The following is a 288,358-nucleotide window of genomic DNA, read 5'->3' on the forward strand; positions in this document are numbered from 1 at the left end:
AAGGTCCTTCTCTTCCACCATCTTTGTTAACTTAGTGATGGCCACAACCATCTCAGCAAGTTGTTCTTCCACTGTAGTAGTTCTCGCCATCATAATGGGTGCTATAGAAGTGTAGGAGTATGTCTGTATATAATCAGACCCTCTAGTCTTAGGGGAATTGGGATGAGAGCCGGACCTTGAGCCGGTACTAGATTCCACGTTTGACATGGGTATTTGTCCACTTGGATGCTCAAGTGGGGTTTTTGAGATCAACTCTTTTCTCAGAGTTACCCCTTCCTTAGTAGCGTCCTTCACCATTGGTAGCCTTAAAGGTTCTGTTTTGGTGTTTCGACTTTTTGAAGGGACCCCTAGAGTTGTATAATGAGCAAGAGATGCAACCAATTGTGAATTCCTAGACCTCGACATGAGACGAGTGGTTGGTTTCTCATACTTAGAAGTTGACAAAACACTTGAACTAGATGAACTTGTACTATAAATTGCTTTTTTCTTGTTGTTGACGACACTTGAAACGGTTTTCTTTGGAGCCATGTGTCCAAACCATTTGCAAAAACAAACTTGATGCGCTAACTTGAGAGACGAAAGGAAAGAGAAGTCCCACTGGGCGTGCCAGAAATTTGTCAACACAAATTTCATGCTAAATTTGGATCACAAAAAAAATGTGGACAAATTCAAAGAAATTTATTTTTTTTCCAGAAATGTAAGTGGGATACAAACTCTTTTTTATTTGGCAAAGGAAACCCTTTGATTCTCTTGTCACGAACACAACCTGAACTTGTACTTGTAGCTTGTTACGGACACGACCCGAAAAGCTTGGCAACTTGTGGTTCTAGAAAGAACTTGCAATGATCAATTGTACGTGTGCAAGATAGGAGAATTTTCTCTTTTTTTTGTTGTAGTAATTTGATGAAGCTTTTGATTATAGAAATTCAAAGGCCGGAATCCTTCAACTGACGTGGCACAGAGCTGTAATGGTTTCAAAACTTTATTGATTGAGCAGCCAAAATTCTAATTCTGCTTCCCTTGATGTTGGTGAAGCTCGTTTCTTCTTCTATTGAAACTTTAGCAGCAACGTTGGAGCTAGACTTTTTTTTCAAATTTTTTGTCTTCTCCTTCCTTTCTCTTATTTCTTCTATCTTCTCTTTTCTGTAAAAGAACCTGCTCTCCTTTTTCCAAGGGGGTCCGTTCCTCTCATCCCCTCTCCCCTTTTATAATGAGTTGGGTTCATTTGAAGAGTCCGCCCAACTCATTCAAATGCATGAAAGGAAAGCCAATCCTTGACAGCGGTGGCTTCCTTTCAAATGCATTTAATTTAGAGGGGGACTCACAAGATTAATTTGAGATGCCCTATCCAATATTATTAACATGATCATCTCCACCAATCATAGTTGCAATTTAATTAATCACCATTTAATGCTGATTGACATGGGGCCCACAAATTGATAATGCGGTGACCATATGGTTGATCTGATTAAGGTAGTTAGGTACTTTAAATTGAAGTTAATTTCAATCCTTTAGTTGTACTTATAACCAAGTCCCACTTCATACATGGTTGGGCTTAGACATAAAAGGAAATCCAATTGACTAGTTGTAACATTCCTTCTTAAATTACATTAATTTGAATGCCATTGAGATCCGAAAATATTTAATTTAAATGCTCTTCTCTAGACTAAAATGGAAAGTGAATCGATCCTCCCTTAATTAAGGGGTCATGTTGAACTGACTGGAAAATCATTTGTGAAAAAGGCCATTTGGCAGCTAGGTGTAATAACACCTCATGAGTAATGTGGTTGATCAAGATCCAACCAGAATTTTTTCTCCCCTCTTTTTATTTATTATTTATTTTCTTCAATTCATATTGGGCTCCAACACCTTGGGCCAATAAGTTAGAGGGCCCATACATTGGGTCCCACTAAAACTCTCCATCCCATTGGGCCAAACATCTTTAGTAAGTTGAAATTTATACACCAACAGTCTCAAGGTTGAGGATGATGAACAAGTCACAGGAAGGGTATTTTAAGAAATAAAAGAAAATTACCAATCACGTGATGTCACATATGACCGGAGTGTGATAAAAAGTTAATGGCAAGGGAGGTTTTAGACAATTGTCAAAAACAATATGGGTAATTTAAGACAATATGTAAACACTAAGGGTGAGTTAGTAAATTATTTAACCATAAGGGTAGTTTAAGAAAATTTCCCATCATTTAATTAGTGAGAGCTTGTTTGCCAATCAAGATCCAACTAGAATTTCTTCCCCCTTCTTTTTATTTATTATTTATTTTCTTCAATTCATATTGGGCTCCAACACCTTGGGCCTATAAGTTAGAGGGCCCATACATTGGGTCCCACTAAAACCCTCCATCCCATTGGGCCCAACATCTTCAGTAAGTTGAAATTTATACACCAACAGTCTCAAGGTTGAGGATGATGAACAAGTCACAGGAAGGGTATTTTAAGAAATTTAAAGAAAATTTCCAATCACGTGATGTCACATGTGACCGGAGTGTGACAGGAAGTTAATGGCAAGGGAGGTTTTAGACAATTGTCAGAAATAGTATAGGTAATTTAAGACAATATGTAAACACTAAGGGTGAGTTAGTAAATTATTTAAACCATAAGGGTAGTTTAAGAAAATTTCCCATTATTTAATTAGTGGGAGCTTATTTGCAAATTTGTAAATTCATTGCATCGATTTTAATTTTGTTATCATGTGCACATTTGATTCGAGTAGCTGATCACTACCAGTTGCCCTTCATCATTTAGATGGTGCATTTAAGCGCACTGGTGTGGCTCATTGTGACACTAGCAAGTGCACTAGCCATTCAAGTAATAAAGTAGTGAATAAAGTATCGTTCCCACGAGGAAACAATTACCAATACTAAATTGAGCACTTCTTATCTGATCAACAATAAATCAAAACTTTATTCAAGAGCTAAAAAAATCATAAACTAAAATCTACCTAAATTATTGGCTCAATTGCCTTCAATTCAAGTTAGAAGAGTAAACTGTTAATGTCAATCTTAGAATTTAGAAATCAATCAAATTAAACCATTCGAATAGATCATGATTGAGCCTTGGTTTGGTGAAACCCCAAGGTCATGAGCAGCCTCTCTCAAGCGCATGTTCATCCTATGCATGAGTGACGGTTCTTCTATTTCTAGTAAGAATCTAATCCCCATGCATGCATTTCTTCACACTTCTAAGGCATCAATTCAAATCTGAATTGATCACCAACTGAATTGTGCAAGTTATCTCTAACCTTGCATCCAATTCAGTTCTTGAATAGTAGATCTGAATTCCTAAAGTCTTTCTCAAGCTCTCTAAGAATTCCAAGCTTAGATCTATTCGGCCAATCTAAAAAATTGCAGATCTGAATTCTCTTTCAAGCAATTCAGATCTTGCAATCTCAGATATGAGAATTCAGATCTGAGTTTTGAAAGTTTAATTGGCTGAATTGATCTACAATTAACCCTTATTCAAGAAACTTCAAGAACAATTCACACCCATTCGAATGAATCAAAAAGAAATTGATTGCTAATTTGAAATTTTACAAACATAATTGCATCAAGAAAGAATGGAAGAGGGAGAAAGAAAAACAAAATTACAACAAGGAAGCTGAATTCGAATCAAATGAACATGAAACTAGAATGGAATTGTTATAATAGATCTCTGAATCAAAAACCTCCAATTTCGAACTCACCTTCTCTTCTTGCTAGTTTGACTTGAACTCCTCCAGCCCTTCTTCTTCTCCTCCTTGCGCCTAGCCCTTCTTCTCTTCTCTTTTCTTCACGGTGTTCCAACCTCTAAGAGTGGGAGAGCCTTTCTCTTAAGTAATTGAACACCTTTCCCCCTTATAGAGGCCTCCTTATATAGATTTTCAAGGGGGCTCTTGCCCCTTCTTGAAGCCTCTAGAATGGGGTGTATTACACCTCCTTCTTGAACTTTCTAGAGTTCTCTTAAAGCCTTTTAAGAGTTGCCGCCCCTAGCTCTTTGGGCTGCACTTAGGCTCCCACTTAGCACATGATAGCTACACTCTAGGCTGCTCTTTTGGGCTGAGAATGGGCTTTCTCTACTAGGCCGAATTTTACTCTTTGCTTGGCTTTCTTTTCTTGGGTTTTTTCATGGAATCAATTTGTTCTTCTTGGGCCGAAGTGCTCTCTCTTGCTTCCACAACCGGGCTGGGCTGAAATTGGTCTTGTTGAACTTTCTTTTCTTTCCTTTTTTCTTTTTCTTTCTTGGATTAATTACCCCTGAAATATTTTCTTATCATTAAAAACTAAACTAGAGCAAAATTAAATAAAAACGACATAAAAATCCATGCAAAGACCTCATAATCTATAGATAAATTGTATGTTCATCATGCACAAAATTGATTGTCTTTATTTTGACATCTATATGACATATACCATTATGGTCTATTGATCGTGCTAGGAGGTTTTTTAGCTTATTCTATTATGCCCAGTTTGTACTTTATGACTTGGGGATAGGGATTTTGTAAATACTTTGATATGAAAATGGGTTTGCTTGCATTAAACTAGCAGGGATCTCTTCATGCTTAAGTATTTATTAAAGTCACTAGAACCAAGAATGTTGACATCCTTGCTTTGGTTCTATGAAAATTTTGAAATTCTTGCTAAAAAAATAACAACAGACCAAGTGAGAGATTTTTAGAATAATCAAGTTCATGGTCACATTGTTGGAATTATGATAATGTTCTTAATATTTATTGAACTGCTAAGGGAACCGAAGCAAGTTGAAGCCTTTTGAGGCATCAAAGTCTTTAACAGATGGACCTTCTAATTATTGCCTCAAGAACACCTATAAATAGAGACAATCACCACTTGGCAAAGCTGTCATTTCAATAATCTTTTTCCCATCTTCTAGGCTTGGAGTCGAATGGAGAGACGTTTGAGACTAAGGGCCTGCCTGTTTCCTCTTAACTCTTACCTCTTAAGAGGAACCTTGCAGATTTAAGAGGAAAGTGGATGTTCGTTTCCTCTTGTCTCTTATCTCTTAAAGTGGAATCTTATATTTCTTTGTTTTCCAATCATACCTCCAAAACACAAAAAACTTTTATTATTATTATTATTACTATTATTATTATTATTATTGTTGTTGTTGTTGTTGTTAATTATTATTAATTAATAATAATTATTACTATTAATTATTAACAATTGTTAATTATTAATGATTAATTCATAATTATCAATTATAAAAATTCGTATTAATAGTAAATGAATTATTAATTAAATATTTATTATTATTATTAATTATAGATTAATGAGAATTAATATAATTAATTATTATTAATATTTGATCATTATCAATTATTAATTATTATTTAACTATTATAATAATAATGATTTTTTATAAATTAAATATTAACTATTAATTAATTATTAACTATTAATCAATTATTAACTATTATATTAATTAATAATTATTATTATAATTAATTATAAATTAACACAAATTATTTATTAATAATTTTTAATGAATTACATATACAAACAAAAAATCTCATATATGAGATTAAAATGGACATTTGACAATTTTCAGAATTCGAAACAAATTTCTTTGCATTTAGAGTTCAGAGGAAAGAAAAGTTCACTAATACCAATATACCTCTTAATGTAATTATTGCACTTTCAAATATTAGACATCAAAGCAAATGAACAGGCCCTAAGAAGGGATGAGGTAGAGTTTGCAAGGTCGGATCAACTAAATAAAATGTACGGCTCTATTTTAAATACATATTTGCATTTTTATTATTTCACAATATTTTTAAGCCAATTTCCAATAAAAATACTTCATAAAAGGCCAGCCCAAAGAAAAAGGAGTAATCATCTAATGCAATCTAATTTGTAATCAAAGATAGACTAAAAGTGCAATAACACCCCAACTTACACCATATATGAACATCACATATGCTCCTTTCTATGTTTAAAATAATTACACTATAATATTAAGGGCTCCCATTCCATGTTTGAGTCATCAGAAAAAAAGCATCAATATTGCTCTACCATTCCCACATCATCCAATTCAAAACACACAGAGTCCAGCCTGCTTTTATTAACTCGCTCGACACTGACTGGAGCAAAAAAAGATCAGCTATACATTAAGCCTTGTCTACGTAGCTTCTGCAAATCCCACTTGGAGGTTACTGAAGTCAAACACCGTGTGATAAACTCCCATGAAGACATCTCCAAGAATCCTGCACACACATTGTCTCCATAAATATACAGACATAAATAAATCAAGAAATGCATTCAAACAGGCTTTACAAGGATATGCAATTAAAAAACGCCATTATGATGTCTCTCCTGGCTATTGGGGGCCTTGCTCTTGGGAAGGGTGGATTAGACATGGACCAGAAAAACCTCAGAGCACTTTAGCAAGAAGTAGTCACCCTCAGACTTAAAGGGCAGCCCTGTTCACGAGGCTCTTGCCAAGGCGGGGTCTGGGGAGAAATGCATGTATGCAGCCTTACCACTGCAGATACTTGTTTGGCTTCGGTCAGGTCAACGCCTGTTCCAACAGCCTTTAAGCCTTGCATTGGGAATATCTCCATACTTATGTACTTCTGTGCTTTATTTCATAGGGAGGTATTCCCGATGCAAGGTTGCAAGAGGCTGTTCACAGGGTGTGAACCACGGGCTTGTCCTAACCAAAGCCGATCTGGAGGCTGTTTCCAAGATTTGAGCCCTGGTCACTGAGGTCGCAATGGAGCAACCAACCATTGTGCCAAGGCCCACCCTCGTCATAAATAAATAAGAAAAGGTAAAATTAAACCCGTATTTCGATGATTGTCAGCCCAAGATTTTACCATTGCCCCAAGCAACATTACACCGTAAAATTGGTGGATAATGTTGTTGGACGTTTGGACCCATAAGATCCCAAGCAAACTACCTCATGGCTGTGACACAAAATTAAGAATGAAATGCAAGGTGCGATAAATCAAATTCTGCATACCACTTTATAAGCATAAACACCCACAGAGATAATAACATACCAGAGTGGACCTTGAGCAGATTGAAAATCCAATGTTATAAATCCGCTGATGCAGACAGTGATGTCCCCCTTTACAGTTTTAAGAATGTACTGAAAAAGTAAAGACAAATTAGTAAACATAGGTATGAAGAATTAGCCTAACCATAAAAATGGATCATAAAATACAGAACTCTGGATCATTTTTTCCAAGTTTGAATATCTAAAGAAAATTTATTAACAGCTGCACAAATCTAATATCTATCAGAAACACGCAATGTTAGCAAGGCAGGTTTCATCATAAACCTCAAGAAACTCAAAACAAGAGTCATAAAAAACTATACCTGTTCCGGAGTGAGGGTGAAAAGCTTATCCCCTATGAAAAATGAAACATCTGGCAAGCCTACAAGACTATCACAATCAATAATCGACTCTCCTGCAGGACTTGGCATCTTCTCACACAACTGAAATATAATTGAAATTGACTCAGGATTTTATCATCCGGGCAAAGCTCAGCATGAAAAAAAGTCATAGTTTCAGAAATAAACGACCTCATTGGCATAGCGGAAAACTACTTCCTTGGTTTGTTTTAGCCTAAGCTGGTTGCGGATCCAAACAACGGCCATCTCACAGGTAGTACATAGTACACTGTCACCAGATGATGACCCCTCGTTTTGTTTTTCAACGACTATTTTGATGTCAGAACTGCATGAAATCAAATTTGGTCTCAGTAAGGTGTGAATAGAAAATGAAAGGGTAAACCATGAAAACAAAAACACTTCCAGACCTCACGTGCTGAGTCCCGTTGAAAAAGCAAAGACCAATTTGTGTACATACTTTGTCAGGTTGTATCTATAAAGTATAGAAGTGAAATATTTATACAACATCCTTCATCCACAAAACTTTGTAAAAGTATAAAAGGATTATTTGATTAATGAGAAAAATAAGAAATGTTCAAGAATAAAAATACCCCTGCTGTTAGGAGTTCCCATATCAAATCTCCATATTCAGAGACAACTGCTTTACATTCCATGCTCATTACTCCCTCTGCTCCAATGGCATGATTGATTTCAGTCACAACAGTCTGGATTTGAAGATGAATTAGAATATAGTAGAAAAGGGGATGGACACAAGAAATGAAAGGAGCTGAAAAAATGAATAAAAACAAATAAATCAATCTTGAAGATCTGTGTGGCAATAAAGCACATACAGGTGGACCAGCAAGCAATGAAGTTCCTGAATCCACTATAGCAGCACAACCAGCTTCACAGAATCCTGAAAAATATGAATCCAAACTTGAGAAATGCTTGTTACTTCTCAAAGAAAAGATAATTACCAATGTTGCTCCCAATTATCAGAATTTTATGGTTGTTGATGGCTGTAATGGCTTTTTGAAGGAATAAGAGAGAAAATAGGAAGAGAGAAAAGAGAAAAAAATTCCTTGAATCACTCATAGGGTGCCTAGAATCACTTTAGGGCATGGGAATCACTCACCATAGTAAGCATAAGCTGAAGAAAACTCAATATATTTCATTGCCTTTAGTGTAAAACACCCATACATATTTAGAGACTCTAAACTCATAATAATCCTACGAGCCAAACTGTTAGACTCATAATAATCTTAGGAGTCAAACTGTTAGACTCAATAATCCTAGTAGGACTCAAACTAAGCTGTCATATCCAATTTCGATTCAAAGAAGACTCAATAACTCTAATCTTACTAATGCAATGACTCTGAAATTTTAAACATAAACAAACTATAACTAGACAAATTAAACCCTATCAATGGACCCCACAGAAAATTGCAAAATGGAAAAAATACCCCTACTGTCCAAAAATACAAAATACAAAATTTCATAAAATTCCAATTTTGACTCTTGAGCTCCTACATCATTCTCCCCCAATTCAAAAAAAAAAAAAAAAAAAAAAAAAAAAAAACTCATCCTCAAGTTTTGCAGAACTTGAGGATGAAAAGTTGATATGCCCCAATTACAAAAGTAGGACTTCCTACAACTACATGCTTGGACTGTAGAGTAGAGGGCACACATAGAACTAGAAAAGGATCTTGAAAAAACGTATTTCCAAAACACTACCTTCCATAGCCATCTTTGTTCTACTATCCTTGGTTCTTCAACAAACTCCAAGTCTCCTTCCATTGTTGATATTGGGGGAACTCGTGCTATGTCAGGTTGTAATTCTTGAATTAGTTCTACTTGAACTTGAAGGGTAAAGTCACTTACTTCCTTACTAGGATCTACTACAATCAGCACATTTGTATCTTGCACCTGAATTTCTTTAACTTGCTCCACTTCTATTTCTTCTTAGTCATTAACCTCAAGTTGATCATGGGTGTTGGAAACTCCAGCAATTTCTATTTTTTCTTGGCCTGGACCCTCTTGATTTTTAATGTCTAGAACTTCTATAGCTTGAAATTCTTCTTTTTTAGCTTCATCCTCAACTTCAACTCTAGGATAGGCATCAACATGCAAGGAATCATCTACTTTCTTTTCAACTCTGTACCTTCTTCCAATTGACTTCAAGTTACTTGTTGTAACCTATTGGTTCTTCTTTTGCTCGAAATTAGTCAACTCCATATGTAGATCACCATGAAAGTCTAGTGGGATGTACTTTTCTTGTAAACACCTCTTCATCTCTGCCCATGTACTAATTGGATCATCACCTCTATTTTTAGTCGTCGCTCAAGAGTTCTCCCCCATACTTTAGCATGACACATCAGCTTCATGCGCGCAAATCTAATCCTTTGATTGCCAAACATATCATGCTAATCAAAATATTCTTCTAGTTCAGAAACCCAATCAAAGAATGCTTACAGATCATCATCTCCTTTGAAATTCGGTATTTCCCTTTCTCTTCTAACATGTTTGAAGACCTTACTCCTGTAACCAACATTATTTAGATATGTTTTCTTCCACCATCTTCTCAAATAAGTCAACCAAAGACCCTTCATATGGTTCAAAAACCCAATCATCATTGGTTGTAGACCTGTAAGATTGTTTAGAAGATACCCTAGGCCTATAGAATCGATCACTTTGTGAGAACGTAGTGAATAAACCATTAGCTCTGATACCAGCTGATGTAGGACCAGCTCAATTCTAGTCCTTAGAGAATGTTGAATGGTCTTCTTGATCAGAATTTTATGGCTGATGATGGCTGCAATAGCTTCTTGAAGGAATAAGAGAGAAAATAGGGAGAGAAAGAAGAGAGAAAATACCTGGAATCACTCACAAGGTGCCTAGAATCACTCTAGGGCATGGGAATCATTCACCATAGTTAGCATATGCTGAAGAAAACACAATATATACACACATATATAGACTTTAAACTCATAATAATCCTAGGAGTCAAACTGTTAGACTCATAATAGTCTTAGCAGTCAAACTATTAGACTCAATAATCCTAGTAGGACTCAAACTAAGTTGTCATATCCAAGTTCAATTCAAAGAAGACTTAATAACTCTAATCCTACTTAGACAAATTAAACCCTATCAATGGACCCCATAGAAAAGTGAAAAATGGCAAAAATACCCCTACTATCCGAATGAGAATGTTATTGTAATATCAGGCCCATGATTCATCCTCAATGAGAATGTTATTGTAATAAATGTCAGACCCATCAAGAGTAAAGTTTAATTTTGATTAATGCTCTATTGGAAGAATGATTTATCCTATATAAGATTTTGGACTTTATTGTTCAACAGTAGTTTCAAGTTTATTTTGATTCATTAGCCAGAGAGGTAATCTTCAACTAACTTATAAAATATAGTAGGATGGGTTCATGATAACAATGCATTACCCGTTGAATAGCTCCCAATGAAAATGTCTCCCATCTCAAACTGGAGAAAGAAGACAAATGCAAAAAATATAAGTTCTTTAATAACAAACAAAAATGGCGGAGTATTTATCCAAAAAAAATAAGAAATGACAGTTTTGATGAAAGGAAATTCACCTGCCAGTATCCCTTTTTGGTAATAGGAATATAAGTATGTTTTCCCTTAAAGTGATTTGGATCAACACCACCAAAGACTATCTCACCTCCTTCCACTGCCTGTGGATCTCGGTTTAGCCAGAAAGAGAAGACAGCATCATTTACCAAACCTTGCTCAACCATGTTGTACCTGCATAATGAGCATAGATCAGTATATCTGAGGCATTGAAGGTTTAGAACAAGAGTAGGAGAAAGTATTTCCCTTTCTTTTCTCCAACAAAAAAGGAATATTAAGAACAGTTAACTGTTGGACTGTGTAAAACCATACCAGACAGGCACAACATTCCCAACAGAAATTTCCTGAAATCCAAGTCCAAGTATTCCATCAAACTTTGCCAATAAGAAAGGAAGCATTTGTTCACGTGTAGCTTCGATGAAAACCTAAAATTTAATACATGCATAACCATTAGTGCATCCAAATTATGGATAATGTATTTGATATAAAATCAGACAAAAAATGAACCCACTTGATCTTTAACAATGAGATCCCCAATTTGCACGTTGTCTTGACTGAAGAAGCCAGAAATTGATCCAGATCCATAATGAATGCTGCAAGAATTTCCTGATTTGGATTTCCACAATAATTTGAGCACAGATCCTCTCAATAACGAAATAATCAAAATCTTTATTTATTAGACCATGAACTTGTAATTCTTGACCAAGTCTTTTGGAGATCAAGAAAGTCTAAAAGACATTTGGGTATTACCAATTTTGGTGTATGTACTTGAATGAGTTGACTTGTACTTGGAGTGAAAATAGCAAGCAATCTGCAAAGAAGAGTAGTAATTGTAGACAAATCACTGACAGTAACTACTGAAGACCAAGATATCATAAAGAACTCACAGAAAAATAGCACTTCGATGACGGGACCCAGAGGTTCGAACTTCCAGTATCAAATATGACAGTGAAGTTCTGTGGTGGAGAACCAATGCCAATCTCTCCATAGTATTGAGCATTCAAATAATTCTTTAGAGATACAATATCTTCATTGAAATCATGCAGGTTATGATGGATGTCCCAAAGACCACCTGCATATTTGCTCACTTTGTTCACTAGTTTCATAGCATTTAGACTAGTAGGATCCAATGGTCTCTTCTTTAAACCAATCCTCACTAACCCATTAGAGAAAGCATGGAGTGCTAAGGCACTTGTCAGAGCTGATAAACAGAAAAACAGCAGCAGTAACTTCCACCTCATGTTTTATCTGGTTAAGAAAGAAAGAGCAACAGTGGGAAAAAAAGAAATAAAATGATGTTATACGGTGGTTAAAATGAGGTAAAAAATCTGATAAGTTTGTATCGGTTATTAGCTACCTATGGAAATGTAATAAAAAGAGGGGAAATAAATAATAGAAATCTCAAAACTATAAGTATTCAACCAAACTAACAAAGAGAAACAAAGGAATAGATAACCTGAAATTAGTAAATAAAGAATATGTTAGGTTTGAAATATGGCTCAACAAAAATGCCTGAAAAGTTTAACAAATATATTAGAGGGGTAGCAGTAAGGTGCATATCTTGAATCTTGGTATCAGTTATGCTATATCAAAATAGGGTTTTCATCACAAGAATGATACTTGAAAAGTAACTCTCCCCCTGTTTCTCGTTCATTAACTTTTTTAACCCCACATTCCATATAATACATTTAGAGCAATTCTATAGTGCAGAAACATTCTTTTCAGTACCAATACCAAAAAACCGCCAATAGACTGAAATAGTGAAATCCCAAAATCATTGTACAGTTAGGCTGCAAGTCTTGCCTACATAGGATACAACAGTTACAGTCTCAGTCTGCAGCATCTAAGCTTTCATGATGCCGGTACTGCAAAACATATTTTTGTACCATAAAATTTGCAATAAAAGTTAACATTCTAAGGGTTCTTATTACCCTTTTTGATTTTCTATTTCACATTAAAAGTTCATGTCAAACAGCATTTGCAATTATTTGCCCGCTTAATATACTGAGTAGTTAAAATCCCTATGAAGATGGGAAGTGACTCTATCAATGTTGTCATACCCGTACCAGATACAAAATTGTCTTGCTCACTGGGTTACAGGTTGGACGGTCCAACTGTCCAGTTCAACTGTTCAACCCGCTCAAATAAAAATTGAATAAAAACAAAAAATTTAAAAAGTATCAAACCTCCCCCAGACTTGAGCAATTTTAGCCACTTCTCTCCAGGAATCAATAACACAAAAAGAGCTAGAGGATACTTCTAAGCACTCTATTATTATAGTTAAAATCCATCACCAGTGGCATATAGAAATTGTAACACTCAGTTCTAGAATTCACAGTTCATCCATTGTTACTCCTTGTGTTGCCTTCAAGGTATATGGAGGAAGGATTATGATGACAGAATCTTTTGGGACTTTTCTCATTGGAGTAAAAATGCTAGGTAAAAAGTAGAAAATGAGGTTAAATAGTTGACGGTAAGATAAGGTTGGAGAACATTGGAACTATTCAATCAACAGTTTTAGTCAGTCCAATTTGATGACCTTGAATAATAAGAAATGGGTTCGACTATGACACCGGAAAGGCATGATACTGGAAAAATTTATGACCAATCAACCGGTATCATAAAAGGGGTGACCAATCCGGTGGTATTCATCATAATTCAGAGGGTGCTTTGAATACACTTCTTCCATATAATTCAGACATTGAACTCATACAAAAACCTTAAAAGGTTAGATTCATAGAAACATCGATAGAAGTTAAAAGAATAAGCTAAAACTCCATGGATTACAGAAATGAAAGAAACTAAAAAGAAACCATACCATAGCAAGCAACTAAGAAACTAAAAAGGAAGAAGAGTCGTAGTTTCATAAGATAAGACTATTGTTGTGTTATAGTGGCATTAACAACTACTAGCTCATGAACCTCCTAAAACCCATCAAGATATCAAGAAGCGAAAGACGAGCAAAAACACTGAAACAAGTTCAGATTCAGAAATTTAAAAAAAAAAAAAAAGGAAAACGATGATAAGTCCGATAAACCAAGCAAAGAAATCGAAAAAGTGAAAATAAAATCAGAAAAAAGCTAGAAGAAGAATTATGCTGAGAGAAGACAAAAGCAAGCAAGATCACACACCACTAGCTCTACACACGCATCCCTACAGAAAGTCATATTCCATACAAGCAAATGCTAAAAGAAAGGAAAAAGAATGGAATAAACAGAGCATGACAAGACAACAATTGCTATAAACACATGCACGGAAAACATATTTGCAGCTAGAAATCCATCAAAACAAGTCATCAACGAAGGGAACAACCATTGTTGCCACTCTAGCTTGATTATGCATAGTAAAGTAATAAGGAAGAGTATAGGATATAGCCATCGAAGAAAAAAGAGTACAGAAGAAGAATATAACGATGAAGAAAACATGGGCATACCTGACTGAAATTAAGCAATTATCGCCGCTCTACTGGAGGAGAGACTCAGGGCAAGTATCCATAAATACAGAGAGGAAGGTACTTATTACTGGAGCACAGTGGAGCTGCTCTGATACTAACAACTGCAACGACCTGCCTCCATGATATATGACCAATATACCCCTCTTTTGTTCATGAAATAATGTGAAAACACCGAGAAGTTTCCTTCTAGTATAACGAACGGGGAATGTACAATATGAGCCATTGATCGGGACGGGAAGGGGGTAAAGGACAAAAGTTGAGCAACTTTTTCTTATTTTTTTAATGAGCGAACGAAGCAAGAGACTGAATCTGCTCCTCACACCTGACGCTCACAGGCGCCTCACACGCACATTCTATCATGCATTAACAACATCTCCCGTACTTATTATCTATTGATGTTTTCAATGCACGATGGATCTATCTGTGAGGCGGCCACTTGTGAGGAGCAGATCCCGTCACACGAAGCAACTGACTTTTTTATACAAGTACACCAACAAACGAAAAACTTGATCACGGATAAGGTCCTAAGGAGTGGTTCTTTAGCTAGTCGTTACGTGCGGTATAAAAACTCCGCTCCTCACTCCATGAATAATACTATACAAGTACGGGAGATGTTCTAATATTATATCAAGTACGGGAGATACTCCCGCTGTGCGGCTGATACATGTTTTTGGGAGTGTTTTGTAACGAGCAGATCGGATTCAATATAAAGAGCAAAATCGAAACCGGATTCACATTGGGTCCCAATCCGCACATCCCAACCCTTTGTTAGTCATATTTTTTTATGACAAATACGGGAAATGTTTTCGGTGTATGCTGTGATATGAATATGGGGCGCGTGTGGGCGTGATGTGTTGAAAGTCAATCCAAACTCCAAGCGTTGTTGTATACTCATGAGTTGGGATCTCCTCCGGATAGGAGTGGATTCGAGTCGAGTCGAGTTGAATAGTATTAGGTTTGAGCTCGGTTCGAGACTATTCTATAAGGCTTGATTTCGGTTCGAGCCAGAACCTTGAGTTCGAGCTCGGTTCAAATCAAAAGTTTATAAGTTCAAGCTCGTTTTGACTCGAATTTGGTTTGGTCCGAGCTCGATTTTGAGAAAAAATATTTTATAAAAAAAAATTATATATAAAAAAAGTATTTTAAATTTAAAAAATTAAGAATTATAATAATTAATAATTATAATATTTTTATTATATATATTAAATATCAAATATATATATATATATTCGAGTCAGCTCGCGAGCCTCACGAGCCGACCTCTAATAGGCTCGAGCTTGGCTCGGCTCGGCTCGGTTCTCGTGAAAAGCTCGGCTCGTTGCCACCCCTACCTACGAATAAAACATGTCCCAACACCCTATCAATATGATATGATTCACACATGTCACCTTTACACTAAAACCCATCATAAAAATGGGACCGGCCATGTATGGAATGTATGATGAGTTCACATATTAGGAACATGTCCATACTCGTAATCGAAACAATTCTTCACAAAACACACCTCACATTGATCTCACAGCCCCATCTCACCGTGTAATAGAAACATCTCCCGTACTTTGTATTGTTATTCATGAGGAGACATTCCTAATGCACAGAGGGATGAGACTATGAGGTCGGGTGTGAGATGCCTCTATGAAGAGCATATCTCAATGTGTTTGGAGAACGTATATGTTCGGGTTATGGTTGACCTGGCCTCGGGTGCCATATGTCACTTCCGCGGCTGTCTTATCTCTTCGGCCATGTCGGCATCATGTCAAATGGATAAGTGTGACCAAGATAGGAGAGCATGGATAAAGAAGAGTTGGCCCATCAAATTGTAAAAAGACCCTTTAGGATCCGTTTGGTTCATAGTTAGAATCTAAATCGGAATAGACTAATGGTATATTTTCCTCATTCCTTGTGGAGGAAATTTTTTTTTACCAACAAAAAATCCGGTCTTTTATTAAAAAAATAATAAAAGTAACATAAGAACGTGGAGGCAAAGATTTAAGGGAGTAAGACCTAAAAAAGAGAAGACCAAAATACCATCCTTGATATCTAGAAAGCGTTCATATTGACCAACACTCCCTTAATTGTCATTACAAGATTAAAAAAAAAAAAAAAAATTTGATTGAATCAAGAAGAATGATAAGGATTGGCCAGCACTAACGAAGGCATTGTCAATGAATTTTGAGATTATTTTTCTTCCATGTTTGCTTCAAATACTAAGGCACATGTTCATAGTGTGATCATTTATTTGATGAAGTCATAAGTGATTTAAATAATGATCATACAACCGCTAAACTTCTATTTAGAGATTAAGAATACTTTGTTTAGATAGTTTAGAAGCTCCTAGACTTGATGATATATTTGTCCTCTATTTTTTAAAAAAGTTTGACATCATTACTATTAACCAAAGGAAGAGCCAGGAATTTTTTATTGGGGGATAAGCATCGATGAGGCCCATAAAAAGGACCAAGTGAATTGGGATATATTTCTCATAGAACACTCTTTGGGATTGGGTCTAGGTAGAACCGGAATCGATCCAACAAGAAATACTAAGGATTCGGACCAAAATTTTAGACCCAGAACTGAACCAATAGGTTCTCTAGCCAATTAGGTCTGACCCAATGGGCCCAATTATAATAAACTTATTGAAAATATTATATATACTAATTTATTTAATATATATATTAAATTATATATAATTTAATATTATATATAGCTCAAGTCAGGTCTGAATCAGTTTGGGACTAGGTGGAACTGGTTCCAATCTGATAAGAATCAGGATAATATATCAAAAATCAGAACCAACTCAATCAGTTTAGGTCTATTGGATCCAACCTGACCCATTGACAACCCTAGCACTCCTCACACCGACTTCACAGCCACATCCTATCATGTATTAAAAACATCTCGCATGAATAACAACAAACAAGAATGAGAGATGTTCCCAATGTACAGTTGGAATATGTTGTGAGGTCAGTGTGAGGAGCGCTCTATGATAAGCAGATTCGGACCTGAATGAAGCATGGGAAAGGTGGTTAATAAACATAAATGGAGATTATAAAGTTTGGGGGGACCATGGCTCCCTTGGAACGTCCCACCCACTCTGCCCCTAACTCCAAATCTGCTCCTCACAGAGTGCACCTCTTACCGACCTTACAGCTAGTCTTAGCCACACATTGGGAACATCACATGTATTTGTATTTATTATTCATGGGAGATGTTCCTAATACATAGTGGGATGTAATTGTCAGGTCGGTGCAGGAGCGAGCGCTCCATGAGGAGCAAATCCCAATTCCTAATAATGACCTTGGTGGTTTTATGTGTGAATTTTTTGCAAGTAAAAGAAAAAAAAAAAACTTCAAAAAGAACAAATCACACTGTCACACTTATATTCTACCGCTGCATAATAAGATTTTAAAACAATCGGTCCTTGTAATATTGTTTATAAAAACATTGCATAAAATTTGGTTAATAGACATAAAAACATATAGAATAAATGTGTCCATATTTTAATCAACTTTCATTCATGATAGATTTCTTGTTGACAATGTCCATATGATTCATGGGCTAATTCATTATCATTTACCATCATTATCCAAGTGTTATCCCTATTATATGGGGCAGCCAGCTCCATGAATCCTGTTTCATTTCACCATCGCGTTAAAAACTTGTGGGCCTTCTACCATTAAACCAAACATGGCAAAGGCATATGATTGATCAGATTATTCATGATATGTTATGAAAGCACTAGGGTTTTCTGAGGACTAGTGTGGTATGTAAACCTGGTAATCGGGTTGATTTGGGTCGGGTTCAGGTCAAGTCTAAGTCATTTCGGGTTGGTTCAACAAAACGATAAACTCTTATTATGAATATTCAGATTAGGGTTGACTCATGGGTCAAATAAATCAATGGTTCAACCTCTTCGGTCAATTGATCTTTGACCAAGTTAATTGCTTTTTATTAAAAATATAGGTTTAACTATTTAGTTCAAACGGTTCAACCATCTGATTCAATGCCAATTTCAAAATGTTGGTTTGAAAAGATGTGGCACGTGACCCAATCCGACCCGAACCAAAATCCTTTTGGGTTGGGTTGGATTAGGTTCACAAGTTGGGTTGACTTTTTCTAGTAGTATGGTATTCGAATGCATTTCTACAGTTTTATTATTAGTTACTAGATCTTAATGAGTGCCACAATGGCAATCCCAAGGGTCATCTTAATCCAAACTATGGAAGGATTGACCAAACTTTTGATGAAGTTGAGAATTAGGGTTTTATTGATAGGGTGAAAATTCTTTAAGAGCTCCTAGTACAAGTTGATTCTTGAAATTCCAGCCTAGCCAAAAGATTAGGGTCTGTTTGGTTCACAGTATGAATTGGAATCGGAATGATCTCCTTCTCCCATTGTCTGTTTGGTTCAGACAAGAATCAATGGGAATTGGAATCATCTGAAATAGGATTTCATTCCCAAAGGAGGGGAGAGAATGGTCATTCCCTCAAATGGGGGAATAGGATTTCGAATCCATCCAATTAAACGGTTGAATTATATATATATATATATATATAAAGCAGTCAAGAAATTTTCTCCATTTTTTGAATTTTTTATTTTTTTTTGTTCCATGTCATTTTTAAAACAACCAATGATATGCACTTTCCCATAAACCTAAATAATCTCTTCTAAAATTTTCCCTAAACTACCTCCCCCACTTTCTCCTAATTCATCTCCAATTCCTATTTATCTCCTAACTTATCTCTAATCTACTAGAGAATTTCTCTCCAAATTATCTCTACTTCCTATTTATCCTCTTTGCCACCTTTTATATATATCTATCTATCTAAAGAATGTTTAAATTAAAAATTTAAAAATTATTTAAATAATTTAACAAATTATATAATAACTTTAAAAGATTTATTAAAAACACAAAAAAATAATTATAATAGATTTAATAATATTCATATTATTAATAGTTTTATATTTCTATAAAATTCATCACGAAATTATGTACTAACAATATAAATTATGATTTTCCAGAATATTCAAATTAAATGTGATTCAAATAATAGAAATTTAACATTAAAAAAATAAAATATTATTTCAATAACTAAATATCTTAAATAATAAAATACTAAAAATAGCTTAATAATTACATAGAAAAATATTTAATTATTTCAATATTTCAATAACTAAATATCTTAAATAACAAAATATTAAAATTAATAAGATATTTTAAATATTTACTGAATAGCTTTCAATTATAATACATAGATTAAGATTTTAAATATTTAGTTAAATAACTAAATATTTTAAATAACGAAATATTTAACATAACTAGATTTTAAATAGTTAAAAAAACAAAATTATGTATTGATGGTAATAAAATTTTATGGTTTATAAAATTCAACAAGTAATTAATATTTTAAAATTTAAATAATGATATTATTTCAATACATAAATAATATTGTAAATAACTAATTTCATTTATACCAATTAATAATTCTAGAAATAACTTTCAAAAAATTAATGTTTACTAATAATAATTTTAAAAATTTAATCTATATTTATTATATATTTATATAAACTAAAATTGATATTTATTGTATTTCAGTAATTATTTATTATTTTCTGTGATAAATATATTTTCAATAATTATGTATAAATCTATTTTTGTTTTGTAATTTAATAAAAAAAATTTAAAAATTATTAAATCAATTAATAATATATTTTAAATAGTTTTTGAATAACTTTCAATTATAATACATAGATTAAGATTTTAAATATTTTGTTAAATAAATAAATATTTTAAATAACAAAATATTTAACATAACTAGATTTTAAATAGTTGAAATAACAAAATTATGTATTAATAGTACTATAATTTCATGGATTATTAAATTCAATAAGTAATTAATATTTTGATATTTAAATAATTATATTATTTCAATAAATAAATAATATTGTAAATAAATAATTTCATTTATACCAATTAATAATTCTAGAAAATAACTTTCAAAAAATTAATGTTTATTAATAATAATTCTAAAACTTAATCTATATTTATTATATATTTATATATTCTAAAATTAATATTTATTGTATTTTAGTAATTATTTATTGTTTTATATGATAAAAATATATTTTCAATAATTATGTATATATATATATTATTTTTTTATTTAATAGAAAATTTTCAATAATTATTGGAGTTTAAACTACTGTTATTTAGCTTTTTAAATTTAATTTATTGTGTATTTTTGCTATAAATTTTAATAATTATTGGAAATTAAACTATTGTTCACGGTTTGGTTCAGTTTAGTTGTAAGTCGTTTGGCCAACCAAATTGACTTGGTTAGTTTGGGGAGTTGGTCACTCAGGTTATATCGGTTTGGGTTAATTTTCGATTTGGTTGGTAAGATCAAAAGATTTAAACTTAAAAAATTAAATTTAAATTAAAAAAATTACAATGGCATTATTGAAAAAATAAATTTAAAAATAAATCCATGATATAAAATATTTCAGCATAGGAAATATTAGAATTTTCCCACTTTCTTGTATTAAAAAAATAAATTTAAAATTTAAAATATTAATATATATTTATGGTCGGGTCATTTGGTTTTAGTCAATTTACAAATGGCCAAAGCGAAACTAATCCAACCCATTCGACTTAGGAAATTGTTGAACCAAAGCCGATTGGAAATACCAGAAATCAGGTTGGTTGGTTTCATTAGTTTGATTAGGAATGACAACGGGGTGAGGTGGGGACGAGGAGCCTCTCCCCATCCCCGTCTACACAAGGATCCCCACTCCTCATGATTCTTTATAATGTCAACCATTAAGTTTTTGCTTTTTATTTTATTTAAAAAATAAAAATAAAATAATTAAAATTTACAATCCTATTAGAAAAGATTCAAACATATTCAACCATATTTTTAAAAATATTAACATATAGATGTATGTATACATATATACATATATAAATCTATGCGTATATATACATATATTAGCGAGAATCCCATAGGATGGGGATTGGGGTCCCTACAGGGCAGGGAGTGCTCTCCCAGTCCCCGTGCCATCCCCACCAACGGGGATGAAAATTTCCCCATTTCTGTCCTTACAAAGGGAAATCATCCCCATCCCTACCCCCACGGGGATTGAGGAAATAGGGAAAATTGTCATCCCTAAGTTTGATAAACAACCCTTTCTAAAATTAACTATTGTTATTTTTTTATTGTAAAAAAATTACTAAAAGTAGTATATAAAATATAAATGATTATCAGTTATTACATAAAACAATTGTATACTCTTACATGTTTCTATTATTTATCTTTAACTTAACAAATCCTGTGCATCGCATGAGTCCCCGCTAGTATATATTAAAACAAAGCGGTCAAGAAATTTTCTCCTTTTCTTTAATTTTTTATTTTTTTATTCCAAGTCATTTTTTAAACAACCAATGATATGCACTTTTCCAATAACCTAAATAATTTCTTCTCCTAAAATTTATCCTAAACTACCTCCCCACTTTCTCCAGAATTATCTCTAATTCCTATTTATCTCCACAATTATCTCTAATTTAGTAGAGAGTTTCTCTCCTAAATTATCTCTAATTCTGATTTATCATCTCCCTTACTTTTTATCTAGATCTATCTAAAGAAACCTTGGATTAAAAAATTTAAGAATTATTTAAATTTCTAATAAAATTATATAATAACTTTAAAATATTTATTACAAACAAAAAAATAATTTTATATTTTTACAAAATATATCACAAAATTATGTACTAACAATTTAAATTATATTTTTCCAAATTATCAATTTAATGATTTTCAAAAATTTAATAATATGTAATAGCTTTAAATAAATAAAATTCAAATAAGAAAAAATTTAAATGTTTTATAGATTATTTAAATATGTAAATAACTAAATATTTATCATAACTATATTTTAAATAGTTAAAATAACGAAATTATCTAATAAATAATTTTATAATTTTACAAAATATATCACAAAATTATGTACTAATAATTTAAATTATGTTTTTCCAGATCGTCAATTTCAATGTCTTCCAAACATTTAATAATACATAATAGCTTTAAATAAATAAAATTCAAATAACAAAAAAAAATTAATATTTAAATAACTAGATATTTATCATAACTAGATTTTAAAAAGTTAAAATAACGAAATTATGTACTAAATATTTTAAATTCCCTAAATAACTAATATTTTAAATTTTAAATATTTTACATATTATTTAAGTATTTAAATAACTAAATATTTTAAATAACAAAATATTTAACATAACTAGATTTTAAATAGTTAAAATAAAGAAATTATGTAATAAATTAAAAAATCTAAAAAGTAGAAAAATAATTATAACTTAATATTTAAATTAAAAAAAATTTAATATTCTGCATAATATTGTAAATAACTAATTTCACTTATATCAAGTAGTATTTATTATATAATTGTTTATACTAAAATTAATATTTATTGTATTTCAGTAATTATTTATTATTTTTGTGATAAATTTATTTACAATGATTATGTATAAATTTATTTTGTTTTGTTATTTAATAGAAAATTTTCAATAATTTTTGGAGATTAAACTATTGTTATTTATGAGAGATGTGACTATTAATCTAGCTGAAATTATGAGTGTTCATGAGTTGGTTCGGTTCGGTCTTAGGCTATTTGGCCAACCAAATTGACCTGGTCACATTGGAGAGTTGGTCAGTCGAAACTGACTGACCTTTTGTGAAAATCGACCCACTCAAGTTGTATTGGTTTAGGTCAATTTTTTGGTTCGGTCAGTCGGTTCAAAAGATTTAAACTTAAAATTTTAATTTAATTTTAAAAATTGTAGTGCAATTATTAAAAAATAAATTTAAAAATTAGATTTATGATATAAAACATTTTAGACTAAGAAATATGAAAAAATTTCCACTTTTCTATATTAAAAATTATATTTAAAATATAAAATATTAATATATATCCATGGTTAGGTCATTCGATTTTGGTTGGTTTACAAATGGCCAAAGTGAAATTGATCCAAGTTAGTCGAATTGGGAAATTTTTAAACCAAAGCCGACCTAAAATACTAGAAAACTGGCCAACTCGGGACAAGTTGATCAAGTTGGTCGGTTTTATCAGTTTTATGAATAAACCTAACTGAAATTAATTATTGTTACTTTTGTATTATAAAAAAATATTAAAAATAGTATATAAAATATGAATAATTATTAATTATTTAAAAAGTTGAAAATATAAAACAATTGTATTAAACTTATGTGATTCTATTAGTGTCATTTACTAGAACACATCTTATAGTTTTACAAATTTACTTAAACCTACCTTATAATTTTCATTTTTATTAAAACATCTCATATATTTTACAACTTATTTACTTAGTCAACCTTTCATTAAGGAGTGTTTGCTTTGCCATTAGGCCCATAATTTTTTATTCCAAAAATACCCTTAACACTTTTTTTGTATAGAAAACAAAATTAACCAAATATAGCCAATAGAGTGGTTGCCCGTGTCTTATAAAGGGCAAAAATGGTATTTTAACTTTATTTTCTTTTGATTAAATTTATTTAAATGAACATTAGGGTCGACATTGTCATTTTCCACTGTCATCTAATGGAAGATTGATTAAATCCATTGTAAATTATAACTGGTGTTTTAGTAAAATTTTAAATATAGGGTAGATTTTAGTAAATCCATGAAACTATAAGGGGTATTTTAGTAAATGGCCATTTCTATTATTTAGCTGTTGCTTAATAAATCCCATGCATCACACGGGTCCCCGCAAGTATATATTAAAAGAAAGCGGTCAACAATTTTCTCCTTTTTTTGAATTTTTTGTTTTTGTATTCCATGTCATTTTTGAAACAACCAATGAGATGCACTTTCCCAATAACCTAAATAATCGCTTCTCTTAAAATTTATCCTAAACTACCTCCCCCACTTTCTCCATAATTATCTCTAATTTAGTAGAGAGTTTCTCTCCTAAATTATCACTAATTCCTATTTATCCTCTCTACTTTTTATCTATATCTATCTAAAGAAACTTTGGATTAAAAAATTTAAGAATTATTTAAATATTCTAACTAAATTATATAATAGTTTTAAAATATGCATTAAAAATATAAAAAATAATTTTATATTTTTACAAAATATATCACAAAATTATGTACTAACAATTTAAATTATGTTTTTTCTGGATTATCAATTTAAATGCTTTTCAAATATTTAATCATATGTAATAGCTTTAAATAAATAAAATTCAAATAACAAAAAAAATTAAATATTTTATAGATTATTTAAATATCTAAATAACTAAATATTTATCATAACTATATTTTAAATAATTATAATAATGAAATTATCTAATAAATAATTTTAAATTTTTATAAAATATATCATGAAACTATTTACTAACAATTTAAATTGTGTTTTTCCGGATCATCAATTTAAATATTTTTAAATCATTTAATAATATAGTAGCTTTAAATAAATAAAATTCAAATAACAAAAAATTTTAAATATTTTATAGAATATTTAAACAATTAAATAACTAAATATTTCTTATAACTAGATTTTAAATAGTTAAAATGACGAAATTATGTAATAAATTTAAAGCAGAAAAATAATTATTACATAATATTGAAATTAATAGAAATTAAATATATTACAAAATTAATAATGAAATTATGTAATAATAGTATAAATTATGATTTTATGGATAATTAAATTCCATAAATAACTAATATTTTAAAATTTAAATACTTTACATATTATTTAAGTATTTAAATAACTAAATATTTTAAATAAAAAAATATTTAACATAACTAGATTTTTAAATTTTAAAATAAAGAAATTATGTAATAAATTTTAAAAAAAATCTAATAAGTAGAAAAATAATTACAACATAATATTAAAATTAATAATAATTTAATATTTTTGCATAATATTGTAAATAACTAATTTCACTTATATCAAGTAATAATTCTAGAAAATAACTTTCAAAAAAATTAATATTTATTAATTATAACTTTAAACTCTTAATCTATATTTATTATATAATTATATATACTAAAATTAATATTTATTGTATTTCAGAAATTATTTATTATTTTTGTAATAAATGTAATTTCAATGGTTGTGTATAAATTTATTTTGTTTTGTTATTTAATAGAAAACTTTCAATAATTATTGGAGATTAAATTACTATTAGTGAAATTTTTAAATTTAATTTATTGTATTTTTGTTATAACATTAATTAATATTTATTAGAGATTAAACTATTATTTGAGATTATATTGTTTATTGACTAAGTTAATATATTTTTAGTACTTATTGTATTTTTTCATTATCAATATATTTTCAATAATTGTGTATTTTTGCTATAAATTTTCAATAATTATTGGAGATTAAACTATTGTTATTTATCAAAGATGAGACTATTAATTTAGCTGAAATTATGAGTGTTCATGAGTTGGTTCGGTTCGGTCTTAGGCTATTTGGCCAACCAATTTGAACTGGTCACGTTGGGGAGTTGGTCAACTGAAACCGACTAACCTTCTATGAGAACCGACCCGCTCAAGTTGTATCGGTTTGGGTCAATTTTTTTGTTTGGTCAGTTGGTTCAAAAGATTTAAGCTTAAAAATTAAATTTAAATTTAAAAATTATAGTACAATTTTAAAAACTAAATTTAAAAATTAGATTTATGGTATAAAACATTTTAGACTAAGAAATATGGGAAATTTCCCACTTTTCCATATTAAAATTTATATTTAAAATATAAAATATTAATATATATCCATGGTTAGATCATTCGATTTTGGTTGGTCTACAAATGACCAAAGTGAGATTGATCCAACTTGGTTGAATTGGGAAATTTTTGAACCAAAGCCAACCTAAAATACTTGAAAACCGACCAACTCGGGTCGAGTTGATCGGGTTGGTCGGTTTCATCAGTTTGATGAATAAACCTAACTAAAATTAATTATTGTTATTTTTGTATTATAAAAAATTATTAAAAATAATATATAAATATGAATAATTATTAATTATTTAAAAACTTGAAAATACAAAACAATTGTATACTCTTATGTGATTCTATTAGGTGTCATTTACTAGAACACATCTTATAGTTTTATATATTTACTTAAACATACCTTATAGTTTTCATTTTATTAAAACATCCCATATATTTTACAACTTATTTACTTAGTCAACCTTTCAACCTTTCATTAAGGTGTGTTTGTTTTGCTATTAGGCCCATGATTATTTTATTCCAAAAATACCCTTAACACTTTTTTTTTGTATAGAAAATAAAATTAACCAAATATAGCCAATAGAGTGGTTGCCCGTGTCTTATAAAGGGCAAAATTGGTATTTTTATTTTTATTTTCTTTTGATTAAATTTATTTAAATGAACATTAGGGTCAACACTGTCATTGTCCACTGTCATCTAATGGAAGATTGATTAAATCCATTGCAAATTATAAGTGGTGTTTTAGTAAAATTTTAACCACATGGTAGATTTTATTAAATCCATGAAACTATTAGGGGTATTTTAGTAAATAACCCTTTCTATTATTTAGCTTTCGCTTAATAAATCCCGTGCACCACATGGGTCCCCGCTAGTAAATATATTATGCATTGGAACAAAATTGTACCTAACAAAGGGATGAAGATACTAAGAAAACAATAAAAAAATGAAAATGTTGGACCCTAATACGTTTAGTTTTTAAAAAAGTTGATGCTAAAAAATTCAGTATCAAGCACTTTTAGGCGGTGTTCGGCACCGTGTTCATCTCATGGATGGGATGAACACCCGTTTGGCTGGCTGTGGACGAGACTAGTCCACGATATAGCGTGGACCGATCCCGTCCACACCCCAATTTCTCATCCATGGCAAAATTCGTGGTTAAGGTCCATCCACACTATTTTTGATCCCCTACTTCACACTCTCCTCGAAAGGCTGAAACCCTATTGTTTGTTTCACATTTTAATATTTTTATTAATAAAATATTAACTATTTTACTTAATTTTAAAATTTTAATGTTTTTATCAATAAAATAATATTTTTAAATATTTAAAATATATTTTTAAAATTTTAAATATTTTACTATTATTTTTATAAAAATTTAATATTTATTGGTTAATATTAATTCATTGATGCATTTTTCAATATATTTATCATATAAATTGCAAAAATTAGATATTTATGATTAACTGTGTAGATCAAGGTTTTCAAACCACCATTGACCTAGACGGTCGGACTGTTCAGCCCAGGAACCGTCTAGGCAAGTGTTTTCGTTTTACCCCAAACCCGATTTTGGCCAAAAACTATTGAAAAGGTCAACAACCCATTGACCCGGGCAGTCGAACCGTCGACCTGTTCAATGATTTTTTACCGTTTTTTATTTTTAATTTGTTTGTAAGAACGGGCCATCCGTTCAAACCGGATAGTTAGACCGTCGACCCAGAAACCGATGGCCAGAACGGTTCCATTTCTCGTTGTTTTTTAAAACGTTGGTGTAGATCATTCATAAATGTATATGAGATACATGAAATCAAAAAGTGTACACCTACAGAACGCCACTACGGGTGTGGACTGGTCTAGTCCATATAGTTTGTCCATAGTTCAGAACAGTTGTGTACTGTGGTGTGGTGTGGATTGGTCCCTGCCACAGGGTGTGGTGTGGACCAGTAGTCCACACCCACCAATTTCTCATCCACACTACAGAACACCCCCTTAATCATTGATACTTTTAGATAAGTCTCATTACTGCTATTGATTTTCATCTATTACTATTCCTTGTATTGTGTGTATTGGTATCTTTGAGCCTTTGTTGCGGGTGGAGGATGCTGCTCAATTTAGCTATTGTCATGTGGTTGCAAGTCACCCAAGAAAATGAATGTTTGGCATCGATGTCATTGCTCCAGAAAACAGCGACACATCAGCGCCACGTCGGAAAAAATGGTGCTTTAGGAAACGCCTGTTTGTTTGGAACCATTTTTCCATAAAAAATGGTGCTCCAAACTACGCCTTGGAAATCGGATGGGAAGGCATGGCTTGGAGTATCACTGAATTTGGCGTTTCATGGAGTTGCAATGCTGAAAACGTTTCCTGGAACATTGGTACCAAACAGAAAATGTTATTGTTGCTCCAGGAAACGTCCTCCCTGATAGCAACATTTCCAAACAAACAAAAAAAAAAGACACAATTTTCTCATAAAAAGATATTATATATGCAGCATCAATGCCAAACATATACTATTATTGTAGAATCTGCTAATATTTTATCCAATAATGACCCTTGCTAGTGTTTATATAGATAGGATAAAATATGTTACAAGAACATGCATTAATTATGAAAAAACTATAATGTGAAACCGAAAAGTGAATCAGTAATAAAGCAAGACATCACAAGTGGATTCTTTGGCAAATACACTATTATAAATTGTGATCAAATAGAATATCTTTAATGTGATTGATTATTTTTTCGGTTAATTAGATTAAACATAAAGTCCAAACTAAGTCGCCCTCCACATTTTTGTCTTTTTTATTGATTAAAAGATAAAAAAAAAGAAAAAAAAAATCTCTAAGGTGCTCTTTTAATTTGCTCCATTTTTTATTACTTGCATTTTATTCATCAAAAAATTCTGATAAATTCACACCAATTTGTGCCATGTCAAAAGTGGGACATGAGCCGTTTGACTATTGAACATATGTTATACAACAACCTAAAGCAAATAAATAAAGAAGAACCACCGGCAAAGAATATTGACCGGATTTTGCAAGAAAACTCTGGCTGTCGACGTTCATGCAAAGAAAGTCATATTGACAAGCTGGTAGCCCATCCCCATAGCCATGGCCATCCCAACCGAGGTGAAAGGCACTAAGCCCAACTCACCACTACAACTAGCAATAAAGAAAGAAGATTATATAAGATTATATAAGAAAGGCTACGGGAATTGGTAAGAGAGAAGGATACCAATCCCACAAAGAAACAAGTTTTTTTTTTTTTTTTTGAAACAAACAAGGAAATAATCACAAGAGATTATTTTAAGGTATTTTATGGTTAAAATGACCATTACCTTATTTATATGAAAAATAAAAGAACATAGATAAATATACAAAGATAAATGTAAATAACTTACCAAAAAGCGAATGGAAGCTTAGAGAAACTCGCATCGCTTTTATCCCCACCAACACCAAACATATTTTGCAAGAACAAAAAACCTTTGCTTGCACCCACCTAGTGTTAGGCGGCACCCAGAGTTCCCCCAAACACTTCAGCCAAGTAGTTGTTGTGACAAGAATTCTGGGCAAATGGAGTCTTGGCTGAAGTGAAGGGGGGAACTCTAGGGGACACAAAACGTGGCTCTATTATCTTTGATCGCAATGAAGAATGTTAGCTCTATTAATTGGTCGCTATTTATATTTTATACACTCATATCTATCGTCAAAGCCCACAAATCCTAGCGAATATTGACTACCTAGCGTGAACCTGGACCGTTTTACGGCCTATGTACTACTTGCTGGTGTATTGTCTTGTTGGTCATGTTCATCCAGCCCTACATCAAGAATATCAATGATGTAAAGTGGCCAGTAACCAATATTTTGGTGAATGTGATCAGCAATTAATGTGTCGTCTTTTTCTTGTGCATCCGACCTCAACGCTCATTTTGGAAGGAGTGCATACTTTGTATTATTTTATATATATTTACATTGTATATATTTGTATTTATACTCTTTTCCAAATTTGATTTGAGGACTACAAGTGGGGATTATCTACGGTTTTATAACTTTGGGTCAATCACCATTCATTAAAATATACATACATCAGTTCCTTACACATGTATCTGGCTTGTGGCTTATTGTGAATTGTGGTTACTGGTTAGTCCAGTCTCCCTTTTGGTTCAACATGGGATTCAAAGTCTAGGACTATAAGACCATGTATTGGTTGGGAGACCAAGGATCAAAATTTTGTCACGTATCAGCCTATATGTATCGTATTAGAGCCTTCCCGATACACCCCTATAAAGGGTGTTTCAGGTCAACAAGTGGTTCAGAGGATAGACCAGCCTTAAACTGACCCCTCTAAACCAGTTTCGAAAAAAAAAAAAAAAAGAAAAACACATAAAAAACAATACCGATATAGGCCGATTTTTGTCGCTTGTAGACTCCATTATCTAGAAATGGGACGGCTGCTTCTTGTCATAGACCTAAGGCAAGTTCCAAAACCATTTCAATATTATTTTTTTCCTATAGGACTTTAAATATTTCAAAACTCTTTATGGGATGAAACCAAAATTGAGTTCATTGTGATGCCCTCAATTTTTTTCTTTATTTCTTTTTGTTTTTCCTAGTAACATATGCTTGCCCAATGCCCACATATAAAGAAATAGTGCCTTTCCCATGGCAGCATCCGCTTGATGATGTGGAGATGCTTAACAAGTGATTTTTTTCTTAGGCAGTTAATGCCCTTTGAAGTACTGATCTTGTCATTTCTTAAACTTTTTTTTGACAAGCCAAATAATCTTCATTTATTTTGAAAAATCAACAGCTAAGCTGAATTGGTTACACAAAAATAATTCTTGTTTAAAGAATCATTCAAAGGTTGCTTGCCTAATTCCAGTCATTTATCTAAGACAAATAGACTATCTTACTGATAGTGACAAACCAAATAGACTATCTTATTGTCTCGTAGTGCATCAAACCAAGCTCCGCCATGAAGAAGATCATGTTTTCCATCTTCTCTTCAGAAGCAGCTGCCTTGATGAAACGAACAAGGAACACGTCAGGTGTAGGGACTGTCAAGGTCCATTCCAGCTTGCCCAATATTGCTTTCTCCATGGCCAAAATCTGTTCTCTGCTATATGTTCTATCTGATATCAGAACCAAGTCATTGACCTCTGGAGCCCATATCTCCTCATATTTGCTGGCTATGAGCATAGCACCAATGCCAAGTAACTGCAGCTCTCTCCTTAGAACTACTTTCATAGATAGGAACCGGTCAATTACATGGATGGTAAGGTAGAGAGTTTCAGGCTTGAGCCTGAACTTGTAATGAACTTCTATCAACCAGTCTACAAGGATTGATCTCATCTTCCCGTTAATATCAGGTTGTGAATCCATGTAGTCGTGAACTCGGCTTGTGTTCTCTTCGAGCTTGTAAAACTTGTATATATCTTCAACATAGTCGACCACTACCAAATGGTTATTGGCATCTACAGAATCAATGTCAAAACTGGGTTCCTTGGGCTTATCAGCAGTGCCACAAGCAGCCTTGCTTTGAGCAGTTAGGATTGAAGTGAGAGTCTGGATTTTCTTCCTGGATGATCTCTGAGATAGGAGCTCTCCTTTTTAGTGCCTTCTTCTGTTTGAGTCACTTCCTTTTTGGGGCTTATCTCTATTCCAGTGTCCGAGGTTGGCTTCACAAAAACCTTCTTTCAAGCAGGCTTTGCAGCAGCCGCTCCTTTTGGAGCAGCTTTGCAACAGCCACTCATTTCTTAAACATTGTAAGAAATGAAAACAATATTTTTGAAAAAATGGTAAGAATCATCCATGTCTAGGTAAAGATAGGGGGATGAACCAATTAAGAGGTGGAGACCAAGGACAGAGCATGGTTTACATTAGGTCCATCGACCTAACCACAAAGAGCCTGCAGTTATGCAGGTTTGATACTAGGGTACCAAGTGACCATCTCAGCTACTTGATCATCGATAAGCTTCATAATTAAATAGTGGCCAATGAGAAGCTCCTCCATTTTTGTTCTCAAACAACTCTTCTATACCAATCCCATTTTATTTGTTATGGCGTCTGTTATTTCACTTACTGCAACAACCTTACCGCCTCTCTCTTGAATGAGCTTTGCATGGCAAATGTCAAATCTGAAATGGATAATGAAAACCCCCATTGCCAAAGCCCTAAAATGATTTACAGTTCAACAAGTAAAGCCTCTGTTGGAAAATGCCAATAACCCACATTGCCAAAGACCTAGATGGAAAATGCCAAAATCTGAAATGGACTTTCCATGTTCAGCAAGTAAAGCCTCTGTTGCATAAACAAATCTAAAATGTCCAAGAACCCACAATTAAGTATGTTTTCTTATCTAGTAATTAAGTTGAAGAGAAATATATTTATTTGCTTATATTATTTTGATGGCTTGGATTTGATAAAAAAATTTGATTGTAGGATATGATTTAGGTTTTTCTGAAGAGTTTAAGGAAGCAAGAAATTGTGGCCAAAGCAGTTATTATAAGCAAAGACCCATGTAAAAAAGTAGGAGATACTGAATTGGGTCAAGATTTTTTAGAGGTATATGTTGAGGTACCGATAATTCATGGACGTCATAAGACAATTGGAACATTTGTTGGAGCTACTATTGCTTGGCCTTCGTTTTTGGTAAATATTACTATTAATTTACAAAAATTATACCTATTTACTTTTTGTTTCTTTTTGTTGCTTTTCTTTGCAGGTTGTAGAGGAAGAAAGGATTTGATGAAGACTCCAAAGAGATTTTTTTTGAGATGTTAAAAGGAATTTCTTTTGGACTACTCTATATTTGATTTGTAGGTTGTTAAAAAATGAAGACATCTACTCAAAAGGAATAATGAATATAATGAGGGTCGAATGTTGTGTTTTTTTTGTTTTTGTTTTTTTTTGTTTTTGTTCTTAAAATGATGATGGAAGTCAATTGGAATTTTATGGATAAGGTGTATCTTTTTAGATTTTATATATATTTTCATATAAGTTTTATGTTTTGATTGAATATATTTTCATATAAGTGTATTAATTGGAATTTTTATGTAGCAATATTCACAATATATTGCACTTTTTAAAAAAAAATTGGAACCTTTTTAGAGGTGGCCAAAAGTGCCTCTAAATATTAAAGCATATAGATTTTTCCTTTTCTTAGATTTCTTTTAGAGACACATAAAATTGCCGCAAAATCATTTAGATGCATTCAAATGCGCCTCTAAATTGAACTTTCAGAGGCACTTTTAACTGCCTCTTATAAGACTTTTAGCGTCAGTGCAATAGAAGCAGACGTATGTGCCTCTAAAAGTCCAATTTAGAAGCAGATTTATAGTCCGCCTCTAATGCTCAACCAAGTGCCTCTAAAACATTTAGCAACAACGCTTTTAAAGGCACTTACCTAGCCGCCTCTTATAACCTTTAGAGGCATTTTGTAAGGTTTTAGAGGCAGTTATGGCCGCCTCTATAGATGAATTTTCTAGTAGTGCTTGTGGGAGATTAGAACTTGTCATGTATATAATTCTAGAGGATCAAGAAATTTTATAAGTCCTATCTTGATATGAATCTCCCAATTTTCTCTTCACTAAATCCTCCTCACACCCACCTCATAGTACTTGCACCAGGCATTAGGAATATTACCCTATCAATGAAAATATACAAGCATCGGAGATGTTCTCAATGTGCATCTGCAACATGCCGTGAGGTTGCTGTAAGGAGCATTCTATGAGTGTAAGTTCCAGGAAGCTCATGGTCGGCTCAAAGAGTTGGAGTCGCCACCCATGTTTTAAAGGAAATGGGCCCTCATTTTCAGATTTGAAAACTCGATTTAAGTCTTTGATAGTGACTCCGTCCTCCGTGGAAAAGGCACACAACCTAGAGATTTCGGGTTCCAAGGATTGGGAGAGGGAAGTTATTAGGCACCCCTCTCTCCAAGCTGTTTTAGCAACCTGAAACAGAAGTTATTCAGGCTCAGTTATTTTCGGAGAAAAACATAAATAGTTGCAAGAATTTCTTAAATTCGGATGAGCATGCTTTCAACTTCCCCTAAGACCGATTTTGAGGTGATGTTATCGGGTCATAGGTACTGATTTCCCTAAGGCCCTCGCCTCTCTACCTATATTCTCAGTCAAGAAGAAATTGAAATGATGGTTCTCCAATATTTTAGAACCTCAAGCAACCCAGAAAAACTAAAAAAAGACTTACTTTTTGTATGTACCTTGACGAGAGTTTTCTAGTAGCTAAAAGGACTTTAAACAAAACTTGAGCAAGGCGGGAGTTGGGCTAATCGGTTATGGTGTTAAGTTTAAAAGATAGGGGATGAGGCTTAAGCTTGACTTCAGGGATTCCGGGATTTCAATTAGAATGGGTATGTTACAGAAGTTATAAAATTGCCCACCTCCTCTCTCTTTGTTTCTCTAGGGACCTCTCTCAAATTTCCTCCCTTCAGTCCCCTTCTTAAGCTCGAATTGGGTCAATATTTATAGAGAATGGGAGGGGGTGAAGTCTGAATTCGTTCAGCTACAGTGCCTGAGATTCTATAGAGATTTTTTCCACAAAAAGGCAAAGATTCTTCTAAGAAATAGGTGCCTAGTCAAGGTTTCATATTTGGTGAAACTCTTTCTTCCATTTAGAGGTGGTTTTCGTGGGATTTGTGTGTCCAATGGGAGCTTGGGGCGTGCCATACGTTGCAGCCCTGTATTTGGGGCTGATAGTGGCAAAAAACATAAATTTGATGAACTTTTAAAAACTATTTTGTCTTTTCTTAATCTTAAGTAGGGGTCTGTTTAGTATTTTGAGCTTTTTAAGCCTATTAGGCTCTGTTTCATTGGTCCATGTATTTTAATTGGTCAAGAATGGGTCTGACATCAGCCATCACCCTTTTGAGGCTTCAAGATGGGACAAATGGCGTGGCAATTTAATCTAGTGCGTCAAAAGGGTATTTTTCTAGTTTAACAATCAAATGGGTGAATCTAGTCATGAAATTTGATGTGCCAGGGTTTTTTGGGTCTCTAAACAAAGTGGTGAGGTTTGATCAGACAAACATGGTCGAGATGATTGAGATCTATGGTTGATAAGTTTGGATCAATAAAATTTGTTGAAATAGAATCTGTGTTTGATGAAGGGTCAAACGGGGGAATTTTGGAATGAAATTTGGTGGGCAGACACTTTTGAATGTTTTGAATCTAATGGAAGTGATGGATCTTTGATCAGAGGTGTGAATTGAGTGTTTTAGTTCAGATCATGGTCTTAGCTTATGGTTTTTCAATCAACGAAAGGGCCTGAAATGGAATCTCACTTTTTTAACTGTCAAATGGAGGTGGTTGGTCGTAAAATTTGATGTGGTGGGGTTTTTTGGGTCTCTGAACACAATGGTAAGGTTTGATTTTTCAGGTGAAGTTGGGACACTAGATGGTAAGTTCTAATTAATGAGATTTGCTGAAATAGGATCTAGGCTTGATGGGGGTCAAACGGGTGAATTTTGAGCTATAATTTGGTTGGTAGGCATGAATTAAGGGGAGGAGTCAAGTGGATGATTCTTATCTAAGAAAGATATGGTTGATCTTGGTAATCATTCAGGGCCATCGGAATGAGATCTTGATGTCTTTGTGTTTGGTTGTTGTAGATTCATGGTAGGGTTCTCTAGTTGATTGTTTCCTAGTAGTCTTGAGGTGATGGGTGTGTTGGATTTAATTTTGAGAAGTTGGAGTTTGAATGTTGCATAGATCGGGGCCGTTATAAAGGAAGTTAGCATGATAACGATGGATCTTTGCAGTTTAGTCATGAAAACCGATGTATAACTAAGTTATAGTTTTCCAGGTCTAGGGATGGTGTCTGATCAGGCGTTAATGTTGACATCAAGGTTGTTATTTGTCCTATGGATTGTGTCAAATGAGGGTATTTTGGGTTTTGTGAAGTCTCGAGTTGATTTGGTTGTGTTTTTGAGTTTTTGGGGTCTAAGAATAGGGTACAAATAGGTAGGGTGAAGAGACCAAGTCAAAATTGGGTGCTAATATTGAGAAAATCCTAACTCCTTGAGGAGGATTTTGTTAGGCTAAAATTATGAACTTAAAATTTTGAAAAAGGAAAAAAAAAGTTCCATTATTTTACTACTACAAAGCTCCTAAGCTAATATCATGTATGTATGTCAAGAGGGTGATTGGCATGGTGGCAACAATGCTTGTTTTGGTAAAAATAAAAGAATAAATTACAAAGACCCCTTCTACTATTGGGTCAGTAACAAATACCCCCACTAAACTTTCATTTACGACAAAGACCCTCTTAACTTTCACTTTTGTTGTGTTTGGTTGCAATGCAATTTTATTTGCACTAGTACAAATGTATGGGAGTGCAAATGAAAAAAAAATGCAAATGTTTGTTTAATTTTGTTTTGGATTTTACTTTATTCTACTTAATGTCTTATTTTACTTCATTTTTAATGCAACCAAACAAAATAAGGTAAAATTTGAAACAAACATAAATCAAAACTTGCAGCCGAATCATTTGCACTACCATGCTTTTGATTCAATGCAAATGAATTTGCACCAACCAAACACAGCCTTAGCGACAAATACCCTACTCTATTAGAGTTTCGTCATTTAACTTAAAAAAAAAAAAAATCTCATTCAGCTGTTTAGAATTCTTTTGAACCCCCAAACTACCATTTTATTATTTATTTGAATGATTTATGATTGGATGATTACTACCATTTTATTATTTATTTGAATGATTTATGATTGGATTACATTTTTAAATATAACATTAAAATCCTGTGAACTGCTCCAATAGATCATATCAAATTTTTGGTCGGATTCAATATTCAAATGAAATGGTAGAGGATTCTTTGTAATAGATATAAATTTATGGTTTCATTTTTTTATTTATTTGAGAAAGGAGTGGGTAATTTTTATATTTTAAGATGAAGAGACATTCGTGTCAGTGAAATGAATTAAGAATTAAAAAAAAGAAAAATATGCAAAGAAAAAAAGACATTCATGTCATTTAGAGAAAAGGGAGGTATGTTTGATCAAATTTTAAATTCTTACAGAACGCTCTTCACACCGGTCTCATATGTTCTAGTCACACATCGGAATATCTCTGGGAGATGTTCCTAATACACGGTGGGATGCGAATGTGTCTTTGTGAGTTTGGTGTAAGGAGCAGATCCCAATTCGGTGATCGGCACTGTGGCGAGACCGGTTGTTGGGACTGTGTGCTGGGAATATATCCTAACAAATTATGTGTTCAAATTTTAAATTCTGAAGACTCGACCGTTGGTTCATATTCGAGGAGAAGACCGTGAAATCCAAAAAACAACTAGCAAGTAGCTAGCCATTCTATCAAGAAAAGTTCGAAGTTCTTCTAATGGATCTCTAGGAATCAACCATGTTCGACCGAAGCTGTAACTTTCCTCCCGAAGTCAAGAACATGAGACGCCATGGCTGGCAGCGCCCTCTCCACCCATTACAGGTATCCCTCTCATCAGTAACCTCCAAAACAATAATCTTTTGGAATTTAAGATTTTTATTTGAACGTCTTTCCCAAACGACCACTAAAAAAATTAAGAAGAAAAGCTCTAGGGCTTTAGGTATCTAATCTTTTGAAGCTTGAGAAAAATTTAGTGGCAACTTTATTAGGTCTCTTCCTTGCGATCGTTAAAACTGTGTTTAAAAACCCTAGTTTGTACCCTATTCGTTAATTTCCGAATAAATGTGCTAAAACTGTTATAGTTCATATTTTAGACCTAGAATCGTTAATTCTTAGAACCCCCAAGTTCAAGCCCACACCTTAAATCTTTAAAACCTTCATTTGCTTGAAAGTAGTTGACAAAATGTACTTGATTCAGTACATTTATCTGTTTAACAACTCTCCTTATAAAATTTGGTCTTTAAAGTTATATTTATATTTTGAAGTCCTCGTTTTGAAACCTAGTATTTGTGCATTAGTCCAGTAGCTTGAAATCATGTATCTTGTTTTAAATCTCCATGACATTGAAATAAATCATTGTTGATTTGCAGATCGTGGGCATGGCAGTTTACAGTTTTCTTGTCGTTAACTTCTACGCCTTCCTAGGACCTTATCTAGGAAACAGAACTGTTGAGATCACGGTGGTCACGCTGTTTTCTTTCGTGGTATTTCCCACTGCTGATTCTGGTTAATCTGCATTTTGATTTTTCTGGTCTGGTTTACTGACTTTTATTTATTATGACTTCCATTATTTCAGGCATTATCGGTAGCCTTCCTATTTGTAAGATGCACTGCCATAGACCCAACTGACAAAACTTGCTTTAAGAAGAAAAGAAGTAAAAAAACTTGTGGGATTTTGAAGTTGAACTATGGATACCTATTGGGTCAGATTGTACTGAGATTTATCAGGAAGATGGAGAGAAAGATCCTTAAGTATTGGATAAGGAGGAGATATTTGGATCCTCTAAAAACTGGCGTGCAGATGGAACCCTTGTTACCATTCCCTCTTGTTATTCAGGACGATGCAGTAATGCCCGATTTGAAAGATGATGATATCACATTTTGCTCACTATGTGATTTTGAGGTTTGTTTGTTAAGTAATTTCCATCATTCATGGTGTCGTCTTCTGGAATTGAAAGATTTGGAGGGTAGAGGAGAACAACTCTCCATATATGAGACAGCTATAATCTAAGAATGACTAAAAACTTAATGGGACAGGAGTTTCTAGTCTCTGAAACTAAAACAAGTTATAGCTTAGTGTACCACCAGTCCTATACATATTTGAGTATTTGAGCTACTTGGTTTTTTATCAGGTTAAAAAGCACAGCAAGCATTGTAGGACCTGCAACAGGTGTGTTGAAGGATTTGATCATCATTGTAGGGTAAGCAGCAGAGAAGTTTTTTTCCCTATTTTCTTTTATACCTTATCTCTGCTCAAATGTGTGATATTTTGCTTGTTTAACAAAAGGAGGAGTTAGGTTATGATTGTTTTTTGTTGTTCCAGTGGTTAAATAACTGCATCGGAAAAAAGAACTACACCACCTTCATTCTTCTAATGGTTTTTGTATTGATAATGGTCAGTTGCTTCTGTTCTTTAAACATTCAAGTTGAACTAGGAATAATCCTGAAAAAGACTTCAGGTCCTTGAATTGTTTACTGGTTGTTCTTATTCTCTGTTTATTTTAATTAATGCAGCTAGTTATGGAAGGAGGGAGTGCAATTGCTATATTCATCCGATGTTTTGTGGATAAGATAGGGATTGAGCAGGAAGTGGTGAAAAAAATCCATATAGAGATACCACGAGGAGTTCTTGCAGCAATATCAGTAACTTCTGATGAACTCTCTTTTTCTTTCTTTCTTTTTTTATTTTTGAGCATACTATTGCCATGTGGAATTCAGTGAACTATCTTATTTTCTTAAATTTATAATTCTTGCTGATTTTTAGTACAATGTGCAATAGGTTTTCTTGGTTTTAATGACGGCATACAGTTCAGCAGCACTGGGGCAGCTTTTCTTCTTTCACTTGGTTCTCATTAGAAAGGTATTTTCATGGATGGTTTTCTCTACTTAATGCTGTTATTTAAAAATGTTGTCTAGAAAAGAGTAGAGAATGGAATGAAGCACATGGAATTCTCCCACCGTACTGATTTAACATCTAATTAGAAGCTCAGTTTGATAGAATTATAGATATATAGATATTACCTCTACTTTCAAACAACAAACCATATTGTTGAGTTGTGCCTTGATTCTTGTTATGGCCCACTTATGACCCAACCTGTGGAGAAAAACCTGAAGGGAAAATTTCATTGAGGTTTTCAGCATATGGGACTGACCCGAATATATAATGTTAAGTTGTTGTGAGGGGGGGGGGGTCTATAGAGCAAGTTTGAGAGTGTAGCTCAGGTATATGCCAATGATTTTAGGGTTTTCTGTGTGAGAAAGAGGTTGCTCAAATTGTTTTCTAGTGGATTTCTGCTCCTCCATTGTCCATGGATGTAGGCTAAAATCTGAACCATGAAAATCTCTATGTGCTTTCTTGAATTGCTGTGTTTTGCATTTTCTTCTTGTTTTCACCAGTTGCTTTCACTAGTTGTTGATCAGATGTTAGGTTTGTTCTTTAACAACACATTGTGAAGAAGTTATTTAGCCTGCACAAAATAATGATTGTCATCCTTTTTTTCTTTTTTATCCTTTCTTCTTCTATGTCTTTTTCCGGGGAGTGCAGGGAGTTAGGTGGGGATCTCCATCCTGGGGAAACACTCAAGGAATAAAGTATTCTGAACCTTCTTGTCCTAATAGTTTATTGAGAAGATTCATCTTGGCAACACTGACATATAATGATCATAACTTAGTGATTATTGATGACTATTTACTTTCAAACTCTAGGATGCAATGATAAGTGAGCTCATCTCATGTGATCACAGCATCTTGAAGAAATCACCTTTTGTGCTTGGATTCTAAAGATTTTCTGTTAACAAAGTCTTTATTTCTTATTATTTCCGTCTCAAGTAAATTTCTGCCTCGTAGAATTTGTTTAAAACTATTTTATCCTTTCTATTCTTTCCTTTGCATCCCAAAAATTATCTACATACTTGTGCCAACATAAGAACTTCTTTCTAATTGATGTAGGGAATGAAAACATATGACTATATACTAGCAATGAAGGAAGAGAACCAATTTGATGGAGAACTATTTGACGACTCTGATACTTCTTCTGATGAGAGCACCGACTTTGAGTCACCAGAAAAACATAGATTTGCATCTAAGTTTTTATGTGGGGGAGAAAACACAAGACAGGTTAGAAGAAAGACAACTTTTACCTATTATTAATAGACCTGTGGCAGCTGCCTATTATTATCATGAAACTAACCTACAAGTCTAACTTTTCATCAGTTGACAAGATTATCCATAAGAATTGATGGAGACCCTGGTTCATCCAATTTTAACAAGAAAAATAACTTCCGTGCAAGCATCAACCCTTGGAAGCTAATAAAGATGAGCAGTGAGAAGGCTCTAATGGTAGCTGAGAAAGCCAGAGAAAGAATCATGAAACAGAAGCCAAATACAGAACATGAGTCTCTGAAGCCACTGCCACTAGAAACAAAATGTGGTCCATTGGTAAACCAGCAGATGAGTACAGTAGGTGCAGGATCAGAAGCATCACCTCTCGTATCCAAAGGATGGCTTCCAGGTTCTCCAGGGAAGTTTTCAAGTCCAAGGAGACGGTTCTCCGGTTCCCCAACTATTTTCCCTGGTGTTCTGGTGTCACCAAAACAGAAGTATCGAGACAATTTTGATTTGAAGCTAACAGAAGTATCAAAGGAACTTGAAACATATATTTCTAGGCAGGTTTTATGTTCTGTCTTGAAGAAGAACGGGGATGAGTCATCCCCTAAATAGTCGACTACCTTCACAAGTTTGAATTTTTTATTTGATTCTCAATCTTTGAGAAAGATTGTTGTTTAATTATATGTATTCTTTGTGTATCTTGAGTTATGAAATCCAATGGGGGTATATTTGTGTTCTTATTAATAGACTCACCCCACCCTATTCATGATACGCAAAAGACGAAGCACATACACTGCACATGATTGATTGATTGGGAAGTGAAAATATATATTTCGAAGGGCTGCTGCTTCTTCAGTTGTGGTAAATATACTTTCCAGGCTTTAACTTAACAATCATTTCTTTTAAACCTGTAACCTTCACAGGTTTATCTATGAGAACTTTAAAAATCAAGTTCCTTTGCCAATTTTCCTTCGGAAAAATATCCTCATCAGTTGCTTCCACTGGATCCGTGGATGCTGGAATCAGTAACTTTGATAGATCAGTAGTAGGTTTTCTTCAGCCATGAGGGATAAAGGGCAGAATAAACAAAGCTAGAAACAAATAAGAGTCTGGTTGAATCTAGTACTCATGGTTGAATCACAACAAAAGAGGCTTTTTTTTTAGTTAAGTTTCCGAGCAGTTTTGATCGAGATATTGCAGTGGACAAGGGACCTTGGCTATTAGAAAATGACCTCATCATCACACAAAAAAGTTGTGCCAAATATATATCCCATACTCGGGCCTATTATTGAGAGAGGAAAATACTTTTATTCATGTAGACAAAAGAGAAAATAATCCAGTCATTTGAACCTCTCCAAAAATTAGCATCATTCCGATCCAAGTGAGCATTGTTAGCAATGAAGTCAGATAATATATATATATATATATATAAAAGCGGTCAAGAAATTTTCTCCTGTTTTTGAATTTTTTATTTTTTTATTCCATGTCATTTTTTAAAAAACCAATGAGATGCTCTCCTTCCTCAACAATCTCTTCTCCTAAAATTTATCCTAAACTACCTCCCCCACTTTCTCTTAAATCATCTTCAAATCTTATTTGTCTCCGAACTTATCTCTAATTTACTAGAGAATTTTTCTCCAAATTATCTCTAATTCCTATTTATCCTCTTTGCCACTTTTTATCAATTTATATCTAAAGAAAGTATAAATTAAAAATTTAAAAATTATTTAAATATTTTAACAAATTATATAATAACTTTAAAATATTTATTAAAAACACAAAAAATAATTATAATAGATTCAATAATATTCATATTAGTAATACTTTTATATTTCTACACAAATCATCACAAAATTATGTACTAACAATACAAATTATGATTTTCCAGATTATTCAATTTAAATGTTATTCAAATAATAGAAGTTTAACATTAAAAAAATAAAATATCATTTCAATGTTTCAATAACTAAATATCTTAAAAAATAAAATAACAAAAATAGATAAATAATTACATAGAAAAATATTTAACTATTTAAATATTTCAATAACTAAACATCTTAAATTCAAATAATGAGTATTTTTAAATATTTTATATACAATTTACATATTTAAATAACTAAATATTTTAACATAACTATATTTTAAATAGTTAAAACACAAAATTATGCAATAAAATAAAAAATCATAGCATAATATTCAAATTAATAATAATTTAGTATTTTTATAAAATTAACAATGAAGTTATGTAATAATAGTATAAACTTTAAAATAATTATTAAAAACACAAAATATAATTATTATAGATTTAATAATATTAATATTATTAATAGTTTTATATTTTTATAAAATTCATCACAAAATTATGTATTAACGATATAAATTATGATTTTCAAAATTCTTCAAATTAAATGTTATTCAAATAATAGAAATTTAATATTAAAAAAATAAAATATATATTTCAATAACTAAATATTTAAATAATAAAACACTAAAAATAGCCAAATAATTACATAGAAAAATATTTGAATAACTAAATATCTTAAATTAAAATAATGAATATTTTTTATATTATTTAAACATTTAAATAACTAAATATTTTAAATAATGAAATATTTAGCATAACTATATTTTAAATAGTTAAAATAATGAAATTGTACAATAAAATAAAAAATGTTAAGATAAATAAATCGTAACATAATATTCAAATTAATAATAATTTAATATTTTTTAAAAATTAATAACAAAATTATGTAATAATAGTATAAACCTTAAAATAATTATTAAAAATGCAAAAAATAATTACAGCAGATTCAGTCATATCCATATTATTAGTAGTTTTATATTTTACAAAGTTAAATATAAACTATGATTTTTCAGATTATTCAAATTAAATGTTATTCAAATATTAGAAATTTAACATTAAAAAATAAAATATTATTTATATTGCAATAACTAAATATCTTAAAATTCAAGTAATGAGTATTTTTAAATATTTTATATACTATTTTAATATTTATATAAGTAAATATTTTAAATAACGAAATATTAAAATAATGAAAACATGCAATAAATTAAAAAATTCAAATAAAAAAGCATAACATAATATTAAAATTAATAATAATTTAAAACTTTTACAAAATTAATAATTAAATTATGTAAATGACTAACTTAATATTTGTTTTTGTATTTTTAGTATTTTTTGTAATTATTGTAACTATTTTATTTTAATTAGTTATGTATTTTATTTTTATTAGTTATGTATTTTATTTTTATTAGTTATGTATTTTATTTACATTATCAATATATTTTCAATTATTGTGCACTTTCATGGTAAATTTTTAATAATTATTGGAGATTAAAATAATTTTATTTATTAGAGATTAAAATATTAATTTAGATGAAATTAGGAGTATTGATCATGACCTGGTTTAATATTTTTACAAAATTAATAATGAAATTATGTAATAATAGTATAAACTTTAAAATAACCATTAAAAACGCAAAAAAAAATAATTATAATAGATTAAATCATTTTCATATTATTAATAGTTTTATATTTTACAAAGTTCATCACGAAATTATGTACAAACAATATAAATTATGATTTTTCAGATTATTCAAATTAAATGTTATTCAAATATTAGAAAATTAAAATTAAAAAATAAAATATTATTTAAATATTTCAATAAATAAATATCCTAAACTCAAAAATAAGTTTTTAAATATTTTATATACTATTTAAATATTTAAATAACGAAACATTTAACATAAATATATTTTAAATAGTTAAAATAATGGAATTATGCAATAAATTAAAAAAAAAAATAAAAAATCATAACAATATATTAAAATTAATAATAATTTAAATTAATAATCAAATTGTGTAATAATAGAATAAATTATAATTTTATAGATTATATAAATTCAATTAACAATTAAAATTATTAAATTTAAATAAGGATATTATTTAATAACAAAATGATATTTTAAATAATCAATTTTACTTATATCAATTATTAATTCTAGAAAAATATCTTTCAAAAAAAATAATATTCATTAATAATGATTTTAAAAGCTTAATCTATAGTTTTTTTATAAATATATTTTCAATAATTATGTATAAATCTATATTTCTTTTGTTATTGAACATAAATTTTTTAATAATTTTTGGATATTAAACTACTGTTATTTAACATTTTAAATTATTTTATTATACTTATTGTATTTATTGTATTTTTGAGATTATAATATTTATTGACTAACTTAATATATTTTGAGTATTTTTAGTATATTTTGTAATTATTGTAATTATTTTATTTTTATTAATATTTATTTTATTTTCATTATCATCATATTTTCAATTATTGTGCATTTTTGCTATAAATTTTTAATAATTATTGGAGATTAAACTACTTTTATTTATTAGAGATAAAAATATTAATTTAGATGAAATTATGAGTGTTGATCACGACCTGGTTTGGTTCAATTATAGGCTATTTAGCCAACCAAATCGACATGGGTAGGTCACCCAAAATCTACTAAACATTAGTGGAAACCAACTAAATCGGGCGGTATTGGTTTGGGTTGATTTTTGGTTTGCTCAATTGGTTTAAATGATTACATTGAAAACTTAATTTTAAATTTTAAAATATACAATAATGTTATTAAAAAGTAAATTTTTAATATAAAATATTTGAGACTACAAAATATAGGAATTTCCCCATTTTCCCATATTAAAAAATTATATTTAAAATATAAAAATATTAATATATATCTGTAATTGGGTCATTCGATTTTGGTCAATTTACAAATGGCCACAACGAAACTGGTCCCAATTTCAATCGGAAATATAGGAAATTGAGCAGTTTGGGTCGAGTTGGTTGGGTTGGTTGTTTCCATCATTTTGATGAATAAGCTTAGCTGAAATAAATTCTTGTTATTTTTGTATTGCAAAAAGTTGTTAAGAATATTATAAAATATAAATAATTAATTATTATTAAAAAGTTAGAAATATAAAACTATTGTATACTCTTATGTGTTTTATTGTTTAGGTTTCCTTAACAAATCCCATGCATCACATGGGTCCCCGCTAGTTTATCTGAAAATGTGTCTAACTTTGACTCTTCTCTAGTTTTCGATTCTCATTCAGAAACTCGAAAAAGAAAGGGGTTTAGTCGATTCTCATTCAAAAGTTAGATAACCTGAGAGATTATGGACACAAGTAGGGAGGTTAATTAGACTACATTTGATCCAATCCAGTCCAATCCAATGTGAGTCCATTACAAATGGACCAGGTCTAATCCAATCCAACGAATATTATGAATCATTTTGGACTGGTCCAATTCAATGTTTGGACCCTCCAATCTATTCAAAATTGTTTTAATTTAGATTGGTTTCAACCAAAACTTGGTCCATTAACACCTATATTTTATCTTATACCAATGGATCAGATATTGGCTTAATCCAACCCAATCTAATATAAATTTATTATGGACAAACCAGATCCAATCCAATCTAATAAATATTTTAGACTGAATTGGTCCAATCCAATGTCTTGTTGGTCTGTCCAAATTGGTTTTGGACTCATTGGGGTACAGTCCAAAACCGATCCATTAACACCCTTAAAAATCGGACCAATTTTTATTCAAAAGCCTCAAAGGGTAAGTTACAAGTCTTGTACCATATGATTTAATGATTTGTCCATTTCAAGTGACATACTCCCAAGGTTGTTTTTGGAATTTATCCAAAAAATGGATCTACTTAAAGTTGGTCACTTGAAATGGACCATTTCAAAAGGGCATTCTTTTTTTGGATTTTGAGAGGGGGGAATGTTGGTCAATGGGATTTTGGTTCCAATGGACCAAGAACCCCATGTTCTTTTTTCATATTTATGTGGGGACAAGGGAAAGTTTATATTTCTGCACTTATCTGGTAAGTGATACCCATCTCCTAGTGATTTTGAAATCTAAAATTTTGGGATCAATCTTGCACTGAACCAGACCAGATATGAAACCCAAATTAAAACTAATCACACCAAATACAAAGACCACAGTGTGCAGCTCCCAGAGTGGTACGTCACGCCCAATATTAGTCCCAAATTCAGCCACCAACTGAACATGGCGTAGTGTGTACATGAAGCTGATTCAGCAACACCATTTTAGCAAAACCGGTTTCCACCAAGTTTCTGGGATCGATGTGAGTATATGAACCTAATAGCCTCTGATGCTTTTCTTTCAAAAACATAGTAGATAATTGATGGAATTCAGTCCCTATCACAGCTAGGTCGAATGAGGGTTTCTGGAAGGCAAAGGAGAAGATAAGAGAGCATGAAATTGGAGAGAACTAGTGAATTTGCCCCTCCCATTTTAGTCCCTTATATAGAGCACTCTCCTAATCAAATTAGAAGCTAATTCAAATCCAATTTGCATCATGACTTTATCTCTAATTGATAAGAATTATCTTCTTAGGAAAATGAGTGATTCAAACCTAATTCATGTTCATTTTTAAACTTGGCAATCGGGTCGGGTGGGTCGGGCTCGTGTTGGGTCGGGGCATTTTTGGGTTAATTTTGGGCCGGGTCAAGATTCGAGTCAGGTTAGTGAATGCTAGACACTGACCCTAAACATTCGAGTTAGGGTTGAACCATAGGTCTATTTGGTTTAACTCTATCAATAATTGAATTTAAAAAAAAATGAAATATGAAGAATTGAAGATGCCAAATAACCTATTAAATGAATTAATCTAAAATTCTAATCTTGAAAAGAAAGTTTGTATTCAATTGATCTTTATGAAAGGGAAGATTGACTCTTCCTCCCAAAAAAATTACCAACGACTACAAAAAAAAAACTATAAAATTTAAAAAGTCAACAATAAAAGTAAAGATTAAATACCAAAGAAAAAACTAGTGTAAATAGATGATTACTGATTAGATGGCCAAAAGATATATGCAAATGTTCTAAACTTCCAATAAAAATTAAATAAAAAATCAAAATAACTTTAAGTTCAAACACATTCCATCATTTCTAAATTTTGTTCCTCCTAAAACTCTAATGGACTTGAAGCTTCCGATGATGATCCTTCAATAATGTTTGGCTTAGAAAAATGCACCTCCAATCTTGTCATTTCCTTGGTCTCATTATCATCAACTACATTAAATCAAAGAAGATAAAATATTAAAGCATTAATAATGTAAGAAATATATTTGATAATTAAATAAAATATATATATATTATCATCTAAATAAATTATAATGTTTGAAATAGATTAAAATAAAAATTTATTTGACCATGATATCCAAATAACCAATTACAAGTAGTGATAAAAGCTTGTGCATTTTCTGGCAAAAGAGAAGCTCTCCATTTGTTTAGAACTCTACCTCCCATACTAAAAGTTGACTCTGAAGCAACAATAGTTATAGGAATACTTAATAAATCCATTGCCATAAGAGACAAATTAGGAAATTGATATCCAAATAACCAATTACGAGTAGTAATCAAAGCTTGTGCATTTTCTGGCAAAACAGAAGCTCTCCATTTGGTTAGAACTCTACCTCCCATACTAAAAGTTGACTCTAAAGCAACAATAGTTATAGGAATACTTAATAAATCCATTGCCATAAGAAACAGATTAGGAAACTGATATCCAAATAACCAATTACGAGTAGTAATCAAAGCTTGTGCATTTTCTAGCAAAAGAGAAGCTCTCCATTTGGTTAGAACTCTACCTTCCATACTAAAAGTTGACTATGAAGCAACAGTAATTATAGGAATACTTAATAAATCCATTATCATAAGAGACAGATTAGGAAACCGATACTGGTTATCTTTTCACCAAGAAAGAACATTCAATTATTTCCTATGATCAAGTCTATGTTCATCCAAATATACATCCAGCTCTGACTTATTTGAATTTAATTGCTCTTTCTCAAAGTAATTAAATTCCTACATCAAAAATCAATAGTCATAAGTCTGCTGAATGTGTAATTGATGATGATGCACTAAAGTTCTTGTTTGCATATTCCTTAAAGATATTGCACAACTGGTTATAAAGATAGGTTGATTTTGCATTTGCAATTTCCTCATTTAATTTTTGATAACAAAATTTCATAAGTCTGATTTTGTAACGAAGATCAAGTATTATAGCAAATGCAAAAACCACACTATAACAATCTCAATACTTATCAAATTTACTCTTCATTCTCTGTGCCATGTCACTTATAAATAGATCTTGATTCTCCATTTCTTCAAGTAAACGCAACTCAATCTTCTAAACACTTTTAAAATATAAATTTGTTGTTGGGCAAAAAAATATTTGTAATATCATAAAAAGGCTTCCAAAGATTATTAATCTTTTCACCCCTTGACCACTCTTCATCTGTTGGACACCAAATATAATTTTTGTCTACACTTTGCAAATTAACAAAGGCATGATGATAGATGAGTGCCCTCTCAAGCATCATATAAGTGGAATTCCATCTTGTTGGACAATCCAACCAACCCTTAAAACAAATATAACCCCCACTCTTTGCACAATCTTCAAACATTATCTTCCTTGCCTCTAATCCTGTAACATATTTCACACCCTCTCTTATTTTATATATAGAATAATTAATCACCTCCAAACCTTCTTGTACAACAAAGGTTCAAAATATGAGCACCACATTGAATATGAAAAAATCACCATTACAAGGCAAAGAAGATTTAAGTTGATCACACAAAATATCTTGCATATTATCATTACATCTTGCATTATCTAAGGTGATTGTGAATATTTTGTGCTCAATTCTCCACGCTTTCAATAAATCATACACTTTTTTCCATATAAAGCAAATGAATTGTGTAGAGGAGAAACATGACAAAAGTTCAAAATTCTGCTATTCAACTTCCAATTATGATCCACATAATGTGCAGTGAAACAAAGGTACCTCTGAGTAAAGGAAGAAGTCCACATATCACATGTCAAACAAATCCTATTATGAACACTATTTAAAGAAAGTTTAAGTCTTTCTTCCTCTCTCTTATAGATTTTCAAACAATGTGCTTTAGTGTTTTCCTAGTCAATGTTTTGACATCTTCATTTAGATAACACCAAACATTTCTTGTCCCTTCATACTCAACATATGAAAATGGATAACCATGTCGTATAATAGATAATGCTATCAACTCTTTATAAACCTCAAGATCAATTTTTCTTTCCAATTTCCCATCTTTAAATATCATAAATTGACCAACATCCTTACAATCACACCTAGGACAAATTTCAATGTGACGTCTAAAATTAGAAGTTCCATGTGAAGAGTCTGCGATGCATACCTTGGAATAATGTTTACACGTTGCTCTTAATTTTTTATCTTCAAACTTAACTCCTAGAATAATTTCAAATTCTTTCTAGACCTCAGAAGATGTTCGACATTTTTTGAAGCACTTGAGGAGTTCTCCATGATATTATAATCATCATAACTATCAACCACGTGCACAGAAGACATGATTTACTCTTGACAACTAAAATACGAACAAAAAAAAGACAATGAGTTAGTAAGAAACTGACATTTTTTTGTTTTTATGAGTTTTATTTTTGAATGAACTATTAATTGGCTAAAAAAAGAAACAAAAACACTTTAGATCAATAAAATTTAAAAATAAGGTTAAAGAAAATTCGAATTCAAAAAGAAAATGTACAAGGTTAGGAAAAAATCAAAATTAAAAAAACAAGAAAGTCCTATTTTTCATTCCTTAAATCATATTTTTAGAGAAAAATGAAAAAATAATTTTATGAAAATTTGTGTTCATTCATCGTTAGGAACATACAAGTAAAATCATTAAAACCATTAAAAGTAATTAAATATAAAAGAAAAGATTAATTATAGCATTCATCATTCTATGCAAAATAAACCATTAAAAATAATTAAATAACTAAAACATATTAATAAAAAAATTAAAAGGCAAAAATTAGATACATTAAATAGAAAAAAAAGAGTAAGAAAACAAACCTTGGAGTTTGTGGTGGCTTGTTGCTCAACACGCTTTGAAGTTCTTGAAAAAATTAAAGCTTACTTCTTTTGGCTAAAATGTAAAAGTGAGAATGGAGAAGACTAAAGAAGACTAGAGAGTAGAGAGAGAGACTTTTGAAAAAACAAAATTAATAGAAGAAAGTAAGACACAAACGAAACTAAAAAGTAGTTTCTTGGTTTGACTCTAATCCTAGACTCCTAGCCTCCTAGGCTTATTGTTAGGATTTTAGCCTAATCATATTCCAAGTCCTATTGGTAATAGGACTCATTTATAACTATAATAACAAAAATACCCCACCCCATCCAAGCTTTAATTTCACTCTACAATCCTTGCTTTAGGTTGACCCAATGGGTGACCCGTGACCCAACCCGATCGGACCCAATCTTTTCCCAGTCGGGTTAAGGTCAAATGCACTTTTGGGTCAGAACATGGGAACCCCAACCCTATTTTTTCGGGTGAGTTAGGGTCGTGTTCACGGGTTGGGTCAACATTTTGCCAGGTCAACTCATTTTCAACCCAAATCACATGACAAATTAACTAATCATGTGATTTCTTAACAAATCATATTAGTAATGAGCCTTACACCCATTTTCTTTAATTGTTCACGTCCCAAGGTGTTGCATGGCTACTTTTAGCCTAAATATTGTATGGCATGGGACCCAAAAAGGTCTCATACAGGTCTATAAGGGTTCAACCCTACACCTAAAAGAAGTTAGGCCGAATTCACTACTCAGGGGCAGTGAATCCCTAACCTAATCAGCTTGTGCTCAGTTTGGGTCCAACATTTGCACATAAATGATCATTGGATTCAACCACCTTATGAAGTCCCAAGGATAATGGACTTATATAAGATAAAGCCCATCAAATAATCTGCCCTGTAATAGTCTCTTACACCTAACCTCTCGGCCCATAATCATCAAAACACTACCCACAAGGAATGACCTCTTTCCTGACCACAAAATTAAGTGTCACACTCTCTGCTTAGATGGATCTCAGTGCAAGTGCATGTAATTTAGCATCACAATGGTTGCAATGAAAACCTTGAACCAAAAGCACATGAGGAATCCAACTTACAATGAGGAATATGATAACACAAAGCAAGTCAATAACACAGTTGCGACAAGCATCGCACCGACCAGCGATATGATGATCTTGGGCTACCATTCATAGACTCTCTAAAGGGTCGAAGGATGATCTAGGAAGGAAATTCAAGTCAGTCACACCTGCGATGAGTTGAATACACCAACCATAGCCCATCAGAACCGTAGAATGAAGTACAATCCCTTGTTATCTGCAATGAGATGCAATGACTCACTTCGCCATGGTTGCCAAGTCATTTAGACATTTCAGCATCCTAAACGAACTTTGTTTCCAAGACGTGACTATGGGAAAGTTCATGGAAGACTGTAGCCAAGACGTACCACGTGAGAATCCTAAGGGAAGAGGGAATCCTAGTCCCAAAAGATCCTCATTGGACACGTGGAAAAGCCCCAACAAAGTTTACCCAATAACGGCTAGAGAATCGTGATCCTCTTTCCAAACAGGGAAATGTCCTTATTTGGACGTTTCTCCTTATGGCCTCACGATCTCCTCTATAAAAGGGAGAGGCCCAACAGCCCACACATGAGACTTATCTCAAGATTCCTAGCCTCCAGACTTCCCTACCCTCTCTACTTCCTGCTTGCATAGCAACACCCTCACACAGTCCTCTCTTGACTCTGCCTTCATCGATCCTTTGTCATCCTCATCCTTCGAAGAAACCACCCTTTATTGCCTTAACACCCCACTTACATTAGAATCTTTGGTTTCTACCTTAATCACAAAGATGGTTCCTAGAGGGATCAACCTTTCTCCAAGCCCTGAAGAGCAGCATGTCAACACCGAGAATCATGCTCCAAACACCAACCCTGAGGATCGATCCCCCAAGAGTCGATCGATCATGCTGACATCGAATTCTTACCACATAAGGTGTATGACTTTGAAGGTTAGTTCAGCCGCATAGACAAAATGCAAGCTAAGATGAGAAATACTCTACAATTGCTACTACAACAGGCGACTGCATCGAAAAACCCTCCTTTCACCCCAGCCGGCCCATCCACCCATCCCTCCACCCCTCTCTGGGACCCTACGCTCGAGACACAACATCATGAAATATAGGAATCCAATGGGTTAATCTTACCAATAGGGAGCACTATTCAGATGACCCAACTGCCCGCTCCTTCTGATCCTACCCTAGTGACTACAATTGGAGAACGAAGCCTCATCTCTACTGAAACACCCATTAGTCACCTGGAACTGCGACAGTACATTTAGAGTCTCATACAAGCCATCCAAAGCAAAGCCCAATCCATTTCATTCCTATAGAAACCTTATTCAAATGGAATTTTGTGCAAGCCTTACCCCGTCGATTACACTCCTACACAACAATGGCCCCTCTATGATGGATAGAGAGGCAGCCCCTAGGAACACGTCAATAAGTTTGAGAACGCCTTGGGGGCCATCACCTTAGACGTGGTCCTTAAGGTCCGAGAATTTTCAAAATCACTCATCAAACCCGCCTATTCGTAGTTCATCAACCTAACACCCAAAAGCCTGGACTCCTTGGGGTAACTTCAACCAAATTCCTATCTAAATGATTTACCCCGTCGACTACACTCCTACACAACAATGGTCCCTCTATAATAGACAGAGAGGCAGCCCCTAGGAACACGTCAATAAGTTTGAGGACGCCTTGGGGGCCTTCACCTTAGATGTGGTCCTTAAGGTCCAAGAATTTTCAAAATCACTCATTAGACCCGCCTATTCGTAGTTCATCAACCTAACACCTGAAAGCCTGGACTCCTTGGGGTAACTTCAACCAAATTCCTATCTAAATGGTTTACCCTAGAGTGGAGACTCATCATGGCTAACCTTCGTAACGTTGAGAAGCAACCAAGAGAAGATCTCTTAGCCTATGTGATGAGATTCCAAAAGCTTACACTTACCGTGTTTGACGTGCATGCCACTAAAAAGGGGTTCATTGAGCAATGTACCAAGGGATGCATCTTGCCTACTAGATCAGGACTGAGAATATTGAGATTGATACCGTCAACCAACTATGGAAGTGCATGGAAAGGACCGCTAGAACCTTTGCCACACCAGGGCCTCAGTAGTAGGAAGCCTAGGTTGTCGAATGAAAAACCTGTACTAGTGGAGGACCTAGTAGAACACCATACTTTAGACCCAACAATCAAGAGCGGTGAGATAACAGACCACCACCACCACCATTTGGATGTAAAAGAGGGGAAATACTCATGATCAAGAACAAATTGGTCGAGGACTGAGTGATCAGTTTACCACCTCCACCCCCTAATCTTAAACCGGAGAAAGGCTGGCAGGGCCAAAGATGGTGTGATTTCCACCAGTCACCCAACCATGACCTCATGGATTGCTTCGCCTTGCGATGAATATATTCACCCAAAAGGTCAAGTTGGATGATTTCATCAAGCATAAGCTTGTGCAAGTAGATACCAATCCCTTCCCCAACCACCAACAAGGAGAAAGTGTAAACGTGGTAAGCACTATGAAATTTAGCGTTGCCATACTAGACACATTGTTAACGCAGTTCGAGCAGAGTGAAAAATTACAGCACTTCATTAGAAAATAGGAATCTAACAAATCAACACGAAGAATAGCCATTCAAGCACTGGTGGATGCATTCAGATGCCCTCTCGAGCCTCATTGCCTATGCAGTATGAATGTGGAGTTCTCAGAAGATGACATGTTGGTAACAAACCCCCACCATAACAAACCTCTATACATAATGGCAAAAATTAGGGGATATGGAATTAGAGGAGCACTAATCGACCAAGGGAGCTCTGCAAACTTAATTTTGGCACACCTTGAAACTTACAAAAATATAGGAGAGTAACATTTGTTGCCTGCAAATGGAGGTTACGAACTTCAACGACAACATCTCTGCCACCCACGGATCCATCATATTCCCTATAGTCATCGAACCATTTTTCATAAAACAAGAATTCCAAGAAATACCGGGATGAACAGCCTATCACATTCTTCCCAGGAGACCATTGATCCACACTTTGGCCTTAGTCCCATCAATGCATCAAAGCAAGACACAAGGACATATGCATCCCCACCACAAGAGTGGCATTCAAACTATCAGAGTTGCATCTACATTATGTGATATACTATACAAAGATGGTGGAGGACGATGAGGCAAAAATAGCAAAGATCAAAGGGTTTGAGCTACCAAAAGGAACAGAGGCCAACACATCAATAACAGAGAAGAAGTGACAACAATGTGTCCGAATGACAGGCGAAGAAGGAAAGTCCTACTACACCATTATAGAAGAAGACGATGAAACGGATACTTCCACTGCATAGAAGTTGTCGTCTGAGGTATAATAGTCTCTTTTATTTTTTTATTTTCACTTCTATGATTGTCACAATTTCCAATTGCTACCACATTTTCAATCAAATGTATTTAATAAAATGAAATGAAAATTTTTCTTCATACTTCACACTATTGTCCAGAACAACAGAAGACATCTCGCGATCTTCCATCACACTCTCATAATGATCAAGATAACAAAAGTAACATCATGATGTCACAAAAACACAGTGCGACATAGACATCGGCTCCACAACAAACAACAACAACTAAGGTACATAATCCACTAAGAGACAAATTCATTAACAAAAGAAACAAAAGAACTACACTAACAAACAAAACACTATAAGGACAACTCCAGTGACATTGTCGAATATTATGACGACATACATTTCCCACCCAAACACCTAAAAGACTACAATGGCATAGTAAAGGAACCGTTGGAGGAAGCTAGTATCACCAACGGACAAGAAAACAAACATCCCTTGTTCATCTCCGCTAGATTTGCAATGCAACGATAAGACAAGTCTACTTGAACTATTAAAAGGTATTATACCTTTTATTCTAAAATTAGTAACTCCTTACCCTGGCCTTACTTCCTTCCCCTATCATTAACAGAAAATTTTAAGATATCTTCGCTTGGTCGTATGACCATATGTAATTCATTGTACATTAATCCTAAGCACAAGCCAATCAAGCAACCCCAACAAGTCTTCAAGTCGTAGGTAGCATTAAAAATCAAAGAGAAAATAGAAATACTCCTAAAGATTGGTTTCACCAAACCTATCACACACTCAAAGTGGCTAAAGAATGTCGTCCCCATCAAAAAGAAGAATGGTCAACTAAGGTTAGTGCCCGAATTCCCCTTTAAGGTGCATATTTCATAGTAGAATGCAGCTAACTCCCATCCTCTACTATCCTTAGGAGCTATGCCAACATCTAAGACCATTATAAGGATGCTTACCTGATGGGATCTATCTTATATAAGTCCATTATCCTTGAGTCTTCATAGGGTAGTTGAATCCAATGATCATTTATGTGTAAATGTTGGGTCCAAATTGAGCCCAAGATGGTTGGGTTAAGGGTTCACTACCTAGAGAATTGAATTTAGCCTAATTCGACCTAACTCGAATAGGGGTTGATTTCCATCAATCCTCTATTGTGCTTTTGCAAGAAAAACATCAAAGCATATCATGTTCACATACCCATACAAATCTTAACAGATAACGGGTTGTCCATAAAAAATTAAGAGGTTTGTGACCTGTTAGGCCAATATGGAGCACGACTAGGGATGTTAACAACCTATTACCCACAGGGCAATAAACAAGTAGAAGCAACCAACAAAACTCTCTTAAAGATGTTGAGTATGATGGTATTCGAAAACAAAAAGGACGGACCCAACAAGGTATCGAGCATACTATGGGCGTATTAGACATCCATCAAAAAGGGGACTTAGGCGTCACCATACTTATTCATCTACATACAAGAAGTCGTTTTGCTTGCAAAAATACCAACGGTATACAAAACTAAGGAAATGAACCAGCTGATCTGTGATAGGCTCGAAACAGTTGACGAAATCAGGGACAAGATATAAGTTTATTCTTGATCAATTATGTGTGATGTGCTATGTGAATGTGGTTCATACATGGGCTATAAGTGTTTGGCCCATGCAAAGACTTTATGTGGCATTTTGTGCCCATCATGGTTGAATGCACATCAATGTCACGATTGCCATGGATCATTGAATTATCTCCAACTTAATGGGCCCTTCTCTCGTTTAAGGCCCACTTAAATATGACTTCCTGAAAGTCAATGGGAGTCACTATAGTAAGACAAACCAACCTAGGGACTGAATTAATAGTTCCCTCATCAATGATATAAGTGCTAGATGATAGGGAATATCATAATATGACATCTCTAAAGGCTTCGGTCATTGGCATGAAAATTGGCTTAATTGGTAGTCAAAGATGCACCAAAAAATTGGGTTATCTGTTTCACTAAGACAATTAATTGAATTGCTTCATTGGATTATATGAGCATTAAATAATAGTGGGAGGGGCCTATCCTAAAATGGTAGACTCCCTCATAGTACTTTGGGGCTCCCGATATGACGGGTCAACACTTATCGATGGTCTATACCAAAATAGCTATGAACCTTGTCTAATGGAGGCCAAAAGGGGAAGCTCATGAGACATGGGTGGATTCATGATCCTTCATAGAAACTTATGGGGTTATGCAGCTAAAACAGTTGGCCCCATGCACCTATGTGATTCCCCACATTTCCAAAGACATGAATAATGTATCCATCCCTGAGATAGAGGAAAATCTCAGAGATGAACAAATACAAATGAAACAATAAATAGATCTTAGATTAATTACTCATTCCATTTGTAAAAAATATCACGCATATCATTTACTAAATTGCTAGGTGATAACAAACTCGAAGGACCCAACAATGTAGATTGGATCCGTAACATTAACCCAGTGTTCATTTTCCAAGAAATTATACAAAATTGCCAACAAAAAGGCACCAGAACATCTTAGTGAAAGAGCTTCCGAGGCAAGAAAGAAGGAACATTAGGAATGAGAAGAGAAGAACTCTCTTACCGTTGTTACACCATCGCCTCATTGGGCAACTCTATCCATAGACATTTTGATAAAATTACAACTTGCAAAGAAATTCTAAATAGCTTCAAAGCTATGTATAAGGAGTAGAATCGTTCTATAGGATAAAAGGTCCTCAAATTGTTGTTAACCATTAGGATGTTTGAGAACTAGTCGATTCATGACCATATCATGAAAATGATGGGTTTCATAAATGAATTGGAGGCTCTTGGTTCCAAATTAGATGATAATATGAAAACTGATACCATCTTGAACTCTTTGCCCATGTCCTTTAATTAGTTTGTCCTCAACTATAACATGAACAGGCTAAAAGCTAGCTTGTAAGAGCTCGGCAATGTGTTGCAAAGGGCCGAGGAACTTATCAAAAAGAACAATCCAGTAGTCATGCTTGTTGAAAGAGGCAAATATGGCAAGAAGAAATGTAAGGGTAAGAAGAGGCCTTAGAAGAATGGTGGCAAACCAAAGAAGCAAAAGAGAGATAAGTCATCAGATCAGTGTCACTTCTGCAAACAAACTGGGCATTAAAAGAATAATTGTCCTTAGTATCTAGAAACCCTCAAGAAGAACAAAGGTATTTTTGAAACTCAAATCATAGAGACCAATATGTTGGTCACTTCTGCCTTTCTGGTGTATTGACTCTAGGGCTTCTACTCATGCATGTAACACTTTGCAAGAGTTCAAGGAAAACAAAAGGCTGGGTGATGATGAGGTCATGCTCTACATGGGCACATACACAACTATTGCAGTGCTCTATAAGATCAGTAAATTTAGTTTGAAAAGGAATAATTACCCGAAAAGATTGTGTTTATGTTTCGCAGTTTAGGAGAAATTTGATTTAAGCAATAAGATTACAGTTAAGTTGAATAACAAATTCCTTACTTATGGACAACTTGAGAATGATTTTTATGTTATCCACCCTTCTTTGGAAACAAATATGACTAAAACAACCTTAGGATACATGCCCATGAAAAGAACACGAGAAATTGTTAATCCCACATAACTGTAGCATTACTGGCTTGGCCACATAAACATAGAACGAATCACAAGATTGGTGAAAGATGGTCCTCTAGATTTTCTCACAATAGAAAATCTACCAACTTATGAGTCTTGCCTTCAAGGCAAGATGACCAAGAGGCCATTCATAGGTAAGCCAGAAAGAAGAACAGGTGTACCTGACTTTATACATATGGATGTATGTGGACCCCTGAATGTTAGAACATGCAACTAACATTCTAATTTTATAACTTTTACCGATGATTATTCTTGGTATGGCTACATGTACCTAATGAGGTATAAGTTTGAATCCTTTGAAAAGTTCAAAGAGTTCAAACACAAAATTGAGAAACAGTTGGGGAAACAAATCAAAACCCTTCGATAGGGGTACTCACGGTTCGATTAACCGAACCGTGGGATATTTTTTCAAACTGAACCAATCTTATCGGTTTTTTAAATATGCAAACCAAAATCAAACCGATGCAACCAGTTAACCGCAATTTGGTTTTTCAGTTTTTTTATCCACTTAAAATAAATAAAAAAACTAAAACCATTGGTGGTTGCTATCGATGCCAGATTGGTTGGTGTTGATGTTGCCACTTGTCGGAGACGCAGAGAGCCTGAAGTGAGAGCTTGAGAGCTTGTCGGAGATGCAGAGAGCATAGGTTAGAGGGAGAAAAGAGAGATTTAGAGATCAATCCTTGCTTGCTGACGAGGTGGCGACCGCCGGTGTTGCCATGCTGGTGATTGGCGTGGGCCGCGCTAGAGTGGAGAATAGGAAGAGTCAAATAAGAAGAGTGAGAAGAGTCAAAGAAGAAGACTGAGAGGAGTTTAAGAAGAAGAAAATTAGAAGAGAAGAGAAAACTGTGAGAGAGAGAGAGAGAGAGAGAAAAGAGTCAAAAAGCCCGACACTTGAAGTATGGGGAAAAGACAAGAAAAATAGAAATTTGCTAGATGGTAGAACTTTCAATGAAAAGTTCAATTTTCAATGAAAATATCTGTCGAACATTCAATGAAAAGTTTAAATTTAAAAACAAAGGCTAAAGCCTCTATCAACTCTTTTATTCGATTTTCAAAAAAAAAATAATATATATATATATATTACTATTTTTATGAAAATTGAAAAGCACCAGTAGGCTAACCTGGCACGTAGGAGCTAGGTGGACAAACGCCTTTTTAGAGTGACAGATGCAATCATGCGGGTTATTCAGTTTTAAAAAAACAAAAATATAATATATATAATATATAATATATAATATATAATATATACATTATATATATACACCGGTCGGTTCGGTTAACCGCCAGTTTTTGTACAAGGTTAACCGAAACCAAACCGAAATTTTTGGTTTGTTAAAAAAATCAAACCAAAATTGGACCGACCGGTTCGGTTAACCAATTTTTTTGTTTAGTTTCGGTTGGTTTGGTTTTCCGTTCTTTTTTTTTTTTTGCTCACCCCTCCCTTTAATTAGATCAATGAAACGAATATCTCTCTAACGAATTTAAGGACTACATAAAGGAAAACAAGATTATATCACAATTGTTTCCTCTTGCTACACCATAATTATATGGTGTATTAAGGAGAAGAAATCGAACTTTATTATATATGGTTCAGTCACTCCTTGTCCACTCAAAGTTATCCATATCCTTTTGGGAGCATGCATTAGAAACTGTGATGTACGTGTTGAACCATGTTTCAACTAAGTTGGTTCCTAAGTCTCCATATGAGCTAGGACTATAAAAAAAACCAAGTGTTAAACACTTTAAAGTATGGGATTATCCAACACACATAAAAAAAGCAAGTAAAAACAAATTAGAATCCAAAACCATTCGTTGTTTATTTGTACGCAACCCTAAGGGCTCCATTTGGGTACCTCTTCTATGACCCAAGAGAACAAAAAGGTCATTGTTAATCACAATGCTCACTTCTTAGAATACGATTACATCATAAGCAATCACCATCAGAAATTATTCTTGATGAGGAGGGTTCAGGGTAATAGGAAATAACCTATAAGTTCCATATATCGATACCTAGACTAGAAGATCTACTCGAATATCTAAACCTCCTATACATTTCGGCTATGATCAAGAAAGTTACTTGATGGAAGTCGTGGACAATGAGGAAGATCCCTTGACATATACAAAAACTATGTTAGACATAAACTCCTTAAAATGGGTAAATGTTATGTAAGATAAGATCGAATCAATGAATACCAACAGAGTTTGGACTCTAGTAGACCTGCCCCTTGGGGTAAAAGCAATCGGTTACAAGTGGGTCTACAAGAGGAAGAAAGATCATGATGAAAAGGTTAAGACCTATAAAGCTCAACTTATGATGAAAGGTTACACTCAGAAAGAATGAGTCAATTATGAGGAAACCTTCTCACCCATGGCAATGGTTAAATCCATTAGGATACTATTAGCTATAACTACACATTATGATTTTGAAATCTAGAAAATTGATATCAAAACTATGTTCCTAAATAGTGATATTACTAATGATATCTATATGTAGCAACCTTCCGACTTTGTTGCCATGGATCAGAAACACATGGTGTATAAGATCAATAGATTCATATATGGATTAAAGCATGCTTCTAAAAGCTAGAACATTCGTTTTGACTCAACAACAAAATACTTTGATTTTGAGCAAAACCTGAATGAACTCTATACTTATAGAATGACAATGGGAAATAAAGTTGCATTCCTAGTTTTATTTGTAAACGACATTCTGGTCATTGGAAATGATGCAAGAATGTTAACAATGGTGCAGGTATGGCTTTCATAGTAATTCTCCATGAAAGATCTTGAAAAACCTTCTTATATCTTGAAACTTCAACTCTATAAAGATAGATAGAAGAGGTTAATTGAATTGTCCCAATTAGACCTAATCATGGGTTGGGTAGCCCGACAGCCTGGCCCGACCCAATCCCCGGACAGGCTTGGACATGTTTTTTAGCCCGCAAACTTGACCTCAGGCCTATAACACCAAGGCCAATTATTTTTTGGGTCGAGCTCGAGATTTGTCAAAAAAACCCGGCCCGACCCAACTTTTTATATAATATAAAATATATAATTATTTTTTATACTTTCAAACCCTAATCAACTTACTCTTTCCCTCTTTTCATCGATCGTATTACCTTTCTCACTTCTCACTCTCAATCTCTTAGAGAGCTTAACGAATCAACGATAGCTAACAACCACTAGCACCACCAACGAACCGACGATCTCCAACGAGTCAACGATGAACACAGGCTAGCACCTGTAGGTAGCAACCATTATTTTTTACATTACCTTCACTGTGAACTTAGGTAGCAGCGAACCAATAACCAGATCCTCTCATCTCTCATCTTTTTTATCATTCTCTAGTGAGGCAATGACGAACTAGACTAGCAATGGCAGCTAAGGAGCGACCAAGTCCTCTCTCTCTCTCTCTCTGTATATATATGTATATTCTGTTATAAGGAAGTTTGAACTCTATTTTTTGTTTAGTTTTTTGTTGTTCCTTTTCTCATTTGACTTTGAATCAAGTTTAAGTTCACATATTTTCCTTCTATTAGTTTTTGTTCTCTTAGTTTGTGACTTCATTTGATTTTGAAGTAGGTTTGACTTTGAAAGTTTTTTGTGATCATTAATTTGTGTATTCATAACTGCTTCATCCAAATTTGTATATTCATTACATTAGCTATCCTAGTTCTTTTAAATTTATTTTTACTGGGAACTTAATACATTTTGTATTTTTGTCTTTTTGTCTTTGGGACATTTCTATTAGAACTTAGTTTAATCATTTTGTTTTTGGCAGCTTCTTTGTATTTGCCAAAAGTTTCTTCTCTTGACATTTTTATAGCTTCATTTCATTTGTTTCTACCATTGTTTTTAAACTTTTCCTTTCTAAGCCATTCATTTTGTTCTATTTTAGACTCTGTTACTTCTATTAGTATGAGCTTCTTGTCAACTATAGTTATCTAGAGTAAAGAGTTTGTAGATTACCATGCTTGTAGATTCTTCTCTTTATAGTAGTTTATAGATTACTATGCTTGTGGGAAAAAAGAGTTACTATGTTTTAGACTTTACCATAATTGATCATTTCAGAATGTCAAGTGTGAGAATCGGGTAGTGGGTTGAATATGAGAACAGTCTTTGTGGGGAAAAATGGACCTCTATAATCAATAATCTCTTTATGATCATTGGGATAGAATCTTTGAAGTCTATTTAAATGAAATTTGGTTGTAAATCTGAAGCTAAAATTGAGTATACTCTAGTCACTTTACTATATTTTTTAAGCAATATAATTCAACAACTTAAGATATTTATCAAAATTAACACAATGGCTATCAAATAAATTGATTGAGGTACATTTTCTATGTATAGATGTTATGATATAAGAACAAATAAAAAATGAACAATAAGGGTTATTTGCCTCTATTTTTCTTTTAGTTTTTATTTATTATATGCTTGTCTTATTGATAAAATTGGAATGTATCATGCATGTTATTTCATATTTAATAATTGGCATGTCAATGGCAAGTAAAAATGTGGTTGTAGGAGTAGATATAGTAGATGATGACTATCATGAGTATGATCAGACTTCTAGTAAAAAAAGATTGACATCAAAGGTGTGGGAAGAAATGGAAAGATTAATTCGGAGAAGGTATAAGACTTCTCTAAATAAATAAGAATTTTTTAAAATAAACAGGAATTTTGACTTTTGAATAAATAGGATTTTTTTTGTATACAAACAACCAAACAATAGGGAACATATTAAACAACCTTAAAGGTTGTTGAAGAAACAAGAATATTTGACTTAAGAAGTTAAGATTGTTGTAGTCTTGTAGATGATGAACCAACTGAAAATAGGCTCATTGTTAGTGGGTGTGAATGTGATATAACATTGGCATGTAGAGCATTCAAATATTTCAATGTACATGAGAGATGTAGTTGTTGATTGCATTTGACATTATCCATTCATTTCAAGTTGTTTGTAAGAAAAAATGGAATTAAAGTGGAATGTGAAACTGTTTGTTTGTAGAAATTAAAATGGATTATGCCCATTTGAGCAGTTTTTACGATTTAAGATTGTGAATCGGTTGCTTTGTAGGTGGTGATTGGTGAATCTGTGCCCTAAAATGTAAAAGAAATCATAGTGAAATCTTTAATAAAAAGAAAAAATAAATCATTTTGTCAACTCGGGCTTCAGGCTTTTATGAGGACTGAGCTCGGGCCCAAGTTGTAGGCCCGATGGTCGGGCTGAGCTCGAGCCTAAAAAAAAATTGTTAAAATGAAAAGGTCAAGTCCGAATCTACTTATAATGACAAAATTGTCAAAAAATTTAACATATAAAATTCCATGAAAATGGTGTCACTCTTTCCAAAGGAATGTCAACTAAGACCCCTGAGGAGATAGAGGACATGATAAAGATTCTCTATGCCTCTATAATAGGGAGTGTCATGTATGCTATGCTGTGCACTCCAATTGACATTGCTTAAGTCGTTAGTGTTGTGAGTAGATATCAATCTAACCTAAGGCAAGAGCACTGGATTGCTGTGAAGAATATACTAAATTATCTACGAATAACTAAAGACCATTGTGTTGTCTCCTATGGTATTTCACCATAGATGATCGGTTATATAGATGTTGACTTCTAGTTTGCCCCAAATGAAAGAAAAATCTACATCTAGATACATCTTTATGTTGGGATCCTACACAATAAGTTATAGGATTGTAGCAAATAAAGGTCCACAGTAGACTCCACAACCGAAGCTAAGTACATTACCGCAAGTAAGGCTACCAAAGAAACAAAATGGATGAAGAAATTCGTATAAAAATTAAGAGTCGACCATGTAGCACATCACCAATTCCACCATTGTGTGACAACACTGGAGTCTTTGCTCAAGTTAAGGAGCTGAGAGCCCACTCGAAGTCAAAGAACATTTGAGGAAGTATCACATTATACGGGAGATTGTTGATAAAGGAGACATCCAAATATAGAAGGTAGCATCAGTGAACAATGTGGTAGATCCATTAACAAAACCACTAACACAGAAAGTGTTTAAAGGACACGTTGATAGTATGGGATTGAGGCTAATACCCAATTAGACCTAAGTACAAGTGGAACCTGTTAGACAATGTATGCCCTTAGCTCTAACCAAATTGATATACACAAACTTTTATGAGTAATTGAATAAAGCACATTATTGTTTCATATTCTTATCGGTGTGTTTTGTCACTTACTCCTAAAATTGGACACTTACTCGTGTTAGTTTAGAATGTTCTCAACCATTGAGTTGACAGTGAGAAAATCCTAACAAGCTAACACTAGTGTACTACTAAACTGGTGGAGAAGCTTATTTAGCTACTAGGGTTAGACCCCAAGCACAGCCATTGGGTGTTTAGAACAAACACTAGTTCTGGACCATTTTCCATTTATGCCCTACACCTTGGAAATAGATGGGCAAAACTGAAAAATTAAACTTAATCCTATACTAGATTATGATACTACACAAGGTATTGGGTTGAGCTATCTTTGTTGTGCCAACCAGTGAGATCCATTAAGGGTCAAATATCAAAGCATGTTGGGGCAGTTTTGTTGGTGATCCTAATAATAGGATTGGCCCCATTGTTGGACAAAGTGAATATTGTGGTTTACACTCTCTTTGATGGAAACCTAAACTGTCAGTAGTAGATTTCAACTATATTTAAAATTTAATTTGCAAAATGTTTTTATGTTCTATATTACAATTTCATGAAAAGAAGTTTACAAAAGGTTTTAATCTCGAGATCCGTTTGAACAAAAAGTGTGACACAGCATTTTGCAATATCAAAGAAGAGGTCATTCCCTATGAACAATGTTTTGATGATTATGGGCCAAAAGGTTAGGTATAGGAGACCATTATAATGATGATTACCAGATGGGATTTGTCTGGCTTAAGTCCATCATCCTTGGGTCTTCATAGTGTAGTTGAGTCCAAGAATCATTTATGTGTAAATGTTGGGCACAAACTAAGCCCATGTTGATTAGGTTAGGTGGGATGAACCCTTATGAACTTCTGTGAAACTTTTGTAGGCCCTACACTATACAATATTTAAGCCCAAAGTGGCCATGCAATACCTTGGGGCGTGAACCATTAGACAAAATGGGCCTAAGGCCCATTACTAATATGATTAGTTAAGAGATCACAAGACAACTTAAGTTGTCATGTGACTTGGGTTGAAAATGGGCATGGATGTCCGTATAGAGCACCTATTGTCTTAAGAAGATAATGATTTTCAATTAAAGAAAAAGTATTGATCCAAATTTGATTTGGATCAGGTCTTAATTAGATTATGAGATTGCTCCATATAATCCAGCCCCTAGATGGGCTTGAACATGATTTTTAGTCCGCAAGCTTGACCTCGGGCCTAAAAGCTTGGCTCGAGCTCGGGATTTATCAAAAAAGCCCAGTCCGAGCTCGACCCAATCTCACTTTTTACAGTTTCTAAACCCTAAATCCCTAATTCGACTAACCCTTTCTCAGTTTCCCTCTTTTCATCAATCTATATTCTCATTGTCACTCTCAGAGTCTTAGTTCTCACTCTCAAAGGCGAACTTAGGCACCAGCGAACTCAGGCACCGACGCCACCAACGAACTAGGTCTTCTCTCTCTCCTATGGTGACAAGGTCCCCTCTCTCTCATTATCTTCCTCCCTCTCTTTGTTTTTCTCTCTTTCTCTCGTTATCTTCCTCTCTTAGTCTCTATTTATTTTTGGCCAGTTACTTTTAGTTCTATTCTCCAAATAGATTTAAATAAAGTTTTAGTTTCCACTCTTAGAGGCGAACTCAAGCACCAACGCCACCAACAAACTAAGTCCTCTCTCTCTCTAATGGTGACCAGGTCCTCTCTCTCTCTCTCTCTCTCTCTCTCTGGCGGTGACCAGGTCCTCTCTCTCAGCATCCCTGTGTAGTTTAATCCACTCTCAGCATCATGGTTTCATTTTTGTCAAATGAAAAAGTTGATTTTCTTCCTTTTCTTTTAATAACTTACCACTTGTTCCTCGAAGTTGTAACAGAGTTGCCTACAGAATTATAAAGTCTACTTGTTTTGTCCAAAGCATCTATACTTGGTTAGTGGAAGTTATGATCTCATTGTGTATGATCTTTGGTTCTCTTAATGAATGAATACTTATGATCTCATTGTATTTGATCTTTGGTTTTCTTAATGAATGAATGCTTTGTCTTTCTCGTAAAGACAAAAAAGATAAGAAAATTTAGAAATAGTTAGATTGAACTTGATTATGTTGGAGCTCCAAAAAGTTTATTAAATTTCAAGAGTTCTTTCCATACGCCATGGTGGGGCATATCTTCGTAGTTAGACAGTGTATGCCCTTAGCTCCAATTAAATTGATATACATTTGACATTTATTGTAAATGAATAAAAGTACATAATTGATTCATGTTATATTTGGTATGCTTCTATATAATTACCCTTAAACTGGACACTTATGAGACTCGTGTTAGTTTAGAATATTCACAGCCATTGGATAGACCTGGGGAGGTTTATCCTGCCAAAGCTGACACTAATGTCCTGCCAAGTCGGTTGGGGCAGCCTGTTTCAGTTGCCAAGGTTACACCCGAAGCACATGTAATGTGGGTTTGCTTGAAACTCTAAACCGGACCATTTTTCAATTATGCCTTGGACCTTAGAGATAGATGGGCAAAACTATAAAGTTACACCTGACCCCTAAACTCGACTATGGTACTGCACTAAGTGTTAGATTATGTTATCTTTTATATGCCAATCAGTGAGATCCTTAGCGGGGGTCAAAACCTGGGTATGTTGAGGTAGTTTGAGAATTCACTTGAGAGGGTGATCATAGTGATCGAATCAGCCCATTTGTCTGACAAAGTGAATGATCAAGAACAACACTCTCTCTGATGGAAACCTAAATTGCTGGCAGATGATTTAAAACTTGTTTGAGATTTGTTTTGATATATATATATATATATATATATATATATATATATATATAATATTTTTATGAAAAATGTTTACAAAGGTTTTAATTCCCAGGATCCATCCTGAGCAGAAAGTGCAGCATAGTACCTTGTAGTCGAGGGAGAGGTCCTCTCTTGTCAGGCAGTATTTGATCATTATGGGCTAAGAGGTTAAGTGTAAGACCATTTAGCGCTTTTACCTAATGGGCTAATCTCACTTAAGTCCATAGTCCTTGGGCCTTCATCAGGTAGCTGGACCCAATGACCATTTAGTGTAAGTGTTGGGCCTGCTAAGAGCCCATGGGTTCACTATCTTTAGTAGTGAATTCGGCCAGGCCTTGTAATAGAGGCCAGGCTAAACCCATATGGCTTTTGTGGAGATCGATGCTAAGGTCTCATGCCATACAAAGAGAGCCAAGATGGCCAGCAAATTATAAGGGAAGTGAGCCTAATGACTTAATGGGCCTAAAGCCCATTTCGAACTAGGTCTAATTTGATTAATTAAAAGAAGGCGAATTTGAGTTTAGATCCGCTTCTGAATCAACAAGAGGATAAGATATGGCTTATCCACTTAAGAGTTCTGATCCGAATAAAGATTTGGATCAAAGAACCCTCTCCTGATAGGATTAGGAACCTGATCCAGAAAATCTATAAATAGAGAGAGAAATCCTTCTATTAGACACTTTTTGCAAATCCTAGATCTTCTCTTTGTTCTTGCCGCCCTACCCAGTCCGATCTCCATTCTTGGATGATCAAGAAAGGTTCTTGATTCTGATTCTTGCTAGAAGAATCAGATCTGAAGTTTTGCTCACATACCCTGCATGATCCTTACTGAAGGATTGCAATTCTTGTTGAATAATTGCTTTGTTGATCTTATCACATCCTAAGATGTGTCATCTTCAGTGAAGGTGGGATTTGGTAACCTCTTTGGCCGTGAACACCTACATTAGGAGCTATTTGCATGGATTCCGTATCAGGTATATCCCTCCCTTAATCTTGGTTACAGATTTGATCCGGATTGTTTCAAGAACGAACCTTGAAAAATGCAGTTTTTCTAAATTTAAGGAATAGGATTCCCGGAAGGGAAAAAGAAAATATTTGAAATTTTGCCTAGCCACTTTGCATGGTTCGGCCATCCATATGATGGATCTCCCTTCCCTTCATTCATATCCTACCTTGTCAAGAAATTCAAGAATTGCACACTTATTCACCACTCTTTTGACTATCAGCTAGCTAGCAAATCCCCAGCTCAATTAACAGGTCGTTTGTTAACAACTGAACTAAATGACTTATTTTGTTGGAGCTCCAAAAAATTTTTTTAAATTTCAAGAGTTTTTGCCATATGCCATGGTGGGACATAGTTAGATTGAACTTGATTTTGTTGGATCTCCAAAAAGTTTATTAAATTTCAACAATGTTTGCCATATGCCATGGTGGGACATATCTTCATATCCTACCTTGTCAAGAAATTCAAGAATTGCATACACTTGTTCATCACTCTTTTGACTATCAACCAATTGGAAAATCCCCAGCTCAATTAACGGATTACTTCTTCTTCTTTTAATTAAACAAGTCATAAATTTTCTTTAATGACTTATTGCTTCTTCTTCTTCTTTTGATAACAACTAAACTAACTGAACTAAATGACTAATTGCTTCTTCTTCTTTCAATTAATGGTGGATATATCTTAATTTCCATGTCTAATCTCTTTCACCATTTTCTTTAATTTCCTGATTGATCTACATATCATTTTGTAGTCTGTCTTCCATCTTCTTCCTAGGTTAATTTATAGTCTAATTATTTTTGGTTTGACATGCATTAAATTTCTTTGCTATTATTACACTTGGCAAGTCTAGTTCGTTTGTTTGCATAGTATTAAAATTCTCATAGATATGTTGCCCCCATCTATTTCTTAGTAGCAAGCAAATGCATATAATGCATGGCTAGGGTTGAATATATAGAAAATTTTGGTTGGGTTAAGGTTGACAAATTTAGGGTGGTCTTAATTGAGGTATATTTTCTATGTATAGATATATGATGTAAGAACAAATAAAAATGAATAATAAGGGTTATTTGACTCTATTTTTCTTTTAGTTTTTTATTTAATATGTTCTTGTCTTATTGATCAAATTGGAATGTATTATGCAGGTTATTTCATATTTAATAATTGGCATGTCAATGGCAAGTGAAAGTGCAACTGTAGGAGTAGATATAGTAGATGATGACTATCAAGAGTATGATCAGACTTCCAGTAAGAAAAAATTGACATCTAAAGTGTGGGAAGAAATGGAAAAGATTAATTCAGAGAAGGCATAATATAAGCCCTGCAAGAAGATCTTATAAGGTAAATCATGTAAGGGAACTACTCACTTAAAACGTCATTTACAGTATTGCCTTAGACATACAATTCAAGATATTAAATAGTATAAAGTAACTACTCAATCAAACACTGATAGGAGTACTTCTTTTAGAAACTACAAGTTTGATCAACAAGAGTCTCATAGGGCATTTTGCTAAAAGAGATATCATGTTTAGCTATTTGAAAGATAGAGAGAGAGAGAGGGTGTGAAAATTAATTTGTGTAATACACTTAGTCGAATTTGTTTTACTTCTGATAATTAGATATTCGAGCATACTGATGATGAATTCATGTGTATAACTACTCTTTGGATTGATAACAATTGGAAGTTACAAAAAAATAATTATTCGATTTAAAGCTTTGCCACGTCCTTTTGGTGAACTATCTTTATAGATGAGGTGGCTATGTGCTTAAGTGAATGGAGTATTGATCAGAAATTTTATAACACCACATTAGATAAAGCTACTTACAATGATGTGATGGCTAATTCATTGAAATTGAGATCTTCAATACATAAATCTTTTGTGTGTGGTGGTGATTTTTTCAAAGTTTATTGTTGTCACCATATTTTGAATCTTATTGTACAAGTTGGTTTGAACATTGTTGATGATGTTGCTAAGATTCGTAATAGTGTGAAAAATATAAAGAAATCAATTGCTTGAAAGCATAGGTTTTATGAACTTGCTGAAAAAAAGTTTTCACTTAAACACAACTAAAAGGTTGAGTTTAGACATGTGTCTAAGATAGAATTTAACTTATTTGATGCTTGAACATGTCATCTATTATAAGTAAGTCTTACAACATTAGGGGTAAAGGGATAATACTTTCAAAATATTTATGCTTTCAAAAGTATAATGAAGAAAGGTGGATAAGCTTCACAAATTCTTAAAGGTTTTATGATGTTACTTGCATGTTTTCTACCACCAAATACCCTAGTTCAAACATTTACTTCAAGGGAATGTAGATGATTCATAGGCATTTAATGGCAATGAATAAGAAATCTCATAATTTTATGACTGACATGGTTAGAAATATGAAGAAGAAATTTGATAAATATTGGGCTAAATATAGTATGATTTTGTCTTGTGCTACTATATTGAATCCTCGTTGCAATATTAGGTTAGTGGAGTCTTGTTTTAATAAACTTTAGGGTAATGACGCAGAGAAGCATGTTAATGCTATGATTAGCACTTTTCATGATTTGTTTGGTGAATATAAAGAAAATTTTTCCTCGACCTCCTTTGTTGGATCTTCTAATCAAATTGACATGAGTGAGAGAAATGATGATGGTGATGGATTTGAGGATTATGAGCAATTTTTTAGTCTAAAAAGAAAAATATCAAAATTAAAAAAAAAAAAAAACTCAATTGGACCTTTACTTGGAGGAAAAAAAAAACATTGATATTAAGGCATATATTGATGTTTTGGAGTATTGGAGTAAGAGTTCACTTGAGCATCCTGAGTTGACATCAATGGCTTGAGATATTTTGGTTATTCCTATTTCCACAGTTGCATCTGGATCCGTATTTAGCCTTAGAAATAAGGTGATTAATCCTTGGAGTAGTTCACTTAAATCCAAGACAGTTCAAGCTTTTGTTTGTTTTGAAGATTAGCACCATGTACAAGGCTTTGTATTAGGTAATTTTTTTTTATCAATTGTTTATTAAAATATATGATTCAACACTTCATTGAATTTATTCTAATAGTTTTTCCAATTGTATGCAAGGGGATCAATATTGTTAAGGGCACCTTTAGGATTTTCAAGTTTGTTAGAAAATGATGAAGGATCAAATACTAATGATGACGATAATGAAGATGTTGAACTTGATGATATATTTTAGGTATTATAATAACATATCTTTCAATTATTTGTTTGTCATTTGACATTATAATAAATTACATATGTGATCTGGGCAATGAATTTGTCTCTTTTAGGATGGCTTGGAACTTGGAACTTGGAAGTTGGAATATTAAATCTTGTTGGTGAATTCAAGAATGGATAGAGATGGCTAAAACATGTGTTGTATGATATGGGAAATGAATTTGTCTTTTATTTACTTTTTTAGGATGGCTTGAAACTTAAGAGTTAGAATATTCCATCTTGTAGGTGAATTCAAAAATAGATGGAGAACATGTTTTATGGATTTTGTTTGTCTTATTCAGATTCTTTTATGATTTTGGAGGAACATGAAGTTATATAAAATATATGAAATATTTAACAAAAGGGAAAAAAAACCAATCATTTTGTTAGGACGGGCTTCGGGCTCGAGCCCAGGCTTTGGGCTTTTTATGAGTGCTAGGCTCGGACCCAAGTTGTAGGCCCGTTGGTCAGGCCGGGCTCGGGCTTGAAAAAAATCTATTAATGAAGAGTAAAAGCCTAGCCCATGAACAGGTCTATAACGGACTAAGAGGGGAGGGGTGAACATACCGATTCTCTCCACTCTCTTACTCTCTTCTCTTCTCCCTTGCCTACTAGAAATCCTAATTCAGATTGGAGTTGATTTCCATCAGTCATCTATTGTGTTTTTGCAAGAAAAACATCAGAGCATATTAGGTTCACATACCCACTACAATCCAAGCAAGTTGGATATTGGTTTTGCTAAAGTGTTGTTGAATCAACTTCACATACACATAACGCCATCTTCAGTTGGAGACTGAATTTGAGACTGATATTGGGTGTGAACTACTACTACGGGAGTTGCATACTATGGTCTCCATATCAGGTATGATCAGTTTTAATTTGGGTTTCAAATTTGGTCTGGTTCAATGCAAGATCTATCCAAATTTTCAAATTTTAAATCTATGAGGAACCGGTTTTCAGATTGAGTTAGAGAAATTTTAAAATTTGGCCAGCCACCAAACCTGGTCCATCCATGTCAAACCTGATTTTTAACCCTTCCAACACTTTGAACCAGCCACTTACTAGGGACAAATGGCCTTATATAACCACATTCTACACCTAGGATTCTATTGGCCCACTATTTTGAATGACACATAGAAACATGTGTGAAAATGCCATACCTGCCAAGTACATGGTCGTCACATCCATTAGCTGATTAACGAGTTTTACCCCATTGCCACACCTGTGCCCTTCCATACTCGGGGGGTTACTACATAGGGAAATAAACCGAACATTAAAAGGATATTGCTTCATCATTGTTGCTATAGATTACTTCACTAAATGGGCTACGACAATTCCTTTGAGACGTATAGTTTCAGAAAACATTGCTAATTTCCTTAGGCAGCACATCATGTAGCATTTCGGTGTACCCATGTGAATCTTAACAAATAACGGGTTGTCCATAAAAAATCAAGAGGTATGTGACCTATTAGGCCAATACGGAGCACAATTAGGGACGTCCACAACCTATTACACACAAGGCAGTGTACAAGCAGAAGCAACCAACAAAAATCTCTTAAATATGTTGAGTTAGATGGTATCTGAAACCCAAAAGGATTGGGTAAACAAGCTATCAAGCACACTATCATCATATAGGACGTCCATCCAAAAATGGACTTAGGCGATACCATACTCACTCATCTATGGACAGGAAGTCATTCTGCCCACAAAAATACAAACGGTGTCCCAAACAAAGGAAATGGACCAAATGATCTTCGAGAAATGCCTTCAAAAACAAATAAAGTACAAGAAAATCATGGCTTCTAACTTCAACGCAATGTTTAAGCCGAGAATTTTCAAGAAAGGAGACAAAGTACTTAAAAGAACTTTACCCATTTGTCCAAGAAAGTTTGTTGGGATATTTGTGCCAAACTAGATCAGATCTTATATCACAAAAGAAGCTCATCCTACTGGGTACTATGTCCTATGGGATCCTCAAACAAACGAACAAGATGAAACAATGAATAAACACTGGCTGAAATTGTACAATAAATTACACGAAAATGTAATTGTCATCAATCTATTGATTATTTTCTAAATAAAAATTCTTTGTTTTTAATCAATATCATTGCTTAACTCCTATACTTTACAATTGAATAGGTGAATCACACACGTTCCTTTGTTACAAAAGCATTGCCACTCTAATCATACTCTTACTTGCTATTTGCATAAAATGTATACAAACCCATCACGAACATCTCACATCGCAAAGCCCTAGGTCTAGTCCCAAGCACCAAGTTACAAAGCCCTAGGTCCAGACCCAAGAAACACACCACATAGCCCTGGGATCATCCCTAGGCACCTCATCAATATGCCTTTGGTACCAGCCCCATGCACCAAGTTGCAAAGCCCTTGGTCCAGCCCCAAGCCATCCATCCATATGCCCTGGTTACCAGCCCTATGCACCAAGTTACAAAGCCCCAGGTCCAATCCCAAGCAACTTCATCTATAAGACTTGGGATCTAGCCCTAGGCACTTTATCAATAAGCCTTGGGTACCAGCCCCAAGCATTAAGTCATTAAGCCCTAGGGTTCAGCCCCAAGCATTTCATCAATAAGCCTTGGGTACCAACCCCAAGCACCAAGTTACAAAGCCCTAGGTCCAGCCCCAGGCAACATACCGCAAAGCCCTAGATCCAGCCCCAAGCACTCCATCGATAAGCCCAGGGTACCAACCCCAAGCACTAAGTAACAATGCCCTGGGTCCAGCCCCAAGCAACTTCAACAATAAGACCGGGGGTCCAGCCCTAGGCACTACATCAATAAGCCCTGGTACTAGTCCCAGGCATTTAGTCATTAAGACCTAGGGTCCAGCCCCAGGCATTTCATCAATAAATCCTGGGCCAAACCCCAAGCAATGCATCGCAAGGCCCTAGGCCCAACCCTAGACACCTCATCAATAAGCCCTAGGTACTAACCCCAGGAAATAAGTTATTAAGCCCTGGGTCTAGCACATGCATTATAGATCAAAGCCCTGGGTACTAGCCCCAGGCACTTCAAATCCCTAGGACCACCACCTTAAAGATCTAAGTCCGGCCCCAAGCAATAAGATCCATACCCCGAACACCAGCCCTGGGTGCCAATTTTAAAGCAAGAAGAACAGCATCAGGCACCACACATGCCAATATACATCGCATACAGATATGTTATGCAACTTGAAATTCTTGTGTAGCCTAACACCTGTGAATTATCCTAAAGAGGGTACAACCTACGATACAATGGTAGCTTAAAGCTACCAACATATTACACTATTCACACGACAACAATGTAAAAGCGATGCACATTATGCTAACTCTACATAGACAAAAATGCATTTGTTCGTTGTGATACCACACCTCCAACAACAATTTAAAAGGAGCATACATAGAACAAAACCACAAGGGGCTAAGACATCACACTTGGTCCAAGACCTGAAGACCAATTTTGGAGACATATCAAAAAGACAACAATACCAACATTCCCATTATACCCCCAAAAATGCATTTACAACATGGATTAAGTACATGTATCACAACAAATATGGGAAAGAAAACAAAAAACAGAAATAGACACAAAAAAATACACTTGTATTAAAATTCCATCAGTCCGATTATAGTAACTACAAGCATTAAATCAAAGACAAAGGAAATATACAACTTCATTTCCATGACTACCATATCCAAAGAATTTTATTTAGGTGTTGCCTCCCCAACGATTGAACAAGTCGGAGGCACTCCCCAAAAAGTTGAGTCAATTCCACTGTGAGATTAGCAAGAAAATTTTCCTTCTCGACAATTGCCACCTCAACCTTTGAAGGATACGTCTGTAGATCATTACAAAACTTAGTGGAAAGAGGAGTGTTATGTTTACACCCCACCTTCCAAAATACATGGACTACATAAATTATTCGCTTTTTCAATTCATCTACTTTGAAGCCCGTGTTGTCAAAAACAACACAAGTATTCAACCATTGGACAAGGATTGGCCATGATAGTCTCTCAATAGGCTGCCCCATCACCCCAACCAAAGTGTTAAGTGTCGCACTCATCACAATCGTGGGAAGCTCCAATGTGGAAACCACCCTTGTTGCAAAATCAACGAGGTGTTCTTAATGAGATCGAGGGATACAACATATCGCCCATGCCTCCTAATGCCTTGAAGATCCACGGGGTCTTCTACCCCAATACTAAGGGTGACCATTGCCTCCCACTCGTAAAATTCTATCAATTATTTCTCCGCAATAGCATATTTGGCTTCCAAAGAAGACACTTCACTTTCTATTGCATTCTCACCTTTCTCTTCTTCTTTATATGACAAAACCTGAACTGGCTGATGAACTAGGTCAAATACACCACCAACAATGTTTGACACAACATCTTACACCTCCAACACAACACAAGGCACGCTTACTGCTTTCGTCCCTTGCTCCACAGGCACACCCTTCTCCTCACCATCATTCTTTTGTTCAGACCCATACTTTTGCATTTCATCCCCCCTTCTCTTGGCACTTGACTTCTATCCTCCTCTATCGTATTTTCCCTCTTGAGAAGCTTTGCAATTTCTTGCCCATCTCACAACGTGTCATCTTCTAAAACCACTTCAATAGCTGGACTAGAATTGCAAACAAGATAACAGTCACTCACTTGACTGCCTTGCCCATGTTAGCAAAATCTACAGCATTGGATGGGCAATGGCTCATCGCTTCACAACTCACATGCCCAATTCCAGCAAGCTTCCTCAGATCCGTCATTAGATAGCCAAGGATGTCAAGTAACGCAATGACACTCGATGAACGGGGTAGAGCAACCTACACAATATAAGAGCTTATGTATCACACTTGAAAAATGTAACCATCAATCAAACCATAACACTTTCATTCACATACCTCTTCTAGATTAGACCACCCGTCAGGCAGATGAGGACCAATGAAACTACCTGGTTCGCAGAGACCGTTGTCATCATCAACTCGCCGCAACCAAAATGTTTGCATTAACAAAGAACAATAGTGTTTAGTTTACTACTAGTATAAGAAGAAAAAACAAACATAAAACCACAAAATGAGAATGTTACCAATCCTACACCCTTGATAGATTTGTTACGAGGGCGACAAACCACTTTCTTCATATGCATGCTAGGCACCAACTGGATGGAACCTTGCTCAACTCTGTTAACCGACTGTAACTCTAGCTCCTGTGAAACAATAGGTTGTAGCCCTAGCTCTAATAGCACCTCCGAAGGCACGTCTGCCCCCCGAGAAGGTAACTCTACCACTACATTCTCACCAAACAGTCGTATAGGCAGTAGCTTCTGAGGAGACTTTCGCCTGATGGTCCACAACCGAGTGGGAATATGTCTAAACAAGGAACAAGAAACACCACCCACCCACTCACTTTCACTCCTTTGTTTCTTTGAACTCACTAGCAGGCCTAACTCATTAGATACTGTCAATGGCCATTTGCCCTTTTCCATTGGTCAATAATCCCATAAAGTCATCCCCACTTCATCTTCAACTAGAACCCGACAACCACGAGTAGCCACACCTTCTTCCCTCACCCTCTCTATCGGCTCGCACATAGGGGCCATCACGTGTTTTGGCCTTGGCACTACCAAGAAAAACGATCACAATGTAGCAAACAAAGAGCATAGATAGCGTAGTTGCATGAACTGACACACTGTAGTGCATCGGGAACCTGCCAATGGAAGCCAAGAACACCTCACAAATGCGTAGTCATTTGCACGGGTGTAAACGGATTGAATTCCAATTGGATTAGGCCATATCCGAATTCGATTCGATATCTGACAGATATTGAAAATTAATATTCGAATTAGAATCTGATTAAATATTCAATTTGATTCAAATTCGATTAATTAATTATTTTAGATAATAAATAAATCTATAAAATAAAGATTTTATTGATATAAAGTATATAAGTATATACATTATCTATATAACTTAATTATTATATACATAAATTATATATAATATTTTATATACTATATATAAGAATTAAATAATCGGTCAAATTTGGATATTTATCGAATCAAATCTAACCATATCCGAATTCGAATCTGATTAACTATTCGATATGAATAGGATATCCAAATTTGACCAATTAGATATTCGAATTATCCAAATTCGATTCGATTATGTCAAATATGAATTCGAAATCAGATTTTCGGATACCGTTGACACCCCTAGTCATTTGTCACATATAGAACACATCCTCACCTTCACCTTGCAAGAATTAAGAGTCGAGACGGTTAGACTTGAACTGCTACATGAGCCATTTTAGTTGGTAGACACAGGATAAGTTGTGCAGCTAGCACTCTGGTATCCTCAATTGGCGCAGCACAATGTTGGCCACCTTCATCCTCTACATCTTTTGCCAAAAAGAAGGGAATCGTATGCTGCACGAATACAAAATATGGATGTTAATTGAAAACCATATTCTGGAAACTTGTTGCTCCAACTACCTGATCCCACAACTTGCAATGAGATGACAATCCCTTTTCCTAATTTCATCGTTTGTGCAGGGGCTAATTATAAGTACATGTAATTTAGCATTGCAGTGATTGTAATGATAACCTTGAACTATAAGCACATAAGGAATCTAACCTGCGATGAGGACTGCGACAACACAAAACAAGTTAATAAGACAGTTGCAATAGGGAACATGCCAGCCAGCAGTTTGATGATCTTGGGTTGCAATGGAATCTCTAAAGGATTGAAGGATGATCTACAAAGAAAATGCAGGTCACTTGCACATATGATGAGTTGAATACACACCCATAGCCTTTCAAACCATAGAACGAAGTACATTTCCTTGTTCTCTACAATGAGCTGCAACGACTCACTTCAACGCAACTACCAAGTCATTTAGACATGCAGCATCTTGAAGGAACTTTGTCCCCAATACGTGACCACCGTAAAGTTTATGGGAGGTTGTAGCTAAGACATACCACATGAGAATCCAAAGGGAAGAGGAAATCCCCAACAAAATTTACGCAATAAAGAACAAAGAACCGTGATCCTCTTTCCTAACGAGGAAAAGTCCTTATTTGGACGTTTCTCATTATGGATTCGGGATCTCCTATATAAAAAGGAGAGGCCTGAGAGCCCATACATGAGACTTGTCTCAAGATTCCCGGTCTTCAAACTTCCCTAGCCTCTTTGCTTCTTGCTTCCACAACAACACACTCTCTTACAACAACACACTCATCTTCGAGTGCGATCTGGAAGCTCCTAGCTAGAAGATGACCTAGAAGCTGGTTGTGTAATGAGCTGGTTCGAACTGCAAGAAAACAGATCAAATAACCCAGGGTAGCTAACCGGACAAGGTCACTCTGATGCTTAAGTCGGTATTGTGTTCTCTTGGTTATGAGCTAAAAGCTTGAGTGTAGAGAGAGCTAGTGAGCATATAACCGCACGTATCTTCTCGTGTCGTTGGGGTTGGTGCCTTTATATAGGCTTTGTTTGGTGTGGACTTGATGGGTTTGTCGAAGCCCTCAAAATTAATACAAGTCCCACAATAAAATATTTGCAGTAAAAGTAGTTCTAGGTCGAATCCCACAGGGAGCAAATCAATTATCTCTTAGCTGAATGGGTAATGTAATTGAGTGAGAGAATTTAAATACTGAAATTAAAAGAAAAGAAAATAAATTGCAACTTAAACAAGAGAAAATCAGTCTTATCGAATTTTGGTTCAAGGGTTCGGGTTGAATCGATTGGCCATCGATCCTATGTACATTTCAGCATTCTTGCTATTCAAGCATTTAACCTTAGATTTATTAGGATAGCCATAATAAACCTTGTGTTTTTCTAATTCAGTTGACCAAACCCAGCATTCAATCAACACTTCTCACCACTTAACTAGGTACGATAGCGTCCATATTAAACAGTGATAGCATTAAGATTTGTGAAAACAGTTAAACCAAAATAACAATAATTGAGATAGCTGCAATTACTGAATCTTGTTCCATCGATTCCTTTAGGTTGAATCATGTTAAAACATTGGCAAAGGCTATCACGAACAAGTGACCCAAAAAGAAATCAACATAATTGCTACTTGCACCATTATTCGTGACAATTACGGATTACCGAAATTCAGTTTGTCAAACTAATTAGCATCAACATCCAATAAAAATATGCACAAAAATCAATGAATACTTGAATTAGAAAGCAAGAAAATAAAGTAACTACAGAACCTCACAATGACACAATTGAACCTCCCCCCTTGAACCAGAAAAAGAAGCTTAGCTACTCATGATCTGCGCAATCTCCATGCCTTTCTTCTCCATAGCCGAACTGCTTCTTGAGCTTCTTGGCCTCTTGATGATCTCTTGGATCTTGGAATGAGTGATGCTAGAGCTAGTTCGCCCTCCTCTTTATATAGCCAAAGGAGAGGGCTATTTTCCAACTCCTTCTAGGAGATCATCTTATCTTTAGGGAGTCTTGATCTTCTTTAAACTAATCATATCCTATCTCTTATCTAATCCCCAACATTCTTATCCTTATAGGATTACATTCAAAGTTTAGATCTAATAAGACTCTCTCCCTCTTGGGAGATTACATTCAAATTAGGACTCTAGACTCTTGCATCCGAGTTGGGCTTCTCTGCTACTTGGGTTGCTTCCAGGTTCTTCTACGAGTTGGGCTTCAACTGTTAAATGGGCCTGGCCGCGAACTTGCTCCGACTTCGGGCCCGGTTTCGTACTCGATGCAAATCAAATCAGTCAAAACCCAAAACATAAAAGTTGTGGGCCTTTCTTTCTTCTTTCTAATGCTTCTTGAATTGTCCAATTCGGAGTCCGGAATTGTGAGTTAAGTCCAGATCACTGACTATCGCCGAAACTGTGCAAAATCACCCGAATTGGCCTGTTTCCTTCCAATTGCCTTCTTTATTGCCCTGAATCGAAATACAAGAGTAATGAGTGCATTTAAGTGCTAAAGTAGTGTAAAATGATGAAATTAAGGGGACAAAATAAGGTTCTTCTAAGTCTCATCAGGGCTTCACGCACCACATCCGAGATTTCCAGGAGCTCATCTAACCGGTCTGAGATCCACAGAGGTAACTGTCACGCACGTTGACCATCCTCCAAAACACTCAGTACGTGGGCCAACTTCCTAGAAACATGGGAGTGTCGGTATATGCATACCAAATTTGTCGGCGAGCACAACTCGCAAGTCGCCTCCTGGACCTCAGTCAGGTCGGCAAGCCCTCGAGGGAGGTCGATCCTCGCGTCGAGGTCACATTGACCAGTGACGAGGTGCTAAAGGTCGACCCAAAACGAGGTGCTCCTAGCAGCCTAAGTTGTGGTCAAAGCCGCTAGGTCGGAGTGAAGATGAACCGCAATCTAGGACTCCAAATCATCGCTTAGGTGGTGTCCATGTGTCATCTAGCTGTTCCAAGATTCCATGTGTCATGATGTGACTGGAGGGCCAAATCCACCCTCATCAATTGCCCCCCACTCTCGAGCTAAGGGCAGCTCGGCAAAGGGAGTAGATCGTTCCTATTGGCTCGGAATGACTGTTTGATGAGCTCGTAGTTGTAAGCGTCGGTCCAATTTGCTTCTCAGGTCAGAAGAGTTTCAGTGTTTGCAGCCTTATGCAAGACCTCGCCATCTTGATTTATAGGGTACGAAAGCGAATTCATATGCTCGAGGAGAGGTGGAGCAGGTACCCCGAGGACATGTACCTTATTAGGGATGTGACCATCAAGGGGTTCTGCAATCAGGCTAAGTACCTTAAGAGAGAAGCTCATCATGTCGTCCTCAAGGAGGGGTTATAATTGCGTGATTACTTTATTAGGTCGCTCCACCTAGGTAGACTTCAACACAGTGTCACTCGAATTGGTTCTCAAAAGAGTAGCCAGTGAGTTTGACGTGGTGCCTGAAATCGAAGTGAAGAGATCGGCTAAGTTTTCATCCGTCATTGTGCTGAGAGCAAACTAGTCTTACCTTTGTTATCTTTCTTGTGTTGAATGCAAACTGCTTTTTATTTCGCCCATGCAAAAGAGGCGACTGGGTCTTATGTGGTGCCAAGGTATTTTATCAGCTCGGCACCCTAGCCCTTAGGCTCTAGGAGTGACTCGCAGTCCACTCTCCTTATCCTTGATTTTGCCCATGCCGAAGAGGCGACTGGGTCTCATGTGGTGCCGAGGTCTTTTGTCGACTCGGCACCTTAGCCCTTAGGCTCTAGGAGCGACTCGCGGTCCACTCTCCTTATCCTTGATTTTGCCCATGCCGAAGAGCCGACTGGTCTCATGTAGTGTTGAGGTCTTTTATCAGCTCGACACTTTAGCCCTTAGGCTCTAGGAGCGACTCGTGGTCCACTCTCCTTATCCTTGATGTTGCCCATGAAGAGATGAGAGATCCATCATATGGATGGCCGAACCTTGCAAGTAGGTTGGGCAAAATTTCAAAAATTTCTCTTTCTTCCATGTGGGAATCACATTCCCTATTTTAGAAAACTGCATTTTCAAGGATCAATATTGAACCCTAAACCAGACCAGATCTGAAACCAAAAGGTAGGAGAGGGATATACCTGATATAGAGTAGTAGTAACTCCCAATGAAGGTGTTCACGCCCAAGAAAAATGCCAAAGACTGCTCCCACTGAAGATGACACAGCATAGGGTGGAGCAGAATCAGCATGTGGTTCTTCAGCAAGAACCGAACTCTTCAGCAAGAATTCGATGGAGGGTGAGTGAGCATGACTTCATATCAGTTTTTCTCCAAAAACTGATATCAAGAACCTTTCTTGATCGCTCCTACAAGTGGATATCAAACTGGCAATGGCGACAGCAATAGGAGAAGGCAAGAGCAGAAGATGGCGTCAGTCTAACTGCAGTTGTCTTCTCTCTTTTATCAGTAATCTGATTGGGTGAATTGGGGTTTGTCCTCCTCCTCTATTTATAGCCTTAAAAAGAGGTTCTCCGAATCCCATTAGGAGTTTCCTAATCCAAATCTTGTATTTGGATCTGGACTCTCTTCAAGTGATAAGGATAATCTCTTATCTTATCTGAAGATAAAGATCAGCCCTCCTAATCTGATTAGGAGTTTCCTGATCCAAATCTTTATTCGGATCAAGACTCTCTGAGTGGATAGGGACAATCCCTTATCCTATATGTTGATCTAAATCCCAGAACCGCCCCTTTTTAATTAATCATATTAAACTAGTTCGAATTGGGCTTTAGGCCCATTAAGTCCATGTGTTCACTTATCCTCCAAACTTCTACCCATTTGGTCATCCTTGTATGGCGTGGGACCCAAACACTGATCTACACATCAGTCACATGGGTTCAGCCCAGTCTCTGTTACAAGGTTTGGCCGAATTCACTGTAGGAAACAGTGAACCCCTAAGTCCATTACCATGGACTCTTAATGGGCCCAACATTTACACTAAATGGTCCTTCGGTCTAACCACCTTATAAAAACCTAAGGACTGTGAGTAGATGCAAGATTATCCCATCAGGTATTATCCTCAATGCTCTTACACTTAACCTCTCAGCCCATAATGATCAAACACTGCCCAATAAGAGAGGACATCTCCCTTGGCTGTAAGGAACAGTGCTACACTCTCTACTCACATGGATCTTGGGAATTAAAACCTTTTGCAAACATTTTGAAACCGTAATATATATATAAATATATAAATATATTTTGCAAAACAAATTTCAACTATTGAAATCGGCTGCCAACAGCTTTGGTTTCCATCATAGAGAGCGCATCCCCGATCATTCACTTTGTCCGACAAAGGGGCTGATCTTGTCACTATGATCACCCACTCAGATGAATTCTCAGACTATCCCAACATACGCAGGTTTTGACCCCCTCTAAGGATCTCACTGATTGGCATATCAAAGACAGCCCAATCCGACACCTAGTGCAGTATCATAATCTAATCTAGGGGTGAGGTGTAACACTCCAGTTTTGCCATCTATCTCCAAGGTCCAAGGCAATACTGGAATTCTAGTCCGGTTCAGGGTTTTAAGAAAACCCACACTACATGTACCTCAGGTCTCACCCTGGCAACTGAGACAAGGTACCCCAACCAACTTGGTGGCACATCAGTGTCAGCCTTGGCAAGATAAATCTCCTCAGGTCTATCCAACGGCTGTGAAGATTCTAAACTAACACGAGTCTCTTATGTGTCCAGTTTAAGGGTATTACACAGAAACGAACCATAATAACATGAATCAAATATGTACTTTATTCATTTACATTAAATGTCATAAGGTACATCATTCTGATTGGAGCTAATGGCATACACTATCTAATAGTCCATGCTGAAAAGGCGATTAGGACTTATCTGCCCATGCTAAAGAGGCAACTGGGACTTATATTGTGCCGATGTCTTTTGTCAACTCGACACCATAGCCCTTAGGCTCTGGAAGCGACTCATAGTCCACTCTCCATAATATTATTTAGCCGATGTGTGGCCTGACCAGTTCACTTAAGCGGGTGGTCATTCTGTTGTACCCTTAGATGTGGCTACTTCTACATCGTCACTTGAGATTGGCTTCCTCGGGAAGGTGCTTGCAAGATCATGGCGTACTGCTCCTAGAACCACTGATTGTCTACTTCTATTGGAGTCATGGAAGGCTCACCTTGAGGGGGTAGCTCTGCTGTCTGTGGGTCACCTACTCTCACAAGAACCATAAGGGGCTCAACCTATGAGGGCGGTTCCACTTTCAGCTCGCTTCCAACTCTCAGGGGGGCCATAAAAGCTCGATCTATAGTGAGGCTTCGCAGTTCGGGCTAGAGGTAGTTCGGGTTAGATCGCTGAGGCTCACCCAGGCTGGTTATTCGTTTCTGTTCTGTTTGTAGGTTTTGTCATTACTTTCGATGTCAGATGATAAGTTGATTTCGCGGTTACACTACATCAGCCCTCGAAGATGCTAGTCATCAACTCCTACGGGAAGCCACAAGGAGCTCGACTAGTTGTAGGTTGCCAACTCACGCGGGAGCCTTGAAAGGCTCGACCAACAAGGGCATCCGCATAGCCCATAGGCCGCTAGCTCCCACAGGAGCCACGAAGGGTTCAACCTGTAGGGGAGACCTTGTGAAGAAGGCTAACGAGGCTCGTCCGAGCTGAAATGAGGTTGGCAAAGCTGCTTAATCGATTGGCCATCAACTCCTGCGGGAACCATGAATGGATCGACCTGCAGGGGCAGCATTACTCAGAGGCGCTTGTCGCCAGACTGCTGGTTATTGAGGTCATTCTGCTACTGATTGCTCGTATGCAATGAGCTTCTTGATTGTCATGGAGGAAGGCTCTCATGTTCTTGCCCCCCCCCTAGTAATTGATTTTTTGTTCTCGATGTTGGTGCGGTTTAAAAATGCCTTTGAGTTAGTAAAAAATGGAAATTAGAGAGTGAGAACTTAAATTTTTAAAAGGTGAGATCTTAGCTTTCTAGAAGAAGAGGACTTAGCCTTTTAGAAGGTGAGAACTTAGCTTCTTGTAGCATTTCCCACAAACGGTGCCAATTGATGGAACGTGATATGGAAGCTCCTACCTGGAAGATGACCTAGAAGTTGGTTGCATAGTGAGTTGGTTCGAACTGCAAGAAAATAGATCAAAGAACCCGGGGTAGCTAACCAGCAAGGTCACTCCGATGCTTAAGTCAGTATTGTGTTATATTGGTTGCGAGCTAAAAGCTTGAGAGTAGAGAGAGGTAGTGAGCATATAATCGTGCGTACCTTCTCATGTCATTGGGGTTGGTGCCTTTATATAGGTTTTGTTTGGTGTGCGCTTCACGCACCACATCCGAGATTTCTGAGAGGTCGTCTAACCTGTCTAAGATCCCCGGAGGTAACTACCACGCACGTTGACCATCCTCCAGAACACTCAGTACGTGGGCCAACTTCCGAGAAACTTGGGAGTGTCGGGATATGCATACCGAGTTTTTCAGTGAGCAAAACTCGCTAGTTGCCTCCTGGACCTCAGACAGGTCGGCAAGCCCTCAAGGGAGGTCGCTCCTCGCGTCGAGGTCACATCGTCCAGTGACGAGGTGCTAAAGTCAGCCCTAGACAAGGTGTTCCTAGCCGACCTTTTATGTGGTTGAAGTCGCTAGGTCGGAATGAATATGAACTGCTGTTCCAAGATGCCATGTGTCACGATGTGTCATCTAGCTGTTCCATGTGTCCATGTGTCATCCAGCTGTTCCAAGATTCCATGTGTCACGATGTGACTGATGGGCCAAGTCCGCCCTCATCAAAGACCACCCTTTATTGCCTTAACTCCTTGCTTACACACGTGATTAAATCCTTTTGCAAACATTTTTCAAAAAATAGTAATATAGCATATAAAAACATTTTGGAAATCATATTCTAAATATAGTTGAAATCCACTACTGGTAGTTTAGATTTTCATAAGAGAAAATGTAAACCTTGATATTCACTTTGTCTAACAAAAGGGTCGATCCTATCACTATGATCACCCACTCAGGTAATTTCCTAAACTGCCCTAACATACTCACACATTTGACCCTTAATGGGTCTCACTAGTTGGCATATCAAAGACAACTCAATCCAAAACCTAGTGTAGTATCATAATAAAAAATGGGGTTAAGTGCAACTTTCTAGTTTTGCACATTTATCTCCAAGGTCCAAGGCGTAACTGGAAATTGGTCTAGGTTTGGTGTTTCTCTAAACACCTCCTGGCTGTTCTAGGGGTCTAACCCTAATACCCGAGACAAGTTGTTCTACCAATTTGGCAACACACTTGTGTCAGCCTTGTTAGGATAAACTCCCAATGTCTATCCAATGGCTGAGAACAATCTAAACTAATACGAGTCTCATAAGTGTTAAGTTTAAGGAGTAATTCATAGAAAAACACCAATAGGAACATAAAATAATAAGTTACTTTTTTCATTTACTAATAAATGTTTATGTACATCAATTCGATTGGAGCTAAGGGCATATATTGTCTAACATCTTGATGATGATTACTCAAGATGTAATCATTTTCTAAGAAGTCAATATTAAATACTCTTTGTTCACTTAGGACATAGAAGTGATACCTAAAGGAGTCCTTAGGGTAGCCTATAAATAAACAACAACTTGTTTTGAATTCCAATTTGTTCATACTTAATTTTTGACATTTGTTGGACAACACCATGCCTTAAAATGTCTAAGACTTGGTTTTCTTGCCAGTCCAAAGCACCCACTTAGGTAGCATCTCTCATTGGTTCTATGTTTTTGTCCTTAATATACAAGATATTGCATAATAGAAACGTTTTATTTATATAAATAAGCGCACAAAAATGACTTTATATGGGTTTTCAAGTTCATCCCTCTTGATAATGGTAGACATGTTGAAGTGCAACAATAACTAGTTGAATGAAACAATGACCTATTCTTAGCCACTATGGCTAGGGGTGCTCATAGTTCGGTGGTGCATTTCTGGACCGAATCGGTAGGTTCGGTTTTTGTAGTTAATCGAACCGAAAGCAAACCAATGCAACCGGTAAACCGCGGTTCGGTTTTTTGATTTTTTTTATGCTCTCTAAATTAAAAAAGGGGGAGGGGAAAATAGCATAATTTGTGATTAAGTTTATTCTTTTTAAACAAAAAACCTAAAATATGTTAAAAGTTCCTAAATTTATGGTCTACATCTTTGAAAAATCCAAATAAATTTCATAAATTTTAGTACACTTGGAGTAACATAACATGATCAAAATGAACAACACAAGAAACAAATTTTAACATATAGTAACAAGTTAGGAAATAAAGCATTAGCACCACAAAAATAATCCACCAGATAAGTACAAGGAATTCTTACCAAAATAAAGATAAGCATAAGGAATTAACTTCCATTAAAATTTTAACAAATAGAGCATACAAAGTATTATTGTAATGGGTTTTAGAACTTAGAAGTATGAAGCTTTAAAGTTTAATCAAGCAAATTAAATTCAGAAGAACCAACAAATTCAAAGTTCAAAAAATAAGGAACATAAATTAATAACACAAAACACCACTCAATTAGTAGTAGAAGATTCCATGATACATACTTTGCGGTCATTCTCCTCATCAAAATGACCATCTTGTGAGAAGAAAGACAAAAACAAATTCCCCAGAAAGGCTCCTATGTCAAATCCCATTGGTCAAAAGAATGCATATTCAAGATCTATAACTTGAGTGGAATTTTGGGTCACCATGACAGAACCAGTATGGAGATCTCCATGTATTAGGGCCTGGCATCTCTCACAGAACCTATAGTTAAACAATAACTAGTATATAAGGGGCTTTTCATAGGTAAAATATGATAAAAAATGTTGGCGTCATTAAAAAGTTTATGAAAACAAATAAGATTTGAAGATAGAAATAGTACATGGATTTCAATTCAGCAACTTCAAGGTTCAAAGTATTATCTTCCCGAATTGCCTCAACATCATGATCAAGATAAGGAGAACTCCAACGGTTGTACTGTGAGACTTTATTTGGGTCCTAAAAAACAACTTGTTCTATAAGCCTGCATAACTCCACATTCCCACAAAATTCAGCAACTGCATACATTAGAAACCCAACTGTCACTACTCACTATGCTAAATAAGGGTTGCAAGAAAAAACAAAAAGAAAGTTAAGCTTTTTATTGTTAAAAGTGCTTGCTCTATCATATAAGCAAGCATACTTTACCTACAGTTGAACCACAAACCCAGGCAACATGATGACTAAGCTAATCAGTTGACCTTACTATTTGGATTATTGGGTCACACAAGCAACTTAATGAAACAGGTAAACACCCAAAAATTTTATTGATTTATGCACCTTTGAACTATGAATATGCTCATACGTTTCCTATTATTCTTTCTCATCAACAATAGAAAAGTAAATGTTAGTACAAAGAAAAAAAAGGATAACGCAAGCCTGCAGACTCTAAGTAAAAGTATCCAGGGGGCACCAAAAGCCCCCAACAAAAAGGGATGAGTTGAAAACTACAACCTTTCAACTTTTTGACATTATGCATTTTAATATTGCACTAGGATGCATTTTGACACAATTCAGTACTGTGCAATAACAAAGAGACTATCAACCAAAACAAGAAAAAAAATGGATAATAATTTACTAAAAACTAAGAGAAAGCCAACTTAGTTTGGTCATCCAACAATTCATACACAATTCAGTACTGTGCCACAAATGAAGCCATCATCATGGCAAATGCTTCTCTTGAATCAAATTCAAATGTTGATCCTCCCCATTGGAATGGTATGGAACTCTTATCCTGCATTTGTAAACCACATAAATCACATCCAAACAATAATTTGTACAGATAAAAAGAGAACAAAATAATTATAAGTCAAAACATGACATTTAGGAACTTTGGCTAGGGAATTAGTCAAAGAAAAAAAAAGCATAATCAAAAACCATCAGAATAGAATCATGAAAAATAAAAGAGGGGGGAGAGGAGAATGGTTTATTAACATATCCATCTTTACTCTATTATGCTTGAGAGAGAGAGAGAGAGAGAGGTGCAAAGCTTTGGCTAGAGAACTACGAAATGAATCAAACACACGACCTCTAGTGCTAAAAGCCGATTCAAATGCAATTGTAGACACAGGCATAGCTAATAAATACCGAGCTATCAAAGAAAGCACCCGATATTTAGAGGAATTAGTTTTCCACCAAGCCAATATGTCAAATGATTTATTTTTCAGATTTTCACATTCCTCCCTAAATATTTATCCAATTTCGTTTTATTCTCTATAGTTCATTGGCCTACTTTTTGCTTATTAAATAATGAATTCATGAAATCAGCAACATCCTTCACATTCTCAACTTCCATATCAGTTGGATTTTGAGATTGAATACTTGAGTGAACATTAGGAGATGACTGGCTTTAACTATAGTACCCATATATAGAAGTCAAAACTTGTCTCACCTTCTCTTTTAGCACTTTAGTAGTATCAACATCATATGACTCATTAATAACCCAATCCACATACTCCAATTTACATCGTTGGTCAAGATTAACTACAACGAATAACATGGTGTTGATATTATTGACATTTTCCCAATACATGTCATACTTCATTTTCATCTTGTAAGCCATTAAATTAATAGAAGAATCATCACTCTTACACCTCCGAGAAGGAACAAGTCCAATACCATAAATTTCTTTCATGTATTCATTTCCAATTACATAAAGTGAGCCAGACAATTTCAATATAGTTTCATAAAAATTTTTAAGAAAAAGTAGCAAACCACGGGCATATTCCCAATCTCCATCAGTAGGCAAACCCTTGTTTTTACCATGAGTAAGATCATTTACATACCTACTATCAACACTCTCCAACAAATCAAATGCCTTTTGAAATTTCAAAGCAGAAGTAAGTAGAGTTTCACCTAGTTTCAACATCTAGGCAAACAAGACCCCTATTCACTATCCTTTCTTTCTCCACACAATCCTTAAATCTTTGCAACCTTGCTGGTGAAAATCTCACATATTTCACTACAGAACGAATCCTGAAAATAGAATCATCTACCTCTGACAACCCTTCTTTGACAATTAAGTTCAAAATATGTGTACCACATCTCATGTATAAGAACTCACTTTTTAAGACACTTCCCTTCTAATTATTAAGTCTTTTCTTCAGATATTGAATCCCTACATCATTTGAACTTGCATTGTCCACTGTTACAGTGAACACTCTCTCAATGCCTCAATCAAGTAAATACCTCTCAAATGGCCTTACCAATTATCTCTCCTGAATGACTACAAATTGGACAAAAATTTAAAATTTTTTTGTGCAATTTCCACTCATCATCAATGAAATGAGTAGTAAGACACATGTAACTAAGGTTTTGAGATGATGTCCATGTGTTTGTAGTGAAGCAAACCCTTGATGATAGTTTTTTAAAAAATTGTTTCAACATTTTCTTCTCCTCCGCATAAAGACTATAGCAATCTCTAGCTACTGTGTGACATGAAGGAACTATAAATCTTGGTTGCATCTTACCACAAAAGCCACGAAACCCATCTTATTCCACATGCTTAAAAGGTAATTCATCTTCAATAATCATCCTAGCAAGTTCCTTTCTACATTCATCTTGATCAAACTTGTAAGACACAAGTGATGGTGTGGCGCTCCCCTCTTTAAAACTTTGAAATGAAACTTCCAAAGTCTTTTGCCGCTTGTCTACATTATTAAGGGGATACTATTTACATCTAGGCAAATGATTACTTAAGGAACTAGTACCACTTGAAGATGGGCAAGATAGGTCTTTACCACAATAATTACACTCTGCCCTTTGTTCACTTTTGTCCTTACAATCAAGTTTAGTAAAATGATCCCACACCCAATATTTTTTTCTAGAAGAAGTGGTGCAAACTTTTGAATCAATCTATGAACTAGTTGGGTGAGATGAATTACAAGCATTACCTTAAGGTGTAGGATTACTCTTTGGCATTGTATTGTTATCACCCGTACTTGACATATATCTAATAAATTAAAAAAATACATGTATAATTAAAAAAATAAACATTCAAATCTAACATAGCCTTAAAAAATATGAAATAGAAAAAAAGATATACATGGAAAGGGAACAAAAGAAAGTCCCGATTTCAAGCACCCATCACGGGATAACATCAATGCTTAGCAACTTAGGGCATTTTTGAATTGATTTAAGCCAAAAATCCAAATTCTCCACAAGATCAGAAAAATTAGACAATGATTTAAGCCAACATCCATTCATTCTAAAAATACAAAAAAAAAAAAAACTATAAGAGGTGCAGTGAGAAAAATATACTAAATTTCTAAATTCATTCACTCATTCAAGATTTAATCTGAATTCTTCATAAAATAAAAAAAAAATACAATGATTTAATCCAAATTCTCCATAAAATCTGAATTCTCCATACAATGATTTATAGACATACACATGACATCAATTCACATTATATTGGAAACATTGCATTCATTCATTCTAAAAATACTAAAAAATACTAAAACAAAAACATTCATTCATTCTTGGAAGGAATACAAACAACATTCATTCATCGTAAAAATACTAAAAAAAATTACCTAAAATAGGTGCAGTGATATTTGATAGTGCCGGATTGTCGAACTGGTTGTCGATTTGCTGGATGCTGATTGGTGACTTATTGACTTGGTGTCGAGAGAGAAGAGACTTAGTTTCTGAAATTGCTGACTTGCTGTCGAGTGATATTTGAGAGACTACAACTAAGAATGAGAGATGAGTAACTGAGTCTGAGAGTGAGAGATGAGTGAGATTGTAAGACCCTGAGATTGTAAGACCTTGAGAGATGAGTTTGAGAGTGAGAGAGATAGAGAGATCTCAGATTTGTTGAGTGTTGACTCACTTGACTGATGAGAGATACTGTCACTCACTGAGAGAGAGACAGTGAGACATCGCCGATCGGATTTCGGAGGCTTGCCCATCGCTGTCAATAAGTCTGGCCGTTGGGAAGAAGAAGAAGAATATTAGGTTCTAAGAGAGAAAGAACATAGATTCACAGAGTAGGAAAGTACAAAACACTCACCGGAAGTCTGGAACACACTCGTTGAACGAAGGCGTCGCTAATTCGGTCGGTGGTGGAGCGTCGTCGCCGACGACCGTTGGTGATTCTGACTTCTGAAGTTCTGAGTTCAACTTCGAGAGAGTGAGAGTGAGAGTCCAAGAGGCAAGAGTCGAGAGAGCTAAGAGGGGAGGTAAACTAGGAAAGAAAGGGGAAAGCCGAAAAGGTGCGTTTAGGGTCTTAAGGATTTCGATTTTTTAATTTTTAAAATATTATATATAATATATTATTATTTATTAACATATACCGGTTGATTCGGTTAACCGCCAGTTTTTTAAATAGGTTAACCGAAACCGAACCGATCAATTTGATTAATCATTTTTTCGGTTCGGTTTCGATCGGGTTTTTTGATCGGTTTAGTTTTTCGGTTCTTCTTGCTCACTCCTAATTATGGCTTATGGGTGTTGTTGTAAAATGACATGTTGAGTTGTTATTTTTCTATTTATTTGTGTTATTTTGATCCTCAAATAGTCTTATTCGATGATTAATAATGGAAGACATTGATATTCCTTGGTCCTTTTCTTTATTAATTTTATTTTAGGTTTGAGGACATTAAACAATGCTTTGTGAGTGTATGGATATGGATATTTAATCTTATTATTCAAAAGTTGTTTTTGTTTTTTATAACAAAAATTTGTTCCTAAGTAACAGACTGCGAGACGCCTTAATTATTCCCCAATCCAGTAATCAAAAATAGAATTTCTGTTTGGGAACAGCAACAAGTAGGAACAATTCCAAACGAGACTGAAATGGCCCCATTTCGATTCAATTTCAAACCCCTGCTCCCGCGAAACAAACGGGCCCTAAGTTCTGGAGGTCTTTGTCGCAAATGATTGATTCGGTTCGATTCTACCCGATCCGTTTGCGGCCCTCCTCCGAGTCCCTTTTTCAAATATTTCCAGGTCCCGGGTATCCTCCAAAGCAAGCAAGGTGAAAAGAGAACGACAGAGTCACAGATAGGCGAAATGGCGCTCGACGACGATGATTGGAATTTCAGCGTCGAAGAACTTGACTCACTCGAAAGAGAAGCTCTGAAGAAGATCGCAGAGAGGAAAATTTCTTCTGCAACTGCTTCCGTCAGTTCGTCTTCCCACGAAACTCCTTCGAAGTACTTCCAACAATCTCCCGCGAAACCTACCACAGAATCTCGCTTTGACAGCAAGGTTTAGTGTTTTCTTCCATCTCTTTCTGCTTCTTTCTTTTTTTTTTTTCGTAGCATTATACGGTTTAAGTCGTACAAAAATTAAACCATTGAAGAAGATCACCGAGAGGAAAATTTCTTCAACTGCTTCCGCCCGTTCGTCTACCAATGGAACTTTTTCGAAGTACTTCCAACAATGCCCTGTCAATCCTACCACAGAATCTCACTTTGATAACAAGGTTTAGGGTTTTCTTCCATTACCTTCTGTTTCCTTCTTTTAATAGCATTATAGGGTTTAAGTCATGCAAAAAATAAACACTTGAAGCTGTTTCTCAAAATAGATTCACGATACTATTGTGCATAATCTTGATTAAGACAGGTATAAGGTAAGTCGTCTCGTGTTACATTTCTACGATTTTGCTTAACCAACATACCAAAGGCCAATTTCATGACTTAAAAACTGCAATAAAGATTAGCTAGGACTCTATTAGGTTTTTTCAAGGGGACATTATTCATTGCTGGTATCAAAGTAATCATGCAGCCAAAGTAATCATGAAGCCGGGTTTAGCAGTGGCGTTGTGGTTAGAAAGACTGTTGATTTCTACTAGAGGTGTGTCAGTTAGGGATGTATGCAAGGTAGAAGAAAAGGTTGGATGTTGGAATTCCTAAACAGATGTCTAGTAGGTACATTTGTCCATTTGGAGACTGACATTAGAGATGTGGAGAAATGGGCAAATCAAGAATTGGAGAAACCTAAGTTTCTTCTGTGTTTGAAGGATGGGAACATCCTTATTTTTGTTCAATTTTAGGTGGAAAAGAGACATGGAAGAAGCCCTAGCAAGGGAATGCATTGGAATAAAGAGGAGCCTTGAAATCTTTTTTAGTTGCTGGTCGCCCAGTTTGAAGCGGAAGTAGAGAAAATGAGGTACGTCTAGATCGATGTCTATGGGATTCCGCTGCATGCCTAGTGTATAGAGGCTTTTAGGGCCATAGGAAATTTTGTGGGAAGGAGTGGAATACCATTTTGGTATAATTGAGGAACGGAAATTGAGTTTAATATATTGGGTTGAGGAGTTGGATGAGAACGAAGCTCAAATGACCATGAATATACATGATAGGGAAATAAGAAGACAATTGAAAAAGGACTTAAAGGTTTTCTTACTTAGAGAGGAGATTTGTTGTTGACAAAAGTCAAGACACCAGTGGATTAAGGAAGGTGATGGAAACGCTAGATTCTTCCATGATCTGGCAAGTGGAAGAATGCGGAAAAACTTTGTGGCCAAATTAGAGGTAGAAGGGGAGGTGATTACAAATCAGGATGAAGTAGCCATAACCTTCGTAGCTTACTTTAAATCTATTTATAGAAGGCCTTTGAATGAAAGATTATCTATGGAAGGGTTGGATTGACCATGTTTGGGAGAGGAGAAAGTGAGGTGGTTGGGAAGAAGTTTTGAAGAAGCTGAAATAAAAAGGTAGTGTTTTTGATGGATAGATCTAAGGCACCTGGACCAGATGGCTTTACAATGGCGTTTTACCAAGATTGTTAGAAAGTATTGAAGGATGATTTGTTTGAGGTTTTTAAGGATTTCACAATCAATCACATAGTAAGCAGGGGTGTCAATGCCACTTTCTTGGCCCTAGTCCCTAAGAGACTTGATGCTAGTCATCCGAAGGATTTTAGACCAATTAGCTTGGTGACGAGCATCTATAAAATTCTAGCTAAGGTTCTATCTCTGAGGCTTAAAGAAGTTATCCTCTCCTTAGTCAGCCAAGCCCAAGGGGCCTTTGTATAAGGAAGACAAATAATTGACCAAATATTGATTGGCAATGAAAGTGTGGAGGATTTGTGGAGATCTGATAGGAAAGGCTTTGTGTGTAAGCTGGATATTGAAAAGGCTTATGACATGGTGGACTGGAAGTTCCTTAGTGAAGTCTCAAGAAACTGTGGCTTCGGTGAAAAGTGCTATAATTGGATCTTAGGTTGTGTTAGTTCTTGTCACTATTTAATTATGGTGAACAAAGTGGTGTTAGTTCCTGTCACTATTTCTCTCACCATTTCTTTTCACCTTAGTTGTTGATGTGCTTAGTCGTTTAATCTCCAAGGCTGATAGAAAAGGTGTAGTTAGAGGGTGGAGAATTGCTAGAAATGAGACCCCAGTTACCCATCTCTAGTTTGTAGATGATTTCTTAATCTTTTGTGAGGGGGCTGAGATTGAGAGGGTGCTAAGTTTAAAGATGCTGATTAGAAACTTTGAAAGTTTTTCTAACTTGAAATTCAATTTTGAAAAGAGTTGCATTGTAGGGGTTAATTTGGAATTAAGAGAAGTGGAGGCTATTGCAAAGTGCTTAGAGTGTTCTATCTCTACTTGGCCTTTGACATATTTGGGGCTTCATCTAGGAGCAAATCCTTGGGAGAGTAGATTTTGGTGCCCAGTTGTAGAGAAGTTAGAGATTGGCTTCATGGAAAAAGAACTACGTTTCTCTAGGGGGAAGAATCACCATAACAAGAGCTACACTTGTGAACCTTCCAATATACCATCTCTCTGTCTTTAGGATCCCAACTAGGGAAGCTAAGAATTTGGGAAAATTAATGAGAGATTTTCTTTGGGAACCAGGGGAAAATAGGAAAGATAATTTAATTAAGTGGGAGGTGGTGCATAGGAGTAAAGAGGAAGGGGTCTTGAGATTAGGGAACTTAATTCAGAAAAATACAGCCTTAGAGAGAGTCAGATTGTGGCATGAGGTGATTGGAAGCATGCATGAATTCTTAGAGAATAGATGGGATGCTGGTGTATCAAGGCGGGCAGCTTGGGCAACCCCTTGGAAGGCAGTGCATAATATTCTTCCTCAGTTCCTCAGTTATATCAGGTATGATGTATGTGATCTGTCCTCTTTTGGGAGGATACTTGGGTTGGAGATGTCCCCCTGAAAACCCTTTTCCCCTCCTTGTTCTCTGTTTCTCAGTACAAAAAAGTTGTTTCCAAACTAGTAAAATCTTTCAGGAGGTCATCCATCATAGTAAAATCTTTCAAGATTGTTCCGGAACTCTTTATGCATGTTACGAAATTATAGGCTGTAAATGTGTAGTATTAGCCTAATTAGGAATAGCTTGATTATAGGAATTATTCTTTCTTTGATTTTCTTCCTATTTAGTATCTACAAGGCTGTATGATTTTCTTCCTTTTTTGTATCTGCAAGGCTGTATGATTTTCTTCCTTTTTTGTATCTGCAAGGCTGTATGATTTTCTTCCTTTTTTGTATCTACAAGGTTGTATATATATGTACTACTTTGTCAATAGAAAGACATCAATTTCTTCTAATTCTTGTTCTATCACATGGTATCAGAGCTGGAGACACCAATTCCAGTCTGAAACTAATTTCTGGTTTTCTTCCCTCTGCTGCCCAAGTGAGCAGCTTTGAATTCTTTACGTTGCCCAAGTGAGCAACAGCTGCGATCTCTAGGTCACCCATTCCGAGTGACATCTGCATCTCACCGCCCCTACCAGTGGAAGCGGAATCCCAGATCGGCCTACCCACCTTCACCCATCTCTTCTTCACTTCGATCGGGAGAGGGCTTTCAAGTCTGCAACAGGTCGGAGAGTAGCACAGCAGCCTCGGTGTTACTCCTGTGGTGTTTGTTTGCCCATCAGGAAAGTCTTTCTTCTCTGTTCTTTTTATACAGTTGATATTTCGGTGCTGCCAGTTGTGGTTTCTTGCTGTTTGGGTGTTGCATCTGCTACCGATTCTGTTTTATTGGCTTTGCTGGTTGTTAAAAGTTTATTTTCCTGTGTTTATGATGGCGGTTGAACAAAAGAACTTGGCTATGCCTAGTGTTATCCCCATTCTGTCTAAGATCACTGAACAAAAACTAAACGGAACTAATTATTTAGACTGGAGTAAGACTGTTCGTTTGTATTTACGGAGTATCTCTAAGGACAACCATCTGACTAAGGATCCTCCTACTGATGAGACCCGCACTGAATGGCTAAGGATTGGCGCTCAATTGTTTTTGCAAATCCGCAATTCTATTGAGAATGAGTACGTCGGTCATGTCTCTCACTGTGAGTTTGTAAAAGAACTAATGGAATATTTGGCTTTTCTGTTCTCTGGTAAAGAAAATATTTCCCGTATTTTTGATGTTTGCAAGACATTTTATCGGGCTGAACAATAGGATCAGTCTCTTCAGACCTATTTCATGAATTTCAAGCGCACTTATGAAGAATTGAACGCCTTGTTACCCTTCAGTACTGATATCAAAGTTCAGTAGACTCAACGTGAATAAATGGCTATTATGAGTTTTTTGGTTGGCCTTAATCCTCAATTTGATGGTGCTAAGTCACAGATTTTGTCTAATCCTGAGATTACTTCTTTAAAAGAGGTCTTTACTAGGGTCCTTCGTACAGATACTAGTTCCCATACCTCACCTGTACAACAATCTAATGCACTTGTCAATCAGAATAGTGGATCAACTGGCCGGTCTCGTTCTCAGAATAGTAGTAGAGGTGGCAGTAATAGTGGTTCGAATGCTGGAACTCAGGCCACAGGGGGAGTAGTTTGCTACTATTGTCATGAACCAGGACACACTAAAAGGACTTGCCAGAAATTGCTAAAGAAAAACCAGAAGTCTTCTAGGCCTCAATCAGCTCATGTTGTAACTACGAGTGATGCTTCTCATCCATCGTCAAATCAAACCATTACAATTTCTGCAGATGAGTATGCGAAATTTACCCAGTATCAAGAGGCATTAAAGAACACCTCTCAGTCCATCACTGCCCTTGCTGAGTCATGTAAAACCAATACATGTCTTCTTTCTTCTTCCTCTCAGTGGGTCATTGATTCTAGTGCAACAGATCATATGACAGGTAATCCTAGTCTCTTTTCCACTTTCCAATCACACCCTTTTCCTTCTTCAGTCACCTTAGCAGATGGTTCTATTTCTTCTGTCCTTGGTTCTGGCACTATCAATCCCACACCAACACTTTCTTTGTCATCTGTATTGAGTTTACCAAAATTTTCTTTTAATTTGGTATCTGTTAGCAAATTCACTCGTACGCTTAACTGTTGTATCTCATTCTTTCCTAATCATTGTCTGTTTTAGGATCTTATGACGAAGAGGATTATTGGTAAATGACGAGAATCAGGAGGTCTTTACATTTTGGATACCCAGGAACCTCAGACCATTGCCTGTTCCAGTACTTTATCTCCTTTTGAAGCTCATTGTTGGTTGGGGCATCCATCTTTACCTTTGTTAAAGAAGTTATCTCCTCAGTTTCATGATGTATCTTCTTTAGATTGTGAGTCTTGTCAGTTTGCAAAACATCATCGTCTATCGTCTGTTTCTCGAGTTAATAAAAGGGCTAGTCATGCTTTTGATTTAGTACATTCAGATGTTTGGGGACCTTGTCCTATTATGTCTAAGACTGGATTTCGATATTTTGTTACCTTTGTGGATGATTTTTCTCGTATGACTTGTCTTTATTTAATGAAATCTCGTTCTGAGTTGCTTTCACATTTTAAAACCTTTTGTGTTGAAATAAAAACCCAGTTTGATGTGTCTGTACAAACATTGCGAAGTGATAATGCCAAAGAATATTTTTCTGATTCCTTCCAGACTTACATGACTCAGAATGAAATTCTCCATCAATCATCTTGTGTTGATACTCTATCTCAAAATGGAGTGGCTGAGAGAAAAAATAGACATCTTCTTGAAACTGTTAGGGCTCTTTTATTTCAAACACATGTTCCTAAACAGTTTTGGGCTGATGCTATTTCTACAGCGTGTTTTTTGATTAATCGCATGCCTTCCACTGTTCTAAATGATCAGATCCCTTATAAGATTCTGTTTCCTAATAAATCTGTGTTTCCTGTTGAACCTCGTATCTTTGGATGTTCTTGTTTTGTTCGTGATGTTCGTCCGCAGGTTTCCAAATTGGACCCCAAGTCATTAAAATGTGTCTTCCTGGGATACTCTCGTCTCCAAAAAGGGTACAAGTGTTTTTCTACTCTCTTGAACAGGTACCTTGTGTCAGCTGATGTTACATTCCATGAACATCTTCCTTTCTTTACTGCTCCATCTACACCTGTGTGTCCACAAGAGGATGATGATCTACTAGTGTATCATGTCATCAGTCCAGACGCTAGTGTTGTTCCAATACCCCCACCACCACCTTCTCAACTAAAACTACCTATTACTCAAATCTATTCTCGACGACCTAATCCTCCTGTGACCAAGTCCAGCACCGGACTCTTCTTCGTCATCAGATTCAATGCCCAGTGATATTGATCTACCTATTGCTCTTCAGAAAGGTAAACGTCAATGTACTTATCCAATTTCTTCTTATGTTACCTATGATCGTTTGTCCTCTACTTCTTGTTCGTTTGTTGCCTCTCTTGATTCTGTAGGGATTCCCAAAACTGTTCACCAAGCTTTATCCCATCCTGGGTGGTGTGATGCCATGCTTGAGGAAATGAATGCCTTGACTGAGAATGGTACTTGGGATCTGGTCGATTTACCTGCTGGTAAGAAAGCAGTTGGATGCAAGTGGGTCTTTGCAGTCAAATTTAATTCTGATGGATTAGTGGCTCGCCTGGTGGCCAAAGGCTATGCACAGACATATGGAGTGGACTATTCTGATACTTTCTCCCCTGTGGCAAAATTGACTTCAGTTCGATTATTTCATTCTCTGGCAGCTACATATGATTGGCCACTTTACCAACTTGATATTAAAAATGCTTTCTTGCATGGAGTTCTTCAGGAGGAGGCTTATATGGAGCAACCACCTGGGTTTGTTGCTCAGGGGGAGTCTGGGAAAGTTTGTTGTCTTAAAAAATCGCTGTATGGACTAAAACAGAGTCCTCGAGCTTGGTTTGGAAAATTCAGTCAGGTAGTAGAGAGGTTTGGGATGAGGAAGTGCAAATCTGACCATACTGCTTTCTATAAGCAGTCCACATTTGGCATCATTCTACTTGTTGTATATGTAGACGATATTGTTATCACTGGGAGTGACACGAAGGGAATCTCATCATTGAAATCCTTCTTGCAGAGCCAGTTCAATACTAAAGATTTGGGGCACCTAAAATACTTCTTGGGGATTGAGGTGGCAAGGAGTAAGAGAGGCATTTTCCTGTCTCAGGGGAAGTATGTTTTGGACTTGTTAACAGAAACTGGAAAACTGGGAGTCAAACCATGCAGTACTCCAATGCTTCCTAACTAGCAACTCATAAAGGATGGAGATGCTTTTGATGATCCTGAACGATATAGAAGATTAGTTGGAAAGTTGAACTATCTCACAGTGACTCATCCAGACATTGCTTACTCAGTTAGTATTGTAAGTCAATTTATGTCCTCTCCTACAGTGCATCATTGGGCAACTTTAGAACAAATCTTGTGTTATTTGAAAGGAGCTCTTGGACGGGGGATACTGTATCAGAATCATGGTCACAGTAACATTGAGTGTTTTTCTGATGCGGACTGGGCAAGTTCCAAGATTGATCGAAGGTCCACTACTGGCTATTGTGTTTTCGTTGGTGGTAATCTGGTTTCATGGAAGAGTAAGAAGCAAAATGTGGTGTTGCGATCTAGTGCAGAATCTGAGTATAGAGCAATGGCACAAGCTTCGTGTGAGGTTATGTGGGTTTCTCAACTCTTAACTGAGGTCGGTCTTAAAGTCTTAGTTCCAGCGAAGCTATGGTGCGATAATCAAGCTGCGATTCATATTGCTTCGAATCCAGTTTTTCATGAACGAACTAAACATATCGAGATAGACTGTCATTTCGTTTGTGAGAAAATTCAACAAAACTTGATCTCTACAGCATATGTAAAGACTGGAGAGCAGTTTGGAGATATCTTTACAAAAGCTCTTAATGGAGCTCGGATTTCTTATATTTGTAACAAGCTGGGCATGATTGACATCTATGCTCCATCTTGAGGGGGAGTGTTACGAAATTATAGGCTGTAAATATGTAGTATTAGCCCAATTAGGAATAGCTTGATTATAGAAATTATTCCTTCTTTGATTTTCTTCCTATTTAGTATCTACAAGGCTGTATGATTTTCTTCCTTTTTTGTATCTGCAAGGCTGTATGGTTTTCTTCCTTTTTTGTATCTGCAAGGCTGTATGATTTTCTTCCTTTTTTGTATCTACAAGGTTGTATATATATGTACTACTTTGTCAATAGAAAGACATCAATTTCTTCTAATTCTTGTTCTATCACAATGCAAAACAAAACTTAAGTGGGTGTTAAGAATCCAGAATATTTCCACAAATAACAGAGTTACAAATGAAAACCTTCAAATTGGTCTTTCTTCAGTCTTATGTTGAGGACCATCAATTAATTTATGAAAAACATGTTGTTGACATAAGGCGTCTCAGTATGTGCAGCATGCCCCTTATGTTATTTAGTTTAACTGTGTAAGCTTCAAGGTTTGTTAAATCTCACCTTGAAATGAGCTTCAAAGAATAGGCTGCACATGCCTTTTAGACACAGTTCTGAAGATAATATTTGAGATATAATTATGTATCATGATACTGTTCCAAAATACAAGTGTATTATATATACATATTCATATTTGTATATATGAATATACATGTATATTTATTGGAACTGTCTAGCCTTGGAAAAGAATGTTATACTCCATATGCTTGTATACCTGTTTTTTGCTTACGTCCAGCATGTTGTCAAGTAGGTTCATTTCCTAATTTCTCTCTCCTAAACAGGTAGAAGCTACATCTCCTGTGGCAAGAGTCTTGCCCATGTCAATGCCATTTGGAGGAATTGGTAGTTTCTTGCACACTTGGTCCAGTTCCTAAGAAATTGTTTGCCTTTTCTTCTATTATCTGCTTCTGTATTATCATCTTTTTTCTTTTTACCACAATTTTCAAGATCTGGTTGAGCTGGCATTTGTTTTACCAAAAAAATATTGTGGTTTCTATGCCTTAGATAATGATAACGGAAAAGAATTGCCGAAGCTCTCTGTCCACCTCTTTCTTCATGCTAGTGGAAACATTGCTGCAAAGTTTCCTTATGACCCAGTATCATATCTTCTACTCCCATGAGTACTCTTTTTAATATATATGAGGTAGTTGTATATTGTTCATATATTTGAACATTATGTTATAATGTAATGCCAGGTCCTCATAAATGCTTTCCGCAAGATCCCAAAAGCTAGTTGGCATGGCAAAGAAAGGTTGTGTATTGCTTAATTATTTTATATGCAATCTGTATATGCACTTAAAAACCATTATGGGACTGCTGATGTCCCATTATGATTCTTATGTGACACCTTCAGATTATGGATGTTTCCACTGCCCTCTTTGTCATCAGCAGAAAAAGTTCTAGGTGAACTAGATGGTTCTAATATTCAGGTAATAACTTTTGTCTTTCATCATTTTCTTTTTGATTTGGTCTTGCTGCCACAGGGAAGCGGTAGGACAGTTGAATATGTTTTTTCTCTTATGAGTAACTGAGTAAAGAAATGGGGTGCTTCTTGTATATATTATTTCTTTTATTAATAAATTTCTGATAATCTTACCACTGAAAATACCTTTTTTTGTAAATATCTTTTTTATCCATAATCATCTGTTAAACCAGTGTTTTAAAGGTGCAAGGCGCAAAAAAAGCGCAGGGGTCAATTTGCGCCTGAGGCGCAAGGCGCAAGTCGCAAGGTGAGGTGCACGCCTTTTTGAAGCAAGGCACAAAAATACAAAAAAAAATGCTAAAAATAAAAAAGTTAGAAAATTCAAAAAAATGCCAAAAAATTCATAAAAATAAAAATATTAAACATAATATTAATAAAAAATATAAACTTAAAATTTAAAATAAATGTTTTAAAAAACCTATTATCTAAAAATAAAATACATGAACATAAGATGTAAAGCATATTCAAATGAGAATTTAAAATAAAATCAAACATATAAAACATTTTCAAGCATGTAAAACCTCTAATCTTTTTTTTCACTCAATTGCATTACTTCAAGTAGTTAATGTAATGTAAAACATATTACATTCCTGATTCTACGAGCCGCCTTTGTGCCTCGCTCCTTGAGGCAAGCCCAAACAAGTCCACGTTAGGTCTTAAATTCTTAGTTTTCACACAAAAAATAATGGTTTTATAGTTTTACTTGCTTTTTAAGAAGAAATTTTATTAAGATGAATGAATGAACAACATTGGGGCGTGGCATGGGGGTCCGGGGGTGGAGCCCCCGGCCCAGCCGCTATGTTCAAAAAAAGCAAAAAAAAATGTCAAATTTTCAAAAGGCGCACACCTGGGCTGAGGCGCAAGGCGCATCAGGCGCACACCCTTTTGAAGGAGCTGCGCCTAGGACCTAGGCAAGGTGCATACCCTAAAATGCGCCTCGCCTGTGTGCCTAGGTGCGTAAACTAGTCAACCATCTAGTCAATTGAGGGCCAGACTCACTGCATCACTAACTAGTTGGGCAATACTCATGATGCAATCACCTAGGAGTCTAGGACTAGTTGGTACCTAGGTACCAACTAATCATCACATTGGCTAGAGAGTCCAAAATGACTAGTTGCTTCACCACATTAATAACACTGATGTAATGAGATTTTGCTTTAAACTATGGTTAAATTTTATGATGCATTTTATACCTCTATTTTGCTTTGTGTTCTTAATTATGTAGTACTATCATAGGTGCTGACTGGTAGATAGAAAAAAAGATTTGCTCTAAATTGATAATAGCTTGCAAGATCTGATTTATGATATGTTGAAGTTCTTTCAACATCGGAAGAATGTTTACTCAGGCTATCTTTCTTACTTGCTCCTAGGTAGAGAAATTAGATCCTCTTGTACGACGTGCTATAGCTGCTGCCTTTGCTGTTCCAGATCTTCGAGGTAGGATTTAGTATGCATATTACTTGGTATAGTGAACCGATGTAGTTTAAATTCTTCAAACCAGGCAACCCATTGCAGACGTACTTATTCTAGGTCAAGGGATGACTGAAATACCATGGAGTTGGTTGATCATCTCGAATGGAATAATATAATTATTGAATGTATCCTGCTTTGAAGGTTTGGTTCATTGTAATTATCTAATAATGTAATTACATTATTGAATGGAATAATGTAATTATTGGATAATGTAATTATTTATTTAACTGATGTGGGCATGGGGATCCTTACTAAGTGTTGCCTATAGGTTATCGAGACTCCAGTTGGGTCATGAAAAATTTTCCATCCTTTTCTTGGTATGTTTGCATTTGCCTAGGATAGATGTCAGTTTGGGATGTTCACTTGTCATTAAGAAATGAATTCAAAGGGGCCTACTGATGGAGCATGCTGGGGTGTTGGATCTGTACCAACTACCAAATGGTTACCTATTTGTTGACACTTCATAGGCTCAAGCCTAAGTGATTTGCAATGCCATGTCTAAGTATCCACATCTGCAGGCCTACATTTGTAGTGCAATCCTGCTTTTGTTGGCCTTAAGTTGTAGTACAATCCTGCTTTTGTTGTTTTACTGTAGCAAGTGTGGCCCATTCGAGATGCCCAATCCTGCAGATCCTGTCCTGGGAAAGATTCCCAAGAGATATTTTGTGTGTTAATGTACTTCTATGATTTTATTTTATTAGATTGCTTCTCTTGCAAGTTAGGATTTTCTTTCCCTGTGAACTATATGTTTGTCTACTAATTGTCTTGTATAATTGTATTTTATTTTTGCCAAGTTCATGAAAGGTTATTCCATTTATTTTGCAACTCTGGATGTATCTTAGTTGGATACTGAAGTTGCTTTTTCCCGAAGAAGATTTATATGATAGGATGCCATGTTCAATTGAATCAAAGCTCCTACCTTTCCAGCGTGATGGAGTTAGGTATGTAGTAACATCACCTTTTGTGTTTGTACAAGTTAAATGTCTTTTATTTTGTGTTAGTCATTTTTTTTTTGTTTTGGTTTCCAGCGTTTGGATTATTCCAAGTTTTGATATATGGTTCTTTTCACCTGTTTTTATTAGATTTGTATTGCAGCATGGAGGACGTGCCCTCTTAGCAGATGAGATGGGTCTTGGGAAAACGTTACAGGTAATTATTTCATATTCTTGAACTTATTTTTCATATGTTTTGTTCTAATGCATAAAATTACTTATTTTTTAGGATCAATACTTATATGTGTGTTTTTGGGGTTAAAATTTTTGAGAGCCTGGGGAAGGGAAGAAAGATCACTTAGATGGGAAAAGGTGATGTAGTTGAAGGATGAAGGGGGTCTAGGTATCGGGAATATAAGGTCAAAGAATACGGATTTGTTGAATAAATGGCTTTGGAGATCCCCTAAAGAAAATGAGAAATTGTAGAATAGAGTCATACCAAGTATTCATGGACTGTCATACAATGGGTGGGATGCAGGCTGCTTGCACAGAGCTACTTTGGCTGCTCCTTTGAAGGGTATCCATGACATTCTTCCTGTATTCCTCACACACACCAGGTGTGACTTGGGCTTGGAAGGATACTTGGATAGGGGATTCCCCTTTATCTGTGGCCTTTCCTTCTATGCTTGAACTTTTCAACCTCAAAGGAAAACTTGTGTCTGAATTTGTCAGCTCCTCCCAATCAGGTCTGGATTGGAATTTGGGCCTTACTAGGAATCTTAGAGAGTCTGAAATTCCTTATATTGCTGCTTTGCTTAGCTTATTGAATTCAGTGGTCTTGGGGGATAGTGGTTTAGATTCTAGAGTGTGGGCCCTTATCATACTGGTTCATACTCTTGCAAGTCCTTGAACTCTCTTGTACACAACCCCTGCTTTTCTTCTTTCCCGATGAAGGAAATATGGTTTCGACCCATTCCTCCTAAAATCAGTGCTTTCTGTTGGGAAGTGTTTCATGGCTCCATTAATACTTGTGATTTGCTTCAAAGGAAAAGACTACGCTGGTGTTTGTCCCCAAGTTGGTGAGACTGCTCTTCACCTCTTAGTTTCCTGTCCTTTTTCTCTGGGAGTGGTTTTCTTCTCATTTTGGTTGCAAATGGCTCCCCTTGATAGCTTGGAGGGACTATTTAGCTTCCTTCTTTTATGTGCTCTAAAAGAAGAGGTAGGATTTTGGGGAGATGCACTAGAGCAGTGGTGGTTTGGACACATTGGGTTTGGGAAGAAGGGAATCTAAGAATCTTTGAAGACAGGGAAAGAAGTCAGGAAGCTGTGATAGAGGTAATATCTTTAAGGGTGGCTCATTGGGTGAAAACTTTAAAGCTCTTTGTAGACTTTAAGTTGAAGACTTTCTCAATTCGTGGGGTTCAATTGTTGCTTCATCCTCCAGAAAACAAAGAATAATAGAGGCCTGGTCACTCCCATGTGTTGGGTGGAAGAAATTGAATTTTGATGGTAGCTATATTGGCAATCCTGGTCCATCGGGTATTTGTGGGGTAATTAGAGAAGAAAATGGAAACATCCCAGAATTGTTTTCAGGTCCTGTTCAGCAAGGTGATGCGGTGAGATCAGAACTATTGACAGCAGTTTATGGGGTGGAGAAGGCTAAAGAAATGTGGATCGAGAGACTAATCATTGAAGGGGATTCAAAAAAAATTGTGGGCTGGCTGAAAACGGAGGGAGGGGTAGTTTGGCAGCTAAGGAATGAATTCAGGTGCTTCAAACAGCTTTCTAGAGATATGCTCATCCAATTAAGATGGATTAGAAGATCTGCAAACAGCATGGCAGATGACCTAGCTAAACAAGGAATTCAGAGGCAATCCATGTTTTGGTCACATTTGTAACTTTGGGATGGCTTTTTGGGTTTGCTGTTTTTTTTTTTTTTCACAACCTCTTGTTGTATCTTTCTATTCTAAATTAATGAATCAATTTTTCTGTTGCTGATAAAAAAAGAGTTCAAGTGATCTATACTACATATGATGATTTAAAAGTTATGATTGTTATAAGATCTACTGGTACCTAGAATTTGAAATGAATATATGAGATTAAAACTCATTTCATAAGTTTGGGTAAAAGAATCAATTTGCCACCTTTTTCAGTGCATGTTGACCCATTGAGTTAGGACAAGGCTTAGTTGAATTTAGTTGTTTATTTATTTTTGATAATAAAAGCAAAAATTCATTAAAAGAAAAAAGAGAATACAAGCGGAAGGTGATGAGAAATCATCTTAAAGAAGAGAAAAGCCCCCAACAACATAAACAATTAACTCAATGCCAACAAGAACCCCAACCCAAGTAAAACAACAAGAGCAAACGAAAGAAGAGGGGTCAGGTGGACTTCCCCTTTTGTTCTCTCTATTTGGGTTCGGTTCTTTCGCCATTTGGATGTAGGTGGACTTCCCTGTTGGATATACAAAGCTTATTTGCTTCCTTTTCCGTCATGTAGCCAAAGAAGAGGGGTCGGATTTTGTGGAGATGCGCTAGAGCGGCTGTCTGTTGGACAATATGGGAAGAAAGAAATCTGAGAATATTCTTGGAAAAAGGGAGAAGCAGGGAAGCATTAATTGAAGTTATTACTATCAGAGTGGTGCAGTGGGTGAAATCCTTGGAAAGCTTTGAGGATATTTCTACAGATGCTTTACTTGGCAATTCAAAGGTAGTGGCTGACTCAGGCCCCACTAAGGCTGAAATCAGGCCTCTTTGGTCCCCACCTGCTGAAGTTTTTATTAAGCTGAATTTTGATGGGGGGTAGTGAAGGTATCCCGGGTGCTTCAGGTATTGGAAGTGTCTTCAGAGATGAAGAAGGAAAAGTTGTTGCATTATTCTCAGGACCAATTCACTCATGTGACTCTCTTAGGGATGTTGTGGAAGAAGCACAAAGGGCAAAAGAGCTAAATATTAGTAGACTGGTTGTTGAAGGCGATTCTTAGTTGGTGATTAATTGGATACAAAAACTGGAATCTGGGTTCTGGATTTATTTAAATGAAAAAGAAGGTTTAAATGACACACTCAGAATATGGAAGTGAGATTTCAGTGGGTAAAGAGAAGTGCTAACTCCTTTGCTGATGTACTTGCTAAACAAGGGGTGGGAAGGGGGTAACTTGGTTTGGGCAGTGTTTTTTTTTTTTTGTTGGGGAGGGTTAAGGGAGCTTATCCCTCCCCTTTTCTCTCGTATCTTCTAATTATTTTTTAATGAAATTGTGTTGTTATTGATCAAAAAAATAATACTCAGGCCACCCCATATGGTTGGAACAAGGCTTGGATGATGATTACAATTACATAGTATCCTAGCCAAATAAAGAATAAAAGAGTGAACTGATGATTGCAGTTACATAGCATACTTGAAGCCTTTTAAAACCTGCTAGGGCAGGTTTGTTTTGGTTATGTATTTTTGGCTGGTGGGGCTCAACTGGTGTGGTTTTAGTGGAGGGCTCTGGTGGGGGTTGTGGTACTTGGCTTTTCTTGTTTTTTTTTTTTTTTTTTGCTGTTTTGTACTGGTCAAGGTGTGTCGGCAGAATTTTTGAATGCTGTATCTTCAGAATTGTTTCAATCATCTAGAGGTTTAAGGCAGGGGGACCCTATCTCCCAATTCCTCTGTGTTAGTCATGGAAGTGTTGAATCTGTTGCTGGAAAAAAGTTTGCAGTTGGGGTTGATTGAAGGATTTAGGGTGGGGGTGGAGGGGCCTATCATTTCCAATTTACAATATGCCGACAATACCCTCATATTTTTGGATGACTCAGGCTGCGTTTGGTGCATCATTCCGTGTGTTCTTTCGGCTGTTTACAAGCCGGGAAGACTGATTTTTGGTCTATTTCCATTTGGCACGTGGAAGATCTAGCCGCCAAAAGACAGAATGCCGAAAAGATGTGAAAAGCCCATTTTGGGCTGATTTCGGGAAGCTCCAAATGAAGCTTCTTGCGTCTTTTGCGTTTTATTCTCACACGGAAAGACGCGGAAAGGCACACACCTGCCAAATGTGCTTTGGGCTGCTCAGATCTTCATGCAAAAGCTCAACGCGTCTTTTGACTGTCAGAGCTACCAGAAGATCTTCCCAAAAAGACGCTCCAAACGGACCCTCAGTAAATCAGGCATTGAATCTGAGGGCAATTCTTGCTAACTTCAAGCTGTTTACAGGGTTTGAAAATTAATCAATCTGAGAGTGTTCTGATAGGGGTTGGAGAAATAAGGAGAGAGGTACTGTTGGAGTGTGCTGAAGCATCTAAGTGCAGAACCGGACAACTACTTTTCATATTTGGGATTGCCTGTTGGAGGTTATTCTTCTTCCATAACATTATGGAAGTCAGTTATTGATAGAGTAGAGAAGAGGGTGGGCAGGTGGAAAGCAAGATATCTATCCTTTGGGGGTAGAATCACCCTTATAAAAAGTGTGTTATCAAGTCTGCCTACATATTATCTATCACTGTTGAGGGTTCCAGAAAAAAAATTGTAGTGAGATTGGAAAAGATTTAGAGGGATTTTCTATGGGATGGGGTGGGGGTGGGAGGGGTAGAAAGCTCCATCTGGTTAAGTGATATAAGGTGTGTAGACCTAAGTTAGCTCCATCTGGTTAAATGATATAAGGTATGTAGACCTAAAGAATGAGGGGGTTTGGGGTTGAAGAGGGTGAGACTTTTTAACAAAGCTTTACTTGGGAAATGGTTATGGAGATTTGGGTTGAGTAGGGAGGAAGCCTCTCTATGGAGGAGGGTGGTGGTTAAGTATGGAGTAATGAGGTTTGGGTGGGAATAAAGGGAAGTTAGCTCTTCATATGGGGTGAGTTTATGAACTATGGAAAGGAATTATGAACTTCAATCAGGAGTTCGGAAATGTAACGAGCTTTTCAGTCAGGGATGGAGCTAGAATAAGAATTTGGGAGGATAATTGGAGTGGAGTGGGAAGATTGTGTGAGGTATGCCTGAGACTGTTCACTGTTCAGGTTGTCTGCACTGGAAGTATTCTAAGCTGCTATGAAAGAATTGGGGAAAAGATTGTGTGGTGTCCAAGATTCTGAAGACCACTCTTGGATTGGGAGATAGAAGAGTGTTTAAATCTGTTGGAGAAGCTGCAAAAGGTGAAGATATTAGCTCAGTCCAAGGATGAATTATGGTGGAAAGAGTGTTCAAATGGAAAGTTTACTGTTAAATCCTGCTATTCAGATTTGTGCAGGAACCAATTGGAATTTGACTCAATGGATGGGGTCTGGGGTAACCCAGTACCCCCCAGGGATTGTGTGTTGACAGTGGATCACTTGAAGACAAGGGGTTTCAGCATGGCCAATATGTTCTTTATGTGTAAGGAAGATGAGGAATCTGTTTTCCATCTCTTCTTTTCATGTAAAATTTATGAGTATTTGTGGAGTCTCTTCATGGCACTCTTTGTAGTTAGGAACTTCCAACCAAGGACACCTGCTGAAATCTTTTGGACATGGCTAAGATTCAGGGAAGGGAAGAAGGCTAGAATAATATGGAGCTGTCTTCCATTTGCCATCTATTGGCACAAATGAGAAGAAAGGAACAGAATAATATTTGAATACAAAGAAGGAAAGCTGGACAAACTGGTGGCTGTTGTTGGCTAATCTGTTGCAGATTGGGTCCTGATATTGCCTGAGTTCTCTCAGCATAAGAGAGAAGATCTAGGAGAAAGATTATGGGAGATGGTGGGGTTACAAAATTGTGGGATGGAGATTTGAAATTGTATTTTGTAGAGAGACTGGGCCGAATGGGCCCTAATATTTCTTTTATGTTTAAGTAATGTTATATCTGTTTTATGTGTTAATGGGCCTGTTAACCTCTTTTTAAGTTCTTTTAAGTTACCGCTTTGCTGGCCACCCACTTAAAGGGAAGACTTGTAATTAGCAGGATTAATTAAGTTTAATAAAAGAGTAGTGAAGGGAGAAAGAACCATCGAACTCTCTTCTTCTTTTTCATCTTCTTTTTCTATTCTTCTGTAACCTTTCTTTCTCTCACTTTTTCTTATTTCTTTTATCAGTTTTATATCAGATTTGAAGGATAGACTCACTTCTTGGTATCGGAGCAGTTCTTTTTTTTTCCCATACACCCTTTGATTAGAAGAATGTATGGAGCGATAAGTTGCTGATCAGTCAGAGGACTATTTGCCTAGTTAGTAGAGGGTTTAGAGAGTTAGAATCTGGCCGAAATGTGCCAGGAATTGAAGCTGTATTTTTTCTGCCCAAAACCCTAGCTGACTAGAGAGATTTCAAGTTACAGGTTAAGGAGAAGGATTGGGTGTGGCGCTCAGGGCTTGGGAGGTATATTTTGATCCCCATAAGTGTGCGGTTGAGATTTGAAGGAGGTTGGGAAGCTCTGGTAGGAGTGGCTGCTTCTTTTCTCTTCCTCTCCGACAGCCGGATGCAGTGAAACCCTAAATTTTTAATCTCCAAGTACCGTACTGACCTTAGTTAGGTCCATAAAGATTGAAAAACTAGTTTTTTGATTTTCGTTTGATCAATGGAGCAATTTGGAAGTGAAAAGAAATAGATGCCGGTATCTGGGGTTGGTTCGGTAGATTCTTTTTTGACTGGTGTGACCACAATTAAACTAGATGGAACCAATCATCTAGCCTAGGCACAATCCATACGGATTTATGTTTGCAGTAGACATACCCTATAGAGACAGACCCTGCATATGAGAAATGGATGCAGGAGAACTACATAGTGATTGGGTGGTTGTTTGGTTAACTTTATGCATACCCATATAAGTCAACATTACCTCTGGATGACCTCAGCCAAGGAGATTTGGGATAGTGTTACAAAAACTTATTCACAGAAATTAAATGTTGCTAGTGCCTATAAGTTGAAGAGTAATGTGAAAATTTTGAGACTGACCGTGCATATGAGAAATGGATCCAGGAGAACTACATAGTGATTGGGTGGTTGGTTGGTTAACTCTATGCAGACCCATATAAGTCAACATTACTTCTGGATGACCTTAACCAAGGAGATTTGGGATAGTGTTACAAAAACTTATTCACAGAAATTAAATGTTGCAAGAGCTTATAAGTTGAAGAGTGATGTGAAAAATCTGAGACGGGGGAGAAGAGTGTAGCAATTTACTATTCTATGTTGAAATCACTATGGTAGGAAATTGATGTTATGGAGACAGTTGTGTGGGAGAGTACTAAAGATGAAGAGACATTTAGAAAACTAGTGGAATGAAACAGGGTGTTTTTATTTCTCATAGGGCTCAACCCTAAGTTCGACAACAAGGCAAAACATCCTATTCAAAGATGAGGTCACTTTGGCTCAAGCATATACCATGGTAAGTAGTGAAGAGAGTAGGCGACAAGTATAGTTACAGGGACCATCTACAGAACACTTTGCACATGTTGAAATAAAGCCAAAGGGGCCGACTGAGAAGAAGGAAGTGATATGTGAATACTGCAAGAAGCCGAATCATACTAAGGACACTTGTTGGAAACTTCATCCATATCTTCTCCTGGACAGGTTTTAGAACAACAATAACAACTTTAAGAAGAATGGTCAGACTGGGAAGCCTAAGAACGCTAATGTTGCCATAGTGTCTGAGGGTGGAAACAAGGAAAGTGAAGAATGATCAATTATGGAGCAGCTGGCAGTAGTAAAGGCAGAGTTTGAAAGGTACGAGAGGTTACTTAATCATTTGGAGACCACTGTTTCAGCATCCAACCCTTCAGGCAACACCTCATCATCCGCATTTGCTCACTCAGGTACTCGTACTTTTGCAAATCATGCTACGTTTTCAAGCAATCATAAAATCCTTGGGATTATTGATTCTAGTGCATCAGACCATATGACCATTTTATCTAATCTCTTTTGTTCATATCAACTCCTCTCTGGTAGAGAGAAGATATCCCTTACCTTGCTGATGGGTCTCTTGCTCCCATCTTTGGCAAAGGAGATATCAAGGCCTCTGACACCCTTGTTTTATCCTTTGTTCTTCATGTTCCCAAGCTTAATACCAACCTTTTATCTGTTAGTAGCTTGACTAAATCCATGAACTGTAGCATAACCTTTTTTCCTATCCATTGTGTTTTCCAAGACCTGAAATCCAAAGGACGATTGGGAGTGGCCAAGAGGCGGATGGAATACACTTGTTGGAAACACTTGATGGGAGTCTTGGACCACCTAATGGAATTGCTTTGGAGGCTGTTTTGTCAGAGTCTATTGATAGAGTCGTGTTATGTCATTTACAGTTTGGTCATTTACCTTTTCCTGCTTTGAGTCATTTGTTTTCCGATATGTTTAATAATGTGTCTTTATCGAGTCTTCGTTGCGAGTCTTGTGAACTTGCGAAACATTGTAGACATTCTTATTCAGTAAGCAATAAAAGATGTAATTCTCCTTTTCATATTGTGCACTCTAATGTGTGGGAGCCATATCATTTGCCTACTATGGGGGGTTATAAATATTTTATTCTCTTTGTTGATTATTCTTGTTATACCTAGATTTATCTCATGAGATCCCGGGATGAAGTACCAACTATTGTGCAAAATTTTCATGAACTTATCCTTACCCAATTTAATACTCGAATCAAAATATTCCGATATGATAATGCTAAGAAATATTTTGAGAAGAACCTCTTATCCTACTTTGAGACCTCTGGGTTATTCATCAAAGTTCTTGTTCCTACACTCTACAACAGAATGGAGTAGCGGATAGGAAGAAATGCTATGTGGTTGAGGTTGCTAGGTGCCTCCTGTTTGCATCTCATGTTCCTTTTAAATTTTGGAGGGATGCTGTCCTTACTGCTACTTTTCTGATTAACCGTATGCTTTCCTGGGTTCTGGGTTCCAAGACCCCATTTAGCGTTCTCTTTTCGGATGAGGATCTCAGATCTCTTTTCTCTTCCTCTCCGAGTTTTTGGGTGCACTTGCTATGTTCATAATCATCAGAGACACAAATTTGAGCCTAAGGCACATAAGTGCATTTTTCTAGGATATGCCTCCACACCGAAGGGATATTGTTGTTTTGATCTAGTTCGTGTCACCCGCTTTGTCTTTAGGGATGTCACTTTTGCTGAGTCTATTCCTTTCTTTGGTACTCTCCTGAGGGGGAGCATTCTAAGGAACCATTTGCTATGTCTCTAGTTATTCATCTTCTAGTTCCTTTTGAGTAGTCTTCTGTTGAGTAATATTCTTCTGTTGCCTCTCCTTCCATTGTGTCTATCTCACATGTTCTTGCTCCCCCTCCTCCCCCAACTCATCCTCCTATATTTTCCTCACATCCTATTCTCCAAAGGTGGTACCAAAGGCAAAGATTTAGGCATGGACAAGTTGTTTCCACTCCTTCATCAGAGCCTCTTGCATCTCCCATCACTATTGAGGTAACAGGTCAGCCTTCCTCTGACCCACCTACTACCTTTCTAGACCTTGACCTTCCTATTGCCCTTCGCAAAGGCAAGTGGAATTGTATAACACATTGTATCTCTAAACATTTGTCTTACAACCTTCTATCCCTTACCTATTATTCTTTTCTTGCCTCTATTTTTACCCATGTGATTCCCAGGTCTGTACCAGAAGCCTTATCCAAACTTGAATGGAGGGATGCTATGATGATTGAGCTAGATGCTTTGCATAAGAACCATACTTGGGATATTGTGGACTTGCCTGAAGGGAAGGAACTAGTGGGTTATCAATGGGTATTCACTATCAAATATCATTCTGATGGCACTATTGAGAGGTTTAAGGCACAACTGGTTGCTAAGGGTTACACTCAAATGTATGGTATAGATTACCTTGAGACTTTTGCTCCTGTGGCTAAAATGACTCAAGTTAGAGTTTTGTTGTCTCTAGTTGCTACTTTTGATTGGCCCCTTCACCAATATGATGTTAAAAATGCTTTCTTGAATGGAGACCTACATGAAGATGTCTATATGTCTTTACCTGTAGGGGTATATGGAATGGAAATGCAAGGGAAGGTGTGTAAATTGAATAAGTCTATTTATGGTCTCAAACAGTCTCCTAGAGCCTGGTTTAAGAGATTTAGAGCTGCCCTTGTTTCTTTTGGTTATACATAGATTCAATCTGACCATACTTTGTTTCTGAAGAAAAGTAACTCTTTGGTGACTTTTCTAATTGTTTATAATGATGACATTGTGGTTACAGGTAATGACACTCGGGAAGTGATTAAGCTCAAAAGATTTTTAAATACTGAATTTGAGATAAAAGATTTGGGGGATCTTAGATACTTTTTGGGAATTGAAGTTGCTATATCCAAGGATGGTATCTTCATTTTTCAACGCAAGTATGTTCTTGATCACTTTGCAGAGACTGGTAAACTTGGTGCTAAACCCAGTGTTTTAAAAGCGAAAGGCGCAATGGCCATTTTGCGCCTGAGGTGCAAGGCGAGGCGCGCGTCTTTTTGAGGCAAGGCACACAGTTTTTTGAAAAATAAAAAATAAATGATAAAATGGACGGGAATAATTAAAAGACATATTCCTAAACTTCAAATGGGGTGGATTGTGGAGCCTCAATTTTATTGAGAAAAATTGAAAACAAATGGGGTGGATCCCCTGTTTTTATGATAAAAACTGAAAAGTAATATGTTTCAATGAGAAAAACTGAAAAAAATGTGGTGGATCTTGTGTTTTATGAGCGCAAGGCGGAAAAATAAAAAAATGTTAGAAAATTCAAAAATGCCAAAAAATTCAAAAAAAAAACATAATATTTATAAAAAATATAAACTTAAATTTAATATAAATGTTTTAAAAGACATATTATCTAAAAATAAAATACATAAACATAAGATGTAAAGCATATTCAAGTGAGAATTTAAAAATAAAATCAAACATATAAAACTTTTTTAGGCATGTAAAACCTCTAGTCTCTTTTTTCGCTCAATTGCATTACTTCAAGTAGCTAATGTAATGTAAAACATATTACATTCCTGATTCTACGAGCTGCCTTTGTGCCACGCCTCTCGAGGCAAGCCCAAACAAGTCCATGCTAGGTGTTAAATTCTTAGCTTTCACACAAAAAAATAATGAATTTATAACTTTCATTGCCTTTTAAGAAGATATTTTATTGCAATGAATGAATGAACATTAGCAAATAGGGGGTATGCCTAGGTGCACTAGGCGTGTGCCTTTTAAAATGGCTGCGCCTAGGACCTAGGTGAGGTGCATACCCTAAAATGCGCCACGCCTATGCGCCTGAGGTGCGCCTTTTAAATCACTGGGTGGATCCCCTGTTTTAATGATAACAATTGAAAAACAATAAGGAAGAGCCCCTGCTTTAATGAGAAAAACTGAAAAAAAGGGGTGGATCCCCTGTTTTTATGATAAAAATTGAATAAACAAATGGGGCGTAGCCCTTGTTTTTGCGCAAGAAACAAGGAGAGAGGGCAGAGCTCCTGTTTTACTAATAAAACTGAAGAAGAAGAGAGAGAGAGAGAGGGCGGAGCCCTTGTTTTACTGATAAAACTGATGAAGGGCGGAGCCCCTCTTTTGCTGAGAAAATTGATGAAGAAGGGCGAAGCCCCTGTTTATTGAGATAAATAAAAATAAAAAAAATAAAAGGGGCGAAGCCCTTGTTTTTATGCATGTTTTGTATGAAGAAGAAGAAGAAAAATAGGGCGGAGCCCCTATTTCAGCCTGGACTGTCAATTGCAGCAGGAAGAAGAACAAAAAAAAAAAAAAATACATAACATACCTGATAGGCTGATACTGTAGCTCTGTTCGATTCAGGCTCAGAGTCTTGGACGAACTTGAGCTTGAATGAGCTTCAACTTCCTTTGGTTTGTCCTCTGGAGTGCTAACTTTTGGACGAAGGAAGTCTTCCCTCCAAACTTTTTTTATTTATTTTTTTTCTTTTGGTTGTTTTGGTAAAGACCCTGTCGATTCAACTTCCTTTTTCCTAAGTTTCCTATTTTGTGTTTTTTATTTTTTTAATATAATTTCAAATCCTATTTTAAGTTGAATTGTCTAAACATCATCTAGGTGCTCGCTTGGGCCACTTGTTGCCTGGTCTGAGGTGTACGCCTAGGCACAAAGGCGAGCTCCTGTTAGGTTCGTGTGCCTTAGCCTGGGCAATTCGCCCCTGGAAAGCGCCTCGCCTCTGTGCCTAGGCACGCCTTTTACAACATTGGGGGCGCCTCGCCTCTATGCCTAGGCGCGACTTTTAAAACACTGGCTAAACTAGCTTCTACTACCCCTGTAGATCTAAACCATAAGCTTTTTGCTACTGATGGTGAACTGTTGAATGATAGGGGAGTTTTCCGGAGACTGTTCAGGAAGTTGTTATTATCTCTGCTCGACTCGGCCAGATATTTCCTATGCAGTAAGTGTTATTAGTCAGTTTATGCAGTCTCCTAGAGATACACATTTAGCAGTTGTAGAAAGAGTTTTGTGCTATTTGAAAGGTACTCCAGGGAAAGGTATTTTGTTTTCCAAGCATGGACACATGAAGCTAGAGGCATACATTGATGCTGATTGGGCCGGATGTATTGATGATAGGAGATCCATCTTAGGATATTGTGCCTTGGTGGCAGGGAACAATGTGTCATGGAGAAGTAAGAAATAGTCTGTAGTTGCCAGATCCTCAACTGAAGCAGAGTATAGGGCAATGGCACATGGAGTGTCGGAATTATTGTGGTTGAGATCACTTTTGGGAGAATTGGGCATTGACCATGAAAAGCCAATGATGCTCTACTATGACAACTAGGCAGCTATTAACATTGCACATAATCCTGTTCAGCATGATAGAACTAAGTACATAGAGGTTGGTAGACATTTCATAAGGGAGAAAGTTGCTTTAGGAGAAGTTTGCTTGCCATTTATTGCTTAAGAAGAGCACTTGGCTGATGTTTTGACCAAAGGTGTTCCAAAAGGAAAGATGACACAGTATATAAGCAAGATAGGCATGACTGACATCTATGCTCAGCTTGAGGGGGAGTGTAGAGAGACTGGGCTGAATGGACCCTAATATTTCTTTTATGTTTAAGTAATGTTATATCTGTTTTATGTGTTAATGGGCCTGTTAACCTCCTTTTAAGTTCTTTTAAGTTACTGCTTTGCTGGCCGCCCACTTAAAGGGCAGACTTGTAATTAGCATGATTAATTAAGTGTAATAAAAGGTTAGTGAAGGGAGAGAGAGAACCATCGAACTCTCTTCTTCTTCTATTCTCTGTAACCTTTCTTTCTCTTTCACTTTTTCGTATTTCTTTTATCAGTTTTATATCAGATTTGAAGGACAGACTCACATCTTATTTGTTCTTGTACTGTTTTTGTTGTAAGGTGCTGCCTTAACATAACACCTATCTAGGATATACCATTTCTTCTTATTTTAATGAACTTATTACTTATAAAAAAAGGTTCAAACACCCCAATATGCTAGAAGGGGATATCAAGTCTTTGAGCTTTACGTTTTTTATTTCTTATTCTTATTTTTTTCAAAATTTCTACTTGGGCATATTTTTATGTGTTTTTTATTTCTTATTCTTAAGAATACCTTTAAATGGGTGTATTGGAACCTTCAAGATATGATATGATATGCCCGATACGGGGTGTATTGAATCGAAATTTTGGACCTTTGATATTGGGAGGATTGGGGCTCCTTGTTTTTGCTTCAGCTGCAAAGCTGTTCATTTCTGTTTGTCTTTATAATAAATATGTTTTCATTTTACTACTAAAAAGAATGTTTCTTAGGGTAGCCTTGGTTTTTATTCGTGCCTGGTTCTTATAACCAAATCCAGGATGATGATGAGTATTCTTAGTATAATTTATAGATATAATCTTAGTATTGTTTTCGATCAAATAGAAAGTTGGACATCCGAACATACATGAACTTGTATGCATTTAAAGAGTATATATTGCTATAAGCATCTTATCATCCAGAAAATGCCTTTTCCTATGCATTGTGAAAATTTCCTTTTGTTGTTTCAGGCGATTGCTGTTGCTGGATGTGTTCGTGATTCCTGGCCTGTTCTAGTTCTGACTCCTTCTTCGTTGCGTTTGCATTGGGCTTCTGTATGCTAGCATGCCAACCCTATATACTCTATAATTACAAATAAGATGAAGATTATGTTGAGAACATACTTATTGGTATTTTTCTCACAGATGGTTCAACAGTGGCTGAATATTCCTTCTTCAGACATTGTTGTAAGTTTTCTGTAATCCCTTGTGAATTTCTGGTAGTCAATTTTCTCTCCTGGGTTGTGGTTGGATATTTGTCTTTTTCTTGATTATTGTTTCCACTATGTCTCATACGTCAATACATAACTTGTGAATCAAGATCCCTCAGTTGTAGATATACGAATGGAATGTGGGCTGTCAAGGTTAACCTTGTAAATCTTGTTGCTGGTACTTATTATTTGTAATTGTTTCGTTTACAGGCTAATTTTGGGTCTTTTGGGATTCTCAACTGGGATATGGTGTGGTTTGCAATTTTGACGCTATTTGGCGATATATCCCTGAAATATCCTCATTTGCTAGGTGGCGATACGAAATCTTCCAGGAATCTTTTTTATCCAAATATCCCCGATATTTTGTTGATATGTCGGTGACATTTCAGATTTCATTGTAGACTATATATATAAAACTTAAAATCTTAGAATATTATAAAAAACTTGTGGAGAATTGGTGATTGGATAATTGGGTTACTACTTTGATATGATTTCACTTGCGAAGTCACTATAATTCAAAAGAAAAAGAAAAATGCATATAACTACAAAAAGTATTCTCAATCTAATCAAAACATATAGTAACAATAGAGATGAAAGTTAAAATTGCATATAATTGACATATATAAAGAAGAGAAGATGGCTAAAGACCAAAAGGGAGACAGAGAAGCATACCTATTACAGTCTTAATTTTTCCTATTTGATTTATATAGTTCTTTGCTATGGTTTTGAGCCTTAAATGTCTTATATTTCTTCTAATGATCTCTTAAAGGTTTATTAACTAATTCCATGCTTCTAGAAAACTGTCCAGATTTTTTTTAGATTTTCCAAATATCTTAGTGAGATTAGAGAATTATCTCCAAAATTTCTCCAACTCTACATGGTGAAATATGTTCATCGATATCAAAATTATAAACCATGGGTGTAGGAAAGAATTATTTCATAGTGGTGTTAGATTGGTTATATTGGTTATAGAGTATCTTATGTTTCTGAGCAATTTAGGGGTGTCATATGTGGTTATAGGATATCTCAGGTTTCTGAAATTTATAGTGCAGTTTTTACTTTGAATTCATAATTTCTCTATATAAAGTGTGGTCAACCATAAATATGAAAAACAACAAGGGAAAATAAAGAAAAGCAATTGAGAATCTCTGTTCTGGTTAACAAAGAGAACCATGGGGAGAACCGGAGAAGCTTGGGAAAGTTTTGGGGTTTCAAATTTATAATCTGGATGATTTATTTTGATTGTACTTTGGCTGGTTTTGGTGTTTTAGTTTGTTTGCAGGTGCTGCCTTAACACCTGGTTAGGATGTAACAAAAATTTTCTTTTTCTAATGAAAATTTATTTTTACAATAAAAAAAGAGAATCTCTGTTCTGTGTTAACAAGATAAAAGAGTATGTGAAGAATTGGGCTGTGGCTGTTAGAGAGTTCTAAAAAAATTGTCCTCAACAACTGGCACCCCTTGTTTTTTTATAAATATGAAAGATGGACAATTACATCTATACCCCCATAGTTAAATTACAATTATTATGTTAATATGGTCAATTTAGTCTTTTTCTTTTGTCGTCCTTTTCTGTTACTAGTAAGTGTGCACATGCTTTGCACATGGCAATTCTAGATGATGATAATGATAGTAATGATGTATCCAAAATTTTCTGTAAGGGGGGCATACTTGTAGTTTTAGTCCTCATTATATAAAAATATAAAGGTGGGAGCAGTTGAGATTATTTAGTTTGATCTCTCTGCTTTCAGCTCTATTTTTCTTTTCCTTTTTCTTCTCTTCTTCTTCTTCTTCTTCCCTTTTTCTTCCCTTCATGTTGGAATGTATATTTCATGAAGATGGGTGTATTAGAATTCTCATCACTCATCACTCATCAGACATCATTGTTGTTAGGTTGTTGCACCTCTCATTTGCTATTGGTTGTGATTCTGCAATTTCCATCTTATGATGTCAAAGAATAGGCCATTAGGCAGTGGACTCCGTTTATGAGATTTGGGAAACCTTATCAGGACTGAATTCTTAATCAATTTGGGGAAATAAATACCATAGCAGATGGGCTTTGCAAATATGGAAATGAGGTCAAACTTTTTGTATAGTTGCAACTCCTTTCCCACATTTTTTTACTTGAGAGAGCTGATTGTTCACATCCTGTTCAACATTGTACCTTCTCCTATGCACTTACTGATTTTCTAAATATAACGTATAACCATGATCTTTTCTTGAAAGGGAAAAAACACGTTACCTTACTAAAAATGAGACAGAAAAGGTGCAGGATCAGAAAGAAGAAGAATGAAGCCCTTGTTTTCTTCTTTTTTTGTGCACTGTTTTTAGTAATCCTATGCTAGTATAGGATTACTAAAAGAATGAATCCCTTTTTTTGTACTGATTTTAGTCAATACGGTTATAACTGTTAAAAATATAAAAAATATGACAAGCTAATGTTAAAAGAGTTGAAGTCTGTTCCGTTATTAACTTATTATATATATGGTGATATTGCGTATGGAAAATAATGTACAGGTGGTATTATCACAGTGGGGTGGGTCAAATAGGGCAGGGTTTACTATAGTACAATCAAGTGCGAAGGGGACCATACACCTTGATGGTGTATTCAACATTGTATCATATGATGTCATACCTAAGTTACAGCATCTCCTCATGGCTTCAGAATTCAAGGTTAGTACTCTTGGAATGGTTTATCCTCTTGGTTTATGTGTTATTCTTTTTACTCTTATTTATGATTACCAGCTTTTGTTCTTGTTTTTTTTATTGTTGCTTTCGATTATGGAATCTGAATTTTTCTTGATAGTGAAAAGAAATTCATTAAAAGAGAAAGCTAATTTACAAGATAAAGGAGTGTTGAGATAATCTCCATTAATAAATTTGTCCAGCTTTTGAAAAGTGGCACTGTGGCAGTCAGAAAATAAAAATGAATGAATCTGTCATAGAGATTATACAAAGTTCACATTGTCTATGCATCATTGTCTATTAGGTTCAAGAGAGTGCAAAGTTCATTTAAAAAAGAGTTTCTTGGTATGTCCTTGAACTCTGGAAAGACCATTTTCAAAGCCACAAGATTTGGCTCTATTATCAGCACTAACATGTCTTTTGTCTCTGGTCTTCCCTTGGAAGATTCACCTGCTTCTTATTCTTTAAATGCCCTGACAGATCATGAAAGGGAGGGCACTACAAAAGATCTTTGCCTTAGTACTTCCATCAAATGATGCTCACCTGGAAAATATCTGGTCAGAGATGAATGATGGTTTCATTATCTTTTGAACAATTAGGAATTCCTTTCAGTTCCTCCCAAAATTTACTCGATTAACCCTATTAGGACCTTACACATTGTTTGGTGCCCTTTCCTTATCCCCCAACATCCCCTCCCCCCAAAAATGTCTTCAAACCAAAAGGAAATGGTATATCTTCTTTTCAATGTATTAATGTTGTCTCCAAACCAAAAGGGGGATGCCAAATCTTTTGTCTCCAAGAAATCATCAGTTGGAATGTGAGGGGGCTGGGGAGTGCTAGGAAAAGAAAGCTAATTAAGGACCTCCTTAGAAGGGAAAGGCTGGATATTGTGATGTTACAAGAGACCAAGTTAGCTGAAATTGATAGAAGGTGGGCAAGAAGTATCTGGAAATCTAGAGGAATAAGTTGGGTTTCTACACCTTCTTGGGGGGCTTCGGGAGGTATTGCCACTTTTTGGAAAGAGGATGCTGTGGAGGTATTGGAGGAGCTGATAGGTAACTTCTCAGTGTTGTTAAAATTCAGGATGGTAGAGGATGGATTTACTTGGGCACTAACTAATGTGTATGTACCAAGCAATTACATAGAAAGGAATGAATTTTGGGAACAACTTTATGGGATTTGAGGATTTTGGAAGGGTTCATGGTGTTTGGGGGGGATTTCAATGTAATTTAGTTTATGAATGAGTCAAATATTCCCCAAGGTCATTACAACTGGCATACAGAGATTCAATGATTTCATTAATAGTTGTAAGTTGAAGGAACTCCCATTGTTGCAAGCCCTTTATACTTGGTCCAACTTTTAGGAGATACCAACCTTCTCCAAATTAGACAGGTTCCTATTCAATGAAAGTTGGGAAAACAAGTTGGCGGATTTGATAACTAGAGCCCTACCTAGAGATACTTCTGACCATTGCCCCAATGGTTTGAAAACATGTAGTTGACTCACCTGGATTTCGTGAAGAAGGTTGAGGAATGGTGGAGAGAAGAACTTAGGGGGGGGGTGAAAGGGGTAAGATTTCACAAAAAAAAACTAAAACGATTGTGAACACATGTGAAGGATTGGGAGGATTGGAATAGGGAGCATTTTGAGAGAATAGAAGAAACGAAATCCTCTTTGATGACCCAAATAGAGGAATTGGATGCGAAGGAATCCCAAAGAGTCATAAACACTCAGGAAAAAGAGATCGGACATGGACTAGCAGAATTTCATGCAAACTGTGTGGACTCATGGCTGACAAAGTGGGGGACATTCTGCCCAGTGTGCAAGCAAGATGTTATCATAGATGCAATGGACTCAAGTGAGCAAAGATCAATACTCTCATTGTTGAATGCTGGATAATGTGGTATTTGGCAGTTGGATTTTCATGTTAATCATACATGGCTTCTATCTTGGTGTACCACCAAAAGGTGAAACAAGTGTTTTTTTTTTCCATCTTGATTTCTTCTTGTAAATGCAAATCAATGAAGATACCTCTCTTCTTAGTATTTTTGTCCATCTAATATGCATTGGTTAAATGTTGGTTCACATAAATGCAATACCTTGATACAGTCAAATCTATTACCTTAAGAAAAAGATGCTGATTGGTAAATTTCTAATTTGGATGTTGTTCTGAAATGATGGTATTCCAAGGGTAATGCTAAAGCAAGTATCTGGGACAGGTAAGCAGCTAAGAGATGGAAAGGATATTTTGGTAGAGTGTCTAAATGAAAATATTAAGCTGGAATGTCAGGGGTTTGGGAGGGCAGATCAAAAGAAGCCTAGTGAAAGAAACTTTGAAAAGAGAAAACCCAGATATAATTATTCTTCAGGAATCTAAAAAGGAAGTTATTGACAGGAAACTTAAGAAAGCAATTTGGGGTATAAGGGGAAGAAAATGGACTACTGTTCCAGCGGTGGGGTCCAGTGGGGGAATCATCCTTGTTTGGAAGGAAGATGAAATCTCAGGATTGGAGATCGACAAAGGTGAGTTCTCTGTCTCGGTCTTGTTCACAAATTTAAAAGAAGATTTCAGCTGGATTATACCGGAGTATATGGCCCCAACTCTCCCTCTGAGAGAGAGAGAGAGAGAGAGATTCTGGGAAGAACTGGATTCCTTGCATGAGGAGGAGGATATCCCATGGTGCTTAGCTGGAGATTTTAACGTCACATGATTCAGCTCAGAACATTCCAATGGTAGAGCCCCAACAAGAAGTATGAGGAACTTCTCAAAATTTATCTCCAGGCATAACTTGTGTGACCTCCCCCTTACTAATGGACTCTTCACTTGGTCAAATATGCAAGAAAATGTCATAAGTTGCAGGCTGGATAAATTTCTGCTTTCTCAGGAGTGGCTGGAAAGATTCCCTAACCTTTGCCAAGAACTTTGCCCCAGATGTATTTCAGACCACTGACCTATTATAAACACTGAAAGAATCATCAGAAGAAAGACCCCTTTTAGACTGGAAAAATTCTGGTTATCTCACAAAGACTTCAATAAAAAGGTTGCAGAATGGTGGGATGAATGCAAAATAGAGGGTTGGGCTGGCTTTAGGCTCCTGCAAAAATTAAGAGCTCTAAAGAGAAAACTGAAAGCTTGGGGGAGAGAGGTTTTCAAAACTGTTGAAGAAGAGAAGAAAAGAGTTCTTACAGAGTTGGAGGAGCTGGATAGCAGAGAACAAAATGGGACCCTAGATGCTCTAAACAGAAGTAGAAGAGCAGATTTGAAAAAGGAATGGGAACAATTGATCAGAAGAGAAGAAATTTACTGGAGACAAAGATCTAGAGTGAAATGGCTGAAAGGAGACAATAATTCCTGATTTTTTCACACTTATGCCTCGGGAAGTAGGAAAAATTTCATCTCCAAACTGAAAGTGAATCAGAGGGAAGAGGAAAATCTCGAGGAAATTAAGGAAGCCTTATTCTCCTTTTTCAATAACCTTTACTCCAAGGATAGTAATAACCAATTTACATTGAGTAGATGGGGGGCACAACTTTATCAGCTGAAAAAAGGGTTTTGGTTGGAAAGAAACTTTGAAGAGGAAGAAGTTAAAAATTAATTCTATCTTCTGCATGGATGGAGATGGGGTTCCAGGACCGGATGGTTTTCCCATCTCTTTCTTCCAACAGTGTTGGGAAATAGTAAAGTCAGATCTTATGGATTTTAGGGAATTCCACTCTTCGGCCATTGTTAACAAAGGCCTTAACTCAACCTTTCTCTGTCTCATCCCAAAGAAAGGGGGAGTCTTGGAAGTTAAAGACTTTAGGCCAATAAGTTTGATAGGGAGCATTTATAAAATTTTGGCTAAAGTCTTGGCCAATGGACTTAAAGAAGTCCTTGAAGAACTTATTTCCCCAAATCAATTTGCCTTTGTTAAAGGGAGACAGATCGTGGACAGCATTCTAATTGCAAATGAGTGTGTGGTGACAGAAAGTCCACTGGGAATCTGGGGGTCCTAGTGAAATTAGATCTAGAAAAGGCGTATGACAAAGTGGATTGGGAATGTATCCTCGATTGCCTGAAGATGAGAGGTTTTGGTAGCAGATGGATCAGATGGATTAAGGGTTGGATTGGCTCCTCTTGGTTTTCGGTGCTGATAAATGGTGAAGCAAAAGGCTACTTTAAGGCTAGCAGGGGACTCAGACAAGGTTGCCTGCTCTCCTCCTTTTTGTTCACTTTAGTAATGGATATCTTTGGCTACCTTTTCAATAAGGCAATGTCCCTTAACTTGGAGAAAGGTTTCGAAGTGGGAAGAAACAAGATTCATATCTCACATTTACAGTTTGCTGATGACATACTCTTGTTTTTGGATACCTCCATAACCAACATCACAAACACTAGAAGGTTAATTGAATGCTTTGAAATTGTCATTGGTTTGAGGGTTAACTTCTGCAAAAGTTCTATAGTTGCTATAAACTCAGTGGAAGTGGAACTCTTTGAGAGTTTCAAATCTTTGTTGGGGTGTAAAGAGGAGTCTTCCTATCTCATATCTAGGGATGCCTCTTGGAAGGAATCCAAAATCTCTCAATTTCTGGAGACCAGTAGTGGAAAAATGTGAGAAGAAACTTTCAGCTTGGAAGAAGTGCTATCTCTCTAAATGGGAGGGACTTACTCTCTTGAAGGCCTCCTTAACAAATATGCCAGTCTACTTCCTTTTAACTTTCCAGATTCCTACCAAAATCAGAAATCAAATTGAGAAGCTCCAAAGGAACTTTCTTTGGGAAGGAGGTGGGGAAAAGAGGAGTCACTTAGTCAGTTGGAAACAAGTTTGCAAGCTGAAAGAGGAAGGTGGCTTGGGAATTGGGCACCTAAAAGAGAAAAAATCTTCTCTCTTCGGTAAATGGCTGTGGAGGTTCCCTAAAGAACTGAATGCTCTTTGGACTGCTATCATCTCAAGCAAATATGGATCAAATGTGAACAGGTGGGATAGCAATCTCCATTTGAACAAGATAAAATCCACAGATCCATGGAAAGGTATCATTTCCACCTATTCTTCCTTCTTTCCTTTAATAAGATATAAAGTAGGAAATGACTCAAAAATAAAATTCTAGAAAGACCTTTGGTGGGGGAAATCTATCCTTGCTGCCTCATTTCCTAGACTTTTTACCCTTACCCTTGACCAAGAAGCCACTATTTTTACCTGCCTTCCAAACCAAACTGTTGAGAACACCCTAAACCTTTGACCTAGAAGACCACTAAGGGATTTAGAAATTGCTGAATTAATAACCTTAATTCAGACCCTTAAAGAAGCTTACATCTCCCCCTCCAAGTCTGACACCCGAATTTGGACCCTGCACCCCACTGTCGAATTCTCTTCTAAGTCTATGTTCAAGGCTTTGGTTACTGATGATCATCATCCCCCCTTTCCTTTTAAGAAGATCTGGTGTAGCCACATTCCCTCAAGGGTTTGTTTCTTTGTCTGGGAAGCTTGCCTCCAGAAAGTTAACACTTGTGACCTCTTGCAACAAAAGTTTTTGGGTAGACTGTCTATCTCTCTTCATGTTTGTTCTTTATGCTTCAGTGTAGGAGAATCAACAGATCACATTTTCCTTCACTACAAATTCACCCAAAAGATTTGGTTCCATTTTCTGAAAATGGCAGGTTACAGTTGGGTTATACCAAAACATGTCAAGGACTTCCTACATCAGTGGCAAGGAACAAGCTTAAGTAAGAGGGGTAAAATTTACTGGCAATCAGTGTTACACACAGTGCTGTGGGGTGTATGGGATGAAAGAAACAAAAGGCTCTTTGACAACAAATCAAGGCCCCCTAGAGGAGTTAGTTTCAGAAATCTCTTATCTGTGCAACCTCTGGAAGGTGAATTCTGATCTCTTTAGAGGAGTCTCAGTCAATGACCTCAATAGAGATTCTCACCTTTTCTTATTTCTCCCTCACCTCCATCAACCACCCTTGTTCTCAAAAAAAAAAAAAAAAGAGATCGGACATGGAAACTGAAAAGAGATTTAGATGAGGTCCTCTTGAGAGAAGAAATTTCTTGGAGGCAGAAATCTAGACGTAAGTGGCTCAAGGAAGGAGATGCAAACACTAAGTTTTTCCATGAACTAGCCAATGGAAATTAGACTAGCTGTTTTCTCCATGAACAAATCTAAAGCACTAGGGCCGGATGGATTTGCTATGGCTTTCTTTCAAGATTGTTGGTACATAGTCAAAGAAGATTTGGTTAAGGCTTTCAAAGAATTTGAGGATAATTCAGTGATTAGTCGTGGAATTAATGCTACTTTTTTAGCCTTGATTCCCAAGAAGAAAGAGGCCAAGCATCCACAGGACTTGACCTATTAGTTTGGTGACTCTAGTGTGTATAAGATTGTGGCTAAGGTCTTATCTTTGAGGATTAAAAAGGTGCTTCTATGTATTATCAACCAAGCCCAAGGAGCTTTTGTTCAAGGGAGACGAATAGTAGATCGGGTCATCAAGGTTTTGTTTGTAAACTAGATCTTGGAAAGGCCTATGATCTAGTAGATTGGGGTTTCTTGTTACTCGTGCTAAGGAAGTGTGAGTTTGGGGATAGATGGTGCAAATGGATAAATGGTAGCCTATCCTCCTTCCATTACTCCATCTTGGTCAGTGGTAGTTAATGGTTTTTTCCCAGCTAGTAGGGGCCTGAGACAAGGCGATCCCATGTCATATTTCCTATTCACTCTAGTTGCCGATGCTTTCAGTTGATTCCTCTCAGAAGCGGATAGGGCCAGGTCTTTAAGAGGGTGGAAAATGGGTAGAGGCAGAGTTTCAATTGTCCATCTTCAATTTGCAGATGATATAATAATCTTTTGTGAAGGTTGTGATTTGATGGAGGTAAGAAATCTGAAGGATTTAATAATTCACTTTGAGAGGGCCTCAAATTTGAAGATAAAGTTTGAGAAGAGTTGTGTTGTGGGAATAAATAAATCTTAACAGAGAGGAGATGGAGTCTATAGCAGCCTGTTTAGAATGCACTTGGTCACAGTGGCCTTTATCCTACCTAGGACTTCCCTTATGTGCAAATCCAAAGTAAAGTAGGTTCTGGAACCCGGTGGTGGAAAAATTTGAAAAAAGATTGGCAGCTTGGAAGAGAGACTATATTTCCTTGGGGGGTAGAGTTACTTTGATTAAGGCAACTCTAGCCAACTTGCCAATATACTTTGTGTCAGGCTTTAGAATTCCTAAAAGGGTGGCAAAGAGGTTGGAAAAATTGACGAGGGACTTCTTATGGGAACCTAGGAAAGAGAAAAAAGACCACTTGATTAGGTGGGAGGTAGTGAGTCAAAGCAAAAAAAGGAGGCCTAGGATTAGGGAATGTTGTGTGTAAGAACGGAGCTCTTTTATGTAAGTGGCTTTGGAGGAGGCCATTGGAGAGAGAGGTTGTGGCATGAAGTAGTGAAGAGTATCAATGGCCGTTTGGAATCAGGTTGGGATGCGGGGCTATTCTGAAGGGCTTTGCTCACAACAACCTAGAAGACAATTTCTGGCATTCTCCCCAAATTTCTCAGGTTTGTAAGGTATGATGTTTGTTTTGGAAACTCTGTTCTTCTTTGGGAAGATATTTGGGTGAGCACTCAACCCCTAAAAGACCGTTTCCCTTCTCTCTATTCCATCTCCCTCTTTAAAAAGAAACCTATTTCGAGGTTCCTTTCCCCTCTGGTTCTCCCTTTGGCTTTAAACTAGAATTTTGGGTTCCAAAGAGGGTTAAGGGATGATCAATCTTCTTGTGTTTCAGAGCTCTTGTTGCTTCTAGACTCTGTGTTTGGACCACCTAACCCGGATAAAAGGGTTTGGTCTCTAACCCCGATTGGCTCCTTCACTTGTGCATCTTTCTTTAAATCCCCTTGCTCCACCCCCTCCTCTCAGTCTTCCCTGTTAAAGAAGTCTGGTCAAGGCCAATACCTCCTAAAATAGCTGTGTTCTGTTGGGAAGCCTATTATGGTAAGATCAATACTGTGGAAAACTTGCAATAAAAGAAACCTTATATGTGTTTGTCCCCAAATTGGTGCTTTAGGTGTAAAGTGGAGGGTGTGGACTGTAACCATTTGCTAATATCTTGCTTTTTCGCTGCCAATATTTGGAACTGGGTTGTATCATTATTTGGGTGCCGGTGGAACTTGCCCTCCGAAGTAAAGCTGCTGTTCACTCTGTCTACCTTTGGGAGAATGACAAAAAGAGGGAAGCTAATGTGGAAATGTATCAAAGCCGTTACCTTGTGGAATGGGAGGAGAGAAATGGTAGAATATTTCAAGAAAAGGAAAGAAGCCTTGCTGAAGTCAAGGAGTACATAATGACAAGGACAGCCTCGCGGTTGAAATCTTCACACTCATTTGCGGATTACTCCTTTGATGACTTAAGGAGAAATTGGACAGCAGTGGCTTCTACAGTCTCCACAAAGAACAAACCACAGGTAGAATGGAAACCCCCACCAGAAGGAATGGTAAAATTGAATTTTGATGGTAGCTGCCAAGGTAACCCAGGGCCATCTGGAATAGGAGGGATTCTGAGAGATAAAGACAGCAACATGACATCTTTATTTTCAGGACCGGCTGGTGTTGGTGATTCTGTAAGGGCCGAGATACTAGCAGTGGTACAAGGTATACAGCTGGCCAATCAACTTCAAGTGGACAGTTTAATAGTTGAAGGGGATTCCAAAGTAGTAGTGGGCTGGCAGACAAGTCCAGAAACAGCTTGTTGGGGCTACAGGGATCTGTTAAAGAAAGTTAAATGGCTGACAAGAAATATAGCAGTCAGGGTTCACTGGGTTAGCAGATCAGCAAAATGCAATGGTTGATTCTCTGACCAAGCAAGGTGTATCAAGGGGAGATCTGTTTTGGGCTACATTGTAATTGTGTTTCAGGCTTGTGTATGCTTAGTGCTTTTGGTTCAGTCCTTGGGGGAGGTAACACCTCGTGCCTCCTCCTAGCCTGACTGTACTTTCTTTATTTGAATTAATAAAATCACTCTCATTTATCAAAAAAAAAATCTACTACTAAAATTTCTTTCTGTTGAGTTATTAACTTGTATGTCTATTTATTGATGGGGCATTTTTTTATTGTATTGGTTCACTATAAATATTAAATGGATGGATAAACAGCTCCATCCATTTACCATTATTGACTGTGGACATTGTCATTGCAACCAGATGATGTTAGTGGGCTTTATTGGATGACATTGACCCTTGAAGATGAGAACCTTAGATGTTGGTTAAGGATGATTTTTTTTTTTTTTAATCAGTAAACAGAATAAACTTCATTAGATATGATTAAGAAATTACAGCACAGATTTAAGATCAAATTTAGAAACAAGAAAACACCAATTATTCTTAGATACAATTAATCCAAATCTGCCCAAAAAAATTGATCCCTATACATCCGTTGTTTGGCCAAAGTATCTGCCAATCCATTTGCTGTTCTCTTAAGTTTTAACCCAGTTAAAGCTTGCCTCAAGGTCCTTTGCTAAGCTCTTGATTTATTTAATTAGATGTTTGAACTTCCACACACCTAGGCTGCTGTCATCCATCCAAGAAATTAGTATTTTGGAGTCACCTTCTATTTCCTGATTTTTAAACCCTCGCTACTTTGCTAATTTCAGACCTTGATGTAAGGCTGTTTTTTCTGCTTTTATAGAATCCCCTACTCCAGTCGGCCCTGAGAACAAAGTTACCACTTTTCGTGTATCATTCCTGAACATATCTCCAATTCTTGAAAGTCCTGGATTTCCTAGAGAGCTTCCATCAAAGTTAAACTTTAATCCTTTAGGCTGAGGTGGCTTCCAGTCCAAAACTACTAGGGCGGAAAATGTCAATAGTTACAAAATTACCCCTAGGCATCAATGACAAAGAACTAATAGTTAGGTTCAGAGCAGATCTTGACAATAAACAGGCTTTCTATTCTGATTTAAATGGTTTTATGAGTCGGAGAGAGACTTACGATAAAATCCCTCTGCAAGGAAATTACTACCCAATGTCGTCTCTTGCCTTCATGCAGGATTCAAGTGGTCAATGGTTCTCTGTCCACACACATCAATCTGGGTGTGCGAGCCTAAAAATGGTTGTTTTGAGATTATGATGGGTCGCCATTTAGTTGCAGATGATGGGCGTTGTCTTGGAAAAGGAGTGTTGTCTAACCATCCAATGAATGTAATCTTCACATAAAAATTCTACTATCCTTCCATTTAACCCTTCCCTTCTCTCCTGTTATGTTGGAGTCCATCTGAACTACCCAATGCAGGCATTCATTGCTAAGAAACCACAGGAAGCCTCTGTCCAGAAAGCCACCAAGATCCTTCTTTCCTTTGGAAACTCCCTTACCATGTGATATACACATTGTGAGCTTTAAAGTACCACAGCCCTTAAAATACTCCCAGCATCACATTGGGGACTCAAGATTTGTTTTAATCTTACAGAGGCGACAGTGAGATTCTGCCTACTGTGGGAAGGGGAGATCATTGTGTTCAAGTATAGCTGATGAAATTGTTAATCTGTTCTACATGTTCAAGGATCTTGCAGTCCTGAATGCAAGGGGAACTTAAAAACTTTTACATGATGATATAGAAATTCTTGGGTATGTTGAGTAGTTTGGAGATGTTACAAACTAGAGTTGAGGCCCATGAAAGTGTTAATTTTGATGACTAGTTATATTTTTGATGACTTCATTTAAAAAATAAATATGCACATGTGTGAGAAAGGAGAGGAGGAGAAGGCAAATGTGAGCTTTGTGGTGAGAGAACCCATCACCTCCCCTCTTTCCTCTTTCTATTTTATATATATATATATATATATTTGTGGTTTATGTTGCTTCTTGTGCTTGTAACAATAGTGATATCTTTATCAGGTTGTAATTGCAGATGAGTCACACTTCCTCAAGAATGCTCAAGCAAAAAGGACTAGTGCTTCTGTTCCAGTTATACAGGTTCTTCCTTTTCTTGATTAATTAGAGAGTGACCCCATGTTTAGTGTGGGGTAACTACATCTATGTATCATTTTTTATTGTTTTTTTGGTAATAATATCATTATGTTTGAGTCTTACTATTTATTCAGTTATTATATCTAATTTGGATTTCTTATTTCATTTAAGTAATTATATCAGGTTTAATCTATAATTTAAAATTCTTTATAATGATTCTTTTGTTTGAATTGGGGAACTGAATTACAAAAAAATATTGGCCCCACATCCTTTGGAGTGGGTACTTGTTTCTATGGATAGCCATGAGTTAGCACCTTTTTTTTTCACTAGAGTGGATTTGATTACTGTCACTTTTTTTTGACACATGTTTGAGGAAGAAAGCTTCTATTTGAGAGTGGAAAGTACCCACTTCTTGGATACTGTCTCACTTTTTTTTCCTGAGAGTGGATTTGACTACTCTCACTTTTTTTGATACATGTCTGAGGAAGAAAGCTTTTATTTGAGAGTGGAAAGTACCCACTTCTTGGATACTGTTTCTTGAAAAAAAATAGAACACCATGTCTTTGAAGAAGAGGCTATCTATATGAGGGCTTTTCTTTAACACCCACACACACAAGCACAGTATATGCAGGTGTGCAAACTTAATAATAAATATTTTACATGTTTAATGGATGTGGGTTCAATTCTAAGAGCCACCACTTTCTACAAAAAATGCCAAATGTTAGGTCTGTATCTAGTTCATCTCTACCAATACCTAGGATAGCTAGGAACATTGACTAACCTATATTCTCATAAAAATGGGCAATGGATGATAAATGATGTAACCGTTTCTGGTCACGTACCAATTTTTCGTGATGTGTCAAATTTTTTTTTGGGTAAGTACCTCGTCATTTGGCCTGCTCCAAGGTGACTTGTGACTCAGAGGATGATGGGGCTCCCTGGTGGCGAACTGCCTGTGGGAGAGCTATGCCGAGCTCCCTGGTGGAGAACTTCCTGGGGGAGAGCTATGCCGAGCTCCCTGATGGCGAACTGCCTAAGGGAGAGCTATGCCGAGCTCTCTGTGGTGAGCTACCTTGGTGGACTCGTCATTTTCCCTGCTCCTAGGCAGCCTGTGACTCAGAGAATGGTGGAGCTCCCTGGTGTAGCGCAACCCGACTACCCTCTGCATGAGGTGATATTCTCTCCTTTGTACGCGGCGGGAGCTGAGGGACCTGCGAGAACTGAATCAGGGGACCCGGGGGTATTTACCCGGTGGGGACTCTCCGATGCTTAAGTTAGCACTCTGATTGTAGAGAGCTTGAAGATGATATTAGAGAAATGAGAGAGCTAGGGAGCAGGGATTCCCTCCATTTTTCTTCCTCGTCCTTTTGTCTTTGGGGGTTGGAGTCCTTATATAGCGGTGTCCTTTCAAATCAGGCATAACTGCCTCTGTCAAGTCAGGCATAACTGCCTCTGTCTCTCTGCCGCAGCCATTACTGCCAGAGTTGAGGTGGCGGGTGCAGGCAGTTGTTGCAGAGTACGGCTTTGCCAGGCAAGGGACAGCTCTCAGGGCTGGCAGGCATGGTGCCGCCTGGCGAGAGACGTGGGCACAGGTCTCCGGATCTGTCAGGTATGGTTGTCAGGGAAGAGATCTTCCTGCGATATGCCGAACTGCTCTTCCGCGAGCTACCCTGTACCGAGCTACCCTGCAAGTGGCGAGCTGCCTGGGGGCGAGCTCTGCTGAGCTGCCTGTGGCGAGCTATGCCGAGCTGCCTGTGGCGAGCTATGCCGAGCTGCCTGTGGCGAGCTGTGGCAAGCTCTGCTGAGCTGCCTGTGGCGAGCTACGTCGAGCTGTCTGTAAGTGGCAAGCTCTGCTGAGCTGTCTGTGGCGAGCTACGCCGAGCTATCTGTAAGTGGCAAGCTGCCTGTGGCAAGCTCTGCCAAGCTGCCTGTGGCGAGCTACGCTGAGCTGTCTGTAAGGGGCAAGTTGCCTGTGGCAAGCTCTGCCGGGCTGCCCAGTTGTCAAGAGGCTGCACTTGGTTGGCATGAGGTGCCAGGTGTCACAATTTCACTGGAGGGCCAAATCCGCCCTCATCAATATATAAGCATCTCCAGAAGGCACTCTAATTTCCTCACATTGACAAATGGTGCTGTTGAAATTTAGCTATCAGTAGATTGGGTCACAGGCTTCATGAATTGGTATTGAGTAAAGGATGGAGTTCTTGTGGACTTGCCTATTATCAATTTGAGAGTAGTCTCATCGAAGTCATCCATAAAACAGTGAAATTGTTATGGTCTATTAACCTACCCCTCCCAAGAGCCCAGATAGCTGTGACCATGGGTAAAACCCCTTTTTAGGTGCAATACATAATCCAGATCTATGCATTTTGTGGTCTACCACCCTTTCCAATTTGTTCCTTCTGAGTATGCTGTTTTAATATAAAACTTGTATGATGTGACAAATATAAATGGATATCCGCTCTTTCCAAGCACCCTTTGTATCGATCACACACCCACTCATGGTCTCTCTCATTCATAAAATTACTAATTACCTCACTATCTTTGTATAGAAAGCCAAATTTGCAATTTTGCTCAGTGGGACTCCTGCTTTGTCACGACCAATTGAACTATTCAAACAGGTACCTTTCCACTTTCATTGTAGCATTTACATTTAGTTTATTTTTTGTTATCATGTAAGTGAAGTATATCTGTTTTCCTTCAAGTATTTCACTAATATTTCTTTAACCATGCAAAATTTTCAGTTGGAAGCCTTGTATCCAGAAGTATATAAAAATGTTCATGAGTATGGAAATCGATATTGCAGGGGTGTAAGTTTAATCCTGTTGTCCTCTTTAGAATATTATTATTGTACTCTCCCCAATTAAATTTAAGATTACAACTGTTGCAGGGTATATTTGGAATCTACCAAGGTGCAAGTAACCATGAAGAGTTGCACAATTTGATGAAGGCAACTGTGATGATTCGTAGGCTTAAGAAAGATGTTCTTTCTGAACTTCCTGTAAAGCGTAGACAACAGGTAATATATGCTGCAAGTAGACTTGTAACGTGCTTGATGCCCAATTTTCTGTGTGGCTGAGCCGTCCATAAAAGAGGAATACAAGAATTCTGTTACTCCAGTTCTTCTGGAGCATACATTGTTAAGTTGTATAGTTGATTCCTGGGATAGTGGACTGCCTAGGTACCTAAGCAACGGAATTTGACAAAGAGAAAAACTACATTTTTTGTAGATTTGCTTGTTTTATATACTGATTGACATGGATATAAGTTGAAAAAAGCAATACTATTTTTTTTTTTTCTAAATAACTCTGTGTTTCATATGAGAAAATGACAAATGTTTGAAAGACAATAGTGTTTTAAATATATTAATTTCAATATTTCAAACACAATATTATGTCATAATTGGTACCTAATAGAGCAAATGTGTGTCAATAAACTATTTAGCAACTTAAGAAAGCTATAACTTTATATCAATAGAAAGGGGAAAAAAGGATATAGGGTCCTTTTTTTCCTTATTTCCTTCTTTCCTTTATTTATTTATTTGATCAATAACAGAATTTTTTATTAAAGATAGAAATATAGGTTACAAAGGAAACAAGGGGAGAGATAAAGCTCTTAACCCTCCCCAAGATAGCCAAAAAACAGTTACAGCACTGCCCAAAACAAATGTTCCCTTCCCACCCCTTGTTTAGCCAGAGTATCTGCAAAGGAATTTGCAGGACTCTTCACCCAGAATTTATTGCTGTACAGATGACTTTAGTCAAATTGAATGGCATCAGCTATGTTCCTTGTGCCAAATCTGTTGAAATATTTTTCTGGAAAAGGGAGCCTGCATTTTTATTGGAAAAGGAAAGCCTTTTTTTACTGGAAAAGGGAAGTTGAAATACATTAGAGATCCCATACCGCAAAGTGTATCTGAAGGATATAATGATTGGATGCAGGACAATGCACAGATTATGACTTGGCTTTGTAATAGTTTGAACACTTCCATTACTGTCAATTTCATGTTCCTAGATACAACTAATAAGATCTGGGATCATGTGAAGCAATTGTATTAAGGCCAAGAGAATGTGACGAGAATCTACTAGCTATATCAGGACTATATTCTCCTCCAATAGGGTGACAAGAGTGTCGATGATGAGTATTTTTTGGCCTTGAAGAACCTCTAAAATGAATTTAAATGTGTATCAGCCCCTCTTCATAGATTTGAAGACAAAGAACAAAGAGAACCTGGACATGGCCAGATTTTTATGTGTTGAGAGCCGTTTATGTGCTAGTACGGGCTTAAATTTTGGGTAGTAGTGATATCTCTTGTGCTTCGTTTTTTGAGACATTAGTCCAACCTACTACTCTGCTTGGGCTGTCATTCCCGGTTAAAGAGATTTGGAGCAAACCCATTCCTCCTCGGGTTGGTAGTTTTTGTTGGGAAATTTTCCTGGAAAGAGTTAACACAAACGACTTGCTTCAAAAAAAGAGGCCCAACTGCTGTTTACTTCCGAATAGGTGTATTCTTTGCAAAGCTGATGGGGAAATGGGTAATAATATTATGGTTACTTGTCCAATTACTAAGACTGTTTGGGAGTGGGTGTTTTCCCTGGGTATACTTGGAATCCCCGTGAGTGTGCAATGCTTGTTCTCTCCTTCTTTCTTTAGTTGGCCTAAGAAAAGGGGGAAGATTATGTGGAGAAGCATTAGGGCTGCAGTGTGCTGGTCAATATGAGAAGAAAGAAATTCACGAATTTTTTCAGATAAAGAAAGAACCACGGAAAGCCCAACACATTTGATACTTTCAAGGGTTGCTCATTGGCTGAAATCAATGGAGATATTCTCTGAATTCTCTATGGCAGACTTGCTGAGAAAGTGGAAAGAGGTTGCTACTGCTGCTATGTATAAAAGGAACTGTAGTCCCACTTGGACCCCCCCTCCTGCTGGATTCATAAAACTGAATTTTGATGGATGTAGCTTAAGGAATCCGGGGACCCTTGAGGGGTATATTACTGCCATGTTCTCTGGGCCAATTGGAGAGGGTGACTCTCTTAGGGCCGAAATTCTAGCAGTTCTTGAAGGAATCCAAAGAGCAAGAGAATTAAGCATCAGATGCTTAGTGATTGAGGGGGACTCGAAGGTGGTGATTAGGTGGCTGAAAGTAGATATCCGTAGCTTGTGGAGCTACAGCAATGAGAAGAAAAAAATTTAATTGGCTGTGTAAGGTCTTAGAGGTGCAATACAGCTGGGTAAAGAGAAGTGCTAACTCATGGCTGATGGGTTAGCTAAGCAAGGGGTGGCTAAGGATTTTTTGTTTTGGGCACATTTTTAGTATTTTGTTGTCATTTTGATGTTGGGGAGTTGAGATAGTTTACCTCTCCATTTTCTGTAATTAATTTTCACAAGTATTATTCATTAATAAAGATTTCTGTTATCGATAAAAAAAAGTGTTCTTACAAGTTACGAGAGTTTCCAATTCACTAGATGAGAACACTCTTGCTTTAGAGAGAGACCAGCTTTTGACTGTGACTTTTGGTGGATATTCTAGTAGAGGTGTATGTGGTAGAGGGGTCTGCTTATGTGTTGGACATAGTTCCATAGGTGGTCGTGGAGGTCAGAGAGATGGAGGTAGTAATAGGAATGGTGGTAGTGGACGTGGAGTGTTGCATGAGTGCAGTCATTATGGATGTGAGGGACATACTATGTGTAAAGAGACTGGGCCGAATGGGCCCTAACAGCCTTTCTTGTAATATCTTTTATTTTATGTTGATGGGCCACACTTAATGGGCCTGCTATTTATTCTTGTTTTATTTTTCTTTATGTAACTGCCAAGCTGGCCGCCCACTTAAGGGCATTCTTGTCATCATCAAATTTTTATATCTTAATAAAATAGGGTTAGAGGAGAATGAAGAATTATTCGACTCCTTCTCTTACCTCTTCTCTTTGCCATCTTCTTCTCTTGTACAGTTATTCAGACCTGTTTTATTCTGCTAATCACTAAGTTTAATCTTGATATTAAAGGACTGATTTACATCTTGGTATCAGATCGGGTTTAGTTCCTCTTCCTTCTTTTTCTCTATAGTATAGAGAATCAATTGCCTAGTTGGTAGAAGGGTTTGGAGAGTTTAGTTCTTGCTAGATTTTGCCAAGAAGTGATGCTGTTCTGCTGTTGCCCGAAACCCTAGCCGAGTAGAGATTTTCGAGGGTACCAGGAAAGGTGAAGCTCGGGTGTGGCACTTTGTGCTTGGAAGGTGTCTTGTGACTACTAAAGGAGGGCGGTTCAGGTTTGGAAGTGTGGTAGGTGCGGCAACATCTTATCTCTTCCTCCCATCTGCTGGACGGAGCAAAGCCCTAGTTTTTCAAGCACCCGAGTTCTGGTTTGACTTCAAGTAAGTTTACATAGTCAAAGTTTCTGTTCCTTGATTTCCGTTTGATATTTAGACTTACGGAAGTGAGTTCAAGCAGGTGCCGGTTTTTGGACCTGGCTCAGTAGATTCCGTTTTGATTGGTTTTACCACAATTAAGCTAAATGGGACGAACTATCTTGCTTGGGCATAGTCTATAAAAATCTATGTTTGTAGTAGAGGAAAACTCGGGTATCTCGCAGGCAGTAAGGTGAAACCCGAAGAGACAGACCCTGAATTTGAAAAATGGATGCAAGAGAACTATACTGTTATAGGATGGTTAGTCAACTCTATGCAACCCCATATAAGCCAACACTATCTCTGGATGTCTTCGGCTAAGGAGATATGGGACAGTGTAATTGAGACCTATTCACAGAAACTTAATGTGGCTAGAGCGTACAAATTGAAATGTGATGTGAAAAACCTGAGACAACGGGAGAAGAGTGTAGCAATCTACTACTCTATACTAAAATCCCTATGGCAAGAAATTGATGTTATGGAGACAGTGGTATGGGAGAGTAAAAAGGATGCTGAAATGTATAGAAAGCCGATGGAGAGAAATAGGGTGTTTGAGCTTCTCACTGGACTCAACCCTGAGTTTGATATTATTAGACAAAATATTTTGGCCAGGGATGAGGTTTCTCTTTCACAGGCATATGCTATGATAAGTAGTGAGGAGTGTTGGCGGCAGGTTCAGTTGCAGAGTCCACCTACAAAACATTTTGCACATGCGGGAATGAAACCAAAGGGCCCTACTGAGAAAAGAGAGCAGGTGTGTGAATATTGCAAGAAACCACGACATACAAAGGACACCTGCTGGAAGCTTCATCCTGGACTTCTCCCTGATAGATTTAAGAACAATAATAACCCTAAGAAGGGCAGTCAGGAGGGAAAACCCAAGATTGCTAATGCTGCTACAGTACCTGAAGAGGAAAGTAAGGAGAGTGAAGAGAAATCAACCATTGAGCAGTTGGCTACAATGAAGCTGGATTTTGAGAAGTATGGGAGGCTCCTAAATCACCTGGAAGCTACAGTTTCTTCAGCTCACCCTTCCAACAATACATCATCTTCATCGACTTTTGCTCACTCAGGTATTTGTGCTTCTGCAAATCATGCTTCAATTTCAGGTAATCATAAAATCCCTTGGATTATCGATTCCGGTGCATCAGACCATATGACCAGTCTATCTAACATTTTTTGCTCATATCACCTTCTCTCTGGGAAAGAGAAAATATCCCATGCCGATGGGTCCCTTGCCCCCATCTTTGGTAAAGGTGATATAAAGACCTCTGACACCCTGTTCTTATCTTCTGTTCTTCATGTCCCTAAGCTTAACACAAACCTCTTATCTGTTAGTAGCTTAACAAATTCCATGAATTGCAGCATAAGCTTCTTTCCCACTCATTGTGTTTTTCAGGATCTGCAGTTTCAGAGGATGATTGGGAGTGGCCATGAGGCGAACGGAATATACTTGCTGGACACACCGGATCAAGCTTTGGGACCACCTCATGGAGTTGCCTTAGAGTCAGCCGTGTTAGAGTTTGTTAACAAAATTTTATTATGTCATTTTCGGTTTGGTCACTTGTCTTTTTCTGCTTTGAGTCATCTGTTCTCAGATATGTTTAAAGGAGTGTCTTTATCGAGTCTTCATTGTGAATCATGTGAGCTGGCAAAGCATTATAGATATTCCTCTTCAATTAGCATTAAAAGATCACTTTCTCCTTTCCATATTGTTCACTCTGATGTGTGGGGGCCATATCACATGCCAACCATGGGGGGTTACAGGTACTTTATCCTTTTTATTGATGATTATTCGCGTTATACTTGGATTTATCTCATGAAATCCAGGGATGAAGTACCAACTATTGTGAAAATTTTTCATGAACTCATCCTCACCCAGTTTAATACTCGTATCAAAATATTCCGCTCTGACAATGCTAAGGAGTATTTTGAGAGAATCCTCTCCACCTATTTTGAAACTTTTGGGGTTATTCATCCAAGTTCTTGTTCCTACACTCTACAACAAAACGGGGTGGCGGAAAGAAAGAACAAGCATGTGGTTGAGGTTGCCAGATCTCTCTTGTTTGCATCCCATGTTCTTGTAAAGTTTTGGGGAGATGCTGTTCATACTGCTACCTTTCTAATCAACCGTATGCCCTCCCGGGTCCTTGGCTTTAAAACTCCTTTTAGTCTTCTCTTCTCGGATGATGATCTCTTTTCTCTTCCTCTCCGTGTGTTTGGATGTACTTGCTATGTGCATATTCATAGTCACCAAAGGCACAAGTTTGAACCTAAGGCTCATAAGTGTGTGTTTCTGGGATATGCTTCCACACAGAAGGGTTATTGCTGTTTTGATCCAGTTCGTGGCACCCGCTTTGTATCTTGGGATGTCACTTTTGCCGATTTGACTCCCTTCTTTAGTATTCCTCCTGAGGGGAAGAAATCTGGTGAGCCCTTTGCTATGTCTCTAGCTGTTTCTCTTCCCATCCCTTGTGAGTCCGATCATGGGGTGTCCACCTCTTCTACTGGACCTACCTTTGATATCCCTACTCCTCCTCCTCCTTCTGTTCCTGCTCTCCAAAGGTGGTACCAAAGGCAGAGATTCAGACATGTGCAGGTTGTTTCCACTCCTTCAGAAGAGCATCTTGCCACTCTCATCATTCCCGAGGAAACATGTCAACCCTCTACTGACCCATCTCTGACTGTCCTAGACCTTGATTTTCCTATTGCTCTTCGCAAGGGCAAGTGGAAGTGTACAACCCACTGTATCTCCAAACACTTATCTTACAACCTTCTCTCCCCTTCCTACTACTACTTTCTTGCATCTGTTTCTTCCCATGTGATACCCAGTTCTGTACCGGAAGCATTATCTCAAGTTGCATGGAGGGATGCTATGATGACTGAATTTGATGCATTGCATAAGAACCATACCTGGGATATTGTGGACTTGCCGGAAGGGAAGGAACCAGTGGGTTGTAAATGGGTGTTTACCATTAAGTATCACTCTGATAGCTCTGTTGAGAGGTTCAAGGCTCGGTTGGTTGCTAAGGGTTACACCCAAATGTATGGCATTGACTGTCTTGAGACATTTGCTCCTGTAGCTAAGATGACTTCAGTCAGGGTTTTACTTTCTCTAGCAACTACTTTTGACTGGCCCCTACACCAGTTTGACATTAAAAATTCCTTCTTGAATGGAGACCTGCGTGAAGAGGTCTATATGTCTCTACCTCCAGGAGTGTATGGGAAAGAAATGAAAGGCAAGGTGTGTAAACTACACAAATCTATTTATGGTCTCAAACAATCTCCTCGGGTTTGGTTTGAGAGATTTCAGATTGCTCTTGTCTCCTTTGACTACATTCAAATACAATCTGATCATACACTGTTTTTGAAGAGAAATGCTTCTCTGGTGACCTTCTTGATTGTTTATGTTGATGACATTGTGGTCACAGGTAATGACATTGAAGAGGCCAGTAAACTAAAAGGATTTCTCAACTCTGAATTTGAAATCAAAGACTTCGGTATTTCTTGGGCATTGAAGTTGCTCGGTCTAAGGATGGTATCTTCATATCTCAGCGCAAATATGTCCTTGATCTTGTTGAAACTGGTAAACTTGGAGCTAAACCTATCTCCATTCCCATTGATCCTAATCATAAGCTTTCTGCCACAGATGGTGAACCTTTGTTTGATAAGGGAGTGTTTCAGAGACTACTTGGGAAGTTGTTATACCTTTGCATGACTCGGCCAGATATTTCCTATGCAGTAAGTGTTATTAGTCAGTTTATGCATTCTCCCAGAGATATTCATCTAGTTGCTGTAGAAAGGGTTCTATGCTACTTGAAAGGTACTCCAGGGAAAGGTATTCTATTTGCTAAGCATGGTCACATGAAGCTGGAAGCCTTTACTGATGCAGATTGGGCAGGATGTATTGATGACAGAAGGTCCACCTCTGGTTATTGTGCTCTGGTTGCTGGGAATATTGTGCCTTGGAGAAGTAAGAAACAATCAGTAGTTGCTAGATCCTCAGCTGAAGCAGAATACAGGGCAATGACTCATGGTGTGTCAGAATTACTATGGCTACGATCCCTTCTAGAGGAATTGGGGGTGGACTACGAGAAACCAATGATGCTCTATTGTGACAACCAAGCTGCTATCAACATTGCACATAATCCTGTTCAACATGACAGAACTAAGCACATTGAGGTTGATAGGCATTTAATAAGGGAAAGAGTCTCTTCAGGAGAAGTGTGTTTACCATTCATCACATCAGAAGAGCAATTGGCTGATATCTTGACCAAGGGAGTTCCAAGGGGGAAATTGACACACTATATAAGCAAGCTGGGCATGATTGACATCTATGCTCAGCTTGAGGGGGAGTGTAAAGAGACTGGGCCGAATGGGCCCTAACAGCCTCTCTTGTAATATCTTTTATTTTATGTTGATGGGCCACACTTAATGGACCTGTTATTTATTCTTGTTTTTTTTTTTCTTTATGTAACTGCCAAGCTGGCCACCCACTTAGGGGCATTCTTGTCATCATCAAATTTTTAGATCTTAATAAAATAGGGTTAGAAGAGAATGGAGAATTATTCGACTCCTTCTCTTACCTCTTCTCTTCGCCATCTTCTCTTGTACAGTTATTCAGACCTGTTTTATTCTGCTAATCACTAAGTTTAATCTTGATATTAAAGGACTGATTTACATCTCTATGAACATCTGTTATGATCTCTATTGCCCACCATCAACTTGGTTTAATCATGTTAAGATGGAGGACCTAGTCATCTTATCCCCACTAATGAGACATCTACTTTTGGAGGTGGGAAGAAGGAATTAGTATCCATCACTTGTTAGGAGTATGAGAAACTTTGTTTGTTTTCTTCTTTCCATAATGCTAATGCTGCCACCTTTGCTAAATCAATTTTAGCACATCTTGCCTCCCAAAACAAACCAACTTCCTGGGTATTGGACTTCGGAAGTTGGAGCTTAAGATCATATGATTGGATCTCTAGACTCGTTTACTTTCTTGTTTGCTCCTGCCATAGATGGTACTACGTATCTGGTACCATTAATATTTCTCTTCTGATCTAACATTGCCTTCTTTGTTATATTTACTTAAATTTACTTATAGTCTCATGTTTTGTACGTTAACTTAAATCCTCAACTGTTCAATCCCATTAGACTCCCATGGATACTAATGTGAAGATGCTTTTTTCACATCTTGTTTTCTTATAAACTATATGCCTTCTCCACTTCGTGAGGGCAAGTTGGGTCCTTTACCTCTTCCTCCATGTGTCTTTGGGTGTGTTTGTTTTCTGCACAAGTTGGGTCTTGGTCTTAAACTTGATTCTCAGGCTGCTGTTTGCATTTTATTGGTTACTCTCATACACGAAAAGGGTATAAGTTTTACGGCAATTTCCTTAAACTACCCCTACTGTTTAGCTAATTGACTAACTCCACCCTTATTGTTTAGCTATTGTCTTAAAGTACCCTTAAGTTTTTTGACATTTGTCTAAAACCTCACTTGTTAATTTTCCATCACACTTCATTCACATGTGACATCACGTGAGTGGTAATTAATTTAAAATTCCTAAAATACCCTTATTGTTCAATGACCTCCCAAAAGTTGGTTCAACAGAAGCTTCGTCACCTCCTCTGTAAGTTGGTTCAATGACCTCCTGGTGTGGTGATCGGGAACGAGTTTTGGGTCGTGAGCGGCTATGGCACAAGGAAGGAAGAACCAAGGGGTTTTCGAGGTAAGCACTAAATACCCATGTAGGGTTTGGGCTCATTAGAACCCTCTATTACAACGAGACTATGTAATCTCTCGAGATCTTTCGACGACTAGTAGTACATGGGTATTGACTGCCTTTTGTTTCTTCTCAAGGACCCAGATACATTGTACAAAGTAATGGAGATGGCAACTCTATCTAGCCGATCTGGTTAAACTTCGAACCACAACTCTATTTCTACGAATCCCCCCATCCACTCGCTCACTTTACAAACACTCTCCTTCCCCACATCAAACACTCTCTCTCATCACCCTCTTGCACTTCTATCCATTCACCGGAAACCTGTCATGGCCAGAAGAATCTCCTAACCCCATGATCCACTACAAGGAAGGCAACCAGCCTCACAAACTATCGCCCAGTCTGAAGGTGGCTTCCATTGTCTCTCTGGCAACCAGGCGAGAGAGTCGAAGGAATTGCATCCCCTTGCCCCTCAATTGCCAATATTTGGATCAGTCGTCCCAATGTTGGCATTGCAGGTGATTGCGTTTCCAAATTCCGGCAACTGCTTGGAGTCACCATGTCCCGCACGATTGTCGATGCCAAGTCACCATCATAGTTGTCAAGGCGACGCCTAGGCGACAAGGTGCCTAGGTGACAAGGCGCCCTTTGAGGATCACCTCGTCTAATCGTCAAACAGTTTTGTACTATGTATTATAAAATACTTTTTTATTCTTTATTTTTTGACACTATAATTATAAAATAGGCACTAATAAACTAAAATATTCATTTTGTGTGTTGAAATACTAATTTCTTTTTATTATTTTCTTATTTGTTAGGGTTTAATCAATATAAACATTGCTAAATGCTGTATTGAACCCCCAAAAGACTTTAAAACCTGAACCAATAAGTAAGGAAGAACTACTACTACCACCACCACTACTACTACTACTACTCATTTTCTAATCAACACATTTTCTTTTCTTCTTTTCCTATAACAAAAATAAGGGTTCAGCCCCTATAATTTTTGAATTTTCTTTTCATTGTTTTTCTTCTCATTAATATGTTGATTTTCTATACTTTACATGAACTCTATACTTTTCTTATGAAAATTATGAATAATTCTTAAGTAAATATGGTATGGTACTTAGGGAACTACCCTAGGATCTATGTTTTCTACATAAAAAAATTCATCGCCTAGGCGACTAGGCGACAAGGCGCCCCCTTGTCGCCTGGCCTCGCCTTTGGTGCCTTGTAAACTATGGTCACCATGCCCCATGCGGTTGCCGACGCCAAAACAATTATGAACTTCATGAACTTTTGGGCTTTGATTTGCAAGTTTGGTGAGACATCTTTGTCAATCTAGTCTTTCCCATTCATTGGCAATTCAGTGATCAAGGACCCAATATAATTGAGCGCACTGACAATCTACTTTCAGTCCAAGTGCGGAAATCGAAGGTTAGGTATTTTGGATGTTGGTTTGTTGGACAACTTGGACCCTCGATTACCAACTCTGTTTCAACTCCTCGACCGGGAGGTCGTTCTATGGAAAGACAGAGCCATTGGCGAGTGGATTGCCTTGGACGACAAATGCCCTCACCGACTCGCTCTGCTCTCTATACCATTTCCTCATCTTTCTCTTCAGCTTTATGCTTTCTAGTTTAAATTTCAGGGTAGCTTTGATAGTGGGGAACAATTAATGCTATTAGCTAAACATAGTTAAATTGATTTCTTCAGGTAGATTCAGAATCAGCTCCTCGCTCCTCACTCTTTTGCAACCTTGGTGACTGGATTGGCATATCTGGGCGCACCTCAGGGGGTCTTCCTGGTGGGATGAAGGAAGGGAAAATTCGATCCGTTTCCAAAGCATCATCATCAGAACTGCTCATCAGTTGGGTTTTATTTTGAAATTTGAGGAATAGTGGAAGGCAAATTCAACATTTTGTTTCTTTCTGTTAGCACTTAACGGCGATATCAATTTTTAGAAATAGTAAGGGTACTTTAAGACAATATGTAAACAATAAGGGTATAGTTTAGTCAATTTCGTAAACAGTAGGGGTAGTTTAAGGAAATTGCCCTAAGTTTTTTGACCTATTCTCAAAAAATATTTTTCGTTCCCGATGTTACCTTTTTTGAAACTTTACCCTTCTTGTCTAGTAAGTAGCCTTCATCTTTTGTTCCTCTCCCATTTTCCACTATTGATTTGTTTATTCCTCTTTGGCTCTTCCTACTCTCTAGGAGGCCATATGACCATCATTTCACATAGTGTACTCCAGACATGAATGGGCCTTGGCAATTCTAGCAACAATTCCAGCTGTAGTGTTAGGAACTGCCTAACTCAGGGACTTTTTCGAGGAAGCCTGCCTCTTGAACGAGAGAGAGAGAGAGAGAGATTGTATTCCCAAAATTAATAATTTCTCTTCTGGCTTCCTTTCCTTATTTATACACTTCTGTTACAATTCTGTTATATCAGCCTCTCCACTTGTCCATTTTGTTATTTAGTTTGTTCTAGTGGTTGGCTGTCAGTTACATTACTTAAAGGCTGATGTGGCCTTTTCTTGTACACTTGTATTCCCTTTATTTATGTCTCAACAGTCCCTCCTCCCTTGAAAGCGACCTTGCCCTCAAGGTCAAGATGTGGAAATCTAGTCTGTAAGTCCAAGTAAGGTTCCCAAGTTGCATCCTCAAGTGGGAGACCTGACCATAACACCAACGCCTCTGGTTCGATGTGATTCCCTTTGCGTATCCACCTGAAATCTATTATCTGGGTGGGCTCAGTTTGAACTTGGCCATCTTCCGAGAATGATGGGAGGGTGGTTGTTGTTATTGCTCCTGTTTTTGGCCATTTCTTTAATAGAGATACATGGAATACAGGGTGCAATTTTGATGTTGCTGGAAGGTCAAGCCTGTATGTCATAGACCCAATGCATTCCACAATCCGAAATGGGCTGAAGTACCTTGGGCTCAGTTTGTTCCACCTGTGGCCTGCTACCGAAACTTGCTTGTATGGTTGTAGTTTAAGGAAGACTTTCTCCCCAATCTGGTGTTGGACCGACCTATGCTTTCTGTTGTAAGGGTCTACCATCCATTGTTGGGCTCGATGGAGGTGGGATTTGAGATCTTGTAACACCCTATCTCGCTGGAGGAGTTGGTCTTCCACCACTGCTACTTCTGTAGACCCTTTCTCATATGGGAGTAGGGGAGGTGGGTCCCGTCCATATAGAGCCCGAAGGGAGTCATTCCTACTGCACTGTGGTATGTGGTATTGTACCACCATTCCGCCCAATGAAGCCACTTGAGCCACTGACACGGCCTATCCCCTGTATAGCACCTTAGATAGGTTTTCGAACTCTGGTTGACCACCTCTGTTTGCCCATCTGTTTGAGGATGGTAGCTGGTAGATTTGAAGAGTTTCATTCCCTGTAGTTGAAAAAGTTCTGCCTAGAAACGACTCATAAAAATTGGGTCGCGGTCTGAGACAATAGAGTTAAGGGTACCATGCAGTCATGCCACCTCCTTAGTAAAAATCTCAGCCACCATTGAAGCTGTAAAGGGGTGGGAAAGAGGGAGAAAATGGCAGTATTTGGTGAATCTATCAACCACTACGAGAATGATAGACTTGCCATAGGAAAGGGGAAGCCCCGCTATGAAGTCCATGGATATATCCGCCCACACTTGTGTAGGAACTGGGAGTGGTTGTAGTAGTCCTGCTGGAGACTGGGTATCAGCCTTATTTTTCTGGCAAATGACACATTCGGCTATGAAATTTTGGACCGAATTCCGCATGCCTTTCTCGTGGAATTGGGTAGCTAGTCTCTTGTAAGTGCGCAAAATCCCTGAGTGTCCTCCTGCTGGTGATAAGTGGAACACTTCCAGAAGCTGCTGAATATGGGCTGAATGCTGTGGTATCCCCAATCGACATTTATACAACAACAAGTTATTCTCCACTGTGTACCCTGAGTGGCTAGTAGGGTCCTCTTGGACCTGTGAACGCAACTTGTTCAGTTGTGGGTGTCTTTCAGCTTCTTCCCTTAACTGACTCATGATGGAACATGTTGGGCCCGTGAGAAGTAATGTAAATAGTTGTGGTTGGCGTGACAGTGCATCCCCCATCGCTGCTGTTCCGGGGATAGTATGGACTGCTCCAACAGAAATTTCAGGCTATGGTGGTCAGTTCGTATGATGAACCTCCTCCCTAGAAGGTAGGGCCACCACCTCTGAACTGCGAGAACGATTGCTATCAGTTCGCGTTCGTATACTGGCTTGGCCCATTTCTGTGCTGTCATTGCTTTGCTGAAAAACGCTAGTGGCCTTTCTTCTTGCATGAGGACCACACCTACTCCTTGGCTTGACGCATCACATTCAATGATGAAGTCCTTTGAGAAGTCTGGAAGTGGGAGCGTCGGTGGGGACGAGACAGTTGTTTTGAGCGTTTTGAAGGCCTGTTGGGCCTCCCTAGTCTAGCAGAAACCATTCTTCTTAAGTAAACTTGTCAAGGGGGCAGCAATCAGTCCATACCCTCTAATGAATCGACGATAGTACCCTGTTAGACCCAAGAAGCCCCGTAACTCCTTAACATTTTGAGTTCGGGGCCAATTTATCATGCTTGAGATCTTTTCCAGGTCTGCTGCTACAATACCGTTTTCGACTACGTGCCCTAAGTAGTGTACTTGTGTCTGTCCAAATGCGCACTTTGACTCCTTTGCAAAGAGTTTATGAGTCCTTAGTAGTTCCAAGGTGATTTGTAGATGTACTAGTTGTTCGTCCCATGTAGCGCTATATACAAGTATATCATAAAAAAAAGACTATAAATTTGCGCAAATGGGGTCGAAATATGTCATTCATAAGTGCTTGGAATGTAGCTGGCACATTGGTCAACCCAAACAGCATGACCAAAAACTCATAATGCCCCTCGTGTGTACGAAAGGCAGTCTTGTGGATGTCACCCTCATGTGCCCGAATTTGATGATATCTCGATCTCAGGTCTAGTTTAGAGAATATGGTGGCCCTGCCGAGTTCATCTAGTAGTTCATCGATTACCGGTATGGGAAATCGATCCTTCACAGTAATGTTGTTCAGGGCGCTATAGTCTATACAAAATCGCCATGTCCCATCCTTCTTTTTCACAAGTAATACTGACGAGGAGAATGGGCTTTGGCTGGGTTGTATAATTTTTCTATCAAGCATATCTTGCACTTGTCTCTCAATCTCTAGTTTCTGAAAATAGGGGTAATGATAGGGCCTTACATTTGTGGGTGCCGTTCCGGGCAGCAATGGAATGCAGTGATCATGGGCACGTTTCGGTGGTAGTTCCTTAGGCTCTTGGAAGATCACTGAAAACTTCTGAAGTAGCTGCTGTAGTTGAATGTGGGCTTCTTTGGATCTGCTGGATTTACTTCCTTGGGCTAGAATTGGGCCGTTCCCGTGGGAGTCTATCTGCATTAAAATGATGTGGGCTGGGTCCTGCTGCCTGTTTTTCTAGGGTGGCAAGACTAATGGGTCCTGGACCCTTGGACAGCTGTCCTTGAATATGCACCTCTGAGCTGCCCACTTGAAAAGCTCGAGGGGAATTAGACAAGGGGACCCACTTTCCCTGTTCCTTTTTATTTGTCTGATGGAATCTTTTAGCAGATTGGTGAAAAGGGCTGGCACTGGTGGATTTTTAGAAGGTTTCAAAGTAGGTAATGAGAGGGTTGAATCTGATTTACTGCAATTTGCTGACAACACACTTATTTTCTGTGATGCATCTCAAGAGCAGCTTCATTTTGTAATGGCTGTGCTGAAATGGTTTGAAATAGTCTCAGGGCTGCAAGTAAACTTGAGAAAAAGCAAGCTAGTGGCTGTGGGAAAGGTTAAGGAGTTGGTTTATTGGGCAGAATTTGGGGATGCAGAGTGGGAAATCTGCACTTTAAATATCTGGGAATGTCTGTGAGTGCAAAATGCAACTCCAAAACAATTTGGGAGCCAATTGTAGAAAGGCTTCCAAAGAAACTGGCCTCCTAGAAAGCCAAATACCTTTCTTATGGAGGCAAAATTACCTCAGTGAAAAGTGTGTTATCTTCCCTGATCCCTCCCCATATACTTTCTATCTTTGTATCCAGTCCTGACAGGAACGGCAGCTATTATTGAAAAGAAAATGAGGGATTTTCTTTGGAGAGGCTGGAAAGAGGAGAGAAAGTACCACTTAGTGAAGGATTTGCAAGCGCAAATCCCAAGGAGGCTGGGTGTTAAAAGGGTGAAGAATATCAATATTGCCTTGCTAGGGAAGTGGTTTTGGATGTTTGGGGAGAGTCTAGGAGGGCTGTGGAAAAGAATGGTACAGGCCAAATATGGAGATAGGAACCTTGGGTGGAACCCAGGAGCTTCAAATCCTATGGGTGTTCGGTTTTAAAAGGAATTGAAAAGGCTTATATTTTGTTTGCAAAAGGTGTGAAATTCATAATAGAATTGAGGAGCAGGTCAAATTTTGAAGGATGTCTGGTGTGGGGAGAAGTCTTTGTCTGAGAGCTGGTCAGGGTTGTTGAATGCTTGCAAATATAAGATGGAAATATGGTCTGAACCCCATAGTTCTGGAAGAATTCAGAGATTGGGCAGCTTTTATATAGTACACAGGTGGAGTTTGTCAGGTCTTCCAGAAGAGTTGGAAGTGGGAGAAGACTGGAAGGTTCACTGTTAAATCCTTTTATAAGGCATTGGACAGTGCAGAAGGACATTCAGTCCGAGCTTATATCATCTGGTTTGAAAATGTGCCTTCAAAAATATCTTTCTTTGTTTGGATGGCTTACCTCAATAGAATACTTACAAGGGACAACCTTTCTCGGAAAGGCTTTTTGCTGGATCACCTATTACTGCACTGCAGCTTCTCCTTTGGCATTTGGAAGATTTTCACACTTGTTTGAAGTATAAAGTTGCTGCCCAGGATCAGTAGAGGACTTTGTAAAGGGTTGGAGGGTGGAAGGGCTGAGTAAAAGAGGAAAATTAATCTGGAATATAACCCCAGAAGTGGTTTTCTATAGCCTTTGGCAAGAAAGAAATGTATGAGTCTTCAAGAGCAAGATAAGTTCTGTTGATTCTATTCATCTGAAAATTTTGTGAAAGATGTTCTCTTGGTTGACTGGTCACAAGTTGTTCAAGGGTGTAGGTTTTGAATATTTTTTGGTACATGATAATCTTTTTCTAAAGCAGGGTGTGTGTCAAGGTTAGAGGGAACAGATTTTCTTTGTTCCTGAGTACATCATCTTGTTGTACACTTTTTTTTCATACTAATATAATGATCACCTTCTCTAAAAAAAATTCATTCATTATTATTAATATAAGAGGGCAACACTTGTGACAGATCTATTAGAAAAATCTCTCTTGTGCTGAACTCTATTCTTCTCTCTTATTCCTCTGTTTTCTCCTTTTTTTTCTTGTTAGTTCTCTATTTTTGTTATTTATAAGATCAGATTAAGATTGATTACAGTTTCAATAAGCCAAATCCTAATCTAGAAGAGCAGAGCCGATGAATTGAATACAAGCTGATGCAAATGCAATTGTGAGATTACTTCCAAGCCAGAAGGTGGCTGTTGAATTCTTTCCTTGTTTGTGACCATCTACTGAAGTAGTGAAATGAAACAGACAACTGTACCCTTTTCTAACAAAGTAATCCCCAAAGTAACAATATAAAGTATGGATACTCAATAGATATTTCAGTTAGTCTTTACTTCCACCATGTATCATACACCCAAAGGTCCTTTTGCCTTGCTTCATTTCCATGTGTCTATAAAAGTTGCTTTGTCTTTCTTCCTTTTTCTTGCACAGCCAAGTGATTGGTCTTGCATGCATGAATTCATGTGCATATCTTTAGGCTTACCTTAACTGATTGTTAAGATATTTGGATCTTTATGGATGAGTTTGTAAAATAATTATTGTTTGTTTGGTTTGCTTTATATAATTCATAATTGTTCTCCTGGTTTTCAGGTCTTCCTAGATTTGGCTGAAAAGGATATGAGACAAATTAATGCACTGTTCCGTGAGGTAACCAAGCTGCTTGAGGGTTGTTGTTTTCCTGTTTTTAAATTCCCCTATTGCATGATGTGGAGGATCCAAACAATCATTTGGGTTTGCTTGGAATTATATTTTTGAGTGGTAATGAGCTGTAAACTTAAATGTTTTATTCTTTATTTTTATCTAAATAGAGGTTTTAACTTTATGTAGGAGATAAGACATTCTTATGAACTGAGATATTGGTGAGAGGTCAAATGATTGAAAAGGTTAAAACAACTACTTCATAATTCCAATATCTCTTCGTAGTGACTTATCATTGGTTTGTTAAATTGAAAATATCATGCTCATATTAGCATGATTTTCATAAACCAATTGTAGAAGGAGAAGCATGCTAATATAGAAACTGTAAAATGTTTTTAATTGGAAAAGGATCAGAGAATGCCTGGTGTTTGTTGGAGAACAACAGTCGAAGAAGAAGAAGAGGAAGAAGAAGAAGAAGAAGAAGAAGAAGAAGAAGAAGAAGAAGAAGAAGAAGAAGAAGAAAAGGAGATCTGAGAATGGTGGCTTACCCACTTCAGCTGGCCCTATAATCTTATATAGATGTTTACAAAGTAATGTTACAAGAATGGACTAGAATGCCCCTGATTAGTGATGGGACACCTAGACATAAAAAGAATAAAACAAGTTTAGGTCCAATAACTAAGGCCCAATAACTAAGAACTTAAAACATAAATAAGACTAACATAAACACTAAACCAATTGAACCAACACTCCCCCTCAAGCTAAGCATGAATGTCGGTCATGTTTAGCTTGCCAAGTAAGTCTAAGAATTTCATTGAAGCTAGTCCTTTTGTTGGCACATCTGCAATCTGCATCTCGGAAGGAGTATAAGGAATGCAGAGTTCCCCTGAGACTATCCTTTCTCTAACGAAGTGTCGGTCAATCTCAATATGTTTCATCCTATCATGTTGCACTGGGTTATTTGCAATGTTGATGGCAGCCTATTGTCACAGTACAACTTGAGAGGACATTCGACCCTTATCCCGAACTCACCAAGAAGGGTCCTAAGCCACAATAGTTCAACAACACCATGACCCATAGCTCGATATTCAGAGTCTGCACTTGATCTAGAAACCACATTCTGCTTTTTACTTTGCCATGTAACCAAATTCCTTCCAACGAACGTGCAATACCCAGAAGTAGACTTCCTGTCTCCAATAAAACCAGCCCAATCTGCATCAGTATATGCTTTAATTTCAATTTTATTGTGTTTTTTGAACAGAATTCCTTTTCTTGGGCAAGCCTTCAAATACCTAAGAATCCTTTCCACTGCTTTCATATGAGGAATCTTTGGAGAGTGCATGAACTGGCTGACAACATGTACAACATAAGCAATATCTGGTCGAATGAGAGACAAATATATCAATTTTCCTACCAGTTTTTGGTATCTCTCTTTATCAAGGTAGTCCTCTCCCACTGATTCCTGTAGACAATGATTCTGTTCTATTGGAGTATCTGTTGGTCTACACACTTTCCCATCAAAACCATAACTTGGTGGAAGATCCATGAATACCTCTTCATGTAGATTGCCATTTAGGAAAGCGTTCTTCACATCCAACTGATGTCGCTCCCATGAGAAGTTTGCAGCTAATGACAATAGAACCCGGATTGTGTTGAGCTTTGCAACTGGAGCAAAGGTCTCTTTGTAGTCAATCCCTTCCTTTTGAGTAAACCCCTTCGCCACTAGTCTGGCCTTGTATCTTTCAATGGACCCGTCCTCCCTATGCTTCACAGTGAACACCCACTTGCATCCTATAGTGCTCTTCCCTTCTGGTAGATCCACTAATTCCCAAGTCCTGGCTTTCATTAAGGCTTTCATTTCTTCATTCATAGCCTCTCTTCATCTTGGATCAGACACTGCCTCTGAGTACCTAGTAGGGACATGCACAGAAGAGAGAGTAGACACAAAGGAATAATAACAAGGAGATAAACGTGAATAAGAAACATATTCAGCAATGGGGTGTCAGATAGTACAAGAACGGGTAGACTTACGAAGAGCAATAGGGAGATCCAAATCAGAAGTATGGGTGATAGGATTACTTGGAGTTGTTGAGGCAGATTGATCCGAGTCCCATTGGTTGTTGCCATGAGTTGGAGGGTCTTTTTTCCTTCTGTTGTAGGTGATTCTCGTATCTTTTTGTTGCCTACTAGTGTCCTTAGTTACATCCGCAACATCAAGAGTGGTGACAGGTTCAATGGGAGCCTCACTAGATTCACCTGGGATGCTACAACTAGGAGGATCAGGAGGAGAAGATGGAAGGCCCGAGGCTGAAAGAGGCACAAAAAAAGAGGGAGAAGAAGAATCCTCTTCCATCCCACTAGTCTCCCCCTGAAGAGGATTCTAAGAAGAATGAAAATAGGATTGAGCCTCAAAAAATACCACATCCTTTGTGATGTATTTTTTCTTGGTAACGGGATCATAACACTTGTAACCCTTCTGTGTAGGAGAGTACCCTAGAAAGATTCCTTTCGTAGCCCTAGGATCCAACTTGGTCTTCTTTGGATCCTTTACATGAATAAAACATACACAACCAAAGACTCTAGGTGGAAGAGGAAAGTCCGGAAGATTAGGGCAAAGGATAGAGAAAGGAGTTTTCATACCCAACACCTTGGATGGCATCCGATTTATCAGATATGATGCGGTAAGGATTGCTTGAGACTAATAGTGCTTGGGAACCTTGTGCTGAAATAGTAAAACTCGAGTTGTCTCCAATAAGTGTCTATTTTTGCGCTCAACAACCCCACTCTGTTGAGGGGTACTAGAACAAGATGATTGGTGTAGCATGCCTACATCCTCCATGAACAGGTTCAAGGATCTTTCAAAATATTCAGCAGCATTGTCTGAACGGAATTGCTTAATCTTCTTGTCGAATTGAGTTTCAATCATTTTACAAAATGCCATGATTATTCGTAGCACTTCATCATGTCCTTTTAACAAGTAGATCCATGTGCATCGTGAATAGTGATCAATAAAACTGATAAAGTAACGAAAGCCGTCTACAGAAACAAGAGGTGAAAGGCCCCAAACATCAGAATGGACCAAATCAAAAGGAGCTTGAATTCCATTACTAGAAATTGGATAAAGAGTGTTGGAAAGTAGAAGATTGACTCTCTGATTGATTCTCCATAATTTTAGGTCCATCAGTTTAGGAAACTTAATTTCCTAGAATCATGGGATATCCTAGAATCATGGGATATTAATTGGAGAATCCCACTGATATAGAAATTAGTTTTTTAGGAAAAGTTAGTTTCCTATTTTATCACCCTGTAAATTAGCTCTGTAATTCTATATAAAGTTGTGTATATGCTCCTTTCAAGACAATACAATCAATTCATTTTTTCCCTCAAATTTTCACATGGTATCAGAGCCAGGTTACGACCTAATCCACACATAGTATCTCTTTGGTCATCTCTACTGCGTTCAAGAACTCTCAAACAGTATTTGGGAGGTTCTTGAGTGTCCTTGATTCTTCTTCGAGATCGGCTACAGATCTGAACTCTACATTTTTGCTTCTTCTGGACTGTTGCGCCATTGGATTCATCCTTTTTTTCTTGGATCTCTTTGTAGAGACATCAGATCAGTCTGAAATCTTGGATCTGGTGTTGCCCAGAGCAGATTTACTGAATCCCTTTGGTTTCATTTGGATCAGTTTTGATTTTGAGTGGTTTCGATCCACTCTTCAGTTTGGTGGAGCATTACAGTTACCTTTTTTTTTTTTACATTGGCTGAAAGATTCTTTAGGCCTTCATCGCCAATCCTTACTAAGTTTTCCAGACCTTCATTGTCTGTTTTTTTCTCTCTTTCTTGAAGCCCACCCAATATGTCAGAAGCCACCGTATCAAATACTATTGCACAATCGGAAGAAGTTTCCTCACATCAAGCATCTGGCGACCTGCAAAACATTCAGGCAGCATATAGGTTGAACGGGAAAAATTATTTGAAGTGGTCTCAGTTTGTTCGAACATATTTACAGGGAAAAGGAAAGCTTAGCCATCTCTTAGGGACGGGACCGAAGGAAGGAGATCAAAGATTTGATGCATGGGACGAAGCTGACTCCATGATCATGTCATGGTTATGGAATTCAATGAACCCTGAAATCAGCGATACGTGTATGTTTTTCTCCATGGCTAAAGAGATCTGGGATGCCGTCCGACAAACATATTCAAAAGCACGTGATGCAGCACAAGTGTACGAAATCAAAGTCAAGACTGGAGCAACTAAACAAGGCAGCAAGACAGTTACTAAGTATGCAAATTTACTGCAGAACTTGTGGCAAGAACTCGATCATTATCGGTGCATTGAGACTAAATGTGCAGCGGATGCAGCAATCCTAAAGAGTTTTATCGAAAAAGATCGCGTTTATGACTTTCTTGCAGGACTCAACGCAGAATTTGATCAAGTTAGGGTCCAAATTCTCGGCAAAGAAGAGGTACCATCTCTAAATGAGACTATTTCTCTTATTCATGCTGAAGAAAGCCATAGGGGGGTTATGCTTGAACCCCAAGTACTAGAAGGTTCAGCCATGACTACAAGGATGGAACAACCGAAAATACTGGAAGGAATGAAGACAGATTTGTCCTCTGCACGGGACAAGGAGTCTCTTTGGTGTACCTATTGCAAGAAACCAAGGCACACCAAAGAGAAGTGTTGGAAGCTGAATGGTAAACCATCGAATAGGGAATGGGGCTACCGAGGAGGACAACAGAAGAGTCGAAGTCAAGCTAACTTCACCACAAATCAGTCGAGCCTAGAAAAGCCTCCAGACAAGACCGAGTTCAATAAGGAGGAGATCGAAAAGTTAAAGGGGCTTCTGGGATCGTTGGAGAAACCTAGTGGTATAGGCTCTCTTGCAATCTCAGGTAAATTTTCTATTCCTCACGAACTAAATGTCTCAGATGAACCTATTAGGGATTTATGGGTGATTGACTCAGGAGCCACAGATCACATGACTCACTCCTCACTACATTTTAGCACTTACACCCCCTGCCCAAGCAATCGAAAAATAGCCATTGCAGACGGTTCCCTTACTACCGTAGCTGGCCTTGGGGATATCCATATTAATCCATCACTTACACTAAAAAGTGTCCTTCATGTTCCAAAATTGTCCACTAACCTGATATCCATCCAAAAACTCACCCATGACATGAACTGTAATGTGCTTTTCTATCCTTCTTACTGTATATTTCAGGACCAGGATTCGGGGAAGAGGATTGGACTTGCTAAGGAGAAGAATGGACTCTACTATCTTGAAGAATCATGCAAATCAAATATTGTCCAGGATAAGTTATCTCTGTCATTCATTTCATCATCCAACAAAGACACCATTTGGCTTCATCACTTTAGACTAGGACATCCATCTTTTGGAATTCTGAAAACTATGTTTCCCTCCTTGTTTAAAGATTGAGTGTTGAATATTTTCATTGTGATGTGTGTGAATTTGCAAAACACAAGCGTGTGCCCTTTCCAATCAGTAACAAGAGAAGTTCAGTCCCATTCTTTTTGATCCATAGTGATATATGGGGACCCTCCACAGTTCCAAATGTGTCTGGCTCACGATGGTTCGTCTCTTTTATTGATGATTGCACTAGGGTCTCTTGGATCTTTCTTCTTAAATCTAAATCAGATGTAAGTAGTGTACTCCCAAATTTCCATAACATGATCCAAAATCAGTTTGGGGTCAGAATCAAAAGATTTAGATCGGATAATGCACGGGATTATTTCAACCAAACTTTATCCCCATATTTTCAAAAAGAAGGGATTATCCATGAATCCTCCTGCATTAATACTCCACAACAAAACGGAGTAGCAGAAAGGAAGAATGGTCATCTACTAGCTGCAACCCGAGCCTTACTTTTCCACCAGCATGTTCCAAAAACCTATTGGGGGGAAGCTGTGCTTACAGCCGCATACATTATAAATCGATTACCTTCAAGGGTTTTGGGATTTAAAACACCAATGGAAACACTTTCTCAATTTTATCCCGATCTACGTACAACAAATAATCTCACCCCAAGAATCTTTGGATGCACTGCTTTTGTCCATGTTCGTACCCATAATAGAGGGAAGTTAGATCCAAGAGCCATCAAGTGTATTTTTGTGGGTTATTCGTCCACCCAAAAGGGTTATAAGTGTTACCACCCACCTACTAAAAAATTCTCTGTCTCTATTGATGTCACTTTTGAAGAAAAAACACCATATTTCACTCAACCTTTTCTTCAGGGGGAGTCTTTGTCATTCATTGAAGATAAGGACAGAGAATTGTTCCTTCTTGGTCTACCTACAGTTTCTCAACACCCAAACTCAGCATCTATACCAGTTCAATCCGTATCTGCACCTATCGAACCACCTCAAACCAAACCAACTTCTTCACCCATTCATACCAGACCCATGATAGAGAATGATGAACTTTGTGACTCTATGAGATTGCAGGTATATTCAAGAAGAAGAAACCAGGATCCTAATCTTGTGCAGGTTCAAGATTCAACTCCTAATCCTGAGAATGAGGTAAATACAGTTCCAGAAATTTCTTCTGAATTAGCATCTGACCAAGATCTTCCTATTGCCCTTAGGAAAGGCACAAGAGAATGCACTAAACATCCCTTATATCCCTTAGCAAATTTTGTGTCCTTTAAAAAATTCTCACCATCACATAGGAGTTTCCTAGTTAGTCTAAACACCATTCATATTCCTAATACTTTATCTAAGGCATTATCTGATGAGAAATGGAAAGATGCTATGAGAGAGGAGATGCAGGCTCTAGATAAGAATCAAACATGGGAAATTGTTGACCTACAAGATCTTCCTATTGCCCTTAGGAAAGGCACAAGAGAATGCACTAAACATCCCTTATATCCCTTAGCAAATTTTGTGTCCTTTAAAAAATTCTCACCATCACATAGGAGTTTCCTAGTTAGTCTAAACACCATTTATATTCCTAATACTTTATCTGAGGCATTATCTGATGAGAAATGGAAAGATGCTATGAGAGAGGAGATGCAGGCTCTAGATAAGAATCAAACATGGGAAATTGTTGACCTACCACCAGGAAAGAAACCCGTGGGCTGCAAGTGGGTTTTCACAGTAAAGTACAAGTCAGACGACTCTCTAGAAAGATACAAGGCAAGACTCGTGGCAAAAGGATATACACAAACCTATGGTGTTGACTATCAAGAGACATTCGCTCCAGTGGCTAAGATGAATACGCTAAGAATTTTGTTGTCACTAGTAGCTAACTTCGACTGGTACTTGGAGCAATTTGATGTAAAGAATGCTTTTCTTCACGGTAATTTAGAGGAGGAGATATACATGGATATTCCTCCGGGCTTCAAAGGAAATCTAAAAGGAAATAAAGTTTGCAGGTTGAAAAAAGCACTATATGGTCTCAAGCAATCACCTAGGGCGTGGTTTGGAAGATTTACTAAAGTTATGCTTGCCATTGGATACAAACAAAGTCAGGGAGATCATACACTCTTTATAAAGCATTCGGATGTAGGGGGAGTCACGACTCTTCTGGTATATGTCGATGACATAATTGTCACAGGAAATTATGAAAAGGAGAAGGAAGCCTTGAGAAGATGCCTAGTCAAAGAATTCGAAATAAAAGAACTTGGGAGATTGAAGTATTTTCTAGGGATTGAAGTAGCTCATTCCAGAGAAGGCATCTTTATCTCACAACAGAAATATGTAACAGATCTTTTAAGAGAGACAGGAAAGTTAGCATGCAAACCATCCTCCACACCGATTGAGCCAAATCACAAATTGGGAGAAGCAAATAAGATCCAGCCGTGAATAGGGAAATGTACCAAAGATTAGTAGGAAAACTTATATATCTTGCCCACACAAGGCCAGACATAGCATATGCCGTGAGCGTGGCTAGCCAGTTTATGCACAACCCGAAAGAGGTTCACCTACAGGCAGTCTATAGGATACTACATTACCTAAAGGCTAATCCTGGCAAAGGAATCTTGTTTAAAAGAAATACTGGATTAACCCTAGAGGCATACACCGATGCAGATTATGCAGGCTCTCCCATGGATAGGCGGTTCACTACAGGTTACTGTACATTCCTTGGAGGAAATCTTGTGACATGGAGGAGTAAGAAGCAGAATGTGGTAACTAGATCAAGTGCGGAGGTAGAATTCAGGGCAATGGCTCAGGGAGTATGTGAATTACTATGGCTCAAGATAATTTTGGAAGACCTAAAGATCAGATGGGAAGGTCCAATGAGATTATTCTGTGACAACAAGTCAGCTATTAACATTGCTCACAATCCCGTCCAACATGACAGGACAAAGCACATTGAGATAGATAGGCATTTCATAAAGGAAAAGCTGGATAGCGGATTAATTTGCACTCCATACGTCTCAACGAATGGTCAACTGGCAGATGTGCTGACAAAAAGGCTTTGCAGTGTGGCATTCCAAGGACTTATCTCCAAGCTGGGAATGAAAGATGCATATTCACCAGCTTGAGGGGGAGTGTTGGAAAGTAGAAGATTGACTCTCTGATTGATTCTCCATAATTTTAGGTCCATCAGTTTAGGAAACTTAATTTCCTAGAATCATGGGATATCCTAGAATCATGGGATATTAATTGGAGAATCCCACTGATATAGAAATTAGTTTTTTAGGAAAAGTTAGTTTCCTATTTTATCACCCTGTAAATTAGCTCTATAATTCTATATAAAGTTGTGTATATGCTCCTTCCAAGACAATACAATCAATTCATTTTTTCCCTCAAATTTTCACAAAGAGTTCTACATTGTTTTGACAACTGACACACTTCACAAACTAAACTTTGACTTGAAATACCGTTGAATAATTCAGGAAACAACCCTTGCAATGACGAAAAAGGTAAATGACCTAGCCTAGCATGCCACAAGTGTAACCTAGCTATTGACTCCTCATTATTTTGACTACTGGCAATAGGTGATTGTAAGGCCGAACTGATGTCTGCATCAAAATAATAGAGACCTCCACACTCATGACCGTTCCCAATCGTTCTCTTCGTCAGTCTGTCCTGAAAGACACAATGAGTAGGAAAGAAAGTTATGCTACAATTTAAATTCTTGGTAAGGTTCGAAACAAATAAGAGATTGGAAGTAAGATTGGGAACATGTAGAACAGATTTAAGAGAGAGGTCCTTGCTTAGGTCAATCCCCCCTTCCCAGAGATGGTGGAGAGAGAACCATCAGCAACTCTCATCTTATCTTGGCCAGACATCAAATGATAAGAAGAAAATAAAGAGGACATGTGTGTCATGTGGTCAGTTGCACCGGAATCAATAATCCAAGAAGTAGACTCTATAGAACTAGTTGCACTATAAGCAGAGACAATACCTGATCTGGCAAGAGAGGTGGAAGCAAGGGAATTAGTCCTTAGACGGGTTAAGGCCCGACTAAGGACCTCTACCTCATCAGTAGTGAAATCCAAGGACCCAGATGTGTGGGAATTAGCAGTCTGCCCATGGGAGGAGATGTAACTGTAGATGTGTTCTTTGGGCTCTCACCACTGTGACTAGTAACAAGGTTCCCACTTGCTGTTTGATTCCTCTAAGGCTTCTTGTCTTTCCTTAATGCAGCTGGCTTCAAATGAGGCTAAAGAACTCAACAAGTCTCTTTTACATGCCTTTCACCTCCACAATGAGTGCACTTAAGGTGCCTCTTGTCCGAGTGCTTGCTCCCTTTTTGGTTTGAAGAAATCAAGGCTGAATGCTCAACAGGCTGTATTTGAGTGTCAACTTGCATCTCTTTCCTCCTAACCTCTTCATTCCTTACTAGATAGTAGACATGGTGTAAATCTGGCATTTCATCCCTTTCCAAAATTTGAGACCTTATGCTCTCATACATTGGGTCTAAGCCAGCCAAGAACTTAAAGGCTCTACCTTCTTCAATTTGTTTATCATGCCTCTCCTTGTCTCTTATATTCTCCCAACCAAGAATAAGATGATGATCAAGTTCTTCCCATAGTCCTTCTAGGGTTGCAAAACAAGTTGCAACTGTCATATCTCCTTGTCTCAATGCCGCAATGTCTTGGTTTAGCCTATAGATTCTTGTACTGTTCTTTCTCTGTCCATAAGTTTTAGAAACTTTCTCCCAAATCTTAGCAGCAGTGGGAAAGTGTTGAACAATCCTGGCCACTCTTGGAGTATTTGAAGCAAGCAGCCAGAACATAATAGTAGCATTTTCCTTACGCCATATTGCGTACTCCACACTACCCACTTCAGGTTCCTGCTTTTGTCCATCTAAATAACCCGCAAGTTCTCGGGAAGTAATGAAGAGCATGGCTGAAACAGACCATTCTCTAAAGTTATATTCATCCAACAATAGACTGGTGATCTGCAAGCTGTGCAAATTTGGGTTTTCCAGATTAGAAGATCTCCCACCAGTTCTATTATCCCTAGAAGACACTTCTTCTGATATTGAAGACATCTCCTTCCTCTTACAGTGATCACAATTGAAAACTCAGTACAAAGAACACGATTTCAGACTTACCGAAGCTGTTACAAGTCTGAGAACCCCTCGTAACAGGTCTGAAACCAAGAACAATCCACCTCTATACTGTGCTGAACACTTCTGGACTGGGCTTTGACTTCTGTTGTCGTAGCTGTAGCCGAGGGCAATACCTCTTTGGCACCTCCGGTGGTCGAACCTAGACTGTGACCACCCTTACGATCTGTACTAGGAATGTCTAACTCAGTCCTTCCACCTAGATCTGTTCCACACAGATCTCTCATAGCAGCCGAATGGCTACTACCTGCTGCAGGGTTTCTAGTAGGGCGTCAGCTTCTAGAACAAACTCCCCTTGGGCCCTACAACCAAGGGAAGCCCTAGATACAGACCTTGCCGTGTTCTACGGTCAGCCCCAGGGTTTCTTCATAGTGGCCGAAGATAGGAGAGAGAAAAAAAGAAGGAATAGAGAAGTGGAGAAAAGAGGCGGCTGTAACCAGTCAGACCGATTAGTGCTTTGATACCATGTTTACTGGAGAACAGCAGCCGAAGAAGAAGAAGAAGAATGGCGGCTTACCCACTTCAGCCGGCCCTATATTCTTATATAGATGTTTACAAAGTAATGTTACAAGAATGGACTATAATGCCCCTGATTAGTGATGGGACACCTAGACATAAAAAGAATAAAACAAGTTTAGGCCCAATAACTAAGGACTTAAAACATAAATAAGACTAACATAAACACTAAACCAATTGAACCAACACTTGGGATGATGAAAAACATGCTTTGGGTATTGATTGTGGGTGGTCATGAAATAATAGGTGGGGGAATAATATCAGCTCACTAATTGCTTTCCCTCAAGAGCTACAAGTAGAGACGGTAGCTGTGACATGAATTTCAGAAAATCAACAGATGCTTAGAAAGAGCTACTTGGGTTTGAGGAAGGGGGTGAATGATGCAATTTCTGAAGCAAGAAAGAATTGAAGGAAAAAATAGGGCACTGTTTGGGTCAAGGTTCAAAACTTCGTTACGTATCAGGCCACATTGGCTGATATGTATCGTATCGGTGGGTCACAAATCACGGTACTCCAAATCTGCATCTTTTAGAAGTTTGACGTATTTCATGGGGTAGGCAGACTTAAAACCTACCCCACTACCCTATTTTTGAAAAAAAAAACTAAAGAAAATAAGAAAGAGTGGTACAAAGTTTGATACGCCCCTTCTGCCGTATCGAGGTGTATCAATACTTTGAACCTTGGTTTGGATGGAGTTTCTTTTTGAACATCTGGTTTGGATGGACTTTGTACTTTTAATATAAAGTACAAGGCATTTGGCTAAAACCTGTTCAAAGATCTTGTACATGTGGCAGTCACACATGACCATTGCTTCACACGAAGTGTATTTTTGCCAAAAGCGTGGAGTATCAAAAGCCTGTTTCGTGCTTTTGGTGTTTTTCGTACTTTATAAAAGTGTAAAACACCTAAATCAAATGGCATGTCAGGCTTTTTGTACTTTCATACTATAGAAAAGTCTATTGATACTTTGGCACTTTATTTTAAAATGCATTTGGATAAAACCTGTTCAAAGAGCTTGTACATGTGGCAGTCACAGATGACCATTGCTTCATACGAAGTATATTTTTGCCAAAAGCGCAGAGTATCAAAAGCCTGTTTCGTGATTTCGGTGTTTTTTGTACTTTATAAGTATAAAACACCCAAATCAAATGGCATGTCAGGCTTTTTGTACTTTCATACTATAGAAAAGTCTATTGAAACAACGCGTAAGTTTTCTTCCTTTTCCTAACCAATTTCTTAAATTTTTGGGTGATAAGATATTGGTATTCTTTTGGGTTTTTGATATTTATTTTCTAATTATAGGTGTCTTAGGAACACAGGTCTTTAAGTATTCCAGAAATTTATTATTATTAGTGAAAAATAATGTTATTATTTATATTATAGTAAATTTGGACTTGTTATAGTAATTCTTGTAATTATTAGTTTTGGAAAAATTATTATTTGTTATTTTTTGTAATTTCTGGTTTCTTTACAAGTTAATTTTAGTAGGATTAGGATGATTTACTAGATTTGTCTTAGTTCTAATGTAGTTAGTAGTTGTTTCAAGTCAGTTTTTTAGTGTCGTTGATTCAGAGGTCTAGAATCAACGTATCCAAGTACCTTCTTGATACTTGGAGTTTTTTTATTCAAGGAGGCTTTTGTTTTATTCCTTGGGAATTGGAAGATTTTGTGGAAATTGTGAACTATGTATAGAGTAGGATTTGGTGGCCCTCCTTCTGCATTGCATCTATTGTATGTAGTCATACTTGATAAAACTCCTTGGGTATCATTACGTCATTGGTAGGTATTGGATTGATTTGTTGGCTTGCATCTAATTAAGATTTTCAATATAGAAGGCAGACTTCTTTGAAAATTACTTCTTTTCTATCCTTTGGAGACTATGGGATGTATGGAATAATATCAAATTTGAGAACAAATTACACAATCTAGTGCTAAATGAGAAACTGCAGACCTTTTTATTGACCCCTTAGGCTTTATAACTGATAGCTTTCCAGGTTATCATTAGTTGTTGCAATGATTTTAACTTCATTGACTTTGTATTGATTTCAAGGATATAATTGTATATATTGCATTAGTCTATTAATTATTGTTCTTCGAGTAAGAGGCTATATAACTTTTTTGTTTATGCAATAACTTTTTGTATATTGCATTAGGCTATTAGACTTTTCTTTGTTGCTGTTATACCATTCTATTATTGTGTCCTTCACTTACATGAAGAATATCGTATACAAGAAATAAATGAAATGATACAAATGATGTATAATATAACCATAGACATTTTCATCATTATCCATGCCTTACCCAACATATGGGGTTGACTACCTGAATCTTTTTTTGCCAATCCATTCACTGTTAAATTTTAATTTCCTATATCATTTCTTACCACTTCTACCCATGTCCTTTTTGGTCTACCCCTAGCTCTTCTAGTGCCTTAAACATAGTCGGATTGGGAAATCACCCCATATCTTTTACACCCCCTTAAATTTATGTTGGGAAACAAGCATCGGTTTGGCAGGCACAAGTCAGAGACTTGGTGATTAAGTCTGCTAGCTGAAGTCTTGAATAGATGTGGGGAAGAGTGATGTGTCCGGCAAGAAATTAATCCCTCATAAAATGGCAGTTTACCCCAATATGTTTGGTTTGCTCATGAAACACCGGATTTGAAGCAATATTGATTGCACTAACATTATCTGCATAGAGAGGGATTGATGAGGAGAGAGCAAATCCAAGATCACCCAAAAGGGGCACGAAGCCACACCAACTCACTTTTGACAGAAAGCGTGGCATGATACTTAGTTTTAGTGGAGGATTTGGAGACAGTTTCCTTTTTTTTTTTCTTCTTCTAAAATATTAGGGAATCTCCAAGAAAGACACCACCCTATAGTAGAGTCCTGAGTATCTGAACACCTGGCCCATTCAACATCCACATAGGCCGCAAGTGTAAATGGAGAGGCTGAGGAGAAAAAGAGTTCATGAGAAAAGGTTCCCTGAATATACCAGATAATCTGAAGTACAACGGAAGTATGTGGCTTTCTAGGAGCTTAAATGATTTGACTGACAATTTGAACTGCGTAGGAGATATTGGGCTGAGTCATTGTAAGATATGAGACTGCTGACCAACTATTGATAGAGTATAGTATCAGCAAGAACTTCATCGTCCTCTTTAGAGAGCTTATGATTTATTTCAAGAGGAATGTCCACTTGTTTATCATCTGATTGGCTGATTTGACCAAATCAAGCATACTTGTGTTGATTTACAAAATTCCCTTGATATCATTATTTTCTGTGTGGGAGGCAATCATGAAAACCTCAGAAATTTGAAAGAGCTTATTAACTCCTTTGAATCCATCTCAAAATTGAAGATAAATTGGGGAAAGTGTTGTATAGTAGGGATCAATGTGGAGGAAAGTTTGAGTAGTTTGGCAGAGATTTTAGGGTGTGGGGTTAGACAGTGGCCTATGGAATATCTAGGACTACTCCTAGGAGGGAACCCAAGATCAGAAGTGTTTTGGAAACTGATGGTTGAGAGATTCACTAACAAGAACTTCATCGTCCTCTTTAGAGAGCTTATGATTTATTTCAAGAGGAATGTCCACTTGTTTATCATCTGATTGGCTGATTTGACCAAATCAAGCATACTTGTGTTGATTTACAAAATTCCCTTGATATCATTATTTTCTGTGTGGGAGGCAATCATGAAAACCTCAGAAATTTGAAAGAGCTTATTAACTCCTTTGAATCCATCTCAAAATTGAAGATAAATTGGGGAAAGTGTTGTATAGTAGGGATCAATGTGGAGGAAAGTTTGAGTAGTTTGGCAGAGATTTTAGGGTGTGGGGTTAGACAGTGGCCTATGGAATATCTAGGACTACTCCTAGGAGGGAACCCAAGATCAGAAGTGTTTTGGAAACTGATGGTTGAGAGATTCACTAACAAGCTGGTCCTTTGGAAGAGGAACTACATTTCGATGTGTGGGAGGATAACTCTGATTAGAGCAACTTTAGCCAATCTGCCAATTTACTTCCTGTCCACCTTTAGAATACCATCTAGGATAGCAGTTGGATGGTTGGATTAACTGACAAGGAGAACAACTCACTTGGATAGTTGGATTAACTGGTGCAGCCATGCAGGTCTGAATTCTTAAGTCTCAAAATGTGAAATCTGTTCTCAGTCTGAAATCTGTTCTCTGAAAGTCTGAATCTCTGTACTATGCAGTCCCAAGAGTCCATTCAAAAAAGTTTCTTCTTGTCTCTGCGTCACTCTCTTGGTCTCAAACTCTTCACTCTCTCCAGTCTCAATTTGTTATTTGTGTAAAACTGTAGGTCACAGTTTTGAACTTTTGCTTTGCTTGCCTCTTGAGTTTTGTAGAGAGACTGGGCCGAATGGGCCTTAGTATCTGTTCTTGTAGTGTGTTACTTATTTGTTTGTTAATGAGCCTGTCTCTAGGGCTTGTTATATCTTTTCGTAAGCTTACTTTAAGTTTCTGCTTAGTTGGCCGCCCACTTAAGGGCGTACTTGTAATTAGCCTAATGAATGAAGATTAACAAAAGGATTAGAAAGGGGAGAGAGGAGATTATTGAACTCTTCTTCTTCTTCCTATTCTTTTCTCCATCATCTTCCTTTGTACTGCTGTCCTCTATTTTCTTCTTCTTTTCACTCTAATTTTAACCAAGTTTATTTCAGTTTTAGAGGACTGATTCACCCTTCAATTAGGAGTGTATGGAGAGATAGGTTCTCTATAGTTCAGAGGATCTTTTTCCTAGTTGGTAAAGGGGTTTGGAGAGTTGAAGTTTGGCCGAAAAATGCCAAGAAGTGATGCTGTATTTTTTCTGCCCAAAACCCTAGCTGATTAGAGAGTTTCCAAGTTATAGGTAAAGGAGAAGTTTTGGGTGTGGTGCTCAATGCTTGGGAGGTGTCTTTTGATTTCTAAAAGAGGGAGGTTCAGTTTTGGAAGAGATTGGGAAGCTTTGGTAGGAGCAGCTGTATCTTCTCTCTTCCTCCCCGACAGTCAGGCGCAATGAAACCCTAGTTTTCAAGCATCTGGTACTGTTTTGACTTCAAGTAAGTTTATAAAGACCAAAATTCTAGGTTTTTGATTTCCGTTTGATTAATGGAGCAATATGGAAGTGAGTTCATGTAGGTGTTGGTAGCTAGGCTTGGCTTGGTAGATTCCATTTTGTTAGATGGAACCAATTACCTTACTTGGGCACAATCTATACGGATTTATGTCAGTAGTAGAGGAAACTTAGGGTATTTCACAAGCAGTAAGCTGAAACCCGAAGTGACAAACCCTGAATTTGAAAAATGGATGCATGAGAACTATACAATCATAGGATGGTTGGTCAACTCTATGCAACCCCATATAAATCAGCATTATCTTTGGATGTTTTCGGCCAAGGAGATATGGGATAGTGTTACCAAAACCTATTCACAGAAGTTGAATGTGGCAAGAGCCTACAAGTTGAAAAGTGATGTGAAAAACCTAAGACAGGGGGAGAAGACTGTGGCAATCTACTACTCTATGCTGAAATCACTATGGCAGGAAATTGATGTTATGGGGATAGTTGTATGGGACAGTGTGAAGGATGTAGAGACTTTTAGGAGTTGGTAGAACGAAACAGGGTCTTTGAGTTTCTTACAGGACTCAACCTTGAGTTTGACATTATTTGGTAGAATATTCTAGCCAAGGATGAGGTAACTCTTGCCTAGGCATATGCTATGGTAAGCAGTGAAGAGAATAGGCGGCGGGTTCAGTTACAAAGTCCACCTACAGAACACTTGCTGGAATAAAGTCGAAGGGTCCAACTGAGAAGAAAGAGCTGATATGTGAATACTGTAAGAAACCGAGGCATACTAAGGACACTTCCTGGAATCTTCATCCAGATCTTCTACCAAACAGGTTTATCAATAACAACAGTTTTAAGAAGACTGGTCAGACAGGCAAGCCTAAGATAGCTAATGTTGCCACAATATCTGAGGGAGGGAATAAGGAGAGTGAAGAAACGTCAACCATGGAACAGTTGGCAGCAATGAAGGCAGATTTTGAAAAGTATGGAAGGTTGTTAAATCACTTGGAAGCCATTGTCTCTACATCTCACTCTTCAGGCAACACATCATCATCATCATCATCCGCATTTGCTCACTCAAGTATCCGTGCTTCTGCAAACCATGCTTCAGTTTTAGGTAATCATAAAATCCCTTGGATCATTGATTCTAGTGCATCAGACCATATGACCAACTTGTCTAACCTTTTTTGTTCATACTTCCTCTCTGGTAAAGAGAAAATATCTCTTGCTGATGGGCCTCTTGCTCCCATCTTTGTTCTTCATGTCCCCAAACTTAATACAAATCTTTTATCTGTTAGCAGCTTAACTAAATCCATGAACTGTAGCATAACCTTATTTCCTACTCATTGTGTTTTTCAGGACCTAAAATCTCAAATGATGATTGGGAGTGGCCATGAGGCAAATGGAATATACTTGCTGGACACACCTGATAGGATTCTTGAACCACCTCATGGAGTAGCCTTGGAGTTGGATTTGTCAGAGTTTGTTGATAGAGTCATGTTATGTCATTTTCGGTTTGGTCATTTGCCTTTTTCTGCTTTGAGGTCATTTGTTTCCAAATATGTTTAAGGGAGTGTCTTTATCGAGTCTTCATTGTGAGTCGTGTGAATTGGCAAAGCATCGTAGACAATCTTATTCAGTAAGCAATAAAAGATCCATTTCTCCTTTTCATATTGTTCATTCTGATGTGTGGGGGACATATCATTTGCCTACTATGTGGGATTACAAGTACTTTATCCTTTTTATTGATGATTATTCTCGTTACACTTGGATTTATCTCATGAAATCTTGTGCAAAAATTTATGCAAAAATTTTTAGGAGTATTTTGAGAAGAATCTCTCATCCTATCTTGAAACTTTTGGGGTTATTCATCAAAGTTCTTGTTCCTACACTCCATAGCAAAATGGAGTGGCAGAAAGGAAGAACCATAATGTGGTTGAGGTTGCCAGATCCCTCCTTTTTGCATCCCATGTTCCTATTAAATTTTGGGGAGATGTTGTCCTAACTGCTACTTTTTTGATTAACCGTATGCCTTCCCGGGTTCTTGGCCCCTCTCTGTGTTTTTGGGTGCACTTGCTATGTACATATTCACAGTCATCAAAGGCACAAATTTGAACTTAAGGCTCATAAATGTGTTTTTCTAGGATATACCTCTACATAGAAGGGATATTGCTGTTTTGATCAGGTTAGTGGCATTCGCTTTGTCTCTCGGGATGTCACATTTGCTGAGTCTACTCCTTTCTTTAGTATTCCTCCTGAGGGGGAGCAATCTGAGGAACCCTTTGCTATGTCTCCAACAGTTCCTCTTCCTGTTCCTTTTGAGTCATTTGATGAGATGTCCACTTCTCCCACTGTGCCTATCTCCAGTATTCCTGCTACTCCACCTCATCCTCTTATAATTTCCCCACATCCTATCCTCCAAAGGTGGTACCAAAGACACAGATTCAGGCATGGGCAAGTTGTTTCCACTCCTACAGAAGAGCCTCTTGCTCCTTCCATCATTAATGAGGTAACTAGTTAGCATTCCTTTGACCCATCTACTTCTTTCACAGACCTTAATCTTCCTATTGCTCTTCGCAAGGGCAAGCGGAAGTGTACAGCCCATTGCATCTCTAAACACCTGTCCTATAGCCTTCTATCCCCTGCCCACTATTTTCTTGCTTTTGTTTCTTCCCATGTGATACCTAGGTCTGTACCAAGAGCCCAATCTAAACCTAAATGGAGGGATGCTATGATGGCTGAACTGGATGCTTTGCATAAGAACCATACCTGGGATATTGTGGATTTGCCAGAAGGGAAGGAACCGATGGGTTGTAAATGGGTATTTGCCATTAAATATCATTTTGATGGCTCTACTGAGAGATTTAAGGCCAGATTGGTTGCTAAAGGCTACACTCAAATGTATGGTATTGACTATCTTGAGACATTTGCTCCTATGGCCAAGATGACCTCAGTCCGGGTTTTGTTGTCCCTAGTTGCTACTTTTGATTGGCCTCTCCATCAGTTTGATGTTAAAAATGCCTTCTTGAATGGAGATCTACATGAAGAGGTCTATATGTCTTTACCTCTCGGAGTGTATGGAAAGGAAATGCAAGGGAAGGTGTGTAAACTGTAGAAACCCATTTATGGTCTCAAACAGTCTCCTTAGGCCTGGTTTTAGAGATTCAGGGCTGCTCTTGTCTCATTTGGTTACACATAAACTCAATCTGACCATATCTTATTCTTGAAAAGAAGTGACTCTTTGGTGACCTTTCTGATAGTTTATGTTGATGACATTGTGGTCACGGGTAATGACACCTAGGAGGTCATTAACTCAAAAAGTTTCTTAACTTTGAATTTGAGATCAAGGATTTAGGAGATCTCCGGTATTTCTTGGGAATTGAAGTTGCTAGATCTAAGGATGGTATCTTCATTTCTCAGCGCAAGTATGTCATTGACCTCCTTGCAGAGACTGGTAAACTTGGTTGTAAACCGGCCTCCACTCCTATTGATTCCAATCATAAGCTTTTTGTTACAAATAGTGAACTTTTATCTGATAGGGGAGTGTTTCAAAGGTTGCTTGGGAAGTTGTTATTATCTTTGCATGACTCGGACAGATATTTCTTATGCAGTGAGTGTTGATAGTCATGAAGGGATGAGAGATATCATATGGATGGCCGAACCCTACAGGAAGGTTGAGCGAAATTTCAAAAATTTCTCTCTCCCATCTAGGAATCGCATTCCCTATTTTAGAAAACTGCATTTTCAATGATCAATCTTGAACCAAACCGGACCATATCTGAAACCAAAAGGGAGGAGAGGGATATACCTGATACGGAGTAGTAGTAACTCCCAATGAAGGTGTTCATGCCCAAGGAGAAAACCAAAATCTGCTTCCACTGAATATGACACAGTGTAAGGTGAAGCAGGATCAGCAGGACGACTCTTCAGCAAGAACCGAATTCTTTAGCAAGAATGGAGTAGAGGGCTGGTGAGCACGACTTCAGATTGCTTCTTCTACTAAGAAGCAATATCAAAAACAATTCTTGATCACTCCCACAAGTGGAGATCGAACTGGGTAGGGGCGGCAAGAATAGGGAAGAACTCTGCAGTTTGCTGTGTCTTATCTGGTGTATTTTGCATGTCCGCCCTGCTCTCTTATTTATAGCCTTAAAGAGACAACCTCCTAATCTGATTAGGAGTTTCCTGATCCAAATCTTTATTTGGATCTGGACTCTTTAAGTGATAAGGATAATCCCTTATCTTATATGCAGTTTAAGATAAGCTTAATCCTAATCAAATTAGGAGTTTCCTGATCCAAATCTTTATTTGGATTTGGACTCTTTAAGTGGATAAGACTTATCCTCTTATCCTTATCTACTGATCCAAACCCAGATCCGCCCCTATTTAATTAATCTAATTAACCCAGTTCGAATTGGGCTTTACGCCCATTAAGTTTATGTGCTTATTTAACCTGTTAACCTACTGCCCATTTGGCTCTCTTTGTATGGCATGGGACCCAAACATTGATCTACACATCAGCCACATGGGTTCAACCCAACCTTTGTTACAAGGCCTGGCCGAATTCACTTTAGGAGACAGTGAACCCCCTGAGCCCATCACTATGGACTCTTAATGGGCCCAACATTTACACTAAATGGTTATGGGGTCTAGCCACCTTCTGAAAACCCAAGGACTGTGGGCAGGATGCAAGATTAGCCTATTAGGTATTACCCTCAATGGTCTTACACTTAACCTCTCAGCCCATAATGATCAAACACTGCCCGACAAGAGAGGACCTCTCCCTCGGCTGCAAGGAACAATGTTGCACTCTACTCACATGGATCCCGGGAATTAAAACATTTTGCAAACATTTTGAAACCATAGTATGTATGTATGTATGTATATTTTGCAAAAAAACAAATTTTAATGGTTGAAATCAATTGTCGGCAGTTTAGGTTTCCATCAGAGAGTGCATCACCAATCATTCACTTTGTCTGACAAAGGGGTTGATCCTGTCACTATGATCACCCACTCAGATGAATTCTCGGACTATCCCAACATACCTAGGTTTTGACCCCCTCCAAGGATCTCACTGATTGGTATATCAAAGACAGCCCAATCCGACACCTAGTGAAGTACCATAATCGAGTATAGGGGTCAGGTGTAACATTCCAGTTTTGCCCATCTATCTCCAAGGTCCAGGGCAATACTGGAATTTTGGTCCGGTTCAGGGTTTCAAGAAAACCCACACTGCATGCACCTTAGGTCTCCCCCTGGCAGCTGAGACAAGCCACCCCAACCAACTTGGCGGCACATCAGTGTTAGCCTTGGCAGGATAAATCTCCCCAGGTCTATCCAACGGCTGTGAAGATTCTAAACTAACACGAGTCTCATAAGTGTCCAGTTTAAGGGTATTACACAGAAACACACCACAATGACATGAATCAATTATGTACTTTGTTCATTTACAATAAATGTCAAAAGATACATCAATCTGATTGGAACTAAGGGCATAACTGTCTAACAAGTCAGTTTATGCATTCTCCTAGAGATACACATTTAGCTGCTGTAGAAAGAGTTCTGTGTTACTTGAAAGGTACTCCAAGGAAAGGTATTCTATTTGCCAAACATGGACACATGAAGCTGGAGGCATACACTGATGTTGATTGGGCTGGATGTATTGATGATAGGAGATCCACCTCGGGATATTGTGCTTTGGTGGCAGGGAACATTGTTTCATGGAGGCGTAAGAAACAATCTATAGTTGCCAGATCCTCTACTGAAGCAGAATATAGGGCAATGGCACATGGTGTGTCTGAATTACTGTGGCTGCGGTCACTTTTAGAAGAATTGGGGGTTGAGTATGAAAAGCCAATGATGCTCTATTGTGACAACCGGGCAACTATCACTATTGCGCATAATCCTGTTCAACACGACAGAACTAAGCACATTGAGGTTGATAGACATTTTATACGGGAAAGAGTTTCCTCAGAAGAAGTTTGCTTGCCATTTATTGCCTCAAAAGAATAGTTGGCTGATGTTTTGACCAAGGGAGTTCCAAGCGGGAAGCTGACACACTATATAAGCAAGTTGGGCATGATTGACATCTATGCTCAGCTTGAGGGGGAGTGTAGAGAGACTGGGCCAAATGGGCCCTAGTATCTATTCTTGTAGTGTGTTACTTATTTGTTTGTTAATGGGCCTGTTATCTCTTTTCGTAAGCATACTTTAAGTTTCTGCTTAGCTGGCCGCCCACTTAAGGGCATACTTGTAATTATTCTAATGAATGAAGATTAACAAAAGGATTAGAGAGGGAAGAGAGGAGATTATCGAACTCTTCTTCTTCTTCTTCTTTTCTCCATCTTCTTCCTTTGTACTGCTGTCCTTTACTTTTCTTCTTCTTTTCTCTCTAATTTTAACCAAGTTTATTTCAGTTTTAGAGGACTGATTCATGTCTAGTTTCCACTTTCCACTGGAAATTGGAAACTTGATAGTTTAGCTCCTTCCTGGCTAGCTGTGTCTTTTGAGTTTCCCAAATCAATCACAATATGTCAATATCCCAATTTGGCAATTACCAGTTTCCCACATCCACTTTAGCACTTACTGCTACTAGATACTATTAACTAGTAATTACTAATTAGGCTTTGTTTGGAAGGAGTACAAATACAAATATGTAGAGCGCAAAACCTTATATTTTGTATTATTTTATATGTATTTGCACAGTATATATTTTTTTATTTGTACTCCTTCCAAATGGGGCCTTAGTGAAGACTGTAAAGAAGTAAATTAGTAATTGATTTTACTAATACTATATAAGGGCCCAAAGCCCAAAGAGAGATTTAGCATGTAGGAATGGTAGTTCGGTTTTCGGTTTTGTTCATTTAAAGTTTGTGGACAAACCGAATCAAAACCGAAAACCGCTTTTTTCACATATCAAAAACCAAACCGAACCAATATCCAAATTAACCGAACCAAATTTGCTTATTCGGTTTGGTTTTCGGTTTTTTATCCAAATTTCAACATCCCTAGCTGGGCGGTTTTTCTTGGAAAGGCGAACACCTGCAATATGCTTCAAAAAAGGAGGCTGAATTGATGTATTTCTCCACATGTGTGCTTTCTTTGGAATCCTTTTGTTCTCTTTTTTCGTTGTAGGTGGATCACTCCCCAGGATGAAGTGAGTCTCTTCATTCCAAATTTCCTAAGACAGCCAACAAAAAGGAGAACGATGTGGAAGGCACTAAAGAGCTGCTGTGGTGTAGACCATTTGGAAGGAGAGGAATGCATGAATATTTAAGGAGAAGCTTAGGTCAAAGGAGGAGTTGGTGGAATTAATAAAACATAAAGTGGCTCATTGGAAAAAAAAAAACTCCTGACATCTACCAGTGTTTTACAGTGACTGATATAATAAGGGTTTGGAATAAGGTGGCACACTTTTTGAAACAAAAGATTAGAGAGATGATGGAATGGAAGCCACCAGCAAGGGATAAGATAAAGTTAAATTTTGATGGGAGCTCTATGGGAAACCCAGGGATGGCAGGTATTGGTGGTGTGTTTAGAGACTCCTCAAGTAAGGTGCTGCCAATGGACTCAGGTCCTATAGGAGAAAGGGGCTCATTAAAGGATGAGCAGGTAGTCTGAAAGGGAGATAGACAGTCTGAAAGGGGACTTGAATGCATCCTTTACTTGGACATGCAGGACGGCTAATGGGATGGCTGGTACTTTAGATAAACAAGGGGTATTGAGGCAGCAGTTATTCTAGGCTCTATTGTAAAATAGTTTTATGGACATTGTTCTTTTCTGTATTTTCGGGTGAATGGATACCCAATCTGTTAAACTTTTACCACCCATTAATAAAATTAATCTCTTTTGCTGATAAAAAGTGGGACACTTCTAGTCCCAAGAAGTAAGACAAGGGACCAAGGTCCTTCGTCTTGAATGAATGGTTGAGAGTCTGCTTCAAGGAAGAAATGCCATCACTGACATCTTTTGTAATAAGAATATTGTCTACATAAACAAACAACAAAGTGATGCCACGGGAACTCCTGAGGGTAAACAAAGAATAATCAGTTGAGTTTTGAACAAACCCTGCCTTTTAGGAAAGTGGTTATGGAGGTTCTTAGTGGAGTCAGACAGGTTACCCTAGTTATTTCCTCGTTCCATCAGATTTAAGGTTCGTGCAGGTGGCAATACTAAAATTTGGTATGATTTATGGTGGTGGGAACAATCATTTAAAGAATGATTCTTGATGTAGAGATTACTGCACTTAGTTATGAAGAAACACATGATAAATCTAAAAAGAGCAAGAAAGTGAAGTAGTAAAATGCCTGAATTTAGCTATTTTTCTTGTATGAGAACATTATTGGCTGCTGTCAAGGGAAGAAAAAAGAGGATATGCAATTACATCTAGCTTAAGAAATTTTCAATTAGTTTGGATGATTTTTGCTGTAAATAGCAGTACAACAGATCTGTTAGACCTGTTCTCCTGCATTAGTTCCCAATCTTTTTCTCTTTGTCATCTAAGGGCTTTGGCTTTGGGGGGGGGAAGGAATCCTGAAATCTGTGATGCCTCTTCTTCTCTTGAGTCTTTAAATAATTTTTATTTGAATAAACTCACTTTGTGATTGTGTTCCAATATGTTCTCTTGTGCTTCTTCTTATGGTGAATTTCTTGGATTCCATCTGCTAAGTTGCTTTTCCCTTTAAAGGCTGTATGGCCTAGCCCCTCTCCACCTAAATTTAGGGCTTTCTGCTAGGATGTTGTTAATGAGAAAATCAATACACGTGGACTTCTTCAAAAGGAAATGCCCAATTGGTGTATCTCTCCTAACATGTGTGTTTTGTGTGGTGGAAGTTGTGAGTCTACCTTACACTTACTAATCTCATGATCCTTAGTATCTGCAATTTGGGCTTTTTGTCCTTTGCATTTTTTGGTTGTAGGTGAATTCCTTGGGTTCATATGGATACCCTAGTAAAAGCCACAAAATGGAAGCATAAATAGCACCGAGGGGTAAGTACTTTGGAGGAACACTAGAGCAGTTATTGGTGATTTAGGTACTTTGGAGGAACACTAGCCAGAAAATGGAAACATAAATAGCAACTATTATGGTGATTTAGGTACAACTTTGCATAGTTTTACTTGCTTCACCAATGATGATATCGCACAAGGAATTGGGAAACCATAGTGAACTTTTCAACCACGAGAACATGGGCAATTATCCCATGGATACCACCTAAACATTCTTTCATCAACATGAACATTGATGGGTGCATTATTGTAGAACAGAAGTTCTACAGGAGTTAAGATTGTGCTGATATCTCAACTATAGGAACATTATTGTAGAAGGAAATTCAAAATAGTGATGGGTTGATTCGGTTATAACAATGTTGGAACATGGAGATATAGATATCTGATGCTAGGATTTAGAACAATGTAGGGCAGCTAGAAGTGCCAATGGTATAGCTGATCCCCTGGCTAGACAAGGAGCCCATGGGGACAAACTCTTCTGGGGGGTAGTTCCATTGAGGAAATATTGAATTAATGTAATCACAAACTGATGGTGGTTGGTTAGATGGCCTACAATGGTGTGCATCATTAATTCTTCTTTACTAGTTAATAAAATTTCTGATTGATTCCAAGTTCCACTAGGGCTGAAGAGTAGTTAGAAGGACCATATGTGTTCTTAAATGGACAAACAAGTAATAGTTCTCAATCAAGCTGGGTTTTATCTTTTCCTTTTTCTCTTTCCACCAATAAAGTTTCTTTAGCCACAAGGGGGCCTCGGAGATGCCTGTGGATCCTGATGAAACAAACTCTTCCAAAAGCAGGATATTTCTCCTGAAATTTCTTTAACCAATGCATCTATATCAATTATTAGTTGCTCATTGTGATTTTCTTTGCTGATTTTGTCTTTCTGTCATGTGACATTTATTGTGCTTCTGTAATTTTTGTTTTATAATGAAAGATTCTATATTATGCATCTGCACGAGTGAAAAGCTATTTTTTGCAGTTCTTTTTGTGGATCTCTTATTTCTGCTAATTGTTCTTTCTACAGTTGGAGGTGGTGAAAAACAAAATTAAGGCTTGCAATTTGAAGGAGGAGGTTGAATCACTTAAATTTTCTGAGAAAAATCTAATCAATAAGGTACTCAAAACTTTATATATTTTTATTTTATATGCTAACTTTCCTGTGACAAAGTTCTTCTCTTTGAGTTGATTGATTGCAGCAACAGAAAATACTAGAGTTAATCCATGGAAGAAAGAAGTTGGAAGCAAGAAAAAAGGGAAAGGAGTAGTATAGAAGAAAAGAAGATAGAAAAGTTGTGAGAAGCTCAATCAGATCTCGATGGCAGCAATTAAGAGAAAAAAAGAGGCCCATAAGCCCAATAAAGAACATAATAAAACCCACATAACAACGTATACTACAAGAACCATAGAACAGGCCCAATAAATGGATAACATCATAATTGATCTGTCAACACTTTAGTTGGAAATAACTTGGTGAGAGTGTGAGACTGGTGGTAATTGTTGTGAAATTTTATTGAAACTAAGACCACTCCTGTGGCAATCTCATAATGCTCTCTTATTCTTGCTAAAGCTTACTTCTATGTAATTGTGTGACAGTTTCATAATTTCTCAGTGATTGAAATTTTGGTATTTGTCTTTATACATTTGGTATGCTTTGATGGATAAAAGATTAACTTTTATTGATTGTAAGCAAAGAATGAGCATATACAAGCAATGCCTAGCACCCTCAAACAGGGTAGGTATGCTGCCCAAACCCCAAATATAAACGTTTAGCTGCCAATGTTTACATTCATAATCCCATTTGTAACCAAAACAAGCTGCTGTCTGTTCATTCCCTGCTTTGCTTGTCCATCCTATGATCATCTCTCTTCATGATTTTTGACTCTTGAGAACTGCATATGGATTTCATAGTTGTTAAGGCAATGCTTAGGCAGTAAGGTGTTTTTTTGCTTGCCTTAAGCCTCACCTTGTTATTTTTGTATGGGAGATGAAACAAATTTTAGGTTTGGTTCAGCTAAACCTTATTGTATTAGTTTGTATGAATAAGAGTAAATGGATGTAAGAAGGCTTCATAATTATTTACATTTTAATTTTTTAGATCCATGAAATGTGTGAGGCAAACCAAAACAAAAATGGTAAATAATGTATTGTTTTTTTTGGCTAAATAACAATCAACAGATTTCATTAATATAAATGGAATATATGTATTATGTACACATGAGGACCCCAAAGAGAGGTATTACAATGGAGCCTAATGCATCTGTCCCCTTTTGACCCATTGTTTGTGTTGAGGTTTTAGACAAATTGTGTAGTCTATAGTGGTAGTTTTTTATTATTTATTGTTTAGATAGGAAGCAAGGACCACAACACTCTTGTTGGGTCCTTTTTGAGCAGTTATTTTAATTGTTTTATGCCGTTTTATGTGTTAGCCACCCTATAAGGGCATATTTCTCTTTGTACTCTTTATTATTTCAGATTATAAATTATAGTGAAGAGGGCAGCCAGCATTAGTGCTCTCTTTTCTCTCTCAAATCTCTTCTCTTCCTTTTCTCCTTTGTTCTCTTCTTCAAGAAATATTCTTTTCTTTTACAGATTTTTTATTTCAGCACCTTTCTATTTGGTATTAGAGCAAGGTTAGGGTTTCTTGAAGTTTTTTCATGCAGTCCTAGATCAGCCGATTGCATGAGGAGATAAATGTTTGATTGATCTACTTCTGATTGCCCAGTTCTTGGATTTTTTGGTGTAATCTAGTGATCAGGAGGGTGATCTATGTTTTGGCATCAAAATCAGGAAGAATTGGAGTGCGGAGAAGAGTCCTAGTCAAGTTGGACTCTTCAATTTTGATCTGATCTTGGGCACTCAGGTATTGTTGGACTTCTCTAGGTATTCTATAGGGGGCTGTTAGGTTTCTGGAATTTTCTAGGCCTTTTGGAGTGGCCGATTCACTTTTTTCTCCGGTGGAAGATAGTGGGAGGAGAGAGATTTCTCTCTAGATAGGGTTTTCTTCTTCCGGAAAGGTCTCTTACCTTTGTGTGTGAGATCAATTTGATCTTAGAGGCTCTCTACCTTTTTTTTCTGCTTTTGAACTATTTGAAGTAAAATGGAGAGTTAGAGTACCGAGCAGAAGTCCACCGGTAACATGGGTCTAGGTGTTGGAGGTAGTAGTGATATTTTTGGGTCTGGAATTATTACTACAGTGAAGTTTGATGGTACAAGTTATTTAGAATGGGCACAAGCAGCCAAGATGGCCATTGGTGCTCGTGGGAAACTGGGGTACGCCACTGGGGAGGAGAAGAAACCTGATATAGATCCCTCCCGATGGGTACAAGATAATTTCATGGTGATGACCTGGCTGTGTAACTCTATGTTACCTCACATTGGTAAAAATTTTTTGTGGGCTAATACTGCAAAGGAGATTTGGGATGGAGTGACTGAAACCTATTCCCATAAACAAAATGTAACTAGAAACTATGATTAATACAAAATAGGGAGATAAACCTCTTGCCATCTATTTCTCCATGTTGAAAACTCTTTAGTAGGAGATCAACCACTTTGAAACTGTGGTTTGGGAGAGTATGAAGGATGCAACAACCTATCAGAGGTTGGTAGGAAAGAATAGGGTTTTTGAGTTCTTGGTTGGGTTGAATCCTGAATTCGACATTGCTAGGCAACATCTCCTTTCTAGAGAAAGTGTGACTCTTTCTCAAGCTTATGCCTTTGTCTTTGGAGGGGAGAGTAGGAGGAATGCCATGTTGAGACAACCTGGGATTGATCAGTCAGCTATGGTTAGTATAGTTAAATCTAAGCCAAATGGATGCTCAGAGAGTGGATGGGATGTTGGTGCTTCAAGGAGGGCTAACCTAGCAACTCCATGGAAAGCAATTCATGAAATTTTTCTGCATTTCCTCAGTTGTATCAGGTATAATGCTTGTTCTGGTAATTCTATTCGGTTTTGGGAGGACATTTGAGCTGGAGATCTTCCCCTAAAAGACCTTTTTCCATCCTTGTACTCTCTTTCTTTGTATAAAAAAGATGTGATTCAAAATTCCTTCCTTCGATTTTAAATTTGTTGTCTTTGTCTTGGGATTTTGGTTTCCGTAGAGGGTTAAGGGAGGATGAAGTTGATTGCTTGTCTGCTCTTCTTGGTCTCCTCGATAAGGTTTGGTTGGACCCTTTGAAGCCTGATAAGAGGATTTGGGCCATTCACCCCAATGGGTCTTTTTCTTGTGGTTCCTTTCAACAAAACTCTTGTGCCAAAACTCCTCCCAACAAAGTTTCCCTTCCAAAGAAGCTGGTGTAGGCCGGTTCTCCCCAAGGTTATGGCTTTGTGTTGGGAAGTGTGGCTTGATAAAGTAAGCATAATGGATAACCTACAAAAGAGAAGACCCTTCCTATGTATTTCTCCAAACTGGTGCACTCTTTGTAGATCTCATTATGGGGACTGTTATCATTTATTTTTATCTTATAGTATCATTGTAGAGCTCTGGGTTTGGCTTCTATCATTGTTTGGGTGTAGATGGGATATGCCGATAGAAGTACGATTTTTAACCCTTCTATGTTCCATTGCCCCCATAAAAGAGGAAGGAAAATGTGGAGGTGTGCACAAGCAGCCTTGTTATGGACAGTTTGGGAAGAAAGGATGCCCAAATCTTCCAGGAAAAGGGGAGGAGCAGTCAGGCCTTGAAGGACTGCATTTTGTATAAGGCAATACATTGGTTAAAGACTCTAGATTTGTTTGACCATTTCTTCTTTACTGACTGTTGGAGGGATTGGTTATTAGCAAGTTGTTTCCTCTTCCAAGGTAAAGGTAATGACAAGCCGGTTCCCCCCTCCTCACGGTTTTTTGAAGCTGAATTTTGATGGGAGTAGCTAGGGCAACCTGGGTCCCTCTAGATTGGGTGTACTAAGGAATGAGGCTGGAGAGGCTGTCTTACTATACTATGGCCCTTTAGGTGTTGGGAACTCTATTCGGGCAGAGCCGTTAGCTGCAATACAAGGAATAATTCTTTCTAAAGAAATGGGTGTGGAGCAGCTTCTGGTTGAAGGGGACTCTAAGACAGTGGTGAACTGGTTAGATAATCCCGAGGATGTCATGTGGGACTACAAGAGTGAGATAAAGAAATTCAAATGGCTGACAAGGAATATGTTTGTAACAGTACAGTGGGTTGGGAGATCAGCTAATGCATTTGTTGATGTCTTGGAAAAACAAGGGACAAACAGGGAAATATTGTTCTTGGTGCAACTGTAATTTGTGTTTTTTAACAGTCATGCACTTTTTGGTATAGTTTTTGTGTTTTCTGTATGGAGTGGCAGCACCTCACGCCTCTCTAAGGGGATTTCCATGTAACCAATCTTTGAATTAATGGAATATGATTCTTTACTTATCAAAGAAAAATAATAATAATAATAGTACTATCAACCCAAAATATGAATAATTTAGTCTAATAATATCTATTATACTACTATTAGTACCATAGAATAAAAATATAAATACATTATGTAGTGTCTTGCATTTAAATGTTAGGCGTTTGGGTGAGGCGTCCCTCCCCCTCCTGTCTCTCTCTTCTTTGTATCTGACCATCATCTCTCAAGTCTCAAGTAGCGTTTCTACATTCTTCCAAGTATGATTTTTACAGAACAAAATATATAAAGGTAGAATGATGAAGGTATGGAAACACCATTGTTAATGGGCCCATCCTAACCCAACTGAATTATTCGGTTCATTTATCACAACTAGTTCGGTTTGGTTCGGTTTAAGAGAATGACTAAACCGACCGAAAAAACATCCCTATTGAGATGGAAATCTAGTAAATTTTAAGTTTCTTATGAAGGGGCATTCCTTGACTGATTATGCCATCTGATAGAGAGTAGAAAAACTAATCTGATTAACTCCAAAATAAACTAACAATCTATCTGAAGGTAAAAAACAAAACTTGCATGTCAGTAACTGTACATGACTCCAGCACGATGTACCTCAACTTTGTCATCGGTCTCATTTTGGTCCATCAAACAAGTGGCCATCATTTTAGTGTTACTTTTCTCTGATTTTGTTGTTAGATACCATTTTTTCTGCAAAACATGTTTTCGTAGACACTAATATATGTTTTTTATATCTGATATTGATTTCTTCTCAAATTTCTAACCCCTCACCCATAAAAAAACCTGTCATGGATTCCAGATTTATACCGATTCTGCTGAAGCCAAGATTCCTGCAGTCCTTGATTACCTGGGAACTGTCATTGAGGTAATTATTTCTCTCCTTGCTTATTCATTTTCTTTAATGGTTGACATGTTGGCTGCTTCTGTAGTGATCAGATGGGGGCTTCCATCAAAGCCAAAATTTTCTCCTTATTGCAATGAATCACATTAGCAAAATCTCTTGGATTTGGAGGCTAAAAATTGAAGGAGATCCAAATGTGGTAGTGGGCTGGATAACAGGTTAACGGACAGGCCCATGGAAATATTCACAAACATTAGTAGCCACTGGATCTTGTTGATTAGGAAATCATCTAATGTTCTAACAGATTCTTTAGCAATGACATTGATCCAAAGGGAAGTGCTGTATTTGGGTTCTATCTTTACAGAATACTGTCAATAGGTGTGTTAAGGGACTGTATATGCACAATCCAAGGTGTTAAAGATTTTTTGCTTTCTGCTATATTACTAGAGATTATCATGGCTTGTGCCTCATCTAGGTTTTTAGATGGTAGTAAGAGAGCATTTTCCACTGCCCAGACCAGGTCTAGCCTGGGATGTGGGTTTGACAATATATGCCCAGGCCTGGCCTGGATTTAGCATCTGGGCTTTCCTGCATAAGTTAGTAAAACTAATTTAGGAAAACTTAAATTTAAATCTAATTTTGTATTCAAAATTACAAAAAATATATTTAAAAGTTTACTATATGTTGTTAAGATATATATACATACATATGTATGTATGTATGTATGTATATATGTATGTATTTTAAAAATTATATGTATAAATCCATACATATGCACATGTATTTTAAAAATTATATGTATAAATTCATACATATGCACATGTATTTTAAAAATTATATGCTAAATTCTGAGCCTGGCAATGTGGTCCCAGGAGAACTGATCATCCCTACATATAATCTATGTATAAATTCATTATTGCAGCATCAGTAAAATTTATAAAGTTATTATCCCAAATATGGTTGAATGTTTGCTGGTTGAGTGCCTGTTGGTATATGCTGTGGAATTCAGACGTGGTTGGGTACGTGGATGCCCTGACACTCTTAGCAGATTTTGAGTTATCAATGTTGCTGTAGTTGTTTCTTCAGATCTCTATTTGACTGTCCTATGCAAGACATATCCAAACCTTAAGACGGCAGGTTAGCTACACCTTTTTATTGGTCTGGCCTGCAGTGATCCCCTAGCCACATCCCCCCTTTCTTGATGGTAATAATATTAATTCAAGTTACTGTTGTAATAATCTTTGTTTTCCACTTACTGATGCAGGCAGGTTGCAAGTTCCTAATTTTTGCACATCACCAGGCTATGATTGATGCAATATTCCAATTTCTGCGTGTAAGATCACTTGAATCCTTTTTGGCTTTTCTTGTAAGTTTATCAATTCTCATTCGTAACTATCAAAATTCCAGAACAAGAAGGTTGGTTGTATTCGAATAGATGGGGGTACCCCAGCATCATCAAGGCAAACTCTAGTATCAGATTTTCAGGAGAAAGATGATATCAAGGCTGCTGTGGTATGACATGGCTACTTTTAACTAGTAAAATTGCTCATCCGGCAATGGTTCAAGTCTAAGTTGAAATACTGTGCAGTTATCGATTAAAGCTGGAGGTGTTGGACTAACATTAACAGCAGCAAGCACAGTCATCTTTGCCGAACTGTCTTGGACTCCAGGTGACATAATACAAGCAGAAGATCGTGCTCATAGGATTGGCCAGGTAACATGGAGCAATATCTAGATGGTTTGTATACATAAACATGATTGTTTTCTCTTCTAATACATAAAAGCTGTCCTGCTGATCACAAGAAAAAAAGGAAAAAAAAAAAAAAAACTGCAATTTATAGGTATAGAATGAGTCTAGTCAATTCTTGTTAAACTTGTAGACCCATCAATTAATTCTGAGCACAGCTTGGGGTGATCATGGGTTGGGCCTGAATGAAATGATTTTAAAATTTAAGTTATAAAATTATAAATAATTTTATTAGTTTGCTATAGTACATTTATAGAATTTGACATTTTAAAAGAATTAAATTTGATATTTCAAAAGAATTGCAATAGCTGAAGACGAGGACAGGGAATGTCACCCCAAGAAGCATACTCTTTATAAAAAAAAAAAAAGTAGAAAATGAAACATGCTACATCATCTTCTGATAAGCTTTTCCCATTTACTATGTGCTCCTCTTCGTTTTCTTTTATTCTTCTATGAATGCATTATACCCTCTATGGTTTAAGAACAAAAACTATAGTCCCTTTCCAGTGCAAACAATTGAAGATTTTCAGTGCAGACTCTGGGTCCTCAATCTCTTTAGTTACCATGTCACTGCAGAGGAGTGTTAAAACTAATTTTTTTTCTCACTTGGACATAAGAACTCTTTTCGTATCATTTTCTCTATGTAAAGCAGAGTTTCATTGAATGATCTTTCTTCAGAAATTGTGTCATTTAATGGTTGTTATATAGAAATGATTAATGTTTTAATTGATTGATCTAAGAGTTGTATGAGTCAATTAGGGTTTTGTCCTTGTGTTGACTTTTTATAATTGGATCAAATATAGATCTGCCGCCATCTTCTCTTCTTATATGTCAATTACTTGCCATTTTAACTTCTGTTTTTATTTATTACTATATGTTTTGATTAGATTGAGAATAGTCTTTTGTAGTTACTAGTATAAGGGTATGTGCTATGCATGTGTGCAAGTAAATGGTAAAGATATAAGTTTGCATTATATAATCAAATTTTACTTTTATCACCTGCACCAAAACTAAGGCAAGTAGGCAAGTATCCACTTTATAATAGTATACGTGCGCATTCTTCTTTTTCTTTTGAATTATAGTGACTTGGTAATTTAATCAGTAGAAGTTGCTGATAATTGATTTTGATATATGCTTTGTGAAGAAAAGAAGTAGAAGCTGAAAGGTTTCAGCAAGAGAGAAAGAAAGAGAAGAAGAAAAGAGAGTGGGATGTCGCCAGGGGCGGAGTCAGGGGGTGGTGGAGGGGAGCCATGGCCCCCCCTTTGCCTTCAAAATTCCCACAAAATCCATTTAAATTCCACTTATATTTTGACCCCTTTACCCATGTTTCTTAGTTTTTGGTCCCCCCTATCCATGTTTTCTAGGTTTTGGCCCCCCTTAAGAAAAAATTCTAGCTCCGCCCCTGGATGTCGCCAGAATTGAATAGGTCCGGCCACCAACCCCTCTTAATTTATATACTTAAATAAAAGAATGAAAAAGTACAATGATACCCTTAGTAGGGTGGCTACTTTAAATAGCTGAACAGTCACAACTTAAACTTAACATAAACTAATGGGCCTAAGGCCCAATAACTTCCTAACTGAATAAATTAAATAAAAATAAAACAAAGCTGGGCCCAATAACTTAAAATTGGCCCAATCTCAACATAATCATATCAAAATAGTAGGCCAATTATCAAATCATAAACTCCCCATGATTTTAATGAAGTATTGAAAATTGAAATATTGCTGACATTTCGGAAAAATATAGAGGATATTTGGAAAGAAATAGGATTCCCGGAATTCGTATCGCCACCTAGCAAATGAGGATATTTCAGGGATATTTTGCTGAATATCGCCAATATTGTGAACCATGGTCATATCATAATTATGATAAGTTTAAATAGTTTGGCCTATGTTGGCCTTGAACATACAAGGGCACCTTTTGAGTTAATGGTTGTTTTGATATATTTTCTTTCTTTTAGTTTAGATTTGCATATTCTTGTATATTTAGTTGTTATTTTGTTTTTTATTACATAATCAGTGCCTCACTTCAATTCTAGTCCTTAGAAAATGTTGAATGGTCTTCTTTGATCAGGAATTTATGGTTGTTGTTGTCTCTAATGGCTTCTTGAAGGAATAAGAAAGAAAATAGGGAGAGAAAGAAGAGAGAAAATACCCGGGATCACTCATGGGATGCTTAGAAATACTCTAGGCTATGGGAATCACTCACCATAATTAGCATAAGCTGATGAAAACTTGATAAACTTCATTGCTCTGTGTAAAATGCCCATACATATTTATAGACTCTTACTGTTAGACTCATAACATTCCTAGGAGTCAAACAGTTAGACTCATAATAATCCTAGTAGGAATCTGTAGAGAACACTGATGTGGGCCCCACTGCTGCGGTCCCCACTGTGTTCGTATGACAGCACATGTAACCTTTGTTAGTTATATCAGTGTTAGTTGGTAGTTATCTTAGACAGCTTGTTATTTCAGTTTATTATTTGTTTTTATTTGCCATGTAAGCATTAAGGGCAATTCTGCCCTTTCCTACATTTAGTGAACATAATCTATAAATATTGAGAGAGTGGCGGTGGCAGATTCATTCGATCTGTCCCTCCTTTCAAAACCCTTGTGTACTTCTGCTTTCTTCTCCTTTCTTCTCCCCCTTTCTTCTACTTTTCTCAATCCGAAATCTGTTGGAATTCAAGACTGATTGTAGTCTTGATCGACTACTTGGTATCAGAGCCTATCTAGGGTTTCTCATGTGAGTCTAGTCCAGCCGACCACATGAGAACTGTCTAGGGCTGGAAGCTTACAAAGGACTGTTCGTTGGTTGATTCTTGGAGGTTACCAGAAAGTTTAGCAGCTGTCTGAAGACTTGTAGAGGCTTGGAGAGTGTTTTGGTAATCAGGAAGAATCAGAGAAGGTTAGGGTTCAGGCCACGATTGAAGGTAGTGATCAGAGTTTTTCTGGGTAAGTCTTTATTTTCCCCTTGAGATTGCTGTCAGTCAAGATAGGTTGGACCTATCTAGGAGAAGCGGCCGAACTCTCCTATTTTTTCTCAGAGGTGATCAGTTTTTTAGGGTTTGTCATTAACCCTACGGCTAGACTTGACTGTGAATTCTTTTGGAAGGTGCGGCTGAGCACTGTTTATGTTCTCATAGAGGTTTCCTAACCCTACGATTAAAACCCTAATTCTGCTTCAGCATTACAGATTGCTTTCTAAGTGGTTTTCAGACATGTTTTGACTTCCGAGCCTGTTTTGGGGGTGAGAACTGTTATCGGACTGCTTATATTCTGATTGCCGATTGGTTTCAGGTCAGATCTGAACTGATTTCATACAGATTTCTGATTGTGATCAGTTGTTTAAGTGCTGTTTTCTATTGCAATAACCCTAATAGTTCTTAACTACTGATTCTTAACTAAGAATGGAGTTAAAAAATCAGGGAGAAGGTGGTTTTGGGAACAGCAGTTCTGGTAGTATGTCTGAGACTGTGTTTCAGATTACAACTGTGAGATTTGACGGATCCAATTACTTGGAATGGGCCCAATCAGTCATGATGGCTATTGGGGGAGGGGGAAAACTTAGCTACTTATTGGGAGATGTGAAAGAACCTTCCAAGGAGGACCCAATGTATACCAAGTGGGTTCAGGAGAACTACTTGGTTATGACATGGCTGTGCAACTCTATGCAGCCACATATCAGCCGAAATTACTTGTGGGCAAAGACAACCAAGGAGATATGGGATGTCATGAAAGAGACATACTCCCAACCCCTTAATGTTGCTAGAGCCTATGAACTGAAGTGTGAGGTGAATAACCTTAAACAAGGAGAGAAACTTGTTTCTGTTTATTTCTCTACCTTGAAATCTCTGTGGCATGAAATTGACCATCTGGAGACTCTTGAGTGGGAAAGTCCAAAAGATGCATAAACCCATAGAAAGCAAGTCGAGACCAATAGGGTGTTTGAATTTCTGGCTGGCCTGAATTCAGATTATGACATTGTGAGACAGCAGATACTGACAAGAGACAGTGTGACCCTATCTCAAGCCTACTCCCTGGTGCATAGTGAAGAGACCAGGAGAAAGGTTATGATGCAACATCATCCCTTCCCCCCAGCCCTGGCAGCAGTTAAACCTAAGTCTGGGGGTGATACAGAAAGGGACATGAAGAAGGAAGATAAACGGGATCTAGCATGTGAACATTGCAAGAAACCCAAGCATACGAAAGATACATGTTGGAAGTTGCACCCTCATTTAGTTCCAGCAAAACTGAGGAATAAAAGGGGTAATATTCATATGGCTGTGAATACTGATTCTGCATCCTCGTCGGGCACAAAAGGCATGTCCCTAGATACCTTAGCTGCTGTTCGGGCTGCCCTAATACAGTTGGAAAAGGAGGTTGGGAATTCAGCTCAGTCATCTCAGTCACCATCAGCCCCTGCCACATCAGCATTTGCTCATTCAGGTACTCGGGCCTCAGCTTACCATGCTTCAGCTCCAGGTAACACTGAACATTGTTGGGTAATAGACTCAGGTGCATTTGACCATATGACTAGCTTGCCATCACTGTTCACTACTTATCACCTATCTTCTGGTCGAGATAAAGTATCCATTGCTGATGGCTCTCTTGTTCCCATTTCTGGCAAGGGTGACATCAAGTTATCTGAAACTATCTCTTTATCCTCAATCTTGCATGTTCCTAAACTTGATACTAATTTCCTTTCAGTCAGTAGTATTACAAAACATCAGAACTGTTCAGTAACCTTTTTCCCTGACCGATGTGCTTTTCAGGACTTGGAGACGAGGAAGGTGATTGGGACTGGTCGTGAGACGAATGGGATCTATCTGCTTGGAGAGAGTTCTCATTGGAAAGAGCCAGTGGATAAGAAGTCTTTTGTTTCTCAGTCTGAGTCGGTTTCCTACAAAGCATAATCGGTTAGGTCATTTAACTTTTCGGTCTTTGAAGAGTCGGTTTCCTACTTTATTTGAGTCTATTGAGATGTGAAAGTTGTGAGCTTGCCAAACATTGTAGAACATCTTATTCCTTGAGTAATAAAAGTAGTAATTTTTTTGTTCTTGTGCATACCGATGTTTGGGGGCCGTGTCACATCCTTCTATGGGTGGGTACAGATATTTTCTATTGTTTGTTGATGACTATACCCGTTTTTCTTGGGTCTACCTTATGTGTTCTCGAGATGAGGTTCCCGCCTTGACCCAAAACTTTCATCAGATGATTTTAACCCAGTTTGGGGTCAAAATCAAAGTCCTCCGATCTGATAATGCAAAAGAATACTTTGCCAAGCCACTGGCCTCTTATCTACTCGATCATGGGGTTATTCACCAGAGCACTTGTCCTCATACACCACAACAGAATGGGGTTGCCGAGAGGAAGAATAGGCACATTTTGGAGGTGGTTAGAAGCATTATGCTTACCTCCAATGTGCCTATCCGTTTCTGGGGTCATGCTATCCTCACGGCAGTGTATCTCATTAATTGGGTTCCTTCACGGGTTCTTGATATGAAGCCTCCGTTTACCCTTCTATACCCAGACGAGGAGTTGTTTATTGTTCCTCTTAAAACCTTTGGTTGTACCTGTTTTGTTTAGCTTCTTGGACCTCATCATTCCAAATTTGACCCTAAGGCCTCCAAATGCATCTTTCTCAGTTATGCACAAACTCAAATGGGTTATTGCTGTTATGGTCCTGTTTCAGGTAGGAGATTTGTCTCGATGGATGTTACCTTCTTTGAGGAGGCACCCTATTATCCTAGGGTTTCTCCTCAGGGGGAGAGTGGTGAGAATTTGGGTCTTTTTCCTCAAGGGGAAAGCAGTGAGAGTGGGGTTAACTCATCTGAGGTTGTTCCTTTACCCATTCCATCGAGTGATGAAGACCGTAATGGTGAGGGTTGTCAGAGGGATCAGGAGTTGAAAGTCTATCACAGGCGATGCAGGCAGATTGATCTCGGTCATCAACAGTCCAGGCCAGCCCCAGTTCCTTTTGTGGATCCAGATCCAGGTACTACAGTCCCAAGGCCCATTGAGATACCTTCCACTGTTGCTACTTCCCCTCCTTCTGATGACCTTGACCTCCCTATTGCGGTCCGTAAAGGGAAACGGCGTTGCACCACATCCACAGCTCACTGTATTTCCCAGTTTCTATCCTATGATCGCCTGTCTCCCTCTTATAGGTCCTTTCTCACTTCCATTGCTGATATTCCTATCCCCAGAACAGTGCAAGAAGCCTTATCAGTTCCAGAGTGGAAAGATGCAATGAAAGTTGAAATGGATGCCCTTTTGAAAAATAATACTTGGGATCTAGTTGACCTACCTAAAGGAAAGAAGCCAGTTGGATGTAGATGGGTATTTACTGTGAAACATAATGCTGATGGCTCCATTTAAAGGTACAAAGCCCGGTTGGTTGCAAAAGGGTTTACTCAGACTTATGGTATAGACTACTTGGAGACTTTTGGCCCAGTAGCCAAGATGACCACTATTCGAGTTCTATTAGCCCTTGCAGCAAGTTACTCTTGGCCCTTTCTGAATGGAGGCTTACAGGAAGAGGTCTACATGCAGTTGCCCCCTGGATTCTATGATACAGAGACAGGTAAGAAGGTTTGCTGACTGAATAAGGCATTGTATGGATTAAAGCAGTCCCCTAGAGCTTGGTTTGATAGATTCAGGCTAGCCCTTGGAAAATTCGGCTATGTACAGGCCCAATCAAATCATACACTATTCGTTAAAAGAGTGAACTCTTCTTTGACCTTGCTTGCTGTATATGTGGATGATATTGTAGTGACAGGGAATAATAATAGTGAGATTGAGTCCCTCAATCAGCTCTTTCATCAAGAGTTTGAGGTGAAAGATCTTGGTGCACTGCGATATTTTTTGGGTATTGAGGTTGCTAGATCTAAACAGGGGATCTTTGTCTCTCAAAGGAAGTACGTTCTAGATCTGTTGGCGGAAACTGGAAAGTTAGGTGTCAAGCTTGTCGATACACCCATTGAACAGAATCACAAGATCAGTGCAAAGGGTGGAGAGCCTCTTGAAGACAAAGTTATGTTCCAACGGTTGGTTGGAAAGCTCCTATATCTCAGCCTCACACGGCCAGATATCAGTTATGCAATCAGTGTTGTCAGTCAGTACATGCATTCCCCTAAAACTACTCATCTTCTTGCAGCTGAGAGAATATTAGCATACTTGAAGAGATGCCCAGGTAGAGGTATACTATTCAAGAACAATAATCACATGAAGGTGGAGGTCTATACAAATGCTGATTGGGCTAGGAGTGCTGATGACAGGAGGTCTACCTCTGGATATTGTGCTCTTGTAGGAGGTAACCTTGTTTCTTGGAGGAGTAAGAAACAAAGTGTTGTTTCCCGCTCTAGTGCCGAAGCTGAATACAGGTCAATGGCTAACGGAGTGGCTGAAATCCTATGGTTGAAATCACTACTTGAAGAGCTGGGTATTGATTATGAGAAGCCCTTGATGTTGTATTGTGATAATCAGGCAGCTATTAATATAGCTCACAATCCGGTGTAGCATGACAGAACTAAACATATCGAAGTTGATCGACATTTTGTCAGAGAAAGGGTCTCATCACAAGAAGTGTGTCTCCCGTATATCACCTCCAACATGTAGCTCACAGATCTTCTCACCAAGGCTGTTCCAAGGAAGAAGTTAGAGGCAGACCTATTCAAGTTGGGAATGACAAATATCTATTCCCAACTTGAGGGGGAGTGTAGAGAACACTGATGTGGGCCCCACGGCTGTGGTCCCCACTGTGTTCGTATGACAGCACATGTAACCTTTGTTAGTTATGTCAGTGTTAGTTGGTAGTTATCTTAGACAGCTTGTTATTTCAGTTTATTATTTGTTTTTATTTGCCATGTAAGCATTAAGGGCAATTCTGCCCTTTCCTACATTTAGTGAACATAATCTATAAATATTGAGAGAGTGGCAGCGGCAGATTCATTCGATCTGTCCCTCCTTTCAAAACCCTTGTGTACTTCTGCTTTCTTCTCCTTTCTTCTCCCCATTTCTTCTACTTTTCTCAATCCGAAATCTGTTGGAATTCAAGACTGACTGTAGTCTTGATCGACTACTGAATCAAACAAAATTGTCTATCCTATTTCAATTCAAAGAAGACTCGGTAACTTTACTCCTACTTATGCAATGACTGAAATTTTAAATATAAGCAAACTATAAATAGACAATCAAACCCTATTATTGGACCCTACAGAAAAATAACAACTTCCCAAGTACCATCAATATACCATATCGGGACCTGTTGTAAGTCCTTTCTGGAATAAGTCTTGAAGGGTGCTGATCGATCTAGGGCTGTCAATGGGTCAGGTTGGACCCGATGGACCTGAACCGTTTGGGTAGGTTCTGATTCCAAATATGTTGTGTGTGTATATAATGTATAAAATATTAAATAGATTAATATTGTATATATAATAGTTTCAGTAGGTTTATTATAATCGGGTCCATCAGGTCAGACCCAATTGTACCGCGAACCGATCGGTTCGGTTCTTGGTCTAAAATTATAGATCCTATCGGGTCCGGTTCGATTCCGGAGTATTCCCTGTTGGGTCGGTTCCGGTTCTACCTGGACCCAACCCAGAACTGACCCATTGACAGCCCTAATCGATTCCTATTACCTTGTCTCAAGCTGTGGAACCCTTGCAATTTTATGTTACCTCTATATGGCAAGGACAAATTGGATATGTGTCGGATATGAAATTTACACTAAGTTTTAAGTATCTGACACAATAGGGCACCCAGGAACAGGCATTGGGTATCATAGCTGCACCTGCACTCTAGCTTTGCTTCTTGCTTTTAAAACACTGGTAGTCAAATCAACTTCAGTTTACTTCTTATTCTGTAGGGTATGTATAAACATGTCATTTTAATTTTTGATGGATTTTGTAATTTTGGTAGGTGTCATCGGTCAACATATACTACCTGCTAGCAAATGATACAGTTGATGACATTATTTGGTACGTTGTCACATTCCTTTTATTTTTCATATTATTTGAAATGGAGTATAATTGTTTCATTGTGGAGTGCTATTATTAGGAAATCTCTATTGTATGGAACATGGTTATACAGGGATGTTTTTTATGATTGTTTTGCAGGGATGTGGTGCAGAGCAAATTGGAAAACCTGGGACAGGTCATTTCCATTTCTTTCTTGGTTCTTTTTCTTTCCTACATCAAATTTACATTTTCAATATGTTTTGTTTTTCATGTAGCTTTTTTTGATAAATAACTTTCATTAAATTTCATTAGAATCAAAGGATTACATCTGTTACAAGCATCTCAGTGTCAGGCACGAGGTGCAGCCTCACTCTTTAACAAAAATATATAGCAGATTTACAAATGGGCCCAGTACATCTGATCCTTAGTTACCCCTTGCTTAGCTAGAGAATCAGCCAATGCATTGGCCTCCCTTCCCACCCACTGTATAGTTAAAATCATCTGTTGTGTGAGCCATTTGTTATTCATGTAGTTCATTGATTTCTTATTTGACAAGGGGAAAAGGTCCTGTTTGTTCATGCAGAATATAGTGCACCAAGATTCATACTAAAATACTGAATACCTTGATTGGCATTTTAGTTGTAAGGACATCTAAAATGGGGAAAAATAAAACTCAGGAAACTCGCTTTTATTTGTAATACTGTCTAGTTTATTCTCCAGTGAGAAATGAACTAGTATGAAAACTTCACTATTTTCCTTTTAGATCATGTGATTAGACCCATTGTCTTGAGTGGAATGACTGTTCTCCATGCAATTGATTGTACATTACTGCAAGTGTTAGAATCAAATTGAATGTTGGGCAGGGTAAGGTATTTCCATGTGAACCTTGTCAGACCAACAGGTGAAAGCCAAGGGTGGTGTCAGTAGAGGTTGATACATTATGTACACAAACATAATATCTTATTTTGAAACATGTAATATCCGTTCATCTTGCAACTTTCTTTTAGGGACCAGTATTCTAAAAGGCTTCTTAGGCTCACAGGCAAGGTTCATATTTAGGGTTAACCTGTCTTAGTGCTATGTTTTGATGAGTTAACAGCCTAACCTTGAGTTTTATGTTCAAAAGGTAATTCATAATTTCATATATTGTAGTTATACTTATTAATATGATATATTTAGAATTTGAGCAATGCACCCTTTCTTACAAGGCTACACCCTTTACGATAGTAACCTAATATTCTAATTAATTGATCTAATGGACTTAAAATATTTTATTTCTTTCAAATCTTGTATTTGCATATTCTTGTATATTAAAGATTTTTTTCTATTTTAAATGGTATCTCACGTTTTTATAATAAAATAAAAAGGAAAGATTACAAGGCATAAACCACAGGTGATGAGATATCACCCAAAAGAGAAACAAAACAACAATTCCAAATAAAAAAATACAGAACACAACATCAATTCACCTCACTATCAGAATTCATTACATTCCAAAAACCAGATCCAGAAGACTCTTAGCTGTCCCCCTTGAACTCTGGAACAATCAGAATCCATCCCATAATCTTATTGCAGATTCTTGTAACACAACAATCATGAGATTTGTATTTTTGTCTTAAAATGTTCTATATTTTTCTTTCCAAAGCTCCCAACAGACTGCAAAAAAGGCACAAGCAAAAATTCCAAGACCTTGTAAACTTCACTCACTACATGACTACACCTTGAATAATTTCACAACATTGAGCAATTGAAAAGTTTCTTCCACTCGGTCTATACAGACATAGATCACAAAGCTTCCTAATCCCCAACCTATCGTCCTCCCAAAACCTAATTTTTTCACCATTTCCAATATTAAAGGAAACAAAATTCAAAAGAGCTGAAAGACAATTCATTATCCCCTTCCAAACACAAACCCCATAGTATGGTTTAAATACCCTTAAATCCCACCAAAAATTAATTACTCCATATTTGCGTGTAATAGCCCTTCTCCACAGAGAATCCTTCTCCCTCCCAAATCTCCATAACCTCAACCAGAATTCGTCTCCCCTACTATAGGAAACATGTTGGAAATGTCAGAAATATCTTATGGAAATATTGTAAAAATTATGGATATGGTAAAAACATTGTAAAATACGTAAAAATATAGAATGATCATAATGAAGCATAGACACACCTTTTTAAATTATTATCATGTTCCAAATCAATGAAAAACAAGCTAAGAAACTAAGGTTATAGACAAAATTATATGTTGTGATTTGTGAAGTTTTCCTATAAACCTTAGATTCAATACTACAGGATAGAATGTGTTCTAGCAAAATTCAAACTCAGAGAAAATGCAAATGATTCTAATAGATCAACCAACTAATTTATTGCACAAACAAAAATTAATATTTCATTTTATGTTTGAAATAATATCGAGCTAGCAGAGTGTTGTAATCATGTACTTTAGGCAAGTCTGTTAGAAGAAAGTTCGGAGTTTGAACACTGGGAAGGGTCACTTGGTCCATTTTCTGTTGAGTGGTCTGCTAGTTTGTTAGTTTGTTTTATCTGGGCTAGTGATCTGCTTGTCTGTTTTATAGGGCCGGCTTTGTCCCATTTTCTGTTGAGTGGTATTTTTTAATCCGATTGAATTTTTGTGGTCCAACAGATGCTTGATGGCCATGAGAACACATTGGAGGTGTCGGTCAGTGAATCAACAAGAAGCCCTGCCAAGCGGGGACCACTTGACTCATTTGTGAAGCGCTGCAACAAGGATGAATCGGGGCCTCGTCAAAAATATGCCAGACATTAGGATGCCTAATGCTTTAATATTTTATTTTCTTTTTCTGTTTTTTTTTTTTTTTTTTTTTCGGGGGGGGAGAGTGTTATGTATTATGTATGGTATTTGCGTACAAAACCCCACCCCTAGTTTGTACATGGAAATAATCTGGTGTTTTTCTCATCCTTTTTCTTTTTTTTTTCCATATTAAAAGGTGAGGTAATGTTACATTCTGGTAACCTGTATGTGCTAATGTATTTCATATTCTACATTGTGTAAACTTTGTCATTTTCACGACCTTCAGCTTCAGTCGAATACTTGCATTGCCACCTGATAGTATATCTGGAAGGCAACTAGTTTCTACAATCACTGAACTGCATAGTTGTGGGAAGTGGCAAGGGCGGTGGTGTTTCTCATGGTTTTCAAACCATCGTCAACTTGGATGGTTGGACTGTTTAGCCCGGAAAATCATCAGGAGACTGGTTTTGTTTTTACGTCAACTGCTTTTTGCCAAAAAAACTGTTGACTTGGTCAGTGAACTGCAGACCTGGCATCAAACCGTCCATCCATTTGACCCAGACGTTGGTTTTTTGGTGTTATTTCTTTTTTTTTTTTTTTACTTTTTAAATTGCACAATCCAGACAATGTTTTTGGCCCATTTGACCTGGCTGATCTTGTTCAGACGGAATGGTTGAACCACTTGACCTAGAAACCGGCGGATAAAGAAGTTCCAGTTTTGGGTCAGGTTTTAAAACATTGGTGTTTCTTTTCTACCCTATCCTCCTTTCCTCCACTGTGTAGGGGTTGTCTGCACTAGTATAGCAAAATATTTGTCATACTGAAGGTGCAAGTGGATCAATTGATGGCGATGTTTCCTTTTGATTTCACTCGATCCAAGCTAGAGATATGAGCTTGAAATTTGCTCAACTCAAATGCTTGTAAGTTCAAGCTTTACTTGGCTAGAGCTCAATTGTGAACCAAGCTTCATATAAAATATAAAAAATAATATATAATATAAGTTCAATAGTTAACAAAGCTTCATTAGGCTTGAATTCAGTTCGAAGCTTGGTTTAAAGTTTAGACCTAGTTGAATTGAGCTTTTCACATGCCAAACTCGAATAATTCATGAAAAGCCTAGTTCATTCCACCTGTAGCTACAAGCCTACAACAAAAAAGGATGGTCTAGTGGTGGATTTATTTTCTTGAAGCTTCTTGCCATGGGATGGGAATCAATCCCAAGTCTCTTCTGGACCAACCTGGCAAACATACCAACTGAGCCACCTATCAATTGCTAGAAACATAATATATTTGAGCATCTTTCTTTCCACCCATTTCACATATTGTGTCGTTAATTAACTCATCTTTTCTCTCATTAACTCCTATATTTAACGCATTTTGTTTCTGAACCCATTAAATTGCTTTAATCAAGAGGTCCTTAATTTATTTTATATTTCACTATTATTTATGTTATAAAAACTAAAAGTAGGAAGATTCAAACTTGGGGTTTTGTGACGAATGGCAGCACTTTTACAACTATGCTTAACTTGTTATAATTATATGGATTCAATTTTTTTAATTTTAGACATTTACTCTTGGTGTATTTCAATAAAAAAAATTGAAAATGATATTTAAATGTCTTATATTCATAAATATTAAAAAATGATATTGATTTTTAAGAACCAATATTTCAACATTTCCCAAGTGTTAAATTGTTAAAATATGGTTATGTAAGGATACCTTTCTAGTCATTTGAGCCTTAAATTTTGTGTTATTGATGTATTTTTTAAGGATTTATTTAAATTTTTATAACTTAACCTTGTATATCTTAAATTTTTCTATTATATTCATATCTTTCAAAAGCGTACATTCTATAACAATCTCAGATACGCTTTTGAAAGAGTATGATCCCCACCTTTTTCATTTGAGTTTTGATTTTTCATGTTATGGAATGACGTTGTTCCAATCCTCTTTCCGTTGCTATTTTCTTGTATATTCTGTAATGTTTTTATCTACCTACTTGTGCTTCATAGCCAATTGTCTCCAAGGTTCAAAAAATGGTTATGTATCGGCCCGTATCGTATCGGACCCTTGAGTAAAAGTGAAAAAACAAAGGACTGATATTGGCTGATACGCCCAGCCAGTATTGATACTTTGAACTTTGATTGTATTCTTTTCTTTCTTAAGTCTTAACACAACTCAACTCAACTTAGCCATTATCGCAAACTATTTGGAATCCATTTCACGACTATCCTTTTCCTTCTTTCCTTTCTTTTTTTATACATTTTGCATTCACTTTCCTCACTGTTTTTTAGGTTTCATGGGGCTACCCAGCAGAGGTAGCCCATCTCCCTCCCTTTGTATTTGCATATTATCATTCATGGGAGATGTTCTCAATGTACAGCTGTAATGTCATAATATCATGTGCTAGGAGATCTGAATTGCCATTTAACCCCCCCCCCCCCCCCTCCCCCTCCCCCAACTCCTGGTGAGTTCGATCAAATATGATCCAAAAATTGTATAAAAAAGTTAAAATATAGGATATTTGGATCAGCTTTCTCTACCATTTAAGACTTAAAGCTATAAAATATAATTCTCTGACTTATAGAATGAATTTACATGAAGATGAAATATTGAATTTATTAATTATACACTAAATACACACGCATATACATATCATATAGTTCTTAATTAGATCGGATCTTGTATCGGGTATTAGACGTTCGTAGTCGATTTACATCCCTATTTGTGTTAAGCTTCATCCATGTTGTTTCTCTGGTATAAGCTGTTAAGGTCTTTCTCAAGTTGAAGCTGGTTACATAGTGTTTGGTTGCGATAATGAAAGTCTCCGGAGTAGTGCTTCTAATGTCTTTCTACTGTTTATCTATGTGCATTAATCATTTTGACCGCTTATGGGTTAAGAGTTTATAGCAAGCATATATTCGTTAAAATTAATTAAAAAAGGTTCCAAGCAGTTGGTGATAACTCAAGAACCCCCAGAATCCAATCCCCAAGACAACCATAAATTTGATCATAATCTTCTCTGTTCATATCTTTGCATTCAAGATGAATTAACATTGTAGCGAACTAAAAAATTTAGGTGGTGTTTGGCATGTCTTTCAGTCTGTGGAAGTTTAAGATCAAAAAATCGTCTTTTCCTGTTTGGAATCACATAGATCGAAAGACCCGAAGACAATCACATTAAAAGACCGAGAAGGCAAAAATAGGGAAGTTTCAAATGAAGTTTTTGATCTTTCTGCTCTGAAAATAGCTTTTTCTGCTGTTTTTGACATCCTGGTAGACCACAACGCAAACCAAAGAGTCTTTAGTCTTTAAAGACAAGACCCCAAAATTTCAATGCGTCTTCTTGTCTACTGGGCTGTTGAAAGATTTACCTAGAAAGATTTGCCAAACAGCCCCTTGTTAAATAGAAAAGCTTTATCATCTGAGAAATATAATTTGCTCTGTCACTTCGTAGGAAATGGCTAAGCATCGGAGGAAAATGAGGGGTGAGGAACAACCTCATGACCATTCCGTTACATATGAACCTGGTACGAGCTTTTCCTTCGCCAATAAAGGGAGAAGGGAAATATTTCTCCTTTTTATTTTCCGATTTCTCTTTCCTCGCGTTATTTTGTATTTCTATTTTCTAATGTTTTACTGAGTTTAGTCAGGCTGAAAGACCTGACCAGATTTTGAGTCAAATTTAGTTTTAACCGTTTCAGGGGAGTGGTTAGAAAGTATATTGCTGTCGAGGCAGCAACCATGAGAGCCATGATTTTAGCACTATTTCTTAATATGTTCCCTTCACAAATGGAGGCATGGAGTAAAGTCCAAGGGATTCCATAATCTTATTGCAATAATATGAAATTTATAACAACATATGATCATTGTATTTTCGATCTCTAATAAATCACTCATCTTTTTAGCTAAGCAATCATTCATTATTTTTCACTACATAAGAAGTTACAATAAACAAATCATACCTCAAGAATCAAGACCATGCCATAAATCAACAGCTCAGACCAGAAAGTACATCCAAATTTCAACTCCCATGAAATAACAGGTTGTTATGTTGAAAAAATGGCAAGAATCATGTTTGCTGATCTTCTTTTCTTTCTTGGGCTTTCTTTGGTTGGCCTGGTCTTGGATGGGGTGGGGGCATTCACACATCAATATTTTCACCACTGAACCAAAGGCTATAATACTGTAAAACTTAAACTCAATCTTGGTAGCAACCATGTAGGTCTTTTTCTGCCACTCAGGCTCTGCAAGTGATTCGATAGGTGGTAGCAAGCTGATGAATGCTCAGGGAAGATTCTTTCTCTGAGAGGTTCACAAGTTTCTGGATAAACCAAGTCAGAATAGCCTTTAATGAATGAACACTTCCATGGGGAAGTTGAGGTTACATTGAGGGTAATGTTGGATAGGCAAATGTTTTGGAAACTCTCTCCTTCGACACCCTCAAGTAGGCCTGCAATGCTGATGTTATCTCCTCTGATATCTTTAAATGTAACGTTGTTTATGATGGGGAGAGCATTTGGGTCATAAAACTCATCTGGGTGCTCACCATACTGACCAGTGAACCGAATTGCCATTTTTACGTCAGTCAATTTTACGTCCGACACATAGATATTTCTTACATAACCACCCCGTCCTGGAGCTGTCTTTATTCTGATGCCAGTTTTTGAATTGAAGAATTGGAGGCCTTCTGCATGAACTTCTGATACGCCACCAGACATTTCACTCCCAATTGCTATTCCAGAGCTCGATAAAGTTTGTCCAACAATCCTGCGGATAATAATATTGGTACTGGGCCGAGCATATGAAATACCATATTCATCCCACCCACTTTTTATGGAAATCAGATCATCGCCGGTGCTAATATAACAGTCTTCAATGCACACATCACTAGAGGAATCTGGAAATATTTAAACAAGAGAAGTCAGAAAATTTAAATTTAAACAAACAGAATATGGATATGAACTTTTTCTTTTTTAACAGAGTGGAAATTTAAGCTTCTGAAAACTACTGGATCTACTCCACTAGTGCACTTCCATTCAGTCTGTGACAGGTGTTCTGTTACATGTGTGGTCTCATATGCATGGGTATTTATGCACATTTAATTGGACACCTGTCACAGACTGAAGCACAAGTGCGGTGCAAAGGAGTGCAGGAGATCCCAACTCATGTACAAACACTTATAACACAGATGAACAAAATTGACTATAATATTCTTCACTATCATTATCGAGCTTTTTCTTTCTTTAAATTACTTGTGCCGATTGAAAACATTCCACAGCCATTCAAATGCAATAATGCAGAGCAGCGAGATCAATTCTCATTCTTACCCAAGATGAAGTTCTAAAATGGACAAGAATGGGTAAAAATAGGCAGGATGAGAAAACATTTCTATGAAACAAACACTTTTTTTCCTAAAAATGAATTCTTTTCAGACTGACAAGTGACCTATGTTGCTCATAAACCGCCAACCTAGGTCTCCAAAACTGTTGGCATAGATGTTTATCGGTGGATGGCTGGAAGTCAATGTCTGTTGAGGTGAATTTCCACAGTAGCCCACTAGTAAACATCTATGGCAACAGTTTTGTAGGCAGAGTTTCCTCAAAGAATGAAAATGAGCAAGATGGTGCATGATTATTTTTCATGCTGCAGGCTACCCCAATTTTTGTGCTATGGACTGATTTTTCATTCTAAAAAGAATGTGGCCCATGGCAAGAAGTTTGTAACCAAACACTCTAATGCTATTCACTCTTGCCCATTCTTGCCCAGAATGAACAAGAATTAAAAGAATGAGGCCCAGAGAAGTGAACCAAACATAGCCTAAGTTGCTGCCAGGTGGTAATGGACCTCGACCAAAAGTGGGAATCACCTTCATCTAGCCCAACCATTAAGACTGGAGGGGATCAATGCACTCCATCCCTGTAACTATTATCATTTCCCACTTTTCAAATTAAACCAGGAAATTCCTGGTGATTTAGATAAGTTGATGAACTGAAAAACATCCCATTATTGGCTTTCAATGTAATTGAATAACTGGTTATTAAAGGAAAATGTTGTTCTACTTCCAGCATCCGTTTAAATATATCCTGCACGTTGAGAAAGAATCCTAAACCTTCTTGGGCTTCTTTTAGCATTCTTCAGGGCTTGGAATCCTTACTACCCAATACTCTTTAGGTTTATGATCACTTCAATATGAGATTGAAACCAATGCACTTGAAAGTTTTCAGATCAATATATGCAATAAAAGGACTACTTCCAAATACTCAGCGGCTACAACAGAAATTCATACAACTGTGTATGCATCAATAATGGTAAAGGAAAATTTTCTGCAACTACTGAATAATCACCTGGGTCAATCCCATCCGTGTTTGGTGAATGAAGAGGAGCAAGGATAGTGGCTTTCTGGACAAGAACTTGGCTGTTCATCCAGCAAAAACAGTCTCAACTCTCCCCCTAATTCATAAAATCTTCACTTGTGCATTGTTTTTAGACATGATAGACGTAATAAGAAAATCCAAAGGCAAAGGAGATTAGAAACACAAGTTAATTCCGTTTGAAGGGGACAAACCTGCAATACACAGGGTGGATGGTCCAGAATGGTGAGTTCAAGAAGGTCAAGTTTGAGATGACCACACCAGTTGAATTTATGAACTCAACCAAATGAGGCCGTGTGTAGTTCAGATTTCCATTTCTGAACCAATTCCACCAGACATGACCTTGACCATCAATAGTTCCATTATCTCCTGCACCATGAAATATTCAACTTCAAGAACAGCAATATTGAAAATGTAGTAATTCCTTTCTGCATCTTTATTACTAACCCGTTATAATGACATCTATTAGGTTGGATCCATAAATTAGGCTTCGATGACGTGCACCAGGCAACTCCCTACCTCGGCCATATGATGGCAGAGGATCAACAACCGGCCAATCATCAGGGTGCTGAAACAGACCACATATTAGATAAATTTTGTCTTGAGCACCAGCAGAGTGCTAAAACAAACCACAGATTAGCTAGCCCTAGTCTTGAGTTAGAGATAGAACCTCTGGCTTCAAGATTGCAACAGAGTTCACTGTCCAATGGAGATTTGGGCACAACCACTTAAAGACAGGTATTTCACTCACATGCATTAGAATTCATGCCAAAAGCTAGGTGCTCTTTCTTCTTTATTCTTATCCTTATTCATCATAAATCAATGCGACAGAGGGTATAGGTGCTCTTTGAATTTTGGAGTAGCATATTTATTACAGGAATCATGAAACTGCTTGGAGTGAACCAAACCCCAAGTTCCTTGAGATGATCCCTTACCAAGATCAGTCAAACCTCAACTCCTCCAAACCTAGGCAGTTAATTTAGATTATTAATCTATGAAAACTTCAACTCTATGTGCCAAACAATGAACATGCAAGTCAAAAGAGGGAAACAAAGAAAATTTGATGTCCCATCTATGTAACTCTGATAGCTAAACATCTTAAAACAAAGAGTTATAGGCTTACTGTTGATCCGAGAATTATTGCCTCCTTATCTAACAACAAAGTTAGATGACTAATGAGTTCAAAACTTCCCGTCAACCATCGCCCAGCTGGAACAAAAAGCTGTGCCCCACCCTTGTCAGTGAATGACTTGAGGTAGAATATGGCATTCTGAAATGCTTTGGTGTTGAGAATGATGCCATCCCCAACAGCACCAAATTCAGTTATCGTGACACTGTGTGGTCGAACTTCCCTTGAGCTTGTTTGTGTGCATTGAGAGCTGCTCCAGACAGCCCATGGAGATTCACAAATTGATGCAAGTACCAAGAGCACTTCTACCAGCTGAAAGTGAATTCAAACTCAACTCAATTAGAAATTTTACATATGATATCCAAGTTTAATGATTTTCTTTACAAAATTTTCTTTTAAACAGGTTCAGTCTCAACATTAAGTATTAGGAATAAGTGGATTGAGAAATTCAAGCTATTTAATAAATTAAGAAGAGAGAGAAAAGAAAGTTAGCTAAAAGAACTACATTTTGAAATAGAAATGGAATAATACAAATAACTAGAATTTGGATCGAATCTAAATAGAGTAACGCAAATGGGACATTATCTATCAAAAAAAAAAAAAAACAAATGGTGCTCGGCATTTCTAATGGAAAGTTCAAGTTCATTAAGGGAAACACTGGTTAGATGAACTACGTTTAGTCAAAAGAAGAACAAGTTAAGAAATAACAAGTAACAGCCATTACACCTATGAAGAAAATTTTAAATGATCTTTTTCGCCCTTCATCGGATCTTACAATTTTTTTTCCTTGTTGATGGTTTAGGGAAAACCTTTATAAATTATAAAAGCAGGGACTCCAAATACAAGGAAAATTCACTAATAAAATGGGAGGGAAAAAACAATTTCCCCTCAGATCTCATTCGGCTCTCTAAACTCAGATTTTTTACAGATAGAACAAGAATTCAGATCCTTTCATCAGATCACAGAGAATAAATAAAGAAGGAAAGAAGAGGAACAGGAAAAAGGGGAAATGAATCAGATTACTTACAGATATAGATCTTCTCATGACTGAAATTTGTTCTTCCCCTTCAGCTCAAGACCTGAAGCTTTCTTGCAGCTGCCACCTCACAACTCTTCTCTGATCAAATAATAGAGGCTGAAAGACATAAACCCTTGAGGCAAGAAGCTTTTGGGTCGTTTCGATTGAGATCACAAGCAATATACAAGCTTGATAGGATGGGACTTTGAGAACCACCACCCAAATAAAATCATTGAAAGTGGCGGTTGCTGCCCGCCAAAAAACAAACAATCGTGGCCCCAACCAGGACCCTTGTGTCCACCTCCTTTGGGACCTCTCGATATCTCTTTCCCTGTTTCGGTGTATGTCTACGAGCAAATTGAAGGATACCCAGATAAAGCTTATGTGCCAGGAGCAGAAAAGCTCGATGAAATTTAAGTAAACATGAACTGGTTTACAGAGAAGTGGAGTATTGGATTCTTTTTATGGAGTTTTGATGGATAGTACTTAAAGAATTTCAGATGGTACAGTCTTCTTCTTGGTAAACAGAGATTAAGTTGCATGGTATCTCATTTAACAACTCACCTATAATTTCTAACTTCACAGACCACAGTTTCTCTCTCTCTCTCTCTCTCCAGACTTGTTCAAATCACAGATCGGAGCCGGAAAAATGAATAAAATAAAGCTGGCAAGATCGTTATTAGACGTAGAATTTATATACGACTAGTTTACTTCCTTTGAATTTTGAAAGCGGTCAAATTCTTTTTTAAGTAATTTCTTGATTTCCTAAACTGACCAATTTACCCTGAATCATTTCAGCAAATACTTCCACAAGATCTCTCCAAACTCCAGATTATTTGTAATGGGCAGGATAAGAATGCCAACAAGATTTGGAGTTCTGAGTCTTCTGACCCCATATTAAAATTCTGAAAATGACAAAAAACATCCCTACTATTTACCAAAATGACATTTTTGATAATTGGGACATGTCCATAATTATTTAGTCAATAATTCCTATTTTAAAAGACAAAAATAAGTTTTGTAAAAATATAAATTTCCAATTTATAAAAAGAGGTTTTTATTTTTATTTTTATTTATTTATTTATTGCCATTGAAGGGGTCGATTTATGAAAACAAAATGAGATCTAAACAAATCAGCAGCTTACATTTTTGTATGCCCTCATAACTATTATGAGGTAGTACATTACATCTATCCCCTCTGCATCTTTATGAAAAAAAAATCAGTCTTTATTATGTAATGCTACAATTTCCCAATTTGACATGGTTTCAAGTAAAAACGACTGATGCAAAATTTATAGAAGGCCTAGACCAATAATTGGCCTTTGCTTTGGGCTATTAATGCCCAATCTCCATACCTCTGAAACAGAAGCAATTAGAGGGTGTTTGGGGTGATGGTATTTATTTGCCCTTGCATACAAATAATTAGCCACATCAGCATCTTAACATGAATGGGCAAAAAACATAGGTGCTTATTTATGCACATTTATGTAAAAAACAACAAACTGTTATGTCATCATATTGGAAAATGAAAAAGAAAATCACTTTTTTGAGTTATTATAACAAATTCTTTTCAATTAAAAAATCAATACATGTCTCAACCAAACACGTTAATGGGAAAAATGTTGCATAATGGGGAGGATGTAATGTTGCTGATTCTGCTCAAACACCATGATAGATAAACAACCTGTTACCAAACACCATCATTGATAAACAACCTGTTGCCAAAGACCATCATGGTATTGTTATTTTGTCATCAGTAGTGATTATCAGAATAGATACTATAAAATATTACAGCCACAAGCATTCAGATTTATTTAATTCGTAAGCTTCCTTAATTAACCCTTCATTTATCATGGTCTCTTATACCCCTATATAAAGTAAGGAGGGGTGCAATCAAATTGAGCTTCAGATTCAAACTCAAACAAGATCAAATCTTAGGGTAAATTCGATTGGTTATTTGAATTCGAACATATTAATATTTTAGCTGAGCGAAGCCAAGATATGCCAAAGTTCAAGAACCAGGACATTATCAATGATCACAAAAACCAAAGCTCTGGGTATGTGCAAAAATGTAGCATGAGAAGATCATTTTAACCATCTCATTTGTGCATTATTTACTTAATTACTACCTTCTCTTTTTTTTTTTTTTTCCTTCATTCAATAACAAACCTAACAAACCAGAGGTGTATGTTGATTGATTAACCATCTCATTGGAGAGGAGGTGTTAGGTGGTCCCCATGCTCTAAATATAAATATGGGAAATGGGAAACATAGCACTATAGGAGTGTTCTATAATGCAAATGTTTTTGTTTTCATTTGTTTTTTAAATTGCCACATCCATCAAACGTCAAACGTACATGTTTTGTTTTGATCAAACAAAAACAAATGGGTTTTGTTTTAAAAAACAATTCATGTTTTTGAAACCATCAAAATGATAGTTTAAAATGAAAACAAATTTATAATTTATAGAAGATGATGAAAAATTATTGGACAAAAACATGTTTTTCAAACCAGAAATTTGTAAACAATAAGCTTAAAAAGCATGTGTATTTCTCTATATATACTTTTTCATTCTAAGAACCAAATTATCATCAAACAAGATGCTTTGGATTTATTTTTAGAATTTACAAATAATTCACATTGAAGAACACCCTCTGTGATATATATCTACACCCCCCCACCATCTGAAATTCCATTAGGGTTTTGATCAATAAGGTTAGTTTGGTACTTTTGAAAGGAAGGCGATTATGAATGGAGAGGAAAAGAGTAGGGAGGGGCGACGAGGACAAAGGACTGAGAATGGGATATACAAACAACGTGAAAGTAGGGTGTTTGTCGTGGCGTGAGAGAAAAAAATAGGTTTTCCAGTTAGGGATCCGATGCGTGTCAAACAAATTAGTGATGGTGATTGGTCTGACGTGAGTCGTAAATCTAGAAGCGTGTGATTATGACAGGTGGCAACCCTTCTGGATTCCTGACTCTGATTGTTGATTGGCCCCAACCAATCCCCCAATCTGCCATCCCCATTTCTGCGGTTTTCTCGTCAGCTGGTGGAGACAGAAGACTGAATGAGAATATGGGATGGCTCTGAGATCAGCCAAAAATGTTCCATTTGATGGGGCCCATTTGATGATGAGTCTCTTCAATGGGCCCTGATCTGACGTACGCATGCCACATGTCCTGTTTGTGCTCTATTGACCGGTATTCCCTTCTACAGGACAGCTACACCCTGGATTAGTGGATTTCACTACAGTTATTTTGGTGAAATGGTACTTACCTCCACTTGGGCAACGGTTAAATTTGATCAAGAGTTGGGCTTTTTTCATTGGGTCATTTACTAAATTCAAAATTTCCGAGCAGTACTATTTACTTTGGTTCAAGTAACAATTTTGTCCTAACTTTAAAATGCGATAATTCAGTATCTAAATTTTTAAAATATGACAATCCAGTACTTGTCATTAACCAATCCGTTAATCAGCCATTAAGTAACGTTTTAAAAGTTAAAAATGTCCTTCGAATACCATTTAACAGAAAACTGAACAGTCCTAAATCCTAGCCTCTTCTATTCAAAAAAGTTGATGATTGTTTAGAAGAATCTAGAATTTGGGACTGTTCATTTTATTGTCAATGTTTGGATGATTGATAAAGAGAATTAGATGGCATTTTAGGGCATTTTTTACCTTTCAAATGTCACTTAACGGCTGATTAAAGGACTAGTTAACGGCAAGTATTGGATTGTTATATTCTGAAAGTTCAGGTACTGGATTGTCATATTTTGAAAGTTCGGGTACTTTATTATCACATTTTAAAGTTTGAGGACAAAATTGGATTGTTATATTCTGAAAGTTCAGGTACTGGATTGTCATATTTTGAAAGTTCGGGTACTTTATTATCACATTTTAAAGTTTGAGGACAAAATTGTCACTCGAGCCAAAATCTAGAGTACCGATCCGGAATTCCCTTTACTAAAACACCCCTTATGATTTTACTAAAATATACCTTGTTTGTAGTTTACTAAAACACCTTCCTTCTATAGTTTGCATTGATTTACTTAATGGACCTTTCATTAGATGACAGTGGAACGTATAGTTTTCACCCTAACTTCCATTTAAATAAATTTAATCAAAAGAAAATGAAAATATCATTTTTGCCCCCTAATAAAGCATGAGCAATAGTTACCCAAAGAAAAAGAGATGAGCAACAACTCTATTGGTTTTATTTGATCAATTTTGATTTTTTTATGAAGAAATGTCAGGTATTTTTGGAATAAATAATCATAAACTCATATCCTTCAACATTTTCCACTAATTTTAGATGATCATGTTATTATTTTCAAATGGCCAAAAAATCACTTCTTAATAAAAGGTCAATTAAATAGGTTACAAAAAACAAAAACTATATGATAAGTTTAAATAAATAATAATAATAATATATTATTATTATTATTATTATTATCAACGTTTTAAAAAATGACCTAGAAACGGAATCATTCTGGCCACTGGTTTCTAGGTCGACGGTCCGATCATCCAATTCGAATGGATTGTCCATTCTGACAAAAAAATAAACATTAAAAATAAAAAAGACTACCAAAACCATTGAACAGGTCAACAATTCGACCACCCAGGTCAACGGGTTGTTGACTTTTTCAACGGTTTTTGGTCAAAGACCAGGTTTGGAGTAAAACGGAACTGATTGCTTGGACGGTTCCCAGGCCGAACGGTTTGACCGTCCAAGTCAACAGTGGTTCAAAAATCATGATTATTATTATTATGAGACAAACATGGGATAATGGGATTTGATGAGACAAAACAATCCAAAACCATGGTTCTCAAAACCGGAGTAGACCATATAGTTGAACTGGAAAAATCATGTATCAATCAGATAACCAGTTCCGTTTCACCCTAAACCACTTTTCTGCCAAAAATCATTGATCTGGTCAGTGACCTGGTAACTCAAGCAGTCGATCCATCAACCTGGACAACAATTTTTAGCCATTTTTATTTTTATTTTTTATATAAAAGTGGACCATCCATTCGAACCAGACAATTGGACTATTCCAACCCAAAAACCAGTCCCAAAACAGTTCCTTTCCGATCCGGTTTTAAAAAAAAAGGGTTCCATTTCCAATCCGGTTTTAAAAACCTGGCTCAAAACCCATAAAATTCCGGATTAGTAAAACCGGATCACATAGCTCTGAGCATCCATCCATGAACCATGCATCCACCACAAAAACCAAAAGTGGTGTGCAGGAACAGGAACAGATAATGGTGGGTCCCGGTAAAGTTTATTCTTGGTTTGATCATATCATTGCATTTGCCTCACACTTTGGTACCAGCTTCCTCCAAAAGTTAAATGCAATCCCCACCATATTTTCAGGACTAACCCCACGCGTCAATCCCACACTACTTACTACTCACACTAATGTATATTAGGACTTAGGAGGGAGGTATTACCAAGTGCAATCATTGCTTACAAAGAAATTGTTTATTTGAAACCTCGTTTGGATTTGTTGGACCCCATACTTGATCCTTTAAGTTTAACCTACCTATTTTAATTCAACTTTCCACAGCTCATTAGAGGTTTTTCTTTTTTTCTTCCTCCAATGCTTATTGCTGTACTGATCAGATTGGCACAGACTACTCAGAACCCACCTGGGAATTAACCCATGCTTGCTGGCAAAGGGATTGGATTCAATTCAAAGATTCAAACACAAATTCAATTTTCACCATCTGTGTGGTTTGAACTTTGAAGTTTGAACAGACAAACAACCCATTTTTCTGAGTTTTTAGCAAGTTTTAAAAATCGACTTAAAACCTGAACCGTATTGGCCACCGATTTTTGGGTCAATGATTTAATTATCTAGTTCAAATGAATGGCCCATTTTAACTTAGAAAATAACCAAAAATCATTATCCAGGTCAAATGGGTTGATAGTTCGATTACCTAGATCGACCGACCGATCATTAATCAAGTGAAAGGTTTTTGGTAGGGCTGTTCACGGGTCGGGTTGGGTCAGTTTACTGAGGTTTTTCCAACTGATCCGATCTGGTCGGGTTACTTGAACTTGAAACCGAAACTGACCCAATGTTAAGTAAAACCGACCTAGTCGGTTTGAGTCAGGTTGGATCGGTTTGGGTCAGTTTCGACTCTAAGTTCAACCATGCTTGACAGAAACTCAACTGCAATATATATGTGGGGACTGTGGCACCATAGTATGTGAGGTAGTGAACGCGAGAAAAGCCTTGTTTTTGATAAACAGGATATACCTCTAGTCAACGGTTTGGACTTTGGAGAGGAGAAGAAGAGCAAAACCCATATATAATAATAATGCCTATTATAGAGGTATATATGTTATATATCTTTTGAGTAATTAAGTTTTATCTCCAAAACCACCAACCTATCCCTTTGATTATATATTCATTTTGAAGTTTAATTGTCTTAATTGGGATTTGGGTGAATTCTGTAGGAAGACTTTAGGACAGTTAATTACAATCATTAATCTAGCCAATGTAATAGATCTGAAGAGGGACAATTAATTATGGGGGCTTAATTAATTTAAATTTCATTAAGGAACAATTAATCGGTTCGGTTCGGATTGATTTTCACACAAGAAAACCGAAACCGACCCAAACCATCAGTTTATGATGTTTTACAACCTAAAACCGACCGGTGCTGAAAATAACCCGGCCGACTCAGACTGAATCGGTTCGGATTGGTCAATTTGATCGGATTGGGCCTTCTTATGAACAGCCCTACTTTTTGGCCAAGAAATGGGTTATGGCCTTATGGGTGAAATAGAACCGGATTATAATATTAGCTAACAGCAGTCATTTGATTACAGATGGACAAATGGTTTCATTTTGGAGGACTGGTTTCCCTTTACCATTACTTGGATTTTCCGAAACGCCTGAACGTGAGCACGGAGTCTGATTCGAATAATAATAACCAAAATAAGGTCTGCATGCATGCCCCGGACTGGCACCGACGGTGGAGACCGGATCACCTACAACAAACGTTCCAATCGTTTTTCGACATCATCTCACACCGCACATTTTATTGGAGGGTCCTACTTTTATGGTGGGTCCCAGTCTCAAATTAAGATATGCGGTGTGAGATGATATTAGTAGAGGGTTGGAACCTTGTACCAATCGAGGCACCACTCAGTTGGCATATTATCATTTAGAAAAAGTTGAAACATTTAAAAGGAAAGGAATCAAAATGGTTTCCAAGATTCTTGATGCTATTCCCTCCTATATAGTAACTAGTAGTGTGGTTTTGAGAATCGAATTAGATTGAATGGTCGGACCATTTGACCTGAAAACTGGTCATGGTTTTGGATTCAAAAATCGTTTAATGGAGATTTAAATTAAACGATCAAACCATTTGACCAAAAAACTGGTGATCAAAGCAGTTCCGTTTCTGAACCAGTTCTTAAAACCATGGCTAATAGGCCAAACTTGAGTTGAGCCCAAACCCCTCTTTCTAATTAAACAAACTTATTATTAAAACAAGAAAAATATCCATAATCAATATTACTTGGTAGCTAAGAAAAGGTGGATTACAGGCCAATGTGACGTGGATGTTGCACGAGCACGTGGCTAATCTAAAAGAAGCACTCTACTTGGATAACTTAGATTGACCATCACATATTCCTTGGCATGAAAGAAATATGACAGGTCATATAGGGAAGTTCCTTAGTTGGATGGGTCACTTAGAGTGCTTCCTCAAACAATTCAATTAAGGAAAATCTTGGGCTAAGAAAAGTTTGTCTTTGTGTTCAATGCAATCCTTCTTTTGTAGGTTTACTTCAAAATGGAAATTAATTTTAATGGGTTAACATTAAGTGGTTGAAACTCGGGTAAATTACATATAGGTATTCTGTACTTTGGGTTAATAATAAATAGATATCTTGAACTTTTAATTGCAACATTTGAATACCTTGAACCTCAAAATTAGACACTTGGGTCCATTTGTTAGTATTCTGTCAGTTAAATATTACATACCGTCAAAAATACCTTTCTCGTGTATGAATGAGTAAAATCATCACTAGAGAATGCCGTTGTCAGAAAATTTGAATCTTTTATTTGCTGTCCATGTGAAAATGTCATTGTGGGGGGACATTTCGTTACCTGAGAATGATATCAAAAATACACGAGAAGGGTATTTTTGACATTATATAATATTTAACTAACGGATGGACCCAAATGTTTATTTTTGAGAATTTAGGATACTTAAATGTTGCAATTGAAAGTTCAGGGTACCTATCTGTTACTACCCCAAAGTAGAAAGTACCTGTGTAATTTACCCTTGAAACTCCTTTACAAGATGCAGATTTTTGGGGCTGAGGAATGAAAACAATGCTCGATTGAGATGATCCTCCACACTGTTGAAGTTTGGATTGGCCGCAAGAAGTCCATGTGGCATTAATAGGTGGGGTAGTGTAGGGAAGTTTCCTACTTAACCTGACTAGAGCCTGTCAAATATATATCCCATTTTTGTCATCACTTGGAAGGATAACGTAGCCAACCTGAGATATCCGATGTCCATTAAGTAGGGGACCCTCCAGATGGCCACTGTTTTAATCCTACAGCCCACGTCAGCCATGCACCCCCAACTGTCTCAATCCTTCACTAGGGTTGGGGGTTGGGGTCTTAGAACGGGCTACCTCCATTTTGTAGCCCCATTGAAACAAAAAGAACAAAACAACAAGGTTCAAAGTATCAATATGCATTGACTTATATTGGTTGATACGTATCGTGTTGATGGCTTCCTGATATACCCCTCCAAGGATTTTGTATCGGGTCAGACACTGGTTCAGAGGATAATCGAGCCTTAAATCAATCCCTCTGAACCGGTTTCAAAAAAATAAATAAATAAAACCTAAAAAAAAATACTGACCCTACCGACGTATTGGCCTGTATCTATACTTTGAACCTTGAATCATTCAGTCTTTATAAACAATTCAACTAGATAAGCTTCGTTTGACAACCCCCTGCAAATTCTTAGGCACCTGAAAGAATAGCTAACTATTTCATCAGTTTGTATGTTCATTCTTCTATTATATTCTTGGCTTTAGATCGTTAATAGGTCATTAGTGAATTCAAAACATGTGGCAAGACCGGAAAAGACGGGTACATTCTCCTCTGCATTAATCTTTCTCCTTTTGATAATGGTTGATTAATAAAATTTTAAGGTGGTCGCCCTTCCACATAGAGTAAACTTGGGGATTAAAAAAAAAAAAATCTTACAAGCACTCAATCAAAATTTAACATAAATTTAAATGCTAAGCAGAAAATTAAGAGAGAGTAATGTAACTTTGTTTCATGTATTATTGGGTGGGGGAGTTTGCTGCTCCTTTTGTAGACTTCATAGAATGTTTCAAAAACAAGAGCTATTTGGATTGTATGTATTTCACACAAGGGTCTCGTCCTCTTTTTACACACTTATCATTTTGTTTGTATCAAGTTAGAAATGGAATATCTCTTTTTTTCCATTTTTGTGTCTTTCTTTTCTACTTTTTCTTTTTACCTTTTGCCTCCTATAAGGAACAAAATATGAGACAAATCTCTATAGTTCTTTCCCTTGGCTCAAAGATTGGAACTGTCCATCAATGACAGGCTTTTTTCTTCTTTTTTTTTTTGTTTTTTGATTGAGAGACCATTTTTTATTGGCCAAATCAAATGTTAACTCTCTCTCTCTCTCTCTCTCTCTCTATCATATTAACCCTAAACGCAGTACTTTGGATGATATGAGCCATATAATATTCTGATTTTTAAATTTTTAAGTGTACCCCAAAGAATGACTTGTCATGGTCATATGGCAAAAGGGTTTAAGCTGAAATTTTCCCTTGTCAATGGACCATACGAGTTCCCCACACTTAACCAATCACCACATGTCAGGTGTTTCATTATACGTGTGTAAAAATCCATGCACGTGAGAGTACTTGAACTTTACAAAGTTCTGGATATCTATTGCACAGTGATTGGTTAGTGTAGGAAGTGCAAGAATAATAAGTGTAGGAAATAAGAACTCTCATATAAGGTACCCTAGTCATGGATATCCATGGAACCAATCTGGGCCGAAAAACATAATAAATGAAGAAAAAACATCTATAGCTAATTTAATTCTATTTTCTTTTCTTCCTGCTCAAAAAAATAAGAGCTAACGAATGAACGATCTGGGCCAATCTGGGCAGTTGCAATACAGTCAAAAAGTACTGCCATCACTTCCCGGAATTCTCAAGAGCAATAAAAACCAGGATGATTATTTCATCCCATACATCTCTGTAATGTAAACAGATCAATCCGTTTAAGCGGTATGGCATTAGTAAACATAACAGATACATGAAGGCCATGAACCCCATCTAATTTATCTAGTTTCGTATGATTTGAATGATGTTTCATTATGGTACAACAGGTTGACCTCTTCAGCTTAAAAAGCTTGGATTGCCACCTTTTTTCTACATTCATCAATGAAATATATCCAAGCTCCAATTCTACAAAATCTCGATGAAGCAATTATATTTCCCTTTTGGCCTTTCAATCCGTATAAAATCATCTTTTTGATGAGAGGACCATGTGACCATGTAGGTATCTTCAAAACACAAAGACTAGGAAGATGCCTCTGCAAGACCAACCGGGTTGGGGTTGTTATTGCTACTTCCATTTGATACGAGTTTGCTTGATTTGTCATTCTGTTGTTTTTGATCTTTTACCAATACTGGCTGGAACTGCAAAAGATGATGGTATACGTCAGACAGCTAAAACTATGACCTCCCCAAGCAATAGACAATTCCACTTAATTTTTTACAGATGGAGAATTCATTTCTATGTCATGTGTTCTGTCTTGGTTGAGACAAACCTGGTATATGGAATATATGACATTTCTTCTAATCTGTGCCATCATCTCCAAGAAGAGATTGTAGCCTTCAAGCTTGTATTCAATGAGTGGATCCCGCTGTGCATATCCCCGCAAGCCAACAGCTTGCTGGACAAATTTGAGCGCTTGCAGGTGTTCCTTCCACAGCCGATCAATGTTGCTCAGAATTAGGAACCTCTCAGCTTCCTTCATCAAGCCTGGTGCTTGTTTTTCAACAATGTCCTAGACAAATTCCAATGTATGTATGAAATTGAAAGCATTTGCAAGAAGAGGTGTTTATGTAAATTTAATAGTTGGTTCAGCATGGAGCACTATATCATGAACCTAGCACTACAATGTTTTGGGGTGTAATTCTGTATTCCAGAGTCCTTAAAGGATGGAGATTGCAGGATTTAAGCAGAAAGGGAAGTTCTTATTGGAGTGTTTTTCCTGCTGCTACTATTTGGACAGTATGGAGGGAAAGGAATCTGGGGATTTTTGGGAACAAACAGATATAGATGTAATAAGAAACAATTTAAAAGGTCTATTCTGTTCATGGATAAATATACAAAAACCTTTTAAGGGAGCCCATCCGAGTTCTTTTTTTTTTTTTTGTTGATGCTGGATCCCTGCTCGTGTAGTCGTACTTTTGGTTTTGCATTGTATATCCAGATATTTTTTATTTAATATTGCATTCTTGAATATTTTGTAAATAATAATTTATTTTTTGTAATTAATAAATGTGTTGTCATTTAATGTAAATTAAAATAGTAATTAATAATTTATAAAAATATATAAAAAATTTAAGATACTTATCATGTACAAATTTATAAATTTTAAGTATCAAAATAATTATTCTATTATTAATATTTTTTGTATAAATTTCTTTCTTGAGATTAAAAATCATTATTTGATATAAATGTGGATTTGATAGATTATTTATTCTATTTGTTTATAAAATATCAATTTTGAATATTATTCTTTTTAATTTTTAGTTGGAATCATTGAACATAAACATATGTTATTTGTTTCGATTGCAGGCAGACACAAAAGTTAATAAAAGCTATTATGTTTCATTTATTACCACAAGAAGCAAAGTGGCTTAGTGGTTTGAGGTTGCATTAAGATTTGGGTGTAGACCTAACTTGGGTTCAAATCACCTAGAAGCATTTTTTTAATATAGAGAAGCCAGACGCAGTATAATGTCGATGAGTATCAGTCAGTATTGGTGTGTATCAACCCAATACAATGTGATGCGCACTGATACAGGCCCGCAATGGCTTGATGTTCACGACTCGAGGGATACTCCCTTGTTCATAGCATATCCTGTATCCATATGCACTGATATTGATATGATATGCCCCATATCAGGCTATCAATATTTCAATCCTTGGTTAATATAGAGAAGCCAGACGCAGTATAATTTCGATGAGTATCAGTCAGTATTGGTGTGTATCAACCCAATACAATGTGATGCGCACTGATACAGGCCCGCAATGGCTTGATGTTCACGACTCAGGGGACACTCCCTTGTTCATAGCATATCCTGTATCCATATGCACTAATATTGATATGATATGCCCCATATCAGGCGTATCGTATCAATATTTCAATCCTTGGTTAATTATCCCATCATTTGCCTTGATGAAAATTATTTATATACTGTATCATTTTCAACCAATAGTGGAAATCCCTATCAAGGAAAACAAAGAAATACTAACCCTTTTCTGCAAGTATGCTTCACGACCACGGTAATGAAGGTAATTCTGCAAGTCTTCATAGTTTGAAGACTTGCTCCCAAGAAGATCTGGTGTCAAATCATCCAGCAGATAACAGTACCTGCAGATCAGGTAACATGGGTAATGTCAGTATAACTTCAAAAGAGACAAATAGCCATCTTTAATTAAGCCTTGATATACAAGTCTGCATTTCCATTATTTTTATTCCCTTTTTTTCTTTTTTTTTTTCTCTTCCCCTTTCCTTCAGAGGGGATGTTCAGGGTATAAGTTTGTCAATAATGCTTGCAAGCCAAAATGTGGCAACACTCACAATAAATGGCATCATCCAATGCATTTATGAACATCTTATAACTATTTTGAACATTCCAATGATCTTATGGGTGTTGGAGAAAAACATGGCAACCATCTATAAACATATTATATGGATTTTTAATCATCTGGTCATATTTCTCTTCTTTAAAAATTATGGTGAGAGAACTTGCAAGACGAAGGTCACGAACCCAGTCCATGAACTAGGTAAATACAAGTTTACTTGTCCTCCCATCATGCAAATAGACATTGCCTCTGAAATTCTGAGTCAAATTTTTCTCAAAAAGAAGACTAAACAAAGCTACATATGCAGAAAGATGGCTCTTACTGTTGGAGTTTTGCAATGAGCTTTTCAAGATCCCAGCTCTCCTTTGGAGTATCAGGACCAATATTTGCCTATCCATGTGAAACAGAGGAAGGACAATACATATTAAGAACATGCATAAAAAAATATACCAATCCAGTAATATAGGCAAAAAATGCAGTGATAATGCTACCTCCAGAATGTCATCCATTGTCAGTTCAGCATACTCTATAAGAAGAGACTGTAGGTCATCAGATTCAAGAGCCCGCCTTCTTTCTGTATACACACGATCCCTTTGGCTGTTCAGGACTTCATCATACTCGAATAGCTGCTTCCTAATATCAAAGAAATAATTTTCCACCTTCCTTTGAGCTTCATCTAGTGCTTTTGTCAGCATTTTAGATTCAATTGGTAGATCTTCAACTCTGAAGGCTCTCATCAAACCCTATATCTAGCATGGTTAAGCTTTGACAAGTGCATTCATATGAGTAGCATAAACAAGGGGCTCATAGAGAGCGAGAAAAACCTGAATTCTGTCTCCACCAAATACTCGAAATATATTATCTTCAAGACTAAGGAAGAATCGAGAGCTTCCAGGATCCCCCTGCCTACCACTCCGACCACGCAGCTGTATATGTACAAATTATTAATAAAGTTTTATTTCACAAGGAAAATGAAGAGATTTTCTCTCTTTTATTTTGGGAGGGGTGGTTTTCATTAACCAAGTTTTGAGTTTGACCTGATTGTCAATTCGCCGTGATTCATGGCGTTCTGTCCCCACTACATGAAGTCCACCCGCTAATATAACCTTTAAGATTTCAAATAAGATGCAGTAATTGTAGTGTGCACTAAAGAGCATAAACATTAGAAAGTATATTACTCGGGGACAGAGAGAACCTTCTTTTTCTCCTCCTCAGTATATATTTTATATTCTTCAACAATTTCTACAAAGGCACTACGCAATTTTGCTATGACGTCATCTCGAGTTGGCCCCTGTAAATTTTAGAACCAGAAGTATTAACCAACCAAATGAATGGGATTGCTCCTGAGTGAACACTGTAAACATTCCATTGCAATTCCCCATTTATTTTCATCCTTCTATCTCCAAGAGAAATGTCCAACTATATCTAACTTTCCTGTCTTTTTACCCACATTTATTTTATCACAAATAACTTCAATCTGACAGAAAGAAAAAATATACAGGATGATTTCCACCTTCTCACATGAATACGAGAGACGTTCTTCTGCTTCAAGTTCGGTCAGTGATCTTTGGCCCCATGTTTTGACAGATAAATCTACAGCTTCCTCAGCCAATGCAATCTTCTCCCTGGACAGTTGACATGGAAATAAACTTTCATTGACCTGCAATTACATGAACAAAACAATGATATGTAGTTAAAGAACAGTTCAAATATTTGGAAAAACATTCTTGCTCAAGACCAAAATCAAATCGAACCTTCCAATTCTTTTTTGGAGGTGGTTTCTTCACAGATACAAAGACTCCTTCTGTTGGCTTAACAACTCTGTAGAATTCATGTCATCTCAGAAACATAAAAATGCTACAACAGCATGCTTCAAGATGCATTCAGTCAGACAAACTTGGACTTGCTTTAGTTGATGTCTCTTGCAGTTTAAACTTGAAAAGAATCAACTAATATTTTTTTTTTCAATTCTCATTAACCATGTAAAGCTTTTTGTTCATTAGGACGGCTCCTCTTTATAGCCTTCAGTAATATATATTGGATACCATTTATAGAAGAAATGAAAATGAGTGTGGAGCAGATTGTTCAGCAGTCAAGAAACATGTTCAGAAAATTAGTATGGCAGAAATGCGTATGTTAAGTGGATGAGTGGAAGAAATAGAAAGAATAGGATCAGGAATAAATCCATCCATAGAAACCTAGGAGTAGCTCCAATAAGCGATAAAATGAGAGTAGACTAAGATGGTTTGGTCATGTGCATAAAAGACCACCAACAGCTCCAGTTAGAAGAAGTGATTTGTTACAAGTGGAAGGGGCTAGATGAGCTAGGGGTAGACCAAAAAGGACAGGGGTATAAGTAGTAAGAAATGATTTAAGCGATAATAATAATTGTGGATATGGATATAAGTAGAACAAATTGATGAAACCGGATTCATGTAGCCAACCCCATAAGTTGGGATAAGGCATGGATGATGATGATAACAATGTTTCAAAATGTGGAGGTGTGATGCGAGGCGTTCCACTAGCTAGAGGCATGAGGCATAGTTCAGAACGTAAGAGGTGTTAGCCTTCCAAACACAAGGAGGCGTAAGCCTCCTTATGAGGAGGGGGGTGAGAAGGGAAAAGGAGGAAAGGGGCGGGGGAAGGAAGAAGAGGAAGGAGGATCTCATTTTTCCTTATTTTTAATAAAAACCTTCCCTTACCTTTCCTTTTCTTTATTTTTCTCTTTTTTTTCTTCTTCTCTTTCTTTCTTTTTCTTTCCCTTCCCTTTCTTTTCTTTTCTTTTCCTTTCCTTTCCTTTTTTTCTTTTTCTTTCTTTCTTCTTTTTTTCTCTTTTTATATGAAATGTGCATGAGGCACATGAGGTGTACGCCTCTAGCACACCTCATGAAAAAAGCACAAGAGGTTTCAATGCCTTTAGCATACACCTCAGGGTGTTTTGGGGGTGCCTCGCCTGGAGGGACACCTTCAGGCGTATGCCTCCCACACCTTTTAAAACACTGGATGACAAAAGAATGGAAAGCCGTCCTCATTTCCTCGTTGCTTGTACCTTACATGTGGCACTGGTTTTTCACTTTGTTTCTTTTTTTTTTTTCCTTTTTGCTTTCTTTTTCTATTTTGGTTGGGGTGGATGGGGAGATATTCCCACAACTCAAAAAGAAAATGCACTCAAACAAAGAGAAAATCACAGATCAGATGATCGTTATGACTTAACATTCCATCTATATTAGACCAAGTCTAATACAAACAAAAACCAGATTTACTGAGTCTGTGAAAAGGCAAAACAAAGAGGCTTTCTTTAACAATTTAATTTATCTGATCCACATTCTTCTGAAAGATCACACTAGAAACAAAATAATAAACAGATGATACCTTGGCATAAGCATCTCCCGTAGCTTTAACTTGGCCATAAATTCTGCATTACCTCCAAGGATTATATCTGTTCCACGACCTGCCATATTTGTAGCAATTGTTACTGCCCCTAGACGACCACTTTGTGCAATGATTTCTGCTTCCCTTTCAACATTCTCTGGTTTTGCATTGAGAACCTTGTGGATGAAAAGAAAAAGTTAAGTTCTTTTTTTTTTATTTGATAAGTGAATGAAAATTTTATTAATCAGAAACTGTTAGTTACAAAAAAGAAAAAAGAAAAAACAGGAGAACCCCTCCTAAGAAATTACATACAGATTTTCAAACTCAATTAAAACAAGTCACAAACTCGGGAAGAAACGGTTAAGTTTTCATGAGTGCAGAAAAATTAATGCACCAGTTACTCTTTGCTATAACCCAATTCTAGCAGAGAATGACATAAAACTAAATATTTCTAATTAAAAACCTAGATATAATTCAGACTTTGTTCAGCTAATACAATATATTATTTATAATGATTAATCAGATCTCACCTCATGGGGAATCCCAGATTCACACAACTGTTCTGACAATGCATCACTCTGTTCAACACTAGTTGTGCCCACAAGCACAGGTCGGCCTGTCTTGTGCATTCTAGAAACTTCAACCACAACTGCCCGCCACTTTCCAGTGGTTGCCCTGAAAACTACATCTGACTCATCCTGAAAGGAAGACAAAGAAGTAAATACAAATACTGAATCAATCCCAAGAGTGCCTCAAATTAATGTACAAATAACTCTACACTTAGACGAGCTTCTACTCTTCCAATCTAAGATACCCAGATATGATTAAGTTATGGGCATAGACAGGACACAAATATGGGAAACAGGGATTGATTCTCCATATCCAGGATAAATACAATATGAGAATCTTATCAAAAATACCAACACGGCTAGATTGAATTCTTACAACAAATTTCACATAGTTATATATCATTTAAAATTAGCTTATTCAGCTCAACTCAACTGAACATTATTATAACCACTTTGGTCAGCAAGGTGGATCCTGATAAGCCATTTAATTCTGTCAATCCAAACTGACTAAAGCATCTAACATCTAGAAGGTCCAAACCATTTACCTGCTTTGAGTAACAAGTATGGACATTGTGAGGAATTGAAAAAAAAAACAATGGTAGAATTATAATTTTAAAAACTTCCTAGAAATATCCACCCAGTATCTGAAAATAGTAACTTTAGCATATTATATCTAAATGAAATGTTATGCTTTTATTTCACTAAACCAGACCAACCCATCCTTCATAAAAGATGCAAAGAAATAAATAAAACAGAGACTTCATCCTGAGTTGTTGAAATCCTTGAACAGGATTATAAACCGACCCCCCCCCCTTCCATTTTTTTGTTATGGAGAACAATGGAGTAGTTCTCTGACTTGTGGTAGTGGAATACAGTTAACTTTTTTAGTGAATGCCTTTTTCTCTTTACTTTGTTATTTTCCCATTCTTAGTGTTGTCATTGTAACTTCCATTTTTATAAAATCCTTGTAAGGGTGATCCTTTCCATTTCAAATTCATTATTGAGCTCTCTGAAGTCTTGAAAACTTGTCAGCTTCAAATAATGAAAAACCCTGACAAGTCTAAAGAAGCTTCTCATTAGAGGTGCAAACAGAAAACAGTAAAAGGCCATTACCCAATGATGGCCCCAGCAATCTGGGGTCTTGAGAGTGGTAGACTGGATATACGGACCTAACCTTTGGCTTTTCTTTTTTTTTTTCTTTTTTTTTGTTTTTGCACAAAGTGACTGCAGATAGAAAACAGTGTGATCTTGTAAAAAATTTATCACCAAATTTAGTTTTTGACTTTTTTGAGAAAAAGCAACTTTCATTTCAAGGAAAAAAAGAAAGGAGGGGAATCTACATGAGAATGTACAACCAAGAAACAAAAAGCCTCTAGTTACATCAAGAACTACATGGGCAATGTATTTAGTTATTTACAGAAAATTCCTCTCCATCACAGATTTGGCTAGTGCATAAGCAATGGAATCCATTTCCTTTGGGATCCATCTAAAATGCAGTTCAAGGAGGCTGAAAGGTCACAAGTCTCATGTAGGAAGTGCACAAGTCTCCAAGGGCCTAAGGGTGTTCATTGTATGGTCCAAACCACAAAACTAAACTGAACCAAACCAAATTTGTGGTGCAGTTTGGTTTATACTGCAAAACGGTTTGGTTCAGTTTGGCATCTTTCTAAATTACAGTTTACAGTTTTGGTTTGGTTTACGATTTTTGTTTGAACCCTATGATTTGATCACAAATCTTATGATTTATATGATTCCTATGATTCACAGTGATTCACGTAAGTTCAATTAAGAATTATTTCTCTACTTTATTTTTATTTTTGTTTATATTTAGTCTTGTCAAGGGAGACTTGTATAAGCCCTTACTAGAGAATGATTTATTTGTGTTGTCTAAGACCATATATGGTAGATATGGGTTAAAATAGGGTAAAATCAGTTTCCCATATATATTTAGTCTTCTAGTATATCTATATTTGATTTTTTTTGACAAGTTTGTAAAAAATAGAGATAATCTCATGATTTATGATACAATTCACAATTCAATTCAATTCAACCTTCTCTATGATTTACAATACGATTACGATTTTCAAAACATGCCTAGCCCTTATATAGCATGAACCCAGCCCAACTATATACATGCATATGTAGAGTTGTAGACACATATTCGCATACGTGCATACAATCACATATACATTTATGACAAATTTTAGTGCTGGCTTATTGACCAACCTGAGCCTGGCTCAGGCCTGAGCCCAAACCGAGTGCATCAAATTTTAGTGTGGGCTGGGCCCAGGTTGGACAGATCGAGCTTGACCACAGGCTCTGTCCAGGCTCGAGCCTTAGGCCCAATTCTTAGGTTGGGCCCAGGTTAAGCTTAAACCTAGCCCAATCTGCCTGACTTGCACCCCTAGTTCAGTGTTAATCGTGTATATACTCCCAAATAAACCACCTTTGGCAAATGATGAGATTGAAGGAAATAGAATAACTCCAACAAAGCAAACCTTTCTTATCATAGGCTTATTTGTGGGCACAATTGTGACTTTAAGCTTGTATATACTCTCAAATTCTGTGCTTTCAGTTGCTGCAGTGCCAGTCATACCACAAAGTTTTGGGAACTGCATCAGTAAAAAAACAATGGCAATTTAGAAGGAAAGTATAAACTTCCATATATGCTTAACTTAGTGAGGTAAAAAAGAGCTGTTCCCACCTGGAGAAAGAAATTTTGGTAGCTAATTGATGCCAGTGTAACAGTTTCATTTTGAATGGGAAGACCTTCTTTTGCTTCAACTGCCTGGTGAAGTCCATCACTCCATCGTCTTCCCTGACAATACATAAATAACAAGGATTTACATGGAGCTCATAAATACCAAAATAGAGAATAATGCAACATGAATTAGCTTTGAAGACAGACCTAGCAAAGTAAAAGAAGCAAATGCGTCTTGCAACAAAATAGAAAAGCATTGTAGAAAAACATAAAATCAAACTATCACAACGTTGAAGTTCATCAGGAAGTATCACAGGATGTATAATTTCTGACGATTTTCCTCAAACCAAAACTCTCATTCACTTAAGGGATGAGGGAAGCTATGAGGTACAATTATGAGCAGTATTCAAACAAACAAAAATAAATGATGTACTAATGCAACTTAGGCAGTATGGAAAAACACCCTTCATCAATCACATAGTTGCCACTTTTGGCTATATTATTATGCCATTCTAGTTCATTCATTAAAAGAGAGTATGCAATTAACTCCACAGGTCCCCAAAGTTCTTTTCTTTTTGGTTTAATAATTTTTTATCCATGATTTTTGCGAGTGCATGTATCCATGTGTTATTTGGTATGGGGGAGGCAGGAGATGAGTCATATCTCTAGACAGTCTCTATCAGTGAACATAATTTTCTTCTCTTTCAATAGAAGATTGGGAGTACAAACCAGATGCAAACTCAACCATTATGCAAAGCATGGTTTCAAATGTCGCCAAATGTCACTAATGTCACCCGACATATGTCGATGTCGAGGCTCACCGACATGAAGATGGATGGTAATATAAAAATTACATTATGTCGGTCGACATTTCCTATATATCAGAAATGTCGACCAAATCGGTCCAAATAACCAAAAAAAATACAGTTTTTCCTATTATGTCGACAGGATGTCGACTAATGCACATTAAAAATATAATATATTAGTATATTATATTAATATAATATAGTATATTAATATAGATTATTCCATTAATAATTTCTATTTAATATTTCAAATAAATTATTTATAAAAAAGAATTAACAAAATATAAAAACAAAAGAATAAATTAATTACTTTATAATATAAAACATAAAATATTTTTCAAGTAATAAAATATTAACTAGTTAGTATTTTTTAAAATATTTATTAAAATCAGAAAATGTTTATTAAATTTTATAATAAACCATATTCTACATTTAATATAAAAAATCAGAATAAATTTAATAAATTTTATACTAAATCATAATTTATTATAAATTTAGTATTAAAAATCATAATAAATTCATTAAGTTTAATAAGAAATCAGAATTTATCATAATCTCAATACTACAAAAAGGAGAATTAGTTTATTAAATTTATAATAAAACATAATGTATTATAACTTTAATATTTAAAAAATCAGAATAAATGTATTTCTATATACTAGTGCGAAATAAATATATTAGAATTTATAATAAATCAGAATTAAAAATAAGAAAAGAAAATATCAGATAACCTTGTAAAAAAATCAAAATGCATAATAAATCAGTAAATCGTCATTTACTAATTTGTTATTGATCTTAGTTTCTTAGTTTTATATAATGGTTGGGAATAAGATAATAGTCTAGAAATATGTATTAATGCTTCTTTTATCATTTTACAAAATATCTTCGCATATTTCTACATATTTCATAATATTTCCACAATGTCTCTAATTTTTACAATATTTCCCCTCTTCCGACATATGTCCTATATTTTGGTAAGCGACATTTCCATCGACATCAACATTTTAAACCTTGACGCAAAGTACATAGTTCTGTACTAAGAAATTTCTTTCCAAGTGCATTTTAATTACCAGATAAATAGTGTACCTGCATTACTCGACCAGTGAACTCATCTACAATAAGAACTTCTTTGCCACGGACAATGTAGTTTACATCTCTTAGAAAGAGTTCGTTTGCTTTTATCGCATTCAAAACATACGATGCCCATTGTTCTCGAGGATCATATAGATCTTTTACATCCAAGATTTCTTCTGCATCCTCGTAACCCTGTTCTGTGAGCAGAACGGTTTTCTGCTTCTCATCAACCTGGAAAATAATCAAATAAGCAAAGGTAAAGAATGAAAGAATGTTCCTCTTTTCTTAGTCATCTAACAACACCTTATATTGGATTTTCATAAACACAAGAACTTTGCTAATTAATGCTCTGCAGACTATGTTACATATATACATATACAAAAAGTTCAATATAGAAATGTTTACGTGAAATTGTTGAAGATTAATCAGTTTTATGATGTCTTTCTATTTATGTTAGTTGTTAGATAGGAGATGGGGACCACAGTAGTTATGTGAGTCCAAATTTTATTATGTTTTTGAGTGTTATACATGCTGTTTTATGTTTTGCAGCCCTATAAGGGCATAGTTGTCTTTGTACTGTTCTATTATTTTTAGTATAAATAATAAGTGAAGGGGGTAGCCAAATTATTGCTCTCTTTTCTTTTCAACTTCTATTCTTCTCCTTCTCTCTTCCTTCTCTCTTCAAGAAACTACTTTTCTTTCATATTTTTTTAATTCGGCAGATTTCTACTTGGTATCAGAGCATCGGCTAGGATTTCTTGAAGCATTCTCATGCAGCCCTAGATCAGTCGACTGCATGAAGTAGTAAAGAACTGATCGATCTGCTATAAATTGCCCAGTTCTTGGATTTTTTGGTGGGATCTAGTCATCAAGAAGGTGATCTACTGTTCGGCATCAAAATTAGGAAGAACCGGAGTACGGGGAAGAGTCCCAGAAAAGTTGGACTCTTTGTTTTTTATCTGATCTTGGGCGCCCAAGTATTATTAGTTTTCTTTTGATTTTCAGAAGAGGGTGGTTTGGTTTCTGGAATTTTCTGAGCCTCCCGGAGTGATCGATTCACTCTTTTCTCTATTGAGAGGTGTGGAAAGGAGAGAGATTTCTCTCTAGCTAGGGTTTTCTTCTTCCGGAATGGTTGGTTTCTGTGTGTGTGATATTAAATTATTTTTTGAAGGTCTCCAATCTATTTTTTCTTATTGTTGAACTATTTGAAGTAAGATGGAGAGTTGGAATACCGATATGAAATCTATCGGTACTGTGGGACTGGGTGTTGGAGGTAGTAGTGATATTTTTGGGTCTGGGATCATTACTACAGTAAAATTTGATGGTACAAATTATTTGGAGTGGGCACAATCAGCTAAGATGGCTATTGGTGCCCGTGGAAAATTAGGTTATCTCACTGGGGAGGAGAAGAAACCTGATACAGATTCTTCCCGATGGGTGCAGGAGAATTACATGGTAATGTCCTGGCTATGTAATTCTATGTTACCTCATATTGCAAAAAATTTCCTATGGACTAATACTGCTAAGGAGATTTGGGATGGAGTGACTGAAACCTACTCTTAGAAGCAAAATGAAGCCAGAGCCTATCAGTTAAGAAATAAGGTGATAAGTATGAAACAGGGAGAAAAACCTCTTACTGTGTATTGAAAACCTTATGGCAGGAAATAGATCACTTAGAAATTGTGGTAAGGGAAAGTGTAAATGATGCAGCAACTTATCACAGACTAGTAGAGAGGAATAGGGTTTTTGAATTCTTGGCAGGGTTGAACCCTGAATTTGACATTGCTAGGCAGCATATTCTTTCTAGGGAGGGTGTGACACTCTCTCAGGCCTATGCCTTTGTCTCTGGAGAGGAGAGTAGGAGGAATGTAATGCTGAGACAGCTCGGGATTGACCAGTCGACTATGATTGGTACAACAAAACCTAAGCCGAATGGAGACAGGGGGAGTAGTGAAACTAGAAGGGAAGATAAGGACTTGGTGTGTGATTATTGCAAGAAACCCAAGCATACCAGGGACACTTGTTGGAAGCTTCATCCAAATCTTATACCTACTCGGATAAGAAACAAGAAGGGAAATGCAAATGTAGCCATTATAGGAGACTCTTCAGCCCCTCTTTCCCAAACTGATTGGGAATCCATTGCAGTAGCAGCAATGAGAATAGAATTGGAGAGATTTGGCCAGCTTATGAGTAAGAAAGATTCACCTAGCTCTAGCCTTCCAGATGGACAGTAGAATGCAGGAGCCAACTACACCACTTCCTCTGCACATACAGGTAGTTCATATGCAACTGCAAATCTTACATCCACTTCAGATAAGGAGGGACCTCCCTGGATTATAGACTCAGGAGCATCTGAGCACATGACTAATGCCCCTACCCTTTTCAGTTCCTATCAGTTGTGCTCTAGTAGAGACAAGGTCTCTACAGCAGATGGTTCACATATGCCCATTGCTGGGAAGGGGATAGTTAGAGTGACCAATGATATAACTTTGTCTTCTGTTTTACATGTCCCTAGACTTCATACCAACCTACTATCTGTTAGTTCTTTGACAAAAGATTTGAATTGTTCCGTGACATTTCTTCCTGGTAATTGTGTTTTGTAGGATCTGGAGTCAAAGAAGATGATTGGGAGTGGTTGTGAGGTGAATGGAGTCTACCTTCTGCATGAGATTCCGATACATCAGGGCCATCATGTTAGCAGCAGTAGTAGTAGTGGGTTAGAGTCAGTGAACCAGATTATGCTTTGGCACAATCGCTTGGGACATATTTCTTTTAGTTCTTTGAAATGTCTTTTCCCAAAGTTGTTTGAATCTGTTCAGTTATCTACTTTGGAGTGTGAGAATTGTCAGTTAGGAAAGCATTGTAGACAGTCTTTTAAACCAAGTAATAAAAGAAGTACTTCTGCTTTTAATATTGTTCACACTGATGTATGAGGACCATATCATATCCCTTCCATGGGAGGATTCCGTTACTTTCTCTTGTTTGTGGATGATTATACACGATATTCTTGGATATATTTGATGAGATCACGTGATGAGATTCCTAACTTGGTACCACAATTCCACCAGATGGTTCTCACACAATTTGGAGTGAGAACTAAGGCTTTTAGATCAAATAATGCCAGAGAGTACTTTGAGTCGGACCTGACCACGTATCTCTTAGAACATGGTGTAGTTCATCAAAGCAGATGTGCATATACACCGCAACAGAATGGAATTGTTGAGAGGAAAAAACACATTGTGGAGGTGGCAAGGAGTCTTATGGTGTGTGCTTCAATTCCTGTGCAGTTCTGGGGAGATGCAGTTCTTACAGCCGTGCATTTGATTAACTGTGTTCCTTCATGGACTTTGGGGTTTAAGGTGCCATTTAGTCTTCTTCTCTCAGATGGGGAGATATTTCATATACCTCTGAGGGTTTTTTGTTGTGTTTCCTTTGTTCACATTCTTGGCCCTCATTGCAAGAAATTGGATCCTAAGGCCAAGAAATGTGTTTGTCTTGGGTATGCTTAGAACCAAAAGGGGTATTGTTGTTATGACCCAGTGTTGAGGAGTAAATATGTCACTATGGATGTTACCTTCTTTGAATCCACCTTTTTCTTCTCGAGTGGTTCTCACACAATTTGGAGTGAGAACTAAGGCTTTTAGATCAAATAATGCCAGAGAGTACTTTGAGTCGGACCTGACCACGTATCTCTTAGAACATGGTGTAGTTCATCAAAGCAGATGTGCATATACACCGCAACAGAATGGAATTGTTGAGAGGAAAAAACACATTGTGGAGGTGGCAAGGAGTCTTATGGTGTGTGCTTCAATTCCTGTGCAGTTCTGGGGAGATGCAGTTCTTACAGCCGTGCATTTGATTAACTGTGTTCCTTCATGGACTTTGGGGTTTAAGGTGCCATTTAGTCTTCTTCTCTCAGATGGGGAGATATTTCATATACCTCTGAGGGTTTTTTGTTGTGTTTCCTTTGTTCACATTCTTGGCCCTCATTGCAAGAAATTGGATCCTAAGGCCAAGAAATGTGTTTGTCTTGGGTATGCTTAGAACCAAAAGGGGTATTGTTGTTATGACCCAGTGTTGAGGAGTAAATATGTCACTATGGATGTTACCTTCTTTGAATCCACCTTTTTCTTCTCGAGTGGTTCTCCTCGGGGGGAGAGTTTTGGGGAGGAGAACTCACAATCTATTCCTCTTCTTGTTTCTTTGGTGCCTCCATCAGTTCAGCCAGCACCTGCATCAGTTCAGCTAACACCTGCACCTCCAGTTTCATTACCTGAGCCACTACGGGCAGCCTCACAGAAATATCAACGCCGACAGATGATGGTTGACTCTACACATCCTCAACCCACACCACTCTTTGTTAGTCCTTCTGAAACTCCAGATTCGGCAAATACAGTTCCAAGTATTCCTCTTGAGCTTAAGCCTATTATGTTTTCTGATGATAATGTTCCTATCCCCAACACCATTGTGACAACTGATCCCACTGACCTTAATCTTCCCATTGCACTTCGTAAGGGGAAGAGAAAGTGTACAGCCCACTGCATTTGACACCATCTTTCCTATAGTGCCTTATCACCCTCCCGTGCTTTTCTTTCTTCCCTGGATTCTGTGTCTATACCCAAGAATGTTACTGAGACTCTCTCCAAACCTGAGTGGAAAACAAACATACAAGATGAGATGGATGCTTTAGTCGAAAACCAAACTTGGGAAATAGTTGATCTCCCCCCAAACAAAGAGATAGTCGGATGTAGATGGGTATTCACAGTGAAGTATAAGGCCAATGGCAAGATAGAGAGGTACAAGGCAAGGTTGGTAGCAAAAGGGTATACTCAAACCTATGGTGTTGATTATCTAGAAACCTTTGCATCAGTAGCTAAGATGAGTTCAGTTCGTATCCTTTTATCTCTAGTAGCCACCTATTCATAGCCCATGTTCCAGCTTGATGTCAAAAATGCCTTCCTCAATGGTGATTTATAGGAGGAGGTATATATGGACATTCCAACAAGCTTTTATGAAAATGTTGGTAAAGGAAAGGTGTGCAGACTCAGAAAATCTCTGTATGAACTAAAACAGTCATCTAGGGCTTGGTTTGACGGGTTTAGAGGGGCACTCATCCGTTTTGGATACACACAGACACAGTCTGATCACACCCTCTTTGTGAAGAGGAGACATGCTCTGGTGTCAATTCTGATTGTGTATGTGGATGATATAGTGGTGACAGGAAATGACTTGGAGGAGATTGATGATTTCAAAAAATCATTGCAGCAAGAATTTGAGATCAAAGATCTTGGTGAGCTCAAGTACTTCTTGGGGATTGAAGTTGCAAGGTCCAAGCATGGGATCTTCATTTCACAGAGAAAGTATGTACTTAACCTATTGTGGGAGACTGAAAAGTTGGGACCAAACCAGCAGACACTCCTATCGATCCAAAACATAGATTTAATGGTGTGGATGGTGAGTTGGTAAAGGATGTGGGGAGATATCAAACAATGGTGGGCCGACTGTTGTATTTGTGTATGACACGACCAAATATTTCTTATGCTGTCAGTGTTGTGAGTCAATACATGCATACACCTCGGGTTCAACACTAGGAAGCTATTGAGAGAATACTTGCATATCTGGAAAAGCACCCTGGCAAGGGCATTCTTTTCTTAAATCATGAGAATCTGAAACTAGAATCCTATACAGATGCAGCCTGCGCAGGGTGCTTAGATGACAGGAGGTCTACATCAGGAGTGTGTACCTTTGTAGGTGGAAACTTGATCTCCTAGAAGAGTAAGAAGCAAGCGGTTGTGGCAAGATCAAGTGCAGAGGCTGAGTATGGATCTATGGCTCATGGTGTCTCAGAACTTCTTTGGGTTAGATCTCTTTTGAGTGAGATTGGGGTGAAAGCAGAGGAACCTATGATGTTATACTGTGACAATCAGGCTGCAACCAATATTGCCCACAATCCAATTCAGCATGATAGGACAAAACACATTGAAATTGATAGACATTTTATAAGAGAAAGGGTAACAACTGGAGAAGTTTGTTTGCCTTATGTCTCTTTAGAGTTGCAACTAGCTGATATTCTCACTAAAGGGGTGGCAAAGAATAAGCTTGAACATGATCTACGCAAGTTGGGAATGTGTGACATTTACTCCCAACTTGAGGGGGAGTGTTGAAGATTAATCAGTTTTATGATGTTTTTCTGAGTAGATGTTTTATGTTAATTGTTAGATAGGAGGTGGGGACCACAGTAGTTATGTGAGTCCAAATTTTATTAAGTTTTTGAGTGTTATACATGATGTTTTATGTTTTGCCACCCTATAAGGGCATAGTTGTCTTTGTACTGTTCTTTATTTTTAGTATAAATAGTAAGTGAAGGGGACGGCCAGATTATTGTTCTCTTTTCTTTTCAACTTCTCTTCTTCTCTTCTTCTCTTCTTCTCTTCTTCTCCTTCTCTCTTCCTTCTCTCTTCAAGAAATTACTTTCCTTTCATATTTTTTTAATTCAGCAGATTTCTACTGAAATAAAGTTCAGTATAGGAAAAGTCTGTCTATAGTTCAATTCCAAGAATTAAAAGTACATCCAAAATTTGGTCAAAAGATTGACTAAAGATTAAAACGTGTGTAATATGTTGTCTTTTATAAAATAGGGCAGTCCAGTGCACGAGGCTCCCATCAACGCAGGGTCTGGGGAGTGACAGATGTATGCAGCCTTACCCCTGTACATACAGAGAGGCTGTTTCCAAGATTTAAACCAGGTCACAATGGAGCAACCCAACCATTGTTCCAAGGCCCACCCTCTTTTCTTTTATAAAATACAGAATGAAAAATTTTGGCATATTGAAGCCTAGGTGAAGCCCATCTAGCATATCTTGAAGCCTAGGTGAAGCCTGCCCCATAGCTGTCAAGGTGAAAGCCTAGGTGCTGCCTAGGCAATAACATGCTTTTCTTGGGGTCACCTTCCAGACTTCAGAAGCCAATGTTATACAGTCTTCAATAATTGACTTTGTGCAAAGAAATTATCATTTTACATCTCTCTAGAGTCTTAGACTAATATGGCTGATTTTTTCTTTTTTTGGACAGCCAGAGAAACTATCTTCTTTCTAGCTTATGGTCATCCTAAATTCCTTACCATACTTGCATCCACTCATGACTGTACAAATAGAATAATCCTAGGATATCTCCAAGTCTCAAAGCAGCCCCATGTAATCTCCCACCGTGGGCCTGCATCATAACAGTTGACTGTAGACTGACTTGGAATCAGATGGGTTTAAAAGTTTGACATTTTGACCACTAACTTCATTTTTTTCCTATTTTGAATTAATCTTTATACCACATCAGTATGGTGGCTCATTCAGTATACAGGAAGACGCAGGTGATGGCCCAACTTCCAAGCAGTTCAACTATCTTATCTGGCTCATGCAGTTTCAGAAATACAGCTTAAAATTAACTTTATAGGAGTTGCAAGGTAACAACCAGCTGGTTGGTAAGGTCTCCTGCTGGTCGTAGCAGGGACTTGGGATCAAATCCCACCTGCACTTGGGTTGGGGGATGGGCTACCCCTGTTGTGTAGCCCTTAAAATAAATAAAAAAAAAAGCCTAACTTTACTAGGAGTTAGAAGATTTTGGGTTTTCATCTATACTCATTAACAGTTAACACTTTTTTTTCGATCAGCAAAATGAGAATTTTATTCAATTAAGAGAATTAGACACAGAGTTACAGCAATTAGAAAACAGACATTGCACCAGAAACTGTTACAATAAAGCCCAAAAAGCTGTTTCCTTTGAACCCCCTGTTTGGCTAGAGAATCAACCATTCCATTTGCAGTTCTCCTGACCCATGTGAATGAGACATTAAGTTCCCTTGCTAATGCTTACTATCTCCCTTAACGGATATCTATATATCCAAGGAAGATTCCTGCTTGAATTGGTCCAAGATATCACTATTTTTGAGTCCTCTTCTATCTCCAAGTTCTTAATATCTGCTTGCTTGGCAAGTTTTAACTCTTGTAGTAGAGCTAATAGTTCAGCTTTTAAAGAATCACCTTCCCCTAAAGGTCCTAAGTACATAGCCAATACTTTGTTTGAGGAATCTCTGATCACACCACCAATGCCTGCCATACCCAGGTATCCTATGGAACTCCCATCAAAGTTCAGCTTAATCTTGTTGGGACTTAGGGGCTTCCACTCCATCACCTTTCTTTCTTTCTTCTCAGCAGTGTGTGCCACTTCATTCCACGCTCTTACTATATCAGAAATTGAGAAATTTTGAAAGAGCTGGAGTGATTTCACCCAGTGTCTAGGTTTAAAATACCGATACAGGCCGATATGCCAGTAGGGATGTATCGGCCTGTATCGAAGCTCACTCTCCCTTTTTTTTCTTTGAAACTGGTTCAGAGGGGCCGGTCTAAGGCTGGTCTACCCCCTGAACCAGGCCACACCCCGATACGACCCCTGTAGGGGTGTATCACTAAGCCAACGATTGCCCGATATGGGGCATACTGTATCGAAATTTTGAACCTTGCCCAGTGTACAACTTTTATCTTTATGGCCTCCACTAGATCATCTTTTGACTATACTTCTCATTGAATATTCTTGCATTCCTTTCCTCCCATATTGTCCACACTGCCACTGCCCTTACTGATTAACAGTTAACACTTAATACCAAAACCCAATTGTCCTAACAAATATCAATGATATGGCCTGTACTTTAAATCTTTCAGAAGTCAAACATCCTGCATTGATGTGAAAAATCAGATTGTGGTGAAGTATGAGAGTGAGACCACGGCCATAACATTTCTTTCCATCATAGATTCAAGAGTCAATTATAAGTTGAAGAGGCTAGAAGAGGCTAGAAATATTAGCACAAGAATCTATTATAAGTTGAAGAGGCTAGAAGAACTAGGGGCAGACCAAAAAGGGATGGGTTGAAGTAATAAGAAATGATTTAAGGGCTCATAATTTAATAATGGATATGGCACTGAACACAACAGAATGGCAGAACAGGATTCATGTAGCTGACCCCATATAGTTGGGACAAGGCTTAGTTGATGATGATGATAACAGCGATGACAACAAATGTCACTGAAGTAAGAATGATAACAAAAATCAATAATCAAGTAAAACTATGAAGTCCTAGAAGAATCAATTTTCATATTTTAGATGTATCAATTTGTCAAAGCATAACTACTACAAATTTTAGTTTTGCCCATTGATTAAAGGGAAAAGAGAAAATACATTTTGTTTTTCCCAGTTATATCCATAAACAATCTAAGAATATCTAATAAGAAACCAACCACTTGGGAAAAGTTTGATTTCTTACAGTATAATGAATATCTCGCTCAAAGGCTGCAGCTATTTTTGCAGCTTTGTAGTACCGATCACTAGGTTTCTCAGCAGGTCCTGAGATGATGAGAGGAGTCCTTGCCTCATCAATAAGGATGGAATCAACTTCATCAATCACACAATAATTGAAACCCCTCAAGACAAGTTCATCAACACTCTGTAAATAGCACATTAAGAAATAAGCCCGCGAGGAGCAACTAAAATCCTAAAATCCAAGAGCAATAATCCACTTGCATGGAAAATGTCATAGCCTATAGACTATGATAAATTGGTAATCAGGTTAAAGTACATCAGTTGCAGCAAACAATAAAGGAATAAATACAATTTACTTGCCGTGGCAAGATTGTCTCTCAGGTAATCAAAGCCAAGCTCACTGTTGGTGACATATGTTATGTCACATAAGTAGTTCTCTCTCCTTTGTTCACTTGACATATTTTCTGTCAAACATAAAAACTTCATGGTTAGATTACAGTTACAATTGGAATTTTCAGTCAATGCTTATCCAGGAAAAAAGATACACAAATTTTGCACTTACTTTGAAGTAGGCAAACAGATCAAGTTTTTTTACTGGATACATCAAGCAAATCACGTTGTCAAGTTAAATAACTCAATTGAAGTTGGTTATTAACAATGAAGGTGAAAACGACAAAGATGGGAATAACAGTGGTGGTCATAATACAAACAACAAAGATAGTAGTGGTTGTAGTTGGGATTGGGAATGTTTTGCCATCATTATTTGAACATTTAGTCATTTGCATTTGGATAACATTGTTACTGGAGGGTAATCAAGGAAAACACCCTGAGGCTCAACCTTGAGGATGAAGCCCAAGGGTAAATGGTACATTTATTCACACTTTAGAAAGCCTTGTGTTGGGAACATGAGTTTCGCATGCTACTCAAATTTGAATGCTTATTGCAAGGTTATGCCGTAGAGAAATTCACAATTGTATTTTCATTATCTGCACAAATACATGATGAAAATACAATTGTATGAAAGTGAATATTAATGTAGTCTAATAAATACAAGCATAATCAGACAAACATAAAAAAGAATGAGACATACGTTGGATTAGGCCAACCTGCAGTCCAAGAAATCGTGGAACTTGACCAACCCACTCGCAATCACGCCGGGCAAGATAATCATTAACTGTAACAACATGAACTCCTTTCCCGGTTAATGCATTCAAATAAGCTGGTAAGATAGCAACAAGTGTCTTTCCTTCTCCAGTTCTCATTTCAGCTATTTCTCCTTTATGAAGAACCATGCCACCTACATGACCAACAATTAAAAACCTTAAAGGTTCTGGATTTAAAGGGGAATCTGGATTATCTATAGCTCATTTGAATATATAATCTAATAATTTATTGGTAAAATCATGAGCAGTATCCTAGCTTCTAACCTCTAAGGTATAATAAGCTTAATATTTTATTTACTAAGCACACAATGATTTCCAGATAAATCCTCTACGTTTTGTGTTCAATTTTACTGTCTGAGTGAATCTAATACAAGTGAATATCATAACAATCCAGCACAATGTGCCAAGCACTACAATGCAATATACCTATCAGTTGTACATCAAAAGGACGAAGACCCAGAACCCTTTTTGAAGCCTCTCTCACAACAGCAAATGCTTCCTGCCAATTAGGTTTCACTTTTTCAGTAAACAACAAAAGGTATTTTTTCTACACTAATATATATCATGAAATGGTAGTTAGAAGATGCACTAAAAACTGCAAGTTTCCCTATGGTACATGGCATTAAAAATGGGCCTTCGAAAAATAAAACAATGAAACCAAAATTCACATGACAATTTTTTTTTTTTGAACCTTGCCATGTGCCTTGCTTAGGTCTTTGCAGTTTGCACAACCAAAATGAGACATTAGTCAAATAAATGTGGACGTCAAAAAGCAATAAATCTGTCAGCAATCCAAATGTAGCCTTCAGTCAATATATGATTTAAATAAATCATAGATTTTACAGAAATTTGAATGGGCATTAATGGTTAATCAGCATCTTGTGAGATGAAAGATTGGACGAAGATATTTGTTCACACATATTCCTGGGTTAGACCACAATACAAAATCACAGACTATGCTAGGAAAATGTTCGACTAATGGAACATGAATCAGCTTATTATTATGTTGTGTTTGAGTTTATCAAACCAAATATTTATTAAAAAAAAACACATCAACAGAGACTGTGCTGCTACTAGCTGCAAAAAGATGGTTATCTGGGCACAGTACTCTCTGCTTATCTAAAACAGTATATTTTAATATTAATTTACAGACAACAGAACAACAGTGCAACAATTTTTATGGTTGTTGAGCTTGGTGAAGTCAACCACTATAGACTGTCAGGAAAATGCATCTAGCTGGAGGGCTGGACTAGATGAATGACAAAATGCTAATAATATCTAGTTGAAATGATGCAAAACTGAAAGTAGAGGAAGGGAAGTCAAACGCATTTCTCACAATGGCTCTCATGACAGGCTAGTAATCAGATTTTGATAAATCTGATGTCAACCTGGCTCAATTTCATGGGCCTGAAAATATTCCATAACAAGCCCAAGCCCAAGTGTGATAAATTTTTTAGTTGATCCAAAGGCCCACAACAGCTTATACCAGCAATCCCAAAAAATTTATTGCCAACTTGTATAAACCCGTGCAAACACTCCTTTGAACGTTAATTGAATGAATGAAGAGCTTTCTCTAGTAATATGTCTGGTGCTGACTTCAAACTCAAGAAGATGTTGGATCCTTCAACTCTAGGTGTCGAGTCTGTTGACTCCTAGAGAAACCTAATGGCATTGACTTCAAGCTTGTTTGGTACCATTGCTGCTTTCTCAGGCAATGGAAATGCCTTGGAAAATGATAAAGTATTCCGGGTTATGTGCACTTTTTTTAATATTATATGGTGCCAGCCATGTGCCATTAGGCACCACATAGGCAAAAAGGAGAAAACATTTTCTCCAATACAAGAAGCTTCATTTTGATGTTTTCTCAAAAAGCTGCTTGCACATAACCCGAGGTGAATCTGTTGCTTGTAACAGTTGGAAAACTCTTAAAAAATGAAATCAAATATGCTCCTCACACCAACCTCACAGCACATTGCAGCCATGCAGTGGGAACATCTCCCATGAATGACAACATACAAGTGTGGGAGATGTTCCCAACGCAGAGCTGAAAGTGCTGTGAGGTTGGTGTGAGGAGCGCTCTGTGTGAAGAACAAATCCCGATTCTTAAAAAATGCTCAACCAAATAGAGGATATGAGAAAATGCCTACATGGTGCTGACCTGGAGTGTTGGATTGAAGTCTGTATGTATGAGTATTCGGCTGATAAGAGTTCTTATTAGCCTATACTTAAGTTTAAGTTGTCCTGTACTGGGCCTTTGTTAATGGGCCTAATCCTGTTTAATGTTTTAAGTTGTCTAGGTGTCCCATCACTAATCAGGGGCATTCTAGTAACTTCCTGTATCATTGTACTACACCATAATATAAATAATAGTACTGTCGACTGAGCAGAGAAGTTCGGCATTCCAGCATCTCTTCTTCTTCTTCTTCTTCTCTTTTCTGCTACTTCGGCTACAGTAATTTAGCTTTCATGGTATCAGAGCATTAGCTTCTTCCTGGTTTCAGCCGGCCCACACTCTCTTCTCTTGCTGTCTTTTCATCTTCTCTCTTCCTTTTCTGGGTTGCTGTAGTGAAGACCTAGGGGTGTAAGAGAGTAAAGCAAGTTCGAACCTAGGGTTTCTCTTGGTTGTAGGACTCAAGGGAAGTAAGACCCAGAAGTAGATGTCCTACTAGGTTATTTCCAGCAAATAGTAGCTATTTGGCTACTAAGAGAGGTCTGTGTAGGACAGACCTAGTTGAGGACTGATTTCAGCAGTCCTAGCACTAGCCGAAAGGGGCTTAGCTACTTCTACAGTTGCAGCTTCGGTGCTCCAGCAAGACTCGCACAAACTTAGCTTCTTCTACAGAGCCCACTGTTCACTTGCTACTGTTGCAGCCTCGAACTGTTCACTCGCTACTGTACCCGAACTGTTGCAGTTTTTGGTTCAGCCCAAGTGAAGTCTATCTAGTGTTCTACCAGCACTGTGAACACTTCTACCAGCATAGCAATGTGGCAAACAGCTCCAAGTTCAGGGTGGTTATCAGTCCGAAACCCCTCACCACTGCTGTGAGATTACCTAGGGAGTTGCCAGCTCCAGATTGTTCAGCACTGTGAACCCTAGTTGAGGACTGATGTCAGCAGTCCTAGTAGGCCGCAAGGAAGGGCACTCTCTTTACAGTTGCAGTACTCAAAGTTCAAGTGGAGTCTGCATAGCACAATAGTTGAGAACCCTTAGCTTCAGGTCGGTTACCAGCCCAGAACTCCTTGCTTGCTGTTGTAACTGAACTGTTTCAGAACTGTGACAGTCTCGGCAAGTCTGAAACTGTGTCGAGTGCTGTCAGAACCTGCTATGATCATTTCAGCTAATCAGATCTGCTCCAGAACTGGTTCAGAACCTTCAGAACTGCTTCGGCTAGTCTTAATCAGTGTCACCTACACAGTGGCTGCAGTCAAGATGTCTTCAATACCCAAAGATGTTTCTTCTAGAGATAACAGGCCTGCGGCAAGTGGGAATTTTGTCGCCAGCAACAATGATGACAACTCACAAAATACACCAACAGTGTCTTCTTCTCCTATGGGACAGGTTGCTGATTCCTCTGGAACTGGTACATTGGGCTTCACTGCTAGTGAGGTTGAGGTCCTTAGCAGGGCATTAGCCCGTCTAAGAAATAATTCTTTTGCTTCTACATCTCTTGCTAGATCAGGTACAGCCTCTGCCTTCAGTGCCACTGGCTCTATTGACTCTACTTCTTGGATTATTGATTCCGGTGCTACTGACCATATGACACATATGTCTTCCCTATTCTCTTCATATCATTTGTTGTCTGGTCAGGATAAGATGAGAGTTGCTGACGGGTCTTTCTCCACTATCTCTGGAAAGGGAATTGTTGACCTAAGCAAGGACCTCTCTCTTAAATCAGTTTTACATGTTCCCAGTCTTACCTCAAATCTCTTGTCTGTTTCAAAACTTACCAAAAATTTGAACTGTAGTATAACCTTTTTTCCTACTCATTGTATCTTCCAAGACAGATTGACAAGGAGAACGATTGGGTGCGGTCATGAGTATGGAGGCCTCTACTACCTTGATGCAGACATCGGCTCAGCCTTACAAGCATCTGCTGCTAGTAATCCGGAAAGTGTGGAGTCAATAGCTAAGCTGCATCTTTGGCATGCTAGGCTAGGTCATGTGTCTTTCTCCTCATTAGAAATGTTGTTTCCCGAATTGTTTAAGGGCATTCCAAGTCAGAGTCTAACCTGTGAAGTATGTCAAATGTCAAAACAATGTAGAACTGTGTATCCAATTTCCAGCAATGAAATTTGTGCTCTTTTTGATTTGGTTCATTCTGATGTCTGGGGCCCTTCACCCATTGTTTCCTTTGATGGCTTCTGGTACTTTATCAGTTTTATTGACCACTACTCTCGGTGTACATGGATCTACCTGTTAAAAGGACGGGATAAAGTACCATGGATAACCATGGCATTTTGCAAGATGATTGAAACACAGTTTAATAAGAAGATTAAGCAATTCAGGTCAGACAATGCTGCTGAATACTTTGAAAAATCCTTGAACTTATTCATGGAAGATGCTGGCATACTACATCAGTCATCCTGTGCTTATACTCCTCAGTAGAATGGGGTTGTTGAGCGCAAGAATAGACATCTATTGGAGACAGCTCGAGCCTTACTATTCCAACACAAAGTCCCCAAGCAATACCGGTCTCAAGCTGTACTTTCTGCACCATATCTGATAAACCGGATGTCATCTAAGGTGTTGGGTATGAAAACCCCTTTCTCTGTTTTGTGCCCCGCTCTTCCAGACTTTCCCCTTCCTCCTCGGGTCTTTGGCTGTATATGTTTCATACATGTGAAGGATCCAAAGAAGACTAAGCTAGATCCTAAGGCTACAAAGGGAATATTCTTGGGGTACTCTCCTACACAAAAGGGTTACAAGTGTTATGACCCTGTCTCCAAGAGAAAGTATGTCACCAGAGATGTGGTCTTATATGAGTCTCAACCCTATTTTCAGTCTTCTCAGAATCCTCTTCAGGGGGAGACTAGTGGGATGGAAGAGGATTCTCATTCTCCCTCCTTTTTTGTTCCCCTATCTGCCTCGGGTCTTCCATTCTCTCCTCCTACTCCTTGAAGGCTCCAGTAGGCAACAAAAAGAGATACTTACATACAACAGAAGAAAAAGGGGTCCTCAACCTCATGACAGCAACCAGTTGGACTCGGATCAATCTGTCTCTACAATCCAAGGTAATTTCAACTCTCATACTTCTGATTTGGATCTTCCTATTGCTCTCCGTAAGCCTATCCGCTCTTGCACCACCCGGCACCCCATTGCTGATTTTGTTTCTTACTCACATTTATCTCCTGCCTATCACTCCTTTGTGTCTGCTCTTTCTTCTGTGCGTGTTCCTTCTAGGTACTCAGAGGTTGTGTCTGATCCAAGGTGGAAAGAAGCTATGAATGAAGAGATGAAAGCCCTAATGAAAGCAAGAACTTGGGAATTAGTGGATCTGCCAGAGGGGAAGACCACTGTTGGGTGCAAGTGGATGTTTACTGTAAAGCACAGGGAGGACGGGTCCATTAAAAGGTACAAGGCCAGACTTGTGGCAAAGGGGTTTACTCAGAAAGAAGGGATTGACTACAAAGAAACCTTTGCCCCGGTAGCAAAGCTCAACACAATTCGGGTTCTATTGTCACTAGCAGCAAATTTTTCATGAGAACTTCATCAACTGGATGTGAAGAATGCCTTCTTAAATGGTGACCTTCATGAAGAGGTATTTATGGAACCTCCACCAGGCTATGACTTTAGTAGAAAGGTGTGCAAACTGAGGAAAGCATTATATGGGTTGAAGCAATCTCCCCGTGTATGGTTTGAGAGGCTCTGTGGGGCCATGAAGAAAGGTACACTAAGAGTGGTGCAGACCATACCTTGTTCATAAGGAGACAGGATAGCAAATTTACTGCACTCATTGTTTATGTGGATGATATGGTAATTACCGGGAATGACTTGGAAGAGATAAAAAGACTGAAGGAGTTTCTAGCTTCTGAATTTGAGATCAAAGACTTGGGTCATTTGAGATATTTTCTTGGGATTGAAGTTGCCAGGTCAAGAGAGGGAATCTACATATGTCAGCGGAAGTATGTTCTTGACCTCCTAGAGGAAACAGGCATGATAGGGTGCAGGCCAGCAGATACTCCAATGGAACAGAACCATGGCCTGCAGGAATCAGTAGGGGAGGACTACTGTGATAAAGAGAGATACCAAAAATTGGTAGGGAAGCTGATATACTTATCCCTCACTCAGCCAGATATTGCTTATGCTGTGCATGTTGTCAGTCAATTTATGCACTCTCCAATTCTCAGGTACTTGAAGACTTGCCCAGGTAAGGGAATTCTCTTCAGGAAAAACAATAGAATTGAAATTGAAGCCTACACTGATGCAGATTGGGTTGGGTCTGTTGGAGACCAGAAGTCAACCTCGGGTTACTGTACATTTGTGGGAGAAAACCTGGTCACATGGCGTAGTAAGAAGCAGAATGTAGTGGCTAGATCAAGTGCAAAAGCAAAGTATCGAGCTATGGCCCACGGGGTTGCTGAACTCTTATGGCTCAGAACTCTTCTTAATGAACTTGGCATTAAGGCTGAAGGTCCTCTCAGGCTGTATTGTGACAATAAAGCTGCCATCAACATTGCCAACAATCCCGTGCAGCATGACAGGACAAAACATATTGAGATTGATCGGCACTTTGTTAGAGAAAGAATTGTCTCGGGTGAACTCTGTGTGCCTTATACTCCATCTGAGATGCAAATTGCGGATGTACTGACTAAAGGGCTGGCAGCAGCAAAGTTTAGGGGCATGCTTGGCAAGCTAAACATGATTGATATCCATGCTTAGCTTGAGGGGGAGTGTTGGATTGAAGTCTTTGTATGTATGAGTATTCGGCTAATAAGAGTTCTTATTAGCCTATACTTAAGTTTAAGTTGTCCTATACTGGGTCTTTGTTAATGGGCCTAATCCTGTTTAATGTTTTAAGTTGTCTGGGTGTCCCATCACTAATCAGGGGCATTCTAGTAACTTCCTGTATCATTGTACTACACCATAATATAAATAATAGTACTGTCGACTGAGCAGAGAAGTTCGGCATTCCAGCAACTCTTCTTCTTCTTCTTCTCTTTTCTGCTACTTCGGCTACAGTAATTTAGCTTTCATGGAGGAAATGCCTTGGAGAGATGACATTGATACCAAACACCATCTTCATTAGGCTCTTGCTCTACCATTATTCTGCAACAAGTGTTTTATCTATTTGTTGTGTGCTTTTTGTGTATCTTTATTATTAAATCTCAAATTTAGTTACTTTTATCTTTTGAGTCTTACCCTTTCTCCACTGCAGATGAATTCCCCTAGTTCTAAGTCTCATTTATTCTCTTATTGTATTCCTATTTCCTCTTTCTTTATTTATTGCTACTCTTAAGTTTATGCAGTTATCTTCGAATGATAGAGATTCTTCCTTATTATTTCTATCACTATGATCTTCCAAAGCTCTAACCGACCTGTAGTCTATATTCCCAACCCCCTTACACCCTACCAGACCTGCTCCTTCTTTGTTTATTAATTTTTAGAAACCCTCCTACGCTCTTTCCAACCCCTATTGGTTATTAAATTTGGCAAGTATTAAACTAACAAGCTCAAGTAAAGGCATCATCAAATTGCAAAAGCAACTAATAAAATTGTGTTCGTTGCAAAAAAAAAAAAAAATAAAGAAAAAATTAATTCTTGCATCCTAGAGATGACACTGGGAAGTGATGGAAGTCTCTTAAGATGGAAAAGAATAGAATCATAGAGATCAGAGGTTAAGAGGGCGACACCTATGTCTGTGCATTGCTCTCCAGTGATTTGATAAGAATCCAAAATATTAAAGACTATAAGAGTTTAATTATAAACGTCACCAGTAAATTGAACCAGAAACGAAAGGAAAGAATGATCAAATTGAAAACGAAGACACAATTATCGATGGAAAGCAATATGATTCTGCAACAGGAAAAGAAATATATCATTAAAAACTTACGGGCAGCAGTGAATCCAAAGAATCACCCTGGCGGGCTCGTTCTTTTAGAATCGAAGTTCTCTCTCTCAATTCCGAATCAGATAACGCTGATATCTCCGCTTCCAACCCATTAATTAAATTAACAGTTCCAGCATACTGCTGTCTTGTAGCCTCCCCAGTATCGGTCCCCTTAAATAGGCGACCGAGCAGACCTCCCAACGACGCCATCGGACGCAATCGACGCTCTCTAAAACCACCAACTTTAGAGGTTTTGACGCCGAAATCGCACGTCGGGCGTGGCTCTCTTCCGAAAAAAGAGGTACCCAATTCGGATTTAGGATGGTAATTGCAGTGGCTAAGTAGAAATTTGGAAGAAAAAACTGAAGCAGATGGACAGTTCTTGACAGCATGAGCCGGGAATGGAGACGCCGCCATTATTTTTTGTGGGAATTAAGAAATGAATAAACACAGATTGAACGGGAACAAGAGTTGCAGAGATTTGGAGAGGTACTTGCTTAAACGGCCCGAAACTCAAATTTTCTTGTTGCCCATTTTTTATCCTTCTCCGGCCGTTGCTTGCAAGGTTTGGGGATCAATTTGTGGAGGGAAAGCAGAAGAGTTTGGAGTTTAGAGGATAAGGTGAGCGACTGGACCGAGCGGGGTAAAGGTGGCCCGGCCCGCCTTCAGCCTTCACCTATGGTATCGCCCGAGTCTCACAGACTCACTCACTCACTCACTCAGAGGACGAAGAAGAGACAAGCTATTATCTATTTAATTTACGTATAATTGTTACGCACTCAATGTCTATGCTATATGCCAAGCCTACAATGCTGACGAAAGCCAGCTACTCACCATAGGATACGACGATATTACGATTTGGATATTTAAAGTGAAGTGGCATGTATATTTATATGCCTACAATTATGGTAAATAAATGAATACTTATAATATAATCAATTATACAAAGTTAAATTGTCCAAAATCCACTAATTCTCTTAGGTGAATTAGGGGAAAAGAGTCATTTAGGTTAGGGTTAGACCAAAATTCTCTCTCTCCAGTCGAATTGTTTTCTTTTGTGTGTTGAATTCTTCATTTAAATTTCTCTTGAACTTGAAAGGGTTTACATTTGTTATCCAACAAAATTAGGTCAAAAAGGTTCTTTTATTCCTTTTTATTGAAAATCTTTAAATCTTTTTCTGAATCTCCAGATTTGATCAGGTTTTTCCCTTTTTGTCTCAAGCGGCTTCAAAATTGGTTAGTTCATCTTCTATTCAACTAATGCTCATGATTTTTTTGATTGGTTTGAATCTCATGATTTTTGCTTAAAAGAGTTTTATGTCAGTTCTCTCTTTCTATTTTATAACATTCGATTTGGATCTCGAGCTTCAACCTCGTTGTTGAAAACTGAGAAATTCATAAAAACCAAGTTTTGTTCTCTTTTCATGGTGGAGTTTTGTGGAATGTCTAGGAAAAAAATGGAGACGAAGGAGACATCTTAAGATGAACGGCGTCTCAGAGACTTCTACTCGTACTACTAGAATTGTTGCAGGTCACCACTGGTTGGGTCTCGATCATTTAAAGTCACTACTGGTTCAACAGTGATAGAGGAGATCGAAAGAGAGAGAGCTTGCAACGGCGGTTGAAGAAATCGCCGCTTGCCTTCTTCTCTACTGCACAAGAAAAACGAACCAATCTCATATCTGAGTTCAGATCATGAACAATACAAGGAGGTGACCTGCAGGTTGAAAAAATCGTGGGTAGAAACAACGATGACCACTACTGTCTCTCAAGCCCTTTTCAATTTTCCCTCTCTGAATCCCATAGCCGGTGAAAGGGGACTACTCATCACCCCCTTCCTCTCGATGTGGATGACCTCCACATCTCAGATCTGGGTTCAAATATGAATGGATGACCTCCATTCTTCTATCAACGGGCTTCGCGATTGGATTTTGAGTGAAATATTGAGATTGGCGTGAGCGTAGGTCAAATCCCATTCCAGATTGGCGTGAACTTCGCTATTGTCAATCTCTCTAATGGTGCTGCTTACGCATCAATGGCTTCTGCTGTTGGACCGAAGAGAGCTTAAGCCGAGTTACAATTTGCAAGGTTTTAAACCGACGGCGATCTGGTGTTGACGAGTTTCATTTGTCTTTTTCAGTTTTCAATTTTCTTGTATTTTGTTATAATTTCTAATGAAAGAAATTTTCATTTTGTTTTTCAATTTTCTTTTGTTATAATTTCTATTTTTTTTCTAATTTCTGTTTTTTTTTACATTTTTCTATTTTCTACAATTTATAAATTTTTCTATATATTTTGTTATTTATTTGCAATTTCTATGTTTTTCTGTAATTTTAAATGTTTTTCTACAATTTTTATTTTTCTGATTTTGTTTTCAATTTCTATAGTTTTTTATATTTTTTGTAATTTCTGTGTTTTTACGTATTTTATATTTGAAAATATTTTTTGAACATTTTCCCTTTTTTCATGTTTTTGTAGTTAAAATATTAAAATATATAGATATATATTTTATATTTTTCTATGAAGGGTAAAATGGTAATATGTTAATTCCCATTAGTTAGTTTAACATCAAGTTAGTAACATGATGAGTTTTGGACGTTTTCAAAAGTTGTGATGAGTTTAAGAGAATTCATAAAAAATGATGGTGGGTTTTGGACAATTTCCCTTATATAAAAGATGTTTATATATTTATATTTTATAAAATGTATTTATCAATCATATTAAAGATTTTAATAATGTAGATTTTGAATTGTTTTATTATAAAGTATAACTTATTATAAAGAATTTGGATAGGTCTATAGTTTGCATGTTTTCTTTTTATTTAGATGTGTGGTAATCCAAACTTATAAATATATTTACTAATAAATGGTAGAGAAAATTTCTGATTAGTTCCTGTACTTTTTATTTAAAACACAACAATTCACTATCCAAACTTTCAAAATGTGTCAATTCATATCTGATGTTAATAAATCTGTTAACCAGCCATTAAATGAAATTTGATAAGATATAAATGCCCTTTGAGTCTCATCTATTTTTTTTATCAACCATCCACATGTTGATAAAAAATGAACAGTCTCAAATCCTTGCCTCTTCTATTCAAGAAATTTGGGGTTACGTCTCAGTAGGAATTATAGTGACCCCAACTTTCTTGAAAAGAAGAGGCAATGGTTTGGGACTATTCATTTTTTATCAATGTTTGGATGGTTGATAAAGAGAATTAGATGATACTTGAAGGGTATTTGTGTCTTTTCAAATGTCACTTAACGAATGGTTAATGGCAGGTACTAGATTGGCATGTTTGGAAAGTTTGGGTACTAAATTGTCGTATTTTAAAGTTTGGAGACCAAAGTGGCACTAGAACCAAAGTACAAGGTATTAATTTGGAATTTTCCCTATATGGTACTACCAACCCATACTCATTGATACAGTGATATGTAACCAACACAGCAATCTTGACTCCAACCTATTTGATCCATTCAATTCACCCACCTTGGAATTCATCCATACTCATCCATTCTATTGGCGGGTCAATATGGGTCAAAAAACCCATTAGGGTCAATGGAAAATGGCCAACATGTAGGATTTCAATCGAGCTCGAGCTCGAGCCTACTAGAGCTCGGCTCGTAAGGTTCGCGAGCCAGCTCGAATATATATATATATATATATATAATAAAAAATATTATAACTCTTATTTATTATAATTCTTAATTTTTTAAGTATAAAATAATTTTTTTATATATTTTTTATTTTTATAAAATATTTTTTCTCAAAATCGAGCTTGAGCTTATGCATTTTTTACTCGAACCGAGCTCGAGCCTGGTACTATTTAGCTCAGCTCAGCTCGAATCCACCCCTATCTGGTCTGGGACAGGGTAGAACCGCTCTGAACCGATTGCTAAAACTGATAGTACCGGAACCAAACCAGACCCGATCAGTTCTATTATTTTACAACCGGTACTGAACCAACAGGCCAATCAGAACAATCGGGTCTAACCCAATTGGACCTGATTAAATAAAAACCCATACTTAAGATGGTAAGACTTGTAATTTTTTATAAAAATATTCTATATTAATAAAAATCTATATATTAATTAATTAATACTACTAATGAATACAACATCAAAAAAGGACGGACTTGATGCTAGTTTGATAAGAAAAGAACATTTTGTTCAATAACTTGTTATCAGAATATCAGTAGGATATTTGTCAAAAAAACCCCTGTTATACTTATATAATTTGCTAAAAGTCAATCTATAAACAACATACAATCTTATATAATTTCAATTAAACCTTACTAAAACAAAATAATAGCAATTAAATTGAAGATAATGGGAAAAAACTAAGCAAACCTGCCTATATCGAGTGATCTTGAAATCAGACTGCCTCCTTATTCAAGAACTGAAATATTTAGCAATTAAGCTAAAGCCCACTTACTAGTCGTCCATTTATTTGGTACTCCCAGTCCCAGGTTCACATGGGTGGCATTTAAACTATGATAAACTTTTTCTCTTCTTCCCCATCTTCTTTTTTTCTTTGTCCATGGTCGAGCTTGGTGTGTAGGAGACGGTGGTCACTGAGAATCGGTGATATGCAGAGACAGTGATGAGAAACTTTCTCAGAGAAAAGTGACAAGTAGAACTTTAGAAGCTAAAGCCTCATGCGGCAAAAGCAAAACAAAAGGGTAAAGCCAAAAGGTTTTGAGCTCAAGGGTTTTAGGTGTTAAAAGTAAAATTACAATTTTAGGCATACCTATAACTCTAGAACATGTTTATATAATCGGTTTGGGACAGTCAAAACTGCTCTCGAACCAATATTAATTAGGACACAAAATAAAACCAGAACTGACCCAGAACCGATAATTACGGTTTAGACAGCTCGGGTCTATCGGGTAGACCCGACCCATTGACAGCCTATCAGGGTGGGTTAGGTCAAGAGGGTCAAGATGGATTGTGTCGACAATTTCACCAAGCCTCATAAAAATGCATTTGAGGTGACTCGAACTCAGAACCACCTCACGCGTCCGCAACTTGCTCCAATTCCAAGCCATATTTCATTTTTGTGATTAAAAGTTAAATAAAATAGATTTTATTAACTTTTGTGTTCACATGCAATTTAAACAAAAAGGACATATTTATATTTAACTACTCTAGCTAAAAATTTAAAAATAATATTAAAAAATAGTATTTTATAAACTAATAGAATAAATAATCTATCAAATCTACATTTATATAAAAATATGATTTTTAATATCAAAAAATGTATACAAATAGAATCTAACTATCTATCTATCTATATATAGCAAGATAGTCCATGTCAGCATGCTTTTCCTTGCTCCATTATCCCCACCCTGCATTCTCCTTGACTCTCTCTCCTCTTCCCTTTCCACCCCTCCATTAAGCCATGTCACCATTCCCAACCCAACTACCTAAACATATTTCTAGAATCTCTCTCCTAAGGTATCTCCTCTAAGCCATTAGGAACATATCATATTACCCCATTCCCCAATCAATTCCTAATTAAAATCTCTCCTTCCAATTTATATCCATTCTCTCATTTAAAAAATTCATATTAATTAATAAATAGTTAAATATGGTTAATATTTAATCTAACATCCGATGAGTATTAAATAGTGTTATTTCCAAAAGGTAATAAATACAGTTAGTAAATCACCAAAAATTAAATATTCTTATTACTACAGTTAGTAAATTACCAAAAATTAATAAATATTGTTATTTTGAAGTATTTTGGTAAATATTTTTATATTCATGTTAATTAAAAACATTTTATAGAAATTGAAAACTCTTTAGCTAATAATGGACTAATTATTTTAGTAATTAAAAACTATTAATTTGTATATGATATGTATCTTATAAATTTTAACAAATTTGATATACTCTAAGCTAAAATTATACTTTTACAAATTATTAATTAATATTTTAATTTGAGTTGATTTTTTGTTAATTTTAAAATTTAAAATAGTAAAATAAATTAATAATTGATATAATGATTAAAATATAATAGGTGCATATGTTTAGTGTCTTGGACTCTTGATTGATCCATTATAACTAAAATTATATGATATCCACCCATACCAGTATATTAATTGTAATATATTTCTTCATATATATCATTAAAATTTACATTTTCTATGTATTTATATACTATTTTATGATTATTCTGATTTTAAATTTAGTGTTACTAATATATTTATAAAATTTGTATGTATTTCTCTATCATATTCATACGTTTCCATATTTTTGTTTGTACCCATGCATTTCCAAAACGTATCAATATCCATGTAATCTAATACGATACCCGATATCGATACTTTAGTACTTGGTTTCAATAATTTAAAAGTATCTGTTTAGGTCAAGGGTTTTTAAGTAAAGGTGGAGGCTTCCTCCTACCATTTTCTGCCATGTTTTTATGGTATGTTTTCATATTTTCTGGTGTTTTCATGTGTTTTCTACAATTTTTGGTTTTTTGCATTTTTCTGATTTTTTCTGCAAAAGTTATGCATTTTTTTGCTATTTTCTGCATTTTCTATAATTTTTTGGTATTTTCTACATTTTTTCAATTTCTGGTATTTTCTACATTTTCTGCTATTTTCCTCCATTTTCTTCTATTTTCTAGTATTTTCTGGATTATTTCTACGATTGTCTGTTTTTTTTTTTTTTGTATTTTCTGCATTTTTTCCATTTTTTGTTATTTTCTGCATTTTTTGTAATTTTTTGGTGTTTTTCTGCATAATTTATGCATTTCTGATATTTTTTGCATTGTTTTTGCAATTTTTCTGCAAAAGTTATGCATTTTTTGTATTTTCTACAATTTTTTATTTTTTTTGTATTTTCTGTATTTTTGCAAAATATCTGTTATTATTTTGTACTTTTATGAGTTTTCTGAATTTTTTGCATTTTTTGTTGTTTTCATGCATTTATGCAATTTCTTGATATTTATGCATTTTTCTGATTTTTTCTACAAAAGTTTTGCAATTTTTGGTATTTTTTCTACATTTTGCAATTTTTTTGGTATTTTTTGCATTTTCTACAAAGTTTTTGATATTTTTCTACATAATTCTTTCATTTTTGGATATATGGATCAACCTGACCCATTTCTTCCATTGGGTACTAGGGACGCCAACGGATCGGATTGGATTCGAATTTGATCCAACACTATTCATGTCAGATCCGATCTGATCCAAAGTTCCAATCGGATCTGATAGGACTCTATTTGAACTTGAATCCTATCGATAAGTTGGATCTTCAGATCTGATCTGATCTTACTTGTTTTTTAATTAATAAATTATTAAAAGAAAATTAAAATATACTAATTTAAATAAATTGAAAACAAAAATATACAAGTATTTTTTAAATATTTTCATCATATATATACATGTTATTTATAAAAAATAAATTTATACAAATATATTTATAAATAAATAGATAACATACATATGTATTATATATATAAGGGTAAATTTCTTCAACTACCTTTATGGTTTAGCTAATTGACTAAGTGTACCCTTACAAATTGAAAATTGACTAATACTACCTCTATTGTTTCTGACAATTGAACCCTTACCATTAGCATCCCTTATTATTCCATCTTTATACAAATATATTTATAAATAAATAAATAACATATATATTTATTATATATATAAGAGTAAATTTCTTCAACTACCATCCGTTATTATTCCATCAAAACCTGTATACATGCGAGACCACGTGGTGTTTAAAATTATTTTAAAACCCAATGTTACCCCCTCCCTCATTCTAAATTCATTTTGAGAGAACCGAAAAAACACTGTTCATCTTCTCTTCCCTAGGTGCCCACAAATATGGAATTCTTTAACAAAGCAGTGATCAGTTGTGCTTGAAAGATGTTGAAGAAGAAGAGGAAGAATATCATTCTCCTCAGTGGAATGAATTGTCGAAGTAGGCCATCGGATGAGTTTTTTTATGGTTCATATCAAAGATTCCTCCATCTGTTTAACACAAAGTTCCAACTCAATTGGACTCGTCTCACGTCAAAAGAAAATTGAAGATCACGATGCCATTACCGAAAACATAGTGTAATTCAAGACAGGACTTCCTCCCCTATAAGGAGCTTTCTGCGTTGCGCATATAAGCAAGAGATATCTAGAAAAATTGTAGCATAACCAAAAAACTTAAGCTTTCTATGTGGGAAATAAATGGAAACAAAGCAAGAAGAAAGGAATGATTTAAATAGAGACGAGGTTGGAAGGGGGAGAAAATCGTTGTTGTTGTTCGATGTTGAGAGCAGGAAGAAGATGAATAGAAAAAAATGGGTTGCTAGTAGAGAAAGACAGAGGGACTCTGGACATCGCCAGTGGAGAGAGAAAGAGATCGGATGAAACAAAGGTGAGAGGGATTTGGGTGATGAAGACAGACCGAGGAAGATGAAGAAAACGATGATTAACCCTTTGAAGAAAATCGGTTTTTCTTTGCCAATCTGCCCATGAAAACCCAGAAGCTCGACTCTGCCAATCTGCAATGAAAACCCTCAACACAACTCCCAACAACCCAGCATTTGTTTTAGTGGTAATTCACAGTTTTGGATTTCATAGTCAGATTTCTCCAATCAGATTCCGACCAAAAGCCAACAACCCATTTGAACCCACATTAGATTCCCACTATCAGCCTCTACTGTTACAATCAACAACAGAGACACCATGCCAAAAAACCCTTCAGAACAACAGGGGTGTAGCATAGCCTTCATCACAACCAAAAACCCCTTCACAGTCATAGGGGCGCAACATAGCCTTCATCACAACTAAAAACCCCTTCACACCACGCCGCTAGCTCGACATCATCCTTCCTGACGAGATCTACAACCTCGCCATCCAGTTGCTTACCAGCTAAAGCCTTCCTCCGATGAAACCACCATTGCAAACTGGTGCTTACTGGCTTTTCCGAAGAACACTACGACAAGGAGTGGGATCTAATCATGATCGATGCACTAAGGGGATACTTCCTAGAGGCTCCCTGGATCGTCTTACCACTTCAAAGTTCATGGAAATGCACACAAGGAGAAAGAAAATCAAAGAAGGGGGGAACTGAGAAAGAAAACACATCAGTCGCTGTTGAAAGAAAAATGAATTGGAACAAAGAAGTGGAATTTTACCTTGTCGAGAAGAAGTTGAGGAAATAAGTGTTTGCTCCTACCTGGACAAGAAAAGGAGCGCCTCTAAGTGCAACAAGAACTTTACTAAAGAGTAAGACTGAACAGAGGGAACCTGAGAAGAATCACTCAGAAATGGATCTACCAAAATCACCGCTGCCGCTACAACTTCCAACAGCAGCGGTGATTTCTTCCTCCGTCCCCTTTTCCTCTTCATTCTCCCTTTCCACCTCCGCCCTTCGCATATCAGGAATTCACCGAAAAACCCCAACTAACATAACCCTTATACAGATTACAAAAAATAGAAGGGTAAAATAGTCTTTTTATCTTATTGTTAACGGAATATTAAGAGATACTAATGGTAAGGGAAGTATTAATCAATTGTCAAAAACATTAGGGATAGCGTTAGTCAAGTAATGGTACACTTAGTTAATTAGTTAAACCATAAGGGTAGTTTAAGAAATTTACCCTATTTATAAATATACAATATATATAAGATCGGATCAGATCGGATCATGATCTAATCCCTTTGCACCCCTACACAGTAGCTTTAGTAGAGATTATTCTCTCAAAAAATGTTATTTTTCGGATATACAAGTCATCCCGACCCGTTTTCATCATGTGATAGTCTTAAGAGATGATTCACCCAAAAATGTTATTTTCGGGTATATGGACCGACTCAACCCATTTCTGCCATATGACATTCTTGAGAGAGTTGGTTCTCTCAAAGGTTGTTATGTTGGGCATACAGGCTGACCCGACCCATTTATGAATTTATAGGTGAAAGTGGGTAAAGATCAATATGGGTGGATCAAGGTTAGGGTGGGCTATGACCCTTTAACAAGCATTGATGATGGATCATGGTGGATTGGTGAATCAATATGGATGGATTGATATTCAACCCTTACCTAACCCACCCACTTGCCACCCCTAGCCAATACATACGTGATAGCACTATTTTTGGTATTACAAAGTACATATTGAGGAGAGGCACCATTCGGATTGGTTCTCCACGTGTTATGCATCGGAAAAATCTCTCTTACTTGTCATTGGAAGATGTTTCCCAATGCACAGTTGGGAAATGGGAACTACCGACCTATCAAACCTTGTCCGTTTAATAATCCAAAAGAAAAGAAGAGGAAAAAAAAAAAAAAACAGCAAAGAGAGAATGCAGTAGCACCAACGCAGGGCCATTCCCCTAACGCCACATGTTGATTATATACAAAAAACCCCGATAAATATCAACCAATACTGGCCAACGATATTGAAACTTTAAGCCTATAGCTCATAATTAGATAAATGGACGTTTGCATGAATAGAGTAGGATGGACTAATAGGATTTTGGGGTGACATTAAAGCAGCATTGCCATCATGCCTCTGTAACCACATTCTGCGTTGCTAACTCCAAGTCAAGACTGAAGTTTTAAACTTTATTAATGCCACACAATTCTCGCCTCCAACCGGCCAGCTAACCAAAAGGGGGAAAGGAAAAAGAATAAGAGGGAGAAGCTTTGGCATGATTACAGGAGACGGTATCTTATAAAGAAAAAAAAATCTGCCATCAAAGAATAAACATTTTTAGGAAGGAAAAGAATTGACACGAAGGCAATATCCTTGCTTTACAAAAATCTGTATTAAGAAATGACATTTTATTGCGCTCTTCTGTAGCATTCCAAAATGAGAAACCGAATTGAAGTAAAACAAAAATAGACCAACTTTGAGAAAAGCTACAGTAAATATAGAAGTCAGAATGGTTTAGTCCTTGGGTCACCATTCCTACACAAAGCATCCTGTGAATTAGACTCTCAGAAAGGATCCAAGACGGAGATATCCAATAGCAGTTCTCGGATGCAATTCAAGCCATTCCCTCTTTGGAGAAAGTCCCAAAAAAAACCACCTTGACATATTAGCTATCTCGGTTCAGGAGGCACCAGTTTTAAGCCGCGCATCCATTCACAGAAGCTTGGATCATCAAAGTGAAGAAAACTACTTTTGAGCTTAGCCCTCTGGTCTGCTGTTAAAGATCGAAGCTGGGGAAACCTTGCCTCCTGCATTTAATGAAAAAATATTCAAGTTAAATTCCCCATGATTATTGTTTAATCCGAACATTTTCATCTTAATTAGCAAGGTTTATGTAGGCCTTGGCCACTAAAAGACTGCAGAACATACGTTAAGTAATTACCATGAACTAGAATAGATGCATAAGGATCAACCCTCCAAAAACAAAAACAATAAGAACCTCCAAATACCTGCTCATAAGGAGGATCTTTGTGTGCTGGTATTAACCGAGAAACAAAGTATCGAGCCTGAGAACTTCCCTCCTATAGTGGATCCAAAAAAAGGATATTTTACTTGTTTTTAAATGAAATATAGAACAAACAAATAAATAAATGAGCAAGGGAAAGAATGAAATGAAAAAGAAAACAAACTTTGAAAGCGAGGATTCGAGGAGCTGGAAACCGCAATTCAGTGAGCTCTTCTGCCAGTGTTCTGCAAGCTGCTAAAGCAGCTGCACTTCTCCCTTCCTGAGCTGCTAGTTCTGCACCCTGAATGCAAAACCAACAGTGTGTAAAAATATTTGTGCAAAATCCATAGAAAATATTGCCAATGCTCAGATCTGGATAACTTATATTGTTAAATTCTATAGAAATATAACTTCCATATGGATGTGGTCCTCTTGTGGTGGTATAAATGATATGGAAGTAATGAGAAACCAGACGACTTTTAGATGCAGAGGAGGAGGAGGTAGCCCTAAGGCAATACTTATGAGCATTATCCTCCTCATTCCATTGGTCGTCTTCCCTCAAAGTATTTAAACCACAAACAGTCTTTTCTTGTGCTAGCTACACCAATACTTTTGATGCTTTGACTAGAGACTTCATTCCTTGTATAGATATGCTGATTAAACAGGCATGCGCTCACCTTTTTCTACCAATAGTAAAAATATTTTTTTAAGAAAAGTAATACGATTGTATTATATAACAAAAAGGAGAGTATATGAAATGATGTACAGCTACGCACCAAATATGGAAAAGAAACTTCACCCATTACAATGCAAAAATATGTAAGGGCATGGAACTGTAGCTACACAAAGAAGCCCTTCCTATCCCCTAGCTATCCAGACCATCAAGTGTGTGGTTAAGTTCTCTAGAATCCATCTTATCTGAATTATCATTTCTCAAATCTCATTTAGGAGATGTGTTACCTTGACAAACCACTTCCCATTAGCCAAGTCCCCTACAATCATTAATTCACATAGGCAACATTATTCAGCAATTGAGGCTTCCACTAGGGATGCCATTACAGAGGGACCAACGAAGCAACCAAAGGAAAAAGGGAAAGAAGAGCAAGCCAAAAATACCTGCATAAGCCCTATAGCACAAATACAACTTCACCCCAAAAATCTTTTTCATTTTTTTTTCTTTTGATAGATAGCAAAAACATTTTTGAGGAAGAGCAATGTGATTGTAATATATATATATATTAAAAAACAAGGCAAGCAGATGAAAGGATGTAACCATGCACAAAATATAGACAAGCATCTGTACCTGTTGCCAATGAAAAAAAACACAAGGGTATAGAGATATCGTTGCACAAAAAATGCCCTTTCTATCCCCTAGTTAGCTAGACAATCAGCTGTGTGATAATCTTATCTCAATCATCATATCCCAAATCACATTTATGAGTCTAGCCACCACTGACCACTTCCAGTTAGCCAAGTCCCCTTCAATCACCAATGCACATAGGTAAGATTGTTTAGCAACTTAGGCTCCCATTAATTGACTCCATATAATTGGATTAAGGCTTCGTTGAGTTCAGTTGAGTTGAATGAAACACAGGCAACAGGAACACATACCAACTATATCCCACCATGCCCAGCACCAAGGGCAAAAGACACCACCTCCTATCTGTACCCAAGGTTCAAATTTTCGATACAGGCTGATAGGCCAGTAGGGGTGTACTGGCCTGTATCTTGGCTCGTCTTTTATTTTTTATTTTTTTAGTTTTTCTTTCAAACTGGTTCAGAAGGATCAGTTTAAGGCTCATCTACCCCCTAAACCAGGTCAGACCTCAAAACACCCCCTGTAGGGGCATGTCAGGAAGCCACCGATACGGCCCGATAAGTATCAGAATTTTAAACCTTGTTTGCACCCCAAACCCACCCAAGACAAAATCAAAGGAAACAATAGGCACAATTATGTTCCCTAAATAGTTGTCAACATCTCACAATTTATGATTCAAATCATGGATCCCTAGTTAACGAAGAAAATCATGAATCCCAAAGGTTTCATGGATCTTATGTCTGAATCCAGTTCATGTGATTCATATCAATTTAATTGAGACCTAATTCTCTACTTTGGCATTTCTTTACTTTTAAATATTTTTTTCCAAGGGGTACTTGCTTTAAAACTCTTAATAGGATGAGGTTTATTTAGGTAATTTAAGACCTATTTATAAATCTTATGACTTGATTTTCTATCATAGGTTAAAGAGCCATTATATGTAGGTTAATGGACCTTCAAGTAAAAATTATATCTTACATTCTAATGAACACTCTGTTGTATATTTGTATTATGTACATATGTGGTAGACATGGATTAAAAATTATATCACTCTGTTGTATTATGTGAATGCTAAGATGGATGAGTGGAAAAACTAGAAAGGATAGGATTAGGAATGAAGTCATCTGTAGGAACCTAGGAGTAGCTCCAATATGTGATAAAATGAGAGTAGACAAAGATGGCTTGGGCACATGCGTAGAAGACCACCAACTGCGCCAGTTAGAAGAAGTGATTTATTACACATTGTCACATTGATGGGGCTAAAAGAGCTCGGGGTAGACCAAAAAAGACATGGGTAGTAGTAAGAAATGATTTAAGCACTAATAATTGTTTTATCTCTCACTGTCTTTTCTATGTTTTTTACTAACTGTACTATATCATTTTTCTAATCTAATGAAAATTCACAGTTGCTGATAAAAAAATAAACACTAATAATTACTTTTGATAGGGAAAATAAAATTTTCATTAAAATAAAAGAACAATACAATCTGATTGGTGATAAGTCATCACCCGCTTACAACAGAAAAAGGAAGTTGCCAAAACTCAAAATAAATTTTCCAAATTATAGATTTGAAAAACCCAAAACTTCCCCTAGCTTTTCCCCCAGGTCCTCTTGTCAATTTGTCTGAATTCTGGATGCACCATAACCCAATCAACCACCAATTTGCTAACAGCAGCTACTATCCTATCCAAACTACAGGATTTGTCATAAAAAAATCTTCTACTCCTCTCCTTCCAAATATTCCAATAGATTGCAAAAGGAATGCAGCTACAAACCACCTTCGCCTTCTTGTTACCTCTTAACTTTGGCCATGAAGAAAAAATTTCTGCAGCTGAATTTGGATGGAAATCAGATATCCCAAACATAGCAGTGAACAATCTCCACAGAAACCAGCAATCTTGCAACAGAAAAATAAATGACTGACATTCTCCTCCTGCTCTTTACATAAATAGCACCTGTTAGCCATACTGAGACCTCTTGATTTCAAGTGATCCACAGTCAAGATGCTGTCCATAGCCACCAGACACACGAAAGCTTCAACCCTTGGGGATACCGGGTTTCCCTACACACCTAATTGGCTTGAATCTGAATTGATTCTGCTGAGAGCTAAATAACAAGATTTCACAGTGAATTTTCCATTTGAGCACTCTTTCCACCACAGTTCATCCCTCGGCTGAGAAGAAATTTTCACAGCCTCTAACTTCCCCAACAGAGAAATGCATTCTTCCACCTCTCTATCCAGCAGAAGTCTCCTGAATTCCGGGCTCCATATCAATTGATCTCCCCTTCTTTTCATAGCAGCAGCTAATAGTAACTTCAGCCTCAGCCAATCTATACAGTCTTGGACATAACTCATTCAGCTTACCGATCCCACTCCAATCATCCTCCCAAAACCTAATTCTTGAGCCATTTCCTACTGAAAAACTTGTTAGACTTCTGAACTCCCTATTAAATCTCATAATCCCTTTCCACACACTCGCCCCATATGAAGACCAGTGATTTAAAAGGCACGCCTGAGGTGCACCTAGGTACACAAGCGAGGCGCATTTTAGGGTATGCACCTTGCCTAGGTCCTAGGCGCAGCCCTTTCAAAAGGCGCATGCCTGGTGCGCCTGATGTGCCCTGCACCTCAGCCCAGGCATGCACCTTTTAAAAATTTAGTGCCACGCCCCTCGAGGCAAGCTCAAACAAGTCCATGTTAGGGTCTTAAATTCTTAGTTCTCACACAAAAAATAATGATTTTATACTTTTAATTGCTTTTTAAGAAGATATTTTATTAGGATGAATGAATGCACAACATTACCAAATAGGGGGTTCTCAGAGTGCAAACTAAGAATTTAAGACCCTAACATGGACTTGTTTGGGCTTGCCTCAAGGGGCATGGCACAAAGGTGGCTCGTAGAATCAGGAATGTAATATGTTTTACATCACATTAGCTACTTGAAGTAATGCAATTGAGGAAAAAAAGAGATCGTGGGTTTTACGTGCTTGAAAATGTTTTATATGTTTGATTTTATTTTTAAATTCTAATTTGAATATGCTTTACATGTTATGTTTACGTATTTTAATTTTAGATAATAGGTTTTTTACTTTTTAAAAACATTTATTTTAAAATTTAAGTTTATATTTTTTACTAATATGTTTAATATTTTTTGAATTTTTTGGCATTTTTGAAATTTCTATTTTTTTTTTATTTTTATTTTTGCGCCTTGCTTCAGAAAGGCGCACGCCTCGGACGCAAATTGACCCCTGCACCTTTTTTTGCGCCTTGCGCTTTTAAAACACTAATGAAGATCTCACCTCTCTAGGTTCCCAACCAAACCTTACCACCCCATACTTCCCCACCACAATTATTCTTCCTCTCTCCCTAACCACTTTCATTAAGGCCCTGAATCTCCCTTTTCCTTCAGTTTACAGATCTTATCTCATTTCACCAAGTGAAATTTCTTTTCCCCTCCCTCCCCACCCACACCCTCCCACAAGAAGTCCCTCTGTACCTTCTTGATTCTTTCAGCCATTTGAGTTGGGATCTTCAACAAGGACATACAAAAGTAGGTAAACTTGAAAAGACACTTTTAATTAAAGTAATATCCCCCCCAATGAGAGATATTTTGCTTCCCACCAACCCAACCTTTTTTCAACCCTCTCCAAAATTGGTCTCCGCAAGCACCTGAATTTGAGCCCCCACCCCCATTGGGATACCCAAATCTGCACAATCCAACAGAACTTCCCTTTCAATATCTCCAACTCCAATCAATACACTCTCTGAGAGGTTAACCTTCAAGCCTGTTAACAATTCAAAATTTGCCAAGACTGCCCTCAAATTTAACACTTGTTCAACCGAGGCATCCAGAACAAATGAAAGTATCGTCTGCATACTGCAGATGCTGAGATACATGGACCATCCCTTCCCACCTTAAAATCCTCAATTAAACCCCTTTGTCCACTCCTCATCAAGAGAAGGTCCAATACCTCCATGACCAAGACAAATAGCATAGGAGATATTGGATCTCCTTGTCTCAAACCCCTAGATGCTTGAAAAAACTCCCTGGATAAACCATTTATAAGGATAGAAAAAGAAATTGTAGACATACAAGCATACATCCAAGTTCTCCATTTTTCACCAAAACCCATTAATCTTTGAATTTCTTCTAAGGAACCTCACTCCACGTGATTAGAAGCTTTCTCAGAATCAATCTTACACACCAGACCTGGAATCAATGCATTCACTTGCCACTAAGACTCTGTCCAAAATCTGCCTTCCTTCCACAAAAGCCATTTGAGATTCTCGGCAACCTTATGCAGAACTTTCCTCAATCTCTTTGATAATACTTTAACCAACAGCTTGTATGGATTGCTTATTAAGCTCTTTGGTCTAAAATCCTTCAATTCCACTACTCCCTCCTTTTTTGGAATCAAAGAAATGAAAGTAGCATTCACCATCTTCTCCAAATTCCTCTCCCTATGGAATTCCTTAAACATCAAATCAAAATCTCTTTCCAACGTATTCCAACATGTATTAATAAAAGCTAAGTCAAAGTGATCTGGACCCAGGGCTTTATCCCCATTTATGTCTTTTAAGGCTTCTTTGATCTCCTCCAGCCCGAATTCCATTTCAATCCAAGTTGTTGAAGCTTCACTCAACTTCTTGGGAGCCATCTCCCCTAGAGACATCCAGCTCCAAATTCTTGAGGTGTATAAACTCTTATAAAAACCAACCACCTTCTCCTGAATTTCATTCCAGGCCTCCACCATCTCCCCCCCCCCCCCCACCTGAATTCTTGAGATGAAATTCCTCCTCCTAGCACTAGCATAGGCATGAAAGAAGGCTGTGTTTTTGTCGCCTAATTTCAGCCGTCATTTTGGACTCGTCTCCAGCTCACCCCTTCTCTACGTATTGAGCTTTTCAATTCGAATTCCAACCTTTCTCTTTCTACTCACTCCTCCCTAGATAGAGATCCCGCTTCCTCCAAGAAGAACTGTTTCTGGACTCGACAACCAACCTACTACCACCTTAGAATCTCCCTCAACTATCAGATTTTCCACTCCTATTTGGTTTGCAGCTTGTATTCCTTGCACCACAGCCAGTATCTCAGCCCTTGTTAAATCTCCAACTCCAATTGGCCCCGAGAATAGGGATAGGATGTTTCTATCCTAATCTCTTAAGATCCCTCCTATGCCCGAAGGCCCTGGATTGCCTAGACTGCTGCCATCAAAGTTCAGCTATACCACACCCTCTGTAGGAGGCTTCCACTCTATCTGTGGTATAAGTTCTTTTTTGGGGCTGTGGAGGCCATGCATGTATAAGTTTTTAGTGTATACTTTTTAATTTTTTGATATTTTTTTATCAATAACATAAAAACATTTTATTAATGAACACTAGAAAAGATACAATACAGGAACAGCCCCAAAGAGACCACTTAGGGTTACAACATTGCCCAGAACAAACTATCCCTTCCCACCCTTTGCACTTTGTATGCCTTCCAATGCTGCTAACACTTCTGCTCTGAGTGAGTCACCTATTCCAATAGAGCCTGAATATAATGCAATAATTTTCCCTTCCTCGTTGCTGAAAACTCCTATTCCTGAAGAACCTGGGTTTCCTTCACTACTTCTATCAAAATTTAGCTTAGTGAAGTCATTAGTTGGTGGAGACCAAGACGTGTTGATCACGGTTTTGAGAGGGGCTGAATTAGCCACTTCCTTCCAATTACTAATCAAAACATCTATAGAGTATAGAGATATCCTCAAATAAAACCATAGACTTCACCCATTGTACCATGCTAATAGTGGTAACTTCTATTAAAGCATCACAAGGTGCCAACCAGCTGGTTGGTAAGGTCTCTGCTGGTCGTAGCAAAGACTTGGGATCGAATCCCACCTACACCTGGGTTGGGGAATGAGCTACCCCCATTATGTAGACCTTCAGAAGATATATATATATATATATATATTTATATAAACTTCTATTAAAGCATCTTTGCTCCTTTATCCTTAGGTTGGCAGCTCTTGCACATCTCCATGAAACTTTTCCCCTCTTCTTTCCACCTATTAGATGAAGAAGCAAACAAGCTTTGAACATTTGGTGGAAGAGTCCACCTGCAACCAAACAAAGAGAGAAACCGAACCCAAACAAATGAAACAAAGGGGCAAGAGATTAACAAGTGATAGAAAGTCTCGCCATTAGCCTTACAAAGGATGCATCAATGAGGAGTAAGCACTAGTTAGGTCTTTTTCTTTGGAGCAAGTCACAAGTGTTGCACCTTTGTAGGAAAGCTTCCCAACAAAATGCTCCTATTCTAAGAGGGATCAATTTATCCCAAACTTCATTGACAAGAAAAAGTTGCCCAAGGCTATAAGAGGGTTGAACTAGAGCATTGAAAACAGATGCACAAGAGAAAGCCCCAGATAAAGAGAAGGTCTATAATTGGCTATTCAACCTCGAAGTATCCAATACTATCCCTTCCAAAGTTCGAACCAAAGACATGACATTATTTAACACAAAGTCTTTGAAAACCCTTCTAAAACTCAAATCCCACTCAAACCCAAGGCCTGAGTCAGAAGGAACCAATAGAAATTGGCTCATCTTTTACTGATCAAAAAAAAAAATTGGCTCATTTTTAAATACTGAAAGGGATAAAGAAGGAAATTGTTCCTTTAGTTGTGAGTTCCCCACCCAGATATGTTCCCAAAATTTAACAAGGTTTCCAATACATAATGAAAGACGAGGAGGGACAAATGGCATAAATAGATTTCCAAGAAAAGGCTCTTGTAGCCCTAGGCAACACTCCTGCGTCTCAACCATCATCCACTAGCCCATGAATGCTTAAGATCACCTTGGCCCACAACTTATCCTTGTCCTCTGTCAATCTCCACAACCACTTCCCCAAAAGGGCCTCATTTATTTTTTTAATATATCCTATGCCTAAACCACAACCACAAAAAAGTCCCTCATCAACTTTTCCAAACTTCAGATTCAGATCACCCCTACTGGGATTTTAAAGACAAATAGAAAATATATGGACAGGTTGGCCAAGGTAGATTTGATTAGAGTAATCCTACCACCCAAAGAGAGAGAATTTTTCTTCTATGAGGCTAATCTCGTGGTGAATCTATTAATCACAAGATTCCAAAAACTGCTATTTCTTGGATTATCTCCTAAGATAGTTCCAAATAATTCATTGGCCATTGAGAAAATGCACAGCCCAAAATATCTACACTTTCTGACACCTCCCTCTCATCTATATTAAGCTCCACCACACAAGTCCTATCAAAATTAACTTTCATGTTTGTCATTTGCTCAAAGAGTTGGACCACCAATATAAAATTCATAACCCAATTGACATTGCCTCCTTCACAGAATAGCACATTATCATCAGCAAACTATAAGTGGGTAATTGACACCCTATCCCTACCAACTCTCCACCTCCTCGCCAAATTCCTAGAGACTCCCTATCAATTAGCCTACCCAGGACATCGAAGGTAAAGAGAAAAGAAGAGAGAGGGTCCCCCTATCTAATTCTCCTAAGGGCATAGAAATGGTCCACCATAGTTCCATTTACACCACCTCCATCAAGAAAGACCAATCAACCATATCATAATATAAATAATCTTGTGATTTATAATTGATTTATGACATGTATGCTATTCCATGTTACACATCTAATGATAGGTAAACTCTTTAATTACACAATAGGCCAATCGGTGCAGTGCATGACATACCATATCCATGTTGGACAGCTAGACCTCACGTCAGTCCCCTTACATAATGTTCAAGACAAAAAATAAAATGATAAAAGGAGAGGTTTCCAGTTTTTCTGGTATGTGCATTTGTTGGGGATAATAAAGAGAAGATTGATCAGAAACATAAAAATAATTTAATAGAAAAATACCAAGTATCAATCTAGTTATGTGAGGAGGCTGAGAACCATACCAACCAAATGAAAACATCTGTCCCATGGTCAAGCACAACTGCTGCATCAGACTGCATGGCCAGGTCATATGCTGGTAGTTCCTCAAAAGTGCCTCCTTCCCGATGCATTAGACAACGAGGTGCCACCATACGAAGTGACAAATCAAATGATGCATTCAGAAACAAATTCCTTAAAACAGATCTCTCATCTTCATGGCCAACAATATTTCCTAGAAGCGCTCCCCTTCTGAGATGGAACAAGTTCTCTGGAAGTGAAGAAAGCTCCTTGGGGAACTGATAAAGTTTTGACTTCGGTAATTGGGACCCAAATTTCAAGGCTATGTCTTTAACTCTTTCATCTATAACCATTTGCATATCAATTGCATCAGAAGCTGTTTTGGCTTGTAACAATGTCCTCTTTGCAATAAGACCTGCTGCCACTTCATCTTGAACACTCTCAAGATAAGCTGAAACACTATCCACAGTCGGCAATCTGACAGTAATCACTCTAGAAATGTCAGCTTGATAAATGTTTGAAAATTGAAATGAAAACTGGAAATAAACATAATCACTTTTAATGTCTGCTTTTGTTTCCATGGAGAGGGAGAAGCTCTGTGTTTCTTCAACACTTGGCATTTGGATAGAGATCGAAGTGTCATTTTTGAAAGCTTCATGAGTGTCAGATGGTGCCTCTTCACCAGGCCCTATTACTTGAGTGATAAGAATATCATCAGAGCAGCGTATCTCTAATAATCCACGGGAACCCCCTGCCCTTGTAGATGCTCGTTGTAAGTTTACACCAAAAGCCTCCCCAAAATCATCATGAAGAACCAGAACACCACCGGATGTTTTAGCAAGAGGTTGTAAGACGGGAACCCTTACTGGGCATGTTCCAGCACAAAAGATATCAATGACTGTATCATGTCGATGAGCCTCACGACCTAGACTCTCCATCCACTTCAATGCTGTTTTCTCCATGTAAGGATAGTTTGGATGACTGAATGAATGTGGTACCGAGCCAGGGCCATAAGTATTGGGTCCACCAGCACATACAATAATTCTTGAATTACCTCCAGACCTTTTAACAACTCCTCGAGAAGTTTCAGCTGATGGCCCTTGAATTATTCCCAGAGCTATTTCTACTGCTGTACCCAGACACCGGTCTCTTGATGCTTCAGGCAAATTTAGTTTGTATGGTCTCAAAGATGAAAAGATGGTGTGTGCAACAGGCAATGAAGCATGGATAGGTGACAAGTATATGCCAGTTCCATAAATCAATGTTTTCAATGCTTCCTGACTTGGTGATTTATTACCAGGAAGCACATCAGCTGATGCCGTTGATCCCTCTGAGAAATCATAAATTGACACTGTCCGACCATAAGATATGATTCCAATTCTTGTTGTTGGTGGGAGGGAATCGACAAAAGCATGTAAAGAACTCTGTAAATGCTGAAGATGCGCTTCATCTAGACACTCATCTATGACAAGAAAAATGGGTGCAGACATCCTTGAGTCAGACACAGGAATAAAACCAGGTCTTCTATTCCCAGTTTGAACATAATCAACCAATGGAGATGAAAGTTCTGGCAAGTTACAAAGGTCTTCCTTGCTGGGAACTATGTATTCACCCTCGCTTCCATTAAGTTTCCCACAGATTACACACTGCCACTGCCCTGAGCCCAGCAAAATGTTGCAATAGAGATTCACATAAGACCCACAATTTTGGCAGCGATGGGGATCACGTTGTATTATTTGTGGGCCTGGTGAGACCTCCCTTCCAGGAGAAACTATCGCCCCAAATCCCAAGCTTGGGACATTTGCCTGCTTTTTGTGTTTCAAAACCTATAAAATAAAATTGACAAAGAAAAACAAATGTGACAAAGAGCAACAGATAACTTCTAAATCCATGAACAAAGCATAGAGAGCACTATAAGCATCCTAAGCTCTTGAAGAACAAAACTGCTAGCCATAGAAAATGATGTCAAAAGCAAAATGCCTGAAATTTAAGCATGCAAAGTAGCCTTTGATAATAAGTGAGAACACAACTAGAAATTAATACCTTATGAGCAGTGAATAGAACACAAGGTGATTCCCTGGAGAGCATGGACACTTCAGCCACATCAGAAGCTTCTGATTGCAACTCAGCTGACCCATTTCGATAAAGAGGAGAAGATGTGGGCAGAGAGGAACCTGAAGAAAATGCAACCGGCTGAGGAGATGCAGGAGATGCCCGGAAAGGAACAGCTGCAGGCTGGAGTGGCGATGAGAACACAGGAGGACCAGGAGGCGTGCTAAACTGAGGAACAGGACTTCCAGTTTTAATTCCATTTGCTGGCGATGGAATACTAGACGTCTTGCTTGATGAGGAAGGAAGCCCATCTTGGTGTGATATTTGCGGTGAAAACCTGGGTGCAACAGGAGATGAGAAGGGAGGGGGGGTCGGTCTTTTCTCGGGGCGAGGTGTAGGTGTGTTCGGGTGAGGAGGGGAAACAGTAACGGTATAACCAAGGGGAGGTGGTGGTGGAGTAGCCATTTGCGTTCAAATTTGTCCCAATTTTCAAATTCAGATAAGCAGATATAAAATAAAGCCTTTGAATTTGTGGGCGAGTCAGGCGTTTGATGGATGAACTGCTGAATAAAATAATTCAAAAAAGGAATTTCAACAACTGATCATCTAAACCACTCCTGAAGCTCCGAGGAATTTATATAAGCAGTTTTCTAAGCCTTAAACTAATTCCAGCGTATAATGTTATCCTTCGGATTATCACGGGAAAAGTAAAAGATACTACTGCAGGCCATTAATCGGATTAGAACCCAATCTAAAACCCTACGACGTAAAACCCTAATTCCAAAGTCGGATCCAAACAAAAGAACAGGTCTTGATTGAAACCCAGCTCACCATTGTCCGAGTACAGCTACAGAGTTGATGGAGAACCCCGAAAGATTGGAAATTTCACCCTCCGAAATTAACTTCAATAAAAAAAGGATAAATGGGTCTTGACCAGAAAATTTCAGATAAAGAAAATATTGACGAGACTCATGAATCTGCAGGCAAGAAGCACTCAAGGTTCCAGATAAATAGGGTTTTGCGACAGAAACGCAATTGAGCAAAGAAATGGAAATCAGCCGTTAGATTGGAGCCTGGTGGGGAAAGAGGATCTAGGGCTTTGCAGCCTGATCGAAGCTTAATTCGCTATTTCTCTGGTGATGGATATAGTACATAAAACTCAACAAGTAAATGGCAATTCCAATTACGACCACCGGAAATCGCGTACCTGCGGGGGCTAACGAGATTTAATTAAGGATGAAGAAGTATCGACAACATAACTCACAGAAGGAGATTTCAGTTTGATCTTCTCTTCCCTTTGTTTTGTGTATCGGAGCTCCCTTCCCCTCCTTGCTCTTGGTGGTGACGTGGTCTTTTGAGAAGGGAACCGCGGCATTGGCTGAATGGATGGCAAATGGCAACTTTTTACAGTCCGTGGGGAAATACACCTTCTTTTATTACGATTTCATCATTTATGACCCCCGCGTGTCACGTTGCCAAACAAAGGATTCATGATTCTATTTCCGGCTTCTTCTCTTTTTTTCCTTTTCTATTTTCCTGATTTCTTTACTCTTGGGGGTATCTTGCCAAAAAAATTTGCTATATCAAAACTAGGGGTGCAACTTGGGCGGGCCCGATCTGAGTCCGAACCGGTCCAGCCCGAAATTTTATACAGGCTAGGCTTGGAGTTTTGTCCTCAGGCTGGACTTAGGTCTAAGAAATCGGATTTTTTTATTTTTCGAATCGGGCCTGGGCCTAGCCCTTAGGTAGTTTAAACCCGATTCGAGCTCGGCCCAATTATATACATATGTATATATGTTAATTTTGCATATATATTTACATATATAACATTTGTATACATATTTACCTATTTATATACATATTTTACATATACATATATATATATATAAATATATGTATACATATTTGTATAAATATATACATATATGTACAATTTTAAAGTAGATTCATTCACCAACCCGTGTGCATCAAATTACAATGTGTGCTAGGCTCAGGTTGGAAAAATCGGGCTTGACCTCAGGCTCAGATCTTAAGACCACATTTTAGGGTTGGACCTTGGTTGATCATAAACCCGACCCAACCCGCCCGACTTGCACCCCTAATGAAAACTCAAGAAAATTGCTATATGAAAACGTAATTAGGAATTGAGTGATGCGTTTTTTGTTTCAATTTTGGAAGCAAGATGCACATATGCAATCAACAACATATTTTCTTGTGTTATTTTTATAAAACAATTCACATCAAATAACACCCCCCTAAATCCACTCAAATTTGTATGGCCAGATTGTTTTATGCCATTCAATACATAGTATAGTTTTGATAGGCAAATTGTTATTATATTAATTTTTTTACCGTTACTCATTGATTTTTTTTCCCTACCCAGTGTTTGATTGCAGTGCAAATTTATTTGCAGTAGAATAAATGTATGGGAGTGCAAATATAAAAAATGCAAATTCTTGTTTAATTTTGGTTTGGGTTTTATTTTAGGGATAAATTGACTGCACTCCACCTCAGAAATCTGAATTGCAGCCCCCTCCTAGTCTACTAGTAGCCCCCCTATAAACCGCATCCTGCCCATGAATTTGGCATCAATCCATGGGCAGGATTTAGTCCACCCTAAAAATCCTAGGTCCACCCTAGGGGTGGACTGAACTATAAAAAACCCTTTATTTTATTCTACTTCATGTCTTAATTTACTTCATTTGTATTGCAATCAAACAAAATAAGCTAAATTTTGAAACAAAAATAGTCAGAATTTACACTCAAATCATTTTGCATTGCCATGGTTTTGCATCAATGCAAATTTATTTACATTGCAACCAAACACAACCTAAGGCTCAGTTTGGAAGGAGTACAAATACAAATATGTAGAGTGCAAAACCTCATATTTTGTATGTATTTGTATTTGTACTCCTTCCAAACTGAGCCTTCTACATTTGGTTGCAGTGCAATCTTATTTGCATTAGTACAAATGCATGAGAGTGCAAATGAAAAAAATGCAAATTATTGTTTAATTTTGTTTTGGGTTTTATATTATTCTGCTTCATATATTAATTTACTTTATTTGTACTGCAATCAAACAAAAAAGCTAAAATTTAAAACAACAATAGGTCAGAATTTACACTCAAATCATTTGCACTGCCATAGTTTTACATTAGTGCAAATTTATTTGCCTTGCAACCAAATACAGCCTAAAACAATGCCGGTTCAGTGCATATAAGAATTATGGTTCAGTTTTGTTGGTATTTGGTAAGAATGCATTCATGTACCAAAAGCAATCACTTTCACAAACTTCAAGACATATTTGCATCTAAAATGATTTCAATTTATGCAATTTTTGCATTAATTGGCCAGAACTGCTCCACTGTATGTAGCTAGCCGCTCAGCATAGTGGGAGTGGGAGTTTCTCTACTCTCTACTCCAGGTAGAGAGCTGAAGGGGGGTTTATTCATCGTAAGCGGTTGATATCATGGCCTCTATTAAGGTAAAACCAGAGGAACTAAAACCATTCTATGGCGGAAACTTAACATTCTAGAAAAGGAAGCAAGGATGCAAAGAACATATATGACAGAGAGAAGAGAGCAAGCTTTGTTTGGTTGGCAATTTTAGATAAGTCGATGAAGCTGGGAGGAGTAAAGGATGCCTGCCCTAAGGAGCTCTTGGTATTAGCGATTAGACTTTTGATTCGAATAGAACTCCATCTACCGATCCAAATAAGGATAGAGATTATCCTACTAACCTTGTGTGATAAGGATATTGACTACCCTTCTATCTAATCTTGTAACAAGTCCTAATAGGACTCAAACCTTTGTAACTCTATAAATACATCTATACTATTTTGAAAAGCACCAGTGGCCTCAAGAATATTTTTGGAATTTTCTAAGGACAAAATTTACCCCTTTATATTTAAATTTATTGATAAAAAATGAGGGCAAATAAGGCAATTGGTTATTGATATTAAATGAGTTTAAAAGATGTAATTTTAAGATATTTGATGCATTCAATGCTCTCATTAATACAACATTTAAGTTATTAACTTGCATTCATGTTCATTGAATCATATATTTATGTCATTTTTGTTTCTTCTCATCATTAAGTTTTACTAATTAAATCCATACTTAATAAATTAATAATTCCAATAACATAAAAGCTCATACATTTAAAGTACCTAACAAAATTAGTGTCTTCATCTAGGGTCAAATCAGTCAATCCATGTTTCTACAATTAAATAATAAAATGAAAAAAATAGAAATTAAAAAAATTGGAAACATTTTTAACATACATCTTAAACAATAATGATGGAGGGTGATTTGGCCTAACCTCGTAGCACAGGTACACGTGGGCATGACCTTGCTCAAGCGATGGCTCAGCATGACAGCACAGCAAGCGCAACCGCAACTCGGTGGGAAGGGCTCACCGAGCTTAGTCTGGCAACTCGGCGGGTTAGGCTACTCGCCGAGAGCCGCCTGGCTTGCACCTCCTTCCCAAGGCTGAGGCGCTCCGAGCTACCTCCGAGCTTGAGACCCCCTAACCTTTCCTAATGCCCGAGCTCCTCCCAGTGGATTTTAGGCCACTCCCAACTTGCAGGGTAGTTCAGTACCGGGTGTAGCTTGCCATAGGCAGCTCGCCACTTGCAGGGTAGTTCGGTACCGGGTGGCTCGCAGAAGAGCAGTTCGGCACATCACAGGAAGGCCTCCTGCCCGACCACCGCACTCGACAAACCTAGAGGCTGCAACCACGTATCTCGTCAGACAGTGTCGTGCTCGCCACCTTTAGAAGGTGTCTTACACCTAACAGGTACGTACCCTGCAAGGATGGCCCCGCACGTGCCACCTCAGCCCTGGATGTAACGGTTGTGGTAGGACGACAGTGGCGGTTATACCTGCCCTGTCAGAGGCAGGTGGGCCTGATTCGACAGAGTTCTGTTATAAGTAGCCCAATCCCAAAGGACAGAGGTAACTTTTTTATACTCACGCTATATGCACTCTTAGCTTTCTTCCTCTCTTTGCACCTTTCACAAAACTCTAACTTAAGCGTCGGAGTGTTCCCGCCGGGCAAGCCCTCGGGAATCCCTCATCTTCTCCATCTCAGGTACCTTTCAGGAGCCACCCAAGTGCCAGCTAGGAGTGGCCAGATTGCGCACCATCATTTGGCGCCGTCTGTGGGAATTGCTTATAAAAGCTTTCCTCTAAGCTTTCACAGTTCCTCCTTTTCCGAAAACTCAGTATTCATGGCTTCTTCAAGCAATGCCGGACGTAGCATGGAGATGGACATCGCCAGGGAACAACTCCAAGTCCCCGTGGTCTGCATTGGGTAATTCACCATTCCCCTTTCGGTGGACGGAGTCCCTAGCCTGAACATGCCACGAGCAGTGGCGCCTGTGAGTGTTCCCCTTCCCCCCTCTGTTGAGACAACCTTTGCTGAACCAACTGTTGTCCCTCCGACGACAAGCCAGGACCAACTCGACAACCTGGTGCAGTCCATGCGGGCCATGCAAGCCCAGATGCAGCAGTTTCAGCAGTTCCAGCTTTACCAGCAGTAGGTGCTGCACCAAGTCTCTCAATATCACTATCAACAACAGTTCCCTCAGCTGCCTCAGCCTCAGCCTCAGCTCCCTCCTCGGCACCCAGCCTCACGGCCAGCTAGGTCTCACCGCCAGGATGAACGGCCTTCTCGCCAAGGAGAGGCTTCCCAGAGTCAGGCCTCCTCCTGCGGCAGAAAGGAAAGACCAGCCACTCTGGTCTCGCCGCGGGTAGTCAAGTCGGGAGAACCCCAACCGCCAGATCTACATCACCCCAGCAATCAAAGTTCGAAGCCCCACTTCTAGAGAACCAGTTCGAGATCCTGGCTGTAGATTCTAAGCAGAACCCCTCTGTCCGCAGGCATCACCAGCAGCCCAAGCTGTTTCCTGCGCAAACTATTCCTGACAGTACGAAAGTGAGCAGCACCAATGTGGAGCCCGCCAAGAAGCAAAGACGCCGTCGCCACCGAGCTCGCTGAACTACCACCCACAACCTACCCGAGCTCAGAGGCAGGGAAGAGGTAAACTCGGGTGAAGTTAAAGCTCCCCTCCTTTCTGTTCCATCCCCCCTCTCTCCCGAGCTCCTAGTTGTCCCAATGCCCAAGGACTTCAAGCTCCCCCCTCTCGATAAGTATGACGGGTCGTTCGACCTGAATGATCATGTAGACGCTTTCCAGTCGCAGATGCACTTGGCCAGGGCCAGTGAGTCTTGCATGTGTGTGGCCTTCTCCACCACTTTCAGAGGAGTGACCCGCACGTGGTATCGAAACCTTGCACCCGGATCTATAAGAAGTTGGGCATAGTTCGCGCAAGCCTTCACGTCCCACTTCGTCACCAGCAAGCAGTGCCCGCGAACTGAGGAAAGCCTTCTCAGCATAGTCCAGAGAGAGGGAGAGTCCATCCGGAGCTATATCAAGCGGTTCAATGATGCATGCATGCAGATACCACGCCTAGACCCCGCAGTGTTTTTTGCAGCAGCCAAGAAGGGCGTGACGCACAAGGAATTCAAGTGGCACATGGTTGTCAACCAGCCGGCAACCATAACTGAATTCCTCAAGCTCGTAGATAGGTTCATAGTCACGGAAGAAGAGATCAACTAGAAGGGCGAGAGCGCGCCCGAGAAGAGAAAGAGAGAAGGAGAGCTCTCCAGCCATGGAGATAGCCGAAAGAAGAAGGACATAGCTCGGGGGGCAAAGCCGAGTCAGCCGTTCCGACCCCCTGTAGTGGACCGAACTGACTATACCCCACTGAACGCTAAGCGAGCCGAAATCCTGATGGCAATCAAGGATGCCCCGTACGTGAAGTGGCCACCCCGCCTGAGGGGGAATCCTAATGAAAGGAATAAAAACTTATATTGTAGTTTTCACAGAGACTAGGGTCATAGTACCGAGAACTGTAAGAATAACTGCGACGAGATAAAGGAACTCATTCGTCGCGGATATCTAAAGAATTTTGTACAGAATAACAGTAATAATAATAATAATAATAAAGTAGGTCGACAAGGGGAGCACGGTAAGGATGTTCTCGAGCCCAGTAGCAGAACGTCAGAGCAGTCACAGAGGCAGCCCCCGAAAGAGAGGCCAGTTCGGGGCACCATCCACATGATAGTCGGAGGCTCGATCGTTGAGGGCTATACCTCGGCGGCAGCTCGGACATCAGCTCACGAGGCTGCCAGAGAAGAGCAGAATCCTCCTAAGTGGCCGAAGACAGAGGAACCGATCTTCTTTACGGAAGACGATGCACGCGGGGTCCACTACCCCCACGATGACGCACTCGTCATAAAAGTAAGGATCAATGATTTCGAGGTCAGGCGCGTCCTCGTTGACTTAGGTAGCTCGGCAGATATCCTTTTCAAAGCCATGTTCGACCAGCTTCAGTTGTAGGGAAGTGACTTGAGTTCCGCTAATACTCCCTTGGTAGGCTTCAGTGGAGAAGAAGTCAAGCCCATCAGGAAAATAACAGTACCTGTGGAAGTCGGCACATGGCCCAGCGTAGTCAGACTCAACCATGACTTCTTGGTGGTCGCGACCCCCTCCCCGTACAACGCCATAATAGGCCGGCCGATCACCCATGTCCTACCGGCAGTGGTCTCCACTTATCATTTGGCATTGAAGTTCCCTACAAACTTCAGAGTAGGGGTAGCGCGGGGCGACCAGTTTGAGTCTCGCAAGTGCTATGTCGCCACCCTCAAGAGAAAGACCAAGGTGGATGACAACCTCGAACTAGAACGACCTACGGAGCAAGGTGAAGAACGAGCTGCACCCATCTCGGACACTTCAGATCGGTGCTTCAGTCCAGGAACCCCTGCGATCCGAACTAGTAAGTTTCCTACTTCAAAACTTAGATGTTTTTGCATGGTCCGCGGCAGAGATGCCCGGTATAGACCCTAGTCTTATAACTCACAAGCTCAATATTGATACTGTAGTTAGGCCCGTTAGACAGAAGAAACGCAACCTAGCCCCAGAGCGATGGAAAGCAGTCGACGAGGAGGTCACAAAGCTCCTCGCAACCGACTTTATAAGAGAAGTCCATTACCCGAGCTGGGTAGCCAACCCCGTTCTGGTAAAGAAGGCTAACGGTAAGTGGCGCATGTGCGTTGACTACACCGACCTAAACCGAGCCTGCCCGAAAGACTGCTTCCCACTCCCCAGGATCGATCGCCTGGTGGACGCGACCTCAGGGCACGAGTTGCTGAGTTTCTTAGACGCCTATTCGGGCTATAACCAAATCAGGATGGACCCAGCGGACGAAGAAAAAACTGCCTTCATCACAGAGTTTGGTCTGTATTGTTACAAGGTTATGCCCTTCAGGTTGAAAAATGCTGGGGCAACCTTTCAAAGGCTTGTAAATAAATTATTTGAGCCATTAATTGGCAGAAAAATAGAGTGTTATGTAGACGACATGGTCGTCAAAACTCAATTCTCACACGAATTAATACAAGACTTGCATTCTGTCTTTCAAATTCTGCAACAATTTAACATGAAGTTGAATCTAAACAAGTGTCTTCGGTGTCACCTCGGGCAAATTCCTAGGATACATCGTTAACTGGCGTGACATTGAGGCCAACCCAGATAAGATTAAGGCCATCTTAGATATGAGACCACCCCGGAAGTTGAAGGAGGTTCAGAGGTTGAATGGCCGTGTAGCCGCCCTGAGCCACTTTATGTCCAAGTCAGCGGACCACTGTCTGCCTTTCTTTAAGGCAATTAAAAGCAAAGGGTTTGAATGGACCCAAGACTGCCAGCTCGTGTTTGACGAGCTCAAGAAATACCTCGCTAGTGTGCTAATCTTAACCCGGCCCAAAGAGGGCGATATTTTAGAGTTGTACCTTGTTATGGTCCCGCGCGTAGGATACCGTCACGGGCCGGTCCACGGTGCGAAAGCCCTGCTTCCCCTTGCGCATTCCCTTGCGTGCAGACCCTATTGCGGAAACTGAATGGGTGATTTGTCCAAGAGACCACCCGAACTCTCCTCACTATTTTCTTGGCTGGAAAACTGAATGCCTTTATTTCAATTCGTAGCTCCTTAAATAGGAGATTACAGAAGGGAATTCCTAATTAAACTCAAACTCCAATTTGAACTCAAACTCCTAATTACCTACTCCTAATGGTAACTCACTCTTACTTAAGATAAAGGTAAAGATAAGATTAGATAAAGATAAAGGATAAGGGATAAGATAAGGATAAGGTAGAATGGCGGTGAGTTGGCTTGACGTGTCCAGATAAGGGTGGGGCCACCCCTATGAGCTGTCGTGTGGGCCCCACTCTGCTGCTGCTGCCGGGTGCGTGCGCATGGCTTATGGTGCCGTTGCCGCGTGGTGCGTGCGCACAGTGCTGCTGCCGCGCAGTGCGTGCGCGCGGCTCATGGTGCCGCTGCCGTGCGGGGCCGGGCGTGTGCGCGGTGCGTGCGGTGCGCGCTGCTGCCTGGCGGTGCGTGCTGCGCGCCATGGTGCCGCTGCCGTAGGGTGCCGGGTGGGTGCGCAGTGCGTGCCGCCGTGCGGTGCGCACTGCTGCCTAGCGGTGCGCGTTGCGCGCTATCGGTGCGTGCTGCTGTACGGCACTGCCAGGCGGTGCGTGCTACTGCCTATGACTGCTCCGCAGTGCACTGCCGGATGGTGTGCCCATAACATTACACCCCTCCCAGACTACGAGCTTGTCCTCAAGCTCATGTTCAGGATACATGGCTTGGGACTCTGCGAATGGATCAAACGGCTGCATGCTATTTCTTAGTCCACCAACAGTATGAACAACAGGGACTGCCCCGTCTCTCAGTGCATAACGCTGGACTATTTGATGCAGACCCCCACCACCTTGTTTAGTTTCCAGCTCCCAGGCGTAACCATGGCTTACAGTGACTACCCGCTCTGCTGCACTCAAGCCAGCCGCAAGGCCATTGAAGTGTTCCCTACCTCCTGGGTCCTATAGTTTGAAGTAGTTTTGTGGAAGATCCACATAACAGAAACCACGTACTGGACCACGACCCCAGTGTGCTATGTTTTGGATCATAAGAATGCACCGGGTATGCTTACAGTCGAGGACCTCAAGGGCGGACTTACCAGAGAGGACCATGCGTTTTAAAATATCCTCTCGGCCTTCCCCATATATATTTTCCTCAATATTACGAAACATAGGGCTGTCCATGAACACAAAATCTATGCCATGAGTATAAGCTTGGAAGAAAATTACCTCTATATCCTGCCCCTCCACCTTACATCTCTTGCACACTCCTGTTTCTTGGATTTCTGTATAGTTACCATATTGTGGTGCCACAACCATAGCTTTATGTCCACGCCGAGCCAAGGCCTCCGGTAAAGCCCCAACAACATCGCCAAACCCACCTGTCTCGGCCAAAGGAGGAGACTTTACAGTTTCATCCTCCGTGCGCTGATCCTTGGAAATAACTGCGGTTGTAGGGGCAGCGATCTGTTGTTCGCTGCATGCCTCTGCCCAGTCCGAACGACGTCTATTGGTGTTGGCGATTCCCTCCAAACTCATTTCTTTGTTGGAGAGGAATGCTTCCAGCAGGCATCGCATCTCACGGACGTCTTCCCTGACTTCACGAACCTCCATGTTGGTTTCTGCAAGTTGGTGTTCCAGTTCGTGGACTTTGGAAGACAGCTGCTCCATATCGCCCATGACGTTTGGCTCTGATACCAATTTGTTATGGTCCCACGCGTAGGATCCCATCACGGGCCGGTCCACGGTGCGAAAGCCCTGCTTCCCCTTGCGCCTTCCCTTGCATGTAGACCCTATTGCGGAAACTGAATGGGTGATTTGTCCAAGAGACCACCCGAACTCTCCCTTGGGGTGATTTGTCCAAGAGACCACCCGAACTCTCCTCACTATTTTCTTGGCTGGAAAACTGAATGCCTTTATTTCAATTCATAGCTCCTTAAATAGGAGATTATAGAAGGGAATTCCTAATTAAACTCAAACTCCAATTTGAACTCAAACTCCTAATTACCTACTTCTAATGGTAACTCACTCTTACTTAAGATAAAGGTAAAGATAAGATTAGATAAAGATAAGGGATAAGGGATAAGATAAGGATAAGGTAGGCTGGCGGCAAGTTGGCTTGACGTGTCCAGATAAGGGTGGGGCCACCCCTATGAGCTGTTGTGTGGGCCCCGCTCTGCTGTTGCTACCGGGTGCGTGCGCGCGGCTCATGGTGCTGCTGCCGCGCAGTGCGTGCGCACGGCTCATGGTGCCGCTGCCATGCAGTGCCGGGCGTGTGTGCGGTGCATGCTACCGTGCAGTGCATGCGGTGCGCGTTGCTGCCTGGCGGTGTGTGCTGCGCGCCATGGTGCCGCTGTCGTGAGGTGCCGGGTTGGTGCGCGGTGCGTGCCGCCGTGCGGTGCGCACTGCTGCCTGGTGGTGCGCGTTGCGCGCTATCGGTGCGTGCTGCTGTGCGGCGCTGCTAGGCGGTGCCTGTTGCTGTGCGGCCTACCGTGCGTGCTGTTGCCTATGACTGCTCCGCAGTGCGCTGCCAGATGGTGTGCCCATAACATACCTCTCGGCAAGTGACGAAGCGGTCAGCTCGGTAAAGGAAGTAGATCGGGTCCAACGACCCATCTTTTATGTTAGTAAAGTATTGTAGGGAGCAGAGACGAGATATCCAAAGATAGAGAAGCTAGCCTACGCACCGGTCATCGCAGCTTGGAAGCTCCATCCGTACTTCCAGGCTTATATTGTTATCATCCTTACCGACAAACCTCTGAGGCAAGCCTTACTTAAGCTCAAGGTCTTTGGTCGACTGACGAAGTGGGCTGTTGAGCTCAGCGAGTACGACCTCCGATACAAGCCGCGAACTGCTATTAAGGCCCAAGCCTTAGCAGATTTCATTGCCGAGTGCACTTTCAGCTCCGAAGTCCCCAGGACGGTTGAGCACGAGGCCCCCAGTCCGGGCGAGCCCGAAGCTCCCAGGCCAGTTTAGTCCGGCCCCGTGCAGTAACAGCCTGTGTGGCATCTCTCCTAGTTAGGCCAAGCGCGAACTGGGATGAGGAGCCCTGGATCCTTCACATAGATGGCTCCTCGAACCAGTAGGGCAGCGGAGCCGGAATAGTTCTACACGACCCCAAGTGGTACGAAATTGAAGTACGCACTATGCTTCGAGTTTACAGCATCCAACGATGAAGCGGAATACGAAGCATTGATAGCTGGACTAGCTTTAGCTAGAGAAGTAAAAGTCAAGCACATCGTCATCTGCAGTGATTCCCAGCTCGTAGTCAACCAAGTCACAGGAGATTACGAAGCTCGCGAACGAACCATGGTTGCTTACTTAGCCAAAGTAAGAGAGGCTCTACTCAACTTAGCCAAAGTAAGAGTGGCTTTGCTTAACTTCCAGTCACACTTCATCAAGCAAATCCCGAGGTCAGAGAACACTGAGGCCGATGCCCTATCCTGGTTAGCCAGCACTAGCGATATCACCATGAGAACTGTGTACATAGAGGACCTGCCTCGGCCTAGCATTCTCGGGGGGGCAGAGGGGGTCGCTCCCATCGTTCAAGCAGAGCCGAGCTGGATTGACCCGCTCGCGAGCTTCTTGCTACACGGGACCCTCCCTGCAGATGGCAATGCAGTGAGAAGGGTAGAGCGCCAGGCAGCCAAATACGTTATAATAGACGAACGGTTGTACCGGAGATCCTACACGCTCCCCTACCTACGTTGCTTGCGACTTACCGAAGCCGAGCTCGTACTCCGCGATACTCATGAGGGTCTGTGCGGCGAACACTTGGGGGGCAGGGCCCTCGCCCATCCAACACTACGACAGGGGTATTATTGGCCAACAATGAAGGCAGATGCCATTGAGCTCGTCAGAAAATGTGACAAATGCCAGAAGCATGCCAATATTCACCATCAACCTGCTGCCGACCTCAAGTATCTCACCCGCCCGTGGCCTTTTGCACAATGGGGCATCGACATACTTGGACCATTCCCGCCAGCGGCAGGCCAGAGGAAGTTCTTAGTAGTAGCAGTGGATTACTTCACCAAGTGGGTAGAAGCTGAACCTCTTGTAACGATCACAGCCTGGAACGTCCAAAACTTCTTTTGGAAGAACATTGTGTGCCTCTTCGGGCTACCCCGAGTACTAATTTTTGACAACGACAAGCAGTTCGAGGACATCAAATTCCAGAACTGGTGCCAAGACATGGGGATCCGATAGAATTTCACTTCAGTTGCACACCCTTAAGAAAACGGTCAAGCAGAAGTCACAAACAAAGCCATCATCCGCGGACTGAAGGCACGTTTGAACCGAGCTAAAGGATTGTGGGCAGACGAGCTACCCAGTGTTCTATGGGCTTACCGAACCACGGAGAAAACCACCACGGGAAAGACTCCCTTCAACCTCACCTATGGCACCAAAGCAGTTATCCCGACAGAAATTGAAGTACCTACGCTGCGACTGGAAGCATACAATGATAAGACAAATGAGGATGAGCTACGTACCAACCTCGATCTACTCGACGAAGTAAGGGACCTCGCGTACATCGGGATTGTAGCTTACCAGCAAAGAGTAGCTCGGTACTATAACGCCAAGGTCAAGAAGCGGAATCTCTGCGTCGATGACCTGGTCCTTCGTAAAGTTATGGTACCTGAGCCCGGCGATGGCAAGCTCGGGTCCAACTGGGAAGGACCTTACCGAGTGAAACGAGTGCTCGAGGAAGGAACATACGAGCTCAAAACCCTCGAAGGGAGATAGGTACCTCGAGCATGGAATATTGTCAACTTAAGACAGTATTACCTGTAACAACTGAGTATACTACGAGTCACTCCCAGAGTCTAAGGGCCAGAATGCCGAGCTAACATGACCTCGGCACTATATGACCATGTCGCCTCTTCGGCATGGGTGAACTCTAGGAGAGCGGACTATAAGCCACTCCCCCAGCCTAAGGGCCAGAATGCCGAGCTAACATGACCTCGACACCATAAGACCCTATCGCCTCTTCGGCACGGGTGAACTCTAGGAGAGCGGACTATAAACCGCTCCCCTAGCCAAGGGCCAAAACGCCGAGCTAATGAAAGACCTCAGCACCATGTAAGACCTAGCCGCCTCATCGGCATAGGCTAAGTACTTGTAATGCCTAAGGTGTAGGCAGCTCGGATACGAACTTTGTGATGCATAGCCCGCCCCGGCATACAACAAGTTGAACCCATTAGGGACAATCGATGTCAACTTAACCCGGGTGCAGACAGGTCAGGCATATACCCTACTATGTTGCTCACCCCGGTGTACATAAGTTTACCCCTGCTAAGTATTGGGAGACAGTTCGGGGTGACGATAGTCGAGAAACCCCCGCTTCGGGTACTTAGCTCGATAGCTTAACAGTTCGAGGTAAAATAATCGCTTCAGCAAATAAAGTAAATTGCACAGCAATTAGCGAAGTGTATTTTCATTACAAATATCCCATTACAAAAAGTTTGTTACAAAAAAAGAAGAAGAAGAAGATCAAGCTCGCAGGTACAGGGGCTGAACTACTTCGGAGGCTCATCGCCTTTGCTAGGGACCTCCTAAGGGCCATTAACTGGACCGGTGGCTTTTGCATCATCATTGGCGCCTTCATCCTCAGAGTCCAGATCATCCGCTGACTGACGCACTATGTCATCAGTGATCCGCGAAGTAATGATGGCACTTGTATCAAGACCGGGGTAAATGTGCCTAATTGACCACCGGTTGAGCTTGAAACCTTTGCGGTAGGCCTCGGTCATCACGTCGTCGAACCTCGAAGACTTAAGATAGTCAATGACAGCCTGGACCTTAGTCTCCTTGAGGGCATCTTCGAAGATCTCGGTCTTCTCTTTGAGGTCACCTCTGAGGTACTCCACCTCGTGCTCCAATTTTCCTTTCGCTCCCTTGAGGCCTTGCACCTCAAGCTTCAAAGCATCCCGCTCTGCCTTGAGGCTGTCCATCTCGAGCCTCAAGGCCTCTTGGCCAACCTTAAACCCATTCACCTCGGCCCTCAATCTGTCCTTGTCTTGGGCCAGCTTGCTCTTCTTCGCCAACAGCACCTCGATGAAGCTCTTCTGAGCTGAGGCATCATTCTACAAGCGGTGGATCTGACCGTGAGCTGCCCTCAGTTCTGTATGGGCTGCGTGGGATGACTTCTCAGCTTCCAAAGCCCGTCTCAGATGCCGATCAGATTGAAGGGTCAAGGCACGCACGACTGAGTTCACCTACAAAAAGGATACCAGTCAAAAAAAAAGGAAGAGAAGAAGAGAAGAGGGTCCTTCGCAAGGAACACACCACCATGGTATGAGAAGCAGCTCGGCCACCGAGCTGACCAAGAGTGAGATCTTGGGTTAGTGCAGCCAATTTCAATCGTTGAGATTTGTTTTGCAAAATATATTTTATATGAGATATAAAAGTATATATATTACGGTTTCTAAAATTTTGCAAAAGGTTTTAATTCTCGGGATCCATATAAGAAGAGAGTGCAACACTGTTCCTTGCAGCCGAGGGAGAGGTCCTCTCTTGTTGGGCAATGTTTAATCATTATGGGCTGAGAGGTTAAGTGTAAGACCATTGAGGGTAATACCTGATGGGTTAATCTTGCATCTGCCCACAGTCCCTGGGTGTTACAAGGTGGCTTGGCCCAGGGACCACTTAGGGTAAGTGTTGGACCCATAGAGCCTATGTGATGGATTTCAGGGGGTGCACTGTCCAAAATAGTGTATTCGGCCAGGCCTTGTAACAAAGGCTGGGCCGAACCTGTGTGGCTGATGTGTAGATCAATGTTTGGGTCCCACACCATACAAGGAAGCCCAACTGAGCAGCAGTTAGGAAGGCTAAATGAGCATATAACCTTAAGGGGCCTAAAGCCCATTTCGAACTGGGCTAATTTAATCAGTTAAATAAGGGGTGAATTCTGGGATTGGATTAGTAGATAGGATAGGGTCTTAACCTTATCCACTCAGAGTCTAGATCTAAATGTGATTCAGATTTGGAAACTTCCTAATGAAATTAGGAGAAGGTTGATCCAATCTGTAGATAAGATAAGGGTTTACCCTTATCACTTAAAGGAATGTCTGATCCAAATATGATTTGGATCAGCAACTCCTAATGGGATTAGGAGCTGATCCCTTTAAGGTTTCAAAAGAAGGAAGGGGCGGCACCCTTTAGAAAACACATATTCACATCCTCTTCAGAGCTGAAATCACAAAAGGAAGAATTAAGCAACCCTGCCAAATTCTTTCTTGCCGCCTCCTTCCTATTGCCGCCTCACCTGCCAGTTCGATCTCCAGTTCAGTGGGAGAAATTAAGATTCGATCTTGACATCAATTCCTTGTGAAGAGATTGGTGGAAAGCTGTGCTCACGTGCCATCTTGCTATTTCTTGTGAAGGATTAGGTTCTTGGAGAGAACACTACTGATTCTGCTCCATCCTACACTATGCCATCTTCAGTGGGAGCAGTCTTTGGATCATTCCTTGGGCGTGAACACCTTCATTGGGAGATATTATTTCTAAATTTAGGGAATGCGATTCCTAGTTGAAGGGAGAGAACTTTTTAAAATTCGCCCACCTTATTCCGCAAGATTTAGGCGTCCATACGATGGATCTCTCATCCCTTCACCTCCTGACTCCCCGAGCTGGATTCCGACATCTCTGCCGCATGGGTGGACTCCTCGGAAGCTTCGACGGCGACTTCAGCAGGACGAGCTTTTGTTCTAGCTTCTGCAGGGCGAGCCTCGGCGACAGTTTCAGTGGCGTCCCCAGCAGTAGTCTCGGCAGGATTAGGGGTGGGCTCGGCCGCCACTTCGGGCCCTTGAGGCGCCATGTCTCCCTCCAAGTCGATGACAGGTTGAGCGTCGGGGAGCTCGGGCTCCGGAGCCGGGGCCTGTGGAGTCTGAGCCTCGACAGAGGCCTATGGGGACTCGACGCACGCCTTCTTGGCTACACGCTTCTTCCTCTTCATCTGGCGGAAGAGCCTCTGACTGTCTATCTTTTCCGCCTCCATGGGACCTGTAGTAAAGCTCGGCGTTAGTAACCCTGAAGTAAGTATGCGAACAAAAAGGCCGAAGTAAAGACAAACCTACCCGGGCTCAAGCCGGCCTGGATGAGCTTCTCCTCGGCTGTGAAGTCCTTGTAATTCAACCCGAGCCGAGCCCACGACTAAAGTAACTTCTTAGTCTTCCCATCGAGGATAACACCAGGGTTTTGAACGGCCACCCTCCAGTTGGTGGGGAAAGGCCACCCCGTGCTGCTCCGAACTACGAAGTAGTCCCACTTTTAGGCTAGGACTTTACTCGGGAGCTTGTGCATTAATTTAAAACCTGGGCGGGGAGACAGATAATAAGCCCGTCTGTGCCCGAGGAGAGCGCCCGAAGCGCTCTTCTTTATTGCCAAGATAGAACAGAGGATATCTAGGTCAATGGAGAAGGCGCGATCAAAACAAAGAGAAATGGTCCCAACCACATTCCGTATGGAATTCGGGTGAAGCTGGTCCAAGGTAATGTTAAAGTGCACCAGCACCTCAACAATCAGGGGGTGAAGAGGGAGACGGAGTCCGGCGACCAGTTGCTCCCTGAAGACCACGATCTCATCGAGATCGTGCTCCCATGGAAAACTGCCGGTAGGAAGGCTGTAGGAGTACTCCTTAGGAAGGTGGAACCTCTGTATGAGATCCTGAAGTCTCTCCAGAGTTATGGTGGAAGGGCCGAACTGATTTGGCACCCGACCTCGGTGGGAGGTGGATGCCAGATGACCCGAAGCCACCCGTACATCAGACAGCTGGGCGGCAGGAGAGCCACCCTGAGCCGAGGTACCCACCTTGGGCTCGTCGATAAGGCTATCTACACTAGACGACATGAAGGCATGAGAGGAAAGAAAGTTTAGAAAAGAAAAGGAAGCTTGGGGACTCACCGCAGAAAACGTGAACCAAACTAGGGAAATAACCGAACTAGAAAACCTGAGCTGGAAACCTCAGACGCGAGCTCAATACTGACGCTGAAGACTTTGTGGCGAAGAAATGACCAAGGGCCCCCACTATTTATAGCCACCGCATCTGGGCGTTAACGGTCAAGATTGAGATGATCCAACGGCTCTCAAAGAAACCGGCTACGGGCTCCTTGAGGCGAAATTAGTTTAGCGCGTTTTTTGGCATTCGCGAAGTCCAACTCGCATCATGTCCGTTCGTAAACCGAACGTGACCCGGGTTTCTTTTGATCGAGTCGGGCACTGGACCGGTCCCGCTAGGCGAAGCGCACGACGGAGTGGCATGAGTACCGAAGCTAAATCCACCCGGCGCGTCATGAACTCCCCACATTGGGTCAACACTGCCAACACAGGGAGTAGGGGGCAATTGATGGAGGGTGATTTGGCCCGACCTCGTAGCACGGGTACACGTGGGCATGACCTTGCTCAAGCGATGACTCAGCATGACAGCACAGCAAGCGCAACCGCAACTCGGTGGGAAGGGCTACTCGCCGAGAGCCGCCTAGCTTGGACCTCCTTCCCAAGGCTGAGGCACTCCGAGCTACCTCCGAGCTCGGGGCCCCCTGACCTTTCCTAATGCCTGAGCTCCTCCCAGTGGATTTTAGGCCACTCCCAAACAGGAACACCCCGATCCGCCTCTAGACACCCCGAGGTAGAGACACCTCGGGCCAGATGGCTCGGTGTAGCTTGCAACAGGCAGCTCGCCACTTGCAGGGTAGTTCGGTACCGGTGAGCTCGCAGAAGAGCAGCTCGGTACATCATAGGAAAGCCTCCTACCCGACCACCACACCCGACAAACCTAGAGGCTGCAACCACGTCTCTCCTCGGACAGTGTCGTGCCCGCCACCTTTAGAAGGT

At 37.9% G+C, this 288,358-nt stretch overlaps 6 protein-coding genes, 1 long non-coding RNA gene and 1 pseudogene across 13 annotated transcripts; 2 read left to right on the forward strand and 6 right to left on the reverse strand.

Annotated features, from left to right (window-relative positions):
- Positions 1-5,830: 5,830 nt before the first annotated feature.
- LOC104586039 (aspartic proteinase A1-like) lies at positions 5,831-14,599 on the reverse strand. 2 transcript variants are annotated; one of them, XM_088902896.1, is made up of 15 exons: positions 14,383-14,397; positions 12,111-12,197; positions 11,837-12,021; positions 11,700-11,760; positions 11,461-11,555; positions 11,262-11,374; positions 10,955-11,123; positions 10,802-10,841; positions 8,198-8,262; positions 7,958-8,071; positions 7,775-7,839; positions 7,539-7,692; positions 7,332-7,451; positions 7,013-7,101; positions 5,831-6,214 (listed from the first exon to the last, which is right to left on the reverse strand). In XM_088902896.1, exons 2-15 carry the CDS (start codon positions 12,124-12,126, stop codon positions 6,130-6,132), a joined length of 1,371 nt encoding a protein of 456 aa, XP_088759022.1. In that variant the 5' UTR covers positions 12,127-12,197; positions 14,383-14,397; the 3' UTR covers positions 5,831-6,129. The 2 variants fall into 2 exon arrangements, with proteins under 2 accessions (XP_088759022.1, XP_010241437.1); XM_010243135.3 differs by having other exon boundaries at positions 11,837-12,197; positions 14,383-14,599.
- Positions 14,600-31,102: 16,503 nt separating this feature from the next.
- On the reverse strand, positions 31,103-32,330 carry LOC104586064 (G2/mitotic-specific cyclin-2 pseudogene; annotated as a pseudogene).
- Positions 32,331-37,427: 5,097 nt separating this feature from the next.
- Positions 37,428-41,664, forward strand: LOC104586040 (DHHC-type zinc finger family protein). The gene is made up of 9 exons (XM_010243136.2): positions 37,428-37,639; positions 38,188-38,301; positions 38,394-38,720; positions 38,950-39,018; positions 39,141-39,212; positions 39,332-39,460; positions 39,597-39,677; positions 40,766-40,933; positions 41,030-41,664. Exons 1-9 carry the CDS (start codon positions 37,556-37,558, stop codon positions 41,534-41,536), a joined length of 1,551 nt encoding a protein of 516 aa, XP_010241438.1. The 5' UTR covers positions 37,428-37,555; the 3' UTR covers positions 41,537-41,664.
- A 34,059-nt stretch (positions 41,665-75,723) lies between these two features.
- Positions 75,724-77,347, reverse strand: LOC148800674 (uncharacterized). Its single transcript, XR_016068564.1, has 2 exons — positions 77,039-77,347; positions 75,724-76,960 (listed from the first exon to the last, which is right to left on the reverse strand). It is a non-coding gene; the product is annotated as an uncharacterized LOC148800674 (long non-coding RNA).
- A 16,247-nt stretch (positions 77,348-93,594) lies between these two features.
- On the forward strand, positions 93,595-198,654 carry CHR18 (chromatin remodeling factor18). 4 transcript variants are annotated; one of them, XM_088902897.1, is made up of 24 exons: positions 93,595-93,854; positions 102,550-102,610; positions 102,773-102,864; positions 102,964-103,019; positions 103,122-103,197; positions 104,621-104,687; positions 105,595-105,664; positions 105,806-105,872; positions 119,587-119,670; positions 119,761-119,802; positions 122,343-122,498; positions 133,362-133,439; positions 135,983-136,051; positions 136,175-136,240; positions 136,321-136,449; positions 153,502-153,558; positions 179,712-179,801; positions 184,863-184,928; positions 186,169-186,237; positions 186,312-186,416; positions 186,493-186,618; positions 195,579-195,637; positions 195,776-195,812; positions 198,264-198,654. In XM_088902897.1, the coding sequence occupies exons 1-24, from the start codon at positions 93,657-93,659 to the stop codon at positions 198,405-198,407; spliced, it is 2,064 nt and encodes a 687-aa protein (XP_088759023.1). In that variant the 5' UTR covers positions 93,595-93,656; the 3' UTR covers positions 198,408-198,654. The 4 variants fall into 4 exon arrangements, with proteins under 4 accessions (XP_088759023.1, XP_010241439.1, XP_010241440.1 ...); XM_010243137.3 differs by having other exon boundaries at positions 93,596-93,854; positions 105,598-105,664; XM_088902898.1 differs by lacking the exons at positions 93,595-93,854; positions 102,773-102,864.
- A 3,544-nt stretch (positions 198,655-202,198) lies between these two features.
- Positions 202,199-207,579, reverse strand: LOC104586043 (putative polygalacturonase). Of its 2 annotated transcripts, XM_088904272.1 has the most exons (7): positions 206,923-207,538; positions 205,890-206,207; positions 205,437-205,732; positions 205,214-205,334; positions 204,961-205,135; positions 204,740-204,810; positions 202,199-203,292 (listed from the first exon to the last, which is right to left on the reverse strand). In XM_088904272.1, exons 3-7 carry the CDS (start codon positions 205,521-205,523, stop codon positions 202,571-202,573), a joined length of 1,176 nt encoding a protein of 391 aa, XP_088760398.1. In that variant the 5' UTR covers positions 205,524-205,732; positions 205,890-206,207; positions 206,923-207,538; the 3' UTR covers positions 202,199-202,570. The 2 variants fall into 2 exon arrangements, with proteins under 2 accessions (XP_088760398.1, XP_010241441.1); XM_010243139.3 differs by lacking the exon at positions 205,437-205,732 and having other exon boundaries at positions 206,923-207,579.
- A 9,443-nt stretch (positions 207,580-217,022) lies between these two features.
- Positions 217,023-247,450, reverse strand: AGY1 (Albino or Glassy Yellow 1). The gene is made up of 20 exons (XM_010243143.3): positions 246,866-247,450; positions 239,241-239,313; positions 238,742-238,948; positions 238,012-238,115; positions 237,656-237,835; positions 228,358-228,576; positions 226,469-226,582; positions 226,263-226,376; positions 223,726-223,893; positions 223,196-223,371; positions 221,578-221,644; positions 221,337-221,483; positions 221,019-221,114; positions 220,861-220,929; positions 220,648-220,749; positions 220,315-220,566; positions 220,146-220,213; positions 219,491-219,608; positions 217,773-218,012; positions 217,023-217,641 (listed from the first exon to the last, which is right to left on the reverse strand). Exons 1-20 carry the CDS (start codon positions 247,277-247,279, stop codon positions 217,522-217,524), a joined length of 3,048 nt encoding a protein of 1,015 aa, XP_010241445.1. The 5' UTR covers positions 247,280-247,450; the 3' UTR covers positions 217,023-217,521.
- A 10,112-nt stretch (positions 247,451-257,562) lies between these two features.
- LOC104586045 (Sec23/Sec24 protein transport family protein) lies at positions 257,563-270,965 on the reverse strand. 2 transcript variants are annotated; one of them, XM_088903652.1, is made up of 6 exons: positions 270,382-270,964; positions 269,542-270,113; positions 267,504-269,324; positions 258,436-258,552; positions 258,256-258,327; positions 257,563-258,054 (listed from the first exon to the last, which is right to left on the reverse strand). In XM_088903652.1, the coding sequence occupies exons 2-6, from the start codon at positions 270,013-270,015 to the stop codon at positions 257,917-257,919; spliced, it is 2,622 nt and encodes an 873-aa protein (XP_088759778.1). In that variant the 5' UTR covers positions 270,016-270,113; positions 270,382-270,964; the 3' UTR covers positions 257,563-257,916. The 2 variants fall into 2 exon arrangements, with proteins under 2 accessions (XP_088759778.1, XP_088759779.1); XM_088903653.1 differs by having other exon boundaries at positions 258,189-258,327; positions 269,542-270,965.
- Positions 270,966-288,358: the final 17,393 nt, after the last annotated feature.

This window comes from Nelumbo nucifera, chromosome 4 (assembly GCF_055504915.1).
Source record: "Nelumbo nucifera cultivar China Antique chromosome 4, China Antique-T2T, whole genome shotgun sequence".
Lineage (NCBI taxonomy): Eukaryota > Viridiplantae > Streptophyta > Magnoliopsida > Proteales > Nelumbonaceae > Nelumbo > Nelumbo nucifera.

Bases quoted from the DNA above. Each gene is read 5' to 3' on its own strand.
- LOC104586039 (XM_010243135.3), bottom strand. From the start codon at position 12,190: ATGAGGTGGAAGTTACTGCTGCTGTTTTTCTGTTTATCAGCTCTGACA. The intron at 11,124-11,261 runs GTATGGTTTTAC...CTCATTATGCAG, and splicing joins GGGAATGTTGTGCCTGTCTG to GTACAACATGGTTGAGCAAG. The intron at 10,842-10,954 runs GTGAATTTCCTT...TTCTTTCTCCAG, and splicing joins CCAAAAAGGGATACTGGCAG to TTTGAGATGGGAGACATTTT.
- LOC104586040 (XM_010243136.2), top strand. From the start codon at position 37,556: ATGTTCGACCGAAGCTGTAACTTTCCTCCCGAAGTCAAGAACATGAGA. The intron at 39,213-39,331 runs GTCAGTTGCTTC...TAATTAATGCAG, and splicing joins TGGTTTTTGTATTGATAATG to CTAGTTATGGAAGGAGGGAG. The intron at 39,678-40,765 runs GTATTTTCATGG...TAATTGATGTAG, and splicing joins ACTTGGTTCTCATTAGAAAG to GGAATGAAAACATATGACTA.
- CHR18 (XM_088902897.1), top strand. From the start codon at position 93,657: ATGGCGCTCGACGACGATGATTGGAATTTCAGCGTCGAAGAACTTGAC. The intron at 104,688-105,594 runs GTAGGATTTAGT...TTTTTCCCGAAG, and splicing joins TGCTGTTCCAGATCTTCGAG to AAGATTTATATGATAGGATG. The intron at 133,440-135,982 runs GTTCTTCCTTTT...ATCTTTGTATAG, and splicing joins CTTCTGTTCCAGTTATACAG to AAAGCCAAATTTGCAATTTT.
- LOC104586043 (XM_010243139.3), bottom strand. The intron at 205,335-205,889 runs GTAAGCCTATAA...GGTCTGTTTCAG, and splicing joins CAATAATTCTCGGATCAACA to CACCCTGATGATTGGCCGGT. The intron at 205,136-205,213 runs GTTAGTAATAAA...TTCATGGTGCAG, and splicing joins AATAGATGTCATTATAACGG to GAGATAATGGAACTATTGAT.
- AGY1 (XM_010243143.3), bottom strand. From the start codon at position 247,279: ATGGCGGCGTCTCCATTCCCGGCTCATGCTGTCAAGAACTGTCCATCT. The intron at 221,484-221,577 runs GTTCGATTTGAT...ATGTAATTGCAG, and splicing joins CTCCAAAAAAGAATTGGAAG to GTCAATGAAAGTTTATTTCC. The intron at 220,750-220,860 runs GTCAAACTCAAA...GTACATATACAG, and splicing joins CACGGCGAATTGACAATCAG to CTGCGTGGTCGGAGTGGTAG.
- LOC104586045 (XM_088903652.1), bottom strand. From the start codon at position 270,015: ATGGCTACTCCACCACCACCTCCCCTTGGTTATACCGTTACTGTTTCC. The intron at 258,328-258,435 runs GTTTGTTTTCTT...GATCCACTATAG, and splicing joins CTCGAATCCTCGCTTTCAAA to GAGGGAAGTTCTCAGGCTCG. The intron at 258,055-258,255 runs GTATTTGGAGGT...CATTAAATGCAG, and splicing joins AAGATCCTCCTTATGAGCAG to GAGGCAAGGTTTCCCCAGCT.